The sequence below is a fragment of the Lissotriton vulgaris genome, chromosome 3_1 (assembly GCF_964263255.1).
Source record: "Lissotriton vulgaris chromosome 3_1, aLisVul1.2, whole genome shotgun sequence".
NCBI classification, from domain to species: Eukaryota; Metazoa; Chordata; class Amphibia; order Caudata; family Salamandridae; genus Lissotriton; species Lissotriton vulgaris.
In genome coordinates this window covers 142,181,351-142,469,708 of record NC_141689.1, presented here as the reverse complement: position 1 = coordinate 142,469,708, position 288,358 = coordinate 142,181,351, and the positions used below count along the sequence as shown (strand labels likewise).

The 288,358-nt window shown below is 44.3% G+C and overlaps 1 protein-coding gene across 1 annotated transcript; it reads right to left on the bottom strand.

Annotated features, from left to right (window-relative positions):
- Positions 1-59,146: 59,146 nt before the first annotated feature.
- Positions 59,147-229,120, bottom strand: LOC147726105 (uncharacterized). The gene is made up of 3 exons (XM_086960210.1): positions 228,890-229,120; positions 166,109-166,232; positions 59,147-64,382 (listed from the first exon to the last, which is right to left on the bottom strand). The coding sequence occupies exons 2-3, from the start codon at positions 166,191-166,193 to the stop codon at positions 62,293-62,295; spliced, it is 2,175 nt and encodes a 724-aa protein (XP_086816336.1). The 5' UTR covers positions 166,194-166,232; positions 228,890-229,120; the 3' UTR covers positions 59,147-62,292.
- Positions 229,121-288,358: the final 59,238 nt, after the last annotated feature.

Sequence of the window (288,358 nt, the reverse complement as noted above, 5' to 3'; positions counted from 1 at the left end):
AGAAGTAGGAGTAAAGAGCACAGAGGTGAGGTTCCGTGACGATTTGAACCCGTGTTTTCAACATTGTCGTAAACTTATAATTTTGGTATCAGTGAACCGCAAATGATCCATTTAGCATATCCTGGTGTTTTCGCTATGCTACGAGCAAGAGCACTCCTGTTATAAACACATTTCTGATTTACCCATGGCATCCATCTTAGATTACGGCAGCCATTTTGTATTCTTGCCCTCACATAGTCAATGGACACGCAGTGACCTCTGATCAACCCATTTCACTTAAGGACACTAAGCTTTAGCCGGCGATTCACCTTGCTAGTGACACGTGCACCTTAGGACAGAAAACGCTATGGCAGCATGACCTGGCAGAAGCTGCCTCCCCAGCCTGAGGCCAGTCCTGCTATACTGGTTCTCGTGTTCGTTGGCCTGATCATGATTAGGCGGCCGAAGCTGGTAGCCTTGCCCATTTATGACCCACAAACATCTCTTATCCTGCTTTTCTATCTTCTGCACCTGGCTCTGCTCCTTTCCTTCTGGGCCTTTATTAGAGGGAGGTGACGAAATTTACGATGAGGCGGTCCGGCTCTTGAATGAAAAGTTGACATGGGATTATGATGGAACAGTGGGAACCCCTCGTTCGTAATGTTTTGACATCAGATATTGTTGACGATTTTTGTGTAACGCCAAATATTTATTGTTTAGGACATGAAGGTTTAAAAATGTACTAGCATGTGAAGAATGTTGCCCCAAGCTGAAAATTTAGTATTTAAGGAGCAACCCACTTTGTACAAATCGAACAGGCTCCTAGATTCTGCCCGTGTGAAGTATCTGTGACTTCTGTGTCCCGGCAGTAATAAACCTCTGGTCTTTGACGCCACCATCGAGAAGCCCGTGTTTCTGTTTAGTTGTGCACCGAGACAGGTAGAACTCAGGGGTCTTCGGATGTTGTCCCTGACACCTCTGGACAGTACCAAAAAGTCCAGAACTCCAGGGGTTGCTACAGTACTGGTGAAAGGCTCCCTGCTGCAGCTTTGCTCCGCCTGTCAATAGCCTATAGGATCCAAGTCATTGCGTCCTGAAGTTGACATGCCAATGTAAGCATCATGTGCGTCTAATGTTGCTGCAGCTTTCAAAGCCCTTCTAGAACATTACAATTTAGAAAAGGGCGTTATTGTTACAAATATTCTCTTTATACTCCATGATACAACTCCACATACAGTAAAGTGTCACTCAAAGTCATTGAAGTGTCACACTTAAAATCATGGCAAATGTGAAATGTCACACATAACCAATCTCAAAACTTGGCAGCTATGGATTGAGATCGTGCCGCGCAGAGGATGGATGATGTTAAAATGATGCCTCCCCCTGAAAAATTTTCTGCGGACGCCCATGGCCACAGAGTAGAACTATACAACCTCATAGGAATGTGGAACGCACTAACCTTAGTGCTCCACACTCCATAACTAACATGGAAGATTACAACATATCTTCTTCCCTTAATTAAACGAAAAGAAACAAGGTACAGTGCTAAAACAATACTTAAGTAAAAACGTGATATGGTAAAGTAAAGAGAAATACAATTAACATGAAATGCAAAAGAAAATGAAAACTAGACAACCTACCTACATTCATAGTTTTAACATTAATTAAATTGTTCAAGAGAAGGAAACACAACAAGTCATTTACATATGTAATCCTTTAGGTATCCTGGAGGATAACAAATTCTGTAATGCCTTAACCTCTCCCTACGATATGCGGCATGTTCCGTTTTTTGCTGGCACAATTTGTCTTTTGCTCACAGCATTTCTTATTTTTTTCCTCACGCTGGATTCATCAACCACTTCCACGTCGGAAATCTCAACCCAGCCAGGACGTCGAAAAAATTTGGTAAGTCAAATAATACTCTGTTGTTGCCACGCCCCACCTTGCCTTGCTGAGCACCGTTGACGACGTTAGAGGAGGAGGAGTGACGAGTCACGAGAGACGCTCGGAGTTGAGCCGAGTTGAACGCAGCCCAGCAAATTGAACGCTGCACAAGGAGGACACGGAGGATACGCCGGAATGAAATGCGCGAAAACGCCGTGGATGCTCGGAGTTGAGCCGAGTTGATTGTAGTCCAGCAATCTGAATGTTACACACAGAGGTCACGGAGGATACGCCGGAAAAAACGGCGCAATAAACGCCGCGGACCCAATAGACCCGGGTAGCGAGCACTAACCCCAAGCGCCAAACGCCGTGTGCTGTACGGCTGGGGAGGGCGAGATAAGAGGTACATTCCCCGCAGTCTGCTCAAGCCGCTTGTGCGGCGAAGTGCAGTGCGGAAAAGCGGTGGTTGATCCCTTACCCTCACTCCCGCGCCTCCCGTCAGGGTAAAGACCGCGCCGCTCGGAAAAGCCCCCAAGCACCCCCGGCCATGGTCTGAGAAACCAAGGACCGGGAGACTAAGTGAGATTCTCCAAGAGGGGGTAAAGGTGATCACAGAAAAAGACTTAAGGGGAAAAGTACTACCAGGAAGGGACTTCCTAAATTGTCATGCAGGTCTAAAGAAGAGACAGGTGAGACTACATCAGGGTAAAGAGGAAGGGGGTAACTGACTAAAGGTAGTGATAAATAACACTGCGAAGATAGAATAGGAGAGAGGGGTGCCGCCTGCCCTAAGTCTGTTAACGTGGAATGTAAATGGGCTAGGCAATGACCTAAAAAGGGAACAGATAAAGAATCGAGTAAATGAAGTAGCAATTGCCTGCCTACAAGAGACTTGGGCATGCGGTGAAACCCCTATCTTCGAGGGCTACTACCAGCTAAATCGACCGGCAACTAACCAAAGATTTGGTCGCCCTTCGGGGGGAATAGTGACGCTTATCTCAATGAAAATATTAAGAAATGTGATATTGCTAAAAGTAAAGTGTAAATGGTTATTGGTGTGCAGGATAAACCATCTCTCCCAGGGTAAAACCTATGAAAAGTTAATTGTCATAAATGTATATATACATTGGGTGACTACGTAAGAGAGATGGGAAACTTCAAACAGGATGTAGAGGATATTTGTGAAAGCTACACCTCAGATATATTATTAATTTTAGGGGATTTTAACTATTAGTTATATCCAATGAAGGCCGACCGTTGGTACACAGAATTATTAGACACCTATGGAATAAGTAATGCTAGTTTTCCAACATGTAACCCCTCAAAGCTGGATTGGGAACTGGTCAAATATTTGGGGGAAATGGGGACTTTTTTTGCCTAAATGGCAGGTTTAAAACAGACTGCCCTGCAAAGAAGACTTTTAAAAAAGGATTACAAAATTCCCCTAATGACTATGTCTTCATGACAGCTTGGAACTTCCCCTTAGTGCAGGATTTCAAGGTACTTCACAGTGAGGGTAGTGACCATAACCTGCTCTCCGTGAGATTAAAATGGGGAAGGGTGGAACCAAGGGAAAAGGTGATTCACCAAGAAATGGATTACCCAAAAAGGACAACAACCAGAGTAACCATTGAGTATGTGGAAAAGTTAAAATCGTTCCAACAAAAGACAGAATTAGTAAATCTCAAAAAGTTAAATTTAAAATGGTACGAGGAGAAAATTGCCCAATCAGTCCAATGCCTTAGGAGAATTAAAAAAGAATAAAAGAAAAGGTTTAATAAATCGTGTCAGCCATCTGAAATGTTTTTTTAATGGACTGTCAATTTAAAAAAAGGGAGATAAGGGCAGAAGCTAGAAAACAAAAGAAATAATTCAACCAAGAGAGGAAAAAATATATTATTTCTCTAAAAGTAGAGTTTAAAAAGATGGTCCTCGACGCAAAAAGGGAGTATAAAGAGAAATGCTGGGGAGAGCTGCTAGAATCAATTGAAAATAAGAATTTGAGACAATTTTGGAAATTGATAAAATCAGCATCGTCTCCCCCAGCTCGAGACATGATTTGCGTCGTATGTGAAGCAGCCTGGGACAAATACATAAGGGAACTGTACGAAGCTAGATCAGTTTTAGGAGCAAGAGTACCCCCAGGTTGGCAGGAAATCTCAGATGAATTTAAATTAGACTTCACAGAAGACCATGTTGCAGAAATAATTAAGAAGCTGAATCTAACTAGAGCGGCAGGGCCGGATAACCTCCAAGCTATAATCCTTAAATCCCAAACAAAATGGTGGGCAAAGTTTTTTTCCCATCTTTTCCAATTAATCTTAACGGAGGGAAAAATGCCAATAAACTGGAAGGGGACAATAATTAGACCTACCCATAAAAAGGGTAGCCCAGGGGAACCGCAAAACTATAGATTGATAAACCTCCTGGACATAGGGGAAAAGGTCTTCTCAAAACTAGTCTTAAACAGACTAAATAACTGGGTTGAGGAGAACTCAATAATACCGATCGAACAGGGGGGGGTTCAGAGCAGGACATTCAATGATAGATCATTGCTTCTCCTTATGGAAAATGGCAAGGAAGTCAATGGAGCAAAACGGAAAACTCTGTTGCTGCTTCGTGGACTTCCAAGCCGCATTTGATTCTGTGGACAGGGACTGTCTCTGGGAAATATTAACAAAGAAAAATATCCCAAGAGATCTGTTGATGGTACTAAAAGAATTGCACAGGGAAAACTGGGCTCAAGTGATTAGGGATACTGAGGGGTCACTGACGCCGAAAATTCCTATCGGAAATGGTCTGAGGCTAGGCTGCGTACTGGCCCCCCAGTTATTCTCCATATTCTTATCTGAATTACCAAAATGCCTTGAAGTGAAGGGTAGTGCCAGCCCAAGAATGAATGGCAAAAAGGTGCTGTGTCTGCTATACGCAGATGATCTAGTAATAGTGGATCAAACAGAAATTGGCCTCCAAATGAAACTAAATTCTTTCAATGAATATTGTAAAAAGTAATTTTTAAAGGTAAATCTAGACAAGACGAAAATCCTGTGCTTTGGGAAAAAAGCGATTAAATTTAATTGGTTTTTAGGGGATCTTAAATTAGAATCTGTAAATGAATACCAATACCTAGGTGTGTGGTTCGATAAAAAATTAAATTGGCAAACACACCTTGAAGCCCAAAAAGCGAAGTCACAAACTTCAATCGCTGGTTTGAAAATGTTTAACCGTGATTATGGGGATAAGTCCCATCGACAACTATTGAAAGCTTCTAATGCGATGATCCCACCACAAGTACTCTATGGAGCAGAAATCCTTTATTTGAGTGGTAATGGAGTCTGGGACCTAGAGGAAGGAAAATGCTTGAAAAATCTCTTATCCCTACCCCCATCGGCAATGGTGCAAGCCATAAGAACCGAACTAGGGACAACTGCATGGGGGGTCCAGGCACAATGTGCAGTAATTAGATTTTGGAAACGCCTTGAAAATGATCAAAAAGTCGCACATTGGTGTCGAAATGAAATACAACAAAGCAACCTAAAATGGGCAAACATGTGTAGGAAGAGAATGTTACAGGCCTGCGAAAATATAAAAGTGGATATATCTCGTGAATCGCTAACAATAGAGTGCTCAAAACATGAGCTAAGAATAAATGGACAAGCTGCTACTAGAAGCATGGATAGGGAATATCTTGGTAAGAAAATATTGGTGGATTTTTTGATGAATGCATGGGCAAAGGAAGCCTGGTGCCTCATTTATGAAAAGTGATGCATCGCTGCGAGAAAATAGGGATGTGTCACTTTTAATTGCGACCTCCTTGCGACCCCAATGATGCGTCATATTTACAATATGACGCATCATTGCGCAAGGAATTACAGATACGTCAATATTTCTGACGTATCTGTAAGCGCAAAAGTGACGCATTGCTGGAGTGTGTCACAAAAGTAACGCAACTCCAGCAATGCGTCCTTTCACATGGGGAAAGCCCCATGTAAAAGGGCTTGCGTCAGTCTTACGCCTGCTGTGAGGCAGGCGCAAGATTTTGACGCAACAGCGTCCTAAAAGTGACGCAGTGAAATCTCATAGATTTCACTGCGTCACTATTACGAGGCTTTTTGCGGGGGAACGCCCCCTCTGCATACATTATACCTGATGCAGGTATAATGTAGCGCAGGGGTTTACAAAGTGACGCATCTGCTTAGATGCGTCACTTTGTAAATAGTGCGCAACAAGAGGCATGTTTTACGCCGCCGATGTGTCACAAAAAGTGACGCACCGGCGGCGTAAAAGTGATGCAAGGCCTCATAAATGAGGCCCCTGGTTCCCTTACTTGGATCTATTGCCAAACCCGTGGTTTAAACAAGAGATCCTAAGGTTACGCATTGGGATCAATCCATGGATATTAAATAAATAATTGAAAACCAAAATGTTGGACCCTAATGGGCACTGTAAATGCAGGTTGGGTACAAAAGGGGATACCGTGCACTTTTTATTGGACTGTTAAGTATTTTAGAACAGCGTAAACTTGGGCTGCGTCCAATATTTATAAAATATAATATAAGAAATAGGAGACAAGCACTTGAGCTAATTACAGAACTTCCAAGCATTGACATTGTAATTGCACTTGGGAAATTTATAAAGGTTGTACAGAGTTTTATAATAAGTCAGAAATAGATTTTAATGTTTTAAATAGAATTGTGTCTAGAGGTAATCGGTTTTATTAATTTTATTAGGATAAAAATCATTTGGAGTAATCGATAAGACGTGTACCCAGTTCTAAACGCTATATGGCTGAGATACCCGCCAGCCCCTCTCAACACAATCCCCAAGGATGGGAAACCGGAAACAGTTCTGAAGTTTTTGGAAGACGGGAGGGAGTGACCCTCCCGGCCGTATTTATTAAAATATGAAACAAAATTAAAACATTAAATAAACAGTTTCATATTATGTAAAATTTCATTACCACATTGCGATGTTTGGCTAACCTTAACATATTCTCTAATACAAAGGTTCTCCTAGCCGAACTAACATCCTACAAAACATTTACTTGAAATTTTGAAATTGTACATCCTAACGTTTAAGGGCCAACGGCAAGGTCGTAACCGGTGTCAATATCCCTAACCCAAAATATCCCCCTCACTTGTGAGGGGCGACCACTCAGAGGCGTACCTCACGTGCAACTACCAATTTCCCTTGACTTGACGGGGGCCCCAATGAAACTCGACGCCACTTAAAGGTCGTACGAGGACTCGTGTGAGGTATCTAGAAGGTAGCGTAGACCCCCCCCAAACCCCCACACAACTTACCACATCTGCCGTCGCAGACGTCCTGGCCCCGGGAAATTCCCCAGGAGGGGGCTGTAACCCCTCCTACCCAGGAAGGGGCCTTGACCGCCTTTCCTTTCCTTTCGGCGACCCATCCTTAGAAGGGACTGCCTCCCCGTTGAGGGGCCAATGGCCACCTCCCCCGAGCGCTCCCATCCGTAATGGGTGACGCCCACTCATAGGAATCTTACAATTAGTGCTCACCGATCATGACCTTACCGCCACAGGCCCGGATAGTTGACCGGCTATCCGGACCCCCCACAACACTCCTACCTAAAGGTCATGTTTTAACGTCTTTAGCCAAGCTATGAAGTCCCCTATGAGTAACTCATTCCCCACCTGAGACAAATGAACACCATCCCCCAAATACATACTGTCATCTTTAATACAACCATGCGAAATAGAATGCAGTGTATTGGAACGGAACAACCTACTCACTTTGTTATTAATTATCCTTACAGAATGATTCAAAGCAGAAACAGAAAAAGCCCCCCGCCACACTTTTCGTGGGATCATATGGGACCACGCAATTGTGCACCCTGGAACTCTCCTCGCTAACCAACTTACAGTGGAAAGCATCGCCTCAAGAAGAAGTCGTCTACCAGTGGTGACCAAATCATTGCCCCCAAGATGTACTATGACTACAGACGGCGGTGACCTCGTCCGCCCTAGCAAACCCTCGAAAAATGATTGAAACTGGTCAATACAGAGACCGCCCCTTCCGTAGAAGGACACCCTGTACCCGTATTCCCCAGCCACGTGAATCATGTCACCTGCCTTGAATACGTCCACGGCACGCCTCACGTATGAGTGGCCCACGACCCACACCTCCTTTTTCACAGCAGGTGATGTCTGACCGCTGGCCCGGTGTTGGGTCGACTGGATAGTCCGCCCCGCCTCGTAGGCTTGCGCAACTGAAAACCAAACAAAACAAGAAGCGTGAGTACATCATTACAGCTTCACAACATGTGCAAACGCACATACCTTTTATAACAATTGGAGGACCAACGCCCCACACGTTTAACTTGTTCCACATTCAGACCCCTGGCTGTAGCCTCTGTAGCAGCCCCTATCCGAAAGGAATGGGTCCCAAACTCGCCCGGGTTCAAGCCCGCAGCGGTAATCGACATCGCAAGCACCCGCTGAAACTGAAACCTTGTCAGTGGGGTGGCGTCAGCGTGTCTCAACAAGGTCCCCCCCCATGATGCCACCCTTCGTGCTAAATAATCCTCTAAACACTTCACCGGGCACATGGAGGACCCGGGAATCCTGCGTATGATTATGCAGTCACCCATCCCACTCTGATCGGTCTTGGACCTCACAAACGAGACAGTCATTGTCTCCCCTCTGATCTGAACGTGCTCTTGGCACAGTCCCCCCATCACATCCTGCTTGTTCCTCGCCACTAGTTCGCTTACCCGCATAGCCCCATGGAATGCCAGCGTAAAAGCGGCTCGGAATAACACTGCCTCAAACTGAGATGAACATGTTGCAGGGAGTCTGGATAATAACAGGGCCAACCTATCCAAACCTATCGGGCGCCTCGCATCTACTCTGCGACCCTCAAGGCGTTGCCACCCACGTAGCGCTTTTTGTACTACGAAAGACGCTGTCGGGTCCTGGATCCCCTGAGCCCTAGCAACAAAGGAAATGGCAGCCCGATGCCTCTGGGCCGTAGCCACCGATTTCCCTGCCAGATGCAAAGACATCAGAAATTTCACTACCCATTCCTCCTGATCCCAAAGCTCCCCTCTAACAGTCCCCAAAAAGGCTAAATAGGACCGGAACGCCCCTTCATATGCCTTCCTTGTCCTGGGTGCTAAACTCTCTCCCACGAGGTTACGAAGTTCGGGGCACCGAGAGACCAGAGAGCTTCGGGAAAGGGTGCCGGCTCCGGGTCCGCTGTGGGCAGAAAACCCCAGAAGGCCTGCATACGAAAACGAGAAAGGGCGTCAGCTGCCTGATTCATCACCCCCGGGACATGTTTTGCTTTAAATAGCACATTCAATTGCATACACAGTAATACAATTTCCTTGAGTAGTCTCAAAATCCATTTGCATCGTGCTGCCTGGCTATTGATGCACTCGACCACGGTCATATTATCAGACCAGAATACCACAGAGTGATCTCTGAACCCTTCGGGCCACGTTCTCAGGGCCACCAGAATGGGGAAAAGTTCCAGGAAAGCAATGTTACTTGTCAGTCCACTGTCATGCCACCATGCCGGACATTTTTGTGCAGACAATCGAGTGCCGAAAATGGCACCAAAACCTACGCTCCCTGCCGAATCTGTCCACAGCCCCAGCTTTTCAGAGGACACGGCCGGTTTGATCCAAACAACTCGACCATTGAAATCCGCCAGAAATGCCAACCAAATGCGCATGTCCTGTCGAACCTCTGCCGAAAGCCTTGTGCGATGATGGCCCTCCTTCAGGCCGACCATGGATTGAGCGATCGAGCGGGAAAAGGGGCGGGCCATTGGTATAACTCTTAGGGCAAAATTCAAGTGTCCCACTAACTGCTATAATTGATGCAGCTTAACTTTAGATTCACCTATACACATTTGCAGGGCTGCCCTGAACCTTAACACTTTGTCACTTGGTAAACGAAAACAACCTTCTCCGGAGTCTAACTCGATCCCCAGAAACTCGAGGCAAGTCGAGGGACCCACAGTCTTACCTGGTGCTAATGGCACGCCAAACTGATTCATTAAGGCACAAAATGCAGCCAAAGCCTGCCCACATTCCGGATCCCCGGCCGCCGCCAGGAACAAAAAGTCATCGAGATAGTGCATCACATGTTGAAAACCCGTCTTCTTTGTGAAGACCCATTGTAGGAAACTACTGAATTTTTCAAAATAGGCACAAGATATAGAGCACCCCATCGGCATACACCTATCCATGTAATAATGACCTTGAAACATGAAACCTAGGAGACGCTGATCGTCTGGATGTACCGGGAGCAACCGGAAGGCTGACTCGATATCAGATTTTGCCATCAGCGCACCGGGCCCCAGGCGATTCAAAATGGCTACGGCCTCATCGAAGGATGCGTACCGCACCGAACACACTTCCGGGTCTATCGCTTCGTTCACGGAAAGACCACGTGGGGCTGATAAATTATGTATCAGCCGAAACTCACCCGGGTCCTTCTTGGGGACCACCCCTAAAGGGGAACAAACAAAGTTATCAACTGGGGGTACATTAAACGGACCAGCGACTCGACCTCGAGTAACCTCCTTCCTGATCTTTTCCTGTACCACAGTCGTATGCTGTAAGACCGATATCTGGTTTTTACATTTAGCTACACCCTGAAAGTCCCCCACTGGGATGCGGAAACCATATGAAAACCCGTTCCGCAACACCCCAGCGGAAGCACGATCCGGGTATTCGCTGAGCCAGGGAATCATTGCCAAGGTATCAATCGGGGTAGGTAAAGGCGCCCCTCGGACTATGTTAGACCTGTTTGGCGCCTCCTCTACCCCCGTTATCACCCGTTTTGGCTCTGCACGTGGACTCAGGATGGGATGATTGCCCACACCCACTACATTCGTGTCGAAATTTGCACGACCCCTGGGGCCTAGTACATTTACCCCTGTTAAAGTTCCAACAAACCCCCCTTTTACCTGTGTTGCGGTAGGCCTCGAGTGATTGTCGGTACCCGTACCTGATCGAAAGGGCGTCCCCGCATATTGGCGGGAGGCTTCGCCAACGTTACTCCCTACTAATGGCAACTTCAACATACCAGTATCCTCCATTTTGGACCAGGACACAGAATCATAACAATCCCAAGTTAAGTTTTTATCATGTTCCTTTGCTTTTCTGAAAATATTATCATAGCAGAACCAATGATTGCCCTCGTGTGATACAGAGTACCCCATGATCCGTGACTGATAAATCGGCAATTCGGGTAGCAATTCGGGCCTTCGTTCTCCCAAGATCGATGTAAAAACCCCCCACGCTTTACCCCAATTGCCAATGTTTTCATTTACCTTGAAGGCGGCCATCTTTGCGCGCCAAACACTTGGATGCATCAGGTCCTTCTGGCCCTTAACATGCTCCATCTCATAATGATCCGTAAGCAACGAGAAGATGTTTATATACTCCCCTGCCCATATTTTCTCTTTAATAGCTAAAGGGACATGCTGACCCAACTTTTCCCTTCGAGAGGGTGCCGGCTCATCCCTCGCAATCGGCAATGGCCGCTTACCTGAACCGGACGCTGTCTCTGTGACTGAACCTGTCCCCTGTAGCTTCTCTACTGACGCGGCCGGCGTGGATGCCTTCGCTGCTTCCCGTGTTTCACGCAGTTGCTTCATCAACACCTGCGCGTCGACAGCCGTGGCGCCCTCGCTACCTTTACCCAACCACGCTGCTAATTGTGCTGCCAGCTCGGGCAGCATATCTTCCCCGGACACGGGGGTGACCACAACGGGAATCGGATTCCCTTCTTCCGGCACGGGAGTGGGTGCTTCGAGCGGGGTACTGGGACCCGGGATGTCTCCTCCAGCTGCTCCCCTCCTGGGCCTCTTGCCTTTTCCTCCCGGAGCTGCTCCCCCCAGAGGACGTTTCGGCCCCCCTTCCTCATCTTTGTCCGCCATTCTCCTTTTTAGGTCGGTCACCTCCTTCATGAGTACTCGCAGCATCTGGTCGGTAGTCATTCGCTTTCCCGCCTTCTTCGGCATTCTCCAACAGAGTATCTGGAAAACAAATAAGAACGATTACAACGCTCAAAATTGGCTCTTCGTTCCGTCTCGAGCTCACGTACAGCGAGGAGGTGCAGCTTCAGAGCACAGGAACAAGAGGATGCTTTCTTGGCTTGTTGCTCCTTTTATCCGTCTTCAGGGCGGGCGTAAACCCGCCCCTGCCTGCCCCAAGGGCGTGGCCGGCCGCGTCAGTGTCTAGGCCAACCCACTCTAGGGCGGGAAAAGGCGCGCCCCGGCTACGCCGCTTCGGGCATACCAGCCGAGACGCGCCTCCCGCCCAAGATGGCTTCCCGGGGGGATCGTGGTACTCCGCCATACGTTCGGGGGGACCGAATGGTCGCCCCTTTCCATATGACTGGGGAAAGACCATTTACACCTTTCTTTTAAAGGAATGAGATTTTAACAAGAATTTTGTATGGATTGTTGTCGATAGTTAATATTTTAAAGCAAGCAAGTACTATGTATTTGTTTAAAGATTACGATCTAAATAAACTTACCTTTTGACTTGACTTGAAAATAATACTTCATCAGATGAGATTAGTTCTGAAGAATGATATATTTATTTAATGAAGTTCTTCCGAGTAGAAATCTGTGGCTCTCCATCTGGCTGGTCAATCTATAACTGCCACAGAGTAGCACTATACAACCTCATAGGAATGTGGAAAACACTAACCACAGTGCTCCACACTCCATAGCTAACATGGAAGATTACAACACACTAGAACCATTTATAGGGTCGGAAACATTTCAACATGCAGGCATTGTTCATTCAACATTGCATTTAAAAACAAACCAGCCATTGAACTAGACTGTATTTGAGCTGTGTCTTTTGAGCTGAGAACTTTCTTTTTGTGTAAGGAAATATGTTTACCAGCTGACAATTGTGGGTGCGCAGCAACGCTTTGTACAGCAACTAGATGTCATTAGCTGCATTTAGGAGCATTGATGACATCACTCGTGCTGATGCTTCCCAAACACCACTTGATTGGTGAGTAGGTGTGTAACGTATAAAATAGCTCGCCGAAGTCTTTAATTCTCAACTGTGAAATGAAGACAGCCCAGGATATGTGTGAGATGACCAGTGGCAATTCCTCCGCCCCACTGCTTTGAAGCAGTGAAAGAAAGACCAAACAGTCATGTGCACATTCTCCATGCAGGCTGCATTACAGCCTGCATGGAGAACATGCCCAGGCCCCCAGGCTCTTGCTGAGCACTGAACTACTGCGCTCAGACCAATCACAATGCTGCCTTGCAGCATTGTGATTGGTCAGGGTAGCCTGGGTGCTTATCAATCACAATGCTGCATTTCAGTGATGTGATTGGTCCGGAGTATATGGCATTGGTATCTGAGCATATATATATTCATTGAAAAAACCAAAGGTTTCAGACATGTTATAGTTAGGAATTAACATTTAAAAAACCTTTGAAATTCACTGAAAAAACCATATTTCAGACATGTTATAGTTAGGAATAAGCATTTAAAAAACCTTAGAAATACACAAAAAAACATAGGTTTTAGGGGTGTTATAGTTAATCGGACATTTCCCTCGTACAAAACCATTGAAATTCCCCCGTTATAGTTAGTCGTACTAACTATAACTCGCGCGCCCGCAATCCACTGCTTATGATGTCACATATTACATCATTTATGACATGGTCAGTGACATCACTGATGACATCACTCATGGCATATCAAATGACATCACTGATGACATCATCCAGTGAATGTGTTTTGGTACTATATTTAAATAAGTATTATATATATAGCAATCTGCATTGAAGACTGAGTGTCTGAATGGAGGATTTAGTAGCAATGTGATTGACTGTCTAAGTGATCATTTCAAAGTGTCTCACTAAAGATATTGGAAAGTGATTAAACTGTGTGAATACCTGTGTCACTCTATCTCTTGCTGTGTAAACTACTACATAAGTTGGTTACTAGCTATGTGAAAGTCTATATTAGTTAATTATTAGTTAAGTGAGTATTTGTATGGGAGAGTGAAGGAATATGTGTGTGGTTGGGTGGGAGGTGTGTAACTGTGCAAAGATGTGTAAATAGTTGATTTAGTAGGTATATGAGGTTAAGACTGTATGTGGAAACAGTTGTTTGGGTGAGTGAATCTCTTTATGGGAGTGGTGATGAGTAAATATATTTCGCAATGAAACATGTCCAACAGACTAGAAATACAAACGGCAGTGTATTTGACAGTTGTTGTATATAAATAAGTATACATAAGACTCAGTGATTGTATGAGTGACGTAAGGATAACTGTATACTTGTAATAGTGATTTTATAACACACTAAGTATGAGTTACTATCAACATGAATACATAAAGTGGTGTTTGTGTAAGTGTGTAGCTTAATAAATATACGTATGATCAATTGTTTGCATAAGTGAATAGGATGACTGCAAAAGTGAATAGGATGTATTCTGGTGTGTAATGTTGATGTAGGTGTATAAGTATATTTAATAGTGTTCTATTGATCTTTGTTAGCCTGTATGAGTGAATCTATAGTTAAGTGTTCAGATGTGGGTTTGAATGTAGGAATCACTGAGTGGGTTTTTGAGAAACTTGTATTGGTGAGTCAATGGTTTCAAATATGGTACTTCATATTTTATAATGAGATTGAAAAATTATACTAGTGTATTATAAGATGTATCAGATTGTCACATGGATGATGTCATCAGTGATGTTATCAGTGATGTCATTTGAGATGTCATCAGTTATGTCATCAGTGATGTCACTGACCATGTCATGAATGATGTAATTTGTAGGGGTGGGCTGAACTTGCGAAATTCACTTTCGCAAACTATCGCGAAAATGTTAAAAATCTCCACGAACACGTGGAAATATCGCAAAGGCGCAGAAGTTTTTTTCCCACAAGTTTGCGATATTTTCTGCGTGATCACATTGAAAAATGTCTTGCCAACTTACCCATGCGGTCGCTCATCGGAGCGGCCATCTTGTTTTCACTTGTCCCGCCCGCTCATGATGCTTACTTCCTGTTCCAGATCGCGCAATGCATGTTCGTGCCCGTTCCCGGTATTTATTTCCTGTTCGGGAAAGCTTTTACTTGTTCGCGCCGCTTTTTGCGTGCTCGGGGAGAAATATTGCGCGAACTTGCGCACGTGGTCGCAATGGGCGTGGTCATCTTGTTTTTCACTCTATTGCATGGTTCTGGGGCCTGATTTTGAATCCTCCCTGTATCTCTGCAATTCTTTGTTTCCAGCCACTTTTAAAAAATCTTTTTTATTCATTATCTCTCTAACTATTTTCCTGCTTCTATATATATATATATATTTTGTTTAAGCTACTTTTTCACTCTTTTTCTACTCCCTGCTATTTCCTTTACTTACTTTTTTCATTGTATTACCATTCTTTCCCGCCCCGTCTCTGTCTCCCCAGAACCATGCCAAAGGGCGCCCACAAGGGGTACAGGCATGGGGCTTATTTGGGGAGGTGGAGTTGGCTGCACATTAGGGGTGGGCCTAGTTTGCGAAGTAGCGGTACGCGAAGCTACGCGAAGAGCACTTCGCACTACACGAACTTCACGTAGCACTACGCGAGCTGCGTAGTAGCATGTTCGCACTGTGCAAGATGCGTTTTCAATGATTGCAGAGTGCGGACAAGCATCCGGCACTGTGCAATCATTGAAAACAGCATCTTACACAGTGCGATCTGTAGTTTTCTGCTGCTCGAGTAGCAGAGTGCTACCAGATTGTGATAGTCAGATGGATGGGTGTAAAGAACATTGCTATTATACATTTTTATAACAACACCAATGTGTCGCAATGGGGAGAGCTTACATCGAGCCTCAGAAGACGTTTATGGGACCTAGAAAATAATGGTGACGGGGATTTGGTCCTTTTATGGGTTGGTGATTTTAACTGTTGTCTCTGTTCCAGGTATGTCACAGGCACTTGTCATCTGGCCGAGGACAGGAAAGATATACCAACCCATTTTAGTCATTCCAGGTTAGGGGATTTGTTGAATTCCCTGACACACGAGTTTGATTTGGGCTACATTAATGAAAATGGTTTGCCACCGGCTCCTTTTAAACCAACATTTAATGGGAGAGGGGCAACTCTCTAATTGACTTCACCCTTCTATCCTCTAGACATCGGTCTTTAGTGTTGGGAAACACTAGATGCTGCACACAGCGATCACTACCCTATCTCTTTTTGTCTGGCAAAAAAGGGAGGAGAGCCGACCCTGGATGTAACTTATAACACCTCAATAAATCTGGTTAGTACTAACGACTATCGTATTAATTGGGCAAAAGTAGATACAAAAACCTTTTTGCACAAACTGGTTATTAAAACCTATGACCAGTTTAAAATTTGCCTCTCACTGCCTATAAGTAATGAGCAAGTCCTTGATGCCTTCGGGGAAATAACATCTGAAATTAACAAAATGCTGACCAGAGACTTCAAAACCCGTACCGATAAAGCGAAGAGTTGGTTTGACAAAATTTGTACAAAGGCGCACCAGAATTTAAAAAAGGCTTTACACGAAATCCCCAGAACAATGTCACTGGTAAGACAGACTCGGAAATTGTATAGGGCTGCAATAGTGAGAAGGAAAAAAGAGTTAAAAACTGAAATCTGGCAGAATCTCCATGATGCTTGTTTAAAAAAAGATAATATAGCTTTCTGGAGAGCTGTAAACGCCGCTTTCAGAAAGGGAAACATACATTATTGATATAGCTATACCTGGGGATATCTGGGTTGCCCATTTCACTAATATATATAAAAACAATCCGACTGCCCCTTAGACCGAGAACGCCCTGGATATCCCGGAGTCATTAAAGCCCTTCCCGCTGGGGGTCGTCTTTGAGCATGCGGAGGTCCCTAAGGCTATTCAGGATAGGGCCTGTGGCAAAGCACCGGGCCCGGATGGCGTCCCGATTGACTTGTATAAAGCCGAACTATCTTTATGGTCGCCCCTATTAACTAATGTTCTAAATTGTGCAAACGCGGCGGGCTTTATCTCTACTTGGCCAGAAGCGGTGGTTGTACCTATTTTCAAAAAGGGGGATAGGAACAATCCGGTCTGCTATTGACCTATATCCCTTTTGGATGCCTTGATGAAGGTAGCGTTAGAATCATTCTGAATAGACTCCAAGTCTGGGTAGAGGATAATATTATTATTACAAATCTCCAATATGGTTTCCGCATTGGAAAGGGTACAATAGAACAGGGTCTAAACTTGGCGTTGTTGACCGCCATATATACTCAAGCCAAGAAGGAAAGTCTATTCATCACATATGTAGACCTCAGCTCTGCTTTTGACTGTGTGGATCATTCCACACTATGGAAGACTCTTAGAGATATGGGTGTAGACCATCAGCTTCTTTCATTTATTAGAGAATTATATAGGGAAACGGGGGCTAGGGTACGCTATGAGAGAGGGGGGGTATGTTCTGAGAAATGTAATATCAAAAGAGGTGTGCGTCAAGGGTGCATTTTAGCACCTTTTCTTTTCACCCTATACATCAACAGCGTGGGACAACATATTAGAAACTTTCAGTTTGATTACCCCGCTGTTGGTGGAACACCCATCCCCATCCTTTTGTACGCTGATGATGCAGCAATAATGTCTCGTACCGTCATCGACCTACAAAGGGCTGTAGCTGAATTCTCAGAATACATGAAGGCCAGTGGGTTACTGATCAATGTCTCTAAAACCTATTCTATGACATGTGGTAATTCCAGAAAACACAGCAAGGCAATCCATCTGGGGAGAGATAAAATTGAAAATACGGATAGTTTTTGCTATTTAGGAGTCACTTTTGACAGTAGGGGGAGTTAGAAAGAGGCATTCTTCGCCAGAAAACTGGCTATTAGCAGGGCGAACGGTGCCATGATAAACTTCTCGAGGAAATTGGGTGGGCGTCCAGTGAAGGATTTAATCCAAATTTATAAAGCGAAATGTATCCCTACCGGTACCTATGGTGCTGGGATTTGGGGGATTGTTAATGCTGATCAGATCCAACGAGCCGTAAACAATTTTATTCGTTATTTACTGGCTGCCCCCAAATCCATGTCTACCTTTTTTATTCACAGCAAACTGGGGATACCGTTTGTAGAGGACACGATTAAATCATCACCTCTGCTTTTATGGCACAAAATTTGGGTAACCCCAGAAACGTCCCTAAACAGAGACATTGTTTTGGATTGTTTGACGCTAGATGGGGCTGCTAACATTAAGTGGTTACATTTTATTAAAACCATCGCCTCTGACATAGGGCATAAAGAATATTATGATAACCCTACATGTCTAGAAAAGGTATCAAAACGCACACCTAAAAAATTGATTCTGGAGTTTTTTGACCACAAAAGATGGTTGGTAGAAAAGGATAAACATACATTTCTGGAAAACCAGAATCTACATCAATGTGTAGGCATACAATCATACCTTCTGTTGGAAGCTAGCCCTTACGCGAGAATGCTGCTGACTAGGTTCCGGGCAGATGCATTCTATCACTTGATAACCTTTCCTAATTGTAATGATTGGTCAAAACTGTTAGGGAAGTGTTCATGTGATGACACATCGGTCCAATTAAACATTCACTCTATCCTGTTTTTTAAACACTTTGTGACCCCTAGGAAGAGGTTTCTGATGCCGATCCTTAAAAAATGGGGAATAAGGAGTTCCAGAGCAGCTTATTTTAAACTGAAGCAGCTTGAAACAGCATTGGTGGTAAAAGCAGTTTACCTGAGAAACTTGATTGTTCTTAGGAACACTTTAAGATTGGGGTAATGTACACCACTATGTATGTAATTTGTTGCTTTTATCTTTTTTGCTTTTAACGAGGAAATTCTTATTTTAAAAATTTCAGTAAATTAAATTAATTGTTTCTTCATGGTTCAACCTTAGCCTTTGAAAACGTTTGGCGATAGCTACGTGTATTATGGGTATTGTTGCCCTCTATGAATTAACAGGAAATTTTCGATAGTTGCTGAACATGATCGTTTTTTATTGTGTAAATATATTGTGTAAATATATGACGATTGTCTTCTTTTAAACTTTTTAAATGCTCAATTTAATATGTTTTGATATTTGTGCTTTTATGATTTTGCAACAAAAGTCGAATAAAGCTAATTTTGAACTTTGAACTACAACCAAGTCTATGTAAGTTCAAAAATATTTATTGGCAAGCTCTGTACATAAATATTGTTACACTTACTTACAGTTGTTTATTACACCATGATAACTGAACAGTGGTGGAAGGAAGCACCACCACCCCCTAGGTAGTAATTTAGTTTATATAAATTTATAACTGAAGATCTCTGAGTGAAGGGACCCCTCACCTTAGAACAACCTAGTACTGGTAGTTGTTGCATCATAAGCTCTGCAAAGCTCGGGTTCGCAGAAGGGAATCTTCCGTCTGTAATGCGAAAAATGAAATGGTGCACGTTAGTATATTGCAAGCATTTCTCAGCCGTGCCAAAAAGTTTAGCATGTATGGATAAGAAATATCGTCCTCCAATCCCGCCACTCCTCTTAGAGGCCCTGTCTTCTGCCCCTTTTTTAATTCCTGTTTCGGTGGGTGGGAATAGAGCGTTGGGGATTTTTGGACATTTGGACTATTTTGGACTTCAGTTTCTTATATACATTGGTTGGGGTTGGGGAGGGGGTGGGTCAGCTTTTGTGGGTTTCTGTTTTACATAGTTTATTTTTGTCAGGGTAAAATAAAACTATATTTATACTATACATACAATGTTGTTAATGTTTTGTAGGTGGAGTTACTGTTTTACACCACACTGTTTCCTTGCTGGTGCAGGTCCACCCATAGCCAGTGTTTGATTTAAATAATTGGATGACTGTGTAAGACACAAACAGATAGATGCGACACCCCTCACTGATTGAGTTGTCTTACTAGTACTGTCTGTCTCTGTCTTCTAATCTACGCATTCTTTATCTGGACTCAAGGAGGTGTGGGAATTGATTGAAAACATGTCTATTATTAATTATGCCTCTCCCAAACGTCTCTTATCTTTGCTTGATGTTTAACTAAGGCACAACGATGGATGCATGGTGATGGCGGTTTCCTTTTTGTAACATGCCATGATTGTGGTGGTGGTGGTAGTGTAGTTGTAGTAGTAGACACTGGCAGGGCAGCAGCATTTTCAAAAAAAGAAAACGAGACAGTCGGTTGCCTTTGAGAGACTGTTCGTAGAGTAGTATCATGAAATACAGTTCAGAACTTACAGAGCAACAATAATATGCTAAAATATTTTACAACAAAACATAATGGTGGTGGGGATAGCCTACTAGACAGAGTTACAAACTATAGTTGTGTTGAGTCACTTGACTAGGCCTACAGCGTAAAAGTTAGTGCTGTGTATGAGGAATGACAACAAATCAAATCAATGACGGCAATTAATGCTGAGGTATATGTTCCTTTCTTAAATAAAAATCACCTCTAAAATATACCGCTCATGGGTGGGAAAGCAGAAGAAGATCATCGCTCTGCCTAAAAATGGAAGTACTGTTGCTTTCGCCACATCCGTACCAGCAAGCGTGTTATTAATTATTGGTGTACATTTAATTTAGTCACACCTTAATAAGTCACACTGCCCGGGGGAAGAGGGTTAGGGTTTGTTGAATGGATGGGAAGGGGGTTTGGGGAAAGGTTTGACAGTGAAAAAGACAACCGTCATGGTTAATGGCACCTTCTTTTTCTGTTCCTTCTTCTCACCTGCAATTTTCTTGGTACTGGACCTGGTACATTTCTTTGGGGCCATCTTCTTCAGATGTCAGGCAGGACGCAGATGCACAACAAGTTGTGGTCTGGCTGGCAGTACAACGGGTGATGAATGATGATGAACCTTTTGCCAAACCTGCGAGCACCTTGTTCGTGACCTTACCTGGTCGGAAAACGACACACAGCGCCAGGGGTCCTTGCCTGCCCGCCTCCCGCCGCCTAACTCCCTCAACCATCGTGGAGTAGCGCCGCCGAGCGGAGCGTGGGCGGGCCTTTGACAACTACAAATCCCAGCAGCCCTAGTGGGGCATAACTACAGCGTTTGGCGCCAGGAGGCGCTCAAATAGAACGTCATCACCGCCTCGCGGGACACAAAAGGGACGCCGGGCGAAGCCCGGGCCAAGGGCGGGCCTGTTTTAGCCCGTTCTAGACCGAGCTAGGCTGGGCTGGGCCGCTCCTCTTGGTTTTACAATCCGGTTTTCAAGTTCTTCATTGAAAGTACTGGTACTGGTACTTCTTTGCTTTTGAAACACCGCTACTTGCCCCCCACAATCTATGTACCAATAAATCTACCTAACAATCATGCCAATGGGGTCTCGAAGTAAAACAGCAACAGCAAAGAAAACTGCATCATTTACTGGACAAATTGATCAATTTATTTCTAAAACTAATGAGGCCATTGACTTAAGTATTTCCCTGCTGGAGCGAAGGGTGTCACAAGACTTGGCAATTGCTAGGAGATCCTCCATGGGTCCCTTAGTGGCTGCGTTATCCCCACTCCAATCTGCATCGCCCATTCCGGCCCTACAGCCTCTAAATGTCATGGCAGAGATCCACTCAATCCCGAAATCAGTTGATTTGTCAGCCACCAACCTTACCTCTGATTTTGACTCTACGGGGAACCTTGAGAAAACCCCAGACCTACAGCTAATTTTATCTGAAGATACAGGCCCTGAGAATTCGCCTAAGGGGGCAAAGGGTGGCGCTATATCGAAACAGGGCAAAGACGTTAAGAAGGGCAACATAAAAAAAAAAAAAATATACCCACAAATAAGAAGGGGGCAACTGCCCCTTTGCCGTTGGGTGCCACAAGTGATTCTATTACTTCAATTACCAACTCATTAGATCCTTGGGTAAACCTAATAACCACGGGTAAGGAGGGTGGTACCTGTAGCTCATGTAGTGTCAATTCCCAGCTTTTAGTGAACATTAGGGAACTCTTAAAGCACTTTTTGCAACAGCTAGAACGGAGTATAATGTCTATTGACAAACAACTTGCAACACTCTCCCAGAAGCCCTCGATTCAACATAGCCTGGGTCAATCTAACTCTGGGGCAGGCATAACAAATCCTCCTAGAGCGGGAACCCAAGGGGCTCATTTGGATGGTGGAGCCAAACCCTTTAAGGCGACAAAAGCTCAATCTAATCAAACTAAGCCCAAAAAGCCGGAAACCCCCTTATCAACTATTCCTGGGAGCGGGTCCACGGCCGAGACCATGGTCATTAACTCTTCTACCCAGCCTACCATCTCCCAGCCCACCCCCACTCAGCCAAGCACCATTAAGGGTTCAACCCAGCTTTCGGACCAAAGTCTCACCCTTTCATCAATGCCCCAGCACCCACCACCAAACCGACTGGATGAGGGAAAGAGGGGTCCCAAGTCCAAACGCCTGGTCCATCTACCTCCAGAAGCATTCCCCTACACTGCTATTCTTACTGGGGTCCCTGAACTGCCTTTAAATAAAGAGGAGCCCTCCTGGTCCCTTAGGAACAAAGTTTCACAGTGGTTTAGCATAAACAGGCCTCTACAACCCCCCCATGTAAGCCATATTTCAGAGGCGCGTAGAGCCTCGTGGATTGGGGCTGAACCCAAAAGCATTCAGGGTGACTGCATCATTGTAACCTGTGATGACCCAGATATTGTGGACCATATCTAATCTTGGCCTGCCTTGGATAAGAAAGGGGGGATAGATGCTTATCACCTTTCCTTCTTTTATCCACGTGGGCGTAGCCACCAATATCCTATGGTCCCAAGATGGGCACAACCATCTGAGCGTCAGCAGCCAACAGCTCTAAACTGGGCGCAACCATTAGTGCGTCAGCACTCGATAGCTCCAAACTGGGTGCATCCACCTGAGCGCCAATATCTGATAGCTCCAAACTGGGCGCAACCTCTTGAGCGCGAACACCCGTTAGTTCCAAATTGGGTGCAACCACCTGAGCGCCCCTGGAACTATGTGGGTCCCTGGCATACTCAGAGGAATAGGAGTAGTGACTGGGAACACCGTCCACAGTACCCCAGCAGTGACTATCATACAACGGGGGGTGGCAAGGCATTCCTGTTAGTAACAGATACAACTGCCTGGATATGGTCGATTGACCACCAGCTATCCCTTATAGTAATAACTCGATTCAGGGGCCACCAGGGCGAGATGGGAAGCCTAGATGTATCTCAGTTACTTACCCTGAAACCTTTACAGCACCAAATCTACCTAACGACCTAAATACCACTACACAGTCAATGGGTACTCCAAATCATGGTAGTATACCCGACTTGGAAGAAGTTTTACCATTGGACCAACAGGAGTCCTTGGTAGTATCTATAGGCACTAAGTTGGGTACATCTGATATAACGACTATCCCGCAACAAGAAAGTGCTATCTTAATCCCAGCTGTAGCTGTGGGGTACTCAATTTTTACCTGGAATATAGCTGGTATTGCAGGTAAATTGAATACACCATTTTAGAACGAGCTTATTGGGGTCGGTCATGACATACTCTGACTTCAAGAAACTTGGTGCCAAGAACCTATTTACGTGGAAGGCTACTCATCTTATAGTTTAAATGCTTCTAACTCTGCATCAGGCAGAGCTAAGGGGGTCTACTGTTACTAATTTCTAACGAGTTGATTACGTTCAAAACAAAAAAATATTCTACCGTAGGAACACATAGTCAGGTACTACGGTTGGAATCCAACAAGGGTAGAGACCTAATTCTTGTAAATTTTTACAATAACAATTTTGACGCTTCCAGGGGAAACATCCTATTCCCACTAGAAAATGAGATCAAAGGGGTACTGGCATCATCATGTAGATTGGCATCCATTCTATGGGCTGGTGACTTTAATATTCAGCCTTTCGCTCTAGCACTGGGTAACCCCTGTGGTTTTAGAAAAGAGATGGGTAATGGCGGTGCGGCAGACAGTTCGGATTGTTTTCACTTTCCTCACTGTAACTATGGCATGCTAAGAAACAAACTGTTAGTCAAATTTGACCTAGATCTGCTTAGTTGCAATTAAAACAAGTTCAATCTCACCTGTCCCACATTCACTGGTAGGAACGCTAACACCAACATAGACCATATTCTGTTGTCCAACGATAACGAATATACTAATTTGTGGGTTAGGGAAGAAACCCTTAGTGACCATAATAGTATCTCCATGATTCTACTGGGATGGGGTACAAAGTCTCCCGCTAAGGAATCCTGTTTTACGGATATAGCCCCCGTGAGACCGAATGGCCCAAGGATCAAATGGGCCGGAATTGATCCAGCGAAGAAACACAAGGAGGTAGTGGAAAGGTGTAGAAATGACATTGCCTATTGTCTTGGTGATGTCATCAACCCTGCAACCCTGCTTTCAAGCTTTATCAGGATGAATGCAAACATCGAAGGGATTTTCACAAAGAAACAGTCCAAAACCAAAGCTGCCAGGGTGGGTTGGTTTGACAAACTATGCACCTCGTCCCTCCGCGATCTTAAAAAAGCACTGAGTAATAAACCCCGCAATACCTTCAACATCAACATCAAACATCAAACTATTGCGTGCCAATTACAAGGTGGCCCTTTCCAACAGGAAAAAGGTTCTGCAAGAAGAAGCATGGCGTAATCTAAACGTAGCAGCTGAAACATCTAACAGTAAACTTTACTGGGAAACTATTAATAGTCCTTTTTTAAATACAGATAGCATCCCAGAATTAACATCTTACGTCGCATGCAACGCTTGGATAGACATTATACTAACATTTTCAATCCGGAGGGGAAGGCCCTAGAAACCCAGGTTCTCAAGGTTTCTGCTTGGCTGTCTTTACCATTGAGTATTAGTCTGGATGAGGTCTATGAAGGTTTGTTCAATAGTAAAGGAGGAAAGGCTCCGGGTCCGGACGGATTACCCATAGACTTACTCAAAACCAAAATGAATCTGTGGGCACCTATTTTAGTGAGGGTCTTCAATGCAGCTGCAGAGGGCCACCTTCTACCCTCCTGGGGCCAGACGGTTATTATACCGATATTCAAGAAAGGCAGTAAATCGGAAGCGTGCAATTATCGTCCTATTTCTCTGCTGGATGCATCAGTCAAAGTAATGAGTCGTATCTTGCTGATGAGACTGGAAACCTGGGCAAACGACAAGGCTATTTTAACCCCTTCCATGCGGCCGCGATTCCCCTAGTGTGCTGTAAACACGAACAGGGGCGGGCCGTGACGAACCCCAGCCATCATCAGCACATGAGCACCATAGGGCATGACGGCTGGGGTTCGTCATCAGCATGGAAGGGGTTAACTAAGGTCCAATACGGATTCAGGAAAGGCATGGGGACACTAGAACAATATGTAAATCTAGACCTCCTAATTAACAAATATACGGAAGTCAAGACTTGCAGATTGTTTCTTTAATTTGCGGACCTGAGCAGCGCGTTTGATCTGGTTGATCACTCTATAATATGGCAGGTCCTGATAGACCTGGGTGCACCCAAGGAGATCGTACATTTTCTGGCCAGGCTTTATGAGAGGCTGTCATGCAAGGTGCGTTATGGCCCCCTAGGCGAATGCACCCCTTTCCTCAAAGTCTCAAGAGGCATTCACCAGGGTTGTGTTCTGGCTCCCCTTTTATTTTCTCTTTTCATCAACCAAATCGATTCCATTCTGTGCCAGATTCCTGCAGATGCTCCATTGATAGGAGGAAAACCGGTCCCAATTTTATTGTATGCGGACGACGCTGTATTATTGTCCCGCACACAGATTGGTTTACAGCGTCTTATTGACAGATTTATGTTGTTTATTGAAAGAAGGAGACTATTAGTAAACAAAACCAAAACCTATGTAATGTCCTGCGGGATGAAAGCCAAGAAAGCCAAATCCAGTTTCTTCATTTAAAAAGTTAAAATGACCCAAGTTAAAACCTTTTGCTACCTGGGCATTACCTATGCAAGCAACGGGTTGTGGCAATCCGAGTTTTACAATATTAGTCTGAAAACGGCGAGGTCTACCAACAGTATTTTAAAATTTTCTTCCAAACTTGGGGTGAGGAGTATTAAGGACATGATGAACATTTACAATGTTAGGTGCCTCACATCAGCACTGTATGGTGCGGGGGTGTGGGGACACTGCGTTGGTCCTTCCATTCAGAGAGATGAAAATAAGTTTCTGATTAAATTGTTATGTGTACCAACCTCAGCATCTGTAGAATTGATTCACGAAGAAGTCGGAATCAATCGCATCTCGGACTTAGCTGCATTGCGCCCCCTGCTGCAACTATGGCGCTCAATCTGGGCCAAAACTGAAACACAATTTACCCAGGAGATAATCCTTGATTGCCTCAGGTTGGACCATTCCCCACGTATCAAATGGCTTAAGTATATACACTATTGGTTTCATATTTTATTTCAGATTGATATATTTCTTGACCCTAAATCTGGATATTTGTTTTTTCGTAGCGTCATATATACTAAAATGTACAGCTGCCAGGAAAGCCATTGTTATTTGATACATCTGATCGTGTTCTGTTATGAATTATGGCTTCCTGTCTGTAGATTTGTTCGTATATCTGTATGTACTATAAATGAACGTAGTTTATATTAGGAAATTGACCGGGTATCATCCAAATCTCAATTTTTATTGGTCAAACTGTGTTTTTATAATACCATATATATACATATATATGTTTATTTTGGTTTTTAGATCTAGCATTTTGATGAAATTTTAGGAATTAACGTATTACATGTATGTGTTCTGCTTGTATGGTTTGTTTTACAAATCGAATAAAAGCTTTTGAACTGAACTGACACCTCCTCCTCTGGCTTTTTGTGCACATAAAAAGAAATAAGCCAGGAGAAGAACATCAGTGAAATGTTACATTTGTTTTTGTGGTTCAGCTACTGTACAACAACATGTATAGTCTAGCCATTTCTGAGACTCTGTCAACAAGGGCTATGTTATACTACTGTGGGGGTGAATGGATGGAAGCAGTAAGCCAATAGGAAAACCATGCAGGCCTATATGCAAAAGCAGGACTCTACTAACTCTCAACACAAAGAAAGGCCACCAGCCACATGGACAGTTGGACACTCAAAAATCAAATCAAAAGCAACAAATAGGGGGCCTGGGAAACAACAGGAGCTAACAAAAGACCTATAAAAGCCAGGCAAAGGATGCATGCTAAAGAACACTGCTCTGCTATTTAATGCAACAAAATGCAAATATGAAAATTCACAGGCCCCAAAAAGGTCTGCCCTGCAGGGTGCATTGCACACAACACACACCAGACACACACAACAAAGGCATGTCTTTAATACACCCAACATCAGAAAGCCCACCTAAAAAAAAACACACTTCCCAACTCAATCCAATGCCATCCATGCCCTAAATGATGTCTAAATTCAACAGACCACACAGAAACACTTGATTAATAAAGCTGCCGGTGCCTACCTGCTCTGAGCCTACTGGATGAAAGCAGGCCTGTTGGCAGACAGGGCCAGACAAGCCTGCAGTCCTAGGTTTCAAAATGGCCACCAGCCACATGGCCAGGCCCAACAACATCAGAAAGCCCACCACAAAAAAACACACTTGCCAACTCAATCCAATGCCATCCATGCCCTAAATGAATGTCTAACTTCAGTTGACCTTCCGCCTGGGCTATACGCATGTACCTCATGTAGTAGCTAATATTTAATTAATTCTTTCCGGTCTTGCCCTGCAGTTCCAGGCGTCAACACCAAATTACCCTTCTCTATAGCGACAACAGAGCTATCAGAACACCCAAAATACCACGTTTCCTTAAATAATCTAAGTTGTTTTTCCTTTCCCACCCTTCCACTTTATCGAGGCCCCTAAAATCACTGAATTCCCTATGCTAATACTTGAACTGTCACCCCATAAGCTCCAGTAGGACCCTCGTCCAAAGTGAAAGTGACAGAGCACTACTCGGACCCCTTCGATACCTACGATTGTCAATACATTCAGTAAGTTTGTTCGGAACACCTTCACTTATTTAAGGCTTTGTTAAACAAGTAATTCTAATGCAAATAATTAAGTTGTTTGTCTGTAGGCTCCAGTAGGACCCTCTTCAAATCCAAACTGCCTGAGCGCTACTCAGATCCCTTGAAAGACTGTGTTTTATCAGACTCAGTAAGTCCCCCTTTTCGGATTGTTCACTGTCTATATGTCAGCCCTCAACCGACTAGCATCTCTGATTCCACCCAGGCAACTACAAACCTATTATAAATAACTGAACCCGCCCCTTGGTATTTTTATGCCTCCTAGCTCATGAAATAATTATTGTAGGATTATGCATTCTAGCCACTAAATTGCCTACTATCAGTGGTACCGATCCTGGTTTTTAAATAAAGTTAACCTTAACAGCTAGTGATTGCCGTCCCAAGGCTAAACTGAATCCCTACATCCTTTGCTCGAATTGACTTCATGTTTATATCCCCTTTAGAATCTATTTCTGAAAAGCTACAGATAAATCAGTTACTCTGTCCCAAAGAAAGTCTTCTTTGTCTGATTGAATTACCACCAGGTACTAAACAAGCCATATATCTTAGAATTAAGTCAGTGCATGCTTTTACATGCTAACCCCCGTTTTTAAATAGCTATGTGCAGCACACATTTGGTGAGGTAGCTAAGCGCCCCCCCGTTCAATTTGATAAAATGTGCATGAAAATTATTCAAAATGTGCATGGTAGTTCATCATGTTCCCGGGAGCACGAATATCGAAAAGCTTAAAAATAGATTTGTAGGTAGACAATTTTTAACCCGAATTCAAAATCTTGCAGTTTCAGGAGGCTCAACAGTCCTGATGATGATCTAAATTTAAATAGATCGAAACGCCGTCGACCTACCCAAGGAAATACACCCATTTCATTGTATATATTTCTGTGTTTTTTTAGCCTTGTTGTTGTTGTGTGACATTTCGTTTTTCACTTTGTTCAATTATGTCACGTCCTGCACCTTGTTGCTCACTTGAGCCCCTGAAAAATATTATAAAGAATTGTATATATATATAAAAAAAGAAAGTAAATAAATAAAAGATTCAACTTGAACCTACATCTCTAGCTCCCTAGCGTTCATTAAATATTCGCCATATTCTCTTAAGGACCTTATCAGGCCTCCCTTGAACCATTGTTTCTTTAAAAGTAGGCTTCAAAATGGCCACCAGCCACGTGGCTAGGCCCAACAACATCAGAAAACCCACCACAAAAAATACACTTGCCAACTCAACCCAATGCCATCCATGCCGTAAATGAATGTCTGAATTCAACAGATCACACAGAAAGAAACACTTGATTAATAAAGCTGTGGGTATCTGCTCTGAGCCTACAGGATGAAAGCAGGCCTGTTGGCAGACAAGGCCAAACAGGTTTGCAGGCCTAGGCTTCGAAATGACCACCAGCCACATGGCCAGGCCCAACAACATTAGAAAGCCCCCCCCCAAAAAAAAAACACATTTGCCAACTCAATCCAATGCCATCCATGTCCTAAATAAATGTCTGAATTCAACAGACCAAACAGAAACACTTGATTAATAAAGCTGCCTGTGGCTACCTGCTCTGAGCTTACTGGATGAAAGCAGGCCTGTTTGCAGACAAGGCCAGACAAGCTTGCAGGCCTAGGCTTCAAAATGGCCACCAGCCACATGGCCAGGCCCAACAACATCAGAAAGCCCACCCCAAAAAAACACATTTCCCAACTCAATCTAATGCCATCCATGCCCTAAATGATGTCTAAAATCAACAGACCACACAGAAACAATTGATTAATAAAGCTGTGGCTACCTGCTCTGAGCCTACTGGATGAAAGCAGACCTGTTGGCAGACAAGCTTGCAGGCCTAGGCTTCAAAATGGCCACCAGCCACATGGCCAGGCCCAACAACATCAGAAAGCCCAGCCAAAAAAAACACATTTCCCAACTTAATCCAATGCCGTCCATGCCCTAAATGATGTCTAAATTCAACAGATCACACAGAAACACTTGATTAATAAAGATGCCTGTGGCTACCTGCTCTGAGCCTACTGGGTGAAAGCAGGCCTGTTGGCAGACAAGGCCAGACAAGCTTGCAGACCTAGGTTTCCAAATGGCCACCAGCCACATGGCCAGGCCCAACAACACAAGAAAGCCCACCCCAAGAAAACACATTTCCCAACTCAATCCAATGCCATCCGTGCCCTAAATGATGTCTAATATCAACAGACCACACCGAAACACGTGATTCATAAAGCTGCCTGTGGCTACCTCCTCTGAGCATACTGGATGAAAGCAGGCCTTTTGGTAGACAAGGCCAGACATGCCCTAAATGATGTCTAAAATCAACAGACCAAACAGAAACACTTGATTAATAAAGCTGCCTGTGGCTACCTGCTCTGAGCTTACTGGATGAAAGCAGGCCTGTTGGCAGACAAGGCCAGACAAGCTTGCAGGCCCAGGCTTCAAAATGGCCACCAGCCACATGGCCAGGCCCAACAACACCAGAAAGCCCAGCCAAAAAAAACACATTTCCCAACTTAATCCAATGAAATCCATGCCCTAAATGATGTCTAAAATCAACAGACCACACAGAAACAATTGATTAATAAAGCTGTGGCTACCTGCTCTGAGCCTACTGGATGAAAGCAGGCCTGTTGGCAGACAAGGCCAGGCAAGCTTGCAGGCCTAGGCTTCAAAATGGCCACCAGCCACATGGCCAGACCCAACAACATCAGAAAGCCCACCCCAAAACACACGTTTACCAACTCAATCCAATGCCATCCATGCCCTAAATGATGTCTAAATTCAACATACCACACAGAAACACTTGATTAATAAAGCTGCCTGTGGCTACCTGCTCTGAGCCTACTGGGTAAAAGCAGGCCTGTTGGCAGACAAGGCCAGACAATCTTGCAGGCCTAGGCTTCTAAATGGCCACCGGTAGGAGCCAGCTGGACAGGAACAGGAACTTAGAGAATCTCTCGCACTTCCTCCGTCTCCCCCCTTTTAAAAAAACGACTCCTTGCACAAAAAAAGACAGCCAAATGTCAATCTGAGGAGTTTTGTTCATGCAAATCCTCATTTGCAGGTTTCATGCAGCTAGAGCTGATATTCTTCTCCAAAACAAAAATTTTACATGGTTGAGTTCTTGAGCTTCACATTACTTCCTCCAAAATGACGTGATTGTGTCTCTTGCTCCCTTTCGCGCTGGATATGACGTGTTCGAGTTCTCTCGCTCCTTGTTGCGTTTGATATGACGTGTCTGCGTCCTCACGCTCTCGCTCGCGGTGGAGAATGACGTGTTCGAGAACTCATTCATCTCATACTCTCGCAGTGCATGATCGCGAGAAGAAAGACGTGATTAACGTCATTAGTCGCGCGATCACGTCATTCATCGCGTGACAAATGACGTTAATGCGGGCGCGAGATCGCGCAAAATGGCTACCACAATCCAACATCTCGTGGATAACGCGACCGGTTCAGGAAAACTTGTCCGGCAAACGCGGGGATTCAGGTAAGGCGATCGCGCGTGAGAATGTTTTTTTGTACAGCCCGAGCAAGAAAAAAATTTCCGGTACGTGGAAATTTTGACAATTTCGCGTTCTCTGCGGAACGCGAAAATGTCAAATTATCGCAATTACCGCGAGTGGAACAAAATTTGACGCCCACCCCTAGTTTCCATAGGAAATCCACAACATTCTATTTGAAATAACTTTGGTGCCGGTGAACGAATCTTCATGAATTTTTTCAAGAAAATGGCCTGTTCAATTCCGCTCCTTCCCTGTATGTTTGGGGTTGATTGGTCAAGCAGGGGTCGAGAAAAATGGGGGGTCCCAAACCATGTTTTCCCCATGCAATTTTCCATTGGGACCTTTAGCCAGGGCTACAGCCCGAACGGCTGATCGGAATTACACGAAATTTGGCAGAGAGGTAGAGTTCTCTTCGCAGATTGTGCTTTTTGTTAAATGGTGTAAACACATTCAGTAGTTTCTGAGAAAATCGCAAGTAAAATCATAGCGATATCTAGAGTCGGAGTTCAGTACGTGTACTGAAATCTGTTCAATTACGAGTGCGAGCTGCATGCTGATTGGCTGTGAACTGTCTGTCAACACTTGAAACCAGGAAGTGGTGGCGGCCATCTTGTGCCTTGCTAAAACTGAGTGACAAGAAAACAGTAAAACAAAGTTGAGAAATAAGGAAAGGGGGCAGGGTAGAAACATTCTGAGCCTATAGTCTTGGTCAGAGGATGGTACATGGATCTTTAGGGTAAATTTTTATTTGTTTTTTAAACAAAAAATGGCGGGGTACTCATGCAGTACTTGTTTGTGGTGGAAAAGGTGAAAAAAAAAGTAGAAGTCCGTTTTATTCATTAGGTCCCGGGGGGCAAATTACGGCGTCAATTTTTCTGCATAATGGGGGCTTGTAAGGTGCTCCGAGCACTGGGGAACGGCACTTCTATAGTTTTATTTTAAAGTATGCGGGGGGGTTAAATTCCTACTCCCCCCAGTCTCGGGGAGCAGCACCTCTCGGGTCTTTTTTAAAAAAAAAAGGTTTTGAGCTCTCCCTCCCTCTCTCACCATACACGTCGCGGGGAACGCCACTTTTCTGGGGTAGTGATTTGTAAAATGACCTTCCAGCTCCGGCTACCTGCATTGTCTGGAGTTTTTTAATAATGTTGGGAGGGTGGGCTTGATAATACGTCCTTGTTAATTTCCATAGAAGCCTATGTTCTGGTGTTAACATTGGCTTCTATGGGAAATAACAAGGCCGTATTATGAAGCTCATTATCGCCGTTTTATCTGCTGTTTCCTGCCAATAAAAGGGCGATAATTTTAACACTGGTCCTTGATAATATGCACCTAAGTTTACTGGTCAAAAAAAGAGCAATGTTCCATATTATCAACAAAAGGCGATACATTATTGTCGCCGATAAAGCAGGGATAATGGGCTTGATAATACATGCTTGTGAATTGCAATAGTAGCCCAGGTTAATACTAGAACCTGGGCTGCTATGAGAATTTACAAGGGCCTATTATTAAGCCCATTATCGTCGCTTTATCAGCAGTTTCTTGCTGATAAAAGCAGCAATAACGTATCGCCCTTTACTGATAATATGGCACTGACGGGCATATTATGAAGGACCGGTGTTAAAATGATCAACGTTTTATGGGCAGGAAACTGACGATAAAAACGTCAAAAATGGTCTTGATAATACGCCCTTGTTAATTCTCATAGAAGCCCATGTTCTGGTGTTAACATGGGCTTCTATGGGAATTAACAAGGGCATATTATCAAGCCCAGACGCGGCCCTGGAGGGAGTTGTGGTGAGACAGGCGGAGCAGGGGAGGGGCAGGGTGGGGGGTGATAAAGAACGTAATCTGGATGATTGTAGGTAAGTAAACAATTAAATTAATAAAACGAAATTCGGGCAACATTATCAACAACATGAGGCAATACATTCTCGCCGCTTTTATCGGCAGGAAACTGCCGATAAAACGGCGATAATGGTCTTGATAATATGCCCTTGGGAATTTCCATAGCAGCCCAGGTTAACACCAGGGCTGCTATGGGAATTTACAAGGGCCTATTATCAAGCCCATCATTCCCGCTTTATCTGCAGTTTTCTGTCGAGAAAAGCGGTGATAATGCATTGCCTTATGTTGTTCATAATATGCCGCTTTGTTCCGTGCCCTGCATGGCATTTTTCAATGCAGTGCGCCTTATGAAATTCGGGGCATATTATCAAGGACCAGTGTTAAAATTATCGACGTTTTATCGTATTCATAGCGTATACTGAGATTGATTAGCAGTAGTAACTATAGTGCGATCACTCTCTCACTGCCAAATGAGAGCACAGGGCGAGCTATGAGAATAGTTAGAAGTGGTCACTTATTGGAGATCCGATTCAGCTGTGTGTCTTTTTGTGCGATGTTAGGCAATGCTTACATGATTACGGTAACTGAGCGTGTGGTTTGATTAAAAAAAAAATTGTGTTAACTCCTCTGCATGGGAAGCTGGATGTTTCCGTCTGGCTGTCGATTTCGACCTTGAAAGCAGAGTGAATGAATGAGTTGTTTAAGAGTGCTATTGTCTCAAAAAGAGGTCGCTCTTACATCTGCTAGAGAAACATTTGTCCTTCATGTAGCAAACACCCGCACAGAAGTGTATACTTTGTTAAATACAGACGTGCCGTGGAATTTTATGGAGTTAATTTAGACTATCTTTAATGCGTCCTCGAGTAGGGGGTTAGCTCACTATTATAATATTATAAGAATTGGTCTTGTGACTTCTGTAGAAAGTATATTTGGTGTCTCGTCGGTGTTTTTTCATTGCATTTTTTTCAGCATCTTTGGTGAAATGTGCTTAATGGTCACATTAGTTGCCAGTGTGCTTCTATTAATTTGTTTTCTTAAAAATGGATGCACAGCAGACGACAATATTTCTCGGTTGTTGCTGGTCCGCAACCGAATGCTTAGTTACTATGGCGCACTGCTTCTTGCAACGTTGAGTGCAGCTTATGGATTATCGTTTCGATTCTCCTTTTTCACATGCATTCAGCCTGTCTTCCATTGCCTGAAATGTGATTTCGACTGGACCCTTGATTTATGTCTCTGCAGTACGGTGTCTCCCAATGTGGATTACGACCAGTTTATGAGTCCTTTAGTGGTTCATGACGTGCTCTGTTCTGGCGGCGGGATTATGGCCTTAGCAGCGATGCATGGAGTCTTGGGATGTTGGAATGTTTTTGCAGTGGCGCTTGAGTTCTTGGCACGCAGTTACATTGAAGATGACCCGAGTTTTCCTCTGATGGTGATTGAGGCTCCGGTCATTGAGGAACATGTATGTTCATTCTCACTATTTAATTGGATGGCTGAAATGTTTTCAGATGAGAACAATGACTTCCTGTTGGAGGCTGTTGCTACATACTGTGCTTACACGCTGTTGGATTAAGACTCTTCGTTTTCTTTATTTTTTAGCTACTGCTTTCTATCAAAGAGCGAATAACTTTTTTTGGGAAATGTGAACTTGACTCTGGTTTTTAGTCTTAGAGTGTGCGTTTCTAAGTGGCACACATTTATATTACGTGCTTTGAAAAAGAAAGGGTGCAGTGGGGCTGAGGCTTTCACTCACACCTTGTTAAGTTAGAATGGGTTTATTAGAAGCTTACACGCTATTTTTGCTTTCCTACTCTGCTTTGCACGCGACACATACTTGTGATATTATTTAGAGAAGGCTGAGTATTTTGTTTTATATGAGAAAAATGTGGTATGTTAGATTTGTAAAGTGCCTCGCTAGTTTTGTGTGTATAGTGAGAGCATGAAACATCAAAGTTATCTTGAATACTGTGTCTGTTCAGAATGATCCTCGTAAGTTTGAGCCATGATACATATGTAGTTGTGTCCACCTTTGATACTTGCGCTTTTCATAATGCATTGTGGAGGCAAAGTTACACACAGTTGGAGAACATTCATAACTTGATAGTTTGTGGAGCACTGAATGTGATCTATTACTGCTGAGTACCAGAGGTATGGGTCTGACCATGTTATCCCATGGGACTTTCTGTAGTTATAAACTAATCTGCAAGGTAGGGAGGGTGAAATGTAGGTATTTTTAAAATGTGTTTACCTTTAGTATTATAGGATGCTTTTTACGTTTGTATCTTATAGAATAGTAACAATGCTGACAACCGTGATAATATGTTTGGTTGTATTATCTAAGGTACTGTGCATGAGATACTGGCGTTAGAAATAAACATTTCAAAGTTGCACGTTCTTTATTTACATCTTGTATTGGACTGGTGTAAGAGTATAATGAAAGAGTGCTATTGTTATTCAGGTTACATAGGTTATAGACGTAACTAACTTGTACCTTGCAGTTTGCAAGCAGTTGTTTGATGACAGTTTTTTGGTCACAGTGCTAGATTACGATTTTCACTTATGAACTACAGTGTAAAAATTTGGTATGCTAGATTTGTAAAGTGCCTCACTAGTTTTGTGTGTATAGTGAGAGCATGAAACATCAAAGTTATCTTGAATAGTGTGTCTGTTCAGAATGATCCTCGTAAGTTTGAGCCATGATACATATGTAGTTGTGTCCACCTTTGATACTTGCGCTTTTCATAATGCATTGTGGAGGCAAAGTTACACACAGTTGGAGAACATTCATAACTTGATAGTTTGTGGAGCACTGAATGTGATCTTTTACTGCTGAGTACCAGAGGTATGGGTCTGACCATGTTATCCCATGGGACTTTCTGTAGTTATAAACTAATCTGCAAGGTAGGGAGGGTGAAATGTAGGTATTTTTAAAATTTGTTTACCTTTAGTAATATAGGATGCTTTTTACGTTTGTATCTTATAGAATAGTAACAATGCTGACAACCGTGATAATATGTTTGGTTGTATTATCTAAGGTACTGTGCATGACATACTGGCGTTAGAAATAAACATTTCAAAGTTGCACGTTCTTTATTTACATCTTGTATTGGACTGGTGTAAGAGTATAATGAAAGAGTGCTATTGTTATCCAGGTTACTTCATGTAATCTAAGTGGCATGTTCTGGGTTGATTATTCATTGGTGTTTTTGTTGTGTGACAAAAGCAGTAACCCACTGAGCGATGCATATCAAATACTGTTTTTTAAAATGTATGGTACACTTCTTTGCAATAGGCATATTAAGCCTCTGAGTTACTTCAGTTCAGTCACAGCTTTCACTGAACAAAAGTCTCATGTCTCTCCAGCAGGGAACTCAATCACTATTGTTATCTTGATATTTTTATTGTTCTTGGAAAACTGGTAATTAAACTAGATACTTTGTAGTGCATTTAAAACTGCTTTTTGCGGACCCCCTGAGAATGTATGAGGGACTCATGGGATTCCGAGAACCACAGTTTGGGAAACACTGCTCTAAGGTGAAGAACCAATGAGTCAATGATTGCTAGTCTGGTAGGTTGTTTGTGCAGTAAGGTGGGTTTTGGAAAACCTTAATACACTGAGGTCCCAAGTCTTTATGCACAGTTCTGTGTATGAGCAGAATTCCTGGAACAGTAGTTACAACAAAAAGGCTCGATAAAGGGCTTGCACTTTGAATATGAATATAAAATAGAAGAATAGTTGATAATCACAGTTAAAGAATGCAGCAATTAAATGTGTGTATGTGTGGATGATGTGTACATTGAGTGGAAGATGAAAAACTTGAACAATTAGAGAGGTTGTAGGTATGCAAACTTTCCATTTCTTTGTAAAGGAAGTGGGTGTTTTGTTTTCCAGTGCATATATATATATTCACTGAAAAAACCATAGGTTTCAGGCACGTTACAGTCAGGAATTAGCATTTAAAAAACTTCAGAAATTCACTGAAAAAACCATAGGTTTCACCCATGTTATAGTTAGATGGACATTTCTCTTGTACAAAACCATTGAAATTCCCCGTTATAGTTAGTTCAGCTAACTATAACTCGTGCGTCCGCAATGCACTGCTAATGACGTCACATATTACATCACTTATCACATGGTCAGTGTCATCACTGATGACATCACTGATGACATCTTAAATGACATTACTGATGACATCACTGATGACATCTCAAATGACATCACTGATGACATCAGTGATAAAATCATCCAAGTGAAAAAGTGGCAGACCTCCTCTCACCCTAATATAACGTATAATACACATTAAAAAATAGATACTATAATTTTCAAAAAAATGGAGATACCAATACCAGTTACAAGATCCTATTCAGTAATTCCAACATCTACATACACATCTACTCATCCACCAACAGTTCTATATAGTCACTTAAACATGTATTCACCCAACATATGTACTCATACACCTATACATCCTGTTACACACCGATACTCATCCATAGAGTTACTCACACACATACTCACACAGGCAAATAAACATCAAACATCCATTTGTTTACATATACAGCTATACACACACCACTACACTTGCTTTTACAGAAACGTACACATACTTACTCTCTTAAACAATCAGTTACAGAAACACATACTTATTTATTCAGGAACCTTTTCAATCTGTCACTGTCATATATCCTTACTTATATACATCAATACTCACATATACTAGTTTAAAACATATGTACTTACTCATAAAGACACTATTGAGGCAGTCATTCATTCACTAGCAAACCCATACACACATTCATCCACGCGTACAGTCCTGCTCACATGCTGTCTTCAAAACACATACAAACAGTGAGTCAGTCATTCATGAATCTGTGCCCTAAGTAATACAAGCCACCAAACCATACAGACATTCATTCTGATATTCAAAAACCAACTAATAACCCATATAGACACTTGTGAAGCTACACATCCAACTCATGCAGCCACTTATATACAAAGTGAGACACTGATACAGATATTTATATATTTAAACATTACTCGCGAATACATGTATTCACTAAGATACACTTAATAAGTCAGTTATACAATTACATTTACAAAAAAAACATCCATTTAGACATTTATTTACCCATTTATTCTTCCATCGACCTTTAGATATACATATATAAAAATATTTATTTTTTAGATAGACACACATTCAGTGGATGATGTCATCAGTGATGTCATCAGTCATGTCATTTAAGATATCATCAGTGATGTCACTGACCATGTGATGAGTGATGTAATATGTGATGTCATCGGCAGTGCATTGCGGGCGCGCGAGTTATAGTTAGCTGAACTAACTATAGCAGGGGAATTCCAATGGTTTTGTATGAAAGAAATGAGCAACTAACTATAACGTGGGTTAAACCTATGGATTTTTCTGTGAATTTCCAAGGTTTTTTAAATGCTAATTCCTAACTATAACGTGTGTGAAACCTATGGTTTTTTCAGTGAATATATATATATTTATATATATATATATACATATATATATATATTACCTACTGGCGGTAGCCAGTAGGTATATATAGTTAGGACCTAGTTTCCATAGGAAATCCCCAACATTCTATTGGGAATAACTTTGGCGCTGGTTGATGAATCTTTGCAAATTTCTCTAAGAAGATGGCTCGCTCCGCTCCTCTCCTTCCCTGAAAGTTTGGGGGGATTAGTCAAGTGGGGGCTGAGAAAAAAGGGGGGTCCCAAAACGTGTTTTCCCCATGTTAAGTTCCTTAGGACCTTTAGACTCGGCTACAGCTTGAACCGCTGAAGGGAATTACACCAAACTTGTCACAATAGTAGTGTCTGGTACGCAGATCACGCTATTGGTAAAATAGTGTAAATCCCTCCAGTGGTTCCTGAGAAAATTAAAAGAGAAACAAATTATAAATCTATAAGCGCGCACCCCCGCGATTTTTCCCCCAAAAAATGTTGGGGGCGGGGGCTTGGGGGGCTTCTGTCTTTTATTTTTGTGTGTTTTATTTCAATTTCGAGGGTGCCCACCCCTCGTTTTACCCCCGAGATCACCGCTGCGGCCCGAGCCGCCTCATGATGGCCGCCGCCGCCGCCTGGTTGTGGGCGGGGCCCGGAGGACTTGGTTTCCGCTTACCCCTGCCTGGGGGAAGCCTTCGATGTGTGTGCCCGGTCTCCCGTGCCGAGGGGGTGCTCCCACCATTTGTATTGCTACGCCTTCGTAAGCTTTTCTAGCCATTTAAAAAGCTCTCTGGCATTAGGATTCCCTTTTGATGAGCTGTTAGCTTGCGCAGTGATTCCCATATCGCCGCTTGGGGAATTGTCAAATATTTGGCTTGCTGCTGCCTCATGACTCCTCAGTGCGTTGGCAGACATGGCGTATTTCTTTAGGGCAAATTAGATTAAGAAACAAACAGGGTGGATAAATACCGGTGATTGTATCGCGCACACTCCTTCACCGGACTATTAACGAGTCCCTGCCTCCGTGAGTTGTCAGGCGCTGCTCCAGTCCTCCAACACAGGCTTTGCCTTTTGCTCCGATGTTGGGACTATTCCGCTGTCCGGGGGCTACCGCGGCTGCTCCTTGTGGGAGAAACTGGTGTGTTCCGGTCACTGCAGAAAAAACTGCTTCCTGCCGCACGGCACTTACATTGAAGGAGGGGTTGCGCTACTACGGAGGAAGGGATGTACCATGTTACAACGCATACCGTTACAACTACCTACTATTACAACGCGACCATTACAACGCATACCATTACAACGCATAGCGCTTTGAGTTGCTGGATAGTGGTAAGTATAATTTACTATTCTAACTCCAGTCCCCGTGGACCCTAGGGAAGGTGTTGGATAGTAAAATATACGTATTCCCTATTCTAGAGCGCCCCCCAGCGCAATGCGTTGTAATGGTATGCGTTGTAAAAGTCATGTTGTAATGGTAGTGCGTTGTAACAAATGCGTTGTAACAGGTGTATACCCCGAGGACGCCAACTCGGTAAATCATATCTCTTACTTCACCTCTCACACTCCTTTCAGACAGGAACAGACAAATGCGGAAACAGGTTCTAGTGCAATAAGTTTTATTTCATGCCCTGAACCACCGCCATAGCGTGTTTCGGCATTCAAGAGGCATTGATAACATGACTCGCATGTTGAGTGTCTTCACATTTTTAAAGTGACAGTGCTCTGAATCGTGATGTAACATCTTATCATAGACATGGAAGAAATAAACATTGTTGTTTGAACTGTATATCCCATCGATACTAAAATGCTTTTTTCATTCACATTTATAGGTGTCAATAACGTTGTTATAAATATTTATAAATATATAAATAAATATTTATTTATATAAAATAGGCATTGCATAATGTATAAGTCAAAATGCAAACGAGAATTAAAACCACAACTCTGGATAAAATGTATATTAAAAAGTTGATCTATAGTTAGGATTTTTGCACGTGTGGATTTTGTCTAATTAAGGTTAAAAAAAATATATATCTGTAAGCGTGCACCGGTGCGCTTACGTTACGGGTTTTGTTTGCGCTGCAGAGCTGATACGTCAGGGTTATGCGACGCGTCATGAGGCATCTCACGTGGCTACGTGATACGTCACGTAATAAAGAATATATTTTACAGCTATAGATATTAGCTTTTAAAAAACCAATTAAATTCACTTAAAAAACCATAGGTTATAGACCATATATAGTTAAGAATTTGCATTTACAAAACCTTGAAAATTCACTGAAAAAACCATAGGTTAGAGACCATATATAGTTAGCTGGACATTTTATTGACATAAAACCAATGAAATTCCATATATAGTTAGTTGCACTAACTATATATCACGCACCCGCAATCCACTGCTGATGATGTCACATATCACATCATTCATGACATGGTCAGTGACATCACTGATGACATCACTGATGACATCTCAAATGACATCACTGATAACATCACTGGTGACATCTTAAATGACATCACTGATGACATCATGACACACCAACACCAGTTACTACATACGCACTCACTGATTCCTATGTCTACACACACATTCACTCATTCACCCATACAATCACTCATACATACAGTCACTCATTATTCCAACACTATCATATGCACTCATACACCTATGCAGACACTCACACACTGCCACTCATCCATGGAGTTACTCACACACCTAGTCAGTCCTGTAAAGAATCAATCACACTTCGATTTCCTCATCTATACAGTTAAACACAGAACACCTTACTTTTTCAAACATATACTAACACATACTTACTCTCTTATACAATTACTGATACAAGTACAGATTGATCTGCACAGAGTCACACACCGCCCAGCCAGCCACACACACACTCAGTCTTCCATACAAATACTTGGGCAACCAATCAATAACCCATATAGCCACTCTTATAGCTACTGATCAACTCATGCAGGAGCTTGCACAACAACAGACATATTGATGCACACTTTCAGGTAGTTGCTGGCGGAGTTCGTTGGATACGAGCAGGATTGAAGGGAACAAGCCTCGCTCTACGTGCTGCATGATTCACTCGTGACAGCCAGTCGGTAACTTTTGAAATGGTGATTGCCGCCGGGATTTGTCGTTTTTCCTCCACCTAATATCTGCGTGGACGCATTCAATGAGCGTCCATTTACGTGACTTTATCGAAACTTACTTCACCTAGACCCCGCGGATATATGCACCAGGTCGGCATCACTAAAGAGTTGGCATTTCCTCGTAATAGCCAGCCTGAGCAGGAGTAGACTACTACAGCGCCCACATACGTGACAGTACCAGACCTCGTTGACATATTTCTATGGCGCAAGGACTGCATAACTAATGTTGGCAGTCTCTCGGAGAAGCTAGTTCCACCAGGAGCAGTATATCAATTGGATTCCCTTCTGCAGTGATTTTTCTCTACCCTAAAATAGGACGGCCCCACTCCGCCCCTTCCCTCACTGCAATTGTCCTGATGAAGACCCCGGCAAAGGACTTAACTTTGCCTACATATAGGGGTCGAAACGTCGACGACTTTCACAATTGGACTTCCGGCACATCCCCTGGATTACACTAAACCATATACGTGACCGTAAAATGTCCCCAGTCGAACTGCATTTTCAATACTTGCCATAATTTGTGTAGGCTTTTGGTTTTTGGAATAATTCCAATTCCTGTTTTGAAGTTTGTAAATACTTACTCTTTGTTTGAGTCTGTGTATTTTCCCTAACTTTTTCACCGCTTTTGAGCACTACCTCCTCTCCTTTCCCCCTCCTCTCCCTACATAGGGCTTTTCATTTTTTCTAAAGTGATTGTAAAATGCTTCACTGAGTCATACGTAGTGTTGTTAAATAAATGACAACATTCATATAAGAATTATTTTGATTTTTGTTTTTTCTTTTTCTTTAATTATTTGACAACTGTGCTATTGTTTTTTCATTCAAAACACGTTCTCCTTGCGGGGACCCTCTCTTTACATTTACCATGCATTCAGAAAGACACATTTATTCACTCACTCAGTCAGTCGCGCCCCTACTAAATCCTTCATCCAGACACTTATACATCCACTCATTCTTCAATATGTAAAACATATTTAAACTTTACTGAAACACACAGTCACTGGATGATGTCATCAGTGATGTCACTGACCATGTCATGAATGATGTAATATGTGACATCATCAGCAGTGGATTGCAGTGGATTGCGGGTGCGCGATATATAGTTAGTGCAACTAACTATATATGGAATTTCATTGGTTTTATGTCAATAAAATGTCCAGCTAACTATATATGGTCTCTAACCTATGGTTTTTTCAGTGAATTTTCAAGGTTTTGTAAATGCAAATTCCTAACTATATATGGTCTATAACCTATGGTTTTTTAAGTGAATATATAGACCGCCAGTAGGTAGTTATAGTTAGGATTGTTTTCCATAGGGAATCCGCAACATTCTATTGGGAATAACTTAGGCGCCGGTTGAGGAATCTGCCTGAAAATTTCCTGAAATGTGCCTCGCTGCGCTCAGCTCCTTCCCTGAAAGTTTGGGGGGATTCATCAAGCAGGGGCCGAGATAAAAGGGGGTCCCAAAACGTATTTTCCCCATGTTTATTTCCATAGGGCAGTTGGACTCACTTTTAGCCCGAACGGCTGAATGGATTTCCACCAAACTTGACAAAATTGTAGGGACTTGTCACCCAATGTGCCTTTGCTATGTCTCAAGATATGTGATCCAGTGGATTTTGAGTAATTTAGGTTAAAAAAATATATATATCTATAAGCGCGCCCCGGTACGCGCACCGGGACGCGCTCCAGCGCGCAACGCGAGTTCTCGAGCGGAAATCTGATTGGCTCTCGGGTGTCTGTCAACATTCCAAACAGTCCTGAGCGGCCGCCATCTTGTGTCTCGGTAGGATCGAGACACAAGAGGTGGAAAAAACAAAGGGGGATATGACCAAAAGGGGGCAGGGTAGACCCCCCCCTGACCGCCTAGGTTTGATGTGGGGGCCATAAAAGGGCCCGCGGGGCAAATTTATTTATTTATTTTTTCGATTTGCGCGGGGGAGCGCCCGGTACGCGCACCGGGGAGCGAACCGGGGAGCGTACCATGGGAATAAAGGAATGACAGATTTTTAAAAAAAATTAGCATTTTTTTATAAATTGGAGGTAGTTCTAAAAAGAACTGTTTTTCATTCTTTTTGTTGTTTTATATTTTTTATTGTTTTTTGGAACATTTTGTACTTTTTTTGGCTTTTATGAACAATTTTATATTTTTTTTGGAGTTTTTATGGGTACAAACCAAAAAATAGGGAATTGTAAACGGTTCAACTGGAGCAAAAAAATGTGGAAAAAATTACGGTTTCTTTGGGCACTTGTGGTTGTCACCAGCACGGTTGATGAGTTTAACACTTTGCTCGCCATAGCAAATTGTACGCCCACAAAATATGCACACTATTTTGAAATTTTCAAACTGGGTTTGGATGTTTGGGACCATCTCCCTTGCCTCTGGTCTCGATGGAGTGGGTTGGGTACTTTGGGAGGTGCTGGGAGAAGGTTGGGGAGGGATTCTGGTCATTTCTTTGACCTCTGCCGCAACATAGTTGTTAGGGTGCCGGCGTTGCATGTGGCGAATCATGGTGTTGTTGCCAAAAGAATATTTTTGGCAGGGTTCCCCCTGGAAAGTACAGTGCCACAGATCTGACAAGTAACCAATGGCGCATTCACTTTCTTGAGGCCCTTTGGGATTTTAAAAAAACTCCCAGACAATGTGCTCCTTTGGCTTTTAGGGGGTAGTATCTTCAGGCAGGAACTCCCTCTGCTCCTCTTCCTCCTACTCCTCCTCTTCTTCAACTCCACCACTGTGGTGTTGTGGTGATCCTTGTGGTAGTGGTGGTAGTGGTGGTGGCTGAGATGCTCCTGCTGCTGCTCATGACATGGTCAGTGACATCACTCATGACATCACTGATGATATCTGAAATAACATCACTGATGACATCATCCTTGTAAAAGAGTTGTAGACCTCCTCTCAGCGTAATATAACCTTTGATACACACATTTAAAAATAGAAACTAAAATGTTCAAAGCATGAGTGATGTAATATGTGACGTCATCAGCAGTGCATTGCGGGCGTGCAAGTTATAGTTAGCTGAAGTAACTATAACGGGCGAATCTCATTAGTTTTATATGAGTAAAATGTCCAGTTAACTATAACATGTGTCAAACCTATGGTTTTTTCAATGAATTTCATAGGTTTTGTAAATGCTACTTCCTAACTATAATGTGTGTAAAACCTTTGGTTTTTTCAGTGAATATATATATATATATATATATATATATATATATATATATATATATATATATATATATATATATATATATATATATATAGATTGAAGCATATTTCCAAGACATACTCACCTAGTCTCGCCACTTTCACTGAGCGGGTCAAACACATTTTGCTCCCAGTCAAGGATGTTGTCCCAGCAGTGCTTTACTTGCTGCTGAGCGTGGCTGACGCTGGTGTGGCAGAGCATGGAGACTCCGACTCTCCCCACTCAAAAAGACTAGAGCAGCAACCTGCGCATCAGAAGAAAACATGCTCGGCTTCACCCCCTTGCACCTCTGTCACCCACACGGGGTGCGGGACACCACAGCTGCTCTGCCTACCTCCACCATAGCTGGGCTGGGTGTGATAGGTACAAATAAATTAGAACATAGACAAAACCTGGGAACACAGATGTAAAATAAACACATGGGGTGGAAAAGTAATACAAAAGTGAAAATATAGTTCAAAAAGAGGGATAGGTGGAGCAGAATAGTGTAGGCTAGATTGGATGGAGCCTAGCAAGCAGGAAACACCAGGGGATGGCTAGGCATCAGCAGGCTGGAATAAACAAAATGATGCATGGTTGTACACTGCAAAGTGCTATTTGTATTGCTTTTTAGCCCAAACAAGTATAATTTGGCCTAATTCTTGTAATCTCACATAGTTTTTTAGAATTTCCAAGTAATACCACTATGCAGAATTATGCAAGTTTCACCCATCACTAATATATACTGGTATCTCTAAAGCATGTCTGTATTCAGAAAAGACAGTTACTTTGTTTATTTCTCCTGGGATTGAGTGTGTCTGTCTGTGTGCTAATAGAGTTCCTATATGTCTTCTCTTAGCTTAAGACTAGCTGACAGTTTCAGTCCTCTTTTTTGTAAGATTTAGTGTCCTGGTCTGAATCCTTGTCTCAACAGATCCTATACAATTTCCATATTCGATGATGTTAAACCAGAGTTTGGGATATCAATTTAAGTCTTAAAGAATTATTACGCATGCACAATTCAGCTTTTCCATGGTAAGCATATTTATGTACTGAATCAAGGTAATTTGTATGTTTTTGAATAGCGATACATAAACCTGTCAGCTCAGTAAAAAGAAAACATGAAAAGCTAACACCTTAGTTCATAACAGATCATTTCAGCTGTTATACTCTTTTGAATATCTAGTAACAAACAAATCAAGAATCTGTCCCACTTTGTTATTTCCCATTTCCCGTTACCGCTATCAAACATTGTTTAGTCACTCTCCTCGAGTAATAGTACTGATAAATAAGATGTAGTGTATGTTGTTTTGAATCCACAGCTTTTTCATTAGAAATTTTCTTCTGATGTCAGTGGTTTTGTATTATTAAAACTTTTTCTGAGTCCTGACAATGAATGTACATGTACTATATTCTGATGTTTAAGGAATTCTAGGTTTTAACTGGAAAACACTTAGCTGTATTTTCGGTATATTCCTGGCAAGGCTTGTGTATATCATCTTTGTTGCAAAATCTACACAGAAACATATTTTTTGAATGAGAATGTAAGCAAGTCAAGTGCAAATACCCTAGATGAAGATCAAGAAGAAAACATGTCTTCACAAAGAGAAAATATTGTCCTTAGGTTCCCACAGATTTTCCTGTGCTCACCTAAAAACAAATTCATTTCAGCCTTTGTTGTATACTTCATTAGAGTATGTAATTGGTCTTTTTTATTTATTTATTTTAAAGGTTTGATATACGCTGGCTAGACCCAGAGGTATCAAAGCCCTTTACATGAGTATCAGATCATAGTTACAGGTTACATCGTTACAAAGGTTACAAAGTTATTAGAGCTTGGCGACATAGTTACTGGTAAGGTCCAGATAAACAATAAGCACACATATGTAAAGGGAAAAGCAGGCAAGGGGAGAGATTCAGGGGAGGGGGGTAGAAGCAGGGGTAGACAAATAATGAAGATATGAAAGAAGAGGGGAGGGCGAGAGACACAAACCGGTAGACAAGTCAAAGCAACGTCCAAAGTCCAGTAAGCTGTGATCCCAGTGGAAGTGGTATCACTTCCCTATCTCTGTTGTGGGAGGCTCCCTTTACGCAGGGGACTCTCTCAGAGGGGTCTCTGAGACTCCAAGGCCTACATACTGGATCCTTCCACAAAAAGAGGAGAGGGAGCGCTTTGGCAAGGGGTACTATACCATACGTCAGCTGTTAGTGGCTCCCTTGGCGCAGTGGACTCTCTCAGCAGGTTCGCTGAGACTCCAGAGTATAAATATTGGGTCTTTCCCCAACAAGGGGAGAAGGAGAGATTAGTCAAAGGGCACAACGGTCATGGGGCTAGGCAGAGTAGCAGGCAAGGGGAGAGATTCAGGGGAGAGGGTATAGGACCTAGGGAAGTAGACAAAGAGAGAAAGAGTACTAAATGGGAACATATTTAATTAATGAGTTAATATATAGCGTTGGCTAGACCCGATTGAATCGGAGCGCTTTACAATAATGTTGCAATTTACATCAGTTAAAAGTCACATAAGTATCAAGAAAAGCATTTAAAGAACATAGGGGACAAGGTGAATGAAGCAAGGAAGGGTAAGGGGATAGGGTAAAAGGGTAGGAGGAGGATAAGACGTTGTGAATGAGGGGAAAATCTGCCCAAGGTCCAGCTGGGTAGGAGACGGCAGGATGAGGACCATGTCATGTAACTCAGAGGAGTGCCTATCTGCTTCTTGAGCAAATGTTTCATGGATGTTTACTCTGCTGCCCACTGAGTCCATCCTCTGAGTCCATGTTGCGTTTAATATCCGCCATCTGTGTGGTAAGATCAGTCTTTAATTGGTCTATGGAAGTCTGAATGTCTTGACACAAATCTTTACGTAGTTTGGTGTAAAATCTCTCAGTGAGTACATAACATAATCTTTGATAAGAGCCATAGTGGATGGCTCAATGCCGTGGTCTGAGGTCCGATGCTTATCCTCTTGTGTGAAGAAGCTTGTGACCTTAGTCGTCGCTTGAGTTGTCGGCTTCTTCTGAGGCATAAGGTTCATACCCCAGCCCCTGGTTACTGATGTGGCAGAGAAGAGGTGAGTCAGCAGACCAAGATGGGACTTCGGAGCGGGAATGTGTGGTAGGCGCTACTGGATAGACTTCATTGAGCTTGTAATGGTGGTAAATAGAGAGCAGACGAAGAGGAGTTAGGTGTAGTGGAGGTCCGGCACTTGCCACGTAAGACAGGGAGGCCGAGGGATAAGACAGCCTCCAATATGTTTACTGCCCTGACGATATCTTTGGGCCTCAATTAAAAATGTCCTACGTTGGGGGGGCAAGCCTGCCTCGAGAATAAATATGCGGAGCCCCTGATGGCCAGCCGTTGTCAGTGGACTCCACTGAAGAGTATCAGAGCCGGTGCGTGTAGGGTGACAGCTGCTCAATCTCTGAGTGGTCAGCGTGAGGAAATGGCGCCCGTGCTAGCGGTCATACGCCATTTTAAGGTCAGGCACGGCGTGGTTCAAGGCTGTATAATGCCTGCTAACCAATTGCCCCCTCATACCAGGACAGCGGACCATGGATGAGCGTCCTCGCATCGGTCTGCTTTTCTCAGGGAGACCGCCAACTGCCTGTGTCGTTCCGCTGCCGCACTCACAGAGCCTCTTGGAGCAGCGGGGGTCTGGATATCATGACGTGAGACCTGAAGGTCGTTCTTCCTAGCTCGTAGGAATGGCTGCCATGATGATCCGAGCCTAGGCCTCAGCACAAGCTCGTCCAGCAGTGTGCAGGAGCTGCTCCGATGATAATTTAGCGGGGCATTCTCCCCCAAAATTATTCGCACCCTTGCCAGAGCACTTTGTAGGCAAGTAGGGCTTGACAGCACAGCACAAGAAAATATAAAGCTCCGAGGTCCAAACTTAGCTGTAGTGAAGGATAACATCCATGTGTATCTCTATCCTCTGCCACAACTGCACCGGACCAATCTCCAGGACCGTGTCCACAAGACCGGTTTTAAATATTGCTTGCAAACTCACAGTGTATTCTAGCTGTGTAATATCCACACCCCATTACTCATTCAAAAATAATTTATAACAAATTGTAGTTGTGAGTGCATAAACATTTTTCCTACTTAAAAGTGGCTTTGCAACCACACATATGTAAGGGGAATTTAGTCATACCAATTCCTTGGTGACATTTGGCTTTATATTTAAATTATTGCAATTGAGGTACTGGATTTTTAAAGCTCCTTGTCACTGACTACAGCAAGACCACTGCTTGAGGACCCAACATATTGTCATAAAACTACTGATTGCCAGAGGGCTACCGAAATAAAGAATACTGGACAGATACAAAACATAAATCTGATCATTTAGCTCACTTAACTGGGTACCACTTCAAAAGTTGAGGGTACTAAACTTTCGATTAGCTCGCACTGCTGGCTTTGTTATGATTGCTGGCACCTGATGAATATTCTCTTTAGAGGAGCTCTCCAAATTGGATTTTCTTCATACGAGAGGATCAGCAGAGGAGCGAACAACCTTTCCTATATGAACCTGCGGTGTTTGTTGGCTACAATACATGTTGCTTTGGAGTAACTGAGCAGTAAGACATCTCAGTAGTGCTCTGTTTGTTGCATGCTTCGGCCTAGCAAACCACAGCACAACAAAGCACCTCATATTACAATTTGAAACTGTTTTATGCTGTTTCTGGGCGCACTTTCATTTCCATGAGGATCTTTCTTTTGACAAAATTGATATCTTGCCTGTTTTCTTTTTCCGGCCCTCCTCATGAAACACCAGGTAACTGAATCACAAAGGCAGTTAGGAGGACATGAAACAGTATTCTTGCTGCATCCATTTACTGACTCTTACACATATTTGTGAATTTACCCTAAACCAACTAAAAAAGGAAATGACATGAGAAAATTCAGGGCATATTCATATTCATGTAGTATAAATAAGAAATGACACTTTCAAGAAGAACATTATTGGCCCTATATGGCTGCACTGGTGTTGGTTGTTCAATATGTCAATGTCAATACAATATGTAGCAATCCACCTCATATGATTCTACTGTTCAGAAAACATAAAACATACACTGAAAACAACACATAAGTGAACACAAAAAAGGTCCTAGAAAAAGGCATAGGTTTTGTTCCTACGGCACGCCCCGATAAGTTCAAATTGCACTGCGAACTCACCGAGTTCTTCAGAAAACTAAAATTGAAGGCCTTCTTTGAAGGAAAGGATGATCCCAATGTGGCTCTCCGGAATGGGGACACAGATCTCCGGACCAAGTCCACTTTCACATCACCACCCCACTCAGTACCCACAGCTCTCATAGCCTTCGAAAAAGCAGTCTTCCAGGACCTGGAGTCATGCCAAGAGCCTATCACATTTGGCAACTTTAGCACTGCTGAATACCTAGCCCTGGAAAGCCTTAAAAACAACACAGCAATCACATTGAAACCTGCAGATAAGGGTGGCGGGATAGTAGTTCAGAACACTACTGACTATGACAAAATCTGCCAGGAACTACTGAACGACACAAGGAATTACACCCCTCTTAACCAAGACCCCTCCGCGGAACTTCAGGGTCGCATTATCAACATGGTTAAGGAAGCAGAAGAGAATGGACATTTATCTAAAAACGAGGCAGATTTTCTGACAAAGAGCAAAGGCACCGTCCCATATTTTTACACGCTGCCAAAGACACACAAAAACAAGTCTCCGCCTCCTGGACACCCAATAGTGTTAGGAATTGGCTCTATACTTGAACCACTCTGGATCTTTTGTGACCATTTCCTAAAACCGATCATCCATGACACCCCACCTACTTGAAGTATACAAAAAGTCTCCTCCAGCTCTTACAAACCATGTCCTTTGAAGAGGACACACTGATTTTGGCTACTCTGGGCATAGAGAGCCTATACACCAGCATCCCTCGGGATGACACCATTAGGGTACTAGGCTCAGCTCTGGATTCAATAACCTGGGAATACAACACCCCAAAGAAGTTTATCCTGGACTGTGCGACCATCGCACTTAAGGAGAACTTCTTCGCGTACAAAGGTCAGCTCTACATCCAGTGCTCCGTGACGTCTATGGGCAGCACTTTCGCCCCCAGTGTAGTGGGCCTGTATGTCTATGGTTTTGAGGCTAGACACATTCTGCCTACCACCAAACCTTTCGCCCCAAATATTTATTTTTGGAGGCGATATATCGACGACATCCTCCTAATTTGGAAAGGGAGCAGGGCCCTCCTCGACAAGTTCCTGGAATGGATCAACACGGCAGACAAAAACCTCAGGTTTACCAACACAGTCAGTTTGACCGAAGTGGTCTTCCTGGACGTGGTCATCACCAACACAGGTACATCCCTCATGACAAAAACCCATTACAAACCCACCGCGAAAAACAATCTGCTAGAATTCACCAGTTTTCACACTTGCCCCCGAAACTAAATTTACCCTATGGCCAATATCTGAGGATTAGACGAAACTGCAGCAACATTGAGGACTTTAAACAACAGTCTTCAGGTCTCACCAACAAACTGCAAGCAAGAGGATACCCGAGCAACATCCTTAGCAAGGGCTTTAAACGGGCACGTAATCAACCATGGGAAGCCTCCTTGAGACCTCTGAGAGAACCCCTGAGGAGCCACCATTGACTTGCGTGACTACTTACAGCAGTCTTTCTAACCCGATGAAAAAATCCAGCAACAAAAACTGGAAAATTATCACAAGTAAAAAAAAAGACATGGGAAAAAACGTTTTCTTTCAGAAAAGGACGCAGCTTGAAGGATGCCCTAGTACACACCCGACCGAAAGAGACCACGGACACCCCAATCCGGAGCATCACTGATGCATGGGGCCTGCCCAAAATCACGGGACACTTCCCTTGCTCCAACTGCAGTGTTTACCATTTGACGGCGCCACCAAAACCCTCTCACTAGAACAAGGGAAAACCTGGATACAGAAAACCCACACCAACTGCAACTCTGCCAATGTGATTTATCTAATCACATGTCCCTGCGAGCTACGTTATATTGGGATGACAATGAGGAAAGTCAAACAGAGGATCTGTGAACACAGTAGCAACATACGATGCAGAAAAGCTTCAACCAAAATGAGTGACCATTTTTTTCAGACTAACCATACCACAAACGATCTAAGGTGGACCATAATTGAGCAAATAAACGGAGGCACAAACATTACTGACAGACACTTTGAGAAAGAGCAGAGGTGGGTGTACTGTTTGGGTACCCACATCCACGGACTTAACGATGAAATCCCTTGGTCATCTATCCTCAAATGAACTACTCCAGTCCCCCTGTAGATCCCACTACATCCTTTTGAGCCAATCAGCATCGGACATGACCAGTAGCCTCTGGCCGGCCCATATGTGTTCTGCCACTTGGCTACTCTTGAGCATATGCAGTGGGAACATCTCCCCACATTCTGGCAGTATTGATCCCACGATCTCGTGTCACATGGTCAACTCTCAGACCTTGAATCTCGCCCTGGTCCCCACATGGGACCTCCCTTTAGGCATAGAATGTCATCATTCTTGCGGTACCCTCACTAGCTGAGACTGAGTCCAGTGTAGTCAAGTCAAGTCAGAGAATTTATATAGCGCACTACATACCCAGAGGGTCCCAAGGCGCTTAGAGAGGGGAGGAAGATTACTTGTCAAATATCCACGTTTTAAGTTGCTTTCTGAATGCTAGGTGGTTCTGGGTAAGGCGAAGGTAAGCGGGGAGTGAGTTCCATGTTTTAGCGGCCAGGTATGAGAAGGATCTGCCGCCCATGGTGGTCTTGTTGATGCGAGGTACAGTGGCGAGGGCTTGGCTGGAAGAACGTAGTTGGTGGGAGGGGGTGTAGAAGGACAGTCGTGAGTTGAGGCATTCTGGTCCGATGTCGTAGAGTGATTTGTGTGCGTGGGTTAGCAGTCGGAAAGTGATCCTCTTATTGACGGGTAGCCAGTGGAGGTCTTTAAGGTGACCGGAGATGTGTTTGTTGCGTGGGATGTCTAATATGATCCTGGCTGAGGCGTTTTGGATTCATTGGAGTTTCTTCTGGAGTTTAGCGGTAATGCCTGCGTAGAGGGTGTTTCCGTAGTCCAGTCGGCTCGTGACCAGAGCATGGGTGACTGTTTTCCTTGTTTCGGTGGGGATCCAGCAAAACGTTTTTCTCAGCATGCGAAGAATGTTGAAGCAGGAAGAGGATACGGCGCTGACTTGTCTATTCATTGAGAGTGAAGAGTCCAGTATGATGCCTAAGTTCCGTGCATGGTCTGTCGGGATGGGTGCCTTTCCGAGGGCTTCCGGCCACCAGGAGTCGTCCCATGCAGAGGGGGATGTACCTAAGATGAGGACTTCTGTTTTGTCTGAGTTCAGTTTCAGGCGGCTTTGTTTCATCCATTCGGCAACTTCTTTCATTCCTTCGTGTAGGTTAGTTTTGGCGGTGCTGGGGTCATTGGTGAGAGAAAGGATCAGTTGAGTGTCATCCGCGTAAGAGATGATGTTGAGGTTGTGTTGGAGGGCGATGGTCACGAGGGGGCTCATGTATACGTTGAAGAGGGTGGGGCTGAGCGAGGATCCCTGTGGTACGCCACAGATGACTTCAGTGGCCTCGGACTTGAATGGTGGGAGGCGGACTTTCTGAGTTCTTCCGGTGAGGAACGAGGTGATCCATTCAAGTGCTTTTCCTTGGATTCCGATGTTATTGAGGCGTTGTAAAAGGGTGCTGTGGCAGACTGTGTCAAATGCTGCAGAGAGGTCGAGGAGGATGAGGGCGACTGTGTCTCCATTGTCCAGTAGAGTTCGAATGTCGTCTGTTGCTGCGATGAGGGCGGTCTCAGTGCTGTGTTTTGCTCGGAAGCCAGATTGTGAGGAGTCGAGGGATTTGTTGGCTTCGAGGAAGGCGGCGAGTTGGTTGTTGACAGCTTTCTCGATGACTTTGGCCGGGAATGGAAGGAGCGAGATGGGGCGGTAATTTTTGAGTTCGGTGGGGTCCGCTGTGGGTTTCTTCAGAAGGGCGGTGAGTTCAGCGTGTTTCCAGTCTTCCGGGAAGGTGGCGGAGTTGAGGGAGCTGTTGATGACGTCTCGGAGGTGCGGTGCTATGACGGAGTCTGCTTTGTTGAAGATGTGGTGAGGACATGGGTCTGTGGGGGATCCTGAGTGGATGGAATTCATCAGGCGGATTGTGTCCTCAGTGGAGATTGGGTTCCAGTCGTTAAGGGTGTTCACGGGGGGAGAATGTTCAGGAAAAGGTAGGGTGGGTTGGTTTCCGGGTTGGTTGTCGAAGCTGTTGTGGATGTCTGCAATCTTGTTGTGGAAGAATGAGGCTAGGGAGTTGCAGAGGGCTTGGGAGGGGGTGATGTCGTTGGAGTTGGCCGAGGGATTGGAAAATTCCTTGACGATGTTGAAAAGTTCCTTGCTGTTGTGGGCGTTGTTGTCAAGTCGAACCTTGAATGCTGTTTTCTTGGCCTTTCGGATTAGTTGGTGGTGAGTGCGGGTGGCGCTTTTGAAGGCGTCCTTGGTGCTAGTAGTTTGGTCTTTTTTCCAGGCCTTTTCGAGGGAGCGGCAGAGTTTCTTGGACTTCTTAAGATCATCGTTAAACCATGAGGCCTTTTTGCTGGCAGGTTTGTTTTGACATTTCTTCAGTGGTGCTAAGGTGTCGGCGGTGTTGGATAACCATAGGGTGAGGTTGGCGGCGTCTTCGTTTGCGTTAGAAGAGTGGGCTGGGGTGTTTAGAAGGAGCGATGCGGAGATCTGGTCCGTGGTGATTTTGTTCCAGTTTCTTTGCAGAGTTGGTTGGAGGTGGTTGGTGTGTTTTGGTTTGTTGTAGGTGAAGTGAACGCAGCTGTGGTCAGTCCAGAGGAGCTCCGTAGTGTGGCTGAAGGAGACATGATTGCTGGATGTGAAGATGGGGTCGAGTGTGTGACCTGCGATGTGGGTGGGGGATGTGACCAGTTGTTTAAGTCCGAGGTTGGCGAGGTTGTCCAAGAGGGTGGTGGTGTTGCGGTCGTTGATCTTTTCAAGGTGAAAGTTGAGGTCTCCCAGAAGGATGTAGTCTTTGGAGGGGAGCGCGTGAGGAGTGATGAAGTCCGTGATGTCTTCACTGAATTTTGCGCGGGGTCCTGGTGGTCTGTAGAGGAGGGTGCCTCTGAGAGTGGTCTTGGGGTCGATGTGGATCTGGAAGTGAAGGTGTTCAGAGTTGGTGAGATTGGCGTCAGAGCTGGTTGAGATGCGGATTGACTTCTTATGGACGATAGCGATTCCTCCTCCTGTGTGGCCGGTGCGGTCCTTACGAATGATCTTATAATCTTCAGGGATGGCAATGGTGATGTCTGGGGCGGAGGAGGCGTTCATCCAAGTTTCTGTAAGGAAGGCGACGTCCGGTGAGATGGTGTCTAGTAGATTCCATAGGTCAATGGCGTGTCTGTGGACCGATCGGGTGTTGAGCAAGATGCATTGTAGGTGGTTGGTGTCGGGAATCTGAGGTGTGATCGTAGCGGAGTGGTTGACGGTGCAGAAGTATTTGCAGGAGTAGCATGAGAAAGGTCCATGGGTGTGTCCGGGAGCGGCTTGGACGCAGGTGGGGGCGCGACCGGGGTTAAGGGCTAGGAGGGTGGCGGCGTCGTAGGTAATGCGGGGGGGGGTGGGCGGCGCGAGGGGCAGGGGGTCTGGCGCTGGGTGCTGTCCAGGCGCGGACGGGCGTAGACGGGCTTACCTTTGGCGCACCTTCGGCGCGGGTTGGGCGCGGACGCTGCGCGTGGACGCTGCGCGCGGGAACTCCTGTCATATATGGGTAGTGGAGGGGGAGGGGCGAGGGCGTCTCAGCTGGGAGGCGGGTCGAGCACACGAGGAGGACAACAAATAAACAAAATGGAGGCGGGGGAGGAGCAGAGCGGAGCGCTATTGGCAGGTGCGCAGACAAAGTAAATACACAGCCAAAATCAATATCTATAGCGCTAATGAGGCAAAGCGCTAGCACACAGCAGGCGAAGACAATTTCAGTTATGGCAGAGATCCTTCAGCAGAGCGGCGCTACGATACCAGGATGCAGCCAGGAGCACAGGGAGTGACCACTCTGTCCGTGAGGAGGAGCGAGTCACAGCGTTTACAGCCGAGCAGCGCTGTATTAAGTTAGTGGGAGGGCGTCTCAGCTGGGAGGCGGGTCGGGCACACGAGGAGGACAACAAATAAACAAAATGGAGGCGGGGGAGGAGCAGAGCGGAGTGCTATTGGCAGGCGCGCAGACAAAGTAAATACACAGCCAAAATCAATATCTATAGCGCTAATGAGGCAAAGCGCTAGCACACAGCAGGCGAAGACAATTTCAGTTATGGCAGAGATCCTTCAGCAGAGCGGCGCTACGATACCCAGCCAAAATCAAAACGATATACAGCCAAAATCAATAACTATAGTGCTAATAAAGGCAAAGCGCTAGCACACAGCAGGCGAAGACAATTTTAGTTATGGCAGAGATCCTTCAGCAAAGCGGCGCTACGATACCAGGATGCAGCCAGGAGCACAGGGAGCGACCACTCTGTCCGTGAGGAGGAACGAGTCCTAGGAGAACCCCGGCGTTTTATGGTGGTCACCGGGTTTATAATGGTCTCTGCACATATTCACATATGCTATGATCACCATGGTCATGCGCTATGTGCTCAAAATTAATGTATCCATTCAATAAATGTACCATCTGCACTGCACCATGTGCACAGGTTGTTTGGACATGCGTTATGTATTCTGGATAATGCATCTGTTCTAGCCGCCTTTGTTAAAAATTTACCGCCTGCACAGGCTGCTGCCCCCCGCGTGTGGTGTTTCACACTAGCACGAAATTCAATAAAGTTTCAGGAATTTCATCGCGGTAACATTTTCTCTGCTCTAGTCTTCTCTGAGACATCCTCCAATCCTCACTACAGCGCGGCCACCGATTGGCTCTGGCCACGCGCTCCCACGCAGGCCCCGCCCACCCAGGAAATGCGAGCGTCCTCACTTTCTGTCCATATTATCCCGGAACCGGTCTCAGCCCTGCATCCACAAGACCCGGTTCCCGAGGGTAGTAGCAGGTACCAAGCGGGTGCTTGATGCTGAGGGCGTAAGTGCTTGAAACGCCAAGGAATCGCTCCCAGCTAAGTAGTTTGCTTCCCTTTTCGCGCATTTCATGTAGTCTAACCACTGTGTTCCCCATCTCCCCTAGGGTGTGCCAATTGCATCACCACCCCCCTCCGGAGGTCTATGGTGTGATAGAATCTCACCTGTCAAGTGAGAACCCTTTTTTAATAAGTTTTTATTTTTGGTTTTAACTTCACCTGCAGTAAACAGAGTTCACTGGCCTTTGGCCCATTGATCCTTCACTTGCTCCCAAGCACTATACCAAGCGCAGTTCCGGATGTGTAGCGCTAGTATTTCGTGATCACTTATAGCTCACTGGCTGCAGGCGCTCTCATACACACACGCGCCTCATTGGGCGCATCCTTGTGCCTATCGATCAGAGCCTAGTCCATCGATTAAGGCAGGGGTCTCCAAACCGGTCCTGGAGGGCCGGATCCATTCCAGATTTTTTGGATATCCCCATTGAGATACATGTAGTAATTTTAAAAATCTGGCATGGATCCAGCCCTCCAGGGCCGGTTTGGAGACCCCTGGATTAAGGCATTATAGGTCTGCTGTACATTACCGCAGACCTGCACATACCCACAGGCGGAGCCCCGAATTTACCGCTAGCCCCCCATGTGGGAATGTGTGGTTGGTATCACCTGAGCACAGAGTCACTATTGACAATTGACACACCTCTGATTTAAGATATCTAATTGTTTGTATGTCTTTTTCATGTGTGTCTGTCTCCCTTTCCTCCACAGGTGCATTTTAATTTTTGTGTGGTCTCCAAAACTGAGAGTACCTATCATTTTGTTGCACTTTTTTGACATAACTTTTTACTTTCACGTCCTTTGGTAGGGTGGGCCTTAGCGTGTCCATACACTATAGGTCCTGACGAATGCCAGGTAAATTAACAACAACACTGGCAAAAACATGTTGACCAGCACGTAAATCTATAGGAAACAAGCCATTCAATCTATTTGGCTCAGTTTTCCTACACATATTTTAATATGTCTTATTTATCAGGCAATAAAGGAATTTTTTGATACAATTAAGACATTTTTAACCTCACCACTTACACTTCCTTTATTCACCTATACAACCACCTAGCCACTCACGACTTCACATTACCCGCTCCATTCCATTCAATATTCATAAATGTCCGTCATACTAATTCATTTTTCTTTCAGCCTATTATGACGCAAGAGCAATATTATGAGATCCCAAATAAATGTGTTCTTCAAACATCAGACCCATCCCAGCCAACGTGTTTCGTGCTGAAACAGACTTTATCAGGGTTTCATTAATCTTGCATTTTCATATTGGACAATGGTGGACAAGAAAACGAAAGTGGTTGAATAATATTTCAATCCGAAGTGAGTTCAGCAAAATTAAGCAGTAGAGCATGACACAGCACTGCCATAAATCCTCCTTGTGATGGACGTTGACCTTTGTGCACTGCTACTAATAAGGAGTTGCATGTAAAAGTCCCTTAAAGAATATGCCTGTAGAACTACATCCTATTCTTATAAATGCTTTAGTGAATTTTCCATCAGGTGCATATCATCCATATATGAGTAGGAAAAACCTTAATATGCTTTAGCCAGAGAAACCTACAGATGTCTCTGACTGAGCCAAAAACAGACAATGAATAAAGTCATTTTTAAAACTGTATCCTTTTGTCTCAGATGTAATAGTTTGGAATAATGCTGAATCTGTTTGTATAGGATTTGAGGCTTGAGGCATTGGGGCTCAGGTGCATGTGCAAATGGAATGCATTCTATGTGTCAAATCTCTCCAAATTGAAGGACACAGCAGGAAGGATTTCCTTAGCTGTAAGGAGAGCGTGTGTATTGCAGCCCCTTTGGTGACAAGGAAAACAGACAGGTGTCTCTCACTCTTCTACATAGAGAGTTGGGCTCATCTAGATTTAGAGTGTTATGAGTCAAACAGCCCTGCTAGGAAATCTCTTATCTACAGGTGTTCCTGAAAGTAGTACACACACACAAAATTTGCTGCTTAAAAAGATTGGTCATTTATTATGTAAAGTCTGCGAAAAAAAGTTGTACATTATTAAGATGAAAATTGTTTTATTCTCAGCAGTTAATATAAAACAAGATGAATATTAGAAAAGCCAACATCTTATATCCCACATCCCTTCTGTGTGTAATATTTAGTCTAACCAGTATCTAACATTTAAATCTATGTTGTCAGCCTCCCAATTATATTGTTATTAGAATGATCAGTACTTTCTCTCTCAACCTTTTGACAATCCTAGCATTATCCCAATGTACCTCCAAAACACTTCTAGGCTTGCCGTTGGATATCGTCTCACTGGTATTCTCTCCAAGCAACTAGTATCTGTCTCTACCCATCTCAAATTATTACATCTCTTTATACCTTTCTCATCAATGATTCTCTATCGATAGGGGAGGAACTTTCTGTGAGTTTCTTTTATCTATGGTACTGTATGAACAATGATTCCATTAGAAACATATTTGAAAGGCAAGCAAGTGCATCAAAACATGCTTCCTTCCATATTAGCTCTATGTCTGGCCACACAGCCTTGCAAAGTTGCTCACTAGATGAAACTTTCTATTTGGCAGAATGGAAATTTCATCTTCTTACATTTCTGTTATTTATGTTAGTATGACAAGTGTCAAATTGCTTATTATGTGGTAATCCTGCCCATTCTGCTAGCTATGATAACCGTTCAAAATATTAGTTTTCAAGGCCGTAAGCTTCTCATATACACACGCTAACACATTTGTGTGGTCATGTTTATCAATCACTTAGGCCTAATTTGTATGTAACATGTTCATATCAGAAAAAGCCCAGCCACATACATCACTAATTTCACATTTCAAATCTTAAGAGTTAGGGTAATGTTAAGAACCCAGTGGGTGATCAGTGAATTCCCTCAGGGTGGTGAAGAGCTTGGCTCCACCCACCCAGAAACACACCTCTTGCCTTAATTTTAGTTGACCACTGCAGTAATGAAAATGCTCCCATCAACATAGTGGCAAGACTTGTATTAGAAGTGACTGCTAAGCAAACAAACTTTCAAAAAGTGAATTAAATTAGTAAAAACTAATAAAAACAATGGCCCTGACATGCAGGACTGCCAGGACCATGGAATTCTAGGCAGGTGCACAGATTGGCCCCACAGATTACATCATTGTATTTTTATATTAACCTTAATGCTTAGATTTGCAATTTGACTTTAGAAACAACAGAGTGACTTGGTGTTGTGGGGGCTACCCTGAATCCTCGACATATCAAGAAACCATTTGTGTTTGTACCGGACGTCTTGTTAATAGCTTGGAAAAAGCTTCATCTGAAGCATTGGTGGTCCATTGTTTTATAGGTGGAAAGTTGATAGGCAGAGGATTCTCCACACACTTGAGCTTGGAGTTTTTTTTTTATTAAACTACGGATACTGCAATGTAGTTATGGACCCAAGAGCAGCTTTTCTCAGAATACTTGGTATGTGTTTAATGCTGAAGTAGAACTCTCAAGGAGCCTCAAATTTGATATTTATTTGTCAATTAAACAACAGGTAACTTCTTCTAATAAGATCTGTAGCTAGTTCATTCAAATGTTAGCTAAGCTCAACCCACACCTAACTGAATTTAACCAAGCACCAATGGCAAGAGCAATCATTGGTCCTAGGTTTTTTCAATTTGCAGTGGTGCTTACCAGGCAGACCGCCGTTATCCACAAAAGATACTGGGGCAGATTTACAAGTCCCTTGCGTTGCCAGTATGTCCATTTTTGTGAAGCATTGGCAGAGCAATTCACTGCCCCATATTCACAAGGACAGGAAATGCCACCCTGCATGGCTCGGTGGCTTTTCCTGTCCTTGGAAATATGGCCCTTTTACACGCAGCACTTTTCATGGAAGAGGCGTTCCATGGGTGTTGCTGTGGGCATACATGGAACAAGGCGCATTTCCAGATTCATGAGGAATCATGAATCTGGAAATGTGTCTGAACGCTACGCCTCCACAGGGGAGAAATAGAGAGAAATGTATTAATTTTTCTTTGTTTTTGTTTCCTGTATTAATGCGTGCTGCATTCTGCAGCACACATTGAAAGAGAAAATCACCTCTAATGATTGTTTTTGTTGCCTTCCTGCACATAAACAATCATTGAAAGAATGCTGTTTTCCAACTTCTATGTGTGCTAATGCAGCACACAAATACGTTGAGAAGTGGCATTGTTTTTGTAGAGGAAGGGAATCCTTCCTGAACAAAAACCATTTCCCCACAATGCAGGCATCCTTTCACCATGGTGCAAGGGTGCCTGTGTCGGTGCATGGCAGCAGTTTGTGCGCAAGTGCAGGGGTAAGCACAGAGATGCAACATTTTGTTGTAAATATGTCACATGAATGTGCTTCCAAACTAACTCAGCGTGGCCCAGCAAAATGACTTGCTGCAACGGGCCTTGTTAGTTTATTGTAAATCTGCCCCATAGAATTTTGCTCAACAGGTGGTTTCTGTATGAAGATATACTGAGCACGGTTGCCGACCACGGGATTTCCATTTCCAGAATCTCACAATGATTCATAGAACTGTTGACTAATAATGTTTGAATAATCGGAGACACAAGTTGAAAGCATATGTGCCAGGTCACTTTTTAGATTCTAGCATAAAGACTGGCTTGACTCTTGCAGGTCTTATCAAAATATTTGGAAGGCAAACTGTGTAACAATCTTCCAATTGAATTCAGAAGATTTTTTGTTAAAGGAAAGAAAAGGAGATCTTAAGAACCTTGCTAATTTATGTTGCTTGTATCTAACTGTCCATCTTTGTGTATGTTGCATTTCAGAACATGTCGTTGGTGCCCGGACACCTCAGGTATTATGGCATCAAATAAGTGTTCTTGACTTAAAATTCAGGAACTTGACTATTGATAATGCCTTTGAGTTCAAGGTTGGATATCATTATAGGTACGTGGAAGAGCAGTGACTGATGTCGGCCTGTGGTTCCATCACAGTTTCAGGTTGATGGACAACATATATTTATTTAACAAAACACAAATGCACACCAAATGTAAAGAGGCTGCCCTCCACAAACATCCCTTATTCACAAACTACATTTCATAACTGTCTCAGAGAAGAATGGTAAAACAGACAATATTTAAAGAAAAGATGCTGGTCGCACTATACATAGTCGGCCATGTTTAGATCGTTGTTGCTTGAATCCTCAGCAGCGCTTGCCCCTGCCAGTACAGCCTCACTAATGCGCTTCTTTTCTTCTGCTGACATGGGTGGGATGGCTTTACCCAGCTGGCAATTGATTCTTTCAACTCTCGCCTCTATAGCCAAGTCAAACTCGTTTTTCTTTGAAATGACCAGGTTCTGGATTGCCCTTTGAGCGTCTTCGCAGCCGGTTTGTAACTTCAGGTGCTCCAACTTGAACCCCGGATCTGAGGGGTTCATGCTGAGGAATATTCCTAAGGCGTTCACCCGGTCCATGAGGAAGCGCTGAGACACTTCAGAATAGGTGCTTGATATCATGTTGACCAGGTAGCCTATGTTGGTGGCTTTGGTTGCCTGCAGGTATAATATGTCCTTGACAACGGCTACTGCGGAATAGTTGGGAATGTTCTGCACTGATTGTGCAGATCTCACTAATTCATTGACATCATTTGAGAGACAGGACTTGATGAGGCTGGAGATCATCTGGAAGAAGCGGATCATTTTCTCCCACTGCTCTTTGACTTTCATCATAGCTTTCAACCCTTGAACGAGCATCTTCATGGCTGTGTCGAAATCAATCTTGTCCAGGTTGTGACTCCTCATTTCAACCAGGATTTCTGTTAGCTTTTTGTTTTCTTTTTTTAGGTTCTCAAAGGTCTGCATGTACAAGGTCTGAGTTTTATTTAAGTGGACCCTGGCCTGTTCTACTCTGGCCCAAGCCATCTGTGCAGACTGAGAGCCTGTTCCACCACTGCTTGAAGCTGCAGACAGATTTGGGGGCCTTAACTGCATAGGAGGGGCATTAGTAACTTTTTTACAATATGAATCAGCTTTTAATGAGACAGAAAAAAGGCTTTTTATCTTTTGAGCAATGGATTTCAAGTTGTGCTGATCCAACATCTTAGATGTGGCAGCTCTCTGCAATTCCTCACAAACAGCAAAGCCACTTTCCAGAAAAGTGTCTAATTGTGTTTTTGCAGTACAATTGCTTGCATCACCTATATCCTTTTGCAGGTCCAATAAACGATCTTTGTAATCGTTTGTTATGACTTTATGGTCCCTCTCATCATAAACATGTTTCATGTTAATGGTTTCCTCTTTACTATCTAAGACATTTCGAAAACAAACTGCAAGCGATGTTACCTGATTGGATCTGGAGCAGACATTTTTGGTGCAAAAGGTGGACATAACATGATCCGTGTGAGGAGTACCATCTGCAGGACGACCTGCCTCCGACTCATGTTTTCTAACTTTGTTTCCAGTGGGAAATAGGAAGTTAAGGATACTATCCACCGCATTAGCAGCAACAGTTTCCCATGCAGAGGGCACTTTGTCCACGGCAACCTTGTAGGCGTCTATTGCATCAGTTAGTTGTTTCTCAGTGGCCTTCTTAAATTCCTCTGTCGTCTGCAAAGATTTCCTTGAGGATACTTCTTTTAAGCTGAGCTGCTCCAGGGCAGTCTTCACATCTGTCAGCTTATGCTCGTAGCCCTTCTTGGAGTTCACACAAGCTTCAAGCACCTCCTGGATTATGTGAAGTGTCTCACTGAAGCTTGCCTCCACAGACTGAGCCAAGGATGTGCATTCATTGGACACCCGGAGCAAACCGTTCAGCTTCTTTGGGAGGAGGGCATTAACAGATCCAATCGGCATGAACAGAATCTTGACTATTTCTACATTGGCGCGTGGTATGAAGCCAGAGAGGATCCTGATCTGGTCCATGTTTTTATTTGCTGTGTTGAAGGCAAACCAGGCTGAATTGCAGACCTGCATTAGGGATGCAGCAAAGGAGTCTGGGTATTTCATGTACTTGAATCCATCCTTTGGTGGATTCAGGTTGATAGAGAAGTCCCCACTGGCTGATGAAATGGCTGCCAGCTCTCCGAGGATAGCAATGGAGATGGGGGCCGGCATCAGGAACTCCTCCCAGTTCGCGTAAGGCGCCATCTTCTGTGCTGTATCCTGCCTCACGTCCTGGGCTTTGGAGACACTCCTGATTGCATCGTCGAGATTCGCAGCGTTGCTTTGGCAGTCCATGTCTCTCCTGCGCCCTGGAGAAAAGACAGTTTTGTAAATATGCTGTGAAAGGTAAAACATGAATTTTGAACATACTTTGTCTAGCAGTAGCATGACTGTGTGCGAGGGAGTAGTCAGAACATTAAAATATCTTCCATTTTGACCCAAATGTTTGATGGTACCACACAAGCAAAGCAAATGAGCACAGCCCAGCCTAGAAGAGCTCATTTATTTCTTCAATCCAGCATCCAGCCCGTCGTCCTTTCACCCTTCACATTCTGTCATTCATTCATCCTTTCATCCCAGCATTCAATCTTACATGATTCCATCTTTTGGTCATCCATCAACCACCCACCCATCCCTCATCCATCCACTCATCCATCCTTCCCTTCATTCACCCACCCACTCATCGTTTTACCCTTCTTATCCATCCACTTACAAACCCATCTTTCACAAACTCATACTTTCACCCACCAATCATCATCATTAAACATGTCATAAAAAACATTTTAAAAACATAGATTACATCACATCCTCAGAATACCTTTTTGTCAGTTCTTGCTCCAAGTAAAATAATACAATTTTTTTTGTAATTTCAATTAAATAGCATGAACATAGTCAACAGATATAAAGTGCAAGTGACTATCATGTTAAAGTTGTAGACCCGCTACTTTTCTTCTGCGCCAAACAGCTTGTAAATACCTACCAAGGCTGAATGCAATACCGGTGCTACAGTGAGTCCTTAGAATACGATATACTGCTCTGAAGTTTTTTAATACCCAGGTTAATACAGATAGATCTGATCTGTCACAAGCCGGACAAAAATGTAGAATATGACATACTTCTTCAAGCTTGTAAGAACAGAAGGATCATTATTAATATGTTAGGCAAACTTGGAGCCCAATAAGAAGTAAACATGTTTACCATTAGCCTAGCCAACCTGGGCTTTAACAACAGAGTATGTGCTAGGAGAGGTACATACGCTTCCATATATGTTTCAAGCTTTGGGGAGGGTTTAAAAGACAAGAATACCGCCACCAACATACCCACCATGGCTTTTTGGTGGTATGCATTGCAATGTAGATGAAGGAATGACGTTTATTTTTGTAGCATGCACTCTAAATTATATGCATGCAAGGGCAGTGAATACTTGCCGGACTAATTGGTACCCTGGCAATAGGTATTTTCAGACTCCCAGGGGGGTAGGGGGGTAGAGGGAGGCTGGCCCTGTAGTCAAACCGTCTCCAAGGGACCCTACAGTCCATGTACATGCTCTGGTACTCTAAGCGAGTGAACTAGAGTCGGTACATGAAATTATGTTATATATATATATATGTATCCGTTTTATAAATTCTATATTGATGTGTGTACTGCTAAGATTTTAATTAATCAAGCAATACACTTACTTACTATAGAGACGGTACATGGACCTTGGGGACCCTTGAAGATGGTTGACTATAAGGCCAACCTTTCTCTACCCCCTCTGGAGTCTGAAATTACCCACTGTCAGGGATCCAATTGTACCTGTAAGTAGTTACGGCCTTTTCATGCCTATATTTTAGAGTGCATCCTACAATAAGAAACCTCTGAGTATAGTTACATTACAGAGGGAGCATTATCAAAGCAAGTCCAGCCTGCCAAATGCCCAGGATCATGTATGGCCACCAATGTAGGGAAGTAACATGATGGAAATAGAAGGGTCATAGGACCATTGCATCCTTGTTGCCCCTTTTACAGTTTTTTTATCATTTGCCATCAACCCCGCTAATAAAGGGAATCCTACCTTGGGAGTGGATGAGAACTGTTTATTAACACATAACTTTCCCCAACATACTAACATACAGCTGACATGAATTAATTTGGGGTTGATTAATGTGTCACTGAATTTAAACTTCCTGTCTGGCTCCTGCTTACTTATCTGTAATTTGCTTTCTGTTGCAGTGCAATTTTTTTCCCCAGGACCTTTGTGGCCTACTTGTAGCTATTCTATGAGCCTGCTGTGAGGGTCAGAGCAGGGTCATAGACTAGTTGCAAGTAGGCAACTGAACTCTGGAGGGGCCCTTCAGGATGGTTACTGATGATGAGTTTGAACTTTTGCACCTGCTGAGTGCTTTCAGTTTTGAAAAACTCGTTTTTCTGCAGAACAGCAACTGTAATGTCCCATACAAACATAGGCAACTGAACTCTGGAGGGGCCCCTCAGGAAGCACTACAGGGAATGGTTACTAATGATGAGTGAACTTTTGCACCTGCTGAGTGCTTTCAGTTTTGCAAAACTCGTTTTTCTACAAAACAGCAACTGTAATGCCCCAAACAAACTTACTTGTGAAAGTTGATTTCTGATCCAAAAGTGATCCAAAGATAGTCAAAAAGGCCTCAAATCCAAAAAAGTGCAGGCAAATGTCAACCTGAGGAGTTATTCTGATAAAAATCATCATTTTCAGAAGGTTTATGCTGCTTGCTAGTGGATTTCTTGTGTAGAATTGCAAATTTTTTAATTTCGCGAGTGCGAGATTGTTGCTGCCCGCCGCATCTACATGTTCGCAATTGCGAACTCTCGCGATGCGTCACCAGACTCCCGCGGGATCCCACAGCAAGATCCAAAATGGCGCAGCACTCGCAAAATATTGAGAAAAACAACTCGGCAAATGCTGAATGACGGTAAGTGAACGCCGCACGCCGCAATATTGTATCACCAAGAAAAAAAATCCGCTGCGTGCAAATTTGCGGATTTTCTGTAAATTCGCGAGAGTTTGCGGATTGCGAATTTACCGAAAATCTGCAAAATCCGCGAGCGGAATGGATTTTCCGCCCATGCTTAGTATGGATTGAGGCTGAGGTCAACACCATGTGAAAATAAAGAAATAAAGAAAAAATGAAGATGAAACAAGGTGTGTTAAGGACAAATGTGCCAGAATACAGGTCGCATAATTACTAACTCATAGATGAGCCATAGCATGCCAATGAGTCACCAACATGGAGCAGCTTACCAGAGCTGCTATGCACTAGTATAGGCTGAGATAACATGTCACCTCCTGAATATTCTAATAAACACCAATAATATAGCTTAAACAACCACATTTTAACATTTATCTTTTATTTTTCTCAGACTCTGTGTCCAGTTTGTTGCAATGATCAGCTGGACTGGTCACCCCTGATATTGCAAAAAAAAAGAAAGTAAATCTGCAGCTGTGACCCATCCAGGTAGGTCCCACAGTAACATCAGTTTGATTCAAACACTAAAGACAAGTGCATCAAAAGATGCCCACTCTTGCTCTTTCATCTCACTGCTCCCCGATCCTGGCAGTGCACATCATTTGTTATGTTATGTTATGTTATGTTATATTATGTTATGTTATGTTATGTTTTGTTATGTTATGTTATGTTATGTGGGCATTAGTAAAGCGCACGCTCACCAACGGTCTCTTGGCGATATGAATTTACAGGAAGGGCAAAAAGCCAAAGTAGTCTAGCTATGAGCTAAAGTAAAAAGCTACGTTTTGAGCAGTTTTCTAAACCGTACATAATCTTCTTCAAGTCTCAGAGTAATCGGCAATGAGTTCCACAGTTTCGGGCCTAGTATAGAGAACCGCAACCTTCCAGTGCATTTACATCTGAATCTTGGTACAACCAATTGATTCAAATACATAAATATAAGGGTGCCCTGGAGGGCATACTTGCTGACTCTCAATGAGATGTAACTGGTACCGGTGCCCTGAATGGCTCTAAAAAGGATACACCCTGTTTTAAACATAGTTTGTTGCTCCAACGGATGCCAGTGGAGTTCTTTCAGCAGTGGGCTAATGTGTCATTGTCTATCCTTTTGATAGATGATTCTAGCTGCTTGAGTCTGAATCATCTGAAGGTGGTGCTTCTGATGTTGTGGGAGGCCAAGATAAAATGCATTTCCATAAACAATTTTGGAAAGAATCAGGGTGATAACGATTTGGATGCTAGCCTCTTGTTGTGTTTTATCTAGGACCCCAATCAATATTGTGACCGTATGCCCCTATACGGCTATAATCAATACATATCCCTATAATGGCATAAACGATCAGAGCCATATTTCAGTAACTCGTCTCTGCAGCTCATTAAAGTACATGACACAGCAGAAGCCACTTACTTAGATTCCTAGATAACACTCTGAGTTCTTTCAACAGATAAAACCCCAGCAACCTGGGAAAGCCCCGCTTGCTTTGTTTTGATTAGTAATAGAACTCTAACGAGCACTGTAAGAACGACCAGTTCTTAGCGACATCTTTATTGACGTCTTATGTCCAAAAACTTACGTCAAACAAGGCACCTTTCAGGTATAAATAATACCAACGTTGCCTTAAGCAAGCGCGATGGTGGTGGTGAATACAGGAGCAGAACAGCTGTCCCTTGCAGAGCCCAGCAGATGCGAGAAGCCCACAGACACTGCCCCTCTTCCTCCTTGATGCGCTGAGAAAGACGCTGTCTTTTCTCCTGCCGAGAAAATCCAGCTCCGGCGTTTCCAGCCTACCCTCGCGGGTAACTGGAATATCGAGTCCTGAGAGGAGATACCAGACCTCCAACATTCTATTCCAGAGGTACGGTGTTGACTAAACCCTTAGAGAGAATTCTTGAAGCAAACCCTTGGCAAAACCAACTTAACTTAAACTGCTACTTACTTACTCCCTCCTAAGTATTAGGCCTAGGTCAGGTACACCGGGGTAGGCGTAGTTAGAAACACCAGTTGAGGACGTTAGCCAAATGTATATATGAATGTATATATTTTATTCATTTTAACTATTGTATGGCTAAGAAACCATATCAATGCTTTTACAGTATTATTTCGCAATACTCCTTTTACTGTACGCACTTTTTATAATAACAAGTCTTGCAATTGTGGCAATTCATTTCTCTTGCATGAGAAGAAAGACTGTTAAATAAATAATACCTTTTATTGACATACGCCCGTCTCTCTATTCTCTGCATACTGGTGAAAGTAATTTTGTACAACTGACTGAGTGAAGAAGCTGTCTATTGTTTCACACGACTCTAGAGATTGACTCTTATTCTGAGGAGCAAAGTTGTCATGTTAATGCGGTTGTTGGAAAACTGAATCCCTTCTTGTCTGAGCCAGGGAAGATGATCACTTCCTATTCAGTCAAGAAAGTTTCCAGTGACCTCTGAGCTAGCTGGTACAAACCCAATTAAGTCTAACATAGTCAGTAGAGACCTAGAAGACCGTACATAATCTTCTTCAAGTCTCAGAGTAATCGGCAATGAGTTCCACAGTTTCGGGCCCAGTATAGAGAACCGCGACCCTCCAGTGCATTTACATCTGAATCTTGGTACAACCAATTGATTCAAATGCATAAATATAAGGGTGCCCTGGAGGGCACACTTGCTGTTTCTCAATGAGATGTAACTGGGACCGGTGCCCTGAATGGCTCTAAAAAGGATACACCCTCTTTTAACCATAGTTTGTTGCTCCTGCGGATGCCAGTGGAGTTCTTTCAGCAGTGGGCTAATGTGGCATTGTCTATCCTTTTGATAGATGATTCTGGCTGCTTGAGTCTGAATCATCTGAAGGTGGTGCTTCTGATGTTGTGGGAGGCCAAGATAAAATGCATTTCCATAAACAATTTTGGAAAGAATCAGGGCGATAACGATTTGGATGCTAGCCTCTTGTTGTTTTTTATCTAGGACCCCAATCAATATTGTGACCGTATGCCCCTATACGGCTATAATCAATACATATCCCTATAATGGCATAAACGATCAGAGCCATATTTCAGTAACTCGTCTCTGCAGCTCATTAAAGTACATGACACAGCAGAAGCCACTTCCTTAGATTCCTAGATAACACTCCGAGTTCTTTCAACAGATGAAACCCCAGCAACCTGGGAAAGCCCTGCTTGCTTTGTTTGATTAGTAATAGAACTCTAACGAGCACTGTAAGAATGACCAGTTCTTAGCGACATCTTTATTGACGTCTTATGTCCAAAAACGTACGTCAAACAAGGCACCTTTCAGGTATAAATAATACCAACGTTGCCTTAAGCAAGCGCGATGGTGGTGGTGAATACAGGAGCAGAACAGCTGTCCCTTGCAGAGCCCAGCAGATGCGAGAAGCCCATGGACGCTGCCCCTCTTTCTCCTTGATGCGCTGAGAAAGACTCTGTCTTTTCTCCTGCCGAGAAAATCCAGCTCCGGCGTTTCCAGCCTACCCTCGCGGGTAACTGGAATATCGAGTCCTGAGAGGAGATACCAGACCTCCAACATTCTATTCCAGAGGTACGGTGTTGACTAAACCCTTAGAGAGAATTCTTGAAGCAAACCCTTGGCAAAACCAACTTAACTTAAACTGCTACTTACTTACTCCCTCCTAAGTATTAGGCCTAGGTCAGGTACACCGGGGTAGGTGTAGTTAGAAACACCAGTTGAGGACGTTAGCCAAATGTATATATGAATGTATATATTTTATTCATTTTAACTATCGTATGGCTAAGAAACCATATCAATGCTTTTACAGTATTATTTCGCAATACTCCTTTTACTGTACGCACTTTTTATAATAACAAGTCTTGCAATTGTGGCAATTCATTTCTCTTGCATGAGAAGAAAGACTGTTCAATAAATAATACCTTTTATTGAAAACGCCCGTCTCTCTATTCTCTGCATACTGGTGAAGGTAATTTTGCACAACTGACTGAGTGAAATAGCTGTCTATTGTTTCACACGACTCTAGAGGTTGACTCTTATTCTGAGGAGCAAAGTTGTCATGTTAATGCGGTTGTTGGAAAACTGAATCCCTTCTTGTATGAGCCAGGGAAGCTGATCACTTCCTATTCAGTCAAGAAAGTTTCCAGTGACCTCTGAGCTAGCTGGTACAAACTCAATTAAGTCTAACATAGTCAGTAGAGACCTCGAAGACCGCACTTCTACGTCTACACTGCTGTTTATGTTATTCCAATGCTCAGGGCCTATAGGGAAAATAGGAACTACACTACACTCTCTGCTGAAGAATCTTCTAATCTGGCACAGCTTACGAAACTGAACAAAACAGGCCAAGGTAACGGAGCCAATCTAGAAGCTCATGGTGAGATCCGAGTCAATTTGTATCCCAAAACTCTTAATCATCCTCTTGCGGAGCTGTGCAGCGCCAAGCTCCAGGGGCCAATGTCTGGGAGTGCAGTGCATGAGTTTTTTTTCAGTTCAATAATTTCTGTTTTTTCGGAATTCAATTCTAACTGATTGTTGTTCATCCAGTGTTTGATGAACAGCATGGAATTCCTGACAAATTCCTCTGATTTAGGTGACTCTTCAATAGTAAAAATTAGTAGCATATCATCAGCCTTATCCTCATCTGCCGAAGACGGGAAATGAGTGGTCGTATGTAAACATTAAAAAGATTCGAAGAAAGAGAGGAATCCTTGCGGGACTCCACAGCTCATATCTACAGTGTTGGATTTAAAAGATGAGAGTCACACCAATTGCTTGCAGCCCTCTAGAAAGGATTTCATCCAATCCAGGGCTGAGCCCCCCCAGACCAGCTGTAGCTAAACCATCCAACAGTATGTTGTGGTTTACGGTATCATGTGCTACAGACAGATCTAAGAGTATGAAGGCCTGAGTACAGTCCATGTCTGCCTTGCCTTTAAGGTCGTCTATAACCGACAATATAACTGATTCTGTAGAGTGTAATGGATGGAAACCTGCCTGGTGAGTTTCCACAAAATTAGAGGCCTCTAAAAAAGAGCGAAGACATCTGGCTACATGGGTCTCCAATAGAATATCAAGGAGAGGGAGGAGCGGTATAGGCCTTAAATTCTCTAGCTTATGAGGCTCCAAGCCATGTTTTGTTTTGCAATGGAATAACCACTGCTTCTTTGAAAACTGAGGACACAACACCTTGTGTAAGAGACAAATTCAAAAGCTGAAGGACAGTATCAGGAAACGCCAAATAAATGGATTTTAGTAAATGAATAGGACATACCTCTTTAGGGGAGACATTTTTTTTTACCTTATTTGAAATGTCAAAGAGGAGTTTCCTAATTATATATGTTGTCTACTGTGAGAAACACACAACAAATTCTTCACATTGCATTGTCTGTAAACTCTTATGTGTGACTACTGCAAGTCCTGTGTTTCCAGCGCCCTGGCCACCTGCCATCATCTCCACTGAAGTTGTCCCTCGTAAGTCACTGCTTATTGCTAAGTGTCTTCAAAATCCTTCACAAAAAGTGCCTAATTTGTAGTCTCTGGCCACTCGTAACTAGTTATAAATGGTGTTGAAATATTTAAATAACAAAATAAAATATTAGACAGAGGTCCCAATTGACAATGATCAAGGTTAAAAGAGGGAAATGTTCTCCTATCAAGCAACTCGTTCTGCTGCAGAGGACTTGTCATTTCCATTGGTTCATAAAGGTGATTCATGGCTTTCTAGGTGAATCATACAATTCTTCATGCACTTCAGTGAGTTACATTTATGTATGGAGAATACCCATATATGAGATGCAAATTTACTCTTGCATATATATTGTTTTCCCTTCTCTAAACAGGCATTGAACATATGGTGTTCAAAACATATCTACATGTCTGAAAATTCACTCACTTAATGCATTTTACAGCAGAAAAGTGGGGTGTTTCTGGTCGACAATACCCATAGTTAGAGGGTGTTCACCTACTCCTACTGGGTTGCGCACACAGGAAAGCATACACTCGTAGCCCATGTTGCTAAACTGGTAAATACAGTGTTGTACTTGACTCGCTCTGCAGGGTCACCCTCAAACTGTTTGACTTCGCCCTCTGTTTTCGTAGCCCATTCTTGTTGGCTTTTAGGTCTCTCAGCTCTCTTTACCGCTGTTTACCCATTCAAAAGTGCTTGTGCTCTCTCCTTTAAACGTGGTAGGATTGGCTTACACATAGTTGACACATTTAATTTACTTATAAGTCCCTACTAAAGTGGTACTATATGCATTCACTATCAGAGTCCCACTCACTTTAACCCCAGGTTCCACGGGAATGGAGTAAGTCCATCCTCTCACCTCCAGGCCAGCCCTGCACATTGGATGGTAATGAATGTGAGCAATTAGCCTTGAGCTTAAAGGGAAAGGAAAAATATGGTAGAAGAGATAATTTCTGTCTTGGAAACATGGCTGCTTTTGAACAAGCACTTGAAATGCTTCATTTATGGAAGAACATTAAAACCGGAATCCAGGAAAAATATCCAATGACCATATGTTCAGAAAGTGAGCGAAACAGACCCACGGTTGCTAATATGGACCCACAACCTGAAATACAAATACATAGCTCAAATTCAACCCCCTCTGTACACAAAACTCTAACTCACGAGTGCTTGATTCCGGTTCATGGAAGACTTGGCTTGGCAGTTCGGTCTGGACTGTTGCCATGAGGCACAGGGTAAAGACTGATTTGCATATGGCCATGTCTGAACTGGGGTGGCTTGGTGAGCTGTGATTGGGGGTGAATGTTTTGCCATTGTGCAACATTCCGTCCATCATCTTGTGTGTGTTGCTGTTCACCCTATGTGGGAAGGATATGCCCAGACGTGAGTCTTGTGCATACTACGCCACTGGAGTCAAGCTATCCGGGCTGATTAAGGCTGATAGCCAAAAACCGGTCCTAGGATGCTTGATTCCGGTCCAGGGAAGGCATGGCTTGGCAGTTCGGTCTGGACTGTTCCCATGAGGCACAGGGTCAAGACTGATTTGCATATGGCCATGTCTGAACTGGGGTGGCTTGGTGAGCAAAATAAAGATGGATCATACCCAGATCTGTGACTGGGGGTGAATGTTTAGCCATTGTGCAACATTCCATCCATCATCCTGTGTGTTTTGATATGCTAAATTGATAGCATTTTGCTGATTTGTATGCATCATTCATTCTTTGCACATTGCACTTTTCGTTGGCAGTGTTGGGGGTCTTTTGATCCTATCAGCACCAGAGCCTGTGTTGAGTGGTGGTGCCACTGCCTAGAGACCATTTTTCTCGGCAGTCTAGTATTCATCCCAGGCTTGCTATATAATGAGCTTGGGAATGCAGACACACATTGGATGCTTCCAGTGGGCTTGCTATCGGCATGCCAAAGGTAACCCGTCTGCACCAGCCAACAGCCAGACCAGGCCAGGGGCCAGAACCTCGGTCAAACCTCTTCCCAAATGTTCTCCAGGGCCTAGCTACTAGATCTGAATAAGGGTAAATCTGCACTATTTTATAGCTTCGACCCTGGTTGTGAATCTGTTGTCCCTCAATGTGAACTTTGCAACTCGACTTGCCATGTGAAACCCATTTCTTTAAAAGGTGACATGGAGACTTCCTGTTTCCCACAACCTCTGATCAAGAATTCAATAAGAATGAACTGCTTATTGCTCTATACATGCTCCCTGATTAGACAGAGATTTTGATTTCAGAGTTATGTAGAAAACCATGCCCTCAATTTAGTCTTCCTGACCTGGGCTTACGAGAGTTCATACCCAGATCTAGCTGAGGCCCCACCTGCCTGCTACTCCATTAAGTGATTAGACAGAACCGGCAAGTGGTGGAGTGGTGTGTGTCAAAATTACTGGATGTAAAGCACTGTTCTTTAGGTTTTCAATAATGAGTTTACATTCTTTTTATGGAGGGTTTATATACAGACCTCCCTGCTACAAAATGTACTATTTAGATAATTTGGGCGATACATTCGAATTCTTAATGCAATACGCAAATACCACTGTTTTAGGTGATTTTAATTTTCATTTAGAGGACATGACTAGTAAAGGAATTACACACCTTAAGCAGCTTCAGTCTATCCAAACAGGTGCTTTCTTGCACCCATAATGCAGGCTATGTTTTGGATGGCATTTTTACAAATAAACCAAATCCGAAGGCTGATAAAACTGTTTCTATCACATGATCAGGTCACAAGATAGTCAATTTCAACCTTGAGTTTACCCATTCTACCAATCAGATGAACAATCATAAGCAAAATAAAAGAGTCCATGCTTGGAATAAAATCTGCATTCCTGACTTGACATACACCCTCAATGGGTACTCTTGCATTGCATAAAATAAGATAATCCCATGACAGGAACATTCTCAGAGTGGTTAGGAGCTGTGGCAATTAAGCATGCCCCTGTGAAAACCATTAGGAACTTCAGATAAAAGCCCTTCACCCCTTGGTTTTTCCTGCAGCTAAAAGAGCTAAAACAAAAATGCAGAATGCAAGAAAAAGTGTGCAGGATTCAGCATAGAGTGGAAATAAAAAACAAATGCAACTTTTACAAGAAAAAAAAATGTGCTTGTGGCCGAAAAGACTAAGGGCCCCATTTTGAGTCTTGTGGTCTTGGGCCGCAAGACTGGTGATGGTGTAGTGGTGGCAGTCCTGCCTCTGAGGCGGCACCAGAGAACCGCCATTCCATGGCAGTGGCACAACGCATAGGGCCGATATAATATGCATGGTTGTACCGCCACGGTCTGCCAAGCATATTATGAGTTTCCCCTCCGCAAGCCTTTCCATGGAAGGCTCACCGCCATGAAATGGCTGACATAGGGGAAACAAAGAGGGCTCTACAGAGCCCCTAACCCTGCCACCATTGGAAAGCATTTAGAGGGACACAACATGTGCTCCCCTGTCGTCTTGCACTCCACGTTCCAGCATTGCATAGACTTCATAGGCCATGCCATGCTGTTACATTTTTGCTGTTCCCATTGCAGTGCCATTTTTCAGGGCACCACCGTGGGAATAGGAAAAGGACCGTCCACCTTCAATTAAACTTGTATTCAGGTGGGCCTTATATTCCTTTCGTGAAAAATATATGCCACAAAGAACTCCATGATAGTCAAAATAGATGAGATCCCGTCCAGCATAACTCCCAAACATGTCAGCTCCCTGCCAGCTGTTTTGCAATCAACCTTTCTTCAAAAGTATAGTACAAGAAATCTTCAACAATTAAACAGCAAGGATAATTTGCTGATTCCTTCTTCTGATAAGTCGTCTCCAGGTTTAAATAATTTAGTGAACCTTCCCCTGCTCGAAGAAGAGAGAGTGATCAAATTGTTTAGCCAAACAAAGTACGGGGTACCCTCTGATCCCTGCCCTTTCATAATAATACATAAGGTTGTAGGAGTAATCTCACCTCCTCTTACTCAGCTATTGAACACCACTCTTGGATTGGGGCCCGGGCCAATTTCAACCCTGGCAACCCCCACCCCCCCGGGCCTAGCCTTGTCGTTAGAGACAACAGGGGGAATCTCAAGGCCCACAAGGTCCGTGCCAGCTCCCTGCCTCCTGTAGGAGCTGGTATTGCATTGAGACCCAGGGAGCTGCTGAACATGCAGCTCCCTGGATTTCAGAGCAATTTTTCTGTTTCTCTGTTCACTTGCCAGCACATGCTCTGCTTGCAGCAAGCAAGAGTATTTTCTGCTCTCTGTTGCTGAAAGTGAAATGCTTGCTGTGGGTAGGAGGTGAGTAATGCTCAGTCTAATCCACAGCAAACTGCAATGTCCCACGGTGTGGCACCCTGAGACATTCCAGGAGTCGGGCCTGGGGGCTGGTGGTCCCCAGGGCCATTGAGGGCTCCAGGAGGGGGCCCATGCGGCCTCCCTCCTATGTTAACTTTAGCCCTGGGTGGTGGTGTTCCTCGGGCCAGAGGTCCACAATGGATTGCCTTGTTTATTGTGTTTGGGCCTCGGGGAAGAGGTGGCCCCCTGAGCTGCAGGGGAAGCATAGGGCATACACCACATTTGTTTTAAATAATACATGTCTCCAGGGAGGTGGCGGTCTCTGGGCCTACATGGGAGGCCGTAGGGTCTCCCTCACAAATCTTTAAAAAAACAGATTGCCCCTGTGAGGTGGTGGTACCCAGGGCTGCTTTGCCTCCCCCGTATTTTCTCTCAATAAAGTCTGTGCCCTAGTGAAGTGGTGGTCTCTGGTGCTACGGGGGATGTAGGGCCCCCTTGTATTTTATTTCTTACTTACCTGGAGAGGAGGCGGTTCCCATGGCTTTGCATATGATATAGACGGGACCGCATGCACCCCCCTCCTTCAAGCTCTCGGGATGTGGCCCACTCTGGGATTTTAAAAATGGACGCAGCAGATTTGCGAATACACCTGCGAGTCCATGGAAAATATTAAAAAAATATTTTTAAAAACTTTTTAACTTGAGCGGGGTACCTGAGGGACCCCCCAATCATATCTAGGAGGTCCTTCTGGGTATAGTGTTTTAGGGTTTAGTGTAGAGCAGTGATGTTTGTGTGGTATAGGCGGGTCATGCTGGGGTTGTGTTTTAGGGTTTGGGGTAATGCAGTGGTGTTTGGGTAGTGTAGGGTGTCGTGCTGGGGGTAGTGCTTTAGGGTTTATGGTAGTGCAGTAGTGTAGGATATAGTGTTTTAGGGTTTAGGGTAGTGCAGTGGTATTAGAGTAGTGTAGGTTGTCGTGTTGTGGGTTGTGTTTTAGGGTTTAGGGTAGTGCAGTGGTGTTTGGGTAGTGTAGGGGGTCGTGCTGGGGGTGATGCTGGGGGTAGTGTTTTAGGTTTTAGGATAGTGCAGTGTTGTTCGTGTAGCACAGGGGCCGTGCTGGGGTAGTGTTTTAGGGTATAGGGTAGTGCAGTGGTGTTTGGGTAGTGTAGGGGGTCATGCTGGGGGTAGTGTGTTAGGGTTTAAGGTAGTGCATTTGTGTGTATGTAGTGTAGGGGGTCATACTTTAGGGTTTAGGATAGTTCAGTGGTATGTGAGTAGTGTATGGGGTCGTGCTGGGGTAGTGTTTTACGGTTTAGGGTAGTGTATTGATTTTTGGGTAGTGTAGAGGGTCATGATGGATGTAGGGTTTTAGGGTTTAGGGTAGTGCAGTGGTGTGTGGGTTGTGTAGGGGGTCATGCTCGGGGTAGTGTTTTTGGGGTTAGGGTAGTGCATTGGTGTTTGTATAGTGTAGGATGTCGTATTTTAGGGTTTAGGGTAGTGCAGTGGTGTTCGGGTAGTGTATGGGGTCATGCAGGGGGTAGTGTTTTACGGTTTAGGGTAGTGCAGTCAATCAATCAATCAATCTACCATTTGTAGATCGCGTTACATACCTGTGAGGGTCTCAAGGTGCTGGGGGTGGGAGGGGGGGCTCTACTGATCGAACAGCCAGGTCTTGAGACGTCTACTGAAGGTCAGCAGGTCGTGGGTCTGTCGTCGGCTCAGTGGGAGGGTATTCCAGGTCTTGGCGGCGAGGTGGGAGAAGGGTCTCCCACCAGTGGTTGTTCTTCTAATGTGCAGGACGGTGGCGAATGCAAGGTTGGCGGAGCGGAGCTGGCGGTAAGGGATGTAGAAGGAAAGTCGTCTGTTGAGGTAGGCTGGGATGGTCTCGTGGAGTGCCTTGTGCGCGTGGATGAGGAGCTTGAAGGATATACTCTTGTTGACGGGCAGCCAGTGCAGGTGTCTTTGGTGGGGGGTGATGTGGACGTGGTGTGGGACATCGAGGATCAGTCATGCCGAGGCATGGTTTTTAGGTATTGTATAGGGTGATGCAGGGGATAGTGTTTTAGGATTTTGGTAGTGCAGTGAAGTTTGTGTAGTGTAGGGGGTCGTGTTTAAGGGTTTAGGTTAGTGCAGTGATGTTTGAGTAGTGTAGGGGGTCATGCTGCAGGTAGAGTTTTAGGCTTTAAGGTAGCGAAGTGGTTTAAAGGTAGTGTAGGGGGTCATGCTGGGGTAGTGCTGGGGGTAGTGTTTTAAGGTTTAGAGTAGTGCAGTATTGTTTGTGTAGTGTAGGGTGTTGTGCTGCAGTAGTGTTTTAGGGTTTAGGGTAGTGCATTGGTGTGTGTGTGCAGTGTAGGGGTTTGTATTTTAGGATTTAGGGTAGTGCAGTGGTGTTTGGGTAGTGTATGTGGTCGTGCTGAGGGTAGTGTTTTATGGTTTAGGGTAGTGCAGTGGTTTTTGGGTAGTGTAGAGGGTCATGTTGGGGGTAGTGTTTTAGGGTTTAGGATAGTGCAGGGGTGTTTGTGTAGTGTAGGGTGCTGTGCTGGCGGTGGTGTTTCAGGGTTTAGGATAGTGCAGTGGTGTTTGTGTAGTGTAAGGGGTCATGCTGGGGGTAATGTTTTAGGGTTTAGGGTACTGCAGTGGTGTTTGATGTTTATGTAGTATATGGGGTCATGTTTTAGAGTTTAGGGTAGTGCAGTGGTGTTTTGGTAGTGTATGGAGCTATGCTGGGGATAGTGTTTTAGGGTTTTGGGGTAGTTCAGTGGTGTTTGGGTAGTGTAGTGGGTCCTGCTGGGGGTAGTGTTTTTGGGTTTAGGGTAGTTCCTTGGTGTTATGGTAGTGTAGGGGTTCATGCTGGAGTTAGTGTTTTTGGGTTTAGGGTAGTGCAGTAGTGATTGGGTATTGTTGGGTGTTGTGCTGGGGGTAGTGTTTTTGGGTAGTGCAGTGGTGTTTGGGTAGTATAGAGGGTCCTGCTGGGGTAGGGGTTTCGGGTTCAAAGTAGTGCAGTGGTGTTTGGGAAGTGTAGGGTGTCGTGCTGGGGTAGTGTTTTGGGATTTATTGTAGTGCAGTGGTGTTTGTGTAGGGTTCAGAGCATGTGCTGCATTGCTAGGCGAGACCTAAAAAGCATTGTACCAAAATGGCTGCCAACACTTCCTGGATTGAAGTGTTGGCATTCAATTAGAGACAAGCTCTTTCTTGTGTAGTTAGGTCCTGCCCAGATTTATGAAGATTTGTTTCTTTTAATATCTCTAAAACTACTGAATGGATTTACACCATTAAAAAAAAGAGACACTTTCTGAACCAAGCACTACCTTTTTGCCAAATTTGGTGTAATACCGTTCAGCAGTTCGAGCTGTAGCCTTGTCTAATTTTTCTTATGGGAAATTGATTTTCCGACCTCTATTTTTTTAATTTCTCAGTAACTACTGAACAGATTTACACCATTTAAAAAAAAAAGGTCTCTTTCTGAACCAAGGGCTACCTAAAATTTGGTGTCATTCCGTTCAGCAGCCCGAAATGCTGAATGGAATTACCCCAAATTTGGCAAAAAGGTAAAGCTTGGATCAAAAAGCGACTTTTTTTTTAAAATGGTGAAATCTGTTCAGTAGTTGTTGAGAAATTAGATGTGATTCGGTAGAAGTTAGTGTCCAGAAAACAGAGAAACAAAGATATAAAACAAGAGAAAGGGGGCTGGGTAGAAACACTCTGACCCCCTAGGCCTGTTGAGGGGGTCCCAAGGACCCCCATGGCCAAAAAAGGGTTAAAAAAAATGTTAGCGCTATTAGTGCGGGGGTTGTGGGTTCCTGCGTTTTATTTTAATGAGGCCCCCGGGTGAGTATGTGCCAGGGGCAATTGTTGAAAATGAATAGCGCGGCTCACTGGGGCTGCGGTGGCCCGCTGTAGTCCCAGGGCTCCAGGGGCTTTACTCATGTTGGGATGGGTGTTGCAGAGTCCCCCTCCTGGAGCCCTGCATGTGCTTCTAACTTTGGCATTGTTTGATTAATGTTTATGAAATTATCCAAAATGTTTCTCTTTTTTAACCAGCTCCTATATTGAAAGTTTGGGGGTAATTGCTGAAGGGGGGCTGAGAAAAAAAGGGATGTCAGAAAACGTGTATTGTGAATGCATTTTGCATACGAAATTTTAAACAAGGCTACAGGTAAAATTGCTGAATGGAATTACGCCAAATTTGGCCAGGAGGAAGGTCATGGTCCAGAAAGTAAGCTTTTTCTTCAAATGAGGTAAATCTGTTCAGTCCTTTTTGAGAAATATCATATTGTACAGATATAGAATATTTGAGAATTGTGACATCGGATTGGTTGAGGTGTTATGAGCACAAGTTTGCGGCTTATCGGCTGCAAACTGTTGAGACTAGGATGTGTTGGCAGCCATTTTGTGATTCGTTCCTTTGGGTGGTATGTCTCTGTAGTTCTACCTCTACGAGGCAATACTAAAAATATACCTGAGAAGTGTGTGTGTGAGATTCCCATATTACAGTCGTTCTCCCCACATCACCACTTTGCTGCTGTGCGTTTAGAAGCCAGTCCATCTGTTTGCAGTACTGTAGCTTTGCAAGCTAGTACGGTGTTGTGCATCTACCTCTGTGAGCTAATATACTGCTGTTCCTTTGGGAGCCACAGCTGGTAGTTCTCCCTCTGGGAGTTGAGCCCACGGGCCGTAGCTATCCATGTGTGAGCCTGGTTGTGAACTGTTGATAAGTCACACTATATGTGCGCTCTATAAACCTAAATATAATAATAATATTAATTGAAAAGCCATTTTGTAATTCACTGGCATTTGTTTGAAGCTACTCTAAAAAGATACTCTGTATGTATGAGATACCCCTTTCATGCTGCCTCTCCCCAAATCAGCAGGTAACACACTTGTTCTCACATCACCAGCATACCCCCAACAACATTCATGGGCCAGCTTGTGAAGCTAAGACTGGAAAAATATAGTACACGTGACTCTCTGTGAGATATTCCCTTCACACTCCCTCTTTTCACATCACTGTTCCGCATGTTTCCCTTTGGAAGCTAACAGCCCACACCTTTTTGCTATACCAGTTGGCCCCCAGGTGTTTCTGTGTGAGCTGGCACGCAGCTCTTCCTCTATGAACTGACGGGCCGTGGCTCTCCCTCTATGGTCCACCCAGTCAGCTCCCAGCTCTTCATCTACGAGCCAGTCCAGCGGCTTGCAAGTCTCAAAGAACAAATGCAATGGAGGCAACAATCATGCAGGTCGGACACCCAACACTGCTCCGACACCCCCCAGCATTTGCTGTTTGTCCGCTATTCCCCCTCACCCCCACTCCCCATAATCAAATGTGTCAGACATGTTAGGAAATGTAGAACATAAAAAATTGGGTAATGTCATAGAATTATTAATAAGAAGATGCTTGAGATGTTGGACAAATTATAATCACAGTCATGTATGAATTTATATATAAAACATTTATTTAAACAACATATAAAGAAGAACAATTGCAAATATAACTATGTACAGGCATGACCTGTCATCTTTGGACCATTTGTGAATCACAGCCTGCAAGATAAAAAGCAAAATAAGATTGTGCATCATGCGTCCATCAAAGGAGAGAGAAGGAGAGGAAGAGAGAGAGGGATGAAGAGAGAGAAAAAAAGAAAGAGGGATAGAGAGGAAGACACAGAAAGAGTGAGAGAGAGAGAGAGAGAGAAAGAAAACAAGTGAGATACAAGAAAGAGAGAGAGTGAGTGAGAGAAAGAGAGAAAGAGTGATACAGAGGAATAGAAAGAGGAATAGAAAGAATGAGAGAGAGGAAGAGACAGAGGGAGAAAATGGGTATAAAAGAGGGCCTGCCACATGCCGGTGCAAGCCCCAGGTCCGGGGTCCTGTGGACAGGGCACCCTGCATTTCATGCAACCCCACTCTGCAGGCCACCAGGTCTCAGAATTGGTAGTTGTTTTAAATTTCTCCATGGCAGATGACATATCAGTGCACCATTCTTCATCGCAGGTTGCACACCCGCTTAGCCCTTGGGGTGCCACTAACTCTGTGAACAGCGAGAGGATTCCACATGGCGGTAGGCCTGCGCTGTTTGATGGCTCAGGCCTACACTGCGGTCCAGCAGGGCGCACACAACCTGATCTGTCCAGGCTGCCAGGACAGGCCATCACTGCAGGTTTCACACCCGCTCAGCACTTACGGTGCCATTATCTTAGTGGACCGAAAGTTACCATCCAGTGCCTGTGCCGGCTGCAGTGCATGTTGCGAGCAACATTAAAATGGCGTAGAACATGTGCACGCAGTCTATTTTTTTTAGTGGGTTACGTGGCCTGTGACGTTTGTGCTGCATGGGTATGGTGTGTGTGTATGCCAGCCGTAAGTGAGTGGCTTTGGCATACTGACAACTAGGTCTGTGACGTGGAGATCTGTGCAATGAAAACCTGGGCCATGTAATGTTTTTGTCCTTCCCTTGTAAGCGGAGTGGGCTGGCTGCATGAGGCTGTGAAGAATGATTCCAGAGCTCTAGGCATGGCTGCGTTGTGAGCTCTATGAGGAATCAACTGATGCAGGTGTCAATTTTGTAGTGTTGCAGTCACCCGGATCGCAAGCTCAAATGTGTCGCTCTGTGAGGCAAGTCCCACAATATGGAAGGTACGGGGAATCCCTGACCTTACATTCATCCATAGTTCCAGACATCAAAGATGGTGAACATGACAGATCTGTGTGGATTATGAATGTTTATTGCACATACAGTGGAGTGTTGCAGCTGTAGCAATAGAGGGCCATGGAAAATTTAGGTTTCAGTTTTTAAAACATGGAGGGCAGCTAATTAGAGCCAAGCTTGTGTTCTGGGTTAGGCTGCGCCAACATATGTAGTTATAAAATCACTACGCCAATTCCCTAGCACTTATAAGTTTACTATATACTCTGGTTGCAGTACTCTAATCATCCTGTCTCTATTAATGTACCTATACAATGACCCAGAAACAGTTACATTACAGAAGTCTTCCCTACTGAAAAAGGTAACATGGTTGCATGTGCTGTGGAAAGCACAACCTAATGTGGTAGGGCTCAGGCCCCTCAGGCACACATAATGAACACACAGACACAGTTAGATAGTGGAACTGGTTACGGGTACGTGCACCCGGCCCCTTTTTATTACCATGGTCACATGTCCAGTGATGTCTGTGGTGGATGCGTGTGGGGTGAGGTATAAGCCAGTCCTCAGGAAATTGTTGGTGCTGACAAGTACAACAGTGATTATCCTATGAGACAGATATTAATTTATAATGGGTCCATAACTTGTGGTGCGCTAAGGCAGGGCACCAAATCTGAAATAACGGATAAAAGATTCTATCGTAAAGGGTCCATGACTTGTGGAGCACTGAAGTAGGGGCATCATGTCTCATATCATACACAAATATAGAGTATTGTTCACTCTGTAATTAATAAATCAAAACTCAATTTGAATTGTGAGCCCTGTCTCCATAGTGTAGATCGAAGGTAATAGTTAGCACATACATTGAGAAATGCTTTTCGCCACTTTTTCCTTACAAAATCCGAGGACATAGACGACAGTTCCCCCTGCAATTAATAAAGCAAAACTCAATTTCATTTGTGAGCCCTGCTGACTGCAGTGTAGGCGTATCATGAAAAGATGCAATATGTATGGAATACACTGTCAAAGTGTTGTGTTAGAAATCAGCATTTAACATTCAAATTGCGAACTCTGCTGCCCGCAGTGTAGACTGCTATTCAATGTTCATTTGGAGTTCAAGACGAATTTGGTTATTGTACTAAAGCTATAACTGATATAAAAGAACGTTTTAGAAGCAAGGATACTAAAATGATATTGTGTAGGTTTGAGGCCCGTGATAGTTACTTGCCTACTGGACTCTGCAATTAATAAATGAAAACTTGATTTAAATTGAGTCCTGATGACTGCAGTGGAGGCCGGAAGCAGCAGTCAGCAAGGGCCGATAGCCATTTGGCATTGAGTTGAGGTGCACAGTTATTGGCACCTGAAGCATTGATGGTGTATGAGTTTGTGACACTGATTCTGTACCTGCTTGTTGCTGATGAGAACCTACATGGCACAGCCACAGCCACCAACGATGTCCCACAGGAGGCTGACGGTCACTCACGGCGTACATGGATAGTGGCTCCTCGTATCGGTGGCTTGTGTTGAACAGTGTTAGTGGCACCAGGTGTTGCCAGGTTGTGCTGAACAGAGGAAGTGGCAGCATGTGTTGCAGCTTGTGTTGAACAAGGTTAGTGGCACCACGTGTTGCCGGCCTTCCATATGGAAATACGCCTCATTAATCGAAGGGAGTGTGGCGCTGTGGTCGCTGCCACGGAGTTCGGATCTCTGCAATTCAGGACACAGGACACAGGACACAGTTCCACATGTGGGATCGGCTTTTGTTGAACATGATTAGTGGCACCATGTGTTGCTGGCTTGTGTTGAACAGAGTTAGTGGCAGCACATGTTGCAGCTTGTGTTGAACAGGGTTAGTGGCACCACGTTTTGCCGGCCTTCCATATGGAAATACACATCACTAATCGAAGGGATTGTGGTGCTGTTTTCGCTGCCAAGGTGTTGGGGTCTCTGCCATTAAGGACTCAGCTAATATCAAAAAAAGAGCTGGCTCTAATCAGTAAGGCTGAGCACTATTACCAATATAACAAGAAGAAATGCCTAAACTGATACACTTGTCAAACCAGTAATTTAGCTCAAACGGAAGAACATGGAAATGAGTTGTTCTTCCGTTTGAGCTAAATTACTGGTTTGACAAGTGTATCAGTTTAGGCATTTCTTCTTGTTATATTAAAGACTCAGGGCATAGTTCCACATGTGGGATCAGTTTGTGTTGAACAGGGTTAGTGTCTCCGGCCTTCCATATGGAAATACGCCTCACTGATCGAAGGGAGTGCTGTGATCGCTGCCTCGGAGTGGGGGTCACTGCCATTCAGGACTCAGGACACAGTTCCACATGTTGGATCAGGTTGTGCTGAACAGGGTTAGTAGCACCACAAAGGATTCACAAACAAGGATCTCGGAAACTATACCGCACTTATTGAAATCAGGGAATTGTATTAACAAGAGGTGCATTTGCCAACAGAGTCAGATCGTTTTGATTCTCTTAGTCGTGGAAAAACCTTACACAACCGACACTTGTATAAATATTTGCAGCCCACACAACCAAAAAAGATCAGTTCATTCAGGTATAAATCACACAAATCTGTGTTTCTTCAATCTTTATTTTTCTCTTTTCTGCAGTAGCCAACGCGTTTCGTCTTTTTGAAAGACTTCTTCATGGCTCCTCACTCAATGTTTATTTGTCACTGAGTATTTCTCTTTCCTTTTAGTTACCGTGAATTTCAATTTCCTTTCTGTAGTATCGCGCCTATAGACTTGTCACTCTCCTTTTACCATCCAAATCTGGCCCGTCACCTATTAGGCTCTCTCCAAGGTATTGGATAGTCTTCACAATACATAAAACCTCAATCTTAGACAGTTATTATCGAGATCTTGGTCCACACAGTTTCAAACGGGCATGTAATCTGGCCACTGTCAACCCCTTCCTCTATTAATACACAGGTCCACGTTGCAGTCACTCACAGCGTGTTTGTGGCAAAACATGTTGCCGTCTTGTGTTGAACAGATTAAGTTGCAGCATGTGTTACGGCTTGTGTTGAACAGAGTTAGTGGCACCACGTGTCGCAGGCCTTCCATATGGAAATACTCCTCACTAATCGAAGGGAGTGTGGTGCTGTGGTCGCTGCCACAGAGTTGGGGTCTCTGCCATTAAGTACTCAGGACAGAGTTCCATATGTGGGATCGGCTTGTGTTGAACAGGGTTAGTGGCACCAAGTGTTGCCGGCTTGTGATGAACAGAGTTAGTGGCAGCACGTGTCATTGCTTGTGTTGAACAGGGGTCGTGGCACCACATGTTGCCGGCTTGTGATAAACAAAGTTAGTAGCAGCATATGTCAGGGCTTGTGTTGAACAGGGTTAGTGGCACCACTTGTCGCCAGGCTTCCATATGGAAATACGCCTCACTGATCGAAGGGAGTGTTGTTATCGCAGCCACAGAATTGTGGTCCCTGCCATTCAGGACTCAGGACACAGTTCCACATGTGGGATCGGTTTGTGTTGAATAGGGGTAGTGTAATCATGGGCGAATTTTGCGAATTTGCGGTTAGCGAATTTGCGGATTTGCGAACTCGCAATTTGCAAAATTTGCGAATTCGTGCGAATTTGCTGTTTTTGCCAGTTCGCGAGGGTTTTGTACAAGTTCGGGAACGCGAACTTACTTGTGTGGTCACAACGGTCGTGACCATGTTGTTTCTACGTGTCCAGCCTGTTAGCAACCCTGTGGTTCATCGCGGCCACCCTCCGGTTCATCACTGCCACCCTCTGGTTCTCCAATGCCACCCTCTGGATCATCACTGTCCCCCTCTGGTTTATCACAACACCCTCTGGTTCATCACTGCCACCATCTGGTTGATCACTGCCACCCTCTGGTTCATCAATGCCACCCTCTGGTTGATCTCTGCCATCCTGTGGTTCCTCCCTGCCACCCTTTGGTTCATCACTGCCACCCTCTGGTTTGCCACTGCCACCCTCTGGATCATCACTGTCCACCTCTGGTTCAAGGCTGCCACCTATACTTAACAAAGAAGGGAGGTAGAGTATAAAGTAGGATTCCTACTCCACGGGCACTGATAAATAAACAAGAAGAATCCTACTACCTGTGTGAAAAGGGAAAAGAGGGGGGAACACTCAGTGTTGTGTAAAATACCCCTCACACACCAACAGGCCCCTTGGTGTCATGCTTCATCATTGGGGTCTTCGCACCCCGCTAAGGGGATGCGGCACTCTTCGACCTGCGACTACGCGGGAGCGTTGACAAATCAAACTATGTGTGGTGTGTGTTGAGTGCAAGTGAAGGGGTTGGATGTGAGTGGGAGGTGTAGTGATAAGTTAAAAAGTACCTGGCCAGTGGGTGAAATGAAAAAACTTTATTCAGTACCCCTGGCTGGTGCTGTTAAAAAAATGTGCAAAAGAACGAGGTTTTCTGTCTTAATTAGGGACAGAACCTCTGGTGTGCGTCGACATGTTTCGGTACGGGTGTACCTTCTTCAGGACGGGGCACAACTCCCAACCCTACTCACGTTTTTCTAAGAAAAATGGGTTCTATTTTATTTAAAAAGTGATTACACTCATTAAAGACGGCTACAATGTGCCTACAGCGGTTCTCTGGTACATGTAATTACATGTCCTGAAAAAAGAAAAAACCATTAGGTTTGGTTACCATATAGGGTTGGCTCAGACAGGTGCAGTCACCTGGAGCCCCAAACAGTTCATTAAACCTGTAAAGGAAAAAAGACATACAAAACATATAACACACACAAACATGTAAGGTACACTAAGGGTTTTTGTTTTTTTGTTTTTTTGTTTTTTTGTGCTTGTTTTCAGACATACTTGTGGTCTTAGTTGACTACTGCCTCATGAGCAAATCCTGGACATCAAGGTAGGTAGGTGGATCCACAATCTATGAGGATAGAGGAGTGGATTCAGTGCTGTTGTATTTACTCACTTTTTAACTCCATCATGCACCTACAGAGGTCCGATTTTGTTTAGACAAATACTCACGAAATCCGCCTGTATTGGCCTCCTTCTACCACCCTGTGCTGCTCCGCCGTGAATGGAGTATGGATGAGCTAGGCAGTATATAAAGGGGATTAAGGTATATTTTCATTGGTTAATAGGCGGAAACGGCAAATGACCATGTATGGAGGATACCTGTGTGGCCACCCCCTCCACGTATGTGGTCTAGTCACATGTAACATGTAAACCTCTGTAATTCGTTTATTACCGGGTTTCGGTATGTCCAAATATGGACTTTCCGCTCGTTATCCACTCACCGGCTGTTGCCGTAGCTAGCGCTGATCAGGAGCCCATGCGATGCAGCTGTCGCGTTGTTGTCTACCGTTCGCGCATGCGCAATGCCGGTTCTTCGGTACTCTCTAGCGCATGCGCAAAAGCCGGAAGTCGGCCAAGTGTGCGCGATAATATTAGTAGATTGGCGCTAGTCACTAAGGATGATTTGTCTTTATTTTGCCATGGTATATCCTCATTCTTGGTGCATCTGGTCGATGATTATCAGATAATTTGATGGTTAAACAGGGGCATTGGTTTCAGTTTGAAAAAGCAGTGTCTGCTTTCGATTTTGAAGGATTCTGTGCAGATGTATTCAACACTGTAATGACATAATATCAATACAGGGGGTGTTACATGTGATGGCTCAACGATTTAGTGTTGATGGCTAGAGGGGAGGCATTCTCAGGTTTACAATTACTGGTCCTCTCCTATTGTGGGGTTAATCAGGAGACTTGGCTCCATGGTATGTCATCATTGAGTCCCGTAATATGAGTTGCCAGGCGGAACACCCAACGTTGTTCCTTTTGGAATAGGCCTGCTTCCGAGGGCAATCGTTCTATGACAGTCCAGCGTAGATCATTGATGCAGTGCTGGTGTGTCAAAAAATGTGATGCCATCTTGGTTGTTGTTTTCTTGCAGTGAATGTTACTTTTGTGTTCCCCTATCCTTATTTTGACGGGTCGAGTGGTCATGCCCACATATTCCAATCCACATGGGCAATTTATTAGGTAGATCACATTCTTCGTATTGCAGTTTGAAAATTGGCGTTGCTCCCATGTTGTGCCATTTCTGAAGGTTAGATTTCTGCTTTTCTGGGTTTGATGACAGCAACTGCAATCCCCACATGGGAAATTACCCTGTATGCCAGTTACATTGAGTCTCGCCGTTTGATTTTCCTGTGGTCTAGTATGGACCACTATGTCCTTTATGTTTTTGCCCCTTCGATGTGCATACATCGGTTTCTCAAAACTTAAGTCTCCACAATTCAATATACCCCAGTGTTTATCAATGACCTTTGACACCTGGTTTGATATGGTGGAGTAGGTTGTCACACAGATCGGCCTTTTATGTGTTTCTTTTTCGTGGAGATTTTCTTGTATGAGTGCCTCCCTGTGATTGTTTTTTGCGCGCTTCATCGCTTTCTCGATGGTTCTGGTGGGATACTGCCTCTGCATAAGTTTAGTTTTTAGGTCTTTCGCTTGTCGGTTGAATTCACTCAGTTCTGTGCAGTTCCTCCGCAGTCTCAGGAATTGCCCATAGGGTAGATTCTCCCTTAGATGTCTAGGGTGGAAACTGTCATAGCGTAGCAGGCAATTTCTGGAGGTCGGCTTAAAGTGGGTGGTGCTCTTCAGCCTTCCGTCCTCACTGTAAATGTTTAGATCTAGGAAAACCATCGATGTGTTTGAAACGGTACTGGTGAATTTTAGATATTCGTTCTGGTTATTTAGCCAGGTTACAAAATTCATGGCGCTGTTGACGTCGCCGTTCCAGATGATAAAAATGTCATCAATGTACCGTTTCCAGGTGCCAATCTGTAAACGGTAAGGGTTGCTTTCATGTAGAATTTTTTGTTCCTCTAGGTGGTAGACATATAGTCCTGCTAAGCTTGGAGCAAAAGTACTTCCCATGCTCGTTCCATGGGTTTGGAGGTATAGTGTCTCCTTGTACTGAAAAAAATTGTCTTTCAGGGCCATGGTGATACACTCTAGGACCAGGTTTCTTGGTGTCTGGTATTTCCAAGTGTGGTTGAAGAGTACTTCTTCAATGATCTCTAGTGTCTCTTCATGGGGCAGGCTTGTGTACAGGCTCTCCACGTCGAGGCTTACCAAGAGTTGTGTGGTTGGATCAAAAATTGTATCTTCCAGGAGTTGTAGGACCGATTTGGTGTCCTTCAGGTACATATTTGTTGCTTGTACCATCGGTCTAAGAAAAGCGTCTGAGAACTTTGATAAAGGCTCCAGGATAGACCCAATCCCAGAGACTATTGGTCTTCCGGGTGGGTTGTCAATGTTTTTATGTATCTTAGGGATACAATAAAAGTATGGTATCCTAGGGGTGGGTTGTTGCAGGAAATCAGCTTCCTTCTTACTGATCCAATCATGGGCTAGTCCTTCCTCCACCATACCTCCAATCCGAGTTCGAAGTCGTTCTGTTGGATCACTTTCCAATACTTTGTAGTTCCGTTCGTCGGACACAAGACGTTGGCATTCTTCGTCATATGTCTCAAGGGTTTGTAATACTATTGCTCCCCCTTTATCTGCAGGTTTGATAACGAGCTCCCGGTTGGCAGTTAGTTCTCGGAGGGCTTGCTGTTCCTCTCCACTGGTATTGTGGAAGACCTTCCTCCCTTGTGTGTCTAGTTTGTTGACCTCTGTAATCACTGCCTTTTCAAAGGTTAGAATCTCTACGGGGACGCCTGAGTCTGGAGGGGTGAAGGTTGATTTCAGCCTCAAACCCGTGTCTGTCTTCTCTTCTGGTAAAGGTTTGTCCTTGAAAAAAGCCTGTAGTTTCAGTTTTCTGAAAAAGTCTTGTAGTTCCACGTTCAGTTTGAAGACATCCGGTTTTTGAGTGGGTACATATCCCAATCCTTTATTAAGGATTTTCTTCTGCATCACTGTTAATGTGATGGGTGTGAGGTTTACCACTAGGTCCCCCTCTTGCTGGTTGATGGTTGATTGGGTAGTGATCCTGTCATGCTCCGAGTTGTTCGGGCATTGGGCTGCTCCTGGTCTTCCCATACTACATTGTTCCCTTTCCGGTTCTTTCCCCTTGCGTTCTGGCGCGCCCCTAAAAAAGGCTGCTGTTGCCCTCCATAGGGTTGTTGTTGTCCGTAATAGCCATCGTTGTATTCCTGGTTCCACATTGGTCCAAACTGGAAGGGGTTGAATTGTGGTGGGCCCATGAACTGTTGGAAATGGTTTGGTGGTTGGTATCCCCGCCATCCTCTTTGTCTGGGGAACTGTTGGCGTCTCTGTCGCCAACCTCCTCTGCGTTGTCTGTTGCCTTTGTTTCCACTTGAATTGGAACCTGACGAGCCAGTGTCTGAGGTGTCGCTGTCAGCGTCGCTGTAGTTGTTTTTTGAGACATAATCCGCTTTTGTGTAGGGATATGCACTCTCAGGACTGAACTTCGCCACATCTTTTGTCAGTTTGTTAGTTTTGCTCTGTTTTAGGTTAAACTCGAAGTCAGTCATTTGTTGATTAAGTTCTTCGAGTCTGGTTTTTAAGTCTTCTGGTGACATATATGTTTTCAATTGAACCTCAATTTTATTTATTTCGATTTTGAGTTCCTGTGTGATCCTGGCAGCTGTTTTTATTATAAGGACTAACCAATCTCTTGAGCAATGCCAAGAGATTAGTGACCACTCTTTTTTGAAAATCATATCGTGTTGAAAAATTAGTGGTTCGTTTTTTACAATCAGGCCTGGAGGTGCCATTTTGTTACGCAGGTATTGGGTCATAAATAGCCCATGTAATGCTGCTTTTATTTGGTTACGCCTGAGGTTCAGCAGTTCATTCCAATCGTTGGTTTGTGGGCCTGTATCCTGATTGCACAAGCCCTCAAAAAGGTTGCTGTCTGCCAGAATCTTATCAATCTCGTCCTCTGCAAAAGTGAGGCCATGTTCGTCTTCCATTTTTGGTGAACCGCTGGCTTCTTTTTTTATACCTAAGTGTGTGTCTTTTTATGTGTGTGTTATGAGGTATGTCTGTAGGGAAAGACTCCCGCAGCTGCGCGCTGCCTATAGACTATACTTAACAAAGAAGGGAGGTAGAGTATAAAGTAGGATTCCTACTCCACGGGCACTGATAAATAAACAAGAAGAATCCTACTACCTGTGTGAAAAGGGAAAAGAGGGGGGAACACTCAGTGTTGTGTAAAATACCCCTCACACACCAACAGGCCCCTTGGTGTCATGCTTCATCATTGGGGTCTTCGCACCCCGCTAAGGCGATGCGGCACGCTTCGACCTGCGACTACGCGGGAGCGTTGACAAATCAAACTATGTGTGGTGTGTGTTGAGTGCAAGTGAAGGGGTTGGATGTGAGTGGGAGGTGTAGTGATAAGTTAAAAAGTACCTGGCCAGTGGGTGAAATGAAAAAACTTTATTCAGTACCCCTGGCTGGTGCTGTTAAAAAAATGTGCAAAAGAACGAGGTTTTCTGTCTTAATTAGGGACAGAACCTCTGGTGTGCGTCGACATGTTTCGGTACGGGTGTACCTTCTTCAGGACGGGGCACAACTCCCAACCCTACTGTCATGCTCCGAGTTGTTCGGGCATTGGGCTGCTCCTGGTCTTCCCATACTACATTGTTCCCTTTCTGGTTCTTTCCCCTTGCGTTCTGGCGCGCCCCTAAAAAAGGCTGCTGTTGCCCTCCATAGGGTTGTTGTTGTCCGTAATAGCCATCGTTGTATTCCTGGTTCCACATTGGTCCAAACTGGAAGGGGTTGAATTGTGGTGGGCCCATGAACTGTTGGAAATGGTTTGGTGGTTGGTATCCCCGCCATCCTCTTTGTCTGGGGAACTGTTGGCGTCTCTGTCGCCATCCTCCTCTGCGTTGTCTGTTGCCTTTGTTTCCACTTGAATTGGAACCTGACGAGCCAGTGTCTGAGGTGTCGCTGTCAGCGTCGCTGTAGTTGTTTTTTGAGACATAATCCGCTTTTGTGTAGGGATATGCACTCTCAGAACTGAACTTCGCCACATCTTTAGTCAGTTTGTTGGTTTTGCTCTGTTTTAGGTTAAACTCGAAGTCAGTCATTTGTTGGAATATGTGGGCATGACCACTCGACCCGTCAAAATAAGGATAGGGGAACACAAAAGTAACATTCGCTGCAAGAAAACAACAACCAAGATGGCATCACATTTTTTGACACACCAGCACTGCATCAATGATCTACGCTGGACTGTCATAGAACGATTGCCCTCGGAAGCAGGCCTATTCCAAAAGGAACAACGTTGGGTGTTCCGCCTGGCAACTCATATTACGGGACTCAATGATGACATACCATGGAGCCAAGTCTCCTGATTAACCCCACAATAGGAGAGGACCAGTAATTGTAAACCTGAGAATGCCTCCCCTCTAGCCATCAACACTAAATCGTTGAGCCATCACATGTAACACCCCCTGTATTGATATTATGTCATTACAGTGTTGAATACATCTGCACAGAATCCTTGAAAATCGAAAGCAGACACTGCTTTTTCAAACTGAAACCAATGCCCCTGTTTATCCATCAAATTATCTGATAATCATCGACCAGATGCACCAAGAATGAGGATATACCATGGCAAAATAAAGACAAATCATCCTTAGTGACTAGCGCCAATCTACTAATATTATCGCGCACACTTGGTCGACTTCCGGCTTTTGCGCATGCGCTAGAGAGTACCGAAGAACCGGCATTGCGCATGCGCGAACGGTAGACAACAATGCGACAGCTGCATCGCATGGGCTCCTGATCAGCGCTAGCTACGGCAACAGCCGGTGAGTGGATAACGAGCGGAAAGTCCATATTTGGACATACCGAAACCCGGTAATAAACGAATTACAGAGGTTTACATGTTACATGTGACTAGACCACATACGTGGAGGGGGTGGCCACACAGGTATCCTCCATACATGGTCATTTGCCGTTTCCGCCTATTAACCAATGAAAATATACCTTAATCCCCTTTATATACCGCCTAGCTCATCCATACTCCATTCACGGCGGAGCAGCACAGGGTGGTAGAAGGAGGCCAATACAGGCGGATTTCGTGAGTATTTGTCTAAACAAAATCGGACCTCTGTAGGTGCATGATGGAGTTAAAAAGTGAGTAAATACAACAGCACTGAATCCACTCCTCTATCCTCATAGATTGTGGATCCACCTACCTACCTTGATGTCCAGGATTTGCTCATGAGGCAGTAGTCAACTAAGACCACAAGTATGTCTGAAAACAAGCACAAAAAAACAAAAAAAACAAAAAAACAAAAACCCTTAGTGTACCTTACATGTTTGTGTGTGTTATATGTTTTGTATGTCTTTTTTCCTTTACAGGTTTAATGAACTGTTTGGGGCTCCAGGTGACTGCACCTGTCTGAGCCAACCCTATATGGTAACCAAACCTAATGGTTTTTTCTTTTTTCAGGACATGTAATTACATGTACCAGAGAACCGCTGTAGGCACATTGTAGCCGTCTTTAATGAGTGTAATCACTTTTTAAATAAAATAGAACCCATTTTTCTTAGAAAAACGTGAGTAGGGTTGGGAGTTGTGCCCCGTCCTGAAGAAGGTACACCCGTACCGAAACATGTCGACGCACACCAGAGGTTCTGTCCCTAATTAAGACAGAAAACCTCGTTCTTTTGCACATTTTTTTAACAGCACCAGCCAGGGGTACTGAATAAAGTTTTTTCATTTCACCCACTGGCCAGGTACTTTTTAACTTATCACTACACCTCCCACTCACATCCAACCCCTTCACTTGCACTCAACACACACCACACATAGTTTGATTTGTCAACGCTCCCGCGTAGTCGCAGGTCGAAGCGTACCGCATCCCCTTAGCGGGGTGCGAAGACCCCAATGATGAAGCATGACACCAAGGGGCCTGTTGGTGTGTGAGGGGTATTTTACACAACACTGAGTATTCCCCCCTCTTTTCCCTTTTCACACAGGTAGTAGGATTCTTCTTGTTTATTTATCAAGGCTGCCACCCTCTGGTTCATCACTGCCATCCTCTGGTTCATCCCTGCCACCCTTTGGTTCATGACTGCCACCCTCTGGGTTGCCACTGCCTTCCTTTGGTTCATCCCTGCCACCCTCTGGTTCAAGGCTGCCACCCTCTGGTTCATCCCTGCCACCCTCTGGTTCAAGGCTGCCACCCTCTGGTTTATCACAGCACCCTCTGGTTCATCACTGCCACCCTCTCATTTGCCACTGCCACCCTCTGGATCATCACTGTCCCCCTCTGGTTTATCACAGCACCCTCTGGTTCATCACTGCCACACTCTGGTTCATCAATGCCACCCTCTGGTTGATCGCTGCCATCCTCTTGTTCCTCCCTGCCACCCTTTGGTTCATCACTGCCACCCTCTGGTTTGCCACTGCCACCCTCTGGATTATCACAACACCCTCTGGTTCATCACTGCCACCATCTGGTTGATCACTGCCACCCTCTGGTTCGTCAATGCCACCCTCTGGTTGATCTCTGCCATCCTCTGGTTCCTCCCTGCCACCCTTTGGTTCATCACTGCCACCCTCTGGTTTGCATCTGCCACCCTCTGGAACATCACTGTCCCCCTCTGGTTCAAGGCTGCCACCCTCTGGTTCATCCCTGCCACCCTCTGGTTCAAGGCTGCCACCCTCTGGTTTATCACAGCACCCTCTGGTTCATCACTGCCACCCTCTCATTTGCCACTGCCACCCTCTGGATCATCACTGTCCGCCTCTGGTTTATCACAGCACCCTCTGGTTCATCAATGCCACCCTCTGGTTGATCGCTGCGATCCTCTTGTTCCTCCCTGCCACCCTTTGGTTGATCACTGCCACCCTCTGGTTTGCCACTGCCACCCTCTGGATCATCACTGTCCCCATCTGGTTCAAGGCTGCCACCCACTGGTTCATCACTGCCATCCTCTGGTTCATCCCTGCCACCCTTTGGTTCATCACTGCCACCCTCTGGTTTGCCACTGTCATCCGCTGGTTCATCCCTGCCACCCTCTGGTTCAAGGCTGCCACCCTCTGGCTAAGCACTGCCACCCTCTGGTTTGCCACTGCCACCCTCTGGATCCTCACTGTCCCCCTCTGGTTTATCACAGCACCCTCTGGTTCACCATTACCACCCTCTTGTTCACCACTGTAGATTATGGGGGGAAAGCAAAGCACACCTTCCCAGCTTCAACTTAGATGAATTAATTTGGGGCTGGTTAATGTGTCACTGAATTTGTGCTTCAAGTCTGGCACCTGCTTCCTTAGCTGTAAGACCTTCCTGTTGCAGTTATTTTTTTTTACAGGTCATTGTACCATACTTGTAACTATTCTCTGACACTGCTTTGAGGGTCAGAGCAGGGTCAGAGAATAGTTGAAAGTAGGCAACTGAACTCTGGACCGGCCCCTCAGGAAGCACTACAGGGAATGGTTACAAATTAGTTTGAACTTTTGCACCTGCTAAGTGCTTTCAGTTTTCCAAAATGTGTTTTTCTTCCATTTCGCGAGATTTGCGGGACGCAAAATCGAACTTGCAATCCGCAAATTTGTGCGAATTTGCTGATTTCTCTTTTTTGCATGTTGGGGCGGTTTTTCTTTTTTTTGCTTATTCGCGGGCCGCGAGGTTGCCCATGAGGTCGTGTACGGGCGCGGCCATCTAGTTAGCGTGACGTGTTTCCGTTTCCGGGCGCTCGTTGCAAGTTCCCGTCGTATGCGGCGCACGATTACGTATTCTTGAGCGTTTTTGCGTGCTCGCGGGGGAAATATCGCGCGAACTTACCCACGCGTTCCTCTATGGGCGCGGCCATCTTGTTTTTCATTCACTGCTATGGTTTTGGGCATGCTACCTTTCTATCCACCTTACATATTTGCAATCCTATGTTTTTCTGAACTTTTTTTGTTTTTTTTTTGCTTATTATCTCTCTTCAATTTCCTACATCTATATTTTGTGTTTTTTTAACTTTTTGTTACTTTATTACCTACTTTATTTCTTTTGCTCTCTCTCCTATTTTTTTTCACACCTATTCTCCTTTCCTTCTTCTTGTGCCCAGGACCATGGCTAAGGGAGGCGACAAGGGCAAGGGGAAGGGCCCAGGCCCACATACCCGGCTCCCTTGCGGGCGTTGGAGGGGGGAGGAAGTGCAGCCCAGGGAGATCTTTTCTGAGGTGGAGGTGGCCGCCTTGCTGGTTTTTATCCAGGTCCACCTCCCTAAGACCGTGGCAGCAGGTGGGCGGATTGCTTTCGGTTACGGCCTCCGGGAGAGTCGCCAGCTGTGGGAGAAGGTGTGCCGGCACATGTGTAAGGAGTCTGGGGTCCGGCGCACCTACCAATAAGTGCCGCACCGGTGGACTGACATCTTGGACCGGGAGCATAACATGCTCGACTTGCTTGGTGTGGAGATCCCGGGGCTTGGTAAGTAGCTATTTAATAACTACTTTTTTTTCCTTCTGCTCTGTTACATTGCTAATCTATTTTTTTCCTGAAGAGTACCAATGCTGCTGATTAGATTACACTGCAGGTAAATTAATGTTTAAATAGCTTCTGTCATTGCAGGTGCTCGCCTGGTTATTGGCGTTGCTACTATGCTTACTTGTTTGCAACTTTTTAGGCATTTGAGAGCATTACTACGTAATGCTAGAGACAGTAGACTCAAGTCTAGTCCTTCTTTGTACTCCTGCTGCTGCCACTTTGAAGAGATAGTGGTGGATTGATACATTGAGTGTACTATTTATTACTTGTTCTAGGACATTTGTTAGTGGTCTACTCTGCAATAATGATGACGGACTGTGTCTGTCACGCGACGTCTCGTGCTGCTGAGTGATGGCAGTCGTAGTAGAACATTTTTGTTGTTGATGTAGTTAGTGAATTATATAACTTTCCTATTAGACGGTCTGCGAATCCTGCAATACTGTACTACTATCCTCTTAGTTGACCAGATCAGATGCAATTGATGTTAATTTGTTTCCCCGACATAATTTTAGATTGAGTACAAAGAAATCAAATATTTCCCAAAAAACAATCATCCATGTTGTGTTTCTTTATTTCATGATCCCCAGCAGCAACTCCCAGGGGCAAGGCGACGGCGGCGACAGAGACTCCGGTGGCAGAAGTTGGACAGGAGCAGTCCCTTCCAGGCTCTTCTGCTGGCCCCAGTAAGTTGTCTTATTGTTATCTTAATACTTATACTTCCCTAAATTTTACAGCTCCTATTTATTATAAACTGGTTCCTAATAATTCTATGTTTTACAAAATAGTCTTGGATCTTCTTCTAATGTAGACTACTTTCTACATTCTTATCCTGCCTCTACCATCACTCTCTGTGCTACTACTATGTACAATTATGAGTCAGTCTGTGTAGGTAGCTAAGCTTGCCTATTCGGCAAATGGTGTGAAAGAAAACTCTGATACAGCAATAGCTCTAGGCACTGAGTGTAGTCCTCTGGGTTGCCCCTGCTGTCTATTCCAGTCTTCTTAATGTAAGTGCTTTGACAATTTGCAACAACAAAATGTAATTGTTTACACCAAGTAAAAGGTAGCAGTGTCCTTTTTGATTTGAGAGGAGCACATCCCATACCGATAGCGTTTCAGGGACTATTCTGCACACGAAGAAGTATGGACAAGATGATAGGTGCAGTTCGTCTGTCGACATACCTCAGTCCGAACAGAAGTTGAACCCCCAATCCCCTGACCGACTATCTAGAATGTCTGACCAATGATTTTTACGACCCAGAAGAACAGAAGAAGACTACCTCTGAGTCCCGGCCTATCTGAGTCACTGAAACATGACTGCCAAGTGCAGTAGTTCAAACCTTTCCGCTCACTCACTCGTAAACAAAAACCACACAGTGTTTGTTAGTTTAAAAGTTTTATTTTCAATTAAGAAATGAAAACACAGTACTGCTGGTAATGACTTACTAGTACTTGGAGAATTGTCTGGCAGAAGGGCAATGGAATCTTCTTTCTGTAATGAGAAAAATGGTGCCCGTTAAGCAAGCACTCATCAGTTGTCATAAGAACAAGTCTAGTATTTAATGGAATAAGAATATAAAAGGTTAACACCCTCCCCCAAACTGTTACTTTTTTTCAATCCCAGTAATAAAAAAAATGTGTTATGTAACATTTTCTTCCGTTACGAGACAAAATAGGGGGTTGTGCATGGCATCTGAAAATATGACATGTTTTTCCTAGACGTCACAACATCTGACATGGCACAGATGACAACCAGTGCCGGGGCCAGCAGTGCAGAGGGGTCCACTCAGGATGGGGCGGCGCCAACGGGAGGAGCTGGGGGGGAAGACTCAGCGGCGGCGGATGGTGGTAAGTTATTATACTCCGTACTTATTGAAATTCTTTTGAGTAGCCTCGCAAAGGAGTGCATGATGTACTATACAGTAGTACACAGTACACTAGTATAAGTACACTGTACTGTCAAGAACATTTACTAATTTAGAACTACTTTTGGGCTATCACGTAGAAGACAGTCAACCTTGACTTTTAATAGCATTAGCTGCGGTACTTCTCTGGTAACCAATGGCCCCCTCTATTTCACTTCAACTTAGCTGGCAAATTTTTTTTGTGATTTGTGAAGCCAAGTCATATCAGATGAAGTTTAAGGATGTGAAGAAAGCAAAGTTAAAGAAGGGTGAAACGAAGGACGAGCGAGTCTTAATATTTATGACTGTAAAGAATGGTTTTGTTGAATGCAATTCAACATAAGAAGACAGCGCTTTCCAAAATATAATGAAAAGGGTGTTAGTTGGTTTTTGACAGAAATACATTTTGGTATATTTGAGACATCTAGAAGAATCATAGATGTACTTTCGAAGCCTGGATGTTATCTTCTTTATCCTCCTCGTCAATAGCAGAGGTGTATGATGTAGTAGAGCAGACGCTGAGTGGAAGAAGTATGGCCAGTGGCAGTGCCACCCCTATAGAAAAGTAAGACATTCAGATCCCCATTTGCATGTACTGCATAAAGTACTGCGAGTGTGCATCATCATGGCCTGTGTCTGTATTTCTTGGGTGAAAGCAGAGTGAGCTGCCATTATGGCGGCGAGCAAAAGTTCACGTACCAGTGATTTCTTTTGCAACCCAAGAGAAAAAAAGTAAAAAAAGGCCTTTTTTTAGTACTCTCTGACTATGTGTGTAGTAGTGAGTCCAACCATAGTGCTGCTAGTGGATTTCCTGAAACTCCCAGTAATGTCACAGGCTTACAAAGATGGCAGAAAGATACATGCCAAAATGTTATACTGTTACAACAGGTAGCTGTGCACTTGTCGCCTTTTACAAAGTAAATGCTGTAGGTAATCAAACAACACAACCAATAGACAAACAATGTGGAACTAGTCTTGATAGAAGTTTTTCTTCAATTCAGATTTTATCCACCACGCCCAGCCAACACGTGTTTCGTCACGGCTAGTAGCCCGAGACTTCATCAGGGCTCCCGCAGGCAGCGGTTCCAAAGCTATTGCCACAATGGCTAGGTGCTCTCAGCCGCTTCCAATTCCGACCCGGCTACCGGGTACTGTTGAGGTTCTCGCTGATTCATCTCAGCCGTCTCAGCTTTACAGCGTCTCTGCGTGTAAATTGTAAATGACTTCCGCATTTACACGCGGAGACGCTGGAAAGCAGTAAGTCTTAACCTGCCGCTCACACGGATACTCCTATGGTGTGTCGCATCTTTGGTGTTAACCATCACACAGAAGGCTGAGACGAATCAGCTAGAACCTCGACAGTACCAGGTAGCCGGGTCGGAATTAGAACCGGCTGAGAGCACCTAGCCATTGTGGCAATAGCTTTGGAACCGCTGCCCGCGGGAGCCCTGATGAAGTCGCGGGCTACTAGTCCTGACGAAACACGTGTTGGCTGGGCGTGGTAGAAAAAATCTGAATTGAAGAAAAACTTCTATCAAGACTACTTCCACATTGTTTGTCTATTGGTTGTGTTGTTTGATTACCAACAGCATTTACTCTGTAAAAGGTGACGTGTGCACAGATACCTGCTGTATCCATTATGTTTGGATCTCGGTCCTAATTGGAGGTTTAGGTTCTTTCTCCTATCTGGGGCACCCTCACAATAGTGGTTAGAAATTAAAAATAACGTCACATACGGGAGGCGCCAGTTGTGGATCGACAATCAAAAAAAACCTTGTCCGTTAGCTTAAAAATGTTATACTGTGTTTGCTACTTGCTGGTGTTACTGATGCTGGTGTTACTGAGTGTCAACTTTCTGTTGAATTATTTTGACTTTATGTTAAAGACTATTGGCTACAGTATTTTTCTTTCTTTTTTCATAGATGCTACTCCCAAAAAGCTCACCCGTAAGGAGATGGCTGTCCGGGCCAGGGCCCGTAAGCTGGAGGCTATTTGTGTCGAGTATCGACGGTTGTGGGCTTGGGAGCATGAGGAGGAAACTACAACAACCTCCACATCCTCCTCCACTGCCCCCGGGTCCACCAGCCACAAGCCTCCAGCCAAACGGAGTCGTGGCCCGACAGCCTCCCGTCGCAGCCGCACATCAGCAAAAACAACAGCTGCCCCCCCCAGAGCCTGGATGGTACACCAGCGCCGTCTCCGAAAGCGAATGGACTACCTGGAGCGGTTGGCCAAAAAACATCAGCGCCAGGTCTGGGACCTCCGCAAAGAGCTGCGGGACGTGCAGCACCAGCTGTCAAAATGCCACTGGAGGAAGTGACTGTCCCTTGTCCCTTTTTTAAAGACTGTTGGGGGGTGGGAATTGGGTTTTTGGGAAAGGGTACTTTTTGATTTTTGGACATTGGTTTGGTTAGGGAGGGGGGTGAGTTGGGGTAATTCTATTTTTGTGACGACAACAACATCCATAATTTATATTTCTCAATAATTATATTTTTCATTCAAAAACACAGTATACGCGCTCATATTATTTTGTGTGGGGGTTGGCGGTGGTTACTGGATGTTTGGTTTTTCAAACTTACCAGCATGAATGAAACATCTTGTCCTGAAATGTACCAAAATGCAAATAACCGAGTTAGTCAATTCAATAGCCCTACTACTGTACTTTACTAGTAGTACTGTTAGTCTCTGCTCTCCTCCAAATTTAGTCCTAGCCCATTATTCTACTACCTCCCCAATATGCTTATCTTACCTGTGATTTGCGAATCACGGTTGGTGAATAAGGTTGGTTGTTGACTTGAATCCTCGACGGATGCAATTTCATTGTTGTGCTGGTAGCAGTAGTGGTACACACTGGCAGTATCACCATATGAAAAAAAGAAGAAATTAAACATTGAGTGGCCTGAGTGTAGCATTAGAAACAGTACAATAGATAGTACGGTACAGAACAGTGCCCTAGCCTAAGCAGTGCCAACGTAAGGTAAGCATTAATCATTTCATTGTTGCTTGTCAACGTCGTGTAGGAGGAGAATGTTCTAATCAATCCACGATGGCGCACATGAACTTCTGGTTGCTTTGACATTATCCTCCCCAGCAAGTGTGTGGAATTTATTGTTGCTGTCAGTCACACCGCAATGAAATACCACACAGCCCGGGGAAGAGGGTTAGGGTTTGAAAATTGGATGGGAATGGGGGGCTTTGGGAAAGTTTGGTAGAGAGGCAAAAAAAACACAGCATGGACAGTCAAACAACAAATGAAGAGAAACAAATCTTTGGATTAGAAGATATTGATAAATCTTGAAAGGGACATTAAGGAAGTGCACTACTGCATGCCATAAGTAGTAAATGGATGGTTAGGTTACTGAAAAGTAGTACTACTACTTACTGAAACTTACTAGTAACTACGAAGAAACAAGTTGATAGTACAGGGATGCAGTCATTACGCACTTTTACTTGCCTCTCTGCCCTCAGAAAGAATAAACACTTAGAACATTAAATTAGTGTTAAACATAGCAAAGATGTATCTAATTGCTGGAGGGAGGGATGAATTTGAAGCAGAGATCAAACAAACGCACAGTCAGAGTCACACTCGTAGAAGTAAGTTCAAGTTCACAACAATATAATTTAAAAGATAAGGAGAATTTTGGATACTGTTACTGTTTTTTGTAGTTGTCCCGTTGAATTTGTGAAGTCGATGCATCCAGCCATTCCTCTTTTTCGCTGTACTCCTTCATTCCATCGGATGCTCCTTCGATCAATCTTGGTGACCAGACACACTGGGCCCAATTCACAGAATGAACTTAAGACTAAATACTAAACTTACTACTATTTGGTATTCACAGAATGCACTTACTACTTTCGGGAATCACAGAGTGAACTTACTACTTTCGGGATTCACAGAATGAACTTACTACTTTCGGTATTCACAGAATAGACTTAAGACTACTAACTTTACGTCCGAACTCGGGCCGTAAATTACGGCCCGGGGGCGGAGTTTCCGGCTTGGGTGCGGAGCTTGCGGACCGGAGGCGGAGCTTCCAGGCCGGAGGCGGAGCTTGTGGCCCAGAAGTGGGGATTTAGGCATGGCTGAAATGCCCACCTCTGGGCCGCAAGCTCCGCCCCCGGGCCGCAAGCTCCGCCTCCAGCCTGGAAGCTCCGCCTCTGGGCTGCAAGCTCCGCCCCCAAGCCGGAAACTCCGCCTCCGGGCCGTAATTTACGGCCCGAGTTCGGACGTAAAGTTAGTAGTCTTAAGTCTATTCTGTGAATACTGAAAGTAGTAAGTTCATTCTGTGAATCCCGAAAGTAGTAAGTTCACTCTGTGAATCCCGAAAGTAGTAACTGCAATCTGTGAATACCAAATAGTAGTAAGTTTAGGATTTAGACTTAAGTTCATTCTGTGAATCGGGCCCTTAGTCCACTGCCTGCCTGATGTGGATTTGCGGATCGCTAATTGTAAGCCTGAGTAGTACATCGATGGCACAGGGTAAAAGCCGGCCTGTAATTGATGATGGAAAAATACAACAGTAAGTGTTAAAGACACCTCGGAGAAAAAAAATATGTAAGGCACGCTGTGTAGTGCAAAAATTATACTGTCACTTTCAGAGATGACAATCCCCAAAATCTAGAACACCCCACATTATCCTCCCAAAAACGTGCAGAATACTGCTGCTACCTCACAGAGGCCAAATTTCAAATCGCGTCAAAACGCACTCAGAACGTATGCCCAAAACCCCCCTATCCCACCATGGATTATGTTCAAACGACTTGCAATCAAAATTAGACATTACAACAAGTTTTCCAAGACCCCACCCAGTCGTAAAAATCTATAACCCCCGCCCAAACACATGCAATACAATACTGCTAACCCTAACGAGCCCTAAGTTAAGAATAGTGGCAAACGCTTTCTTTAACTAGGCCAAATCCACCCTTTCCCACCATGGATTTTCTTGAAACCACTTGCAACCAAGATTACACATTCCCACGAGTGCTGTAAGACCCCAGAACCCCGTTTGAAAAATCTAGAATACCCCCAAACACATGGAATACTGCTGCTAGTGCTAACCCTAACGAACCCTAAGTTACAAAAAATGCCACCATGGATTTTCTTGAAACCACTTGCAACCAAGATTACACATTCCCATGAGTGCTGTAAGACCCCAGAACCCAGTTGCAAAAATCTAGAACACCCCTAAACACATGGAATACTGCTGCTAGTGCTAACCCTAACGAAACCTAAGTTACTAAAAATGCCAAAAGGCTTTTCAGCATGGATTTTGTCCAAACCACTTTTATCCGGTATTAGACCTTCCCAGCAATGCCCCAAGACCCGCCAACCCACCCGCAAAAAAGCACAACACCCCCAAAAAGCCAAAAAGCAAAAATGGAAAATCTCATACTTGCAATATTTTTCGGCCTTCTTTCAATTCTGTCCAAACGTGCTCTGAAGCTAGGCCATAACTCCTGTTTTCACCATGGATTTCCTGAAAAACAAATGCAATCAAAATTAGACTGTGCCAGCAGTGCTCCCAGAGCCCAAAACCCACCCACAAACACCTGGAACACCCCCAAAGAGCACCTCAAAGACAAGCAAGTCAGCAAAAACGCCAAAAAAAATTCGCCTCCGATTTGGTCAAAACCACTTTTATCGGGTATTAGAGCTTCCCAGCAATGGTCCCAGAGCCGTCAACCAAGGCGAAAACAAGTAGAAGACCCCCAAACAGCCAAAAAGCAAAACTACAAAAATGGGGACTTAGTCATTTTCAGGGCAATTTCCAAAATCACTCTGCGCCCACTCTGCAGCTAGGCCCTAACTCCCCTCTGCCACCATGGATTTGCTTCAAACCTCTTGCAATCAAAAGTATCCATACCCAGCAGTGCTCCCAGACCCCGAAACCCACCCACAAACACCAGGAAGCCCCCCAAACAGGACCCTGAAAATGCTACATTGAGCGAAATGTCAGAAAAAGCTAAAACTTTTTCCTCATGGATTTGGTCCAAACCACTTTTATCCGGTATTAGACCTTCCCAGCAATGCCCCAAGACCCGCCAACCCACCCGCAAAAAAGCACAACATCCCCAAACAGGCAAAAAGCAAAAATGGAAAATTTCATACTTACAATATTTTTCCAAACGCGCTGTGCAGCTAGGTCATGACTCCACTTTTCCACCATGGATGTCCTAGAAAACAAATGCAATCAACATTAGACTGTGCCAGCAGTGCTCCCAGACCCCGAAACCAACTCACAAACACCAGGAAGCCCCCCAAACAGGCCCCCGAAAACATGATAGTGAGCAAAAAGGCAAAAACTTTTTCAAGTCTGATTTTCGCCAAACCACTTTTATCAGGTATTAGACCTTCCCAACAATGGCCCCAGAGCCGTCAACTCACCCGCAAAGAAGTAGAACACCCCCACAAGTGCAGAGTCTTTCTACATTGGGCGTAATCCAGCCCTCTGCTTTAAGGGAAATAGGAGTCTGGAGGAGGAGGAGGATAGAGGATCATGTTTTTGTAAACTTGTGAACCTGAGGAATGCAGACTGCGGCACCTTCAAATCAATAAGCAAATAAGTGAAGACAGTTCTGCTGATGGGCTTGTTTTTGTGATTAGGTGATTAAAGTTTTTATTTATATTGACTTTGCAAAACAAAGAAAGATATACACACAGGAATAAAAGTGAATAAGGACGAAAAAGAAAGTTATTGATTCATTGGCTCATTTTATGGGCTCGGTGTCAGGGAAGAAGAGTTTGTCCTCATACTCTGCGAATTCAGGCGGGAGTAGGTCACCTAACAGAGAAGAAATTCCCTTTTCTAAGTTGGTGTCCTCCTCGTCTTCTTCCGGCGTGTATTCTCGTACTTTGTAATCTGGTGGTATGAGGTGCTGATTCATCTTGATCATTGTTAACCTCTCCACATTTTTGGGCAAAAGGCGGGTCCTTTTGCAAGTTACAATGCCACCAGCAGCACTGAAAATACGTTCAGAAGACACGCTTGCGAGTGAGCAAGGCAAGTAGTTTATGGCGAGGTTGGAGATCTCTGGCCACAATTCTTTTTTCCCATGCCAATACGCCAATGGGTCATCATGAACATAGACCTCTGTTGAGTCATTCAGATAGTCCTGCACCATCGACTCAAGGTTCTCCACGGTTCCTCCACTTTGATTACTTTTTGCTGGGACCTTTTGAGAAGCAAACTCAAGCTGAGTTAGCCAATCCTCTTCTTCACACAATGTTACTGTTGTGTCTGGTGCAGATGATCTGGTTGCTGGTATCTTTAACGGCTGAGAGTTCACTTCTGCCACAGCCACAGGTGGAGAAGTGGATTCTTTTGACGCCGGATGGCCTGCTGATGCTGATGTACTGCCTATTCCTTCAATTTCCTGCCGTTCTCTTTCAAACCTCATGGCTGACACAGCTAGCCAACGTTTGTACTTTAAAACTTCTGCGTGACCAAAAGGAAAGAATGCTCTGCCTGCCAGTACCTTTTTGTAGCGTGGATCCAGAATAGTAGCACAAATGTAATGCTGTTCTGTGTGGATCTTTTGAAGACGTTCATCGCAAAGTAGGTGCTGTAATAATTTCTCCGCCAAATCAAAAGCTTCTTGCTTTTCTTCATCTTTTTGAGACGTAGAAGACACCGCCTTCAGTTGGTGCTCTAGCATGCGCAACAATGTGATAGCTTTTCCCAAATGACAGTCCTCCCTGCTGACTGCACGCGTGAAGACCTCAAAAGGACGAAGCATGTCTGTCAGGCTTTTAACTAGCTCCCATTGCTCTGCATCTAGCCTCAGGTCCTTCATAGCTGTACCCAGTGTAAAGAAATACAGATTGACTACCGTAAACTGCTCATTCAGACGCTCAAGCATGTAGAAGGTTGAGTTCCAACATGTTGCCACCTCCTGGATGAGTGCTTTCACTGGCAGTCGACGTTCATGTAGCAGCCCCCTCAGATGCTTCCAGGCCTTAAAAGAATGGCTGAAATGTGTGCACATTCTTCGGCAGGTGGTCAGTAACTCGCACACTGGACTTTCTTCACTCAAGAATTTTTTAACAACCAGGTTTATACAGTGCGCCAAACACGGCACTCTGAAAGAGTTACCCATATCCATGGCCTTAACTACATTGGCACCATTATCCGTGGAAACATAACCAATCTTCTGTTTTTTGGGGACAGCCATTGAAAGACCTTTGTGTTAAACTCCTGCAAAATGTTTTCTCCTGTATGACTTCTCTCCATGCCAAACATAGCTAGTGTTGCATGTTTCCGAGCAGCTTTAAAAACGTTGTCCAGGTCAACACCTGCCCTTAGCTTTGCTGTAACTCCTGAAAAAGAGACCCAGTGTGCAGTGATGCACATGTAATCAGTGCCTGCGCCACTGGTCCACATGTCTGTTGTCAGATGTATAGTGTGAATAGCACTCTTCTGCAAAGCTGCCCCAATCACCTCCAGCACATCTGCATGTAGTGCTGGAACCACAACTCTGGCAAAATAGAACCGGCTAGTAACCTTCCATTTAGGGCTGAGCGTTGCTACTAATTCAAGAAAACCAACCCCTTCCACAAAAGAAAAAGGGAGAAGGTCCAGAGCTAGCATTTTAGCCAGCTTAGTGTTATACAGACGCGTCAGTGGGTGGTTGCGTTCAAATGGCGCTTCTGAAAACAACATGCTTCTAATGGTGGGCTGGACCATGATTTTACGGGATGATGATGATGACTTCTTCGACCCACTTACGCTCTGTGATGATGAACTTTTTCGCATTGGTGTCTCACTCTCTCCCACACTCTTAGTGTGGCTCACAGGGGGTGTGCTGCTGACAGGGGTACTGGGTGTAAGTGAAGAAATGTTTGACGCTTCTTCCTCCTCGTCATCATCAGATGAAACATCAACATATACAGTTTGTTGAGTTCCAATTCGGGCTTCCTTAATCTCCTTTAGGTGCGCATGCCATTGGACAGTGTGCTGTCTCTCAAGATGACCTCTCTGGCCTCCGGTACCATAGTTAGTACCAAGCTTACCACGACTAACTGCAAGCTTACAAATGCTACAAATGGCTATGTTTTCCCTTGTTGTGCAAACCCTAAAGAAGTCCCAAACTGTGGACTTGAAATGTTTGTGGGGGCGGAGGAGGTCATGCTGCTAATGCCAGATAAAGTGGAGGATGTGTGTTGCCGAACTTTACTACGTTGTGCACTTGCACCACCACTAATTGAGGTCGAGGTGGATGGAGGTCCCTTCTGGCGAGAAAAAAATATGCAAGCGGTAGGTGGTGGTATACTAGTTAACTCCAATGATGGTGTTCCCGTTGCCTCCTCGTCGACAACATCACGCTCAGCAGCTTTTCGGGCTAGTGTCAAAATGTCTGTTTGCTGCATGCCCACTGGAGTAGCATGTATGATGACTGCGTCGTCGTTGTGAGAGTCTTCATCAGCAGGAGTAGTATACGCCACTTCTTCTTCAGCACCACACTCCATAAGTACGAGAGTTTCGGGGACCTTCCTTTTACGCTTAGCTACCTTTGTCAGATTATGGTGTGCCTCACTCTCAGACGGCAGTGGTGGTTCCCAAGTTAGATCCATATCATAAGAAGGAATGGGGCTTGAAGAAGATGTACACACCATCCTTGATATTTTCCTTGCTAGGGATGTGGAAGACAATGAATGATCAGGAGGAGTGGCTTCCTCAAATGATAGCTCGGCTTGAATGTCGATTTCCTGATGTGCCCCTACTTCAGGAGGAACAACTATTGTGGGCACTTGTGCTCCTCCATGCACCTCTGCTTGCGCATCTCCTTGTGCTGCCTCTCCTTCCACATGTACTTGGGCTTGTACTTGCACATGTGGTTGTTCTTGCGGCTGTGGTTGTTGAACACTCGTCAGATAAGTTACAACAACCTGTGTTGATTGAGGGACATTGCTGCTACTTTCTTGCGATGAGCCAACATCACTGGTCGATGGGGATTGAACAACTAGACTAAGTGCCTCTGCAGCACTCAAGGGCTTGGACTTAAGTTGGCGTGGTGGTGGTGGCACTGAGCCCAATGGAGTGGGCGTGCTGCTCCCAGCTTGGTCCCCAGCAGATCCCGCTGCTGCTGCAGTTGTACTTTTTTTTTTATTCCCAAAAAATGTGGCGGGCGGGACACCAGTCTCCTTGATAACTTGCTTCTTCTGCTCCTTACTGGCAACTTTCTTGCTAGAGGAGCTATGGGGAACTTTTTTTGGGGCCATCTTCTTCAGATGTCAGAACAGCAGGCCGCAGTTGCCCGAGTTGCAGAGTTGTCTTGTCTGTGGCCACACGTGACGTCGCGTGACGTTATGCTGCACACACACCGCTGCAGGACTTCTTCCTGGCACTGGTGGTTCTCTTGTGCACCTAAAAGCAATGGAAGACAGAGGAACATCAGTTATACACCCCAAAAAGTCGAAAAACACATAAAAATCAGCACAATCCCATGCCATCCATGCCCTCAATGATGTTTAAATTCAAGACACCCCACAGAAAGTCTAGGCCCATGCACCACTGAGTACCCCTGGGCATAATGGATGAAAGCTAGGCAAAATGGGTGCAGGCCTGAGAACACTGTCTGCCTTAAAAATGGCCCCTTGCCCCCCAGCACATGGCCGGGCCTGCCTGTACCAGCACTCAAAATGGCCCCCACACACATGGCCAGTCCCAACAACACCCCCCAAAAAGTAAAAAAACACGTAAAAAACAGCACAATCCCATGCCATCCATGCCCTCAATGATGTTTACATTAAAGAGACCCCACAGAAAGACTCAGTCCATGCACCACTCACTAGCCCTGGGCAAAAGGCCCCAACAGCAGCCCATAAAATCGAAAAACACACAAAAATCAGCACAATCCCATGCCATCCATGCCCTCAATGATGTTTAAATTCAAGACACCCCGCAGAAAGACTTGGCCCATGCACCACTCATTAGCCCTGGTCAAAAGGCCCCAACAGCAGCCAAAAAAATCGAAAAACACACTGAAATCAGCACAATCCCATGCCATCCATGCCTTCCATGATGTTTACATTAAAGAGATCCCACAGAAAGACTCAGTCCATGCACCACTCACTACCCCTGGGCAAAAGGCCCTAACAACAGCCCAAAAATCGAAAATTCCAAAATTGTAGTTGCAGCAACTGTAATGCCCCAAACAAACTTACTTGTGAAATTTCTAATCCAAAAGTGTTCCAAAGAAAGTCAAAAAGGCCTCAAATCCAAATATCCAGCAGCATGCACAAAAAGTAATCCTTCCAGGTCAAGATCCCAAATCAAAGTGACCAGGACATGAATAAAGCACTGGGAGGAGCCTGCTGGACAGGAACAGGAAGTTGGAGACTGTGGGGCACTTCGTTCCTCCCACCCCCCCAAAATGGACTCCTTGCAAAAAAAAGTGCAGGCAAATGTCAACCTGATAAAAATCATCATTTTCAGAAGGTTTATGCTGCTTGCTGGTGGATTTCTTGTGCAGAATTGCAAATTTTGCAATTTCGCGAGTGCGAGATTGTTGCTGCCCGCCACATCTACGTGTTCGCAATTGTTTACTCCCGCGATGCGTGATCACAAGCCTTTATGACGTACTTGCGTTGACAAACTCTCGCTTTGCAAGGTGGCGGGCGCGATGACGTAATCGCGGACGACAAACTCCCGTGGAATATCGCAGCAAGATCCAAAATGGCGCAGCACACGCAAACATGGAGAAAAACAACTCTTCAAACGCTGAATGACGGTAAGTGAACACCGCGTGCCGCAATATTGTATTTGTGAAGCGCGACCAAGCAAAAAAATCCGCTGTGTGCGAATTTGTGGATTTTCTGCAAATTCGCCAGAGTTCGCGGATTGCGAATTTGCCGAAAATCCGCAAATTCCGCGAGCGGAACGGATTTTACGCCCATGCTTAGGGTAGTGGCACCATGTTTTGCCGGCTTGTGTTGAACAGAGCTAGTGGCAGCATGTGTTGCGGCTTGTGTTGAACATGGTTAGTGGCACCACGTGTCACCGGCCTTCAATATGGAAATATGCCTCACTTATCAAAGGGAGTCTGCTGCTGTGGTCATCTCACGGAGTTAGGGTCACTGCCATTCAGGACTCAGGACACAGTTCCACATGTGGGATTGGCGTGTGTTGAACAGGGTTAGTGGCGCCTCGTGTCGCCGGCCTTCCATATGGAAATACACCTCACTGATCGAAGGGAGTGTGGTGCTGTGGCCGCTGCCACAGACTTGGGGTCACTGCCATTCAGGACTCAGGACACAGTTCCGCATGTGAGACTGCCGGTTAAGTATGTCAAAGAGAAAGGAGTGAGGTGGGCCAGCATCGGGTGTGCCAGCGATAGTCTGCGGAGGCTGCAGAGGTCACAGGACTGTAGCCTGGAGCTTTCCCGGCCATGTGGTGGTCCCTCTTCGACACACGCCAGTGTAGGCAGGTGAGCGGAGGCTCGTTGTTGTTCTGAGGCAGGCTGGACGGGTCTGTGGGCCAGCGGCCCTGGGTGCAGCAGGCAGACAGGGATGCAGGCCTCGCTGCGCTCAGCGCAGGACTCGTGACAGCCTGAGATGCTCCAACCTGCTAGATGCGTTGTCCATTCTAAAATAGGACCCGCAACCAGTGCGATGGTATTTGTTTTGCATCGCAGTTTTTGCCTTTAGTTGTGAAAGTTGTGATGTGTTCTTTTTGTCTGTGTTTGCACAGGATTGTCTAAACTGCATCTCATTATCAGCACTTTAATGCAACATAAAGTTGAGATAAATCTAACACACTATTCACAAGCTGGTGGAAACTGCAGACATCCACAGTATTCCCACGATAAGTACCTCAAAATTTAACACCATGGTGGACACCAGCAAACAACACTAATAAGAACCAGAAAGAGTCACACAGCACTGAAGTAAGAACCAACAATTTTATTCAAATACAACACAAACACAACACAAAACAACAAGGCAGAAGACTCCTGTCTGGTTCATCAGGGGCAATTTCGGTGACACAGCCTGAAAGATTAAGCACAAAATCAGGACATGTGTAATGCTCATATCAAAGGAGTGAGACACAGAGAAGGAGAGAGGGAAAGAAAGCCAGAGAGAAAAAGACAGGGAAAGACACGAAGGGAGTGAGAAAGAGAGAAGGGAGACAGAGTGAGAGAGTGAGAGAGATAGAAGGAAAGGAAGGGAGAGAGTGAGAGAGTGAAGAGAGATAAGTGAGAGAGAGAGAGACATCGGCCCCCCTGCGCATCCATGACTAAATAATTACCTGCTGCCACAGAGTGTCCACCAGTGGGCACTCCACGTGCCCGTGAAAGCTCCAGGGCCCTCTTCTGCCAGCATGACATAGTCTACATCCTGTGGACCTGCTCCGCGGCACAGCAGGTCCTACACATGTCGCTGAGTCCTGAGTCATCAATGGCGGAGACCACTTCAGCTTCTGGTGCTGCTTACCCTGGGCAACCTACACATGTCACTGAGTCCTGAGTCATCAATGGCGGAGACCACATCACCTTCTGGTGCCGCTAACCCTGTTCAATGCAAGTCAGTGCCACATGGTGGTAGGCCTGTGACAGCCATATCAGTTTCAGGTACGACTAACCCTGTGCAACTCAAGTCAGTGCCACGTGGTTGTAGGCCTGTGCTGGCCATACTGCTCAGGGTGCGACTCACCCAGTGCAACTCAAGTCTGCGCCACCTGTTGGTAGGCCTGTGAGGCCCACATCAGCTGCTACTAATCCTGTGCAACGCAAATCAGTGAGATGTGGTGGTAGGCCTGTGACAGGAATACAGCTCAGGGTGCGGCTAACCCTGTGCGCAGCTTTTCATGGACCGGTGGAAAGTCTGCCATCCAGTCACCTTCAGCAAAGAAGAAGATGTGACGTTGTTGATCCATTATATTTACATGTGCCTTTGACGCATGTGCTGGATGGGTGTGGTTTGTGTGTGGAAGCCTGCCCTCGGGGAGTGGCCATGACATGTTGTGAACTAGAACAGTGACCTGCACACCAACATTGAGTATGCCTGCGATAGGTAGCTATGTGGGGCCCCCCTCAGAATGTAATTGAATTGATGTGGTGTGGCGTATGCTGGAACAGGGCAGATATAGACACAATGACTCTGGGCATTGTTCAGTACATGTACGGACAAGAAAGTGACTAATGCGTGTGTCCCCATTGTACTGTTCACGGCACCAGAAACACAATAGGCTATGTAGCACACTGTGACTGGCATCCCATTTCGTTTTCGCATGGTCTGCATGGTCCGCTGCCCTGTTCTGCGCTGCCTCGGTGGTAGTAGGGGGTGGGTATTGTGGCCTTTAAGCGTGTCTGAGCTGCATTAGAATTAGAAATTAGCGTTAAAAAACATTGAAATTTACTGACAAAAACATATGTATCAGACACATTATAGTTAGAAATTAGCACTTAAACAACCTTTGAATTCACTGAAAAACCATAGGTTTCAGACATATTATAGTTAGAAATTACCATTTAAAAAACCTTAGAAGTTCAATGAAAAAACCATAGGTTTCAGACATGTTATAGTTAGTTAGACATTTCACTTGTACAAAACCATAGAAATTGCTATGTTATAGTTAGTTCAGCTAACTATAACTCGCACCCACGCAATGCACTGCTGATGATGTCACATATTGCATCATTCATGACATGGTCAGTGACATCACTGATGACATCTCAAATGACATCATAACGTATTTGAAACCTATGGTTTTTTTCAGTGAATTTAAAAGGTTTTTTAAATGTTAATTTCTAACTCCTAAGGCACATTTTGACTTCTCAAATTCTCTTCTGTTTCATAAAAAAATCTGACATCCGGACTGAAACATGCACTTTAAATACCAGCAGCAGACTTCTCTGGTGAACAGTAGCTTTACTACAGTGATCTAATGAGCAACTAGAGTGCTAACATTCAGAATTTATGGCAAATGTCTAAAACACTGAAAGTATCTCCTACTGAGAAGACTGTAGTAAATGAGGAAATTAGAAAACTTCATAACAAACAAGTCTCCCAAGATGGCCACCAGAAACTAAAGATCCCAAAAGTAGCACAAATATCACCCAATTGTAGCCCAAGTATAGCCAAATGACAGATGTCCCAGAGTGTTCTAAAGAACAACTAGAGCGCTAACAGTCTTACTTATGACAAAAGTATGAACACCTGAAACAATCTGGATTGAAATAAAGTGGTAACACTTAAAACATTTCATTTGTAAAGGAACATGAGGGGCTTCATTTTGCCATAGAAATTATGATTAGTGTTGCAGAAAGAAAAATCAGGGCACGTTTTGACTTCTAAAATCCTCTTCTATTTCATTAAAAGATTCAAACATGCAGACTGAAACATGCACTTTAAATACCAGAAGCAGACTTCCCTGGTGAGCAGTAGCTTTACTACAGTGATCTAATGAGCAATTAGAGTGCTAACATTCTGAATTCATGGCAAATGTGTGACACATCAGAATTCCTTCTTGATGGAATCAAAGTAAAAAAACTGAACGTATTTCCTATTGAGGATACTGTAGTAAATAAGGAAATTAGGAAAATTCATAACAAATAAGTCTCCCAAGATGGCCACCAGAGACAAAAGAACCCAAATGTAGAACAAATATCACCCAGATGTAGCCCACATGTTTCCCAATGACAGAAGTATGCAAAACAATTTTTATTTTTTGTTTTTGCAGTTTTATAGTGCAGACTTGTCAGGCATTGGAGTGCTTTACATGAGCATTGGTTACATAACACAATAACAAAGTCATGTTGGTTGTAGACATGGGGTGATTAAGTGATTTGATCAGAAATTAGAATCACAGAATGTCGAGCTAAAGCAGAATCTTCAACCTGGTTCCCCAGTTGCAAAGTCTGCAGCTCTGGAAGTAACACCACATCCTCTCCCCTAAGTGCAACATTTAATCAAGTGGTCAACTGGATAAAAAAACATAAAGATAACAAATAATTTAAAAGTACTTTGTCACTATGTGAAAACTCAGAAAATATGTCCTCATTTCTTTTTCACACTAACCATAATTGTTATGCAAATAAGACCCTCTCATATATGTAATTTCTAAAGGAAATGTTCTAGGTATTACAGTTTTGATTACATCAAGATGACGTCAGGCGTTCCACACTTTTGTAATATAGAATGTAAGCAATCTAGTTGTTCTTTAGAATACTGTTGAGAGACATAGGTCAGGGGCACGACTATGAAAATTGAAGGCAGGTAGGAGGGTGCAAAGGCAACAATGTAACCACACTGGGCAGGCAGGAAGGTCAGTGGCAGCACAACAGACTATGTAGGGCAGTGGAAAGGGGTGTGGGGGCAACACACTAACAATACAGGACTGGCAAGAGAAGCTGTGGCATTATAATACACCATTGTGGGCAGATGGAAGAGGCAGTGGTAGTACAACCATACTTCCATCAGACCCGATTTAGTCAGGAAATGTCTAATGTTTTTAAGCCCAAATGGGCTTTATTTGATGTGTCTCTTGTCTTTAATCTCCTCTTTTTCAATGTAAGTCAAAGGAGAAAATCAATTCCCCAGTTATGTTTTTTAAAATCTCCCTCTTACAAAGTTTAAAATGTTAGCAAGTATGGTACATTGGATCATGGAAGACAGGAAGAATTGTGGTAGGGACATGGACTCGGATAACAGAGGACAGGAGTGACTTGGAGAGGTGCACCAAATTGACCCTACAGGACAGGCATCAGGGTTTGCAGCAGCACAATACACCACACAGGGCATGCGGGAAGGGAGTGCAGAACAACAATCCATAGAAAGCAATAGGGAGAGGACAGGACCATGCACTTGGACAACAGAGAACAGAGAGTAAAGAGGCAATGGTAGCTAGCTGACCATAACAGACAGGTGAGAAAGCTGCAGCATAACAGACCATAAAAGGGAAGGAGGGACAGATCAGGGGCATGCCATTGGAACAGACAAGCCAGAAGGGAGGGAATAGGTGTCTGCACATGGAAACAGAGGGCTGGAGGTAAGGGGGCAGGGCAGGAGCAGCAAGATGACTATGGAGGTCTGGCAGGGTGGGCAATAGAAGGAAGATACACCATGGAGAACAACAATGAGACTATAATGGCATAAACACAGACCATGGAGGGAAGGTGGGAGGGGGTCAAGGGTAGCTACCTGACCACACAGGGAAGGTGGGAGGGGTTGTGGCAGCACAGAAGACCATGCATTGTGGAAAACGAGCCCATAATCCTATCGATGCCCAGGCTGCTGGCGCAAACCGCCTCTTAGTTCCCATGTTGAATAATTACCAAATAAAGAGACGGGCGCTGGAAGCAGGAATCAAGAACAGAGTTTAATTCTCATGAGGAGAGCCAGTCATTTCGGACACGAAACACAGTGTCTTTCGGGAGGTGCTCTAACAAGTGAGCTGAGACTCTTGCTTTTATACCTTACAAAACACTTGATGGTACAATTAGGACAGTATGACGCAAAAAGGAAAACATCCCTATAATCCTCGTGTTAATCCTGCCCCGCATATGTTCACAATGGGGACCCTTGACCTGCTGATAAGAGGGGAGGGCAATCACGCAGCTGAGTGTTCCGTCAGCTGATTAGGATGTATGCGCCTGATCATAGCCCAGGGGGTGGGATGGTTGGGATCAATAGAGGATCCTTTGAAGAGGAGTGACCTCATACAATAAGGGCAGTAAATGGTATCTCCTGGCTCAGGCGATGGCCTCGGACATGTGTGGTCAGCCGGACTCGGGGGAAGGGGTCATCAAAGGAGTGGTATTCATGCCGCGTGGACAATCGAGCGCGGAGGGAAGGCTTGTCAACAGAGGGGCATTCATGGAAGGGAAGGAGGTGTTGGTCAGGCGCGGCCGTGACTCTCAAGGACAGGGCCTTGCAGAAGAAGAGGGTTTATGACTTGCTCATGTGAGGAGAAGGGAGGGGCAACCAGGGTGGACACGGGAACAGAGTCACACAGAGAGTGAGAGAGAGAGAGAGATCTGATGACCAGTACATGAGAGAGCGGGGGCAGCCAGGTGCAGCTGGGGAGGGCTACGTCAGCCGGGGCGAAGGATGCTTCTTCAAGGGGGGATGGGGGGGGGTTTTGTGCGGGCCAAGCAGGAGAGTCGCCTTTCGCAGCGGGGTCGCACAGGGGGAGAGGGTTTCATGGCCTACGCATAAGAGAGGGGGTTTAGGATAGCGCAGGAGGGAAACCGGGGGTTCCAATGGGTAAATAGGCCATGGTGTCTAGAATGGCTGTACATATGTATAGGGGTATGGGCTCTTACTGGCAGAGTGATATGGTCAATGGTCTACGGTATTCATGGTGCGCACAGAGAGAGAGGAGTGGGAGAAGAAGGGGAATGAATGCTGTCTATGTACATCAATTTCTTCAACTTTCACAGTCGCCCCTTTTTACATAACAGCAGTCATTTTTGCAATTGATGAGTTTACAGGTAGACAGGCATTGTTGATGAATTAGCATTTTGTCGATACTAGCATTCGGCGTACAATCATAGACAGTCAAGGTGATGGGCAGAGTGCAGCACATAGGAAATTGCATTTTCGTTGTGTTCCTGTCAATAAAAAAACGCACTACATAGCATAAATCTTTCTAGCTTAAAAATGTGACCAATGAACAGTTTCGACCAGGTAGTTGAGAGCGGAATTCAGTTCAATTACACAAGATCTCTTCGTCACAGTGTGTTTTTATTTTTGAGCCATCACTGGTAGGCTCTAGTCCGTGTACTTTCGTTGGCGCTGTTGAGCACCGGCGGTGGAGCTATAGGTCCAGCTCAGTCCTATCCTTTCGCGTTGCAGGGTGCGGTCAGTCCTCTGCTGTTAGACCACAGTCCTGTTCCCTAAACAATCCGGTTGGTGGCGCCTTATGCTCGGCACCCATAGTTCTATGGCAGCACCCTATTTCCAGTGGAATGCGGTTCTTTCCCTTGGCAAAAAGTCACGTGGAAAAGAGGGTGAGTGTGGTTCAAATAGTCGATAGGTGAGAGGGCGGAGTTGGGTCAGAGTTCCTGGGACACGCAAAAGGGACCAAGGGAGCAAAGGATAACAAGCAGGCAGGCCCATCAATCGGGCCCAAAGAAGGGGGACAGAGATTCCAGGCACACGTGGGTTAGCAGACGGAAAGCTTCAAGGCGGCCCGTCATTTTTCATTTTCCACGTTGAAATTGCGGTCTCGTCCCGTATCCTGTTGCTCTGCGGCTCCACCTTTGGTCGAGGTCACACGAGTCCCAAGATCCGCAGTCAGGCTGTACGTCACATCTGACCCATCTCCTTCGGTGATCGTGAATCTTTGAATAGGTACAAGACAAGGTTTTAGAGAAATGGCAGAAGAAGATATCTACGCATGTGAATTCCTCCCTCAATTCTACGTATTTGGGAGATACGCTCATTGGTCACAGTCAGAGGTCCTATTACCAAGCAGTGCATGTGTCAGCATTCCTACTGAGTTTATGGCAGGTTTATTCATTGTCCTGTTTATAACTCAAGTGGGGATAAATGAGATTCCCATCAACTGTGCGTTACATCATATTCAACATTACGGAGCATTTCCCTGCAGGACTGGCTAACATTTTCAGACAGGGCGGGGGTGCCATCATCGACAGTCAGGTAAAACAAGAATTTCTCGAGGGTCAACAGCTACTCATGGTCATTATGTTCATATCCGGGACAGCAACTGGGTTCTATCAAAATGGGCGGGGATGCTTCGGGCGCTTACGCTTCGGTGCAAAAAGGGGGGTGGGGCAATCTGGGCATTGGGGGTCAATCTAGATGTTGGCGTTCGTCTCTGAAGAACAGACATAAGGTGCCATTGACATACAGTTCCCCTATAAATGGCCAGATTTGGGGGACTTTAGTCGTCTTACCTGTCCTTTCCTTCTCAGCCAATTCAAGTTCATTCATTTTGCAGAAAGGAGAGGCAGTAATATGGCGAGACACAGTCATTTTAGTTTTCGGTCAATTTCGCTGAACACCTTCGTGTTCAATATGTATCAAATCAGACTGGTACCGGTGGGGTACAGTTTTACCAAAAAGAGGGAGAGAAAATAGGGAGACTCTCATAGAGAGTGAGAGTCGTCCGCAATCTAAACGAGCCATTCGGTACACGTATGACATGTAGAGAGAGAGATAAGGGGGTGGAGAGAGAGAGAGACGTGTACGAAAATAGGTCATTTAGTGCGCTCACAACACGGAACAGCAAAGGTCAGGTAACACGCAGATACAGACAGAGGGAAGACATTCACGACAAGACAGGAAACAATTGTTAGCCTACGAGATCTGTTTTTATATATATATATCCTACATATCTTTACTATCCTATTTATCTACGTGCTTAGCTCTTTCTACCCTTCCCTCCTTTCCCTTCTCGCTTGTCACGCCTGCGAGCGTTCCCAATTACCAATACTCACACCTCGGTCGGTCGATCAGTAATTAACCTGGTCGTGCTAGTTACCCATGGTTGGATCTTAAGCCATTTTTCTGTTTCCTCCTTTGGTGGGAAGTTCTCCAGGCTGAGGCAACGGCAAGTATTGATCGGGAGAACAGTCGGACGGCTTGGCTATATCTATAAGAGTGTGAGAAAGGGGGTAGTGCATTTCGAACATCAGCAACATTTCTAACTTCCTAGACGGGTGGTGCCGTGGCAACCCTTACCCGTATAATTTTTCTTTGTCCTTTCCCTACCTAGTCAAACGTCCAGTTACATTATTTAACACGTCATTTCTAGTCAATTTTTCGTCATTCAGTACCTGTCCAGTTTCTATGTCAGTCCGTCCTCTCAGTCGCTATGTCCTAAGGAGGAACAGTCATGTTAAGCCTACGTCTTTTAAAAACTTATCGTTATAACGACTACACACATATTCCCTCTTTCCCTTTTTCGTCGGTGGTCCGACCGTCGCTCTTCCACACTTCAGCCGACGTTCTGACGTGACCTGCAGAAGGGAGGGAAAAGAAGGGGTGGGGGGGGGGCAGCATTCAAAGTACATCAGCATGTAGTAGTCAAAAAATGTTTTTACCTACCACCTACTCGACCTATCTCCGCGTACTGCATCTCTTTACCATCTCGGCGTTTAAGCCTAGAGGGACCAGTAATGTCAGATAGATGATCATTGACGATCTACATATCTACATGAGTTACTCGGTCGTAACCCTCTCTGTCGGGTGCAAGGGTGACGGCCAGGTAGCATTTCTGTGGTGTCGTTTTAGGGGTGTCTAAAACACTTTTCCTGGCCGCCTGCGATACATAATGTAGCTGCTAAATATCTAATCCCTTTTGATCTACATCCTTCATCATACTTATTCTTCGCTCACAGTAGTAGGGCATCCAAAACTCATTAATGCAACTGCTACAACCATGCTTTCTTTTTCAAAATACTTTTAATAAACGAAATTGGTGGCAGTTCATTGCATAAAGTGCAGCAGTGCAATAAAATCGTATTAAAATTTTCCTACAGAGCAAGCATGATGCATGTCAAGAATTCAGTTTTAATTATTTCATAAATTCATTATCCAATACTCATTCTTTATATAAATTACACCAATTCATTTTCCAAATCATAATCAGTACCCACCCTAAGTCAGTTCATTATCCAAGCACATACTCGACATCCTTCATATCTACTTTCATTATCCAAAAACTGCATATAGATCTCGGGACAACAAGCTGCGCAATCAGGGTGCAACAAAGTTTATTCAAAACGTCTCATTTTGTGTCGGCGCCATTTTGGGAGGGGTCAGGCGAGTTCCAGCATAGTCAGAATGTCTCTAGTCTCGCATGGTTGGCCCAGAACCTTCCGTTAGCAGTTCAAAAAGTTTTGTGCTATGTGGTTAACAGTCTAACAATATGGACCATGAGTCAAAGAGTGGGAAGGGCGGCAACAATTTTCCTACCGGGTCATCCTGGTGTTCCTCCGGAACTGAACAAGTCTGTGCCGTGGCTGCATTTTAGCCATTTCCAATCCGAGGCTGGTGCCGGCAGGAGCTGCACCGATGTCGTGGTTCCCAGTGAGGGGGCGGGGGCGCCCATGAGGAGGGATCGGGGTGCCCCCCCGGCTCTCATAGAATCTTCAAGGTCGAGGAGAGAAGGCATGGAGCGTGTGCCCGTCCTGGGCAGAAGACCGCTTTTTGATGTTGACCCTCTTTAAGTAAGAGCATTGGGGTGTCGCTGGAAGCCTCCACCTGGAGGGAGGTGGGGGAGGCTCGTTCGCGTCACCTCCCCCTTCCAGCGACCCCGCGCCGTTCCTCGGCTCCGTCGCTTCGATATTGGCCGTGCTGGCTATTGGAGATGGGGGGGGTAGTCGGCGGCTGAGGCAAGACAGCCCCCCCTTTTCTCTTGACATGTGGCGGGACTACCTGGAACTGTCCAGGCGTCGACATGTGGCGGCACTACCTGTAACTATCCAGGAATTTGACATGTGGCGGGACTACTTGCAAGCGCCGCCGTTCTCGCTTTTGGCTTCGGCCTTCTTCGTGGGTCGGACCAGGCGAGAGACGGAAGGGGGGGGGTGGTCGGTGGCTGAGGCAAGACAGCCCCCCCCGTGGCCTGCAGGGCAGCAGAAGAGGAGAGAAGGAGAGGTCTCTGTCATTCTTTGGACCGCCTGCCCAACATCATCTCCTCCTGACCGTGGCCAGGCGAGCCCCTCGTGCCTCGAGGCCTCGCCTTCCGGATGGGCGTAACCGCGAGCCTGTTGCACTTCGGGAGCTTCCGGAATGGGGGTAGGTACCTATTGGATTGTTTCTATTTCATGTGACCGTTATTTGGGCGTGGCGGGCAATGAGGCAGGCATGTTGGGAGCAGGAACAGGCAGTGAAGCCTAGCTACCTCGTGGCTATTTTTGCTGCCAAACTTTTCGCTATTTTATATTTCTTATTATGAACTATTTCTAATGTTTCTTATTTTTAGTGAAGTCAAAAGCTCATCAGGGGGTTACTGACTTAGCCTGATTTCTTTTTATTTTTCTTTCTCTTCCTTAGCGTGTTTCGAGCTAAAGTTTTCTGTTAGTAGGGAACGGTGATCACTTCATATTTTTTATGTGTCCTTTTCACTAGGGGGGTACTTCTGGACGGACCAGACGAGTTCCCTCCAATAAATGGTCCGGGGTGGAACGAGATTATCGATCAAAAGGGGAACATATATTCCTTCATTAGGGTATCATCCTGGACAGACCGAGCGATGTACTTCCATTTACTAGGGTAGCCTCCTGGACGGACCAGATGGTCTACTTCCACTAAATGGCCCATGAGCGGGGAGCATATGTCCTCCATAAGGGTAGTCTCCTGGGCGGACCATGCGAGCTACCCCCCAAATAACCAAACAGTGGGGAGTGGGTAGGACTGACAAATTCACAAAGGGGCATAACCTACCCTTTACTACTTGCAAAGACTAGATAGAATATTTCTATTCCACGTTGTTTGCAGGCAGAAAATACCTCAAACGAAACAATTCCTGGAACAACAGTGTCCAGGCAACCAACCAATCAGTGGGGAGAAAAACAGGCATGACGGATTACAACGGGGACAAATGTCTGCATTACCTGCCCTTCGCTATCCAAAAAGGAAGACAGAATATTTCTACTCGTCTCAGTTTGTAGACAGGGAAGATCTCAAAGAACAACAATCGATTATTAATCGACTTCAAACAATCCAGTGGGGAGAAAAGTAGGCATGACGAATTACAACGGGGACAAAAAGTCTGCATTACCTACCCTTCTCTATCTGCAAAGAGGGACGACGTTCCTATTCGCCGCTGTTTGCAAACAGAGAATGTCTCGTTCTCAGAAGAGAACCAATATGTCAAGTAGCCTTCAAAGCTAAATGAACCAATACCAACAATATCAGTATACAAATACCGATTTTCAATACAAACAATCAATCAATCAGGTGGATAGAGCCACCCTACCAATCAGGCGTAAAAACACCCTACTTAATCTTACCCGGACCGGACCATACGGATAGTTCTTCGACTCCCTCCTCCAGCGCCCGATCGTTCTCTTACTCCATGTAGCATTCCTATGGGATTCCAGTCAGGACAATAGGTCACTCAAGAGAGGTCCGTTCAGAATTGGCGAAGTTCTTTCGATCGGCAGCCGGGCGAGGGCCCTCTCAAGGCAGGCATACCCCGATCATTTAGATGTTCACTTCTTCGTCTGGATCTCTCTTATCGGACCCTATGTCACTGATGGACCCCGCGTTGGGACGCCAATTGTGGAAAACGAGCCCATAATCCTATCGATGCCCAGGCTGCTGGCGCAAACCGCCTCTTAGTTCCCATGTTGAATAATTACCAAATAAAGAGACGGGCGCTGGAAGCAGGAATCAAGAACAGAGTTTAATTCTCATGAGGAGAGCCAGTCATTTCGGACACGAAACACAGTGTCTTTCGGGAGGTGCTCTAACAAGTGAGCTGAGACTCTTGCTTTTATACCTTACAAAACACTTAGGACAGTATGACGCAAAAAGGAAAACATCCCTATAATCCTCGTGTCAATCCTGCCCCGCATATGTTCACAATGGGGACCCTTGACCTGCTGATAAGAGGGGAGGGCAATCACGCAGCTGAGTGTTCCGTCAGCTGATTAGGATGTATGCGCCTGATCATAGCCCAGGGGGTGGGATGGTTGGGATCAATAGAGGATCCTTTGAAGAGGAGTGACCTCATACAATAAGGGCAGTAAATGGTATCTCCTGGCTCAGGCGATGGCCTCGGACATGTGTGGTCAGCCGGACTCGGGGGAAGGGGTCATCAAAGGAGTGGTATTCATGCCGCGTGGACAATCGAGCGCGGAGGGAAGGCTTGTCAACAGAGGGGCATTCATGGAAGGGAAGGAGGTGTTGGTCAGGCGCGGCCGTGACTCTCAAGGACAGGGCCTTGCAGAAGAAGAGGGTTTATGACTTGCTCATGTGAGGAGAAGGGAGGGGCAACCAGGGTGGACACGGGGACAGAGTCACACAGAGAGTGAGAGAGAGAGAGAGATCTGATGACCAGTACATGAGAGAGCGGGGGCAGCCAGGTGCAGCTGGGGAGGGCTACGTCAGCCGGGGCGAAGGATGCTTCTTCAAGGGGGGATGGGGGGGGGGGGGGGGGTTGTGCGGGCCAAGCAGGAGAGTCGCCTTTCGCAGCGGGGTCGCACAGGGGGAGAGGGTTTCATGGCCTACGCATAAGAGAGGGGGTTTAGGATAGCGCAGGAGGGAAACCGGGGGTTCCAATGGGTAAATAGGCCATGGTGTCTAGAATGGCTGTACATATGTATAGGGGTATGGGCTCTTACTGGCAGAGTGATATGGTCAATGGTCTACGGTATTCATGGTGCGCACAGAGAGAGAGGAGTGGGAGAAGAAGGGGAATGAATGCTGTCTATGTACATCAATTTCTTCAACTTTCACACATGCATGGCAAGTGGGAGGGTTATTGGCAGTACAATGGCTATGATGGGCATGGAGGAGGGTGCAGGGGCATGCACAAAAGACCATGGAGGATAGAAGGGAGGGTCAGGACCTGAGCACAGAAAAGAGAATTCAGGGCAAGGAGCCTCACAACAGACCACATAGGACAGGCAGGAGGAGCAGTTGCAGCACAACAGACCAGGGAGGGCTGAAGGTTGTGGCAGTAAAATGGACCATGGAGGACAGGAGGAAGGGGATAAGGGCATGGAATGTGGACAGGCAGGGTGGAGGTGACAGGGACAGGTTACAGTCATCTCACAATGCTAAGCAGGTGGGAGGGGAGTGGCAGCTCAACAGAACACTCAAAGTAGATAGGAGTGGCTGGTCCATGGAACATGGTGGGAAAAAGGTTGGAGCAGGGGCATGAACACAGACATCGGAGGGCAGGGGGAAGGAGAATAGGGGCAGCAAGCTAAGCACAGAGGCTACGCAGGAGGTCAATGATGGGGCATAGAATTGGGCAATGGAGGGCAGGAGGAGTGGACTGGTACATGATGCTAAATAGAGGGCAGTGGCAGTACATCAGCCCATGCATGGCAGGAGGGAAGAGGCTAGTCCATGGATTCAGACAACAGAAGATAGGGAGGATGGGGATGGGGCAGCAAGCTAACTGTTCAGAGAAGGCGGGAAGGCCAGTGGCAGAACAACAGCCACACAGGGATGTAATAAGGGAGCAGGGACATGGACTTGGACAATGGATGGCTAGGAGGAGGGAAGGCAGGAGCAGCAAGCTTGGGTGGGGGCAGCACAATGCCAGGCCCTGTTTCCAAACCCCCAGCCATTGTGATATGCATCTTACTTAACGTTAAAAAAAACTAGAAATGTTCCGAAAAAAACAAAGATTACAGGGACGGTAAACTTAGACTCAGATTTCACTCATACACAACTAGTGAAATTCAGCAGTTATAGTTACCTGAGCTATTAAAACTTATGCCCCCGCAATGTACTGCTAATGACCTTAGACATTACATCATTCATGACATGGTCAGTTACATCACTCATGATATCACTCATGATATCTCAAATGAGCTGTGATTGGAATGGAACTATAATTGCTAGAAATTTAGTCAGGGGTAGTGTGTGTATATTAACACCCCATGTTTTTCTTTTCTTTTGTGGAAGAACCATTATAATACGCAACGTGCCTAGATTAATGTGGCCAATAGCCTTTCACTTTTAAGTAATGTGTAGTCCATTGTTTATGTTGATGTTTGGAAACATAAGTATGGTTATTATGAATAAGTAACGTTGACGAACATACAGGTATGGGGGTCACTGGCCAAGATATGCTGAAATGACATTGTGAAAAAACAAAAGTTGATGGACAGAATGCAGAACAATGTAATACATTCACCCCAGTTCAGAGATCTGTGCCTACATCCATTGTTTTTTTGCTCACCATGCCATTCCAGTTTGAACCCAGCCATATGCAAATCAGTCTTGACCCTGTGCCCCATTGGAACAGTCCAAACCGAACTGCCAAGCCGGATCTTCCCTTGACTGGAATCAAGCATGCTAGTGTTGTAATTTATCAGCAATTAGTATTTGAGCCCCTGTGTGGGTATAAAAGGACCAAGCTTCTTCCATTCAGTGTGCTACTTCATACATGGCCGAAGAGAGTTGTGTGAATGTAGTTCCACCTCATGAGGTTTAATAAACTCTGTATTTTCTATTCCAGCTTCTGTGCCAACTTCTTTCTATTGGTCTGAGGACCCTGTGCAGAGAGGGAGAACCCCCAGCACTGGTAGGCCTTGCTGAGGCTCAACACCACACTAGGACCGGTTTCGGGCTTTCAGCCCTCATCAGCCAGGATAGCTAGATTACAGTGACATGGAGAGCATGGGACACACATCTGAACATACCCGTCCCACTCGGGGTAACAAATGCAAAAACAACAGTTGATGGACAGAATGCACAACAATGTCATACATTCACCCCAGTACAGAAATCTGGGACTAAATCAATCGTTCTTTTGCTCACCATGCTATTCCCATTTTGAACCTAGCCATATGCAAATCATTATTGACCCTGTGCCCCATAAGAACAGTCCAGCGCAAACTCCCAAGCCAGGTCCTCCCTGGACTGGAAACAAGCATCCTAGGACGGGGTTCAGGCTTTCAGTCCTCATCAGCAAGGATAGCTTGATTCCAGTGGCATGGTGGACATAGGACTCATGTCTGAGCATACCTGTCCCACTCGGTGTGACAAATGCAAAAAAAAACAGTTGATGGAAAGAATGCAGAACAATGTCATGCATTCACCACAGTATAGAGATCTGGGTGTAAATTCATTGTTTTTTTGCTCACCATGCCATTCCAGGTTCAACCAAGCAATATGTAAATCTGTCTTGACCCCGTGCCTCATGGGAACGATACAGCCCGAACTGCCAAGCCAGGTCTTCCCTGGACTGGAAACAAGCATCCTAGGACTGGTTTCAGGATTTCAGCCCTCATCAGCGAGGTTAGCTTGATTCCAGTGGCACGGACACAGGACTCATGTCTGAGCATACCCGTCCCACTAGGTGTGGCAAATGCTAAAAAAACTGTTAATGGACAGAATGCAGAGCTATGTCATGCATTCACCACAGTATAGAGTTCTGGGCCTAAATTCATTGTTTTTTCGCTCACCATGCCATTCCAGTTGTAACCAAGCCATATGCACATCATTCTTGACCCTGTGCTCCATGGGAATAGTCCAGCCCGAACCACCAAGCCCAGTCCCCCTGGACTGCAAACAAGCATCCTAGGACCGTTTTAGGCTTTCAGCCCTCATCAACCAGGATAGCTTGATTCCAGTGGTATGGAGAGCACAGGACTCACTTCTGAGCATACCTGTCTCGCTCAGTTGACAAACGCAAAAACAACAGTTGATGGGCAGAATGCAGAACAATGTCATACATTCACCCGAGTACAGAGATCTGGGCCTAAATCCATAGTTGTTTTGCTACAAATGCCTTTCAGTTTGAACACAGAAATATGCAAATCAGGCTTGACCCTGTGCCCCATGGGATCAGTTCAGCCGGAACTGCCAAGCCAGGTCCTCCCTGGACTATAAACAAGCATCCTTGGACCAGTTTCAGGCTTTCAGCCCTCATCTGCCAGGATAGCTTAAATTCCAGTGGCTTGGAGAGCACGGGACTCACTTCTGAGCATACCTGTCCCACTCGGGGTGACAAATGCAAAAACAACAGTTGATGGACGGAATGCAGAACAATGTCATGCATTCACCCCAGTACTGAGATCTTGGCCTAAATCCATCGTTTTTTTGAACTCCACACCACCCCAGTTCAGACATGGCCATATGCAAATTAGCCTTGACCCTGTGCCTCATGGGAACAGTCCAGCCCGAACTGCAAAGCCAAGTCTTCCCTGGACCGGAATCAAGCATCCTAGGACCGGTTTCTGGCTATCAGCCATAATCAGCCAGGATAGCTTGACTCCAGTGGCGTGGAGAGCACGAGACTCACTTCTGAGCATACCCATCCCACTCAGGGTGACAAATGTAAAAACAACAGTTGATGGGAAGAATGCAGAACAATGTCATACATTCACCCCAGTACAGAGATCTTGGCCTAAATCCATTGTTTTTTTGCACGCCACACCACTCCAGTTCAGACATGGCCATATGCAAATCAGCCTTGACCCTGTGCCTCATGGGAACAGTCCAGCCTAAACTGCCAAGCCTAGTCTTCCCTGGACGGGAATCAAGCATCCTAGGACGGGTTTCTGGGTATCAGTCATCATCAGCCAGGATAGTTTGACTCCAGTGGTGTGGAGAGCACAGGACTCACGTCTGAGCATACCCATCCCACTCGGGGTGAAAAATGCGAAAACAACAGTTGATGGACAGAATCCAGAACAATATCATACGTTCACCCCAGTACAGAGATCTGGGCCTAAATCCATCATTTTTTTGCACTCCACACCACCCTAGTTCAGACATGGCCATATGCAAATGAGCCTGGACCTTGTGCCTCATGGGAACAGTCCAGCCCGAAATGCCAAGCCAAGCCTTCCCTGGACCGGAATCGAGCATCCTGGGACCGGTTTATGGCTATCAGCCGTCATCAGCCAGGATAGCTTGATTCCAGTGGCATGGAGAGCACAGGACTCACTTCTGAGCATACCGGCCTCACTCGGGTGACAAATGCAAAAACAACAGTTGATGGGCAGAATGCAGAACAATGTCATACATTCACCCGAGTACAAAGATCTGGGCCTAAATCCATAGATTTTTTTGCTACAAATGCTTTTTCAGTTTGAAGACAGCCTTATGCAAATCAGTCTTGACCCTGTGCCCCTTGGGAACAATTCAGCCCGAACTGCCAAGCCAGGTCCTCCCTGGACTGTAAACAGGCATCCTAGGACCGGTTCCGGGCTTTCAGCCCTCATCAGCCAGGATAGCTTGATGCCAGTGGCATGGAGAGCACGGGACTCATGTCTGAGCATACCTGTCCCACTCGGTGACGAATGCAAAAACAACAGTTGATGGACAGAATACAGAACAATGTCATACATTCACCCCAGTACAGAGATCTGGGCCTAAATCCATCGTTGTTTGCACTCCACACCACCCCAGTTCATGTAATGTAATGTAATGTAGTCTTGTAAAGCGCATGTATCACCACGCCATGGGGTATCTCAGCGCTGTAGACCACTGGGGAACCCGTCCTGGCTTTCCCTGTGAGATGGTCCCTGCTGGGTATCTCCAAGGTGAAACCAGGCATCCCCGGCGTATGTGGGGGGCCGTTGTGGAGATAGGGCAAGCTAATGCCCAGAGTTGCCGAGTGTGATCCCTGGTTATAGTAGGCAGGAGGCGAGAATTATCGAGTCCGCTGACCCTGGTCCATGACCCTGCAGCGTCAGGAATCGAACCCTGGTCCTGGGCCATCTTCTGCTTCCGGGTCTGCCGCCTCTAACCAGTGAGCCACACCACTCCACAGTTCAGACATGGCCATATGCAAATTAGCCTTGACCCTGTGCCTCATGGGAACAGTCCAGCCCGATCTGCAAAGCCAAGTCTTCCCTGGACCGGAATCAAGCATCCGAGGACCGGTTTCTGGCTATCAGCCATCATCAGCCAGGATAGCTTGACTCCAGTGGAGTGGAGAGCATGGGACTCACGTTTGAGCATACCTGTCCCACTCAGGGTGACAAATGCAAAAACAACAGTTGATGGACAGAATGCAGAACAATTTCATACATTCACACCAGTACAGAGATCTGGGCTAAAATCCATCGTTTTTTTTTGCATTCCATCCCACCCCATCCCAGTTCAGACATGGCCATATGGAAATCAGCTTTGACCCTGTGCCTCATGGGCATAGTCCAGCCCGAACTGCCAAGCCAAGTCTTCCCTGGACCGGAATCAAGCATCCAAGGACCGGTTTCTCGCTATCAGCCGTCATCAGCCAGGAAAGCTTGACTCCAGTGGTGTGGAGAGCACGGGACTCACGTCTGAGCATACCTGTCCCACTCGGGGTGACGAATGCAAAAACAACAGCTGATGGACAGAATGCAGAACAATGTCATACATTCACCCCAGTACAGAGATATTGGCCTAAATCCATTTTTTTTGCTCATCACCCCACACCAGTTCAGACATGGCCATATGCAAATCAGCCTTGACCCTGTGCCTCATTGGAACAGTCCAGCCCGAACTGCCAAGCCAAGTCTTCCCTGGACCGAAATCAAGCATCCTAGGACTGGTTTCTGGCTATCAGCCGTCATCAGCCAGGATAGCTTGACTCCAGTGGTGTGGAGAGCACAGGACTCATGTCTGAGCATACCTGTCCCACTCAGGGTGATAAATGCAAAAACAACAGTTGATGGACAGAATGCAGAACAATGTCATACATTCACCCCAGTACAGAGATCTGGGCCTAAATCCATTGTTTTCTTTGCACTCCACACCGTACCAGTTCAGACATGGCCATATGCAAATCAGCCTTGACCCTTTGCCTCATGGGAACAGTCAATCCCAAACTGCCAAGCCAAGTCTTCCCTGGACCGGAATAAAGCATCCTAGGACCGGTTTCTGTCTATCAGCCAGGTTAGCTTGACTCCAGTGGTGTGGCGAGCACAGGACTCACGTCCAAGCATACCCATCCCACTCGGGGTGACAAATGCAAAAACAACAGTTGATGGACAGTATGCATTACAATGTCATACATTCACCCCAGTACAGAGATCTTGGTCTAAATCCATCGTTTTTTTGAACTCCACACCACCCCAGTTCAGACATGGCCATATGCAAATTAGCCTTTACCCTGTGCCTCATGGGAACAGTCCAGCCCGAACTGCAAAGCCAAGTCTTCCCTGGACCGGAATCAAGCATCCTAGGACCGGTTTCTGGCTATCAGCCATAATCAGCCAGGATAGCTTGACTCCAGTGGCGTGGAGAGCACGAGACTCACTTCTGAGCATACCCATCCCACTCAGGGTGACAAATGTAAAAACAACAGTTGATGGGAAGAATGCAGAACAATGTCATACATTCACCCCAGTACAGAGATCTTGGCCTAAATCCATTGTTTTTTTGCACGCCACACCACTCCAGTTCAGACATGGCCATATGCAAATCAGCCTTGACCCTGTGCCTCATGGGAACAGTCCAGCCTAAACTGCCAAGCCTAGTCTTCCCTGGACGGGAATCAAGCATCCTAGGACGGGTTTCTGGGTATCAGTCATCATCAGCCAGGATAGTTTGACTCCAGTGGTGTGGAGAGCACAGGACTCACGTCTGAGCATACCCGTCCCACTCGGGGTGAAAAATGCGAAAACAACAGTTGATGGACAGAATCCAGAACAATATCATACGTTCACCCCAGTAGAGAGATCTGGGCCTAAATCCATCATTTTTTTGCACTCCACACCACCCTAGTTCAGACATGGCCATATGCAAATGAGCCTGGACCTTGTGCCTCATGGGAACAGTCCAGCCCGAACTGCCAAGCCAAGCCTTCCCTGGACCGGAATCGAGCATCCTGGGACCGGTTTATGGCTATCAGCCGTCATCAGCCAGGATAGCTTGATTCCAGTGGCATGGAGAGCACAGGACTCACTTCTGAGCATACCGGCCTCACTCGGGTGACAAATGCAAAAACAACAGTTGATGGGCAGAATGCAGAACAATGTCATACATTCACCCGAGTACAAAGATCTGGGCCTAAATCCATAGATTTTTTTGCTACAAATGCTTTTTCAGTTTGAAGACAGCCTTATGCAAATCAGTCTTGACCCTGTGCCCCTTGGGAACAATTCAGCCCGAACTGCCAAGCCAGGTCCTCCCTGGACTGTAAACAGGCATCCTAGGACCGGTTCCGGGCTTTCAGCCCTCATCAGCCAGGATAGCTTGATGCCAGTGGCATGGAGAGCACGGGACTCATGTCTGAGCATACCTGTCCCACTCGGTGACGAATGCAAAAACAACAGTTGATGGACAGAATACAGAACAATGTCATACATTCACCCCAGTACAGAGATCTGGGCCTAAATCCATCGTTGTTTGCTCTCCACACCACCCCAGTTCATGTAATGTAATGTAATGTAGTCTTGTAAAGCGCATGTATCACCACGCCATGGGGTATCTCAGCACTGTAGACCACTGGGGAACCCGTCCTGGCTTTCCCTGTGAGATGGTCCCTGCTGGGTATCTCCAAGGTGAAACCAGGCATCCCCGGCGTATGTGGGGGCCCTTGTGGAGATAGGGCAAGCTAATGCCCAGAGTTGCCGAGTGTGATCCCTGGTTATAGTAGGCAGGAGGCGAGAATTATCGAGTCCGCTGCCCCTGGTCCATGACCCTGCAGCGTCAGGAATCGAACCCTGGTCCCGGGCCATCTTCTGCTTCCGGGTCTGCCGCCTCTAACCAGTGAGCCACACCACTCCACAGTTCAGACATGGCCATATGCAAATCAGCCTTGACACTGTGCCTCTTGGGAACAGTCCAGCCTAAACTGCCAAGCCTAGTCTTCCCTGGACGGGAATCAAGCATCCTAGGACGGGTTTCTGGGTATCAGTCATCATCAGCCAGGATAGTTTGACTCCAGTGGTGTGGAGAGCACAGGACTCACGTCTGAGCATACCCGTCCCACTCGGGGTGAAAAATGCGAAAACAACAGTTGATGGACAGAATCCAGAACAATATCATACGTTCACCCCAGTAGAGAGATCTGGGCCTAAATCCATCATTTTTTTGCACTCCACACCACCCTAGTTCAGACATGGCCATATGCAAATGAGCCTGGACCTTGTGCCTCATGGGAACAGTCCAGCCCGAACTGCCAAGCCAAGCCTTCCCTGGACCGGAATCGAGCATCCTGGGACCGGTTTATGGCTATCAGCCGTCATCAGCCAGGATAGCTTGATTCCAGTGGCATGGAGAGCACAGGACTCACTTCTGAGCATACCGGCCTCACTCGGGTGACAAATGCAAAAACAACAGTTGATGGGCAGAATGCAGAACAATGTCATACATTCACCCGAGTACAAAGATCTGGGCCTAAATCCATAGATTTTTTTGCTACAAATGCTTTTTCAGTTTGAAGACAGCCTTATGCAAATCAGTCTTGACCCTGTGCCCCTTGGGAACAATTCAGCCCGAACTGCCAAGCCAGGTCCTCCCTGGACTGTAAACAGGCATCCTAGGACCGGTTCCGGGCTTTCAGCCCTCATCAGCCAGGATAGCTTGATGCCAGTGGCATGGAGAGCACGGGACTCATGTCTGAGCATACCTGTCCCACTCGGTGACGAATGCAAAAACAACAGTTGATGGACAGAATACAGAACAATGTCATACATTCACCCCAGTACAGAGATCTGGGCCTAAATCCATCATTGTTTGCACTCCACACCACCCCAGTTCATGTAATGTAATGTAATGTAGTCTTGTAAAGCGCATGTATCACCACGCCATGGGGTATCTCAGCGCTGTAGACCACTGGGGAACCCGTCCTGGCTTTCCCTGTGAGATGGTCCCTGCTGGGTATCTCCAAGGTGAAACCAGGCATCCCCGGCGTATGTGGGGGCCCTTGTGGAGATAGGGCAAGCTAATGCCCAGAGTTGCCGAGTGTGATCCCTGGTTATAGTAGGCAGGAGGCGAGAATTATCGAGTCCGCTGACCCTGGTCCATGACCCTGCAGCGTCAGGAATCGAACCCTGGTCCCGGGCCATCTTCTGCTTCCGGGTCTGCCGCCTCTAACCAGTGAGCCACACCACTCCACAGTTCAGACATGGCCATATGCAAATTAGCCTTGACCCTGTGCCTCATGGGAACAGTCCAGCCCGATCTGCAAAGCCAAGTCTTCCCTGGACCGGAATCAAGCATCCGAGGACCGGTTTCTGGCTATCAGCCATCATCAGCCAGGATAGCTTGACTCCAGTGGAGTGGAGAGCATGGGACTCACGTTTGAGCATACCTGTCCCACTCAGGGTGACAAATGCAAAAACAACAGTTGATGGACAGAATGCAGAACAATTTCATACATTCACACCAGTACAGAGATCTGGGCCTAAATCCATTGTTTTTTTGCACTCCACACCACTCCAGTTCAGACATAGCCATATGCAAATAAGCCTTGACCCTGTGCCTCATGGGAACAGTCCAGCCGAACTGCCAAGCCAAGTCTTCCCTGGACCGGAATCAAGCATCCAAGGACCGGTTTCTGGCTATCAGCCGTCATCAGCCAGGATAGCTTTACTCCAGTGGTGTGGAGAGCACGGGACTCACGTCTGAGCATACCTGTCCCACTCGGGGTGACGAATGCAAAAAAACAGCTGATGGACAGAATGCAGAACAATGTCATACATCACCCCAGTACAGAGATCTTGGCCTAAATCCATCGTTTTTTTGCACTCCACACCGTACCAGTTCAGACATGGCCATTTGCAAATCAGCCTTGACCCTTTGCCTCATGGGAACAGTCCATCCCGAACTACAAAGCCAAATCTTCCCTGGACCGGAATCAAGCATCCTAGGACCGGTTTCTGGCTATCAGCCATCATCAGCTAGGATACCTTGACTCCAGTAGTGTGGAGAGCACGGGACTCACGTCTGAGCATACCTGTCCCACTCAAGGTGACAAATGCAAAAACAACAGTTGATGGGAAGAATGCAGAATAATGTCATACATTCACCCCAGTACAGAGATATGGGCCTAAATCCACTGTTTTTTGCACTCCACACCACTCCAGTTCAGACATGGCCATATGCAAATCAGCGTTGACCTTGTGCCTCATGGTAACAGTTCAGCCTGAACTGCCAAGCCAATTCTTCCCTGGACCCGAATCGAGCATCCTAGGCCCGGTTAGGCTATCAGCCGTCATCAGCCAGGATAGCTTGATTCCAGTGGCATGGAGAGCACAGGACTGACGTCTGAGCATACCTGTCTCAATCGGGTGACAAATGCAAAAACAACAGTTGATGGACAGACTGCAGAACAATGTCATATATTCGCCCCAGTACAGAGTTCTGGGCCTATATCCAGTGTGTTTTTGCTCACCATGTCATTCCAGTTTGAACCCAGCCATATGCAAATCAGGCTTGACCCTGTTGCCCATGGAAATATTACAGCTCAAACTGCCAAGCCAGGTCCTCCCTGGACTGGAAACAAGCCTCCTAGGACCGTTTTTGGGCTTTCAGCCCTCATCAGCCAAGATAGCTTGATTCCAGTAACATGAAGAGCACAGGACTCACATCTGAGAATACCCGTCACAATCAGTTGATGGACTTGCAGGTCAGGCCACTTCCTGTGCCGCACACACCACCAGTGTGCCCATGTCTCTCCCCCGGCTGCTGCCGCTGGTTCCACACTCCCTTGTGCCTCCAGTGCACTGTTGCTCCCATGTGACAACTGCCTGTATTTTTCTGTCTTTCATTTTTTTTGCCGTATGCCATTTCCTGCATTTTATTGTGCACCCCCCTCTTTTTTCCCCCTCTGTCCCCAGCCCCGATCTTGGTCCCCGCCGCTGTGTCCGTGCAGCCCCACACCCTCACCCGCCCATTGGCCGCCCCTCTCCCGCCTCCCAGCTGCTCCTCCCTCCCACGTCCCCCTTATATGGCGGCCACTCCACTGGCGCGTCGAAAGCGACAGATCTCCTGGTCCCCGTGACCACCATGACGCATGACTCCGCTACGACACCGGCACCCTCTGTGCACTCAATGCCGGTCGAGACCACAACTGCTTCCAGGCTGCCCTGAAACGCACCCATGGCCCCTTCTCCTGCCTCAAATGCAGCTTCACCTGCGACAGAGCCACCAAACCTCCGACAAGTACCGGACCCAACCACCTCCGCTGCATACTCCTGAACACCCGCTCCGCACGCAAACATGCTATCGAACTATGGGACTTGCTCAACACATCCGCCCCAGACATTACCTTCCTGACAAAGACCTGGTGGAATGACTTCTCAGTACCCGACATTGCTATAGCCATCCCGGATGGCTCCAAGATCTCTCGCAGAGACCCCAGCAATGGTATTGGAGGAGGAATCACCATCATTCACAAATCCACCCTCAAGGTCTCTACCCACTCAGATGACACCCTCAACAACGCCGATCACCTGCACTTCCAGATTCACACAGATCACAACACCACCCTCAGAGGTTCCTTGATATACAGACCCCTCTGACCCCGACCGAAGTTCACCGACTTCATCGCCGACCTCGTCAGAACTCACACACTCGCCTCCACGGTCTACATCCTCCTCAGGGATCTGAACTTCCACTTCGAGAATAACAACAATACCAGTTCCACCTCCCTGATCGACAACCTCACCAACCTCGGCCTCAGACAACTCGTCTCTGCACCCACCCATGCAGCCGTCCCCACGCTTGACCCCATCATCTCTGCAAGCCCCCACATCTCCTTCGACCACACCACCGAACTCCACTCACCGACCACTGCTGCATCCACTTCACCTACAGGAAGCCCACCACCTACCACCGCACCCAACAGATGCCCCGCCGCTACTGGAGCAAAGTCACTAAAGACCAGCTAACCACATCCCTTGCTCAGAACCAACCCACCAACCCCACCGACCCCAACACCGCCGCACGCAACCTCAGACAATGGATCGACAACTGCACCAATACCCTCACCCCACTGAAGAAACCCTCCAACAGCAAGAAAGCAAACTGGTTCACAGAAGACCTCCAGGCCTCCAAACGAGCATGCCGGAAACTGGAAAAGAAATGGCTCCGCGAACGAACACCGGACAGCTACACGACCCACAAGACCACCACCCGCAGACACCACCACCTCATCAGATCAGCCAAAATATCCTCATTCAAAGACCGCCTAGACAACAATGCACACAACAGCAAAGAGCTTTCCAAAATCGTGAAGGAACTCTCAACCTAGCTCCAACACCAATGACATCCCACCCTCACAAGACCTGTGCGACTGGTTGGCAACCTTCTTCTACCACAAGATCACCGGCATCCACGACAGCTTCAATGCCACTACCACCCCGACAACAACAGTATCCATCCCCCCCGTGACCACCACCCTAACCAACCGCCTGCTCTCCTGGACCAAGGTCAATGACGACGACACCCGCACAATCATGAACTCCATCCACTCAGGATCACCGTCATACCCATGCCCACATCACATCTTCAGCAAATCGGACACAGCCATCGCACCCCAACTCTGGACAGTGATCAACATCCCCTTCGAGACAGCAACCTTCCCGGAAAGCTGGAAGCACGCCGAGATCAACGCCCTGCTCAAGAAGCCCAAGGCAGACCCCAAGGACCTCAAGAACTTTCGGCCCATCTCCCTGCTCCCCTTCCCGGCGAAGGTCATAGAGAAAATCGTCAACAAACAACTGACCCATTACCTCGAGGGGAACAACATCCTGGACCTGTCTAAATCCGGGTTCCGAAGCAACCACAGCACCAATACCGCTCTCATCGCTGTCACCGATGACATCAGGACCCTGCTAGACAACAGAGAAACAGCAGCCCTCATCCTCCTATACCTATCAGCCGCCTTCAGCACGTTCTGCCACCACACACTACGAATACATCTCCACGAAGCCGGAATTCAGGAGAAGGCCCTGGACTGGACCAGTTCCTTCCACTCCGGCAGATCACAGATCGTCTGCCTTCACCCCTTCTGCTGCGAAGCCACCAAGATCATCTGCGGCGTACCCCGGGACTCTTCCCTCAGCCCGACCCTGTTCAACATCTACATGGCCCCTCTCGTCCACGTCACCCGTCAACATGACGGCAACATCATCTCCTATGCTGACAACACCCAGCTGATCCTCTCCCTCACCAAAGACCCTCAGACCACCAAGACCAACCTCCATGGAGGAATGAAGGCTGTAGCAGAATGGATGAGGAACAGCCAATTGAAGCTGAACTCGACAAGACGGAGGTCCTCATCCTTGGATCCACTCCCTCAGCCTGGGATGACACATGGTGGCCGACCACACTGGGAACCGCACCAACACCTACCGACCATCCACGCAACCTAGGAATCATCCTTGACTTCACGCTCTCCATGGCTAAGCAGGTCAATGCCATCTAATCCTCCTGCTTCAACACCCTCCTCATGCTCCCCAGTATCTACAAGTGGATCCCCGCCAAAACGAGAAGAACGGTCTCCCAGGCCCTCGTCAGTAGCAGGTTGGACTACAGTAATGCACTCTACGCAGGAATTCCGGCCAAACTCCTGAAGTGGCTTCAACGCATCCAGAATGCCTCGGCACGTCTGAATCTCAACACCCCCCACTGCAGTCACATCACACCCCATCTGAGGCACCTGCACTGGCTTACCAAAAGCAAGAGGATCACCTTCAAACTCCTTACCCACGCACACAAGGCACTCCACAACACCGGACCAGCATACCTCAACAGCCGACTCACCTTCTATACCCCAACCAGCTAGCTCCGCTCCGCCGGCCTCGCCCTCGCTGCAGTCCCTCGCCTCCAACGAGTGACCTCTGGCGGCATATTGTTCTCTTTCCTCGCCGCCAAGACCTGGAAAACCCTCCCCACCCACCTACAGCAGACCCAAGACCTGTCACATTCAGAAGGCTTCTCAAAACCTGGCTCTTTGAGCAGTAGCATCTCCCTCTCACCCCCAGCGCCTTGAGACCCTCAAGGGTATATAATGTACTTTACAAATACTGTGATTGATTGATTGATTGATTGATTGAATGTAGAACAATGTCAAGTCAAGTCAAGTCATAAAATTTGTATAGCGCACTACATACCCAGAGGGTTTCAAGGCGCTTAGGAAGGGGAGGAGGATTATTTGTCAAATATCCACGTTTTAAGCTGCTTTCTGAACGCTAGGTGATTCTGGGTGAGGCGAAGGTAAGCGGGGAGTGAGTTCCATGTTTTGGCAGCCAGGTATGAAAAGGATCTGCCTCCCATGGTGGTCTTGTTGATGCGAGGTACAGTGGCGAAGGCTTGGCTGGAAGAGCGAAGTTGGCGGGAGGGGGTGTAGAAGGACAGTCGAGAGTTGAGGCAATCTGGTCCGATGTCGTAGAGTGATTTGTGTGCGTGGGTAAGCAGTCGGAAAGTGATCCTCTTATTGACGGGTAGCCAGTGGAGGTCTTTAAGGTGACCAGAGATGTGTTCGTTGCGTGGGATGTCTAATATGAGCCTGGCTGAGGCGTTTTGGATTCGTTGTAGTTTCTTCTGGAGTTTAGCGGTGGTACCTGCGTAGAGGGTGTTTCCGTAGTCCAGTCGGCTCGTGACTAGAGCGTGGGTGACTGTTTTCCTTGTTTCGGAGGGGATCCAGCGAAATGTTTTTCTGAGCATGCGAAGAATGTTAAAGCAGGAAGAGGATACGGCGCTGACTTGTCTGTTCATTGAAAGTGAAGAATCCAGGATGACGCCAAGGTTCCGTGCGTGGTCTGTCGGGATGGGTGCTTTTCCGAGGGCTTCCGGCCACCAGGAGTCGTCCCATGCAGATGGGGATGTACCTAAGATGAGGACTTCTGTTTTGTCTGAGTTCAGTTTCAGACGGCTTTGTTTCATCCAATCGGCGACTTCTTTCATTCCTTCGTGTAGGTTAGTTTTGGCGGTGCTGGGGTCCTTGGTGAGAGAAAGGATCAGTTGAGTGTCATCCGCGTAAGAGATGATGTTGAGGTTGTGATGGCGTGCGATGGCCGCGAGGGGGCTCATATATACGTTGAAGAGGGTGGGACTGAGTGAGGATCCTTGAGGTACGCCGCCGATGATTTCAGAGGCCTCGGACTTGAATGGTGGGAGGCGGACCCTCTGGGTTCTTCCGGTGAGGAACGAGGTGATCCATTCCAGTGCTTTTCCTTGGATTCCGATGTTTCTGAGGCGTTGTAAAAGGGTGCTGTGGCAGACTGTGTCAAAGGCTGCAGAGAGGTCGAGGAGGATGAGGGCGACTGTGTCTCCATTGTCCAGTAGAGTTCGAATGTCGTCTGTTGCTGCGATGAGGGCGGTCTCAGTGCTGTGTTTGGCTCGGAAGCCAGATTGTGAGGGGTCGAGTGATTTGTTGGCTTCGAGGAAGGCGGCGAGCTGGTTGTTGACAGCTTTCTCGATGACTTTGGCCGGGAATGGAAGAAGCGAGATGGGGCGGTAGTTTTTGAGTTCGGTGGGGTCTGCTGTTGGTTTTTTCAGAAGGGCGGTGAGTTCAGCGTGTTTCCAGTCTTCTGGGAAGGTAGCGGAGTTGAAGGAGCAGTTGATGACGTCTCGGAGGTGCGGAGCTATGACGGAGTCTGCTTTGTTGAAGATGTGGTGAGGGCATGGGTCTGTGGGGGATCCAGAGTGGATGGAATTCATCAGGCGGATGGTGTCCTCAGTGGAGATTGGGTTCCAGGCGTTAAGGGTGTTTACGGGGGGAAGATGGTCAGCAGATGGTAGGGTGGGTTGGCTTCCGGGTTGGTTGTCAAAGCTGTTGTGGATGTCAGCAATCTTGTTGTGGAAAAAAGAGGCTAGGGAGTCGCAGAGGGTTTGAGAGGGGGTGATGTCGTTGGAATTGGCCGAGGGGTTGGAAAATTCCTTGACGATGTTGAAAAGTTCCTTGCTGTTGTGGGCGTTGTTGTCAAGTCGATCCTTGAATGCTGTTTTCTTGGCTTTTCAATCCATTGTTTTTCTGCTTGCCTTGCCATTCCAGTTTGAACCCAGCCATATGCATTGTGTGCATATTAACACTTTTTTCTTTTCTTTATTGCATTAATTCCTGAATGTATACATCGTGACCAGGCCAATATGGCCACCAGCTTTTTGGATTAAAGTAATATGTAGTCCATTTTTAATTTTGGCAACTGGCGGCATTTGTACATTTAAATAAGGATGCTAAAATGACATCTTGTATCATTATCAAGGTTCGGATGAGCCAAAACTCGTGGATCACAGCCTTTGCAGATTAAATACTTCCAAACTACAACCGGAGTGCTAATTCCTTCCTTGTAAGAGTGAGAGAAGATTAAATACATATATATATATATATAACATTTACTGGAAAAAACACAGTTTCAGGGACATTATAGTTAGAAATTAGCATTTAAAAAACCTCAGAAAATCAGTGACAAACGATAGGTTTCAGTGGTGTTATAGTTAGCTGGACATGTAGTAATTGTAGTGTATTTTATATAGCGCACTTCTACCCGGAGGCCTCGTAGCGCTGTATTCATACCGCTGTGGAACCCATCCTGGCTTTCCTGTGAAATGTCCACTCCTGGGCACCTCCAAGGTGAAGCCAGGCATCCACAGCGCTGCTGGGGCCGTTGTGGAGATTAAGCAAGCTATTGCCCAGAGTCACAGAGTGGGACCCATGATTAGACTAGGCACCGAGGCGAGAATTATCAGGTCCGGGGAAATTGATTCCAAGAGCCGCCGAGGTGGGAATTGAACCCCTGTCCCGGGCCAGACCTCTGCATCAGGGTCTGCCGCTCTAACCATTGAGCCACGCTTCTCCACTATTTCAGTCGTATAAAACCAGAGAAATCCCTCCGCTATAGTTAGCTTTGCTAACTATAACTCATGGGCCAGCAATGCACTGCTGAAGATGTCACATATTACATCATTCATGACATGGTCAGTGACCTCACTGATGACGTCCCTGATGCCATCTCAAATGACATCACTGATGACATCACTGATGACATCATCCACATGACAATCTGAAACACCTCATCAGACACTAGTATAACCTTTCATCACTCACTGTAAAATACAGAGTACCATATTTGAAACCATTGACATACCAATACCAGTTACTACATACACAACTACCCATTCAACAACAGTATTACTTATACATGCAGTCACTAATTAATAGAACAATATCAAATGCACTTATACACATATTTAGACATTGCCAAATCAGCAGTCATTTTAGACGGTTATGCAGTCATCCTCACTCAAAAAAGTATTCGCATTTACATTTACTCAGTTACACAATTATACACAACTCATTTAGTCACATAGTAACTCATAGTTATTATGTTACAAAATCCCCATTACACTTATACACTCATTCATATAGTTAATCTCACAATCACTGACTCTTACATATACTTATTTATATACACCAACTCTCACATACAACGCCTTTTATTTGTTTACTTAGTTGAAGATGTACAACTAAAACATATAATGCTCACCACAACACAAATAAATACACTCAGTCACCCAAGCAACTGTTTCTCTATGCACTCTTAAGCCTATACACTTAGGCAATCAACCATTCACACATCTATGCATAGAGTAACACACACCCCATCAAACCACACCCAAACTCAGTGTCCCATATTTATTTATTTATTTTTTCGATTTGTAGGGCGCAACAGCTACCCAAAAAGGGTTTCCCGGCGCCTAGACTCAGCTAGTAGAAAAACAGGAGAAGGAAGGTGGCTATTGAGAATTATTGATCAAATAGCCAGGTCTTGACATGCCTTCTAAACCTGGCGTAATTTTCCTCCTTTCGGATAAAGGGAGGGAGTGTGTTCCAGAGGGAAGGTCCTAGGTGTGCAAAAGATCTGCCACCTACTCTTGCCAGTTTAAATCTTGGCACACAAAAGTTGGCCGCTGATTGCGACCGAAGATTACGCTTTGGAGTGTAAGGGTGGGCTAGAGCTAGGAGGTATTTAGGTGCCGTGCCTGCTTTAATTCTGAACATGTAGTTCAGTGCTTTAAAACGGATTCTATTTTCAACCCTGAGCCAATGAAGTTCCCGGCGATGACTTGAGACTCCGATGTTTTTTGGAATATTGCACAATAGGCGGACTGCTGCATTCTGGACCAATTGTAGTCGGCCAACTACTGCTTTGTTAGCACCCAGGTACAGAATGTTGCCGTAGTCAAGCCGAGATGTTATAAGGGCATTGACTACGGTCTTTTGTGTGGCAAGAGGCAGCATCCAGAGGATTTTTCTCAACCATTTGACTATGGTGAGGCATAGACCAGTAACTTTATTGGCCTGTTGATTCATGGACAAGGAGTTATCCAGAATAAAACCCAGATTTCGAGCATGGGTCACCGGGGTAGGAAAGGTGCCCATCTGATCAGGCCAATGTAGAGGATTCCACAATTCTCGATGCTTTCCCAGGACCAAGATCTCTGTCTTGTCCCCTTTGAGTTTTAACTGGTTTCTCGTCATCCAGTTCAGGATGTTTTGGAGTCCTGCTTTGAGTAGAGAGGGGGAGTTTGGGCAGGATTTGGATAGGGAAAAGATGATTTGGGAGTCGTCGGCGTAAGTCATAAGGGTGAGACTAGATTTTTCAGCAAGGTCGGCCAGGGGTCTGAGATATAAATTAAAAAATAACGGGCTCAGAATAGATCCCTGAGGCACTCCATGGGGTGCTCGCAGGGTGTCCGAAACGGCTCTTGAAGAAGTAATTTGGAATGTTCGTTCCGTCAGGAAAGAACGGATCCATTCAAGGGCCTTTCCCCGTACACCGTTCTTATGCAATTCCTTGATGAGAATTTCATGTGAGATGGTGTCGAAGGCCGCGCTCAGATCTAACAGCACGAGCGCGACCGTCTGACCTTGATCAAGCAGCTTTCGAATATGTTCAGTGACTCCAAGCAGGGCGGTTTCTGTAGAGAAACCTGCCCTAAAACCAGACTGAGAGGGGTGTAGAAGTAAACTTTCTTCTGCAAAATTTGAAAGAGCTGAATGCACGTGTCTCTCCATACACTTGGAGAAAGTAGGAAGCAGGGATATAGGTCTGTAGTTGGCGAGGATATCTGGATTAGCTGTAGGTTTTTTTAAAAGAGGCGTAACCATGGCATGTTTCCATAGGGCTGGGACAGTGGCAAGGTCAAGAGAGGAATTCAAAAGATTTACAATGATTTCCAAGGCACTGTCATCAAGTTGCTTAATGATTTTGACTGGAATAGGGTCCCTAGAAGAGCCGGATTTAATGGTTTTAAGAATCAATTTCAGTTGATCTACTGAAAAGGCAGGCCAGGATTCCAATATATTGGCACAGGAAGGAGTTAATTCTGAGTCAGAGTAAGAGAATGGTTCTTTGTTTTTGGCATTAATATCAAGGATAATATTATCAATTTTTTCGGTGAAAAAGCATGCTAAAGCCTGGCATTGTTGAGTAGTTAGTGGGGGTGCTTCAGCTATAGTGTGAGTGCCAGCCAGTTCTTTCACTTTATTAAAAAGGGTTTTTGGCATATTCGTGGCTTCCATGATGGTTTTTGAAACAAAAGTGGCTCGTCCTTTAGCGCAGGCCGTGTGGTAAAGGTTCCTAGCTTTGTGATAGTTTTTTTTATCGTCAGGGGCGTAGTTTTTTCGCCATTTGCGTTCAAGCGCTTTGCATTTGGATTTCTCAATTTTTAAGCTATCATTGAACCATGGAGCCGGGTGGCGGTGTCTGCTCCCTTTAATACGGGAAGAGGGCAAGCATTGGTTAGCAGCATCGCTGAGCCATTTTTGTGCAGCAAAAATGCAAATACTCACCCAACTAATCAATAACTAATAAACACACTCATGTAGTTAGTGACCAACTGATGCAGCATGTTATACAACAACAGAGACAGTGATGCACATATTCACATAGTTTAGTTACTAATCCATGTATTAAGTGAGACAATTTTAATTACCCACTTAAACAGACAGTCAGACAGCTACTAAATCCTTCATACAGACCGTTATATATCCACTTAATCTTCAATACAGATTGGTATATATATATATATATATATATATATATATATATATATATATATATATATATATATATATATATATATATATATATATATATATATATATATATATATATATATATATATATATATTCAAGGAAACAACTTATAAATCACAAACTAAATTTCAAACTAAACCACATTCATTGGATGATATCATCAGTGATGTCATTTGAGACGTCATCGGTGATCGCGGTGGGTCTTTCTCAAGACAGGTGTGTGAAGGAGGTTTTTTAAAAATTAATGTCAGTTCTGTGTTCAAGGCCGGGGATCCTCAGCCTGAGTCGGTAAAATAAAGTAGTTAATGTATCCGCAGTAAAGGATTAATCAGCACAAAGTGTTAGACGGTAGTACAGCATCCCAACCGGCAGCTGCATAGAGTTGATTCCATGCAGCTGCTGGTTGGGACGCTGTACCACCGTCTAACGGATTCTGATGGATACATTGACTACTGTATTGTACGGATTCGACTGAGGATCCCCGGCCTTGAACACAGAAATGCCATATTAATTAGAAATAAAAAAAAAAACACCTTCACACACCTGTCTTGAGAAAGACCCGCCGTGACCACCGATTGGGGCACACTAGGGTTGAAACGTTGACACTTGTCCTAGGTCCAGCACCACCAGGATCCCACCAAGAAACATAGGGATCTTTGGCTATAAATCAGTAGCTGGCCACTGAAACTCTTGTATATATCTGTATACATGAAATTGGGTCCACTGTATATATCTTTCAACTTTTGAGCACTATACACAAATGTCACTCAACTGCACTTTAACACTTATTCTGACAGTCCACTTATGAATTGTATGATATCATTGAATGACGTAATTCTGATAAAAAGAAACAATACAACATATTGATCTTATGATTTATTTGTTAAGCATTATTTCCTGTAAGCTGTGTATTCCAGAGAGCGTTCACCCCAGAGTACATTAAAAGCAGTGTTAAAGCAATCTTATCTTACCCAACAAAACCACCTTTTTGTTTAACCATTAATTACCCAGGTTCTGAGGGACACAGGGTCAGCCCTTTTGTTTAAACACCAAGAATAATATGAAGCATGAATACTGCTATCATTCATTCAATTCCTATGGGTAAAGCAAGCTTGGGTTATATGCACTTAAAATTATGGGGCCCTTTTTGGCCCTGGGGTCCCTATGCCCCAGAGCCTGCAATACTAAAAGTGGGTACCCACCCAGGGCACCCACCATATGCCTCCTTGGGGGCCTAAGGGGGTAGCCCCAAGACCCTCTGGCCCTGCAGGTTCCCTGCCTGCTGCAGGAGCCAGCATTGCTCTTGCAACCCTTGACCCTACCAGGAAAGCTTGCTACACCTCCGCACAGCACCGCCAGTGTGTCCCTGCCCCAGCTGCCGCTTCTGAGGACGTTCGAGGCCCTCCATCACCCGCAGGGTACTACTTGCCCCTCATCGCTGGTGGCCAGTGGTAGGCCGTAGGTAGATTATTTCATTCTCCGCTATATTGCTTTTATTGTATTGCCTGTATTTTCATTGTTGTGTCTGTGACTGCTGTTGTCTGTCTTCCCCCGCTGCCTGTACGTGGTCTGTGGCTCTTTTTCATCCCTCTGTTCCACTCGCTGTCCCCGTGCTCTCTCAGCCCGGTCCTCCTTCTGCTCCCCTCGCTGCCCACGTGCCTCTGCCCAGTTTTCCATTCTGTTCCCCTTGCTGCCCCATGCCTTTTTGCCTGTTTTACCCTGTGTTCCATTTGTTTTTTCCTCGTTTTTTGTGCCTTTCTGCCTTCTGTTCCACTAGTTTTTCCCTCGATTTATGTGCCTTTCTGCTCTCTGTTCCACTCGTTTTTTTGTGCCTTTCTGCTCTCTGTGCCACTTGTTTTTCCATTGTTTTTTGTGCCATTCTGCCCTCTGTTCCACTTGTTTATCCCTCACTTTTTGTGCCCTTCTGCCCTCTGTTCCACTTGTTTTTTTGTGCCCTTCTGCCCTCTGTTCCACTCGTTTTTCCCTCGTTTTTTGTGCACTTCTGCCCTCTGTTCCACTCAGTTTGTGTACCCTTCTGCCCTCCGTGCCACTCGTTTTTCGCTCTTTTTTGCCTTTTTGCACTTTGTTCCACTCATTTTTTTGTGCCCTTCTGCCCTCTGTTCCACTCGTTTTTCCCCAGTTTTGTGTCCCTTTCTGCCCTCTGTTCCACTCGTTTATCCCTCATTTTTTGTGCCCTTCTGCCCTCTGTTCCACTCGTTTTTTTGTGCCCTTCTGCCCTCTGTTCCACTTGTTTTTCCCTTGTTTTTTGTGCACTTCTGCCCTCTGTTCCACTCATTTTGTGTGCTCTTCTGCCTTCTGTGCCACTCGTTTTTCCCTCATTTTTAGTGCAATTTTTGCCTTCTGTTCTAATCGTTTTTCCTTAGTTTTCTGTGCATTCTGCCCTCTGTTCTACTTGTTTTTCCCGCGTTTTTTGTGCCTTTCTGCCCTCTGTTCCACTCATTTTTTTGTGCCCTTCTGCCCTCTGTGCCACTCGTTTTTCCATTGTTTTTGTGCCTTTCTGCCCTCTGTTCCACTCGTTTCGCCCTTGTTTTTTGTGCCCTTCTACCGTCTGTTCCACTCGATTTTTTGTGCCCTTCTGCACTCTGTGCCACTCGTTTTTCCTTAGTTTTTTGTGCCTTTCAGCCCTCTGATCCACTTGTTTTTCTCTCATTTTTTGTGTCTTTCTGCCCTCTGTTTCACTCATTTTCCCCCCATTTTGTGTGCCTTTCTGCCCTCTGTTCCACTTGTTTTTCCCTCATTTTTTGTGCCTTTCTGCCTTTGGTTCCACTCAGTTTTTTTTGCCCTTCTGCCCTCTGTTCCACTCGTTTTTTTGTGCCCTTCTGCCCTCTGTGCCACTCGTTTTTCCATCGTTTTTTGTGCCTTTCTGCCCTCTGTTCCACTTGTTTATCCCTCATTTGTTGTGCCTTTTTGCCCTCGGTTCCACTCGTTTTTGTGCCCTTCTTATTTATTTATTTTTAACACTTGTAAAGCGCTGCTTATACCCTTGGGCGTCAAGGCGCTTCTGCCCTCTGTTCCACTTGTTTTCCCTCATTTTTTGTGCCATTTCTGCCCTCTGTTCCACTTGTTTTTCCCTAGTTTTTTGTGCTTTTCTGCCCTCTGTTCCATTTGTTTTCCCTCATTTTTTGTGCCTTTGTGCCCTCTGTTCCACTCGTTTGTTTGTGTCCTTCTGCCCTCTGTGCCACTCGATTTTCCATCATTTTTTGTGCCTTTCTGCCCTCTGTTCCACAAGTTTTTCCTAGTTTTTTGTGCCTATCTGCCCTCTGTTCCACTCGTTTTTCCCTCATTTTTTGTGCCTTTCTGATCTCTGTTTCACTTGTTTTTCCTTAGTTTTGGTGCCTTTCCGCCCTCTGTTCCACTCATTTTTCCCTCATTTTTTGTGCCTATCTTCCCTCTGTGTCACTCGTTTTCCCATCGTTTTTTGTGCATTTCTGCCCTATGTTCCACTCATTTATCCCTCATTTTTTGTGCCCTACTGTCCTCTGTTCCACTCATTGTTTTGTGCCCTTCTGCCCTCTGTTCCACTCATTTTCCCCTCAAGCCAGACAGCGCCTTGAAGCTTCTGGCTCATGGGTTTGCCAATATTCCATAAATAGCTCCACAAATGTCCTTGATGATGAAACGTCTTGCATGTGTCCTGCTAGCCTGCCTCAGAGACCCCGCCATTTGAATCTGTAAATATTTTGTGTATATGAACGAGTCATTTTCACAGTGCATCCCTGTGCAGTCTGATGCCTGTTGTTGCTGCACTCTTCATTGTGGACAGATTGACAGACAGATCATTGGTGCTTCTCCGGTGATGTGCAGCACCGGAAGGCTGCCACGGTCCTCCTGGGAAACTGCGGCCAGCCGCCCTCAGATGTCTGCGGGGTTTCTTAGGGCCCCTTATGTTCGGTGATTCGGACCCTAAACCTTCTAGTCCGGCGAAGCAGGACCAACTTGCATCTGCATGGAGCTCACTCTGTCTGGCTGTGTGATACTTCGGTCTTGAACTGACTGAAGCTTGAAGACTTGGGAAGAGGGAATTTTCAGGTCTAACCCTAACTTCCCATTGACATTTTACTCCCCCCCTCTTCGACTTGTCCCTCCCCAACTCCTATTGCCTGAGTCTATAGCCGTCTGCTGTTTTTATTTATTTATATAAATTGTGTTGTAAGCTCAATCGTGCTATCAGCCCCATATCAGTTCAACGATTTCATTAAAAAAGGAAGCCAGCATATGTACTTGAGTTTTCTTCAAGTAGGATTTTCGTAGCTATTCAGCTGAGGTTGCATTATTTAAAGAATTAATTATAGATCATAGCGCCTTCTTTTCGACACCTTCCTACTTGCAGCCAGGTCAGGCGCCATGGCCTCCTTTCCGTCCCTTCACGCACTCTCATATCCCCACTTCACAGGACGGCAGCGCCTCGAGTCAGCACTTCAAGGCGGCCTTCACCTGTTGGGTAGATTGTAGCCTATAGGGCACAGGCTTTCTCAGGGCCGACCAGCTGTCTTTCCAGCACTTGTTGTCTCTTAATTTGTAAGTACAATGAGGTCAAATTAGAAAATTAGTTCAAGGTGTGTGTTCCCGGGAGCATTAATTGGTCTTCCTTTGGGGACCTGAACTGCTTTCAATGCTGGCATAGCATAGGGAACACCACTATGCAACCAACTCCAAACTTTACAGCAGACAGAACATCAAGCCTATCAAGCCTACCTAGCACCGTACATTTCCGACAGAGGAGGTCCATGCAGTAAGTCATGAGGGGGTGACCCCATGAGTTACCCGCACCGGGTGACATCAACCCTAGTGACGCCACTGCCTACCTCTAAACAATATAGAAGTAAACTGGGCTAACAATGATTAAAAAGGGAAGTTATCAAGAGGCTTTTAGAAAATGATTTCAAATCTACTGCAGCGACAACTTCTCTTAAATGAACACTCTAGTGAGACTTCACCCCTCAAGGTTTAAGATACTTGATATTCCTGACCTAATTACCATTCATGTCCTAACAACAGAAAATGGAGGGGATACCATATCAAGCATGGATTATGTCATGGAAAATGTAACAGATGAAGAACTAGCAGACCAGAGTCCTAATGAACCAACTTCCCAAAGGGATATTAGAACTAATATGGGATGTGAGATAGAGCATCAAGTATAGATTATCAAGTCCTCTGATAAATATATAGAATCCACCAGGGAGACCCATCATAAGTTCTGTTTGGTCTTTCCTCGAAAATAGCTCCCACTATTTGGATTGTTTATTAAGATTACGTTATTAACTTACCATCATATCTAAGAGACTCAACAGATTTTTTGAGAACATTTATTCAGATAACATGGAATCAGGATTATATAATGGTTACGCTGGATGTAACATCACTATATACTTCCATTGGCCAAAATGAAGTAACTCAAGCAAGTGAGTACTACTCAGGAGATCTACCAATAGAGTGTCTTGACCATACTCGGATATTGCTGGAGATGCTGAGGTGTTGCCTTATCCGTAATGCAATTATGATAAATTGTTTATTTTCATATCCTTCATAGTTAACTGTATTCCTGCTTATATTGAAATGTAGATCTAATACGCCTGAGCTCTGAGATGTAATAAGTTGGCCAATATTGTACTAATAACTCAGCTGATACAATAATATGAGTTCATATGGAATTACACTTTGGCATTTTAGTGAGAAATTGTCCTTAGTGCTGAATGTTGTTTTTATATATGACAGCATCTTATTGTCTTTATGGTATATTGCTTATGCTAGTTTACAATTATACATTGTGCACTTTTAGAACATATAGGGCCATATGTATCAAGCCTTTTGCGAATCGCAAAGGCCGAAATTCGCCGAATTTCGTCCTTTGCGAATCGCAAAAGGCTATTTTGCATGATTTGATACGTATGAAACAATCGCATCTTAAGGAATCACAATACTAGCGATTTCTTAATTTGCCATAGCATTTAAGGAATCGCAATTTTGCGATTCCTTAAATGCTATGTATGAAGCTTTTAAGAATTGCGATTTCAGGTTTAGAAATCGCAAATTACCACCAACTTGTAGTTGGTGGTAATTTGCGATTTCTTATAAATATGCACAATTGTGCGTTTATGAGGGTGGCATATGACGCACATACATGCCCATTGGGCATGTATGTGCGCCATATGCACACACATGTAATTTACAGGGGTGCAGCACGGTGTCCTTGAGACACCCCTGCACCCTTGCAATAATTCTCAAATTGCGATTAGCAAATTGTGAATTCGCAATTTGAGAATTATTTGGAATTCATTACTATGGGCCTCCGGGTCATAGGAATGCATTGGAAATTATTCCTTAATTGCGAATTCGCAAAATGCGAATTCGCAATTAAGGAAGCTTAAGGAATCGCTAAAAAAATGCGATTTTCTTCATACATACCATTTTGCGATTCCTAAATGGCAATTCCTTAACCCCTTCAGTGCTGATGACAAAGCCAGCTCGTCATGGGCTTTACCTGCCCTGTGCTTATGACGAGCTGGCTTTGTCATGAACAATGGGAATTCTAGGAGTTCAGCACCGGAGGGGGAAAACCCATAGCACTCAAGGTGTTAAAAATCGCTATTTAGGAATCGCAAAACGGAACTATGATACATAGGCCCCTATTACGATGTAGGCCAGAGTTGCTTCCGGCAAACACCGTTTCTGTGTAAGAACCGACCGACCATAGGACGGCAGTTCAGCACAGCCTATTACAATGTGACTGCACATCGGAATCCGCCCGCTGCACAAGCTTCGATTCAGAAATGGGAGTCTGTGGCAACCCCTGCACTGTGTGGCAAGCACCTCATGGTGAATGCCACACAGTGCAGGGATTGTCAGGGGGGCACCATAGATTTCTCCCGCTGCCACAACCATAGGCTGTGGAGGGATGGGGGCCCTTCTAGAGGCTCCAAAAGTTTCCTCCTGACAGCCTTTTCATGCCTTATGTTGAACATCACCAAGCTGCAGGTGTACAAGGTTAATTCCAACATACTAGAGCACTTCATGTTATTATACAGTCAATATACAATGTTATTTTGTAATGAATTGGTTTTTTTCTTTGTGTTTTTATGACGGTCTCATTGCAATATGATCCAATGATCATGTACTACAACTTGGGTTTTGGGTAATGGAACCTTTTCAAATGCGGAATGTACTCAAAAATGTTTTTATTTTTTTTAATGTAACAGCCCTGAAGAAGCAACAGTGTTGAATATTTATTTATTTATAGTGGACTCCTCTGAAGTAAAGAGAGAAATCCTGAAGTTTAAAGCTCTTTGCAACTGTGAACAGGCCCATGGATGCTGAGATCCTTCACCCCATGACGACCCCCAAAGCAAAACGTTCCAGCAAGCTTGACACTCCATGCTATAGCAACCATACAGGTGACAATTGGCTTCGAGAGATCTGCACTTTGCGATACAGCAGCAACTGCGCCAGTAATGACCACAATGACCATCAGTGACACCTAACATGATCTTCAAGCTATAGTGATGACCATCCACAAGGTCCGACTGCTCTTCCTGCTACAGAGATTACCATTTGTGATGGTTTCCTTGCTCCTTTGCCGTATTCTCTATCATGGCTGGAATCTTTGCATCGTACTTTGAGAGGGAGCCTTTTTCAGTGGGACTAAACCGGTCCCTGTATCTGGCCCATGCTCCATTGTGGTTCACATGAATATGTGATTTTACTGCAGTTTAGCACAACCAGATGACCGCAAGTGGCGATTTGTGCTTTTAGGTGCTATTGTTGCCTAAATCTTTGAAATTCCATGTCTCCGGTTTTACTGATTGGATTTCGTCATTGGGTCTCATTTTATTTACTACATTTTACTAAATTGGCGTATGATTTTTCTTGCGCTGTGTCTTCACTTTATTGCAGTTTGAAGTGCTGCATACATACTTACGCATTGTCTCTATGTTAAGCCTGACTGCTTTTGTGCCATGCTACCAGAGAGAGAGCAAGATGTGGGATCATCATCCTGAATCTGAATTGTGGAGTCAGAGGGTAGAGTAGAATCAGTGTGTTAGTTGACCACGGGTTAAAATAAATGCTGTCATGAATATTGGACAAGACCTTAATAGTTTAGTCGAAAAGAAACATCCATGCCACCATGTGCAGAATGCACCAAGGATGTGTGTGCTCTGTGGCAGAGTTACAACACACATCATTTAAGCAGCACATTGGTGCTAAGCTGAGCACAGTTTCCAGAATATGTGGAGCTGAGATAAGGTTTACAATCCACAGCTAGACAATTTGCAAAAAAAAGAGCAGTTTTCACTCAAAAAATGTGATGTGTCCATGTTGCGTCATGGGCACTAGGCCTACCCACACAAGTGAGGTACAATTTTTATCGGGAGAATTTTGGGAATGTGGGGTGGGTGGACATTTGAGGATCTGTGCAGATTCCAGAACTGTCCATCCCAGAAATGTTATGAAAATATGTTTTTGTTTAGAAAGTTTGAGGTTTGCAATGGATTCTGGGTAACAGAACCTGGTGAGAGCCACACAAGTCATCCCATCCTGGATTCTCCTGGGTGAATGATTGAATGAATGAGTGAATTATACTTTATTTATTTTTACAAAATGTATAGGTTCAAAATCCACAGCTAGGTAATTTGCAAAAAAGAGTCAGTTTTCTTTTTTTTTATTTATTTTTTTTATAACTTTTTTTATTAGCATCATGAGTAACATCAACTACATATATAAACAAGGTCAGATAGCTCATATAAGATAAAGCATCAATCAAAAACAATACTAAAAAGCAATATTTCTGTTAGATCGTTAAGACATAATTACTCCCCAAATTTCCTGTATCTTCCGTTTTTGCCTCAGTCCCTTAGTCATTGCTAAAGAGTTTTCCATATTATAAATGTCTTTAACCAGTAGCCACCATTCCATGACCGTGGGGGGATGACTTTGTATCCAGGCCCTGGCAATAGTTAATCTGGCACATGTAAAAAGTATATTCATCAGATCGCGAAATCTATTGTTTACCCCAACAACTCCGACCAAAATATCCAATGGCATGAGTATAATGGGCCTAGCCAATTTAGTCGAGATAGCACCAACTACATCCTTCCAGAAAATGGATAGCTCGGGGCATGAAAAAAACATATGAACAATGTTTGCCCCCTTGAGTGCACATTTAGGACATTTTGTACGGTCATTCGAATCATTCAATTCATTATTAGAAGCCCATTTTAGTATCCTGTCTGGTGAGTAATACAGTTGAAACAAAGTTTTAAACAGCTGTAATTTCAGACTAGATGATTGAACTGCATTATTTAGGCTATTTAGTGAGGAGGTTATTAAGTCTGGTGTTACATTCACATCCAACTTTGTGCTCCACTTTTCTGCTACTTTACTAATATCATCCTTATGTAAGATAGAGAAAGTCTTATAACCACAACTGATCAGTGCCTTGTCAGAATCCCTATACATACAGCTCCATATTTCGGAATCAGATATACTATCAAGGCCTATTCTACCGGTAATATAATCCTTGATCTGATTATATTTAAACCAAGCCCTTTCTGGTACTTTATACATCATCTTTAACTTTTCAAACTTAGAAAATCCAGTATGGTCATACAAATCTCCCAAATTATTTATGCCATTATCCGAGAACATAAAAGTAGCTGGATCGTGAAAAACACCTGGCAACCCTGGATTATACCGGAGTGGTGTTTTGGCGTGAAATAGGGAGGTGTTATTCCTAACAAGGATAGATCGCCAGATATTCACTGTGTCTCGAATCGTCTTGAACCGTACTCGTTTAAAGTAATTGGGGTCATTGAGTCTGTACAGAAACATAGTAGCATCATCCCCTAATGTGAATTTGTGAAAATAAAGACATTTGTCAGAAATAAGTAGGCTACGAAAGCGAGTTAAAAAAGCAGCCCAATAATATAATTTAAAGTCTGGTAGCCCGAGTCCCCCTTGGTCATAGGGGAGTTTAAGCAGAGATATCGCCCGCCGTGCTTTCTTATACCCCCATATGAAGCTGCTGATGATGCCCTCCAGTCTGCTAAAGTAAGTGTTACCTACTCTTAAGGGTATAGACCGGAAAAGATAAAGAAATCTGGGTAAGATCTTCATTTTAATTAAATTAATTCGCCCCAAGATCCCCATTGGAAGTTTATGCCATTTCTTAAGAAGAAGAGAAGTTTCTTTTAATAAAGGTTCATAGTTGAGTGCAATTATTGAATGAAGACTAGAAGATATTTTTACCCCGAGATATGTTGCCACATTACATATTCCATCTATTGGTGTTAGTGACGTAAAATTTGTAATTATTTGTGTTTTGCTGATATTTAACCTATACCCTGATGCCATACCATATTTATCTGCTTCAATACCTATACCTGATATAGCCTCAGGGACATTTGTAGAGAAAACCGCTACATCATCTGCATAAGCAGTTATTTTAGTGCATTAAGGCCATTTTTAAACGGTACAATCATCTCTTGTTTGTGCAATGCAATCAAAAAGGGTTCTATTGCTAAAGCAAATAACAGAGGAGACAGAGGGCACCCTTGTCGAGTGCCGCGTTCAATTGGAAAGATAGGTGAGCATAGTCCTGAATAGCATACTTTACCCCTTGGTTGATCATATAGGGATTTAACCCATTTTAGGTACTGACCTTTTATGCCAAATGCAGCCAAAGCAGCCCAGAGGAAGTCCCACCCCACGCGATCGAAAGCCTTCTCCGCATCTAAAAGGATCATTCCGAGTGGGGTGGGATACGTCCTAGCAACATCAAATGCCGATATAGCAGTATTAATGTGAGCGGTAGTATCCCGCTTGGGGATAAACCCATGTTGAAATGGTGAAACCATCTGTGGCATTAGTGACGCAAGCCTTGTTGCTAGTATTTTTGCAAATATCTTTGCATCAGCATTGATTAATGATATAGGTCTATAAGACCCTCTCTCTTGTGGGGGTTTCCCCTTCTTAAGAAAAAATATAATTTGAGTGCGATTCCAAGACTTTGGAGCTTGTTCACCTTTACCAATAGCTTTGATAACCATAATCAGAAGAGGAATTAATTCTTCCATGCATTTTTTATATAGTTCTATGGGGATTGAGTCTTCGCCTGCAGCTTTTCCCAGTGCTAAGGAATTGATAGCTGCCTGTATTTCTCCTACTGTTAGATCTGCCTCTAAGTGATCGGCTTGCTCATCCTTTATATTCTGTACAGCATTTTCTGTCAGATAGACTTTTATATTATCTCCTGTTGAAATTGTTTCAGGCGTATATAACTCTTGATAGTATGTGGCAAACTGATATAAAATTGATTTAGAATCTTGATATAATTGTCCATCGTCACCTTTTATTTCCTTGATCAGCGTTTGGGCTCGATCTTCCGCCACTTTATATGCCAACATTTTTCCTATCCTCTCCCCACTTTCATATTGATTCAGCCTATATTTAGCTAATTTAGAAATGCTTTTCTCCCTAAAAATATTTTTCAAAACTAATCTTGATTCCATCAGTTTTAAATTTAAATCTTCGATTTCTTTTGCCCTTGTAGTGGTGAAATTAACTAGCATCTTAGATAGCCTCTCTTCGATATTAGATATATCATCTAGTAATTTTTTATTGTGAACCCTGTTGATTTTATTTTGCTGCCAAACAAACTGTTGTGTAAACCCACGGATACTAGCCTTGCATGCATCCCATACCATCAGAGGAGATGTAGAGGACCCATTGATATCGATAAAATCTTTTATATGTCCTTTCAGCAAACTCACAAACTTAGCATCAGAGAAAAGATAACGGGGAAAGGAGAAGGGCCTAGGTGGATGCCTGTCCGTTTCAATTTCTATTATGAATGAAATCGGGTTATGGTCCGATGTCACCCTAGGGCATATTGACATTTTACTAGTTGACAATATAGAGTTAGAGGCAAAAACCATATCGATACGTGAACAGAGCTTATGGGCGGTTGAGTAGTAAGTATACCCTGCTAAGTGTGGGTGAAGATCCCTCCAGGCATCTTTGATTGCATGTATATTAGCCAAATCTAAGATGGCAGCCCTCGTCTTACGCATCCTTTGCATCGCACCCTTTCTGGTTGTGTCCGTATTATAATCCATAACACAATTAAAATCACCCAGCACTATACGTTCCCCTTCCCAAGTAAGTAACTCCATATTGACCTGATCAATTATTCTTGGTTCGTCCTGATTTGAAGCATAAACCCCACAAATTGTATATTGGAGACCTTCCAAAGTCACTTGTACCATGGCCCACCTGCCCGCTTTATCCGTCATTTTTTTGTTAACTTCTATTTTAAGCTGTTTATGCTTCAGTATGGCCACACCTCGAATTAAGGCATTGAAGTCTGTGCAGACCAAAAGATCATAGCCTAGCTGGTTCAATAACCGTCTATCCTTATATGCAATATGAGTCTCGGTTATAACTACTATCTGTGGGTTATGTATCCTGAGTTCTTCATATACTAGTCTCCTCTTAGTCCGATTGTTTAGGCCAGCCACATTCCAAACTAGAAGTTTTAATTGATACATTTAATTGGTATTGTTATTAAAGATTCTGACAAAACTTCTACCCAAAAAAAAAACATAGCATTTTTGCAAACCGTATAAGCTTCTCTTAGCCAAAAAAACATAGATATATTTGTACTCATGATGCATTTTTTTATTTTTTCCCCTCCCCCATTTCCCACCCAGTGGCTACCTTCTGGTCCCCCCATTCGGTTGACTGCCGTTCCCTTGGCAGTCGGTGAGCGGATAAAACACTGTTAGGGTCCAGGCATTCAACACTAATCGTAGCAAAACAACAGCGGCACAAAAAGAAAAAGGAAAAACCCTGTGCTACCCAATGTTCGTAGGAGCAATCGCTTATTTACCATATAAACTTTTATAACTAACCAAGATGTAATTAAAGAATCAACAAAAACCGTATGCACTGAGCATTAGACACTAACTTAGTTGTTAGCTTAATCATTTCCCCTGTCGCCAGGAAGCAATAGCACTTTCAACCTCATTTACTTCCACAAAGAAATAAGATCGGCCATTTTTGATCACTTTCAGCTTTGCAGGTTCCTGCAAATAAGCTTGATATCCCAGTTCTTTAATCGGATCGATGAATTGCTTCAGTTTCCATCGTCTTTCTAGCGTGAGTTTGCTCAGATCAGATCTCACAAAAAAGATAGTAGAATCAATGGTGACTGGAGTGTTAGGCCGTGCTTTTAGAGAAATAGCTTGTCGGAGCAGATAGTTGCCTATATAAATCAAAATCGGTCGTGGGAATTTACCACTCTTATCTTTTTGAAATAGGGGTAAACGATGAGCCCGCTGGATCTGAGAGTCCCAATCCCAGTCTGAAAGATCGGGAAATGCCTTTTGAAATAGTTGGGTAATATATGCTCTTGGGTCCGCCCCCTCCGCTCCTTCAGCAATACCAAAAACCCGGAGATTCTGTCTTCTCTGTCTATTTTCTAAATCTTCCAGTTTATTCTGCATCTGAAGTAATTGAGAGGCATGTTTATTCACTGCTATTTCAGAGCGCTGTGACTTCTCCTCTGTCACCACCACTCTTTGCTGTAGTTCCTCTATATCTTGAGATACTGACCCCAATTTGCTCGCCATCTCTTGCAAAGAGGTTTGAGTTCTGTTATTATCCTCCCTCATTTGCTGATAATGATCTTTAGCTTCTTGTTTCTGTTCATGAAGAAGTTGTAAGATTGTCTGAAAAGAAGCAGACACCTCCCCTTGTGGATCCCATTCTGTTGGCCTGCTAGATAAAGAAGAAACGATATTTTCCGTATGTAATTCTTGTATATTCTCTTCTGTCGGAGTAATTAGTGCCTCACCTGTAGGCCCAATTAGAGTGTTAGGCAAGTCATGAGTTAGGTCTTGGATTATACTGCCACTACTGCCACTACTGTTATTCCTGTTATTGTTACTGTTGCAGCTCTCTGACAAAGAGGCGGAGTTGTCTTCCGTGAGTATCGTATTAAGTACTGAGGGTACTGAAGGTACTGAAGGTACTGAAGGGTGTGGCTGATCCAATAAACTGATTGAACTTAAGCATGGGCAAATTTTGCGAATGTGGCGTTCGCGAATTTGCGTATTTGCGAACTGGCAATCCGCAAAATCCGCGAATTCTCGCGAATTTGCAGATTTTTTTTTGTGTTTGCAAGGGTTTCTGCAAGTTCGCGAGGGTTTTGTACCAGTTCGCATTTGCGAACTTACTTGTCGGCTCGCAACGGTCGAGACTATGTTGTTTCTACTTCTGGTTCATTATCACAGGTTCCCAGCACCCTCTGTTTCACCACTGCCACCCTCTGTTTCACCCATGCCACCCTCTGGTACATCAATGCCACCCTCTGGTTCATCATCACTGTAGATTATGGGGGGGGGAAAGCAAGCACACCTGCCCTGCTTCAACTGACATGAATTAATTTGGGGTTGATTTATTAATGTGTCACTGTTTTAAAATTCCAGTCTGGCACCTGCTTCCTTATCTGTAATTTGCTTTCTGTTGCAGTGCAAATTTTTTTCGAGGACCTTTGTGGCCTACTTGTAGCTATTCTATGAGCCTGCTGTGAGGGTCAGAGCAGGGTCATACAATTGTTGCAACGAGCAACTGAACTCTGGAGGGGCCCCAGTCAGGAAGCACTACAGGGAATGGTTACTAATGATGAGTTTGAAGTTGAACTTTTGCACCTGCTGAGTGCTTTCAGTTTTGCAAAACTCGTTTTTCTGCAGAACAGCAACTGTAATGCCCCAAACAAACATAGGCAACTGAAATCTGGAGGGGCCCCTCAGGAAGTACTACAGGGAATGGTTACTAATGATGAGTGAACTTTTGCACCTGCTGAGTGCTTTCAGTTTTGGAAAACTCGGTTTTCTGTAGAACGGCAACTGTAATGCCCCAAACAAACTTACTTGTGAAAGTTGATTTCTAATCCAAAAGTGATCCAAAGAAAGTCAAAAGGCCTCAAATCCAAAAAAGTGCAGGCAAATGTCAACCTGAGGAGTTATTCTGATGAAAATCATCATTTTCAGAAGGTCTATGCTGCTTGCTAGTGGATTTCTTGTGCAGAATTGTACATTTTGTAATTTCGCGAGTGCGAGATTGTTGTTGCCCGCCGCACCTACATGTTCGCAATTGCGAACTCTCGCGATGCGTCGCCAAACTCCCGCGCGATCCCGCAGCAAGATCCAAAATGGCACAGCACTCGCAAAATATCGAGAAAAGCAACTCTGCAAATGCTGAATGACGGTAAGTGAACACCCGCACGCCGCAAAATTGTATCACCAAGAAAAACAAATCTGCTGCATGCGAATTTGCGGATTTTCGGTAAATTTGCGAGCATTCGCGGATTGCGAATTTACCGAAAATCTGCAAAATCCACGAGCGGAACGGATTTTCCGCCCATGCTTAATTGAACTGCTCACTACTGCCAGGCTCATGCTGCTGCTGCCACTGCCCTGATGAATTTATGGCTTGTCCTCCTGCCCAATAGCAATCAACAAGGGGATGTTTGCTGACACATTTGGAACAGTCTCGTCAGAACTTGCAATATTCCCAGGTGAAAGCTTCTTAGCATGCACCTGTCTGTTGCTCTTGTCATTTTCCTATTGTTTCCACCCCTCCCTCGGTGCAGTGGCCTTGAACGGGCTGATACACAATAGGCAACTTGCTGGCTTTAAAGACTGTCCTGCCAAACTTTGCTGAGCCCATGGTATGGTACCAAAGATCTGAGTCCACCTGCTCCCACTGTGCATCATGATCCAGGGCCATGCGTGCCCTAAGCTTGTCATCATCTTTGGCACAGGCATAGCTCCCATAATTTAAATTGTAATTGTAAATTGTTGTGTCTTGTAAAGCGCACTGCTACCCGGAGGCCTCGTAGCGCTATAGACCGCTGGGGAACCCGTCCTGGCTTTCCCTGTGAGATAGTCCCTCCTGGGGGTCTCCAAGGTGAAACCAGGCATCCCCGGCGTTTGTGTGGGGCCGTTGTGGAGATGAGGCAAGCTAATGCCCAGAGTTGCCGAGTGTGCTCCCTGGTCGGAGTAGGCACCGATGCGAGAATTATCAGTCCGCTGATCCTGGTCCAAGACCCTGCCGCGTCGGGAATCGAACCCTGGTCCCGGGCCGTTCTCTGCACTCGGGTCTGCCGCCTCTAACCAGTGAGCCACACCTCTCCACATAATTGATGTGTGCCTACTGAATCATGCCTAAATATTTAAAAAGTGGCTCACATCTCTCAGGATATTTTTCGCAGGAGACGCTGGCATAAATTAGGAAAGCCGCCATCCAATTATCTATCGTCACATTATCCTAGGGCACTAGGCATCAGTCATATATTCTTCAGTGGACAAGGCTCTGTCCATAGTAGAGGAAGTAAAAAGTGGGGCTCAAATGGCCAAGAGCAACATCAAGTTGGTTTTCCTTTTTCTCTTGGTTCACCCAGATGATTTCCAGCTGTTAGGCATTTAGTTTGAGTAGTATGTGGACAAAGGGCTTCTAATGGGTTGTTTCATATCATGCACACTATTTGAACGCTTCAGTACCTTCCTCCAGTGGTGGTTTTCTTGGTGTACGAGACACAACCATGTGACACACTATCTAAATCATTTCTTTTTGTGTGGAACCTTGGTTCCACAGACTGGCAGCAGATGCTAGTGAGTTTTCAGGAGCTCATGTGGGACCTTGGGGTGCTGTCTTTCCTGGGCATTGAAATTGACTAGGTGGCAATTGAAGCCCAATTACCAGTGGAGAAACAATTGACAATGCAATTGTTGTTGGATGCCATGTTAGCAAACCACAAAGTTATAGCAAAAGAGGTGCAAGCGCCGTTGGAGCATTGAATTTTGCTTGCAGGGTGGTGAGAGCAGGGAGGACATTCTGGTCATTCTGTAGGAGATCAGGGATGTCATTGTCAGGTTTACCTCTGCCACATCATCACATCAGATTGTTAGCAGGGACAAAAGTGGATTTGAAATGTGGTGTTTCTTTCTGGACTCTTTTAACGGAGTGCCACTGATGACCATGGTAGACTTTGACTGGGATGCCCAGGTTTACTCCGTTGCTGCGGGAGGTAGGGGGCATAGGTTTTGGACTATATTGGCCAGGGACATGGTACATGAAGGAATGTCCCTCTGAATAGAAGCATCGGGGATGGATCATAGCCTTCTTAGAATTGTTCTCCCTTGTACTGGCAGAGTCCCTGTGTGGAGAGCAGTTGGCATGCAGGAAGGGTTTATTCCCCATTGACAACATGGAGGCGGGACAGGTAGTTAACCAGCAGTCAGCAAAGGTGTTGAATTTTCTGTGGTTTTTTGTGTTGAAGTATTTGCAGTTTGATATTCTGTGGGTTGAAGACGGAGGCAGACAGAGTGATGACCAGGATGCCATGAGAGCTCTGGTCAGTAGGCAACATAGGATACTCCAGCCATTGGCCCTGTCAATGAGGAGACCATATAGGCAGGCTTGGAAGGAGTTTTTAGATAGTGGGATGCAAAGGAGACTGGATGCTTGGGCATGGACTTAAAATGCGGTCCACTTTATTTTGAAATTGATTGACAAAGGGCAGTCCAGAGTAACAATTGCATGTAAACTGTCAGACATTGCGTTTTATGGAGAAACTCTTTTGGGGCTATGCCCAATCAGCAGGGGAGTTGGGAACCAGGACGTTAGAGGGATGGTTCAGAGAGGGGGAACCTATTTGAACAAAGAGGAAGCTCTCACATGGAAATTATTTTGTGAGGTACTCAGGAGTCTATCAGGATATGCACAAGCAAGGAGGAGCAGGTTTTGTTCTTAACACTGATTTTCTGGATGTTATTTGGGGCTTTCAGGGGGCCTGAGCTCTTGAGGTTAAAGACAACTTGGGGGAGTTATCCTGGGACAACGTACCACCGTCCAAGTTGGGATTACAAGTGTGGTAGCATAAATCAAAGTGGATCAGAGGGTCGGGGTAGTGCTATGTTGCTACGCAGGTACCTTGTGGCTAGTTTTTGCCCAGTGCAGTGGGCCCCTTCTCTACAGAAAAGATCTCTAGAAGGTTTGGGTAAGATTTTCAGGCATATTAATGGCAGGCCTGTGACAGCATTTCAACTAATGGTTTGATCCAGATGGGAGTGAGTCGATGCAAAAGGTTTTGGGACACATTCTTTCCACATAGGCATGGCGACAGTGCCGAGAAGGAGGAGTTGGAGCAGGACAGACATGGGCCTGGGTAGATGAGCATCTGATTGTTTTCAGCACTATGTAAGGGAAGGGGAATGGGAGTGTTGGTACATTTCTATGCCTCACTGACACAGGGCCAATCTGGGTCTTGTCACTATATGGCCTCCAAATGCATGGCAGAGGGGGCATGCAACGAGAACTGTTACCCTTTTTAATTAAGTTGATTGAGGGAGGGAAGTGCCCCAATGTTTTGTTACTGCATTAAGGGGAGAATGTTCTAGTGTTTGAAAATGGCGTATGTTTGATGAGATTAATTTCAAAGAGATACAAAGGCAGTGGTCAGTTCATACTTAAGAGCGTGTGGTGAGTGGCTAATACTTTGGTGGCCATAGAGAAAGCAGATAAGAAGAAGATAAACAGAGAAATGGGGGCATTTGGTAGGGACAGTAGTGACAGTACAATGGATGGAGTTGTATTTGTTGCAGGTGCAGGATGGACTGACAAACGTTTTGAGTGTCGGGTGGGGTGGGGGGTGGAGAGGGAGAAATAGGCATTCAGGGCACTTTTACGGGCAGCCGAGAAACTTGCATTGGTTAGCCAAGTTTATTGCTGTTGATAGCAGTAATCCTTGCTGAATGGGAATGGGTAGTCAAACTCATGCCTGGACAAGGCAGTAAACTTAAGATTTGTTAGGAAGGTGACTTAGTTCGAAGTTAATAGTTGCAAAAAAAAATGTTTTGTAGATCTACGGTCTCAATTGCTAAAGCTCAGAGCAGAAGGAGCAGGAGACTTGCAGGTTACTTTTTGTGGGGGTAGAGACTTTTAGGGATGGGGTAGTTTAATATAGGTAACATATTTGTATAGCGATATTTTAGTTTTGTAAGGTGAAATGTCCAGGGTTGATATATGTGATGTACACCTGTTTCAATAAAAACGTTTTTTCCCACAAGCTCTGTGTCAATGTTGTGAGCTGCTGCTCCTATTCCGAAACTGAGCAATTGCAAGTTGATGTTTAAATTAAGGCTTTATATAATTCACAAACTTAACTAAAAAAAGAAATGAAATGCTGTGTTTCAAAATAAAATAAAACAACACTAGTTTTATGGAGTTTTACCAGCAGCCTAAGTGTCAATAGTATGATTGATTGAAAATCACAAGTGCATGAACACGTGAACAAAATCAATATATTTCGATTGTTAAACATTTTATTTAATGAGACACGGATGCTCTTTCGCTGGATGGCACAACCAACAAGAGAGCAATAAATGCTGAAACCGAGACTGGTGAGTAAAGTGAGACAACAGTGAAATAGCACAGACTATAGACTTGTGTAGTTCGGTATGTTTAGGGATCCATGGGTTTGGAGTTCCTGATTCTGGACAGTAGTTCCTCCATCTCACTGCCCAGTTAGGAGTCCTATGCAGATAGACCCTAACAACTATCAAGCACAGCATCTGTTGATCAACAATTTTTGAATAAAAATAGATAATGCATGAATGACATTGGAAATCAAGATCTTTAATGGTATAGAAGGAAGTGTTACATTATATTTCACTTATAATTGTTGTCTCACCTTTTGGGTGGACATTTGAGAGTTTTATTAAGAAAATAGGGACAAATAGAGAAATTATAGAACATCTTTCAACATGTGTGCATTCGATTTCTGTACCCAGGAATGCATTCAGCTTGCACAATCAGAGTTATTATTGTAATTGTAATCAGGGCCTATGTTTTAATGCAGTTAACTTTATCCCTGCAGCAGTTAATTCTGCACATGCCTACTTAGGGGTCGATTATGTTGGCGGACGGACCTGCGTCCGTTCGCCACCCCTGAGGTGGAGGGACCGTCGCCAGGGGCAGTGGCGTTCCCACATAGCGATTAGGATGTGACCGCCACCCTGGCGGTCACATCCGTATCTTTAACATTGCAGCGGGTGCTGCTTGAAGCAGCACCCGCCGCAAAGTTACAAATGCATGCAAATGCAGGGGGGTACCATAGGTACCCCCCATGTACACCCCCACCACCCCCTTCACCCTGGGGGCCCGCAACGGGCCCCCAAAACAAAGTCCTATGCTGCAATGCTGCAATGCTGCCACGGAAAGGCATCTGCTTTTGGCCATCCTAATATGGCTGGCGGTGTCTGATAGACACCGCCACCAGTTGCGACCGCGGCCGAAAAGCGGCAGACGGACTTTTCCTCCACCACGGTCCCCCCTCCATTGTAATATGGCGGGGGAAAATTGGCGGCGGACGGGATAGGATGGTGGACGGATCGCCACCACCTGCATGGCGGTGGCGATCCGTCCACCATCCTAATTGACCCCACAGGAGACATCTTTAAAAATGAGAGCTACTTGAGTGTGGCAGTGAGTTCATGAACTCTAAAACAAAGTTAGGCTTGTGATTGTTCACTTTGCTTTCTTTAAGGCTGTCATGGTAGTTCTCTCTTTGATAATGAGTACCACTGCAGAGCAACTATTGGCTATCGCTGAAAACAGTCACAGGTGGACATCAAAATTCAGCCACTTGAATCAAATCACTTACTGTAAATGGAAACTGGTCCAGAATAAGAAAATTCCAGGTTGGAGAACAAGAAGACCAAAGAGTAAAAGAGTATGTTGAATTCCATTGTGCCTGCTTGGATTAAGCAACTCTCATTACTTTCTTCCTGCGGAGGGGTAACGAGAAATATAGTTTTACATAAGATGCAGACTAGTGTTCAGGAGATTGAAGTAAAGAACTAGGTGGCAAGACTTTTACTGGTAAATATTCACATGGTACAGGTGCTACATGCAAAAGGGCATCCACAGCACTATGAAGAAAATCAGGTCTGGACAATTTCATATTTTTTAGATATTCATGTTTATTTCACCATCTTGTGCAAAAATAATGACTTTCTATGCAAGTACATCAATAGATGCTGTACATTCTTCTTTGGAGGTTTACAAGACATTATTTGATCATTATATTCATGTTTACAAATAACCTATTTATACAAATCAATGCTGTTATTATAAAACAAGTAGAATTTGAAAAGAAAATGTTTTATTGCAAAAAAAAAATATTTTCAATACTTTCGCTCATTCTAAATTGTAAAAAAATAAACATGGCATTGTGAAGATTGTATACTGTATGCCGAGACTAACAATTTCTAGGCGGAAGACTATCAAGGGACACAATATTGAAAGGAAAGTCTATATATCCCAAGGCGTGTGAAAATACAGATAGACCATCACAAACACTTTGTGATAACATCGCATCTTACTTTTCCGAAAAAATCGAGTCCATCTATGATAATATTGTTTCTTCAGGGAACTCTCTTTCAATGCAAACTGTGGTAACAGATACAGTAGAATTGACTTCTTCTATGTTGCTTGGAAATTTTCCATCACTCACCATTACATAAGTATAAGCCTTAATGCATCAAGTGAAGACCGGCTCCCCATGTGACATAATCCCTGCAAAAATAGTTAATATTCTTATTCTTCAACTTGCTCCATCAGTTAGATACCTTTTGGATCTTTCCCTGGTAGAAGGTTATGTTCCATCAGAATGGAAAGCAGCTCAGATAATGCCTATCCAGAAAAACATGAAGGCCCCTCTGACTGCTTTGACAATCTACGGCCTATATCACTCCTGCCATTTCTGAGTAAAATATTAGAGAGGCATGTCAACAAACACCTTTTTAGTTATGTCGAAGTGCCAGGCAGCCTAGACATCTCTCAATCAGGTTTTGGGTCTGAATATAGCACCAAATCAGCCTTGCTAGTGGTCACAGACAACATTAGAATGACCCTAGACAAGGGACACTCCATGTTTCTGGTGCTATTAGACCTATCTGCCACGTTAAACACTGTTTCCCATCTGGTATTACTCAGAAGGCTGAAGGAAGTATGATTAAGAGATTCTACCTTCTGTTGGATGGCTAGTTTTTTATCTGGTTGCACACAGTAAATCTGGGCTTGTATCGTTCGGCACCCATTGAACTTACCAAGGGAGTCCCACAGGGCTCCTGTTTGAGCCCTACTCGATTCAATATCTATGTGGATCCCTTGGCTAGTGTATTAGTGAAATTTGGGTATATTCCAATATCTTATGCCGATGACACGCAGTTACTCTTCCCCTTCGACAAATTAATTCCTGCTATCCCGAAGACCTTCTCTTCGGGCATGAATACTACATCACAATGGATGAGGAACAATTTTTTGCAGTGTAATGTTGGGAAGACCAAACTTCTACTCTTTGGAGATGCCCCCAGGCAATGGTCCCCCAATTGGTGGCCCATGATTCTTGGTAAACCCCCCATTGCCAAACATTCCGTTAAAAACCTGGAAGTCCGGCTAGATCATGCTCTCACTCTTAAAGAACATGTTGGCCAGACAATTGGTATCTGCTTCAACACTTTGGGCTTACTGCAACGTGTCTTTCCTCTTCTTTAAGACTCTGTAAGAAAGACATTAACCCAAGCTCTTATACTGCGTTGCTTAGACTATTGTAATAGTTTACTGCTCTCGGCTAATGAGGCATCAATTAATAAACTACAGGTGATTCAGAACATGGCGGCACATCTGGTTCTGAACATGCCTCCTAGATCTGCCTCCCGTCCTCTTCTCCTAAAACTACACTGGCTACCAATACGCCAGCGGACATATTTTAAGATCTGCTGTTTTATTCATAAAGCGCTATTTAATCGTGGTCCCGGATATTTGGCAGAAACATGTATTCCCTATCATCATTCGAGATCTTTGAGGTCTAGCACTCACTATCTTCTGATAATCCCTAGAATTAAGAGAATGAGACTAGGAGGAAAATCTCAATCATATCTCGTACCGAAATACTGGAATTAACGTTTCCTCTCTTTAAGGGAATGCCCCAATCATCTGGCCTTTAGGAAATTGCTAAAAACTATTTTGTTTTGTTTTTAATAAAATAAAATATACCATATTCTCCGCTGCATAGTTATAACACCTCCACAAAAGTGCAGAGATACTCCTTGGAGTCGATTCTGGCGCAATACAAACCCTTAAATAAATAAATAAATAAATAATTATAGGAAAATATAGATTTACTATTCGTATACATCTAAGTATCTTTTTTGTGTTTGAAAAGCTTTATTGGCAAAACATTATAAACAAGCAAAGATATCAGCAGAGGCAAAGGATATGGTCAAACATAGCATAGAACATAGCAGTGCTAATATCAATGAGTGGGTAGCAGAAAACATTTTATAGGGATTATGAAGATAAAGGGAAAGGAGAAAGAAGGTGAAAAATAGGAAAGGGAGGAAGGGGGAGGGGGAAAGAAAAATAGCATTGCAAAATAGTAATATCAAAAACAGTCACGGTATATAATCAAATGATACAAATGATCAACATAAAATGTGCAGCATAAATAAATATTGGATCATGAGAAACCTGTAAAAGGTAACGAAATAACAAGAAGGAGAGAGTCGAAGTCTTTCAAGTGAAGACCGGCTCCCCATGTGACATAATCCCTGCAAAAATAGGTAATATTCTTATTCCTCAACTTGCTCCATCAATTAGATACCATTTGAATCTTTCCCTGGTAGAAGGTTATGTTCCATCAGAATGGAAAGCAGCTCAGATAATGCCTATCCAGAAAAACATGAAGGCCCCTCTGACTGCTTTGACCAATCTTCGGCCTATATCACTCCTGCCATTTCTGAGTAAAATATTAGAGAGGCATGTCAACAAACACCTCTCTAGTTATGTCGAAGTGTCAGGCAGCCTAGACCTCTCTCAATCAGGTTTTGGGTCTAAATATAGCACCAAATCAGCCTTGCAAGTGGTCACAGACAACATCGGAATGACCTTAGACAAGGGACACTCCATGTTTCTGGTGCTATTAGATCTATCTGCCACATTAAACACTGTTTCCCATCTGGTATTACTCAGAAGGCTGAAGGAAGTATGACTAAGAGATTATACCTTCTGTTGGATGGCTACTTTTTTATCTGGTTGAACACAGTAAATCTGGGCTCGTATCGTTCGGCACCCATTGAACTTACCAAGGGAGTCCCACAGGGCTCCTGTTTGAGCCCTACTCAATTCGATATCTATGTGGATCCCTTGGCTAGTGTATTAGTGAAATATGGGTTTATTCCCATATCTTATGCCGATGACACGCAGTTACTCTTCCCCTTCGACAAATTAACTCCTGCTATCCCGAAGACCTTCTCTTCGGGCATGAATACTACATCACAATGGATGAGGAACAATTTTTTGCAGTGTAATGTTGGGAAGACCGAACTTCTACTCTTTGGAGATGCCCCCAGGCTATGGTCCCCCAATTGGTGGCCCATGATTCTTGGTAAACCCCCATTGCCAAACATTCCGTTAAAAACCTGGAAGTGCGGCTAGATCATGCTCTCACTCTTAAAGAACATGTTGGCCAGACAGATGGTATCTGCTTCAACACTTTGGGCTTACTGCGATGTGTCTTTCCTCTTCTTTAAGACTCTGTAAGAAAGACGTTAACCCAAGCTCTTATCCTGCGTTGCTTAGACTATTGTAATAGTCTGCGGCTTCTCGGCTAATGAGGCATCAATTAATAAACTACAGGTGATTCCAAACATGGCGGCACGTCTGGTTCTGAACATGCTTCCTAGATCTGCCTCCCATCCTCTTCTCCTAAAACTACACTGGCTACCAGGAGGCTTAAAGGAGGCTTAAAGTTTTCTGAATTGATATGATCAGATTCCTTCAGAGCTAATCGATCCAGGTATGTAGTGAGAGGTAACCAATAAACATCAGTATTGCGTATTGGTTTGCAAGAGGAGGCAAAGGCAACATCAAGCCTGTAAAAATGACATAATGTGTTACACCAACCTTGTATGGAGATGTGTGCAAGGGATTTCCAATTGGAAGAAATGTGCTGGAATGCGAGAGCAAGAATGATATCAAAAAGACCATGTGAGTGTGGAGGGAGTTCTAAAGAATTAGATAGGCTACGCAGAAAAAGAAGAGTAATTGAGTATGGAAAAGAAAGTGTGGAATTGCGAGAGAGGTATAACCAAACTTTTTCCAAAAAGCAGAAACAACAGGACAGAAAAAGAACAGATGAAAAGATCAGCATTAGAAGTACCACAAGTCCAGCATTTAGAATCCGAAGAGGATGTGAAGCGAGACAAAGAAAGAGGAGAAAGATAAAGTCGATAATATAGATGAAATAAACATTAAGTGAGAGAGAGAAGCAGAACAAGGGATTTTTAAAGATCTGGACCAAAGTTTATCCCAAAAAGCCACAGACCAGGTACAATTAAAATATGCTTCCCAAGCAAGCTCCAATTCAGTTTTAGCACAATCTTAGTTAGAAGAGGAGAAACATTATAAATAAGAGATGCTTTAGGGAGAATAGAGAGGATGTTAAGCAGAGAAGAGTGAGGGAGTTATGATTTCGAAGAAGGAAGACAATAATAACGATCAAGAATTATTGCCATGAGAGTAGTACATTTCTGCAAAAAAGATCGGGCAGTGGAAAAAAAGTTGAAATTGGGGGAAGGAGCAAAGTGATAATCCATCAAAGAGATGGTTAACCCATGTGACAACTTTTAATCTCCAAGAACTCCAAAAGATGGGCCTGTTATTTAAAAGGATGAGTGAATTATACCAAATAGGGGTATTTAAAAAGGAGTCACGAGTAACGGTAGCCGGAAGAAGCAAGGTTTTTAAAAGAGAAGAAATATGTTTAAATTGGGGAAATAAAGTATAGGGAGATTTGGTAGAGAAACGTATCACTTCATCGAAGGAAAAGGGTAATAACGTTTGTTCAATAAGGAGCCAAAGAAGAGTAAAAGGGGAAGGATCTGTTGTGAGCCATTCGGAGGCCTGGCGTAAAGAAAAGGATTTATGGTAGAGACGGAAATCTGGCAATTTCACTCCACCACTCGATTTAGACTTACAAAGGGCTACAAGAGAAATTCTAGATTTTTTATTTTTCCAAAGAAATTTCAAAAGGGGGAAATCGATACGTTTAAAATAGAGAGCAGGAATATGAACAGGTAACATGGAAAATATATAAATTACAGTAGGGGCTATCATCATTTTGATTGAGTCCAATCGACCACACCAGGAAAGAAAAAGGGGATTCCAGGTAGAGAATAATCGGTCAATTTGGGACAAAACTGCAGTCATAATTAATTTAATTGAAGAAGAAACGGAGTTAGAGAACCAGATGCTGAGATATTTATTCTTTGAACTTTTCCAGGCAAAGCCAGTAGAAGGAGAAAAGATGAGGAAGACAAGTTTTTGTTAGAGGAAGGATTTCAGTTTTATGTGAGTTAATCCTATATCCTCAGACCAGAGAGAATGAGTTGAATTCAGATAATAAAGGGGGAACTGACATTTCTGGGTCGAAAACAAACAAGAGGATATCGTCTGCATATGCAGAATGCCTCAATTGATTGTCACCATAGGGAAAACCAGAAATGGAGGTATTATTATGGATGGAAGACAAAAATGGTTCAAGAGCTAGGACAAAAAGAAGTGGGGAGAGGGGACAGCCCTGACAAATACCCCGCCGAAGAGTAAAAGAGGAGGAGAGCTGACCGTTTACAAGCACAGAGGCCTTGGGTGCGAAGTATAACAGGGATATAAGGGATATGAATTTAGGACCAAAGCCATGTCAACATAATGAAGCAAATAGAAAAGACCAATCAACCCTATCAAAAGCCTTTTCCACGTCAACAGAGATAGCGGCTAAAGGGATTGAAAGAGAAGGGGCTTTACTCAAAACATTAAGAAAAAGACGAGAGTTATCAGAGGTGAGTCTACCTTTAACGATAGTCGATTCGTTTTTAAGCAACGTTTGCCTAAAGAGTTACCAAATTCTTACCTAATATTTTTAAAGCCAACATTTTAAAAACAAAATTTGGCCTTTCAGGATTACTGTTGTTAAGGTAGATTAGTTTGGTGTTGTAGAGTATTTTGTAAGTGATGTTGAGGAGCTTGAAGTTCATTCTCTTGTTGATGTTGAGGCAGTGTAGTAGTATTAGGTTATGAGTGATGTAGCTGCAGCAGGGGACGTTGAAGATCAGTCAGGTGAAGGTGTTTTGGATTTGTTGTAGTCGTTGTAGGTGTTTGGCTGGCAATTTTGTGTAGAGTGTGTTGCCATAGTGTAGACTGCTGCTAATGAGGGCCTGTGTTACTGTTCTTCTTCTTTTGGTTAGGATCTACTCATAAATGTTGCGGAGCATGTGGAGGGTGTCATAGAAGTATGAGGAAATGCTGTATGTTTACACATGTAGAGGGAGGAGTTTAGGATGAATCGTAGGTTGTGTACATGTTCAGTACGTGTTGGTAGTGTTTACAATGTAGTGGGCCGGCAGGAGTCAATTGAAGCTGAGGGGGTGGGTCTGAGGATGAGTATCTTCATGTTGTGCGAATTCAGGTTTAGAGAAATGCTCCTTATACAGTTGGTGACATCCTTAATTACGTTGTGGGCGTTGTTTTTTGTGATATGTGGCTCCTTGGTGAGGAAGAGGATGAGCTCGGTGTCGTTGGCGTAGGAGATGATGTTGAGGTTGTGATGCCGGGCCACTTGTGTGAGGGTGGCCATGGAGATGTTAAATAGCATTGGGTGAGGGAAGAGCACTGGGGGACGGTGCAAATGGTTTCAGTGGTTTTGGATCAGAAGGCTGAGAGATAGATGCTCAGAGTTACTATTGAACAACTTTCAAACTAAGAATTTCACACATACTATTTGGCCATGGGGAAAAGTATGTGAAACCATTGAGGACTTTTTGTTGTAAATTTTGTCAGCATATAATTGTAAGTAACATTATGTACAATGGAAGAAAATTATTGCTAGTGTTTTGTTTTTTTAAGATTGTTTGACATATGTCATAGTTACGTAATAAATTGGTCTTAGAAAAAAACATTTAACATATGTTTTATTTCTGTTGTTTAGATTGTTATTGAGATTGTTGTTTGGGTTTTTTAAAGATAATCTTCTTGATTGTCTTTTTTTGCCTGCTGCTATATGATGAGTACTATTGAACTCACTGTTTCTAGTTAAATTCAATATATTCTGAGCACAGCAAAAAAGGCAAATGAAATGCTTTACAAATTATTTTGTGTTGTAAAAGATGAATTGTAACTGTTTTTTTTTTGTCTTCTACAGTTGCTAATTTTATAATAATTATTTTGTTGATTTATTATTGTGAAGGTAAGTATAAGTAACTGTTAAAAACAGGATGTACCTCTACAAAGCTGGAGTAGGAGAACTTGGATGAACTACATCCAAACTAATAATATAAAGAGAGAGCCCAAACCTTTGAGGTGGGTAATCTCAGGACCGACAGCACCAATCACAACACCCAATGCAGCGTTGGAAAGGGCAGTTGCAGCAGAAGGACATAGGCTATACAGACGGCCACCATATACATTTAAAAGGTAAAAGAACCGTGCCAGCAAAGTAGTCCCTTGTGGGCGTGTCTGCGTTGTGCTGTGGGCGTGTGCTGTGGGCGTGTGCTGGGGGCGTGACAAACACTTGGGATGTGTGGTACGTTCCACCCTTCATGCCATGTCTCATATTGTGTGCTAATCCCACCCTGCTCCCTTTAAATACCCCTGCACCCATGATCATAACCCACCCTTACTCCTTAAAATACCACAACACCCTTAAACACTAACCCATCATAACCCTATAAATATACGCTGTACCCCAAACCCAAACCTATTCCTAAACTCTAAAAATACCCCTATACCCCAAACCCAAACCTAGCCCTGAACCCTATAAATACCCCTGTACCTCGAAACCCAAACCTACCCCTGAACTCTAAAAATACCCCTGTTTTCCAAAACCCAAACCTAGCCCTGAACCCTAAAAATACCACTGTACCCCAAAACCCAAACCTACCCGTGAACCCTAAACTAACCCTGTACCCCAAAACACAAACCTAGCCCTGAACCCTCAAAATACCCCTGTACCCCAAAACCCAACCTACCCCCTGAACCCTAAAAATACCCCTGTACCCCAAAACCCAAACCTAGCCCCGAACCCTAAAAATACCCCTGTACCCCAAAACCCAAACCTACCCCTGAACCCTAAAATACCTCTGTACCCCAAAACCCAAACCTAGCCCTGAACCCTAAAAATACCCCTGTACCCCAAACCCAAACTTAGCCCTGAACCCTTAAAATACCCCTGTACCCCAAAACCCAAACCTACCCCTGAACCCTAAAAATACCCCTATACCCCAAAACCCAAAACTATATTTAACCCTTAAAATACCCCTGTACCCCAAAACCCAAACCTACCCCTGAACCCTAAAAATACCCCTGTACCCAAAAACCCAAACCTAGCCCTGAACCCTAAAAATAAAACTGTACCCCAAAACCCAAACCTACCCCTGAACCCTAAAATACCCCTGTACCCCAAAACACAAACCTAGCCATGAACCCTTAAAATACCCCTGTACCCCAAAACCCAAACCTACCCCTGAACCCTAAAAATACCCCTGTACCCCAAAACCCAAACCTAGCCCTGAACCCTAAAAATACCCCTGTACCCCAAAACCCAAACCCACCCCTGAACCCTAAAATGTCTCTGTACCCCAAAACCCAAACCTAGCCCTGAACCCTTAAAATGCCCCTGTACCCCAACACCCAAACCTAGCCCTGAACCCTTAAAATACCCCTGTACCCTAAACCCCCAACCTACCCCTGAACCCTAAAAATACCTGTATACCCCAAAACCCAAAACTATATCTGAACCCTTAAAATACCCCTGTACCCCAAAACGCAAACCTAGCCCTGGACCCTAAAAATACCCCTGTACCCCAAAACCCAAACCTAGCCCTGAACCCTTAAAATACCCCTGTACCCCAAAACCCAAACCTACCCCTGAACCCTAAAAATACCCCCCTACCCCAAAACCCAAACCTAGCCCTGAACCCTAAAAATACCCCTATACCCCAAAACCCAAACCTAGCCCTGCACCCTAAAACTACCCCTGTACCCCACAACCCAAAACTATATCTGAACCTTTAAAACACCCCAAAACATATACCTCAGTACCCCAAAACATATACCCCTATACCCATACTTACCTCATCCAAACATTAAAAAAACATGCTTTTACCATTCATGCATTTACAACGAATTTCGTTGTAAATGTATGCGTAGTAAAAGCATATAAAATGTAATGCCATGCATTATAATGGCATTGCGGAGTCATGGTACTTTCGTAATGAAAGTATGCGGAGTGATGGTATGCGGAAAGAAAGTTGCGGAATAATCGGTGTTTACCCTCCACCGGTAAGTACATTGGTGGCACGGCGGCCCACATCTCCAGCAACATACTCATATTTTTTCACCACCCATTTGAAAAATGCACAGGTCTCTCTCATTGATGGCCAGCACCAACATACACTTTTAGACACACCTCCCGCCACAAGTTCTAGAATTGCGAACTTTAGAGCTGGGGATCTACGTTCGAATCTGGGCATCAGCTCAACATCCTGTGATTCCAGGCAAATCGCTTTGTCTCCCCATGCCTACCACAAATGAATGTGTTCTTCTGTAATGTAAATTGTACTCATGCCATGTTGTCGAGTTTGCGCTATATAATATTGCAAAGAAATATAAAGTAGGGAAACTCGAGTTCACACACTACTGAATGTGCACTCTTAAGTGCATCAGCAGTGCACAGTGAATCAGAGCGCTTCACAGGCCTGTCACAGATAAGAAATGCTATCAAAACGAAATCCTACAAAACAATATACTACTGGCCGGCAGCAATTCATACCCGGACAACTTAGGCACGGGCTGCTATCAACAATGAAATCATAAACCAAGGACTTATAGAAATTGAAGACTCACTGTATCTATTAAGCGAGAAGTCCTTACAAGATTTCAGCCTGCTGCCAGCGGTCGGAACTAACCTAACTGGATACCACAATATCGCTACCGCACACAATATTCGAGAGCTAAATAACTACCTTGCTCAACACTTTCCTTAACTTAGTTCCCGATCAACAACTCGCCTACAACACCATAGTTGATAGTGTTGAAAAGAAGCAAGGCAAACTATTGTTCATAGACTCCCCCGGTGGCACAGGAAAGACTTACCTAATCAACCTCATACTTGCCAAAGTTCGATCTTCCGGGAATTTGGCTATAGCTGTTGCTTCATCTGGAATAGCTGCCACTTTGCTAACAGCTGGGAAAACAGCACATTCTACCTTTGAACTGCCTCTAACAGTTTCCCGTGAAAGGGATTCAATATGCTCTATTCGGAAAAACTGACCTTTGGGGACACTGCTTAAAAATGTGTCTCTTATCATGTGGGACGAATGTACAATGATACTAAAACCATTGCTGCCTAGCCTTTTTTTACCCAGACAATGTCGGGACGGGCCGCTAGTAAGTATGTAAAGATAGTTTGTACCTTTTAAACATATTTGAAGAAAATAAGAAAAATATATACTGAGTGTACCTGTATTCTTTGCATTATTCTACAACACATCTACTACTTTGGAACTGGTAAAGTGAATAGATATATTGTACTTTTTTTAGTACTGCATTTTATTATAATAGCCCTAGGGGCACATGCATCAATATTGCATTTTGCGATTCCTTAATTGCGAAAAATAAGGAATCGCAATTAAGGAATTGCAAACTGCAATGCATCAAGAAATCGCTAAAAAAATAGCAATTTCTTAAAATTTCTTAATTGCGATTCTCTAATTGAGAATCACAATTAAGGAATACCTCCCCATCCATTCCTATGGGCCTAGAGACCCATAGGAATAAATGGGAAGACGTTCTTAATTTGCGATTCACCATTAGACATTCGCAAATTGAGAATGCCATTTCAAGGATGCAGGGGTGTCCAAAGGACACCCTGTTGCACCCCTGAAATCTGCCTATAAGTACATTTTGCACACACACATGTCCCAAGGGCATGTGTGTGTGTAAAATGGCACTTTGAAAAATGCACTTTAGTGCATTTTTCAAAGTTTTCGCAAATTACCATGAAGGTCAACTTCATGGTAATTTGCTCCCCTTATTTGCGAATTCGCAAATTTTTAAAGTTTGATGCATTGCATTTAAGGAATCTCAATTTGAGATTCCTTAAATGCAATCGCAATTTAAGAAATCGCAATTTTGCTATTTCTTAAATTGCGAAATTATAATGCATCCCAAAAATTGGAATTGAATTCGCAAACGGCCGATTTTTGCAAACAAACTTATATAAGCAATTTTATTAATATAGTCTTATAAAGTAGTTGAGAATGGTATTTGCAAAATATTTTTTAAAGGGAAAAATAGTTGCTAAAGCTAGTTTTGTTGTAATGTAATAGGAAAAATGATAAAATAAAGTGTTTATGTTTTTCTACAAGGAACAACAACCTTTAAAAAAATCACTATGGAAGTAAAGCAGAACTATGTAAATGTAAATGTAAATGTACAGGAATTTATATAGCGCAAATCACCGAGCGGTTTCTAAGCACTTGCTTAGGGAACCCGTCCTGGTATTCCCCTGTGAGATAACCCCGGCAGGGTATCCGCAAGGTGAAAGCCAGGCATCCCGCCGCGAGGGGCCGTTGTGGAGATTAAGCAAGCTATTGCCCAGAGTCGCAGAGTGTGAACCCATTAATCGAGTAGGTACCGGAGCGAGAATTGTCGAGTCCATGGACATTTTTTGGACTCAAGACCCCTCCGAGCCGGGAATTGAACCCTGGTCCCGGGCTGACCTCTGCTTCCAGGTCTGCCTCCTCTAACCAGTGAGCCACACTATGTAGAAGAAAGTGTTGAAATTTCTAACATTTTCATACAGTGGTTAAATGTAACTTTTATAGATTGTGAAAATGACGATGGAAATATTGCTGTAGATATATGCTGCGATTTCTTTGATGAAACAATGGATGTGGATTTTATTGAAGCATTACAGGACATCGAGTTACATGAAATAACTAATGAAGAATGGGACACTCACCAAAGAACCGTACCTTCTGCCGCGACCGCAAGGGGAACGGTCCAACTGGCTGATAGCCTGCACGAGTACCCCGGTGGCAGAGGGGGAAAGTGTACACGAGACTAGCAAGCACTGAACTTGATCCGGGACCACTGAGGGAACTACGGTTCCCAGAAGCACTACGGGCGCATACGGAGAGCGTCATTGACAGGCACCGCTAGTCCTTTTCTGCCATTCACGCCTCCCGCAGCGCGGGACACTCACCAAAGAACCGGACCCTCTGCCGTGACTGTGAGGGGATCGGTCTAACTGGCTGATAGCCTGCCCGAGTACCCTGGTGGCAGAGGGGAAAAGTGTACACGAGACCAGCAAGCACTGAACTTGACCCGGGACCACTGAGGGAACTACGTTTCACAGAAGCACTACGGGCGCATATGGAGAGCCTCATTGACAGGTCCCGCTAGTCCTTTTCTGCCGCCCATGCCTTCCGCAGTGCGGGACACTCACCAAAGAACCGGAACTTTTGCCCGCACGTGAGGGGAACGGTCCAACTGCTGATAGCCTGCCCGAGTACCCCGGTGGCAGAAGGGGAAAGTGTACATGAGACCAGCAAGCACTGAACTTGATCCGGGACCACTGACAGAACTATGGTTCCCAGAAGCACTATGGGCGCATATGGAGAGCGTCATTGACATGCAACGCTAGTCCTTTTCTGCCACCCACGACTCCCGCAGCGTGGGACGCGAGCAGGCACTGCCCGGGCAAAGCCCGGGCAAATGGCGGGCCCGTCCTTGCCCGTCATTGACCGGAGGTGGCCGGGCTGGGCTCCCACCTAACATTTCCATCATAATCAATTGGACATAAGGTATTGTTGTGTGAAATTGAACTATCATCGGTGGGGACTAGCCAATCTGTGGGTGTTCTATCCAAAGCTGGTGGGCAAAAGGTGGAAGGGTAGTTCCAAAAACTCCTTACTCATATCCACAGTCTAGTGAAAATGGGGAAACATGTATGTGTGGCCAATAAACAAGTAGCAGCTCTGCCCAAAAGCTGCACTAAACCCACCTCTATAGACAGAATGTTCGAGAAAGTGCTAGGGGCTGTGGCAACTGAAATTGAGAGGACCGAGAGACGTCTATCTATCACCCCTGATCTAGATAGTCTAAGGATGGCAACTACACTGTTCAAGATAGAGATGTTAGTGATCCTATCTGTATAGAAGACCATATTGACTTCACAAACGAACAGCTTAGGTGGGTTACAACTTTAGTGTCCAATCTCCATGCCCAAATGAGATCTATAGTCATAGAAGAGATTAGTTTTCTAACAGAGAAACTGGAGGGATTAACACAAGATCTGAAGGAATGGACAAAATCCAGGGAGCCTACCAGGGCCAATGTTAGCTCTAATATTGCACCATGCCATCAGGATAAAAGGGTAAACACTGTAGGAATCTCCCACTCAAAATCATATTAGAAGGCACCCATAGGGAACCCTAGCAGTACTCAACCGGCAAAGGATCAGGCTGGATTGAGACCTTCCCCCGAGCCAGCTTTAGTAGTGAACATTATATTATCTCAGTCAACAAATAAAGAGGTAGCACAAAAAAATTCTAGCACTGAGGCACAAGCCTCTTGCTCGACAAGGGATTATAATGAACAGAGTTACGTTCCTCCTTCTGTAAATTTGCCACCTGCATCAACCCCCTACGTAGAGATTCTTGCAGGGGTTTCTGTCCTGACAAAAGATTTAATGGAATCACACCAAGAACTAAAGAACAAAACTGTTCATTGGCTAGTGAATAACACTCATATCGGGTATGAGGATTTACCTGAGATCCTCACAACAAGAAGGGTTAGATGGACAGGAGGACGTAATAAGAGTATACAAGGTGATTGCATAATAATTAACTTTAGAAATTGTTTTATAACTGAGAGAGTTTTTAATTCAGAATTTAGCACAACCAGGGGTGGAATTCATCTCCTCCCCTGGGCTATTTTTATCCACCAAATAGGCCACATCGGTATGATCATATACAAGGGGTCGGATGGAGATTGCCTACCAATAACTCTTTTCACTGTGGCTCATCTACTCAAAAATTACATATGTTTAATCATTCAAAAGTAGCATCAGGTAAAGCCCCAGGCCTGGACAAGATCCCAGGGGATCTGTATAGAAGCGAGGCATCTATATGGACCCCGTACTTCTGTGTCCTTTTCAATGCCATATTGGCAGGAATGAAGATACCCTCTAGTTGGTTGGGAGCAGAGATTAATCCCATTTTTAAAAAAGGCTCCCCACTCCTCCCAACCAACTATAGGCCAATTAGTCTAATAGACATACCCAAAAAAATGATTGCGAGAGTACTTTTAGCCAGGCTACAAAACTGGATGGAGGAAAATGAGGTATTGTCTTGTTTTCAAGCTGGATTCAAGGAAAAGCTCTCGACCCTGGACCAAGTCCTAAGACTACAGTTACTTCAGTGGAAAACTGTCTGCCTAGGGGGGCAGTCTATACCTAATATTCGTAGACCTGAGGTCCGCTTTCAACTTGGTCCCGCCGGAAAAACTTTGGGCAGCCCTCGGAGCAATGGGTGTCCCTGTATATTTATTGGATTTACTTAGGCGTTTTCATCAAGATAATTTTGCCCAAGTAAGATTTGGAAGAGAATGAGTTAAATGTGGCGAGCGCCAGGGCTGTGTCCTGGCCCCCACACTTTTTAACCTTTATATTAACGGGATGATCAATTTCCTGCAAACAGCCAAAGACCTAGACGCCCCAAAATTGGCCTCCCGCCGAATATCAGCAATGATGTTCACCGACGACACTCTTTTAATTTCAAAATCACACATGGGGATTCAAAGGGTTTTAGATAGATTTTAACTTTTCTGTAAGAATAAAACAAACTAGAAACAGAAAACTAAATATATGGCGTTCAACAGCCCTAAAAGCTCACACCCCAACCCTGTACTAAATGGAAATCACCTTGAGAGAGTCTCATCATTTGTTTATCTAGGCATCACCATAACTGTTAAGATGGAGTGGGGGGCCCACGTCAATAAGTCAACACTTAAATTAGCACAATCTATTGGGGGAATAATGAAGGTATTTAGTAGGACAGACAAGAGAGTGGTTAGCCCGGCATTGGATATCTACAAGATAAAAGCACGAGGTGGAGTAACATATGGGGCTGAGTTATGGGGTCACTCTAAAACTGAGTCCTTAGTAAAGGTGGAAAACCAGTACCTTAGACAACTCTTTAGGTTATCGATAAGTACCCCGCTGACCCCGTTGCATTTGGATGTGGGAGTGGAGGCCATTTCAGACGTAATAGGTCTGAAACCACTAATGTATTGACGGCGTCTTTGGACCACCCCTGATCTCATAGCATATAGAGAGGAATTAAGGGAAGTTATGCTGCTACAGGGTGCTGCTAAAATCCCCTGATTTGCTTATATTAAACAAACCCTTAATAATATGGGGATGGGTGACTGGTGGTCTGACCTGCCCGAGCCTGTTCAGAAATGGTAAAAAAAGAGTTGAAGATTAAATATCAGGATACCAGATTGGCTCAACTCAGCCCCAACACCAAAACTGGGAACCTAACTATTGCATTTCTGTCGGTACAAGGCTGCAGAGGAGGAAGCCTGCACGTATTGCAATTTTCCCCAAGCAAGCCTCCCTTACACCCAACTGAAGGGTGAGAGGAGGTCTGCCACTCCTTCACAAAGATGATGTCATCAGTGATGTCATTTGAGATATCATCAGTGATGTCATGAGTGATGTCACTGACCATGTCATGAGTGATATAATATGTGACGTCATCAGCAGTTGATTGCCGGGCATGAGAGTTATAGTTAGCTGAACTAACCATAACGGGGGAATTTCTAAGGTTTTGTATAAGTGAAATGTCCAGCTAACTATAAAATGTGTGAAACCTATGATTTTTTCAGTGAATTTCAAAGGTTTTTTAAATGCTAATTCCTAACTATAAGGTGGCCGAAACCTATGGTTTTTTGCAGTGAATTTCAAAGGTTTTCTAAATGATAATTTTTAAATGAATTAAATATTATATTTCTTTCTTTTTATACTAATTTCTTACATTTTTATTAAAAATATTTATATTTATTTTATTTTTTAAATTATATTTTATATTCTTAAGGTAAAATAATAACAAAAATACATAAAAAAAACATTTTTTTATTAATTACATTTTTTTTTACAATATAATCAAATTAAATTCTATATAATTCCTTTTTAATTTTTTATTTTTTTGGTAATCGCACTGTAACGCCTACTATGTTCGCACCATACTTTGTACAATAAATTGTCCTCTGCGTGTACGCTACGGATACGCTTTGACTTTGCGCGTCGCATCGACGCTTCCTCCTGACGTCATATACAGCGCCCCATACGCGCACGCCGCAAAGTTTCTATTAGTTCAAAAACATATATTTATGTTTTTAATGTACATATAAAGGGAAAACATTATCTGGGATAATCATGAAACAAGCTTTTTTAACTTTTAATAAGCGTATATTACTTTTAAAATCAATTACGCAAATCGCGGCGGTATGTTGTGCGTACTCGCATCGTGAGAGCACCGTAAGCGCAGCGTAAGAGCTCTGTAAGCGCCCCATGAGCATACGCAAAGCCATGTGACTTTAAAAGAAGAGATTTGATTGGTTTATAACACTTCCTATTCCAACTGTTAAAAGACCCCTCCCATTTTAATCATTCTACTTTGACTTCCACAGGAGAAGGATCTGTTATGTAGAGCTCTAGCTATTTGGAAGAAGTAACCACTATGACTTCACTGGATGACTCCTCTTCAGAATATTCCTCTGAGGAACATTTTGTACCTGAGGAGTCTTTGAAAAAGAAAAAGGAAGCAATTATCTGGACATTTTTTTCATTTCCCCAAGAACGAAAATGGTCAATGCTCCCAAGTTGACATGCAAAATGTGTCAGGTTATTCTTTCAAGAGGTGACCCGACCAAGAAGTAATCTTTTGGTACTGCAAGCATGGTGCGCCATGCCCAGACTCTACATCCAAATAATTATGCTAGAGCCAAAACTAGAAGGTTGCAGGAGGACCAGGGATCTGCACTTCCCAAGACATCCAGTGCAGCAGCACTACCACCACCATCGAGCGGTATGGTTGCAAATATACAACCTGAATTTGGAGACCTGACTATTCGTTGTAAGTTTTGTAACAAACTACTGAGCTAAGGAGAACAATCCATTGAACTTATTCTCTGCATGAAAAGGAACCTTTGTTGTTCTTGTCAATAATGTTTTTTTACTTTTTTGTTGATGTTCCACACTTTTTTGGGTTCTAGTTTCAATACTTTGTTTAAAAAAACAAAATTGAAAACTACAGAGACAAAAAAGAACAGTTCTTCTCAGAACTACCTCCACTGGTCAAAGAAAGAGCTATATTTCTATGATAGTGTGTAACACTTTGTCTGAAGGAATGTGTAGTGCATAAATGAATGAATGAATACATTACTTTTAGAACAGTACATACATAAGAACATACTGATGTATAACTCACTACAATACTAAAATAGTAGTGGTAAAATGTTTGGAGGAAGTGTCAGGATAGTGACTTTTCAATTCAAAGTTTAAAAGCCAAGTTTCCAAATGTTTAGAGTGCATTTATTATCTATGGCTCTTTGAAACAGTCCATGCCCTTAGGCCTACTTTGCAGCATGACAACTTGGATAGTGGCAGAATGATTACACTTCTCCAAGTAGAAGAGTACATGCATAGTAAACCGGAGTTTGAAGCGGTCCATATACTAAGGCCTACTTTACTACATGAATATTTGAGTACTGACTGGATGATAAGACTTCTGCAAGCAGTGTCAAGCTGAATGTGTAACTGATTCACTTTTACAAGAGTGTATAGATATGTACAGCAATGTCAGAGTGTTTGCTGTAAGTATAATTATATAGAGTGGGGAATTGAAGGTATAAAAGACAAATGTGCAGGTGCATAGAAGACTGCATGCATAGTCTATAGGGGCTTAACCCCTTGGCTGCTAGGTGTTTTCCCCTCCTGTGCTGACTTTTTTTGATTATCATTTTACATGACGAGCTCAGCTCGTCATCAGCACAGCTCAACCGTTCCTCATGACGAGCTCAGCTTGTCATGAGCATGGAAGGCTTTAAAGCACTCCATGGCCTAAGGCCTACTGTGCTCTATAATTACTTGAGTACTGACTATATAATTACAGTTCCTCAAAGAGACTGCATGACTGAATTTATAATAGCTTCATTTTTAGCACAGTGCATAGATAAGGACATTCTGATGAATACCTCAGTACAATACTGAATCAGCAATGACAGAGTGTTTGCTGGAAGTGTAAGGATAGAGACTGGGGAATTGAAGGTATACAACACAAGTTTGTCGCTACATAGAACAGTGCATGCATGGTTAAAAGGTGTTTTAAGCAGTCTATGCCCTAAGGCCCACTTTACCTCATGAGTACTTGTTACTGGCTGAATGATAAGAATTCTGCAAGGAAACTGTCTGGCTGAATGTATAGCAGCTTCACTTTTAGAATAGTTTACAGATAAGCACATAGTGCTGTATGGCTCAATATAATAGTGAAACACTAGTGTGATAGTGTTTGCTGGAAGTGTAAGGATACAGACTAGGAAATTGAAGGTATAAAAGACAAGTTCACCAGTGCATAAAAGACTGCATGTAAAGTCTATCGGAGTTTTAAGCAGTCTATGACCTAAGCCCTATTTTAATGCATGAGTACTTAAATTCTGAGTGGATAATTACAGTTTTGCAAAGAAAATCCGTCACTCAATTTATAACAGCTTTAGTTTTACCACAGTACATACATAATGAAACACTGCCGAATGGCTCACTACAATATTGAAACAGTAGAGTGAGAGTGATTGCTGAAAGTCTAATGATACAGACTGGGGAATTGAATGTATATAACAGTGCTACAAGAAGAGTGTCTGACTGAATTTAAAATAGCTTCATTTTTAGCACAGTGCACAGATAAGGACATTCTGCTGAATAGCTCAGTACAATACGGAATCAGCAATCACAGAGACTTTGCTGGAAGTGAAAGAATATAGACGGGGAAATAAAAGCTATAAAAGAAGAGTTTGCTGGTGCATAGAAGAGTGCATACATAATCGATAGGTGTTTGAAGCAGTCCATGCCCTAAGGCCCACTTTGCACCATGAGTATTTGTGTACTCGCTGATTGATTACAATTCTGCAAGAAGAGTCTCTCAAACCAATATTATTATATAATAATACATTTATTCGTGTAACATTTCATAATTTAACAGAGCTTCTAAAATAATTTCATCAGGTATTTCATTTTCTTGATGATCAATTTCAAAAGTCATATGATCAAACTCGATGTCCTCTAATGCTTGCACAAAATCAGCACCAAGGTTTCATCTAAAAAATCCCAGCTGATATTTGCAGCACCAATATTTTCATCTTCATTCTCGCTGCCCGTGAAATGCATAGTTAGCTCTTCTATGAGAGTGTTACTAATTTCTAAACAGTCTTCTATATTGTTCTGTCCTTCTTCCTTAGTGAATTTTTTATGTTGTAGATCCTTGTACAAAAACATAAACACTTCATTTTATTGATTTTCCAATTACATAATACAAAACTAGCTTGATCAACTATTTCGCCCTTTAAAAAATATTATGCAAATACCATTCTCAACTACTTTATAAGATTATATAAATAAAATTATTTATATGAATTTTTAGTTATAAAATGTTCTTACATTTTCAAACCAGTCACTCCTTATCACTATAGGAAAAAACTAAAGCTATTATAATAAAATGCAGTACTAAAAAAAGTACAATATGTCTATTGACCTTACCAGTTCCAAAGTATTAGATGTGTTGAAGTAAAATGCAAAGAATACAGGTACACTCGGTATATATATTTTAATTTCTTCAAATGTGTTTAAAAGATACACAAAATGGCTTCCGTGCTGGGCACAGCACGGAGACCGCTCTTCTTGTGATGGTGGAACATCTCCGTGCGGTGTTGGATGCTGGTCAGACGGCGGCGCTAATATTGTTAGACCTCAGCGCCACCTTCAACACGGTCTCTCACAGCATCCTTCTGCATCGGCTCGAGGAGATTGGTGTTGGTGGTCAGGCGCTGCAGTGGTTCCGCTCCTTCCTCGGCAATCGTTCCTTCTGTGTTGCCGTCCCTCCCTTCAAGTCCAACTTCCAGCCACTGGCCATGGGGGTTCCGCAGGGGTCCTCGCTGAGTCCCACGTTGTTTAATCTGTATGTGAGACCGCTGGCTGAAGTCGCCAGGCAGTGGGGCCTAACTCTGGTCTCATATGCCGACGACACACAGCTGGCGGTCACTCTCAGCGGGGATGCGAAACAAGATGCCCCCAGGTTTCAGGATGGACTGAAGGCGGTGGCTAGCTGGTTGACGGGGAACTGTCTCCAGCTTAATGCCACCAAGACAGAGGTTATGATTGTCGGAAGGGGAGTGGAACTATGGGGTGACCAATGGTGGCCGCCAGAGCTGGGACCAACCCCGACTTCGGTGTCGGAGTTGAAAAATCTGGGAGTCTGGCTGGACGCTGGTCTTACCTTCGTAGGACACACTAAAAAAACAGCTGCCTGTTGGTTTGGTCTGTTGAGAGGCTTAAGACCTGTCCTCAAATTGTTCGATGCCCCAACCAGACAGCTGGTAATCCAGGCCACCATCATCTCTCGCCTGGACTACGCTAGCTCTCTCCTGGTTGGGGCCAATCAGGCTGAGCTTACTCGCCTACAACGGGTACAAAATGCTGCGGCTAGAGCGATTGTCGGCCTGCCTAGATTTTGCCCGGTGGCGAGTGTCCTTTGCTCCCTACACTGGCTTCCAGTGAGGAAGCGTATTCTCTTCAAGGTCCTTTGTTTGACCTTTAAGATCTTGAGAGGTATAGTCCCTGAAATCATGTCCAGCTTTCTTTCTTTCTATGTCCCCACACGCACCCTCCGCTCCCAAGGCCAGGCCTTTGCTGTAGTTCCTAGATTTAGGCTCAGCCATATGGGGGGACGCTCCTTCTGCGTAAAAGCTGCATCAACTTGGAACTCTCTTCCGGTTGAAATTCGCCTGCTGGAGGATCTCCTGACTTTCCGGAAAGCAATAAAAACCTTTCTGTTTTAGCTGTCCTTTTTAGTTTTCTGCTTATTCCTGTTGTTTTATGTTTCTCCTTGTCCATGCGCCAGGACGCTCCTTGGCTGGAGTAGCTGTGCGCACAACAAATAACAATAACATAACATAACATAACATAACAGATACAAACCATCTTAACACACGTATGTACTCTATCCACGTTCTGTTGCTTCAGCTCTTTAGAAGTACATCTCATCGATCATTTTAACAGTTACTTATACTTACCTTCAAATTAATCAATAAAAAAATATATATATTATAAAATTAGCATCTGTAGAAGACAAAAAAAATAAACAGTTACAATATATCTTTTACAACATAAAATAATTTGTAAAGCATTTTATCTGCCTTTTTTGCTGTTCTCAGAACATATTGAATTTCACTAGAAACAGTGACTTCAATAGTACTCATCACATAACAGCAGGCAAAAAAAAGACAATCAAGAAGATTATCTTAAAAAAACATTCAACATTCTCAATAACAATCTAAAAAATAGAAATAAAACATATGATAAATGTTTTTTCCTAAGACCAAATTCTTACGTAACTATGAGGTATGTCAAACAATTATAAAATAACAAAACACTATCATTAATTTTCATACAATGTAAATAATGTTACTTACAAATATATGCTGACAAAATATACAACAAAAAGTCCTTAATGGTTTCAGATATTTTTCTTCATGGCCAAATAGTATGTGTGAAATTCTTAGTTTGAAAGTTGTTTAATAGTAATCCTGAGTGTCAGCCTCCCAGCCTTCTGATCCAAAACTACTGACATCATTTGAACCGTTCCCCAATGCTCATCCCTCAGCCCGACGCTATTCAACATCTCCATGGCCACCCTCACACAAATGGCCCGCCATCACAACCTCAACATCATCTCCTACGCCGACGACACCCAGCTCATCCTCTTCCTCACCAAGGAGCCACATACCACAAAAACCAACCTCCACAACACAATTAAGGATGTCACCAACTGCAAAAGGAGCAGCTCTCTAAACCTGAACTCGCACAACATGGAGGTACTCATCCTCAAACCCACCGCCTCAGCCTAGGATGACTCCTGCTGACCAACTACACTGTGAACAGTACCAACACCTACCGACCATGTACACAACCTACGATTCATCCTCAACTCCTCCCTCTCCATGTGTAAGCAAGTCTACAGCATCTCCTCATACTGCTATAACTCCCTCCACATGCTCCGCAACATTTAGAAGTGGATCCTAACCAAAAGAAGAACAGTAACACAGGCCCTCATCTCATCAGCAGCAGACTACACTGTAGCAACACAATGTACACAGGAATTCCAGTCACACACCTATAACGACTACAACAAATCCAAAACACCTCCACCTGACTGATCTTCAATGTCCCCTGTTGCAGCCACATCATCCACGACCTGATACACCTACACTGCCTCAACATCAACAAGAGGATCACCTTCAAGCTCCTCATCCTCACTTACAAAATATTCTACAACACCAGACTAATCTACCTTAACAGCAGTAATCCTGAAAGGCCACATTTGGTTCTTAAAATTTTGGCTTTAAAAATATTAGGCAAACATTACTTAAAAACTGAGGGGCATATTACCAAGCAATAGCGATAATTATCGCTAATGCTTGGTTAGAGACAAAAATTTACCACTGAGCTGCGGCGATTTTTACCGCAAATAAACCTTGGTATTACCAAGGTTTAACGCAAATGCGATAAAAATCGCCGCAAAGCATGAATATCGCTGAAAAGTCAGCAATATTCATGCATTACCGAGCTAATGCTGTTAGCCATGTTATCCACCTCCCATTGGATAACATGGCTATGAACTGCTCAGGGCAGGTGTTAGCTTTTGGAGATATTCGCTCTTAGAGCGAATATCTCCAAAAGTTGGTAATAGGAGATAGCGATGTTAGCAACTGTTTTCAGTCGCTAACATCTTGGCACGCCCACTTTGCATCTCATTAGTGATAAATATCACTGATATGCAAAGCGGGGCCCAAGATGGTCGCTATCTCCTACTAGCTGTCGCTAACTGGTGTTAGCAACAGCTAGGTAATAGGGAGATAATTTTATCTCTGCTTTCTTGGCTTTTAAAGCCAAAAAAGCGGAGATAAACCCCCTTGATAATATGCCCCAAATTGACTATCATTACAATGTATCCAACTTTTCAGACATTTTAAATAAACAGTTAATATCCAGATGTTGTAGAAGGTCCATCATGAAAAGAATTGCAACAGCTACAAAAGTTCTTCCTGATATTGATACTTGAGCAGCTACAACATTTTTAATTATAGTTTCTAATTTTTTTCCATCAGCTCTACAACGTTGCAGCATTAAAATTACATACTGTCCATATCTTTGTATAAATAATGTTGTTGACATTTCTAATTTACATAGCCTACACTCCAAGTTTTGACTTGCTCTTCTAACTAGATTGTTAAAAGACAATGATTCACAGTCTGGTAAAGTCAAACATATGAATCCTTCAGTGTCTAAGTTACTGGTACATGTAAACAAACAATTTTCGCACTCATGTTACCATTTATAACACAGGCCATAAAGGTTTTCAATATCTGTACCTTCATCTTCCAATACACCAAGCATAAACATAAAAAATTCCTGACAATCTTGCTGAATATTCTGCTTAAATTGAGTAGAACCAGAACATATGTCCACATCAGAATCACTTTGTATTTTACTTTTATCACTACTTCATTTTTCATAAACAGAATACAACAATGAACAGAATCTTTCGTCCCGATTTTCAACAATTTGCTGTTGCAAACTTTCAAGAAAAAACACAATAATAACAACTACATTAGCATAGCAGTTGCCACCACAACTATTTTCAAACTGATAACCAACATTCTCTTCAACACTGTCCTTTTTCTTTTTTTGCTTGCAGGCGCAACTTCATCTTGTTTTTTTTCCTTCTCTACAGTTTTACTATAGATATTCTCAAATCTTCTTTTTCTACCTACCAAACGTTTTTCAAATACTGGATATTGACCTAAATTGGGTGCATATTCTCTTTTTTAACCTATTATACTCTTTCACACAATTTGCATCTGCACTAACCTTTGTCTCATCAAAGTCAATCAAGTACAGTCCAGATAAAGTTCTAACTCGAGACAAAGCAACATATGCCATACCCTCTTTAAACATGGTACTTCCAATATTCACTAAAGCACTATCAACACTTAAACCTTGAGATTTATGAATGGTCACAGCATATGCCAAAGAAATAGGAAATTGTCTTCTGTGTACATACAAATCTTTTACAAGCAAAAACCGAGCTGAACAACGACTAAATTGTTGTACTTCAGCAATTTCATCAAATTTGATTTTCAAAAATTCAATTCCATAATTAACAAAATCATTGCTACGTTTACTAAACCTTTTTCCATATTCAAATTATGTAGTCAAATTACCCTACAGTTTACACATACATAGAAATTGTTTTCTTAACCAGCAGTTTTACTTATCGATTTCTCTAAAGAATCTAATTACCTCTTCAACGTTTCAGTCAAAATAATGGTGATTCCTTCATGTTCTGTTTCATCAATAGCTTCCAATTTTATAATTTCTTCATTTTCCAACTTTAACATTTCTTCATTGAATATAGAACATTAACGCAGTGTTGACATTAAGCAGATTTCATATTTGTTTTCTGCAATTCTCATATATACTTTCTCAGGAACAATATTTTCATTTGGAAACAAACTGGCAAGTAATCATCTCTGTAAAGCTTGTTTGCCATGGTCTGTCACTTTTCTAAATCTTATATATTGAAGAATATTTCCATAATCTGCATCATTTGCCTGACGGATATTTGTAATAAATTCCTTATATTGAAAAAAAGACCAAATGTTAACATTTCCAATACTCCCCAAAGACTTTCTGGTATCTTCATGTGTCAGTGTTTTAAACACTGGTTGTCCTTTTACAGGAGTAAGTTGTAGTAGACCTTAGACAATTGGTCACAACTCCTACCCATCAGGCAGGCCACACGCTGGATGGAATTTTTACAAATGTGGAAGGTCTGTGCATAACTTCAGTTCTTCCCATGACCTGGACAGACCACTCAGTCATACTTAGCAGCCTAACTATTAAAGGCTCGCTGAGGAAAAAGGCTGTTCACTCGAAAATAGGTACGTTTAAAGCATGGAAGGACATTAACCCTAACGACCTAACGGTGCTTTTAAACAACACCAGCCCGGATCTATCCAGTGATCCCAATATTGCAACTAACCAATTCCAGAAATGGCTGGGCGATGCCACGACTCAGTTGGCACCTACCAAATCCCTCTCAAGAAATAGAAGTTTGCCAACGGCCCAGTGGTATACAGAAGAATTAAAAACCCAAAAACAATTAACTAGGAACAGGGAAAGGCACTGGCGAAGAACCTACGACAGCGAAAATAAGGAAAAATATAAAAAAGCTCTCGCCTCTTACAAAGCAATGATAATAGCAGCAAAAAAACATTTTTTCACACTTCATATAGAGACTGCGAAAAACTCTAGTAAACAGCTATATAACATTGCTAAAACCCTTTCTGGTAATACACCGGACCTTAATCCGCCCCCATCACAAGCATTATGTGATGCCTTATCCAAGCCTTCAACTCAGACCCTGGCAGCAGTAGTGCTACCACCCCCATGATCACTTTAAAAAATACCATGACCAGTTTCAAACCCCTAACCACTGACCAAATTAAGGGCATAGTTAAATCAATTAAAGCTGGGTCAGCCCTGGATCCATGTCCAACTTCCGTGATCGCGAGGGTGCCAGATACGATCATCCCAATTATTACTCATGTTTGCAATATAATACTGACATCTGGAATCTATCCTGACTCTTTAAAAAATACGCTGATCAAACCCCTGCTTAAAAAGCCTAGTCTAGATCAGGGTGAACTAAAAAACTATCGCCCTATAGCGAGTCTCCCTTTTCTAGCTAAAGTTACAGAAAAGGCTATGAATCAGCAGTTGTCGGAATACATAGAAAGTAACAACTTGCTGGATGACACCCAGTTTGGTTTCCGTAAACACCATGGTACGGAAACCGCCGTCATCAAAGCAGCTGATGACATCAGAGTCATCCGCGATCAAGGAGGAACTGCCTTGCTGGTCCTTCTTGATCTCTCAGCAGCCTTCGACACGGTTGACCACAAGATCTTGGTCGACCGTGTCGAAAGGATGGGTATTCAGCTCACTGCGAGGGACCTACTTGCTTCCTTCTTAGCTAACAGAACCCAGGCGGTTACACTGGGCCCTTTTCAATCAGCCAATCTGTTGTTACCGTGTGGGGTCCCCCAAGGCTCATCCCTAAGTCCGACACTATTTAATATATATGTGTCGGACCTTGCTAGTGTCATCAAAGCACATGGGATGAGCCTCACCTCATACGCCGACGACACTCAATTGGTGCTGGCCATAAAGGGTGATGGGCAGGAGGTGGCAGTAAGGTTCCAAAGTTGGATGATTGCTATCGGTGAGTGGATGGCAAGAAACTGCCTGAAGCTCAATTCCGATAAAACGGAGGTGGTTATCTTTGGCACCCTTTCGCCAGTCTGGTCTGTAGCCTGGTGGCCATCCGCTTTAGGTACTCCTCCCTGCCCCACCGCTAAGGTTAGAAACCTAGGAGTAACATTCGATGACCAGCTTAATTTTATGGCTCACGCAAATAAGGTGGCAGCCAACGCCCATTTCAAGCTCAGAATGATAAGGAAAATCATACCTTATCTACCAGACACGGCCACCAAGACGTTAGTCACCTCCCTGGTCCTGACATCTTTAGACTACTGTAATGGTCTTTTGCTTAATGCACAAAACAGAGTAACCAAAAAACTACAGACGCGTGCTGTCCAAAAAACCTAAATTTGTACCCATCTCGGATACCTTGAAAAGCTACCATTGGTTAACCATCCAAAACAGGATAAAGTTCAAATCATTGTGCACAGTTTATAAAACACTGCAGGATCAAGGACCGCGTTTCCTTAAAGAGCAACTAATTCCCTCTATTCCGCCCAGAACACTCCGATCCACCTCACTTAACCAACTAGTGGTTCAACGCACCAGAACAGTCTCTTGGGGTGACCGCCGCTTCCTAGTTGCGGCCCCTAAAATCTGGAACACTCTGCCACACCATATAAAAACAAGCCCCTCACTCCTTCAGTTTAGGAAAAAAAGTGAAAACATGGTTATTTAATCAGTAAATCAAGCTTTTGGGTCACTTCCTCATCTGTTCAGGGAGAGACATTTTTTGCAGATTAGCGCCGAGACGCCCACGGGTAATTGTATGCGCTCTATAAATGTCATTAAATAAATAAAATAAATAAATAAATAGATCTCCAAAAACTATGACATGTTTTCCTCCAAATAATACGTCATACTCTGTTTTAAGAATTTGCTGCATTCTGAAATGCACAAAGGCAATCATTAAGTTTGATACCATGCTTACTTCATCAATAATGAGAAGTTTCATTTTCGTCAAGACTCTTAAAACTTCACACCAATCTTCTCCAGATAGCTTGTGGTATTCCAATTTGTTTTCATGCTCTACTGGTAGCATTAATAAACGATGTAAAGTAATTCCTTCAATATTTTGTGCCGCCAACCCAGTTGGAGCAGTGACAACACAAGACAAATGTGACTCAGTTGTTTTGTGTAGATAAGTTGTAATTACTTTAATTAAAAAAGTTTTCCTGTTCCAGCTTGTCCACTCACGTACATGTTATGTTATGTTATTCGTTTTATTAAGCGCGCAGCTGCCCCCGCTAAGGGGCGTCCCGGCGCTATCACATGAGGAGACAATAACAATATGGGCCAACCAGGAAATAACCAGAAGAGACTAAGGTGATGGAAACAGAAAGGTCTTAATAGCCATTCTGAAGGATGTCAAACAATTCAAAGCGCGGATGTGAACCGGGAGAGTATTGCAAAGCTTAGGCGCAAGATATCGAAAAGCCCAACCTCCTGTCCTGGAAAGCTTAATTCTGGACACCGTAGCTAAGTGTAGCTCTGCTGAGTGAAGGGAGCGCAGCGGAACATAATGAGAAATCAAGTTGCTCAGCAAGGCTGGGCTAGCACTTTTCAGAATCTTAAAGGAAATACAAAGTGTTTTATAGTGAATGCGTCTGTCGATGGGGAGCCAATGCAATTTACGGATAGTACTTGCCACTGAGCAAAAACGTGGCAAACCCACCAAGGCTCTGGCTGCCGCATTTTGAATGCTTTGCAGTCTTATCTCTGCTTTGTTTGCCCCCAGAAAAAGAGAATTTGAGTAGTCCAAACGTGAAATGATGGTAGCTTGCACGATGAGTTGGTGGACCGAGGGGGCAAAGTATTTTAGAATGGGTCTTAAACTTCGCAAGATACCAAAACACGATGAGGCTAACTGCTTGGTATGTGCCTGAAAGGAAAGTGAAGAGTCCATCATGTACCCCAAGTTCTTGACTTCTCTTTTTCGGGTGGGAATTGATCCCAGGGCTGCCGGCCACCACTGATCATTCCATAGATTGACGTGCTTACCCAGCAGCACAACCTCCGTTTTCCAGCATTTAGCTGTAGACGATTGGCTGCCATCCAATTGGCCACTGCTGTCATGCCGTCTTTAAATTTGGAGGTCGAGGGTGAGGCTCCGTCCGCCAAGGGGACCACTAGCTGCGTATCGTCAGCATAAGAGACGATGGTAAGGTCCCATTGCTTGACGACCGCAGCTAGAGGCTGGACGTATATGTTGAAGAGAAGTGGACTTAAGGCCGAGCCCTAGGGGACCCCTTGACCAATAGCATGGGTCTGGGATGTGTATGGGGGTAATGAGACTCGGAATGATCTGTTGGTCAGGAATGAGCTGAGCCATTCCAAGGCAAGGCCTGCTATCCCTGCTTCCTCGAGTCTCTGAAGTAAAATCTCATGGGACACTGTGTCAAAGGCAGCGCTGAGATCTAATAAAATCAGCGCCGCACTTTGACCTTTGTCCACAAGAGACCGGATCTGCTCCGTGGTGGCCAGAAGGGCCGTTTCTGTACTATGGCCCATTCGGAAAACATTTTGAGAAGGGTCTAGAGTACCATTATTGTTCACAAAGTGGGTCAGTACATTGTTAACTTGAGCCTCTGTTATTTTTGCCACCCAGGGCAGAAGGGATATTGGTCGGAAGTTTTCCAACCTGCATTAGGTTTTTTTAAAATTGGGGACACCGAAGCGTGCTTCCATGAAGTCGTTACAGTTCCGGTAGATAAGGAACTGTTAGTTATGGTACAAAGGGGCCCCTTAAAGCCTAAAAGGGAGTCCTTAAATTGAGATGGTTGTAAGGGGTCTAGGGGAGAGCCTGGCTTAATTTTTCCGCTAAGCCGAGTGAGTTCGTCCTCTGAAAGGAGCGGGATAGATGTCAGGGAAAACCTAGGATCGACTGTGGGTTTGACAAAGGTTGAGGGTGCAGGGGCAGGAAAAGATAAGTAAATAGTGCGCACTTTATTGACGAAAAAATGTGCCAATTCGTCGCATAAAGTCGTAGAGGCTACCACTGAGGTACCACCTTTTCTTGTCCTGAGATTTTTAAGGATTTTAAAAATGCATTTAGTGGGATTAGAGCTGGAGCTAATCTCCATAGCATAGAATGATGTGCGTGCTTTACAGACTGCTTTATGGTAAGATTTTACCATTGTTAAGTAATACCTTTTTTTCTCTGGTTGGTAGTCTTTTCTCCAGTCACGTTCAGCTTTTTTACAGGCTTTCCACAGAGTGGTTAAAGAGTTGTTGAACTGATCTCCCCTCCAGTTTCCGATCACCCTATCCCCTGTCAGCTCGACAAATTCCCACTTCTCGACCCCTCCGCATTAGACAGGCTGATCCCTAAGATCACCTCGGGATCTCCTAATGACCAAGCACCCCCTCAGACTCTCATTAAGGTCATCAACGTTATTCATCCGGTCATCTTAGATGTCCTTAATGCCTCCATTGCTTCCCAAACCGTTCCGCCTCCATGAAAGTGTGCGATGGTTAAAGCTTTGTTGAAAAAGCCTACACTGGACCAGAACAACTTGGCCAACTATCGCCCTATCTCCTTACTTCCATGTATGAGCAAACTGCTTGAGAGGCACGTTAACAACATCTTAGTGGACTATTTTGAGTCCAATAGTCTGCTCCGTACCTCTCAGACAGGGTTCCGCCCTCAGCACGGAACTGAAACCGCTCTTTTGGCGGTGACGGAAGAAGCCAGAGCTGTGCTGGACCGGGGAGGCAAGGCTGCCATTATACTACTTGACCTCAGCGCCGCGTTCGACACAGTCAACCACTCCACAATATAAAAATGACTGAGTGGTTTGAGCTTGTCGGGCGCGGCCCTGGATTGGCTAACCTCCTTCCTGGATGACAGATTCTTCCAGGTGTTTGAGGGCGAGTCTGTCTCCCCTAAGCATCCACTTAGTTGTGGGGTACCCCAGGGCTCCTTCCTGAGCCCCACTCTTTTTAATGCCTATATGGAACCCCTAGAGAGGATAGTCCATCCCTTTGGTGTGCGTATTGTTACCTACGCAGACGACACCCAACTGGTGGTCTCTCTTGACCACTCCGAGGGTTCGTCTTCCACCTTAGGTCCTTGTCTAGAGGCTGTCGCCAGATGGATGCAATCCTCATTTCTTAAGCTCAATGGGGAGAAAACAGATATCATGCTGCTGGGCAACCCCTCTCCATCTGCCCTAGCATCCATCTGGCCTCCATCTCTTGGCCCGCCTCCTCCTCCTAAATCCCAGATTAAGAGCCTCGGAATCTGGCTGGACAAAGCGCTTGATTTTTCAGCCCAAGCCACCAAAACCACCTCCACATGCATCGGGATGATGAAAATGCTTCATAAGGTGCTCCCCTTGCTCCCATTCCAGGCCAGGAGGATCATGGTCCAGGCCCTGATCCTCTCCCGCCTGGATTATGGGAATGCCCTTTATATGGGAGCCCCTGCAGCTGTGATCCACATTCTCCAAGTCACAAAAAAACTGTGCCGCCCGTCTACTGTTTAGCATCCCCCGCTGGCAGTCAGCTAAGAAAGCTCTGAAAGAACTTCACTGGCTCCCAGTAGCGGCCAGAGTGCAGTTCAAGGCCATGTGCATTGTGCACAAATCATTCCATTGCACTGGCCCGGCAATTCTGCACCCTATAGCTACACCCTACGCACCGTCTAGAGCCTTACGCTCTAGCTCTCTACAGCTTGTAGCCACCACCAAAATCAACAAAGCTCGCTGGGGTGGTCGTTCCTTTTCTCATACCGCGGCCAAACTTTGGAACTCCCTCCCCCTTTCACTCCGAGAAAACAATAACCGCATGTCCTTTAGAAAGGCTTTAAAAACGCACTTGTTTGCAAAAGCGTGTTGATCTACCCTGAGCTCGCCACTAGCAATCAGTCTAAAGCTCTGCGAGGCCTCCGGGTAGTTACGCGCTATATAAGTGCAATTTTTCATTTCATTTCATTTCGTTGTACCAAGGATTGGAGGTAGAACTACGACCTTTCACCCATTTTGCTGGAATATGGGCATCCATTTGCAAAAGCGATCCATTTGCAAAAGCGATCGTAGTCTTGATGGTTATCTAGAGGGTTGGCATTAAGAAAGTGATGAAACTCATCCAGCTTCGACTTATGCCAAGGCCGTTTAAAAATCAACCTAGGAGTTCCGTTGTTAGGGCGTTCAATGAGAGGGACAAACCATCTAACCAGGTAGTGGTCTGTCCAACCCATGGGAGATGGTTGATCCATAGTAACAGAGTGAAGGTTAGTAAATAATGGGTCCAGCAGGTGTCCTGCTAAATGTGTAGCTCCAAGGACTAATTGGTCCAGCTCAAGAGCAGCAAGATCTGCTACAAAGATGGCGTTATCTCGAGCCTGGTCCAGGTGGAGATTGAGATCACCACAAATGCTAAAATTAGCGGAACCTGCTGCAAGCTCACTAGCAATCTCGGGGAGCATTTTTTTGAATGTAGTTGCAGTGACCGGAGGACGATATATAAGGAGGCCTGATAGTGAGTACTGTGCACTCACAGCTACCTGGAAATGCGCCGCTTCACAGTCTGCCACCTGCGATTTATTGAATACGCAAGTGTAGTGTGATTTAAAATGATCGCTATGCCCCCTCCCCTGGACATCCTGTTTAGTGTACACATGGAATAACCAAGCGGTAAAGCTAAGTTGATAACCGTTACCAGGTCATCACTTAACCAGGTTTCACACATAAAGCATGCTGTTTTGCCAAAGATCTGACATTAAGCTGTAGTATTTTAAGCTGTGTCTGGGATTTAGACTGATGATTCGGATAGGTTGAAACGATGAGCAAGAGCACTCTTTCTTTTCATGAAGTAATCCATGGTTAATCTGTTCTCTCACTTGCTCATATATTTCTTTCTGCTCAACATTCAGTTGTTCTTCAAAGTTTCCTAAGTTTGTTCCATCTTCTTGAGCTTGATACATTGCTGTTTCCACTTCTTCCATAGCAGTTTCTGCTTTATTTTGAATAATTGGTTCTCCTAATGGATCCTGACTTAATGGAGCAGAAGTTTGACTGTCTTAAGAAATCTCTCTAGCAATCTCAGCTGCAATAGTAGCTTCTTGCTCAATTTCGTCATTCAACATTTTCACATAATTAGCAAAAATAGGACATTGTATAGTATCTTTACTTGTGTTGCAGGAATCTTCATAGGTCTCGAAATCCCCAAGTAATTCCAATTCTGAACGCCATGGCTTGAAAAGTTGCAAAAGAGCTAAATAGTAAAATTCCCTTTTGTCAGGTGTTCAAATTAAGAAATACAAGGGGTTGATGGTGGATGAAATGAGATGAAATTAAATTTGCTGCTCCCTTTCATGCCTAAAGTCTGTATATATTAACAACAAAATTCCTTTTAAACTCGTTTTAAATTCTGATGTTCAGTATGCTTTTATGTGGTTATGTAATAATATGCATTTTTATGATGGTTTTTAACCATCGAAATAAATAAAGAACTGAACTGAACTGAACTTTTGTCAGGTGTTTTGCAACTCAGTTTACGTTGATTAATCAAATGTCCTTTTCTTTGTTTCAACAAAAATCTTTCAGAACCAATCATGGCATATATACCATTATTGAGGTTTTCTGTTTTATTTCGTTTAAAAATATTGATTTGCACCACTTTATAGAGACAAATGTTCTCAAGATGATGACTTTCTGGCTCTTTTTCAGCTAAATATTCAATTTCTTGAACAGATTTAAGTACTCGGTTTCGTGTTGCAGCAAGACCTAGACTCACCCAAATGATTCTCCTAAATTTGGAGTATAGACTTGCAGATGGTAAGCGATCCGAGCATTCATACGCTCCATTTTCTCGATGAGATAACATCTTCAAACTGTAAGTTTATAATTTATTACTTAGACTCTTCTCGTGGAAAATCTCTTCCCACATTTCCTTCAATTCCATCTTTTCAGATTTTTTTATGTACAATGTTACATATAGAGCAACAGCAATGGAATTGTCTGCAACATATTGAATATCCATATTAGCATTCCACATGGACAAAATGACTGGGTTATAGTAATTTATGTATTTTGACTCTTCATTTCTTCTTAACTTGTAGGTATTTTTTGGAGACTTTCTTGTGATAGTATGTTGCAAAGATGACATAAAACTGTTCACTCTTCCTTTTGATATTACAGGACTTGGAAATCCAAAACGGCATTTGGTGTAGAATTTGTCCTTAGATTTGTACTTTTGACGACGGTATTTCCCACAACGATGGCTTTAGAATTGTAAGACTTGTAGTCTTAAGTCCTTATCTTGTGTACTTGTGGGTATATCACCTGTACCATATTCTTCAATAAAACACAGTATCATCTGAGTCTGTTCCAAATTTGGGAGCATATTTGATCCATATTAGCATATATATGTGAGGAGGACCTCTTGCTTGATACTCCTTTTTCCAAAAGAAGTCCAGAACCTCTCCAAGAGGAGGATTTTTTTTATTGGTGATAAAATACATCATAGCTTCAAATCTATGATTGAAATATCTGCATACATTAACTGGATCCAAAGAGCACAATTCTCCAGGTGTCTTGTATTCAATATTTAGTATATTTTAATTTGCCTATTGAAGAAATTGAAGTAAATCATCCCAAGCATATTCAGCACAGCTTCGAGTAAGGAATCATGTAGGAGTTCCTAAGTTCCTTAGCAAACATTTAAGTTCTCCATGACGACGGTACCAGTACTCATTAGTACCACGCTGACATACCATGAGGTTAATTAACTGAGATTCCAAAACATTATCTTTCAGGTGTACTTTATCCATAAATTCCTTTGACGAAACATTTTGCAGATGTACACCTGTTTTCAATATATGGTTTACTGCATAAGAAAGTCCAGACAAATCACTCTCAAACAAAAGATTAAACAAATACGGAACACATTGTCGAAATCTTGGATCTTCTGCATACAATCTTAACGTCCGGTATTCAGATGCAGGAATCTGCACAGGTTGGTCATCATATCGACCTCCTTTTCCTGTTGGAAACAAATGAGGGAAACAACGAGCTTACAAGCTTTTTTCCCCATACACTAATGGGGCTTCCCTTTGCTTCTTTCATTTGGAATAACTCTATAGTATTCCCCTTCACTTCTTTAGAATGAAGTGAATGAACACTTTAATTTTAGTAGATTTCTTCATGTCTGGACACATCCACTTTTTCAATTTGTACAGATAGCAAGTCACTATCTTCTTCTACAGTTATTTCTGCTTTTCTCACAAACACATTTTTATTATATTGATTATTTTTTACCAGATATAACGTTGCCTTTTTCACTTTCCTAACATTCACTAATTCCTGCCAGATTTTCTTACTCCTAGTAGGAACGCCGTTAACAAGAATAACTAAATCTTCATCTTCTACATTTTCTACACCATTTGTTTCAATATTTTTCTTTAAATCTAGAGGCAAATATACAACTCTTCCCTTTAATCCTCTCTGTAAAACTGAAGGAGGCAATTTCCCTGTCTTAGGCTCCATACGAACAATAGCCTGAAAAGGATGCACACATTGAATAAGAATAGACTCATAAGTATTTAAATCCATCAAATCAGAAGGAATATTTACCAACTCAAGATTATTATGCACAGCTCTAGCAGGCATTTTGTTCTCATCTAATTTCTTATAACAATATTTAAAAATACGCTGATAATAACTCAAATCAAAACAATTCTCTACCAACAAATAAGTTGCAAATTCCATCCACTCATTATTGTTTTCCTTTTCACATTTGAAATACAGATCAAAAGTCCTGGTCTGATTTTTATAATGAGTACATCGACAACAAATACAAGAATAATTTGATGTTTCACCTGAAACCACCTTGAACTCTGTAATTTCTTGCTCGAATCTTTCTGTATTACAATGTTGTACATTCTCTTCTACATTTCCTTCTATTAAGGTATCAATTTCTGCACTGTTTTTTCAGGACCAAAGTAACTAAAATTAATTTTATCACAAACGTTCATTACATCTGATACAGATCCACGCAAAAGATCACTGTTCAACTTTTTTTAACATTAGTGCTGGACTTTTTGCATAATACAACCTTCTGACTAATTTCCTCATTTCAGCATTATGTACTGCTAATATCCTGAAATGGTAAAAAATACTTCGACCTACTTTTTTAGAAAATCAAGCCAGAGAATGACCTTGCAAACCCGGATTTTCTCTCACTCTGCAAGGGTCTAATCCTTGCAACATCTTAATCTTTTGTTTAAGACTTTTCTTAGTATAGTTACGTAAGAAATTGTGTAAAAAATCAATAGATTTCTGCTGTACACTATAAATACTACTGCAATTCCAACTGTACACTGGAGCTTTAGGATGTCTCCCTAAAACTTCATCAGCTAACATCTCTTCTACATGTCTAGGAACAATTTTCTCTTTCTCAATAGGACAGCCATTTTTAACCTCATAAGCACAACCAGTAGTGTCAACTACTTGCAACAAATTATTACTCTTAAGGTAACTTTCTTCATTAAAAAAAGCTCAGAACTTGAACTATATTTCCATTCACCCAAAAAAAACCTCAGAAAAAAATTACTTCTGTTAATTACTCTTCTCCACTTACTTTTGGCCTTCATTAAATGGATTGGCTTATCTACTGATCGAATTCTATTGATTACTAAAACAAACAGTTTTTTTTCAATTCAAAAGCTTTCTCAACTACATTTTCAATACATTTCTTCTTCTTATAAAATGCTGTTTTTTTTTTACAATTCTTTACTACCTTAGTCAAATTCAACACAACTCTATTATAGAACATCTTCTTCCTTATTTCCTTATATTGGTTTTTCCTCCTTTTACTATACACATTTTTATCACCAGATGAGTTTCCATGGTTCTTCTCTTTTCTCTTAGTTGCAGATACACTAATACTATTTTTGACTTTGTGCACACTACTCTTAGTGTTTAACAATTTTCGCAGAAAAGTCTTAGTTTTCTTGCCAGGACTTGTTTTATTTTTATTAACACATTGTTCTTCAGGTAAATCTTGTAGATGACTTCTCTTTAAATAAACTGCTTTCTTTCGTTCTTCCCTCTTTTCAGTGTTTGTAGGCAGGATGATTTTTTTTCAGTGTTGAATAAAATAATCTGTATAATAAATATATGAAATACACTATTATATTACTTATAAGAAGAGAGGGGGATTATGACGACACATGTGGGAGTTACAACAAGAGAAAGAGGACTATGAGACAACGGTAAATATAAATAGAAAAGAGAATATAAGCAGACACTGCAGTATAAGGGGATGAAGAGAGTATGAAAAGACTGGAATGTATGAAGAGATAAGGAGGAGTATGATGAGAAAGATGGCAGTATGAGGAGAGAAGGGAGAGTATAAGAAGGAAGAGAGAGAGTGTGAGGAGCGAGGGGGGCAGTATAAGAAGAGAGACAAGGACTATACACAGAAAACAAGGAATCTGTGGAAACAGGCACTAGTATATGGACACAAAAAGAATATAATGAAATAGGGGTGTATATAAAAAGAGACAGAAGACTACCAGAAGACAGCAGGGATCATGTGAGGAAAAGAGGTGCATAAGAAGAAAAGGGGTGTAAAAGAACAGAGGATACACTATGAGGAAAAAGGAAGGAGTATAAACAGACGGTGTATTATGAAGAGTGAAAAGAGTATGATGAAAGAGGGAAGAGTATGACAAGAGAAACAAATATAACGAGAGAGGTCAGTATGAAAAGACGGGGAGTATGAGGATAGTGCTGCAGAGTATACACAGGGAGTCAAGGAGGAGTAAGAGAATAGAATAGGCAATATGAACAGAAATGGGAAGAATAAACAGAGACAAGACAAAATTAAACCAGAAAGAGAATATGAGGAGAGACAGGAGAAGACAAACACAAAGAGAAGGAGTAAAGGACAAAGGGGAATATAAGAAAAAGGGAAGTAAGAGAAAAGAGAGGAGAATATGACAACAGGGGGGAGTATAAGGACAGGGGGAGAATGATGAAGGGAAGATGACAATAAGAAGAAAGAGGAATATCAGGACAGAGTCGGGAGTATAAGAAAAGAGAGAAGTGTGAGCAGAGATATGAGAGTATGAGAAGAAAAAGAAAAATAATAGAAAAGAATGGGAAGTATGTGCAAAGAAAAGCGAGAATAAGAAGAAAGGAAGAATGTAAGGAGAGAAGAGTATGTATGAGAAAAGAAAGAAGGAATATAAAGAGAGAGAGAGGGACAAAATGTGGAGAAAAGAGAAATTTAAAAGAAAACTGAGTGTATAAAGAGAGAGAGAGAGTATTATGAGGAGACAGTAAAAACTATGACGACAGGGGTGAATGTAAAGACAAGAGAGATTATGAAGAGTAGGGGAACTGTGTAAAAAAGAATGGCAAGTATGAAGAGAAAAGAGAAGTATAAGGAGAGAGGAGAGTATAAGAAAAAGGAGGTAGTATAATCAGAGAGGAAGGAGTTAGATGATAGAAGATGGAGTATGACAAGAGAGTGTAGAAAATTTGATAAAGGGGCAAATATAATTCCTTAATCTACACAGAGACACAGTGTGATATTACACAAAAAAATGACACTATGCATTTTACCAAAACACATTTACAAATGTAAAATGTTTACGTGACTATACAAATTCCATGTACATAACTACTACATTTCACTGGACAACCCTGACTCATTTTGTAAATACATTTCCAATTTGCTGCATTTTTGCCAACATTACATCCAAAAATGTGACACAATAGAACAAGCAAATCTGCCCAAGAGTGTATGCAGCAGTCTATGTATACTGACTGGGGAATTGTTAAGAGGGAGGTATGATGAGAGAGGGAGCATTAAGAAGACAGAGTATAAAAAGAAGGGGGAGGACAGGAGGGACTATGCGAACAAGCAGCATTATGAGGAAAGACAAGTGAGAATAAGGAAAGAGGGGAAATATCGGAATAGAGGAGATAGTATAAGCAGAGAGAGGTAGACTGTGAGGAGAGACAGGATAGATTATTGAAAAAGGGGCAAGTATAATTCCTTAATCTACACAGACGCTCAGTGTGATTCTAGACAAAAAAATTTAAACCATACATTTTACCAAAACACATTTACTACACTAAAATGTTTAAGTGACTGAACATATTCCATGTATATAACTACTACATTTCAGTGGACAACCCTGCCTGATTTTGCAAATACATTTCCAATTTGCTGCATTATTTTTTGCCAACATTACATCCAAAAATGTGACACAATAGAACAAGAAAGAGGCCCAAGGGGCTTGTATATCTGCCGAAGAGTTTATGCAGCGCTGTATGTATACTGACTGCAAAATTGTAGATTTAGAACACAAGCCTAATTCTAAATAAGCAACACTATTAACTACTCTACAATTAAAAAAGTGACTGCACACATTCTACATTTTTAATACTGCACTTTATTGTACAAAGGTGACTCACTAAACACATCAACTTACCAAATAATTTTATCACAATAGTTATCCAAATGCACACAAACTCAGAATATGATTCTACAAACTTTACAAGGATAAAACATTACTCTTACTAAAAATAAAAGGCACCACATACATTCCAATACAAGTTATCAACTCACCTCTCAAAATGATTGGTTGATTAAGAAGAATGGCACTCAGACAGCCGATAGTCTTATACAGAATCTCTCTGCTTTAGTGCTTGCAGCAGAACCAAAAAATGGCACATTTTCCCTCTCAATGTACACATATATACAGGTTAATAACAAATCAAATTTCTCCACACAATAATTCAAAACCAAACAAACATTTATTTTGGTTGGGTTGGGACCCTATCCCCTGGGGCTGAAATATAACGTTGGGGACTGTGGGGGGAGCCCGAAAGCCCCCACGGTCCCACCGGCTCCCTGCATCCTTCGGGAGCCGGCATTGCTTTTCGTCAGAGAGAGCAGCTTACATGCTGCTCTCTCTGACGAAAAGCAATCTGCTTTCCTACTTGAAAGAGATAGCAAGTTTCATACTCTCTTTTTCAAATAGGAAAGCAGTTTGCTATGGTAGGGCCGGAGCCCCGAGGCTCCCGCCCTACCATACCAAACAGCAGTGTCCCGGGGGTAGACACCCTGGGACACTGCAGGAGCCGGCCCTGGGGGGTGGTGATCCCCAGGGCCATCAAAGGCTCAAGGAGGGGGGCCGCGCGGCCCCCTCCCAACATTCAAAAGACCGGGAGGGGCCCGGGGGCACAGGTTTTTTATAATTTCTTTTTTTTAAAAGAAGCCCCGGGGGTGGCGGTCCCCGGGGATTATAAAAAATTAGTAATAGAGGCTATTTTTTTTTCGGTAGATTTACCTTGCACGTTCCATACACTAACGTACGACGCACGGTGCAAAGTCCGTAAGTCATCCCGTAAGCGTACCTAAGCAAGGAAAAAAAAAATATTTTGACATTGGGGATCATTGTAAAACCCCCTAAGCAACCCTAGGGGGTCAGGAAGTCCAATAGCAATCAGCAAACATTTCCTGTGAATCTACACACTCAATCTACACATATATACAAATAAATACCAAATCACATTTATTCTCACATTAAATCAAAATGAAACACAGTTTTCTATTGCTTAAACTTTTGAACCCTTTCCAACTGATAAAACTTTCAACCCTTCCCCCATTCCACATTCGCCAGTTACCATAGAAACACTTTAGGGAACACCTAACTGACAACACAGGTGAAAAGTTCATCATACATTGTTGCAAATCAAAACATCAAGTGTGCTTGACTTGTCAATATACCAGCTTATCTTAAGTAATGTTCTTTTCTATCACTTTTTCCTAACCAATAAATAAAAGGCTTTTAAAAAATAGAAAATTGCACCCTAGTTTTGTAGCTAATAATGTTTCAAACAACCAATCACTTCTTTGCTTTTTTCAAAAGTCCACTTATCCACCATTTTAGAAAAAAAAATCTTCAAACTGCCCTTTCATTTACAGAAACTAATTGAGTGCACCCATACCTCTCTTCAAGATGCTTAGAGTGTGGATTGTGGGACAAAGCTATATATTCTGGAGTGAAAGGCACGCAGAGCAGAAAGGAATTCACAAAGACCTAGGTTTACCAAATGTAGACATTAAATGGATTGAACAGAGAGGGTTAAAGTGGCACAAATTGATGCCTTTGGTGTAATCCTTTATGCATCTCCAACACCCATACCTGATAATTGTGCACTGCGTTGGCAATGACCTAGGCACTTTGACTGGGGTAGGTCTGGAAATGTTTATGAAGGACAACTTTACAGAACTGATGTCACTTTTCCCCCAAACTACCTTTGTCTATTCTAATTTATGTCAAAGGCAAAAATGGAACTGGTTCAATCAATTTTGTCCACAGATTGAGAAAGCTAGGAAACATGTGAATAAAACTGTTTCTGCGTTTCTCTGAGACTATAGAATGGGGTCCATTTACCATAAAAATATGCGCTTCAACATGCATGGCATCTATAGGAGAGATGGTGTACATTTTACAGATGAGGGGAATAGAGTCTTCCTCTTGAACTTCAGACTCTGCATCCGTACTTGTAGGTACTAACATCTCCCAATAAACACAAGGGCTCTTTTTAGAGACACCCAACATGTAAACACATACACTTCATAAATATCTAAAAATACATATTTTTTTCTTGCTTCGGTACTCTTACTGGATGACGTCGTCCGTACGGGCACGGTACGCGCACGGTAAATCTATCGTAAAAAAATAAAAACCTCTATTACTAATTTTTTATAATCCCCAAGGGACCCCATCACCCGGGGCTGAAATATAACGTTGGGGACCGTGAGGGGAGCCTCAAAGCCCCTACGGTCCCAGCCGGCTTCCTGCTTCCTTCAGGAGCTGGCATTGCTTTTCGTCAGAGAGAGCAGCTTACATGCTGCTCTCTCTGACAAAAAGCAATCTGCTTTCCTACTTGAAAGAGAGAGCAAATAGGAAAACAGTTTCCTTTGGTAGGGCGGGTGCCGCGAGGCTCCTGGCCTACCATAGCAAACAGCAGTGTCCCGGGGGTAGGCACCCGGGGACACGGCAGGAACTGACCCTGGGGATTGGCAGTCCCCAGGGCCACCAGAAGGCTCCAGGAGGGGGGCCGCACTGCCCCAGTCCTAACAATGAGAAGCCCGGGGGGTGGTGGACCCCGGGACTGGGGGGTCCATCACGGACCCCTTATGTTCAATTTTAGAGCGCCGGGGAGGTTGTGGTCCCCGGGGCGAGTGGGGGGACTTGAGCCCCCTACACAGGTTTTTTTTATAATTAAAATCAAAGCCCCAGGGAGGCGGTCCCCGGGGCTAGGGGGCCCCTCTGGTCCCCGCATTACATTAAAAAACTGCCCCCGGGATTTGGCCCACCGGGGGCTAATTAAGAATAAAGCGGACTTTGTTTTTTTCTTTTTCCCGCGTACGCTTACCATACGCGTACCCCGTGATTTAAAAAAATTAATAAAAATGGGGGGCCTTGGGGGTCCTTGTGGGACCCCATGGCAGGCCTAGGGGGTCGGGGTAGTTCTACCCTGCCCCCTTTATGTGTTTTCACTTTTCTTTTACTGCTTTCTTGTGCCTCGGTTCTACCGAGGCACAAGATGGCTGCCAAGACTTCCTGGTTTGGAGTGTTGACAGACAGTTGACAGCCAATGAGCATGCAGCTCATGCTCGTAATGGTACGCTTGCCTCCGCTTACCGTACACGTACGGTATATCGTCTATAGATATATCTATGAATTTACTTATAATTTTCCCAGGAACTACTGATCGGATTTACACAATTTACCAAAAAGGGTAATCTGCGAACCGAACTCTAACTTTTTGCCAAATCTGGTGTAAATCCGTTCAGCAGTTCGAGCTGTAGCCCGGGCTAAAGGTCCAATGAAAAATTGCATGGGGAAGACTAGTTTTGGGACCCCCCTTTTTTCTCATCCCCCGCTTCAAGAATCACCCCCAAACCTTCAGGGAAGTAGCGGAGCGGACAAGGCCATTTTCTTGGAGAATTTCACAAAGATTCATCAACTGGCGCCAAAGTTACTCCAAATACAATGATGCGGATTTCCTATTGAAACTAGGTCCTAACTATAACTACCTACTGGCGAACGCCAGTATATATATATATATATATATATATATATATATATATTTTTTTTTTTTCAGCAAAGATTTGAAAGTATTGTTGCGAGGGTGTCCTGAACCTTGCCGCCGGCACCAGCTTTTTGATGCTCCTCTCATTTTGGGACATTTGCTCGTGATATATATATATATATATTACCTACTGGCGGTCGCCAGTAGGTATATATAGTTAGGATTTTTTCTCTATGGGATTTTTGAAAATTCTATGTCTAATAACTTTGGCGTTTGTGGACGGAATTGGCTGAAATTTTCAGGAAAATGGAACATTTTGTTTCTGAGCAGCCCCTGACAATTTGGGGGGGGTTCATCAAGGGGGGCCGAGAAAAAAGGGGGGTCCCAAAACGCGTTTTCCCATGTTAATTTCCATAGGGCGGTTGGCCTCACTTTTAGCTCGAACGGCTGAATGGATTTGCACGAAACTTGGCAAAATTGTAGGGACTGTTAGCCCGATGTGCCTTTGCTAGGTCTCAATATATGTGCTCCAGTGGATTTTCAGTAATTTAGGTTCAAAAAAAGATATATATCTGGGCGGAGCCTAACCACACATCTGATCTGATTGGCTGTCAGCACTTCATCCAAGAAGTGTTGGCAGCCATCTTGGGACCAATATACATGATAGCACCTCATTAAAAAGCATTGTAGTTAATAGAGGGTTTTAGGACTTTAGTTACATTATAAATCATTTGTTGGTGGTACCATACTCGTTTTAGGAATTGTGGTGGGTTCTAAGGTGATTTTACCATGTGAAAAAACCTTCTGCTGTGATATCATGAATATTGTTTGAAAGAAAACTAATATCTCATGATTTTCCCACAGTGGTTTGGAAGGGGATCTATAAGCTAAACTGAAAGCATATTTTCTGTAAATTCACATTATCTTTCTCAGTCATGTGAAAATGAAGTCTGACATTCTCAGTAAAACATGTACATCCAACAAGGACAGAGACTGTCAGTTGATTCCTTTGTGTTCTACTGCAGCCTCCTAGAGTGTTCTAAAGAGCAACTAGAGCGCTAACAGTCCTACTTATTACAAAGGTATGGCACACCTGAAGCCATCTTGATTGGAATAAAGTGGTAACTCTTAAAACATTTAATTTAAAAAGAAACAACATGAGGGGGTATATTTTGCCATAGAAAGTATGATTAGTGCTGCAGAATGAAAAATTAGGGCACATTTTGAGTGACTTCTCAAATCCTTTTCTATTTCATTAAAACATTCTGACATGCAGTCTCCCAAAATGGCCACCAGAGACAAAAGAGCCCAAATGTAGCCCAAATATCACCCAGATGTAGCCCAAGTATAGCCCAATGACAGAATGTCCCAGAGTGTTCTAAAGAACAACTAGAGCGCTAACAGTCCTACTTATTACAAAGGTATGGCACACCTGAAGCCATCTTGATTGGAATAAAGTGGTAACTCTTAAAACATTTAATTTAAAAAGAAACAACATGAGAGGGTATATTTTGCCATAGAAAGTATGATTAGTGCTGCAGAATGAAAAATTAGGGCACATTTTGAGTGACTTCTCAAATCCTTTTCTATTTAATTAAAAAATTCTGACATGCAGTCTCCCAAAATGGCCACCAGAGACAAAAGAGCCCAAATGTAGCCCAAATATCACCCAGATGTAGCCCAAGTATAGCCCAATGACAGAATGTCCCAGAGTGTTCTAAAGAACAATTAGAGCGCTAACAGTCCTACTTATTACAAAGGTATAGCACACCTGGAGCCATCGTGATGGGAATAAAGTGGTAACTCTGAAACACCCCTGTCCTCTCTCGGGTGACCTGGACAGTGATATTGTGGCCTTGCAGTGTTGGCTGACCGATCGGTTGGATGATCTCGCTCCCATGGCTGTCCCTCGGTCCACGGTGGCCCGGCATTCTGCCCCGTGGTTTACGGAGGCGCTCCGTGTGGCTCGTAGGCAGTGCAAGGTGGCTGAGAGGGCCTGGCGCCTTGCGTACGATGGGGAGACTAAACTTGCCTATAAGGCGGTGTTGAAGGCCTACCATCGGGACATTCTCGCTGCCAAGAGGGTTTACCTGGCTAGGAGGATAGAGGCATCCGCGAACTCCTCTAAGGAGATCTTTACTATTGTGAAGGAGTTTACGATCCCCAGCTCCCGTCCGCCCCCTCCAGCTTCGGCGGACGCTTGGGCCTGCGATCTAGCTGGTTTCTTCACAAATAAGATCAAGGCCATTCAGGCCACCTTCGTGGAGGAACCGGATGGAGGGAGCGGTGTGAAGTCGGCCTCTGGACTGCCGCATACTCCGGTGGCAGTGCTGTCCGACTTCCCCACTGTTTCCAGTGAGGCCTCTCTTATGTTGTTGGCCAACCTCAAATCTGGCTCGCCACTTGATCCCTGCCCCGCCAAATTTCTGGCCGGGATGGCGGCAGTGGTGAACCCCTTAGTCAACCCTATCCTCAATGCCTCCCTGAGGGAGGGGCGGGTCCCTAGCTCTTGGAAAAGAGCGATGGTGATCCCCCTCCTAAAAAAAACGGGCCTTGACACCGAAGTCCTGGCGAACTACAGGCCTATCTCGTTGTTACCTGCACTAGCGAAGCTGACGGAAAAACATGCTCACGGCGCCCTTTCTAGTTTTTTGGAAGCCAATAATCTGCTCCATCCATCTCAATCGGGCTTCCGACCTAATTTTAGTACGGAAACTGCTCTGATTGAGGTGACTGAGATCATCAGGGAGACTCTCGATGCCGGTGGCAGGGCCATGCTGGTCATGTTAGATCTCTCGGCGGCTTTCGACACCGTCCCCCACAAGACGCTTCTATCCAGGCTCTATGACATCGGCCTGAGGGGGACGGTGCTGAGGTGGTTTACTTCTTTCCTGGAAGGCCGCCGCCAGACGGTCTGGGTCTCCCAGAGCTCCGCCGAGATGCCGCCATTGGGAGTTGGGGTTCCACAGGGTTCTGTGTTGAGCCCCACATTATTTAACATCTTTATGTCCCCTCTGGCGGCCTTGGTGGAGGCGTATGGGGCCCAGATCGTCTCTTATGCCGACGACACGCAACTCCTCTTCACATGCGGGAAAGACCAAGAGTTTGTGGGAGAGAGAGTCCGGGACTGCCTTGCGCTGGTCTTCGACTGGTTCCAGCGGAACGGTCTGAGGGCCAACTCGGGAAAGTCTGAGATTCTTTTTTTTGGTTGCGTTGCCGATCCGGAATGGCAGCATTGGTGGCCGTCCGACATGAGTCCTCCTGTACAGTCCTCAGTGGTGGCCAAAAACCTGGGCGTCAAGCTCGACAATCAGCTGTCGCTCCGCACTCACATCCTTGGCCTAGCCGGCACCTGCTACGGACTATTGAAAATGCTCCGCAAATTTCTGCCTCTGTTATCTGAGGAGCATAGGAGGACTACAGTGCAGGCTCTAGTCGGGTCGAGGCTAGATTATGCCAATGCTCTGTTTCTTGGCCTTCCCGACTATCTGGTCCAGCGCCTTCAAGTGGTGCAGAACTCTGCTGCCCGGGCGATTTTTGGTCTAGGGAGACGAGCTCGAGCGTCTGGGTTGCTCCAGTCGCTCCATTGGCTCCCCATCAGGAAGAGGATCCAGTTCAAATCCCTGACCCTGATGCACAAGGCTCTGCATGGTTCAGGAGCGGGATACCTGCAGAGGAGACTGACTTTCTATCGTCCGGCGCGCTCTCTCCGTTCGGAAGCTCTTTGCAGAGCTGTGGTTCCACGGGTGAGGAAGGCTCGTGCGGGAGGGCGGTCTTTTGGCTGCAGAGCCCCCCAGCTTTGGAATCAGCTTCCATTCTCTCTGCGGAGTACTGTTAATTTACTCCAGTTTAGGAGGGGCCTGAAGACCTGGCTTTTTAACTCTTAGTGTGTTTTCTACTGCTCACTGTTGCTTTTGTTCCGTTTTTGTTGCCTGTTTTTAGCTGTGTTGTGTTATTTCATTATGAGTTGAGGGTGGAAAGCGTCGGGACACTCCCTGTGAGTAGCTGCACGCTATATAAAAGCTCCATAACATAACATAACATAACTCTTAAAACATTTAATTTAAAAAGGAACAAAATGAGGGGGTATATTATGCAATAGACGGTATTATTAGTGCTGCAGAAAGAAAAATTAGGGCACATTTTGAGTGACTTTTCAAATCCTCTTCTATTTCATAAAAAAATTCTGACATGCAGTCTCCCAAAATGGCCACCAGAGACAAAAGAGCCCAAATGTAGCCCAAATATCACCCAGATGTTGCCCAAGTATAGCCCAATGACAGAATGTCCCAGAGTGTTCTAAAGAACAACTAGAGCGCTAACAGTCCTACTTAATACAAAGGTATGGCACACCTGAAGCCATCTTGATTGGAATAAAGTGGTAACTCTTAAAACATTTAATTTAAAAAGAAACAAAATGAGGGGGTATATTTTGCCATATGAATTATGATTAGTGCTGCAGAAAGAAAAATTAGGGCACATTTTGAGTGACTTCTCAAACCCTCTTCAACTTCATTAAAAGATTCTGACATACAGTCTCCCAAGATGGCCACCAGAGACAAAAGAGCCTAAATGTAGCCCAAATATCACCCAGATGTACCCCAAGTATAGCCCAATGACAGAATGTCCCAGAGTGTTCTAAAGAACAACTAGAGCGCTAACAGTATTACTTATGACAAAAGTATGGCACACCAGAAGCCATCTTGATTGGAATGAAGTGGTAAGTCTGAAAACACTCAATTCAAAAAGGAACAACATGAGGGGGTTAATTTTGCCATAGAAAGTATGATTAGTGCTTCAGAAAGAAAAAGGGCACATTTTGAGTGACTTCTCAAATCCTCTTCTATTTCATTAAAAAAGTTCTGACATGCAGACTGAAACATGCACTTTGAATACCAGCAGCAGACGTCCCTGGTGAGCAGTAGCTTTACTACAGTGATCTAATGTGCAACTAGAGTGCTAACATTCAGGATTTATGGCAAATGTGTGACACATCTGAATGCCTTCTTGATGGAACCAAAGTAAACAAGCATTGAAAATGCAATAGATCTCGCCCTCGTTTAAGTTAAAGCCATTCTGTTTGTAATGAGGTGGCTTTTTAGCTTTGCTTTTATTAGTGTTTTTTCAACTTTCATGTAAATAACATGCATCTGTATGCATATAAGTATATGTATGCATGCATTTATGTTTGTATTTATATAGATATACAGATGATATATGTTTATATATGTATGTATATATATATATTCACTGAAAAAACCATAGGCTATAGACCATATATAGTTAGGAATTAGCATTTACAAAACCTCTAAAATTCACTGAAAAAACCATAGGTTATAGACCATATATAGTTAGGAATTAGCATTTACAAAACCTTGAAAATTCCCTGAAAAAACCATAGGTTATAGACCATATATAGTTAGGAATTCGCATTTACAAAACCTTATTTTACTCACACAAAACCATTGAAATTCCATATATAGTTAGACATGGTCGGTGACATCACTGATGACATCACTGATGACATCTCAAATGACATCACTGACGACATCTCAAATGACATCACTGATGACATCACTGATGACATCTCATTTGACATTACTGATCACATCACTGATGATATCATTCATGTGATAATACGATGAACCTCTTCAGACTCTAATATAACCTTAGATACAATCAGTGTAAACAGACACTCACAGACTGTCACTCATCCATGGAGTTACTCACACACCTAGTCAGTCATGCAAAGAATCAATCACACCTCCATTTCCTCAACTATACAGTTATACAAACTTTACTTATTCAAACATATACTAACACATATTTACTCTCTTATACAATCCCTGATACAAGTTCACAATGATCCATACAGCCACTCACACATTCACTGGCTCTTATGCACAGTTATTTATATATGTCAACTCTCACATGTACTGTGTTTTACATATGTACTTACTTTGACATGTAGCACTGAGATATCCATTCACTCACCAATACACTCATGCACACAGTCAACCGCCCATACAGCTGTTTCCACATGCACTTTTGAAACCATACATCTAGTGAATCAACTGCTCACACATCTATGCACAGAGTCATACACCTCCCAGCCACCCACACACACACTCAGTCTCCCATACAAATACTTGGGCAACCAATCAATAACCCATATAGTTACTCATATAGCTACTTATCAACACATGCAACAGTTTACAGAACAACAGACATAATGATGCACAAATTAAGACAGTTTAGTCACTAACCCATGCACTCAGTGAGACACATTTAATCACTCACTCATACAGTCAGTCATGCACCTACTAAATCCTTCATCCAGACACTTATACATCCACTCATTCTTCAATATGTAAGACATATATTAACTTTACAGAAACATACAGTCACTTGATGTTGTCATCAGTGATGTCATCAGTGATGTCATTTGAGATGTCATCAGTGATGTCATCAGTGATGTCACTGACCATGTCATGAATGATGTAATATGTGACATCATCAGCAGTGGATTGCGGGTGCGCGATATATAGTTAGTGCAACTAACTATATATGGAATTTCAATGGTTTTGTGTGAGTAAAATAAGGTTTTGTAAATGCGAATTCCTAACTATATATGGTCTATAACCTATGGTTTTTTCAGGGAATATATATATATATATATATATATATATATATATATATATATATATATATATATATATATATATAGAGAGAGAGAGAGAGAGAGAGAGAGAGAGAGAGAGAGAGGGATATTATACTGCAATCAAGTACATTCTGGCGTGCATCTTAACCGCTGGTGGTGCGGGATTCAAAGCACTACCGCACACACTTTTTAAATAAAAAACAATTCCTCCCCCTCATCCAGAGAAAGGCCTGCTCTCGGGTACATGAGAAATACCTGCTTTGTTCTCAAAACAGATCTCAACTCTGGGAATGCATTTCGACTGCCTGAACAGCCTTTTTGAACTCAAAAGCACCATGTTTCAAACACCTTAATATTCTCCTCAAGTGATTACATTATTTACTGACAAAAACAAAATACTGTGACATCCCTTTGCACCCATATATCACATACAAAGTAATTGCAGCATCTCTATCAGTATTGTTCACATAAATAAGTGTTGGCAGCTTGCAGGATTTGCAAAGTATAAGTTACTGAAATACATTTGTCATCAAGGAATAAAAGCACATTTGACTGGATGGGCTCTTTCAGCAATGCAAGCAGTTAAAACTGTAAATGTCACTAGCTTCTCAACTCCAATAATATCCATTTTTATTTAATTTTTAAAAGTATATGTCTGTCATTCAGAAGTAAAGTTATCTCCTTCAGATGTCATTGCAATCAAAGTACTTCATTAAAACTGCATAGCGACTCTGGAAAATCAAGCGCTATGTATGTAAAATGACCACAATCCCACATTCCCACCACTTGGTGCAATTGCCTGCACAGTGCCCAGTACTGAGTGACCTCCATTTCCAAGATTACAAGGGCTTTTCTTAGGAAACAACTTCTTTCCTCTGTAAAGTCATTACACTCTTTAATATGTAGGTCACTCGGAGCTGGGCAACCTGGACTGGAAACAAGCATCCTTGGACTAGTTTGGGGTATCACCCCTCACCAGCCAGGCTAGCTTGAACTCAGTGGCAAAGCAAGCAAAGGACCCACGTCAAATCTCTTGACTGGGGGTGAGTGGTTGAAACGTTTCGGGCACTCAGTTCATCTTCTTGTTTGGTTTGCTATATTCACCCTAAGTGGCTAAGGATATGACCAGGCATGGGCCCCTTGCTTGCTGTTCCACTGGATTCAAGCGAGCCTTGCTGATGAGGGGTGATACCCCAAAACCGGTCCCAGGATGTTTGTTTGCGGTCCAGGGAGGACATGCCTTGACAATTCGGGTAGGACTGTTCCCATGAGGAGCTGGGTCAAGACTGATTTGGATATGGCTGGGTCCAAACTGGGATGGCATATTGAGCAAAAGAATGATTGATTAAACCCAGATCTCTTGACTGGGGGTTATTGGATATAATTTTTCAGCACTCTTCCATCATCTTGTTGTGTTTAGCATGTTTGCCTCAAGTGGCCACGGGTAGTGTTGTGTTTTCCAGTTTCATCCCAAGTGGCAAAAGGTATCCCCAGACGTGGATCCCTTACTTGCTGTGCCACTGTACAGATCCTAGCAAGAATGAAGCTGATGAGGGGTGATATCCCGAAACCGGTCTAATAATGATTGTTTCCTGTCCTGGGAGGACTTGGCTTGGAAGTTCAGGCTGATCGGTTCCCATGAGGAGCAAGATCTCGACTGATTTGCATGTGGCTGGGGTGAGTGGTTGAAATGTTTTAGCATTCCATCCATCATCTTATTATGTTTGCTATGTTTGCCATAAGTGGCCAAGGATATTCGCAAAGGTTTGTCCCTTGCTTGCTGTGATACCCCAAAACTGGTTCCAGTTTGCTTGTTTCTGGTCCAGGGAGGACCTGGCCTGGCAGTTCGGGTTGGACTGTTCCCATGAGGAGTAGGGTCAAGACTTTTTTGCATATGGCTGCGTCCAAACTGAGGTAGCATAGTGAGTAAAAGAAAGATGTATTAAACCCAGATCCCTTGACTGGTAATGAGTGGTTGAAGAGTTTCAGCTCTCCGTCCATCGTCTTTGCTATGGCTTTTTGACAAATCCAACAGGTTTGCTTTACATATGTGGATGTGCTGACTCCTTGATAAAGCCAATAGGCTGGCCCCTTTTTTTGCTGGTTTTCTAACCGTTTGACAAAGCTAGTTGGTCTGCCTTAATTAAAATGGTACCCTTTATATTGTTGCATGAAATTTTTAGCTGTAGGGGCTGTTGGGCGCATGGTCTTTGGCCATGGGCAACACAGGTTTACACGCAAGTAGGGGAATGGACACAAAGCCTGGCCTGCACCCAACCCCACATGGTGCACAATGATAGACATAATTCTTTATGCTAACAATCAAATTGCAGTTCCCCGAAAACATTTTTAACATGATGTTATACTTAGAAATGCAAATCATTTTTAAATTTTCATTAACAAAAACCATTGAAATTCACTGAAATAAATAATTGTTAAAGGGACATTATGGTTAGATGAAAATGTCAGTAAAAACAAACCATTTTGAATTAATAAAACCACTGCAATACACTTGTTATTGTTATCTCAATTAACTACAGCTCATGCCCTAAAGTAACTATAACTCTAACGTAAGCCCTCGCCATGCACTGCTATTGCCGCTAATAATGACAACCTTTCATCTTTACTTTTCTATTGGTATGGCACCAGGGATGGGATCCACTGTGCCTAATAAGGTTTGTGGTGAGGGATTCATAGCCCCCTCCTCTTTTTTATTATGTTGTCCTCGGGAAGATGGGATTCCTGAAGGCCAGCCCTATGCTGCGCATGGAAAAGGCTATGCATGGTGTGGGTTTGGCAGCTTGCGAGGGTTTTGGCTACAGTGCCTGCTGGTAGGCCAAGCGTTGTGATCAACCCATGCTGTACACAGTGCTTCACTGTACTGTCTGACCTCAGGAAGCTTGACTGACTTCCATATGCTACCTTAATCCACCATGGCTTTTTGCACCACAAACATAATCATGTAGATATTTCTTACCATGTAGTTACTGCACCTGTGGGGATTATGGAAGGGGAGGGGACAGATCCCAGCAAGAAAAGTCCCTTACCCATTGACATAGAGCAGGTACCCAGGCCAAATATTGGTGGGGCTTTTAATAACGAGTCTGCCTCTTTCCAGGAGTAAGGCTTTCTTGAAATGTAGCTCTGTTCAATGTAAAGATGTACAGTGATTAGAGCAATTTTATTCATGGATATGAACTTTGCATGGGCATAGACATTGTTTGCAGAGTTGTCTTCAGGAGTTTTTCTGTACCTGAAGTTCCTGTGCTTGTGGGGAGACCCTCAAGAGCCTTGTAGTGTGGATACATATTTCTCTAAATTGCACTGCAAGAGAGCTAGCTACGCACATAATATATACTGGTTTAGAGGCTTTTATTTAATAACAATACGCTCATCCTTATATTTGAAATTTTTAATAGAGGCACAAATGCTCAAACTGAATTGGTCACTCTCCATACCCTCAATGCTTTCTTAATAGCTTAAGCTAGATCTCACCAAATTGTAGTTTAACATTAGAACCATCGCCCTGACTCATTATTTGACCCAAGATGAAGATGCATTATAGGGTATACTGTTGTGTAATTTCCACCAATCAGTATGAACTGCACATTTGGGAAAGCATACCCTTTCTTCTTTGGAAGAGCTAACTTGGAGTGCCACCATTAGCCCCTCTACACCTGAACAGGGAGACAACAGTTCTTGTAACCACTGAATATGACAACTCTGTTCCCTCAGGCACTGTGGTGACAGAATTCAAACTTTTGCTCAGTCACTTATTTTATTTATTTATTTATTTATTTAAGTAGCTTATACAGCGCGCAGCTACCCCCAGAGGGGTGTCCCGGCGCTGGAAACAGAGTCTCCGGGAAGGAGGGGAGGAACAAGCTTATTGCAAGACAGGGATCATAGTCTGGAGAACAGCAAGGTTTTTAATTTAGCACGGAAGATGGGTTCAGATGGGCAGAACCTGAGATCGAGAGGGAGGGAGTTCCATAGTTTGGCAGTGATTAGGCTGAATCCTCTGCCGCCCATTCTGGAGCGTCGAAAGCGAGGTGCAATCAGGATGCGTAAGTTGTTAGATCTCAATGATCTGATAGATTGAGAGATTGACACTCGCTTTTTCAGGTATTTAGGTCCAAGGCCATTGATAGCTCGATAGGCAAGGGTGAGGATCTTAAATTGAATACGGCTTGCAATGGGAAGCCAGTGGAGCTCTATGCGATAGGCAGCGACCAACTGGTGGTAGGGGATATTACCGATCAGTCTGGCCGCCGCATTCTGAACGATCTGGAGCCGATCGATCAGGTATTGAGGAGCGCCGGCATATAAGCTGTTGGCGTAGTCTAGGTGAGAAGTTATGAGGGCCTGAGTGATAGTTCGGCGGGCGTCTAATGGAAGGTAAGGAAGGATCTTCTTGATCATGCGCAGCTTCGCGAAGCAGGCAGAGGTGACCTTGTTGACTTGTGCTTTGCAAGACAGAGAGTCATCGAATTGATAACCCAGGTTGCGAGCTGATTGGACAGGGGTGGGGTCCGGGTCGAGTGCTGTGGGCCACCACAGGCTGGGGGAAATAGGAGTTTTCTGATTAAAAAACAGGACCTCTGTCTTGTCAACATTCAGTCTTAGGTGATGGTTGGTCATCCAGTCACAGATGTTGTGCAGACATTGGCGGAAGTTGGCAAAGGTGGAGTCTGAGTGGTCTCTAAAGGAAAATATCAACTGAGTATCATCAGCATAAGAGACCACCCTGACTCCACAAGCCTCCACCACTGTGGCCAAGGGCGCAAGATAGACATTAAAAAACAGGGGGCTCAGGGCAGAGCCCTGCGGAACACCACAAAGCAGGGGTTTGCCCTCTGATCTGAAAGGTCCAAGCACCACCTTTTGAGCTCTGCCAGTGAGGAAGGATTCAATCCATGCGAGAGCGGAGCCCCCGATTCCGATTTGCTTTAAACGGTTAAGTAGGATTTTGTGGGAGACCGTATCAAAAGCGGCGGATAGGTCGAGGAGGACTAGCATGGCCTCCTCGCCCCTATCCACGCATTCACGGATGGTCTCAGCCACTTCCAGGAGAGCAGTCTCAGTGCTAAAGCCTGCTCTAAATCCGGATTGGGAGTCGTGCAGCAGGGAGTTGTTTTCCAGATACTCTGTTAATTGCAGCTGCACGGCCTTTTCCAGAATTTTTGCGGGTTTGAGGAGGAGAGAGATGGGGCGATAATTGGAGAATTTAGTAGGATCGGCGTCAGGCTTTTTCATAATGGGAACCAGCAGAGCTTCCTTCCACGTAGATGGGAAGAAGCCATGATGGAGTGAGGCATTCCAGATAGAAAGAAAGGAGTTGGCCAGTGAGGGGGCTAGGTCACCCATGATCTTAGCAGGAATTGGGTCGGAAGGGGAACCAGAACTGCATTGGGTGAATAGCCTGAGTGCGGTCTCGAGAGTCAGCTCGTTATAAGATTGCAGGGAGGCGGATTCCGGGGCCATTACCTGGGGAATCAGGGGGGGTACCTCAGTAGGAAATGAGGTGCAAATTTTATCAATTTTTTCAAGGAAATAGTCAGAGAGACCGTCGCAAAGTGCCTGGCTGGAGGGGGTCTGTGTGGCCCTGGCGGGGGGGTTTACAAATTCTTTGACGATATTAAAGAGAGTTTTTGAAGAGTTCTTGGCGTTGGAGATTTGTAATGAGAAGTAGTCTCTCATGGTGGCTTTTTTTTGTTTAAGGAATTTTTTCAGAGCGGTTTTGTAAATGGCTTTGGATTCAGGGTCGTAGTTCTGCCGCCACTTGCGTTCAAGTAGTTTGCACCTGCTTTTTTCCTCACGGAGGGTTGTAGAGAACCAAGGGCAGAGGGGCGGGTTCTAGCAGATGAGATGGATTTGAGAGGGGCGAGGGAGTCGATGGCAAGGAGCAATGCAGAATTGAGTCTAGAGACATTTCCATCAATGTCAGAGGAAATAGGGTCTGGCTGGAAGTTGAATAAGGGGTCCAAGGTAGCACAGGTGACTTTGTGCCACTTTCTCCCCAGCTGTTTTATGAGGACCGTAGGGGCGGGTCTCGAACTTAGCTCTAGGTTAAAAGGGACAAGATGATGGTCAGATCAGGTGAGAGGGAGGGAAGGGAAGACTGTGATGTTCGAGAAATTAGCAAAGATTACGACACCAGCGTGAGTGGGACCTCACGCTGGTGTCGTACGCTGACGACACACAGCTGGTCATCACACTCTCAGAAGGCCCATCACCTTCGGCAACCAAATTCAGAGATGGCCTCGCAGCAGTCGCACAGTGGATGACACTCAACTGCTTGCAGCTAAATGCCGTAAAAACGGAGGTCCTTCTCCTGGGAAAAAACCCCAGCCATTGGAGCGATCATTGGTGGCCCTCTGTGCTTGGCACCACCCCCGTGCCAAAAAATGTTGTCAAAAATCTAGGTGTCTGGCTCGACCCCTCACTTAACTTTCAGTCCCACACAAAGAAAGTGGCAGCTACGTGTGTGGGTCTAATGAGGAGCCTCAACCCCATACTTGGATTTTTTGACTCCAAAACCCGCCAGCTCATCATTCAATCTATGATCCTTGCCCGGCTGGATTATGCCAATGTCTTACTCTTGGGGGCAAACAAAGCAGAACTAGCAAGGCTGCAACGTATCCAAAACTCGGCCGCCAGAGCAGTGGTTGGTCTCCCACGTAGGTGCTCTGCCAGAACCACCATCCGCAATTTACACTGGCTACCAATTGAATCTCGTATTCACTTCAAAACCCTTACCATGGCATTTAAAATTCTCAACTCTGATTGTCCTGAACTCCTACGCCCGCTTCTGGTACCCTACACTCCCCAGCGCACCCTGCGCTCACTGGGACAGCACCTCGTGACGGTCCCCCGAACTAAGCTCTGTAGAACGGGTGGACGTTCCTTCAAAGTCTTATGGGCCAAACTATGGAACTCCCTACCTCCTCACATCCGTAACCAAACCAATTTGATCGCGTTCCGAAAGGAACTCAAAACCCATCTCTTCTCTGTCATCTAATTCCTCTGTTGGTTCCCCCCCTCTCCTCAGGTACTGGTTGGGATAGCGCCGGGACGCTCCGTTGCTGGGGCAGCTGTTGCGCTTTAACAAATAAATAACATAACATAACATAACATTAAATCCAGGGTATGCCCAGCAGTGTGTGTGGGGCCTTGACTAACTGAGGTAGGTTCAAGCTCTGCATTGTTTCTAGCAAGTTGTTGGCTTTCGAGCAAAGAGAATTGTCCACGTGGAGGTTGAAATCTCCTAGTACCAGAAAGTGTTGGTGTTTGAGGGAGAGATCCTCCAACAGATGGGTGAGTGCCGTTAAAGAGAGAGTTGAGGCAGTAGGATGGTTGTAAACTGGTGAGCCTGCTAATACTACTGCCGCGGTATCCGAGATAGTAAAGTGCAAAGCTTCGATCATCCCGATGTTCGTTAATTTGGTGATTGACAATTTGAGATGGGATTTTAAGATGATGGCAAGACCACCTCCTGTTTTGCCCCCTTCACGATTGATGCCCTTTAAGATGTAACCTGGAGGGGTAGCAAGATGGATATCGGGAGAGGAGGTGTCTGTGAGCCATGACTCGGTGAGAAACAGGATATCCCAGGCATCGGAGATAATAGAGGTCCATATCTCATTGGCATGGTGGGGTAATGAGCGGCAGTTAATCAGACCAGCTTTCAGCTTCAGGGGGTGGGACAGGCATTTCGGCTGGCTGAGGCAGGGAGCAGGGCGCAGGCTCCAAGGCGGGAGCGTGAAATTACATTGAGGGCAGTTGAAAGAAGCATCCTCCAAGTGATCGGGACTACAGCGTGTGGTGGATGGGCAGGTAGAGGGCTTTAGAAGGAGAAGCTGTGATCTGGTCCAGCAAGTGCGATCAGAGACATCCGGACAAGCAGGGGGACTGGCCCTAGGCACGGGCCAGGCGCGGACGGGCGCATACGGGCTTGCCTTAGGCGCTCCCGCTGCGCTCGTCCGCTGCGCTTGCGTGGGAAGCACATTTAGGGAGAGAGGGGGTGGGCGTGGCCTGACAGGTGGGCGTGGCCTTGGGTGTAGCAGCGATGGCGGCCGAGTAAACTGTCCCACGGAAACAGCGCTAGATCAGCTGATTGTGGGGTGCCTGCTTGGCGGTTCACACAGAGAGGAGCTCAGGGTGAGATCAGAAGTTTTAAAAAATGCTTCAAAAACAAATACAAAAGTTTTAAAAGCGAGTAACAGCACCTCCGGCTTCCGCCTCAGAGGACTTTCTTTCACTGAGAGAAATGTACAAAGACTACACGGAGGGGAGTTTTTAATATTTATTGAACCGTAGTGATTCTTGTATAGGATATATGGAATGCAATGATTAATAGACAGAAGCAGAGCAACGTTATAATGAGTGTCACACAGAGAATAGAAAAAAAGAGTTCCACCATCTTGTTGAGACGAGTTATATATGCAGACATTTAAAACATTATAACAATCAAGCATATGCCTACAATGCAAACCATAACCTATATGTCTAGGTTGGTAATGTATGGTCTGCCAGGAAAACCCCCATTTGATTGATCTATACAGGAGCTGCCTTTCACCTAAACTTGAGAACTACCCAAAATTCTCTCCTTCTTGTTTGCATAATTTATGCGTCACTCTATGCCTGCAAGAGAATTGTTTTGACTTATACTGGGTGCTCCCTTGTATCAGGACAAAGCTAAACCTCTCTGAAGAGCTGCAATGACAGCGAAACATGTTTCAGGGGTTGCTTTTCATCATTTCAGGTTGGCTTGGATGGTAGTTTACCTATCCAAAGCTGTAATATTGTGTCTGGAGTGGTAAATGACTTTTGTCATTTTACAGCTCGGCGTGGATAGCACTGTGCTAATCCTCTGCTTAAAGACTTTGCTGTACAAATGGCAAAGGACTTGTCTATTTCTATCTCGGCGTGGATAGCACTGTGCTAATCATATGCTTACAAACTTTGATAGAAAAACAGACATTTGAGGTGAGCAAATTTAGAGTGTCGCTGGTGTTGAGGGTGCTATATACAGGAGCTGCCTTCCACCTAAACTTGAGAACTACCCAGAGTTCTCTCCTTCTTTTTTGCATAATGTATGCATCACCCTATGCCTGCAAGGGAATTGTTTTGACTTATAATGGGTGCTCCCTTGTGTCTGGACAATGCTAAACCTCTCTGAAGAGCTGTAATGACAGCGAAACACGTGTCACTGGTTGCTTTTATTCATTTCAGGTTGGCTTGGATGGTATTTTACCAATCTCAAGCTGTGATATTGTACCTGGAGTGGTAAATGGCTTTTGTCATTTTACTGCTCGGCGTGGATAGCACTGTGCTAATCCTATGCCTAAAAACTTTGATAGAAAAGCAGACATTTAAGGTGAGCAAATTTAGAGTATCGCTGGTGTTGAGGGTGCTCTATACAGGAGCTGCCTTCCACCTAAACTTGAAAGCTACCCAGAGTTCTCACCTTCTTTTTTGCATGGTTTTAGAATGAGTTTCCTCTTTCATCGCCATTGCAGCCTTCGCTACCAACATTCTACACGGCTCAAATGTTCACCTTATCTATGTTAAATATGTACAACCACTAACATATCTGATTAGGAGCTTTGGGCCTATTTCTGTACCTACGCTGAAGATACTCAATAGATTTTTAACTTAATGGATGCCCTGTCGATCTCACAATCATTAAAGTAGTCTCTCAGCAATGTTAAGGAATGGATGAATAAAAACTAGCATAGGACCAGCCAGGACAAAACATAAGTTCTAATAGTGGAAAGAAACCTCTCCATCAGCACAGTCTTTGTGGTCCTTTTCCAGCTTCAAGTAATAAGGTTAAAAGTTTTGGAGCCAAAATAGATGTGCAGCCTAAGATGGAACCCATGGTTCAGAAATTGTCCTCTTACTGAACTTATCAGATGTGTAAAATCACACTTATCCTTTTCTTCCTTTGTCCTGAAGGTGGAAGAGCAACCATGTCTGCTTTGATTTGAACCAGATTGATTACTGCAATGCCCTAGCCTCAGTGCTTAATTTGAGCTATTGGTGTCCGGTGTTCAGCACTGGCATTTAATTGTCATGTCTGGCACTTATTACACACATTTATCTAATTTGGAGATGAGCATGATAACAGTTGTTTATTAAGTAAAGATGCTTTGAAAACAGGGCTGGACTAGCTACCGGGCATTACTAAGTAAACAATGGAAAACCAAATGGTTTTAAAATATGCTTTAAAGCCATTTGTTTTGCTTTGTTTATTTAGAAGCACACGCAGGTCCCCATCAACTACATCAGCCCCCACCGCTGTGAAATCAGCCCCCAGATTGGCAGCACAACAAAATGCCTGGTAGCCAGTCCAGCCCTGATTAAAAATGACTTATACCTGCCACCCAAGACATTCTTATAGCTTTGGGAGACTGGAATAGGCTTAATTGTCTAACTTGTAGGCATGTGTCATTGGCAGCGCTGGCAGGGGCAATGGGTGTTAAAAGCTGCAATGGCCTACTGACGAGGGCCCTGGCACTTAATTTTTTTACAAATTAAGCACTGCCTTGAGTTAGTTACAAATAATGGTATGTTACAAGAACTTAATTTGATTCAAACTCAGTTCACTAGATTCAGCAATTTAGCTCCCATTTCGACAGAATGTATGTATAGGCATTTATATAGCGCACTACTTACCCGTAGGGTCCCAAGGCGCTTCGACCTCTGCGAAACCCTTCCTGGCTTCCCTGAGAGATGGTCCCTTAATGGGTATCTCCAGGGTGAGACCAGGCATCCCCGGCGGTCTGGTGGGGCCGTTAGTGAAGATGAGGCAAGCTAATGCCCAGAGTTGCCGAGTGTGATCGCTGATCAGAGTGGGCACCGAGAACAAGATCTACACTGGCACAACTTGACTGGCTTATCACCCCTGCCAGAGGATGCTTTCATGTCTTGAGTATTGGAAACACATGCCTTGTTGAGTCATCACCTGCCTCGCCCCGAACATCTGTAGATATCGTCCCTCGCACTGTCTCAGAGCATCAGGCTTTAGCGGCGGTGATGACCCCCCTCAATGACCTTCCTTGTTCATGGATTCCCTCACTACCACCCTCCTACAGTGCCCCTCAAGTCTCTAAAACCACTCTGTATCACAAGCATGTTTCATAGTGCTGCTCATACAAAGCCACAGTGTGTTGTCTAGCCCTTAGCTCCTCATCAAACTTAAGCAAAGCCAACCCCTCAAACATGAGCTGGCCAACCTAACAACATCCATGGTTTTCCACAGAGTCGCACTGCTCTGAACCTCTCACAAAGCTTGGCAGCATACATGGGGAACACGGCTGTCCACTATCAATATCTGTGGGCACCCTAGGGCATTTATCAATCTCCCTCTCTTCTGCCATTGATCCCGCTCTGCACTTGAATTCTCTATACAATACTTTAAATAGATCTATGAATTACTACACCCCTATTTTCTCTTTTGTGCTCTCAAGTGATTGCCCATCACTGTGTGAGTTAGCTACACCCCTGTGCGGCACCCTTGCCTGGTCCTCACTGTTGCCCATTGTTTTATTGGCATTCCATCATCTTTAGTCAATTTGTCTTTCCCCTTTTCTGGTGTCTGATCATCTGACACACATTATACAGAGAAAATGAATAAGTTGCCTGTAAATCTGAGCTACTTTATAAAGAGTCAAAACCTTCACCAGACAAAACTCCCATCTCTCTCCAGCAGGTCCATTAACCACCAGAGTCATCTTGACATTTTTTTATTGTTGCCTGAAGAAGGCGGAAGGCGAGGAACGATTCAGTCCGCACTTTTAAATACACAATATATACGAAAACCCGATGTCCCTCATGGTCAGCGCCTGGCGCGGTCGCACCAGTCGCACTGCCTTTAAGTCGGCAATGCTGAGCATCACACCGCTCACTTGAAAGTACCCGAACCTCTTACACCCTCCCTTGGGGCAGCTTGTGTTAAGCCCTTTCGTACTCGCCCTTCAACTATGTAATTCTGCGGGACTCAGCAATAAAAATGTCCTGTTTCACGTCGTTTTCATAAGATTTCTAATTCTTAATTCCTTAACCATGGCGCCAAAAGACCCACGGGTGTATATATGAGCGCTTTAGAAATCTAATTTAAGATAGGATGACGTGGCCCGTATTTCAGGATCGGGATTCTCTTTCGTGACCTCTGAGAATAAAGGACTGAGGCGCACTGAAGTGAGGGGTGGCTTCACCATTACTCACAACGCTTAGAAATGGTTAAACATTTCTGTATCAATTGATATGTAAAATTCAACAAGCATTGTTATTCCCGGCAGTCTCTCTCTCTCTTCACAAAAGCCTGGTACCTGCACTGTAGCAGAACTGCCTAGAATGCCGACGCACCTCAGCAGCGACAGAACCGGAGCTTCGTGATGAGCGTTACTTGGAGAAGGATCTCACATGGACCAGCTCAGTAGGAGCTTGTCTGAGCAACAAGAGGTGCAGACGTCACTTCCACCTTCCATCGTTTCTCACCAGGCTAGTCATGTGACGTAGTATCCGCTGTCATGTCACACGCGGACAGGGTTACACTTCAGTGTTTTGTGTCTAGACCGGAATGTGAGGCAGGCCGACCGATGGCGCCGGGTCCTTCTCACCACTGATGTACTAGTGACATGGGGGCAGTGGCAGGGGGTACGTGCCAGCCGAGAACATAACGGTGTTGCAAAGAAGACGACAGTTCGCACCATGGCACAGTGACACCCCGCATATCCTCACACTTCAAAGCACTCCTATGCAAATGAGCGTGGGATTCTGGGACAAGGACATTGAAGAGAGAATTAAATGAATATGGCTCAGAAGAACGACCTTAAACATCTTCACTCAACTTTCGTGCACGAGTTTTTCAGAACAGTTTGTTAAACAGAGAGACCCAACCTCGTGTCCCTGGGCATGCCTTCTGCTTACCTTCTGTTTAAAGACTCGAGGTCCGGTCCCGCATGTGAGCTCAGGAGGGATCCCCCACACTCAGTGAGTGATGGTGGCAGGGCTCTCTCCTGTTCTCCTGCCTGCTCCTCTCTTCTTTCAGCTCAGGAGGGATACCCCACACTCAGTGAGTGATGGTGGCAGGGCTCTCTCCTGTTCTCCTGCCTGCTGCTCTCTTCTGTCAGCTGGGGGGCTCTCCCACACTCAGTCAGTGATGCTGTGGTAGAGCTCTCTCTAGATAAAGAACCTGCAATGCAAATTAGGGGGGCGGTCTGTCGGAAGGCATCCATCACCAGAAATACACGATCACGAGCGAAGCATCTTGGCAAACAGCTGTCAGCAAAGAATGTTGTTTTATCACTTTGAGTTGTGTTCTGTAAGGCCAGGGGGCGTGTTATGCGCAGCTCAGATCCAATAATGTCTGTACGCCTTGTGTACAGAGTAGACACGTCCAAGCTAGTTCGAGCCCTGTGTACTTAGTCATGTTATCTATGGCAGAAGCACGCGCACTCTTCGCATGGGGGACATGATGCTGTAGTGAACTCGCATCTCTTTGCACAACAGATCTGCAGGTGGTGAGCTGATTTATGCCAAGCCAAATATAACTTGGAAATCAATAACATACAGCCAATTGAAATAATAGATTTGCCTAATACAGATTTTATTTATGTGTATTGCTTTTGATAACAGTACATAATAATGTTCATTTGTATTTAATTATTTATTGTCGTAAATAAGAATATACATGCAACCGATGAGCCGTAAACATATATTGTACGTAAAACATGATAGAGTTAGGACTCTTTACAGAGGAAGGGAAATATGCAATGATTTAAAAATGTTTTGGCTTCTTTTTTGTTGTGGATTACAGCCTACTGATATATGGCAAATCCTGGGCCCAAGCACAAATCTGTCCCTTCTCCAAACCTTTTAAATTTAAAAGAAAGTGTATTTATGCAAAAGTAGTACAACCATAGAAATGCAGCAATTGAAAAAAGAAAAACAACGGTGGAATACTTAAAGGGGGGAGGGGAAGGAGAAAGGAACGTATGCATAAGTTAAATAAAGATACTCAAATGTCTGATTGTAAATAACAGAAAAGCAGTAGGATATGAATCAAAAATAAATAATAGACAAGAAAAAATAATGCAATCAGAAATAGAAGTCATGAAGGTTTAAATACTATTTGTGCTGCAGGCAAAGGGGCAAATGGACAGGATCTTCTGAAAACTTAGTGCCCCATTAGGATGGTGGGCGGAATGCTTCCGCCAGGCCAGGGGTAGACACCCCCAGGGCAGGACTGGGAACAGAAACCAGCCCTGGCAAACTGCTCAGCCAGCCTCCCCCTACCCCCGGGGTGAGGAGGAGTGCAGCTGAGCAGTATGTGAGGGCCGGTTTCGGCCGATTTTGTTACAGGGGGCCAATATTGCCGATACCCGGTAACAAAAATAGCCCCCACCCTAGTGGCCTACCGGGGAAACGCCCAAAGCCTGCTACTGCCAGTCTGGCCCTGGTCACCCCCCTGTCTGGCTCACTGGTTAGAGGCGGCAGACCTGAGAGCAGAGGACGGCCCGGGACCAGGATTCGATTCCCGGCACGGCAGGTTTCTGGACCAGGGTCAGCGGACTCGATAATTCTCTCGCCTCGGTGCCCACTCTGATCAGCGATCACACTCGGCAACTCTGGGCATTAGCTTGCCTCATCTTCACTAACGGCCCCACCAGACCGCCGGGGATGCCTGGTCTCACCCTGGAGATACCCATTAAGGGACCATCTCTCAGGGAAGCCAGGAAGGGTTTCGCAGCGGTCGAAGCGCCTTGGGACCCTCCGGGTAAGTAGTGCGCTATATAAATGCCTATACATTTACATACATTTACATACAATCCACCCGCCATCCCTGTAGAAAAGACCCCCGCCATATTATAATGGCCGGGGGGTCCGCTTTTCCACCTGGTCGACATGTCGACTAGGCGGAAAAGGGTTCAGTATGGTGGCGGTGTCAGCCAGCCATATTACAATGTACATTTGTGAATGCCTTTCCGTGGCGGCATTTCTGCAAGGGAAAGGCATGCAGAGTCTGCTTGGGGGGCCTGTTGCGGGCCCCAATGGACTCTGGGTGGATGCACATAGAGGGGTACCTCTGGTACCCCCTCCCTTTCAAAGAACAATGTAGCAGGCACTGCACGGTGCCTGTCACGTTGTGCTTTGTAAAGCACAACTTGTATTTTTAACATTGCGGCGGGCGGTGCTGAAAGCACCGCCCGCCGCAATGTTAAAAATACAGGAAGCGCCCGCCATTGTGGCAGGCGCATCCTACTTTACCCCACGGGACCCCCGCCCTTATGACGGGTGGTCCCTTTTACTGTGAGGATGGCGGCCGGGCAAAGTCCGCCCACCATCCTAATGATGCCCGTGGTGTCCAAAGTTCTTGCTGTTTTCAAACAGGAGATAGAGGTTGCAAATAAGCAGTATCTAATCTATGATTGTAACAAACTGAATACCACCATACTTTAGACAACAGTTCATTAAAGTTCTTCCAATACTTAGTAATTTGTCGAAAATAAATTGGTAATAGAAGATCCACTATTTGCACGGTAAATGGAACATTAACCCATACATTAGAAATACATTTAAAATAGAATAAGGAATATTTAAACAAAATATGGAATTGATTGGAGCCAAAACTTTTAGCCATAGAGTGGAAATTTAGGGACAAATAAATTTCAAGGGCCCGATTCACAAAACTAACTTAAGACAACATCCTAAAGTTACTAGTTTTGGTTTTCACAGAAGGCATTTAGTAGTAGTAAAGTTAGGATTTTGTCTCAAGTCTGTCTTAAGTCTGGACTAAGTTTGTCTTCAATTTGTCTTAAGTTGGTCTTAAGACTGTCTTAAGGCTGTCTTAAGTCTGTCTTAAGTCTGTCTTAAGTCAAACTTAAGACAAAATACTAACTTTACTACTACTAAATGCCTTCTGTGAATACCAACAGTAGTAGGACAGACTTAAGACAGACTTAAGACAGACTTAAGACAGAATTAAGACAAACTTAAGACAAACTTAAGACAGATTTAAGACAGACTTAAGACAAAATCCTAACTTTACCACTACTAAATGCCTTCTGTGAATACCAAAAGTAGTAAGTGTAGGATTTTGTCTTAAGTTAGTTCTGTGAATCGGGCCCTAAGTGTTTGAGGTCAGCCTGTTGTGTAGAGCATGCCCAATGAGTGTCCGGGGTATCTGGATTAACCGTGTGAAGAAGAAGAGGTGTTGTAAAAAGTCTATGGTATATAAAGTACATTGTTTGTGTTGTATTTGCTGCTTCAGGAGACTTCCTAATTTTACTCCTAATCTGCTTCAAAGTAGAGATTGGCAAAGTGGTATGAAGATCATTTTTCCAGGCCAGTCCTGTATTCAATTTAGGACGATCATTAGAAGTGCATTGAAGAATTGAATACACAGAAGAAGTTTTCGATTTCTACATTAAAGATTAGTGAGAATAATGGTTGTTGGTGGAATATTAAGAGAAAGGGACTGAAAATGAGTGTACAATTGAACATTTTTATATTTTGTAGGATCGTGAATGTATGACGAGAAGTGGAAGATAGGCCAGAAAGTGTTACAGCTTGTGAAAAAGAAATAAAAGTGTCATTATTATACAGTTGTTTGACCCTTAGCTCTCCAAGCTAGCCAGTAAATAGGTCTATTGTTTATTTGTATGTGGTGATTATGCCAAATGGTAGAATCAAAAAAAGGTTTTCAGATCTGTAGGGCACCATGAAGTGACACAAACCAGTAATTTACAGGATGCTTGTTTCCGGTCCAGGGAGAATCTGGCTCAGCAGTTCGGGCTGAACTACTCACATGAGGAACAGGGTCAATACTGATTTGCATATGGCTGGGTCCAAACTGGGGTGGCGTGGTGAGCAAAAGAACAATTGATTAAACCCAGATCCTTGTGACTGGGGGTGAATGTTTGCATTGATCAGCATTCCGTCCATCATTTGTTCCTTTGGGTTTTGCCACTCTAAGTGGGAAGGGTATGGCCAGACATGGGTCCCATGCTCACTGCGCCACTGGATTCAAACTAGCCTGGCTGATGAGTGGTGATGCCCCATAACCGGTCCCAGGATGCTTGTTTCTGTCCAGGGAGGATCTGTCTTGGCAGATTGGGCTGGACTGTGTCCATAAAGAACACGGTTAAGACTGATTTGCATATGGCTGGGTCAAAACTGGGGTGGCTTGGTGAGCAAAAGAACGATGGATTAAAACCATATCTTTGTGACTGGGGTGAATGTTTGCATTGTCAAGCATTCCATCCATCTTTTGTTCCATTTTTCAATTTAAATAATGACATGCAAAGCTTTTTATTATTGCAGACAAAAGACAATAGAATTGATCAAATTGTCATAAATTATTTAAGTGGAATATTTAACAGGATGTTGGAAATTGTAAAAAGAATAATAGAGACTAATTTTAATGGTGTTCAACCAACCCCACCAAGATAGAAGTATGGGATGCCATCCATTTGTCAATGAAGTGATTTCATGGATATGCACATCTAAATTAAGGGTGATGGAAATATTAAGTGACTGAGTGAATTGAAGACCAAGGTATTTAAGTTGATTAGATTGCCATTTAAAATTTGAGAAAGATACGTCATGTTTATAGGTGAATTTGTTTATGGTTGAAATTTCACACTTGTCATTATTTCATTTATATGTAGAAACCAAAGCATGAAATGCAACCTGAGATGAAAATGCAGGAAAGGAAGAATGAGGATTTGATATGAATAGTAAAATATCATTGACATGTGCAGCTTACTTAATTTGTTGAGCTTTAACTGAAAAACCATCAATAGGTACATTTTGTCTAATTCTAGATAAGAATGGTTCAAGACCTAGACTAAAAAGAAATGGAGAAATGGACGTACCTGTTTTACTCCTCAACTCAAGGTAAAATAGGCAAAGGTGAGGCAATTAGCACAAAAGGCAGCCTAGGGAGACAAGTACACAAGGGATATTAAATTATTGATTTTGGGGCCAAATCCAAACCAATGAATGGTTTGAAATAGAAAAGACCTGGTTATCCGATCAAAACCCTGAGTGCCCATTGCACTCTGGATTCAAGCTAGCACGGCTGATGAGGGATGATGCCCCAAAACCGTTCCCAGGATGCTAGTTTCCGATACAGGGAGGATCTGGATTGGCAGTCTGGCCTGGACTGTTCACATGAGGAACACGGTCAAGACTGATTTGCGTATGGCAGGGTTCAAACTGGGGGAGTGGTGAGCAAAAGAATGATGGATTAAACCCGGATCTTTATGACTGGGGCTAAATATTTGCATTGTCAAGCATTCCATCCACCATTTACTCCTTTTCTTTTTGTTGCCCTAAGTGGGAAGGGAATGCCCAGGTGTGCTAGCCATGCTCACTGCACCACTGGATTCAAGCTAGTCTGACTGATGAGGGGTATTGCCCTGAAAATGGTCCCAGGATGCTTGTTTCCAGTCCAGGGAGGATCTAGCTGGGCAGTTCGGGGTGGTCTGTTCTCTTGAGAAACAGGGTCAAAACTAATGTTCATATGGCTGGTAAAAATTGTGGTGGCATGGTGTGCAAAAGAATGATGGGTTAAACCCAGATCTTTGTGACTGGAGATGAATGTTTGCATTATTCAGCATTCGGTCCATCATTTGTTCCTTTTTTCAATTTAAATAATGACATGCAAAGCTTTTTATTATTGCAGACAAAAGACTTTGTGACTGGGGTGAATGTTTGCATTGTCAAGCATTCCATCCATCATTTATTCCTTTTCTTTTTGTCGCCTTAAGTGGGAAGGGTATGCCAGACGTGGGTGCTGTGCTCACTGCACCACTGGATTCAAACTAGCCTGGCTGATGAGGAGGATGCCCCAAAACCGTTCTCAAGATGCTTATTTCCGGTCCTGGGAGGATCTGTTTTGGCAGATTGGGCTGGACTGTTTCCATGAAGAACAAGGTCAAGAGTGATTTACATAAAGCTGGGTCCAAACTGGGGTGGTGTGGTGAGCAAGAGAAAGATGTATTAAACCCAGATCTTTGCATCTGGGGGTGAATGTTTGCATTGTTCAGCATTCCAGCAATCATTTGTTCCTTTTGCTTTTGTCACCCTAAGTGGGAAAGGTATGTCCAGTTGTGGGTCCTGTGCTCACTTCGCCACTGGATTCAAGCTAGCCTGGCTGATATGGGGCGGTGCCCCAAAACAGGTCCCAGGATGCTTGTTTCCAGTCCCTGGAGTCTCTGGCTTGGCATTTAGGGCTAGACTCTTCCCATGAGGAACAGAGTCAAGACTGATTTGCACATGGCTTGGTCGAAACTGGGGTGACATGGGGAGCAAAAGAACAATGGATTAAACTCAGATCTTTGCTCAGCATTCTGTCCATCATTTGTTCCTTATGCTTTATTCACCCTCTGTGGGAAGTGTTTGCCCATATGTGGGTCCAGTGCCCATTGCCCATTGCACTCTGGATTCAAGCTAGCACGGCTGATGAGGGATGATGCCCCAAAACCATTCCCAGGATGCTAGTTTCCGATACAGGGAGGATCTGGATTGGCAGTCTGGCCTGGACTGTTCACATGAGGAACACGGTCAAGACTGATTTGCGTATGGCAGGGTCCAAACTGGGGGAGTGGTGAGCAAAAGAATGTTGGATTAAACCCGGATCTTTATGACTGGGGCTAAATATTTGCCTTGTCAAGCATTCCATCCACCATTTACTCCTTTTCTTTTTGTTGCCCTAAGTGGGAAGGGAATGCCCAGGTGTGCGTGCCATGCTCACTGCACCACTGGATTCAAGCTAGTCTGACTGATGAGGGGTATTGCCCTGAAAATGGTCCCAGGATGCTTGTTTCCAGTCCAGGGATGATCTAGCTGGGCAGTTCGGGATGGACTGTTCTCTTGAGAAACAGGGTCAAAACTAATGTTCATATGGCTGGTCCAAATTGTGGTGGCATGGTGTGCAAAAGAATGATGGGTTAAACCCAGATCTTTGTGACTGGAGGTGAATGTTTGCATTATTCAGCATTCGGTCCATCATTTGTTCCTTTTTTCAATTTAAATAATGACATGCAAAGCTTTTTATTATTGCATACAAAAGACAATAGAATTGATCAAATTGTCATAAATTATTTAAGTGGAATATTTAACAGGATGTTGGATATAGTAAAAAGAATAATAGAGACTAATTTTAATGGTGTTCAACCAACCCCACCAAGATAGAAGTATGGGATGCCATCCATTTGTCAATGAAGTGATTCCATGGATATGCACATCTAAATTAATGGCGATGGAAATATTAAGTGACTGAGTGAATTGAAGACCAAGGTATTTAAGTTGATTAGATTGCCATTTAAAATTTGAGAAAGATACGTCATGTTTATAGGTGAATTTGTTTATGGTTGAAATTTCACACTTGTCATTATTTAATTTATATGTAGAAACCAAAGCATGAAATGCAACCTGAGATGAAAATGCAGGAAAGGAAGAATGAGGATTTGATATGAATAGTAAAATATCATCGACATGTGCAGCTTACTTAATTTGTTGAGCTTTAACTGAAAAACCATCAATAGGTACATTTTGTCTAATTCTAGATAAGAATGGTTCAAGACCTAGACTAAAAAGAAATGGAGAAATGGACGTACCTGTTTTACTCCTCAACTCAAGGTAAAATAGGCAAAGGTGAGGCAATTAGCACAAAAGGCAGCCTAGGGAGACAAGTACACAAGGGGTATTACATTACTGATTTTGGGGCCAAATCCAAACCAATGAATGGTTTGAAATAGAAAAGACCTGGTTATCCGATCAAAACCCTTCTCTGCATCTAAATCAATGGCTGCTAAGGATTCAGGTAGATCAGCAGACTTTGAGATAAATATCAAAGAACAAATGAGTACTATATATGACTATATTTGTTGGGACCCTAGGGCACTTAACCATCTCCTGCTCTTCTGCCTTTGATCCATGTTTACATCTGGATTCTCTATACAACAATTTAAATAGATCTATACATGACTACACCCCAAAGTTCTCTCTTGTGTGCTCACAAGTAACTGCCCCCTAAGTGAGTTTGCTACGCCCATGTGCACAACCTTGCCTCGTCCTCACTATCGCCCTTTGTTTTATCATCTTCCCATCAGCCATCATTGATTTGTCTTCTAATACAGCTGTTAGACTGAAAAATTGTTCCCTTTGTGATAGAAAGCTGAAAGCTGGTACAAACATTCGTCTTTGTAATAATAATTATATAGGAGCAAGACCCCAAATTGATCTTGCCTATCACGTTATATAGGCTAATAAAAATTCCAGATGGGTGAAAAATATCAAAAAATAATTTTAATTCTTCCGATTTACATCATATTCGGCACAAACGTTCATGTGTACACCTCAGTGCTTGTCATGTACATGCTCATGTTGGATTTAGACTGTGATTCAATAAATAGAAGACCCAAAGTAGACAGCAATATGGAGTAAGGAAAAAGTAACACACACCTATTATTTGCGTCATTTGTGTCCTTATAATGCATATTATGAACATGTGGATAAATTTCTATTGTAATTAACCAATACAAGAATATAATTAACCATGCTAACATTTCTTTATTATGAAACAATGATGATTTAAGTTTGTAAACTGTCTTAATCTTGATATCAGTTTCCCCTGCAAAATCAAAGGTCTGTGCACGAGGGGCTCGTCTTTGAGCATTTGCATTGATTTTGGCATGTCTTTTTGCATGCACAACAAATAAGTTATTTGCATGCCTTAGATGCCTCCGGAATGGTTGTCAAATGTAGTACCATTGCTCCATTAATCAGCTTCCAGCCCCAATCATTTAAATATGGCAGTTCTTGAATGGGCACTAAAGACTGACCACAAGCATGACACCCAGGGTACACAGATCATGCAAAATGTTGAAGAAGAGTGTCTTGTGAGGGTGGAATGTTTTTTAATAGTTCTGTTGCAACTTGGAAGCATAAATTGGGGCCAATGTAGGACAACAAATACCGGCCGTTACCGACCGGTATTTGGTTTTTGATATGTAGGGGCCTTAAATTTTACAGATTCGGTAAATTTACTGATTCAGTAAAATACCAAATCGGTAAATTTACCGAATCGGTAAATCTAGATGTAGGTGGCACTGAAAACAGTGCAACAGGCCCTTAAGAATTTGTTCTTTACCACAAAATATTATTTTGTGGTAAATAACGAATTCCAGTGTACATGCACATCTGTGCATCTACATCTGTGACACAAAGACATGCCCTTAGGGCATGTATGTGTGCCACATGGCACACAAGCCAGAATCAGGGGTGCAACAGGGTGTCAAAGTGACACCCTTCCCCCTTGACAATTCAGTAATTTTACCAAATCGAAATTGAAATTGATTCCTATGGGCCTCAAGGACCATAGGAATCAATGGCAATTACTGAATTGGTAAATACCGATTCGGTAATTACCAAATCATACCGATTCGGTAAAAATTACCAAATTATTTCCTAAATCTCATTTACCGAATCTAGAATGCCGAATCGGTAAAATTCGGTATTCTAGAGTCGGTAAATGAGATTTACCTACATCGGGCCCTTGGTGAGCAAAGTTCATTTCATTCACTGCACAGGTGTGTTTATACATTAGTGCAATGAATCTCTTGATATTTCCGAAGTGGACAGTGTTGGAAAGTGGATTATTAGTAGTGATAAGTAGTGAATTACAACTAGCAATAATGCCAAAAACACAATAAAATGTTCAGTAATGATCTCAATAAATCAAGCAGGCAAGCTTACCTTAGGAGAAAGATATGTAAACCATTTAAAACACCAATACATTAAATAAGTGAGACACAACACACAATAAAAATCCACAACCAATTTATAAAAATAGATTGTTTTTTATCTTTAAAATGACACCAAAATGACAAAAATCCAATATAGGGAAACAGATATATGAATTTTTCAAGAATAAACATTTCTAGTGCGGAAAATATATAGCGTCACTTTAGGACATCTGGTCATGCTTGACCGGGTCAGAGTTTGAGGCCAAAAATGATGAAGCCGTGGTCGGATACACTAAGTGGGAGGCCTCAGGCAAAATTTAATTTCAGACTCAGGGCCTGATTACGATGCGGTTAGGAATGGCTCCGGCCCTCTGTCGGAGCCATCCTAACCGCATCAAAATTATCGATTTGGTTTTCCTTCCAACTGATCTATTTTGATGGGGTCAGTAGGAAAGGAACACAAATCGCTTTTTGGGATGGCTTCCGACGGGCTTGGAGAGCCCGTCTGCCAACCCGGAAACCCTGAAGTAATCCCCCGGACGGCTCTTTCCGGCCGATAGATTATGATGTCAGTTTCCCACTGACTTTTTGTGCTGGCATTTCTCGCACAGAAAGGCATTGGGAAACAGCTTTGGGGGCTCCCAGCAGGGCCACCATTGGTGCAAGGCTGCTGAATGGCTGCCTAGGGCGCACCTATGGTGCTACCCAGTTGATCCCTGCACCAGGTGGCAGGCTCCTTGAGGTGCCTGCCACAGGGTTCAGGGATGAACTACACCTACGCCCCTTACAATGTGAACATGCATTGCATTCGGAATGCATGCTCCCATTGTAAGTATACAGAAAAAGGGTACCTGGCCACCAATTCACAATACTGCCTACTTATTTTAGCAGATTTCAGATGCAACACATTCAGTTGTTGTACCTTACTTCATCACTTGTAATCATTTAGGATAACCTTAAAGCAACATTTTGTTTTTCATTGATGCATTCAAAAGATACATTCTTTATTTTTCAGAAAGAAAACTTCATCAGTGTGGAACAAACTTGTGCAAAATATAACAAAACATTAAAAAATGTGAATACATAACATTACAACTCATGTGCATTTACAAACAATTACACCAGTCATAGTTGTTAATACTCATCCTGCCTGTAACCAACATTATTTGTACTTTGTTTCTTTTGAGGGCAGACTAACTATGAGGAAATAGAAGTTTGAGTTCTCTCTACTATGGGTGTGCTTCTTGATGGTAAACCCTCTTGAGAGTCCAAGTCAATTTTAGTACCCTCATAGATTCAGAGGAAAAATGCTGACTCGTTTCCAATCCCCTTCAGAGTTTGGGGATTATTGTCAGGGCTAAAATATGGTGTAATCTAGAATTCGTGAAAGATAAGGGAAAAGGTGGGAATATTAAACCTCAAGTTTAAAATCTATTACTATGCTTCCCATCTACTTGTTTTCGATTTTGAAAGGCAGATAATGTACCTGATGTTTATTGGAGTGATTTTCACTCGCAGTACACCATCCTTTATGTAATTGAGACACAGTGGTCAGGTACCTAAAAATGTTGCAATAAATTAAATAAGTCATCTGGTCTGACAATCCCTCTCACTAATTTCTCAATTGGGACTTACTTGGCCAATATCTGTTTCAAAAGCTTATATTCAAAACAAACGTCAGGTCTCACAATGAGAAGCCGCAGCTCCTGTGCACGTTTTTTGACCTCCAATAAAATGGCCTGAAAAATATATTACAAAGGGCTTTCTTTATGTGTGGCTCATTTGCGTGTTTGCGATTTTTCCAACAAAAGAAGAAAAAAAGAACTGGCGATTATGCATACTTCAAGGGACTTCTTTTTCGTCCATTAATAATGTATTCTCTATTTTGTTTGATCAACTTTATTCATTTCGGCCTTCACTCATGTGTCGAACTTCACTCCCTGCAAATTTAAGTGACAGGCTTATAATTACACTCTCCGCGGCATTGAACTTAACGCTATTTTACAACATTGTAGCTAGGGAGATCTACTGAATGTGTTGCATCTGAAATCTGCTAAAATAAATAAGCAGCATTTTTTTGTTGACCTCATTCTGCAATAGTATGTGTAAGGGGTTGTCGGGGACCCATCTCTCACTTTTCTGGTCCTTCAATGCCCCTTTTTTTTTTAACCGCAACATGGCTGGGGAGTCTCCAATTTGTGTTTGTTATTGAGGGGGTCCATTTGTTTCCATTACCATATGCAATAAATGTTCTGTTTTAGCGGGAGCTGGCTGTCATGGCCACTTAAACGTGCATTTTGCCTGTTTATTTATTGCCATTGCATAATCATTGGACTTTGAGCATCATGGAGTGCATTTTGCAAAAAAAAAATATAGTTACAAATTAGACTGGTGAAAGTCTTCCCATATTTATAAATTTCTTGCTAGGTTTCCCCTTCCTGTCCAGTTTATTTATTCTGAAAATTGAGTTTAACCATTCCCCATGTATAGGTAGTATCGGACTTACTCATTTTATGCATATTTCCCTCCTTGCCAATAAAATCAACATCTCTTGCTTTTTGGTTAATTTATCTAAACGGTTTGATCTATCTACCCCAAAGATAACAAGATCTATACTTACATCAAGTTGTTTTCTCAGTGCGGTGTCTAGTGTCTTATCTACTTACGGCCAGAATATATCAAGCTGGGGGCACTGCCGGAACATGTGCAAGTCGTTGGCTTGTTCCAGGCCGCATTTGGGGCAGCTCTTTGCTCTGGCCCGTCGATCTTGGATAGACTCTTTGGAGTCCAGTAGGCTCTGTGGGTGGTAAACAAGTGGTTTCTCCTTAAGGCAGCGGATTTTACAATGGACCAGCATTTTTCCATAGATACTTGTTATGTTTTTTGTGTATCAAGCGATGGCAGGTCTTTCCTCCAGATCGTTTCAGGAATCAGGAAGTCCTCCTCCCCCGCTATTATGAGGGCCCAGTAACAATGAGAGATTTCTTTATTTATGGAGGCATTCTTCATCGTCTCTGTCTCTAGATCATCATTTCCCTTTTTGTTTACTTTCAGCGATTTTGCCCAACTGGTGAGTTGGTAGAATTTTGTTAGGGAGACATTTGTTGTTGTTGTTAATTGATACCAGTCAACTATGGTGTTCTCCGTCATCAGTTGGCTGCATTCCTTGAAACCTGCTGTTTTCAGCGGTAGGGTGATGAAATATCGATTACTAAAATATAGTTGACATAAATATAGTTGTAAAAATATTGTTTACAAAAATATCGACACCCTATTCTTAAACAGGTAAGTACATAAATATCTACTCAAAAATATCGTTGTAATAAATAAAGATGTAAAACATATCGACTTTTTAAATTAATTAAAATTACGTTAAATAATAAATAAATATAAGTACTATTAACAAAATACATTACATTACTTTTATTTTTTAACTATTTAAAACAAATTAACTACACTTTTTCTTTATAAACTTAATAAATGTGTACATATACATATATTTAACACATTACTTTATATAACAACAATAATACATACATATAATTAAAATATACAATATATTATTAGTTAAAACATTTGATAGCGTAGGTGTAAAAACTACTATTCCCACTCCAGAGGGTGCAACAGTAGGGAAAGCGTTGGATAGCGTAGGGGTAAAAATTACTATTCCCACTCCAGAGGGTGCAACAGTAGGGAAAGCGTTGGATAGCGTAGGAGTAAAAATTACTATTCCCACTCCATAGGGTGTAACAGTAGGGAAAGCGTTGGATAGCGTAGGAGTAAATTACTATTCCCACTCCATAGGGTGCAACAGTAGGGAAAGCGTTGGATAGCGTAGGGGTAAAAATTACTATTCCCACTCCAGAGGGTGCAACGGTAGGGAAATCGTTGGATAGCGTAGGGATAAAAATTACTATTCCCACTCCAGAGAGTGCAACAGTAGGGAAAGCGTTGGATAGCGTAGGGGTAAAAATTACTATTCCCATTCCAAAAGGTGCAACAGTAGGGAAAGCGTTCGATAGTGTAGGTGTAAAAATTACTAAATGTATTTAGTCATTTATAAAATACCAAATCTTTATTTTTATTTAATTAATCATTAATTAAATAATTATTCAATTAAAATGTAATTAATTTACTACATTTTCACTAAAAAATTCCAAAACACACACCTAAAATTAATTAAATAATATACATAATTAATTACATAATTATTAATCAATTAACTAATTGAAATTAATTAACTATTATTTATTACACTATTTATATTCATTTAAAACATTAATTAATCTATTATTTTATTATATTTAAATTACTTCCCACCCTACTCCCCTACAAACCCACAACCCGCTACGGAACTATTAATACTAAATTCAACATAAAATACATTATTAACTAATCAAATACTACAAAAAATACTACTTTCACAACAAATACTCATTAAAAACACTACATACATAATTATTTAAAAAACGATATTTTTGTAAACGATGTTTTTGTAAACGATATTTATTACAACTATATTAATGTTATCGATATTACTTACCTGTCTGTCCATATTCTGGTCAGACTATATTTTTGTCATCGATATTTCTTCCTGTAGATATTTTTGCAGCAATATTTATGTTAGTCGATATTTTTACGACAATATTACCGTTCTGTACCGTTTTCAGCGGGGCCTTCAAGGCAATCTGGAGTGCCTGGAGATTCCCATATGGGGGCAAACTTGCTGTAATATGATATGTTCAGAGTGTTTCTTATGTGGTACCATAGTTTTGCTGTGGACTTGAGAACCTTTAGCTTCACCTTCTTAAAATATTACGGGTGGATGAATTTGTATAGGAAATGTCCTACTCAGTCATTGCATGTAAATATTCTGGATAGTGCTCATAGTTTTTCAGTAAGGACCTTGTATATTTAAATTGGAAGGCTCTACAATATTCGAGTAGGTCAGGGCTCGCTATCTCCCCTTGTTCTTTTTTCCTCCTTAGTTTGCTCCATGCTATTCTTGTTCCTTTTGATGACCAATTAAAACTTGTGAGTTCCCCTTGGAGTTTCTTTATCGACTCCCTCTTGAATTCTAATAGTATAGTGCTGAAAACATATGAAAACTTTGGTAGGATGGACATCTTTATTATGTTTGATTTTCCAAGAAAGTTTATAGGGAGACCTCCCCATACTTTAAGTAATTTTCTAACTTCAATAGCAATTCTAGTAAGATTTATCTGCATCACTTTGTCTAGATCCTTGACCAGATGTAAATGTAAATGTAAATGTATTGGCATTTATATAGCGCACCACTTGCCCGTAGGGTCCCAAGGCGCTTCGACCGCTGCGAAACCCTTCCTGGCTTCCCTGAGAGATGGTCCCTTAATGGGTATCTCCAGGGTGAGACCAGGCATCCCCGGCGGTCTGGTGGGGCCGTTAGTGAAGATGAGGCAAGCTAATGCCCAGAGTTGCCGAGTGTGATCGCTGATCAGAGTGGGCACCAAGGCGAGAGAATTATCGAGTCCGCTGACCCTGGTCCAGAAACCTGCCGCGCCGGGAATCGAACCCTGGTCCCGGGCCGTCCTCTGCTCTCGGGTCTGCTGCCTCTAACCAGTGAGCCACACTACTTCACTCCCCAAATACCTTATTTTATCCATAGTGTAGGGGTTGTTAATTTGCGCATTCCAGCTCATGATTTCAGTTTTTGCCTGATTGGTCTGATACCCTGATACCTTCCCATAGTTGGTCAGAGTTTCTTCTATTGATGTGATAGAACCCTCAAAATCATTTGTGAAAATAATTAGATCATCTGCGTACAGGGCGACCTTTTTCTCCCATCCTAGATACGTGAAGGGAGATATGGAAGGGTGGTTTCGGAGGGTATTTGCTAGCGGTTCAATATATAAATTGAAAAGTAGTGGGGACAGGGGGCACCCAAGTCTTGTTCCTCTCTTGATCTTAATATTTTCTGTGAGGTTTTCATTGATTAAGATCTTGGCCCTTGGTTTTCTGTAGAGTTCCACAACCATTCCCAGAAAATTCTCTCCCAGATTATATTTGTTTAATACTCTGTTTAAAAATGCCCAATTTACTCAAATGCTTTGGCTACATCAAATGTGATTATAGATAAGGTTTTTTTTTCATTGGTGGCTATATCTATTGCCCTGAAAAGTAAATGTGTTAAGTGTTGTATTTGTATGCCTTTCACAAAACGTTTCTGATCAGGTTTAATCAGGGTTCCTGCTATTCTCCCTAACCTTTTTGCCATGATCTGCGTAAATATCTTGTAGTCGCAGTTTAAAAGAGAAATGGGCCAATATGACTCGCAATTCACCTGATTTTTTCCTGGTTTTAATAGAAGGTTAAATGTTGCATCGTTCCAGGAGTCTGGGAGATTGCCTTTTTCTATGTAGATTTTGTTTAGTAGATCTGTTAGAGGGGAGACCAAGACTCCACTTAGATTAATGAAGAACGCATTTGGTAAAGCATCAGGGCCTGCTTCTTTCCCTCTCTTTAACCCCCTTATTACTTCTTCTACTTCTTTATTTTTAATTTTGGCATTTAAGTCCTCCTTTGCCTCGGTTGATAGTGTAGGAAGTGTGGTATCGGGTTCCCAAGGCCTACATGCTCCGTAGATAACCCACTTACACTGAAAGAACTGTTGGCACGGAAACTGAAAAGTACAAAGAACAAGTTTATTAAGACCCCATGGGGTGGTGGTACATTCCTACAGCACCCTTCGGCAATGCAAGAAGTATCACCCCGAACGTTGGTGTGATCCGGTCTTTTATACAATTTACAGGTAATAAAAAGATACGCGGTACAAAGTTTACAGAGTTTATGTACATATATGGTCATTTTTGGAGCACAGCCAACTCATGGGAGGGGTTACAACCCCACTGGTCAGTTTGGCGGCACATTCCTGAGGGGTGACTGGTCAATTGGAACTGCGCATATACAGGCTTGACCATTGCTAAAAATAGCCTATGGCTGGGCAAAGTCGAGTGGTCAGTGGCACGGACAACGGACTAAAGGGCATGCTGACCACGAGGCCGCTCATTCTCTAAAATGGCCGCCGCAATTCACAAAATGGCGTTTCCAAGTATAGTCAAGTTAAGGGGGAAAACGTGTAGCACAGCTAAGCGCTAACTCGGCCATTGTCAAATTACGACAGACGACCCTTTTAGCGTTTAGCTGAAGCTACCTCATAGTGGACATAATCGGGATGTTCATCTTCAATATCAATTAGCATTATTTGAGCTACTTCTTTATGAAGCATCATTTTGTTGTGAGCAAGAGCTCGTCTTGATGGTATGCAAGCCGATAAACACATGGAACATAAAGCTGGGCCACATTGTATACATAAACATACAAGGAACAGTATCCCAACAATGATACATAAAATCGTTAGCAGTTTCCAACCCCAAGTGGTAGAAATTGACCAGAACCACCCTGAAAGAGTCCAAGTTCCATTATCCGGGTGTATTTCAGCCGCTATGTTGTGCAATTTTGAAATAGCATCGTAAACAGATGGCAAATTATCAGGTACGTATACGCAGCAGCTACTTCCGATGATTCTACATGCCCCCCCACGGTCAGCTAGAACCACATCTAGAACCATTCTGTTCTGAAGCGTAACAATCCTAGAAATCTGAAGTTCTTCGGTAATGTTTCCTAATGCAACAGCAGTATCATTGGCTACAGCCTCAACAACACGAGTCAATCGTTGTATTTTCCGACTATTCAAAGCAGCCCCCACAAAGGAGAACAGTCCCAAAAAAAAGTCCACATATTGCTGCAGTGCGGTATCAGTCTGGTCGATATCGTCCAGAACAACAGTACATTTAACACGGTTTAACACGAAGTCGTGGTAAAGTACATAGTCATTATGATACAGTGGTGGGGCAATACAAAGGATACATAGCAAGTGCCTAACCATCCCAACGGAAGCTGATGATAGCCTTTAGTTCCACAAATAAAATAAGTATTACGAGATGCCACAAACAATATGCCATTCGGGCTGTCAAACGTAAGTGTAGTGTTGCATTCACTTTTTCCAACCGGGATTGTACCTTTATTACGTATGCACAAATCAGCTTTAGTTGCAATAACATTAATAACATGCGAACTGGATACATTAATGTTCCTTTGGTTGCTGTAAATACGGGGTGCAGATGCATTGTCGGGGCGGTATTCCTCCCATTCAAATCGAGTACCCTCAGCTCGTGGGTACCCATCCCGGTCATGGTAGCAAATCTTATTCAAATGGAAAAGCACCCCCCCCTTTCGTTGGCCATCGCAAAGTGAATAGAAGAGTGTACCAGGCATTGCAGGACCCAATGTGTGAAAACTGGAGTGGAATGAGTGGAGTGCCCCCTTTCTTCTGATGACCAGGCAACATCCCACACACCCAACAATTGGACGTATTTGTCATGTTATGCGTATGATGCAGGATCTGAATAAAGCTATTGTTCAAATAGGTCTGCCGGTGCCGTTCTTCATGGTAGGGCAATGTGAAGTGAAAATGTTCAGATGGAGCCGGGGTAGTCGGCAGCAAATGTTCACGTACAGGCACCACAAGTTCCACTACCCAGGCTATTACTGCTATCACCACAATTGTCAAGACAAACAGGATGGCACCAAGTATTCTTTTGTCTCGTGATGCAGAAGACGCCATAGTTCAAAAAGTTCACAATGTCTCAAATGTATACCTAAAAGGAAAAATACGGTGCTGAGCTCCGAGGTAGCCGTTGTTTTCTTCTCCGGGGTCAAGACGGGTGTCGCTACTCTTGGCAGAACTGATCCCCCCCCTTGAGATTCCCGGTTTCCGTTTCACAAACCCCAGAGCGGTAACCAACCAGTCTCGAAAACCAAAAAAATCTTCTTATCGTGGCCACAGATTGTAACGCTGTCGTCCAGAAACAGTGTGGTCCGGGAAGGCTCCCTCGACTTCGGCCGATGTCACAGCTGGGCTCTTCTCTTTATCCAGAATCTCCTTGTAATCGGTCAGCACAGCAGGATTCACCAGATCAGGAGACACACGACGGCAGTGAGTTGAGTGCACCCACAGTTTTCTGTTGGTCACTCGTACAGCTGTTCGAGTAGCCATGAGGACCTGCTCGGGGCCACACCACCTCGGTTCCAAGCTGTTCGCCCTCTCAAACGACCTCACCATAACAAAGTCACCAGGTCGAAGATTGTGAGCCTCTCCAGTAGAGTTGTCAGGGAGCGCTTCTCGAACCTGTTGATGAATAGAAAGCAAATCATTTGTTAATCGTGCCAAATAATCGTTCATCATTATACAAGGCACATCATGTATCAATCGCGGCTTAGGCACTCCCCAAATATTCATAGGCCTTCCAAACACCACTTCATACGGTGTGAGGCCTGTTCGAGAGTGGGGCACTGATCTGAGAGAGAGCAATGCTAACGGTAAAGCATCCGGCCACTTCAATGACGTGGACGCCACAATCTTAGCCAGTTTTAGTTTCAACGTGGCATTGTACCGCTCGACAAGACCTGCTGACTGAGGGTGGAACACAGCATGAAACTTCTGCTGGATCCCCAACCCCTTCAGCACATACTCCACAATTTTCCCAACAAAATGAGGTTCATTATCGCTCCACAAGAATTTGCAAACTCCAAATCGAGGGAAGTACTCCTTGAGCAACACCTTAGCCGTTGTCAAAGCCGTATTATCTTTCGTGGGGAAGGCCTCAACCCATTTGCTAAAAGCACACACCACCACTAGGACATACTTAAGGTTATTGCAGCGCTCAAGCTGGATGTAATCCATTTGGAGTACCTCAAACGGTGCAGATGGTGGAACGAACCCTCCTTTCGGAGTATGGGTCCCTTTTGCAGGATTGTGTTGTAAACATATCAGACAGGTCTGCACTACTCTCTTGGCTGTATTGGCAATCTCGGGATGCTCCCAAACTCGTGATAACAATCGAGTGATCGCAAGAGCTCCCACATGTGCTAATCCGTGAGTCATCTGAACCATCGCTTGCAAGTAAGCTGCAGGCAATTTCCATTTCTCCATTTCTTTGCTTCTCCAACAACCCTCATCATCTAGCACCCCATCTGCTGCCCATGCAGCAAGTTCTGCTTCAGTCGCTGATTTTTGGATATCTAGTATCTCCGCTCTAGCATCGTACCATCGCTCAGCTTCTGATTTTGTTACGTACATGGGGGAGTCAGTTCGGGACATAGCTGTTTGTCTCGCTATGCTGTCTGCAAAAGCATTTCCTTGACCCACTTTATCAGTGCTCTTTTTATGGGCACTGCATTTAATGATTGCTACTTTCTTTGGACAAAGCAAAGCGTTTAGGAGATCACGCACCAATTCTCCGTGCATAATGTGTACTCCATGAGAAGTTAAAAACCCATGTTCTCTCCAGAGCAGCCCGAAGTCATGTGCTACTCCGAAGGCGTACTGGCTGTCTGTGTATATGTTCACACATAGGCCAGCACTCAATTCGCAGGCTCTTGTCAAAGCTATCAGCTCTGCTGCCTGAGCTGATTTTTGTGGTATTTGTGCTGTTTCTACCACTGTCTTAAGTGTCGTGATCGCATATGCTGCGGAAGTCGTGCCATCTGGCAGCCTCAAGCACGATCCATCAACCCACAGTTCCCCATCCACATCTGGAAGTGGCATATCCTGTAGGTCAACACGACCCTTTGTCTGTCCCTCGGTCAGGAAAACACAATCATGATGTTTTTCTTCCTGACCCTCCTCAACCGGATAGGGCAATAAAGTGGCAGGGTTCAGGGTTGCACATCTTTTTAGTGTGATATGTGGCGCCAAAAGTGTAAGCTCATATCCTGTTAAACGTGCACTGGTGAGATATTGGGTCTTTGTTTGATTTAACAGGGCATCTACTGCATGGGGAACTAACACCAACAGTTTGTACGATAACACTACTCCCTCACTCTGCCGTATAGCTACTGCTGTTGCTGCAACTGCTCTAAAACACCCAGGTAATCCTCGTGCTACAGGATCGAGAATAGCTGAAAAATATGCGCATGGCCTCTGCTTATCCCCGTGTGCTTGCACTAACACTGATAACGCGCACCCATCTTTCTCGTGCACGTACAATATAAAAATCTTTGAATAATCTGGTGTACCTAACACGGGTGCAGAGCAAAGGGCCTGTCTCAATTGTTCGAAAGCATTTTGACATTCATCTGTCCATTTAAAGGGCATAGGTGTAGTTTTGGACAGCAACGCCAACAACGGTTTGATAATATGTGAAAACCCCATGATCCACTGTCTACAAAAGGACGTTAATCCTATGAAGGCACGTACATCTCTCTGTGTGCGGGGGGCTGGTGTATCTAAAATCGCCTGAATTCGATCTGATGTTAATGCACGCCCCTCCTTAGACAAAAGATGACCGAGGTAGGTCACCTTGGGTCTACAGTATTGGAGCTTTTTCTTCGAAACTTTATGATTGTTCTGAGCCAAAAAGGAAAGTAAAGCAAGCGTACTCTCCTCGCATTGAGCATAAGTGTCAGCAGCTAACAAAAGGTCATCGACATACTGAATAAGGGCAACTCCAGATTGCAATTGAAAAGAATCCAGCTGTCTCTTTAAAGCCTGGCTGTAGATACTCGGACTCTCAGTGTAACCTTGAGGAACACGACAAAATCTAACGATTTATTATTTAGCGTAAAACCAAATAAGTATCTGCTATCGGGATGGATGGGAATGGAAAAGAACGCATTTTTCAAGTCGATGACACTAAAGGTCGTCGCCGTTGGGGGGACCAATGTAAGCAATGTCGTGATATCAGACACCACCGGGTATTGGGGGATGACAATTTTGTTAATTTCTCTCAAATCAATAATAAATCGATAGACCTTGTCGTCAGTATCTTTCTTAAGGATTAGAAGAATAGGGCTATTGCAAACATTATAGGGGACTTCCTCCACTACCCCTGCAATGATCAAATCTTGGACAATGTGTGTCAGAGCAATTTCACCTTCCCTGGAGATCTTATACTGTGGTACACGTGGCAAAAGCACTCCCTCCTTTACAGTAATGCGAATAGGTGGAATAAGTATCTGTCCCACATCCGTATCTGAGGTCGCCCACAACGTAGGAGGGAGAGAGGCTTATGCTTCACATTCTTGTATAGTAAAGAATCTGTTTGAATCTGGATAGTTATCATTCAAAATAACTCGCACTCCCTCCGGAGCGCAACGTATCGTCGCTCGAAAATATTTGAGCAAATCAATGCCCAGAATATTATCTGGGGTATAAGGTGATAACAAAAATTGGGCAAAACTAAAAAATGTATCAAGACAAAGCGCAAGAGGCTTCGATAATGGGCTAGGAGTGGGTGTGCCATCAAACCCTATACATGTTATCATGTCGCCAGACAGGGGAGCCCTCGGAACCAAGTTTTTAGACAAAGCGCTACAAGTAGCTCCTGTGTCGACTAGAAACTGATCAGTAGAACCCAGGATGCCCGCTGATACATATGGACCACTCTGATCTACTGGCACTTCAACTGATTCCGTACCCCATCCTACGCAATCCTATGCATGTACGTAATCCTGATGCTCCACATTCTCGCCCTCCTATATCTGGTACTGGTTCCGTCTATCAAAAGTATTACGCTCATCCTGGCCACGGCCCCTCTCTTCAAACCTACTACGATCACCTCCACTGCCTCTCGCCCCCGAATAACTTCCCCTCGACCGTCCACCTCCACGACCACGCTGGCTACGCTGCTCACGAAGTACCGGACAATCATCAGCCCAATGCCCAAACTCCTTACAATAGGCACATTGATCCTCCGCTATATCTGTACGCCCGTATGATGTATTACCCCCTCCTCGTCTGCCTCTATCATTCCCTCTAGATTGCGTTCCACGAACCTGTGCCAACATCACCTTCGTTTTCAACTCCTTCGCTTTCTTATCTATACTTTCTTTAGCCTCCAATTCCTGCCGCTCATAATACTGAGCCATAGTTAACAAAGATGCAGGGGTCCCCGTGGCCCAGGAACTTTCACTCGATTTTAATCTCTCTGCAATCTCCGGTAGGAGATTAGCCACGTACTTATCTACAAACAAATGCCTACCCGTATCGTCTGTTAACGATTGACCACTGTAATCATGAAATGCCTCTTCGAAACGTGTAAAAAAATCTGACACTGTTTCATCTGACTTTTGTTTGCACGAAGCTAACATTGTCCAATCTATCTTTTTAGAAGGAACAAGCGTTTTTAGTTTAGTTAAGATAGCCGCTGGAAGGTCTAGAATCAAGTCACATGGCTTACATGCAGGCTCCCTGTCTAAATCGGCCTGGTTTATCTCTTTCCACGTTCCCCCAAGCAGTGTTTCATCATTATTTTTACAAATCAATCTCCACATATCAGGCGGAAGAATTAACCCAAAAAATAAATCTATATCAACAAGAGTCATGACGCAAGAGGAAATAGCCCCTTCCACCCCTTCATAAAAGGCTGCTGGATTTTTCCGTAGATCAGGCAAAGAATTTTTAAGCGCCTTAACATCTGCTCTATTCCAAGGCGTATACACCCAATTATATATAAAATACCCCTTCGCATCCTTCGACATCTTATCTTCGTCTGTACCCTCCCTCTTAGGGGGAACATACAGAGGTGCGGTTTCACGCATAGGCATAACATGCACGTTAGAAGTCTTATCTGAACCCCAGAGAGAACACTCCTTAGACTGCTCAGCGGACTCCGGCCCGGACTCCTTATTCTTTTTCCGCTCGTCCCGTAATCTGGACGTCTCATCCCGCAGCTGGATCAGTTGCTTGAAAAACGTATCAACATCTGCAAGAACAAATATACCTTTATCCAAATTCTCACGATAAACCGACACAGCCTTAGGTTCTAATGTGTCTGAAAATTTACGAAATGTATTAACAACCTCATCAGCCAAAGTAGCCAAAAAATACATCAATTCTCGCTCTGTCCAATTACCCCTCTCGGACATAGTTACACAATTTGTATTCAATTTACGAGCCCAATTACGCAAATCTGTTCCTCTCTCCGCAGTTAACCTGACATGGGACTTGTCCCCTTTTCCCGGCTTATCCTGTCTGTCGTCGTCAGAGTCTGCAGTCGGAGCCGTAGGCGAAACGTACGGAGGCGGTGATCGATCTAGTAATGAAAAATCATCAATTTCATTAGTAAGGACAGGATAAAGCGGTTGCCGAATAGGAAATTGACCGGTCGTTTGCAAATTTCGTTCCCGTTCCTCCCTTTCTTTCTTTTCCTGTGCTTCCTTTTCTTCAAGCTGTAAAGCCTTATCTCGAGCAGCCTTACGCTGCTCTTTGTCCGCCAAGGCAATTTCATGTTTCATACGCTCACGTACCGCTTTCTCCCACATTCGCACACAATCAAACATATTCTGTCTAGACCTGCGCTGAAACAAACATTGCTCCACAAACTGAACCTTTCGTAAATCAAACGACCCATGTAGTGGCCATTGCAATTCAGGATCAGTTTTTGTGTATTTATGCCATAATTTGCTATACATTATAGGGGGAAGGCCAAATTTTATGTACATTTCACGATTTGGGTGCCTTCTGGGGGAGCCGGCTGTGATTCCGCTAACCTAATTGAGGTACCATTTCCAAGACAGCACATCCCTCGGAGTGTGCTTAAAACAGGCATGTTCGAAAAGTATCACGAAAGCGTGATACCGTATAAACTGGCACTTACAGTACTTCGCGCAAATGTGCCGCTCAGAGGAAAAAACAAAATTAGAGAAACATCTCTACATGCCTGCCTATGTGAAGTGCACTACACATATAATTCAAAGGTCACAAAAGTCACAAAGTCACAAATGTTAGCTAACTCAAATCATAGACACAAATCATAGAACTTCGGCAAGCGTCCAAAGACTACCTTACCGATCACAAATCATAGAACTTCAGTAAGCGTCCGTAGACTACCTTACCAATCACAAATCTTACCCAGTTTCAAATATCCAGATTCCAACTGCCAAGGTCTTTAATCGAATCAGCCAAACAGGCACTGCACAGCAACGCAGACAATCAAGATCTCAGTCGGGGACCGGCGCCACCTGGAAGGTCAGATCAGAAGGAAGGGAAGAAACACCGTGGGTGCCAAGACTCGGGTCACTCGGTGGCAGCGTACGTGTCCATGGCGAGTTTCCAAACCTTTGTCACGACCTCTCCTTCGGGCATCCGAGTCGCCGATGAGTCCCTTCGTGGTCGCCAATTTGTGGTATCGGGTTCCCAAGGCCTACATGCTCCGTAGATAACCCACTTACACTGAAAGAACTGTTGGCACGGAAACTGAAAAGTACAAAGAACAAGTTTATTAAGACCCCATGGGGTGGTGGTACATTCCTACAGCACCCTTCGGCAATGCAAGAAGTATCACCCCGAACGTTGGTGTGATCCGGTCTTTTATACAATTTACAGGTAATAAAAAGATAGGCGGTACAAAGTTTACAGAGTTTATGTACATATATGGTCATTTTTGGAGCACAGCCAACTCATGGGAGGGGTTACAACCCCACTGGTCAGTTTGGCGGCACATTCCTGAGGGGTGACTGGTCAGTTGGAACTGCGCATGTACAGGCTTGACCGTTGCTAAAAATAGCCTGTTGCTGGGCAAAGTCGAGTGGTCAGTGGCACGGACAACGGACTAAAGGGCATGCTGACCACGAGGCCGCTCATTCTCTAAAATGGCCGCCGCAATTCACAAAATGGTGTTTCCAAGTATAGTCAAGTTAAGGGGGAAAACGTGTAGCACAGCTAAGCGCTAACTCGGCCATTGTCAAATTACGACAGAAGGGCCTGGTCGTCAAGGTACTCTTTAAGTTATTCGTCGGTAGGATTAGTATCCTCAGAGTACAGGTCTGAACAGAAGTTTGTGAATTCCTGCGTAATCACGGAATCCTCTGTACTTGGTTCTATATAGTTTTTCTGCTGGATGCTAACTATCTTATTCCTGGTTTGGTCAGTTTTTGTTTTCCATGCCAACATTTTGCCACACCCTTCCCCATATTCGGGGACTGACAACTTACTGGCTTCCCAATTCTCTCTCACTTGGTTCTCTACAATTTCTGTAAGCAATTTTTTTTGTTTTAGCCTGTCAGCCTCTACTTTCTCCTTATTGGCTGTTACGTTTTCTTCAGCTATTTGTATGTCCAGTGTTTTTATGGTGTTTTCTGAAGCCTACTGTTTACTAAGCCTGACAGCGCACAAATCAAAGACAATAAACAAGAGATGGGACATTTAGAAAACACAATAAATAAGCAGTATTGTGAATTGGTGGCCAGGTACCATTTTTTTTGTAAACTTTTTTATGTCCTACCAGGCCCCCCTAATGCACGTGACTCCTTTGGTTTGAAACCCATTGTAAGTATAGGCATGCAACCAAACATGGTTCAGTTGCATCCTATTTCCTGGGATGTAACCAACAAAAGGAGGTTGTTCGGTTTCAGCTCCAGATGGATGTCAGACGGACTACGGTCCCTCTGTCATAGGAATGGGCCCTCAGTCGTTTTTCCAGAGCTTTTTATCTTGACGTCGAACATGGCACATTGTCAGGATAGATTCGGCAAGGGTTCGCCAGCTTGGTTTTCTGTGAGACCCCAGTCAAATCCTGGAAGTCTGGAGCTCTAGTGCTTCCTGCGGGGCGAACCTGAAAACCAGGCAGGGTCACAGTTAAAGATTGCCGGCTTGACTCTCGACGCCATTATGGAGCTTTTTCCAAAAGTTGCTCCAAACATCTGGAACTTTTTCTTGAAGTCCCCCTTGAGGGTTGATAGGGAACTAAAATGCAAATTCAAGAAACTGGAATCTCCTTTATCGTCCTTGGGATGTTCGGACTAAAATTTCCACAATGCACCAGGCTAAATCCTTAAAATTCCACTGGACGCTCACCAGGATGGGGACTCTTGTTGGAGATGATGCAGATAGGCTCTGTTAGGGAGTCCACCCCTTAATCCTTCTGAAAAAAGGCAACGTCCTTACTTCCAGATTGTGCCGCAGGTGCAGTACTCAAGAGTGCAGGCCTTTGGGTGCAAATCCAGATTCCCGCAGGGCAGTTCTTCTTTTCCATGTAGTTTCTGGCAGCAGATCTGAGCTGCAATGCAGCTCTTCCATATTTATTCGTGAGTTCTGAGTGTCTAGCATAGGGGCACCCCTGACCAATAAGATGCAGGGTGCTACCCAGGTGTATGACTACTTCCTCCAAAGAGTGGCATATATTTGTCCCAGAAAGCATAGTTCTCTCTGTATCCAAAATGGAGAAAGCCTCTCCGGAGGAGCTGGATCAGGCTAATCCAAACTTCTGGTTTGGTTAATTTTTATAAACACTTTCCTTCCGCCACTCTCCCTAATCTAATTACAAGGGCTCCTGTGAAGCTGGGGTGGCATGATGTAGGGGTCAGCCTTTGTTGTCCGAAAGTGTGTTTGAAGTTTGAGTTTGAAGACCAGTTGGCTACCCCTCACCCCCTTCCTGCCATCTGCTCTGAAGCTTGTACTTCTTCACTCACAGGAAACCCATTGTATCACTAGCAGGGCTTTCACACCTCATTAAAGCAGCTTGGCCGACCTGGACAGAGGCTGGCCAATCAGAAGTGAGCAACTGAAAGGCTAGATTTTGGTTCACAGAAAATATGGTTTAATAGTTAATTGTCTGTCATAGTTACTATATATGTAACAGTGGCTAGTTGTTTGATTTATCTTAATTTTTAATTTGATACCTTGAAGTACATTTTAATGCAGCTCCTGTCAATATTTATACATAAATCAAATGTCCCAATATTAGCCAAAGGAGCCACTCACTACAATGTGAAAAAATGTGATCAATAGTTTTTTCCTCACCAGGTTTTATGAAACATATTTTATAATGCCACTGCTTATAGATATAAGGTACCCTACCTCAGGAGGACCTAGGGGAGACCTAAGAGGTTACTTATATGTACAAAAAGGTAGTTTTAGACTCGGGAAGTTCCTTTAAATCCAAAGTCGAATTTGCATATAATTGCAATGTAAAAACAGCCTGCCATGCAAGGTTGGCATTTCAAATTACAGCAGGCAACAAAGCAGTGCACACTCTGGTGCAGGATATCTACTGGGCCTCTAAACCTCCCTGGCCTGTTATGCACTAGGGACTTATAGTTTGTGTGAATCTCCCTTGCTAATTATATACTAGGGATTTACATGGGTATGTCATTGTCGATTATAATTATACCTAAAGAACACTTTTAATCGGGGCACAGGCCCAGGGTCAGGAAAGCAGAGTCCAGACCACAATCAGAGTCAGAAAACCAGCACCTAGTAGTCAAAATGGGGGGAACAAAGGTGGGGGACACTGCAAAAAGGTCCTGATTTCTCACAAATGGGATCAACAGAGATTTGTCGATCTGACAGAAATTTAAATGTGGAAGTAGCAGAACATAGCGCCATCCAGGTGTCATAATCTACTTTCTTCCCTCTCCCATGAAAAGCCGAAGTGGTATCACAACTGGTAACAGCATAAAGAAAGGGCAGAGATTCACAAATACTGTGAGCTGGTATGTAGCTGAAATTTGTTCCTGTACCAAATGCTAACCACAATTCAATGTTTCTAAAATTAGCAATCACAAGAATGACTATATCGGTATCTGATATATGAATCATTATTTTTGATGACCTTTCATTGCTGCATGGAAAGAATGAGGCTAACCTCATGTGCTGATTTGTCATGATTACAAGGTGAAATCATTTTAAAATTTGTAGTTGGTGTGGAACTTGCAACTTTATCCTGACAGATGACAATTACTTGTTTTCCTTTGATGTTTATAAGTTGCACAGTCTTATTCAGTAAACCAAACAACTCAGTTTTTTTTGTCTTGTCTAAGTAAACTATGCTAAACTTCGGGTACAGGAGTGTTAGATTCAATTGACTTGCAAAGGCTCTCACCTCTTTCTTCTCTTAGTTTTCTTGATGCATATATCCAAGACAAGATCCAATCATTTCACGTTCCTTGTTTGCTTTTAAATGTAGGGTATAAACACTATTGAAGTATAATCACCAAGTGTTTTGCAAGACTTGGGGGGTAGCATATTTACTATAGCTGCACCATCTATTATATTAACATCCACCTCTGGAGCAGTGTTGTGTATGGCGGTACTTCTGGCAATGCAGTCCAATAGATATGACTTCAGTCCTTGGCTGAGTTTTTCATTCTCAGATATAGATGGTGGAAAATACTGATTCTCGTGCTTGAAAAATAATTCCAAATGACCATTTCTTGCCTGACACTTGATATATAATCTAGCACACAGATTGCAATTACTTTTTAATGAGAATAATTTGTCTTTGGACTCAGAAGTTTTACGCAGTCTGGTGCTAAGTGTTTGAAGTTTGTTTATTGGTATTGTGTCTGTTATGGGGATTGACCTTTTTTGCAACACCGCATGAAAGTTATATAGTGATCTACCTATTTTATGTGCTGTTTTCACCAAAATGATTGCTGCTGTCCAGGATAATTAGATCACCGCTCTCCTCCATAAACAGATTACCAAATTTCTCAGTTGTGTGCAGTAGAGTAGAGTTTTTCAGCGGGTGAAGAAAATTTGGTCTATTGAAATAATAGGTGTTAGTCCTGATTAAGATAATGAAAAGGCGCTTTAATGACTTTCATGGAATTCAAGACCACAGATGTAGAATGAGCACTTTCTGTGAACAGCGGCAACAATGTAGTAGTTGACAGTGGTCTATTGATAATTGGTAGCAAGGATGCATGATAGGCTGCCCAAGATATGCATTCAACAGAACAAATATTTCCACTCTCAACATTGAAACCAATTTTTCACGCCATTTATATGTTAGCATCATCAATTAGATCACTTTGGTGATCAACTGCTACACATAATAATGGAACATTTTTGGAAACTTGATTAGTAGTCAGAAATATACATCTACCTCTGCAAATAAGTCCACTACCACAGTCTATTAGGTCTCAGTAAACTATTCCAAGCTCAGCCCATGGTAGCTTGGCTGCGACTGGTCGATTACAGCCCACAGACGACACATACGAGCAGCCCGTCACCTCGAACATTGATCCTAATTAGTAAAGGGATTCCGCACAAGATCATCGCACCAATTACAAGAAGTCTGCGTTTAATAAGAAAACCTGTGACTTCGGTGGCCATGTCCCCGTGTCTAAGGGGGAGATGTATTAAAGCCTCAGTATAAAACAAACACATTTTGTAGTTTGGAACATGAGACGGACAGTCCATTCCTAGATATACTTCCATGCTTGTGATGTAGTTGAAGCTGGATGTGTTAATTGTCAAGACATATTATACTTGTCTGGCTTCTTTACTCTCTATATATCCCTCAATCCTTCAATTAGGGTGGAAATTAATGTCTTTTAATGTATTGTATTTTTTATATTGTAAAAAATGTTAATTCATTAATTGTCAGGTTATTCATTGTGATGATATTGTGTTTTATGAAAATAATGAACAAATGTGAATTTTTAATCTTTATAGTGGCTTTCTAGGTACATATGGTTCAATCTTCAGGTGTGGAAGGTGAGAAAGTTGCAAGGATGCAACCAGTTGATGTTTGAAGTTGTGTTGGTTCATTTTAGTTACATTTTACCCAAAGGGATGTTTCCTTTTCTACTATTTCTCCATCACCAGGGCACATAAAACATATTTTATAAAGGCTCTGCTCATAGTTACCTGACCACCTCCCATCCTTGGGACACATAGGGGAGACTTAGGGGTCCGGAATAAGCACAAATAGCGTAGATACTCACAATTGCGATTTTGTGAGCCCCTTTACTACAAAGGGGAAAGTTAAATGTGCAATGGCTCTATCATTGGGCATATAAAAAATCTTTAATAAGGGCCCATATTATAATGACATGCTTCCCCCGAGGACTCCAAGGGAAGACCCAGGGGTACCTAAAATGCCATAATATGGACACACAGGACTGCTTTTAAAATGACTTCAGGCTCTCAGTAATTCACACATGCAAGGACAGAAAGGGCTTCTTGCCTCTAAACTGCCATGACCTATTGTATACAATGGACTTATGGGTGATTTTAACACCCTGCCTTATTAGCTACTAGGAACCTATAGGGTAGGTCATGCCAATTATACGTGTACCCTCATATATACAATACCCTCATGTATGTGTATGTTTTTACTGTGTTTTCAACATAGCACTGGCCCTGGGCCTGGTAAGACAGAGCCCAGGGACAGTCAGAGTCAGTTACCACCAGTACCAGTTAGCAGAAAATGGGTTGCACAGAGCACACAGGATGCCTTTAAAACCTAGTCCCCCTCAAACAAATGGTGATGGGTCCTAAACCCTGGTAGTCCTCATCAGCTTAGTGGAAAATCCTGAAACGTGAAAAGTCCATCAGCATTGGCAGTGAAAACCCCAGGTCTGTATTCAACTCTAACGTCCATTCCGTGTAGGGAAATGGACCACCTCAATAGATTGTAATTCTCCTCTCTCATCTGCATGAGCCATCTGAGAGTTCTGTGGTCAGTTTGAACACAAAATTAAATCCCAAACAAATAAGGTCTCAGCTTTTTCAGGGGCCAAACCACAGCAAATGCCTCTCTCTCAATGGTACTCCACCTCTGCATTCTTGGAAGACGTTGTCTGCTACTAGGACAACTGGCTAATCAAGGCCCTCTTCATTTACCTGTGACAACACTACCCCAGTCCCTTATTCTGAAGCTTCTGTTTGAACCAAAATGTCCTTTGTGTAGTTAGTGTCCAATAACACTGGTGCCGAACACGTATCAGCTTTCAGAGTGTCAAAAGCCTTCTGACAGTCAAGGGTTCAATCCACCTTTTTAGGCCTATTCTTAGAAGTCAGTTATGTTAGGGGCCCCACAATCAATCAATCAGTAATTTGTAAAGCGCACTACATACCCGTGAGGGTCTCAGGGCGCTGGGGGGGCTGGTACTGACCGAACAGCCAGGTCTTGAGCATCCTCCTGAAGGTCAGCAGGTCTTGGGTCTATCATGGGCTCAGTCGGAGGGTATTCCATGTTTTGGCGGTGAGATGGGAGAAGGATCTCCCACCGGTGGTTGTCCTTTGGATTCGCTGGACGGTGGCGAGTACGAGGTCGATGGAGCATAGCTGGCAGTTGGAGATGTAGAAGGAGAGCCGTCTGTGAGGTAGGCTGGGCCGGTCTTGTGGAGTGCCTTGTGTGCGTGGATGAGGAGCTTGAAGGATATCCTCTTGCTGACGGGGAGACAGTGCAGGTCCCTCATGTGGGGGATGATGTGGGCGTGGTGTGGTACGTCGAGGACCAGTCATGCCAAAGCATTTTGGATGCATTTGGATGAGCTTGGTCGGGGCTCCCACATAGAGAGCGTTTCCGTAGTTGAGTCTGCTGCTGACAATAGCCTGGGTGACTGTCTTTCTTGTATCTGTCGGGATCCAACTGTAGATCTGGCAAGCATGCAGAGGATGTTGAAGTAGGAGGAGGAGACGGTGTTGACATGCTTGGTCATTGAGAACGTTGAGTCGAGGATGATTCCCAGGTTGCATGCGTGGTCAGTGGGTGTCGGGGTTGCTCCTAGTGCCATCGGCCACCAGGAGTCTTTCCAGGCTAAAGGGTTGGAGCTGAGGATGAGGACCTCCGTCTTGTCTGAGTTCAGCTTCAAACAGCTGGGCTTCATCCAGTCGGCGACAGCCTTCATTCCTTTGTGGAGGTTGGCTTTGGTGGTGATGGAGTCCTTTGTGAGGGAGAGGATCAGTTGAGTGTCATCGGCATAGGAGATTATGTTGAGGTCGTGCTGTCAGGCAACGTGTGCGAGCGGGGCAATGTAAATGTTGAGTCGGGCTGAGGGAGGATCCCTGGAGTACACTGCAGATGATCTTGGAAGCTTTGAACCGTAATGGCGGCAGGCGGATGCTCTGGGTTCTGCCGGAGAGGAAGGAGGTGGACCATTCCAGAGCCTTGTCTTGGATCCCTGCATAGTGGAGGCGTGTGCTTAGTGTGCAATGGCAGAAGGTGCCAAAGGCAGTGGAGAGGTCTAAGAGAATGAGTGCTGCGGTCTCGCCGTTGTCCAGCAGGGTCCTGATGTCGTCGGTGGCAGCGATGAGGGCAGTCTTGGTGCTGTGGTTGCTGCGGAACCCTGACTGGGATTGGTCCAGGATTCTGTTTTCTTTCAGGTATCGGGTTAGCTGTTGTTGACAATTTTCTCGATGACCTTGGCCATGAAGGGGAGGAGAGAGATGGGCTGAAAGTTCTTGAGGTCTCTGCCTTAGTTTTTTTTCAGTAGGGCTTTCATCTCGGCATGTTTCCAGCTCTCTGGGAAGGTCGCGGGATTGCTCTGGGAAGGTCGCGGGAGAGATTGATGGCGTTGCTCAGGTGGTGTGCAATGGAGTTGCTTGCTTTGTTGAGGATGTGGTGCGGGAAGGGATCTGACGGAGAGCCGGATGGATTGTGCTCATGGTCTTGATGGTGTCATCGATGCTCAAGCTGGCCCAGGCTAGCAGGGATCATGGTCGATGGTGTGTGGAGGGTCTGTTGTGTTTCTGTCTGTTGGATCTGTCTGGGTGTTGAAGCTGTCGTAGATGTCTGCTATCTTGCGGTGGAAGAAGGTGGCGAGGGAGTCACACAGGGTTTAAGACAGCGGGATGTCGTTGGTGTTGGAGCGTGGGTTGGAGAGTTTCTTCATGATGTTAAAGAGCTACTTGCTATTGTGCGCGTTGTTATCGGGGCGGTCTTTGAACAAGGTTCTCTTGGGAACCCTGATGAGCTGATGGTGGTTGCAGATGTCGTCCTTGTGTGCTGCGCGGTTGTCTAGATTTTGTTCGCTATGCCATTTCTTCTGTAGTTTCTGGCAGGCTTGCTTGGAGGCTAGGAGTTCTAGGGTGAACCAGTTGGCCCTCTTGCTGGTGTCTCTTTGGGGGGTTTCTTCAGCGGGGCGAGGGTGTTGGCGCAGTCCTGGATCCAGCGTCTGAGGCTGTGGGCAGCGTCTTCGGTGTTGGAGGGTCCGGTGGATGGGCTGAGAGTTAGGTTTGCATGGAGTTGGTCTTCGGTGATTTTGCTCCAGCAGCGGCGGGGGATCTGTGGGGTGTGGTGGTGTGTGGTGGGTTTCTGGAAGGTGAAGTGGACGTAGCAGTGGTTGGTCCAGAGAAGTTCGGTGGTGTGCATGACGGAGACGTGCAGGCTTGAGGAAAAGATGGGGTCGAGCGTGTGGCCGGCAGATTGGGTGGGCCTTGCGATGAGTTGCTTTAGTCCGAGGTTGGCAAAGTTATCGATCAGGGTTGTGGAGTTGTTGTCGTTCTTGTTCTCAAGGTGAAAGTTCAGGTCTCCAAGGAGGATGTAGTTGGTGGAGGTCAGGGTGTGCGTGCTGATGAAGTTGGCGATGGAGACGTGAACTGGGGGCGGGGTCCGGGGAGTCGGTAGACGAGGGTGCCTCTGAGGGTGGCGGTGGGGTCTGTGTGGATCTGGAAGTGCATGTGTTTGGCGGTGCTGAGCGCGTCGTCAGTGCTAGTCGAGACCCTGATGCTGTTGCTGTGGACGATGGTGATTCCTCCTCTGACTCCATTGGGGTGGTCTCTGCGGGTGATCTAATAGTGGTCTGGAATGGCTATGGCGATGTCGGGTACGGAGGAGTTGTTCAACCAGGTCTCAGTCAGGAAGGCGACGTCCGGGGATGTTGTGTCAAGCACTTAGCAGACACTATCCTGTCAATGAGCTCATCGGCTGTAGGTAAAGGGTCAGCATCAGTCTTTCTGACTGCATTAAGTCCTCTGTACTCCACATAGAACTCCTTCACTCCCCTCAGGGATTAGGTTTAGGAACCCACACCACTGCGCTGGCCCATGGACTGTCAGAAGGCTCAATTACCCCCAACTCCAGCATCTTAGCTGCCTCAGCCTGGATGCTGACTCTGACATGGCCAGGCAACCTGTACAGTTTTTTTTTGACAGCTGGGCTGTCACCAATGTCGATGTAGTACAGACACAACTCAGTGATACCTGAGGTCAAAGAGAACAGTCCACTAAACTGCTCAGTACCTTTTTGCAGTCTCTGTGCTGCTGGTCTGTCAATTTTGGAGGAGTACTACTCCCTTCACTGATGCATCCTTTGGATCGGGTCAATTCCCCCCAACGCTGAGCGAGGCACTTTTAACATTATTTCCCAAGCCAGACAAGCCCCCCAAATTGAGGGATTCATATTGCCCCCTTTCACTTATGAACACGGACACTAAAATATTTACAAAGTTGCTTGCCTCCCGCTTACTCCCTCCCATGTCTTTCATTGCTCGCCGAGACCAATCCGGGTTCATTCCCGGCCAAGCCCCCCTCACATAACCTTCGGACCATCTTCTCCATCCTGCATCAGATTAATCCATCACTTGCGGCAGTGGCTGCTTCACTCAATGCTACCAAGGCTTTAGATTTCCTTTTCTACCTTCTCCCTTGTTTGGGTTTCAGTCAGATCTTCATACATAAGGTGCTACTTTTATACACTCAGCCCAACTCTCGTCTTTGTATCAAAGGCCAGATCTCCGAACCCATTCCTGTCAGGCGTTGAACCCGACAGGGTTGCCCATTTTCCCCCATGCTCTTTGCTGTCGCAATGGAACCCCCTGCGGCTCGCCTCCAGCAGGATCCTACTCAGAGGGGCACTGGCTTCAGGGCGCAGGCTTTTCTAGTTTCCATGAATGAGGACAATATCACTCTTTATGTTTGTCACCCTAAAGAGAACCTCAGTCCTCATCTCCGGGAGGTGATAAGCTTTGGTGGCTATTCTGGTATCCTGGTTAACTGGAACAAATCCATATTATTCCCTCTCACGGATGCCACGACCCCATTTGAGTCTGACTACCCTTTTGTGTGGTTCACGGAGCCCACTAGATATCTGGGCGTTTGGTCGAGCAGGGACATGGATGAACACTGGAGGGCCAACTTTGGCCATGCTGTTGATTGGTTAACAGGAGGAGGCATCGCCTTTGTCCACAAGAACACCATCCGCATCACAACTAACTCCGAAGACACCCTCACAGCCGCCGAACACCTGCACTTCCAGATACACACCGACCCCAAGACCACCCTCAGAGGCACCCTCATCTACAGACCAGCGGGACCGCGCACACACTTCAGCGAAGACATTGCTGACTTCATCAGCCCGCACGCCCTCCCCTCCGCTGACTACATCCTCCTAGGGGACCTCAACTTCCACCTAGAGAACAACAACGACAGGAAACACCACCACCCTGCTGGTCAACGTCGCCAACCTCGGACTCAAGCAACTGATGACCACCCCCACCCACTACGCCGGCCACGCGCTTGACCCCGTCTTCTCCTCCAGCAAGGACAACTCCTTCAGCCACGCCACCGGACTCCAATGGACAGACCACAGCTGCGTTCACTTCAGCTTCAGAAGGACCACGCTCCACCACCACCTGCAACAGGCTCCTGGCAGATCCTGGAACAAGATCACCACCGACCAGCTCACCACATCCCTGAGCCAGAACCCTCCCACCAGCTCAGCAAACCCCAACCAAGCCGCCAACAACCTCACAAGATGGATCACCAACTGCGCAGACGACCTCGCTCCAATGAAGACCCCCCATCAGACCAACCTACACGAAGGGATGAAAGATGTGGCAGAGTGGATGATGAACAGCTGCCTAAAACTGAACTCAGATAAGACGGAAGTCCTCATCCTGGAATCATCATCCCTCCACCTGGGACGACTCCTGGTGGCCCCCTGCCCTGGGCAACGCACCCAAACCAACGGACCACGCACACAACCTGGGCTTCAAGCTGGACTCCTCCCTCTCGATGACCAGACAAGTCAACGCCGTCTCCACGTCATGCTTCAACATCCTACGCATGCTACGGAAGATATTCTGGTGGATCCCCACCGAAACCAGGAAGACGGTCACCCAAGCGCTCGTCACCAGCCGACTGGACTACGGCAACGCCCTCTATGCCGGTACCACAGCCAAACTTCCGAAAAGGCTCCAGTGCATTCAGAACGCCTCAACAAGACTCATCCTGGACATCCCCCGCCACAGCCACATCTCCGGACACCTGAGAGACCTGCACTGGCTCCCCGTCAGCAAGAGAATCACGTTCCGAATCCTCACCCACGCACACAAAGCTCCCCACAACCAAGGCCCCAGATACCTCAATGACCGCCTGACCTTCTACACTCCCACTCGCCAGCTACGATCAACAAGCCACACCCTCGCCTCCGTTCCCCACATCCAAAGAGCCACAAGGGGAGGAAGATCCTTCTCCTACCTGGCTGCCAAGATGTGGAACTCCCTCCCCATCCACCTCCGCCTGACCCAAGACCACCTCTCCTTCAGGAAACAACCCAAGACCTGGCTGTTCGAGCAGTAGCAGACCCTCCCCCCAAGTGCCTTGAGACCCTCCGGGTGAGTAGCACGCTATACAAATGCTTTGATTGATTGATTGGTTTGAGTCTAAGATCCCACTTTGGAACTGACTGCCGCTCTCCCTGGCCGGGCGCATAGCGATCGCAAAGATGGTGGTGCTCCCAAAATTCCTATATCTTTTTGTCAACATTCCCGTTCCTCTCACTGCTCATTTCTTTTGTAAGGTCCGCTCATTGCTTATCACCTTGGTTTGGGCAGAACTACAAGCCAGGATTGCTTATGATATACTGACACTTCCGATGTTACGTGGAGGGATTGGAGCCCCAGATTTTAAGCTCTCAGCGCTCAGTGTTCAGGCTAGTTTTCTTCATTTCTGGCTCCATCCCACTCCGTTCCAACCTCATGTGGCGGTGGAGGCTGACCTTTTCAACCCGTGGCCGCTTACAACTGCACTTTTTGCCCCGGCGAAGCTTCTACGCACAGATCTATACAGTTGAGACCCTGCCCTGGGCTTGGTTCGTAGGATCTATGGCTCGGATTTCTTTCAGCAAACGCTATGCCCATCGCACATCGCCCTGCTTTCCTTCCACTCCAGTCGTTGGGGATGGTTAAACATGCTGCTTGCCTTGGCCTCTCCACAATCTCAGATCTGTACCCTGGGGAGATCTTTTTCTTGCTTGCCACCGACGCTGGCCCCATGGACACTTTGTTATTGTATCAGCTCTGGGTGACCGGCAGAAAGCTTCACCCTACTTTTCCCCAACCTCCCTCTTAAATGGCCTCTCTTTATATGCTCTACACCTCTTCTTCTCCAAAGAAATTGGTCACTAGGATCTATGCTTACACACTAGCTGCCTCCTCCATTTCCACCAACCATGCACGTGTTGCATGGGGCGAGGACCTGGGAATTGAGATTTCTCAAGCGGACTGGCTGTACTGTTGCACTCAAATTAAACGCCTCTCCCCCAATTACCGCTGTTCAGGTTTAATTTTTGTGACACAATCATCGTGCCAGGATGAAGCCAGCCCTGGATATTTAGCCAAGAAAAGGCCCCTGTTTTGTGCAATACCTGTACCCTACTGGAGTACTACTGTTGGCTAATCAGTAAGTGTTTTCTCAACAGGAAATGTGCAGTGCATCTCATACACTGCACCTGCCTGAAGGACCTGAAGAAATGTCTCCAGTGTACCTGTGATACACTTCAGATAGAAACAAAGACTATATCGCACTCCCTCCCAACTCCATAGACTGGGCTTTGTAGCCAGTGATAGATGCCTGTCACTCCCACTGCCGATTTTGCTCATCTCGCCTGGTTATGTAAATGTAAATGTATGTGTCTTGTAAAGTGCACTGCTGCCCTGAGGCGTCGTGGCGCTGTAGACCGCTGGGGAACCCGTCCTGGCTATACCTGTGAGATGGTCCCTACTGGGTATCTCCAAGGTGAAACCAGGCATCCCCGGCGAATGTGGGGGGCCGTTGTAGAGATGAGGCAAGCTAATGCCCAGAGTTGCCGAGTGTGATCCCTGGTTAGAGTAGGCACCGAGGCGAGAATTATCGAGTCCGCTGACCCTGGTCCATGACCACTGTCAGCGATATGCCCAGAGTTTCGGCATATTGGCAGTAGGTCTTTGCAATTATCTCTGAAATCACTTCTTCATCACTCCAACCTGACCCTGTGATCTGCATTTTGGGTTTTGTTACATTTTGCCAGGATGTCGTTTGACTGCCATGCTGTTGGTTCTGGCGAGGGGCAGGGCCTCCATGTGTTGGGGCCACAGGCCCGCACCCAAGGTGCCTCTCGGGTTTGAGGACACATCTCGTTGCCAAACCCTTTTGTCTGAGTTCTGGGATCTCCTGCCAGCCAATCCCGTCCACTGGACATATGGGGCCCACTTGTCACATACCTCTAAAGCTGTGATTCTCAGCAATCAGAGACCTCCCCGCGCTCCCCGTCGGCTCCCTGCCCACGGCGGCCACCGGTGTACTCAACTGGAGTACTTTCTGATGGATTATCAGTACATGCTCTCTTAATGGCTAAATGTGTAGTGCATCGTTTATACTACAGCTGCTTGAAGGACCCAAATAATTGTCCCAAGTGACCTTGTGTGTCTGTAACTTTGATACTCAGCGGGAAACACGCTGGACTGCTTTCAGTTAGCTGTGCATTATTTTTGGAAAAGGGCGGTAAGACATTGCATCCAGCTAATGTATATGGTGCGGGGCCAAACGGGCAAGTTTACACCTACTACATCAGGGAATAGGTATATCATAAAGGAATTGGGCCATGCCATAAGGTACCATGGGGCAATAACTCTCAGGAGAAGATCTGCTCCTGCAGTGTCCAGGGCACTGCATGGTGTGTTCAGGAGAGTAGGTTTTCCAAAAGAAGTTTTTTCAGATAGGGTCATGAACTTCCTGTCCATCTATCTGAAAGCAATGAGTGATGAATGTGGTGTTATAGAACTGTGAAGTGCTCTCCTCTCCACACTGGGTCATGATTGCGCTATACAGAAAAGTGAATAAAATAGAATAAAATAAAATAAATAAGTTCACCATCCCATATCACCCCCAAACTAATGTTCTCCTGGAGAGGTTCAACAAGACCCCGAAAGGCATGATCAAGGGGTTGCCTGACAAACTCAGGAGGAGATGGGATGTTCTACTTCCATACCTACTGTTTGCCTATAGGGAGGTTTCACAAAAAGAGGTTGGTTTCACTCACTTTGAGCTGTTGTTTTAACACCTGTGAGGGGGCCATAGTGCCTCCTGTAAGAGTCTGTGGAGAAGCCTCTAAAAAAAGCAAAGGACAATACACTGGACAATGTGCTAGGCCTAAGATCTTGAATGGCAAAGTATACGTACAAGGCAGGCAGGAAACTTGAAGTCAGAAGCACTGGTATGATCAGAAGACTACTATGCCCGAGTATACTCCAGGACAGCTGGTGTGGGTGTTGGAGCCTGTGGGTTCTAGGGTACTCCATGATAAATAAAGTCAATAGTAGAACACCCCCCCTCCACCCACAACGGCTTCCCCAACTTGCCGGGCATTTGAACCTCCGCACCCACAGAAACGATTACTTTCCCTGCTTAGTGGAAATTTGGGGGTTCGCCCTCATAGGGAAATCACTAAGGGCTCAGGACCCACCCACTCTCTTCCATACTTGCACCCACCTGCTACTCCGCTGTGAACGCGTGCAGCCGTGGATGTATGGAGGTAAGTGGCTGAGCAGGACATATTACAAAACATTAGTTATGTCAATACTTCACCAATGTAGGTCAGTTCTTCAAAGTCAGATCGCCAGTGAGAGTCACAAATGGTCTGCAGTAAATTATGCGCCTCAATCTGGGTTCAATAGAGGAGATTGGGATCTGGAGCGCCCACGTGCTTCCGCTTCCCCGGATGCTGTACGACGGTTTTGTTTGAGGTAGTCCTCAGCCCGCTGCAGGTTCTGAAAATAGTGCTGTCTCAGGTGATGTGTTATCTTCAATTTCACCGGATACATCATGGCATAGGGGATTTCTTTTGCCTGGAGCTTTTTCTTGACTGCAGCAAATTATCGTCTTATGTCCTGTACTGATTGATTAAAATCTGGGAAAAACGCCAGTGTAGTATTCTCATAGTGAACTCAATTCTTTTCACGAGCCAGGCGTAGGACTGCATCTCTGTCATGAGATGCCGGGGGTGGGCGAGCCGCCAGGGATCTATGTGCCCTCTCCACCGTGAGATGCCCTGAGAAGGAGTCCCTGCCGAACAGATTCGCAACTAGCTTCTCAATGAAGTCCTTCATACGGCCTGTATTGGTTGATTCTGCTAGGCCAAAAATGCGTGCGTTGTTTCTCCTGGAGCGGGCCTCCAAGTCTTCGTTCTTGTAAGCAATGATCTTGAGTAGCCTGTGATATCTGGCCCCTGCTTGCAGTGGCGCCGTCCTCTAGGTCAGACACCCTGGTTTCTGCTTCTTTAAGGCGTTGCTCATGTAGATCCAATTTAGTGAGTCCATTCGCATGACACTGTGTCTATTTTAGCATCTGTGGATGTGAGGCTTTGCTTCGTGCCAAGCAGGAGCGCTTTCCAGTCCTCCTCTGGAGTGTCTGTGGTATATGAGTCTGTATGCTCAATTGAGTTAGATCTGGGTGTTGTTCGTGCTTTAAAAGGAATTTTAGTTTGTTTGGTGTCGGTGCGCCCCATGATGTAGGCAGGCGGGCAGACCCGGAGTGTGGTCAAGAACACACGAGGCACCGTCAGTGGTCAGGCGCTGATCAGTGTCTCAAGGCAGCGTCAAGCGGAACCCACCACGTGAAGGCCTTGGCAGACATTACCTGCAGCTCAGTGCAAGGTAGCAATGGTCGTAGCCCTAGCCAGTGCAGACGGCGATCAGACCTCCACTGTGGCTCCCACTAAGTGTGTGCACACAATGTCTGTGAAATGCTCGTGAAAGAGCTTGTACTTTTAACAGTGAGAAGGGTCCAATGCAACAAGGGCCCCGCAGGGAGCCCCGGGATCGCGTCAAGCAGCAAGGGGGCAGATGGATATCAAGTAATGAATCGTGAGGCACACTTCTTCAAAAGGGGGATTGTTGGTTCGAGTCCCCATTCGTGGCAAGCACCACTGATCAATATCTCAGTCCAGATGACCCGAAACGACCGCCTGTAAAATGTCCGTTGTTCATTGCTGGCCGAGTGCAGTAGCTACGTGCTGTTCTTGCTAGGGCGCCTGATGCAGGTAACAGTCAAGTGGCGGGCTCGCAGGCATTACAGTATTGCAATTAGCGCTTAAGAATAGTAGCTCCTACCTCGGACTTTATGGCTTCCGCGACCTAATTTTATTTATTTTATAAATTAAATGCGACTTTATAAAGAGTGTACTTTACCCCCGAAGGTGTTAGAGCGCTTTACATAAGAACCAGTTTCAAAACATAAGGACTAAGGATTACATGCGTTACATAAAAGATAAAAAAAATTCTAAATGTACAAGATGTAAAGTCACAGAAAGAAGAGACTGGTGATTAGAGTTCTCTATATACATAGGGAAGGGCTACGACTGGATATACTCCAAGAGTCCCATAGGAATGGTAGAGAGTACAAAGGTCTACTGCACATACTAGTGATTAGAGTTATCTCTATATACATAGGGAAGGGATATGGATGGATATACTCTAAGAGTCACATAGGAATGGAAGGGAGTACAAAGGTCTACTGCATATACTAGTGATTAGAGATATCTCTATATACATAGGGAAGGGATACAAATTGATATACTCTAAGAGTCACATAGGAATGGCAGAGAGTACACAAGTCTACTGCATATACTAGTGATTAGAGTTATCTCTATATACCTAGGGAAGGGATACGAATGGATGTACTCGAATGGATATACTCTAGGAGTCACATATGAGTGGTAAAGAGTAAAAGGTCTACTGCATATACTAGTGATTAGAGTTATATCTATTTACAGAAAAGCAGAGTTCCATTAAGTGGGGTCGGAGGGGGGATGCAGTCACAGCACCAAGGGAGGGACAGAGAAGGGCAGGAAAGTGAGACAAACCAGAGAGGGAAGCAGGTAGTAACGAGTAAGACAGCAAGGAGTGTGTCAGAGGCAGCAGGAGAGACAATAGAAAGTTCGCTTGGACAGAGGGGGGAGGTCAGAGATCGCTAACATGGCGGAGGAGAAAGGTAGAAGAAGAAGCGAGTCATAAAAAGAAAAAGGCGGGGAACACAGAGGTCCAGGTCCGAAAGTCCAGGAAGAGGGCTGCCATAGCCAGCAAGTCCGGGGGGAGAAAGGCGGTCCACAGCAAAGTCACTGCCTCATCGTCCATGAGGATCTGGGGCAGAGGAGTTCGATCCGGAGACCAGGGGTCAGGGAAGAAAGACCACAGGCGCCAAGACAGCTGTTCGCAGAACGGGAGGCAGTCCCGGGAGGAGGGGAGAACACGCCATAAAGCCGTCCCACATCATCTGGGGCAAAATGGAGGAACCTCAGCAATGCCGACGCTGGATGGGCACAGGAGGAGGCACAGGAGGAGGGCACAGGAGGAGAGCTCTTCAGGCTTTGCTTTGGCAGAAGCCGATCGCGAGCTTGAAAGTCTCTCCGGGGAGTCATTGGCACTGATGTCCCTAAGGCGCTGCCATTTTGGGGTCAGGCAAGCCCCGGGGCAGAGCAGACTGGAGTGCATCTCTGAGGAGAGCAACGAGGGTGCCCCGTTAGTTGCGGTGGGGTCCGGCTCAGCTCTAGTGCTGGTGTAAAATGGGAGGCCAAGGTCTTCAGGTGCCAACCTCCACTGGCACCACAGGATCCGGTGAACAAAGCCACCCGGCAGCCGCCATTTTGCCTCACAAGCACGAGATCCCCCCGAGGTCGCGCCAGGGACGATCCTGCATCCCCTTGGCATTTCCTTGTGGTGGTAACGGCCGGGCAGATGTTGTGGTTCATAGATCAGGTTTGCATTGTATACGTTTAAATGGTGTGCAGGGGCACTCTCGGCACTCAGCACGTCCAGACTTCACTCATCCCCGACTTCCCTCTGACTCCCGCGTCTGTGCTCAGCCGTTGACCTCCTACGTGGCTTGTCCCAATGGCGCAGCGTTTTCGCAAAAAGGCCTGTGTGGGGTACAAGTCGCGTTGCTGTGGCACTTATGATCTCTCGCCCCCAGGTGCTCTCTCTCACCTCGCAAAGAGGTGTTCATGTATCAGCGATGGTGAATCTTGGTAGGCCGCTGTCCGACCCTCCAGTGTCTGGGCCCATACATCCACGGCCTTTACCGGCTGCCGTATCCACTCTCCCACACCAGGTCCGGACCGCAGCCGCCTGCGCTCAGCTTCGGCAGCCACTGCATCTGCTGCAATCAAGGCTAGTCATGCAAAGATGGTATCACTGCCATCAGCAGTGTATCGGGTCTCTTGTTGTGGGGTCGGATGTTCGTAGTTGTGGCTTAGGATGGGCATGAAGGATATTTCCCCGGTCGGCAGGGCTGGAGCCTCACAGCGCTCTAAATGCCCCTACTGTTCTTGCTCATTGGACAGCTAAGACAAGTACTGGTTTTCTTTAGTAAGGTCCAAATTCCTTTTTATCCACAATATTCTCTCTGACTAGAACCCCAACTTTTTGGCCCCAGACAGACCTTACCGGGACTGCTGATTCTTCCCAACTGGCGGTTGGCTTCAGGAGTACTTCTCTTTGTTTCATTCTTAGTTATTTCAGTTCCTATAAAACAGCCAAGCATCTTTGATATAAAAGGGTTTGTTATCTGCCACTAAGCCTTCACATTCAAGATCAGGTACCCACATTCTTGTTCCAAAAAGGACCTCATATCCAGTAACCCCCTCCCCATAGAAGCTCTTGGAAATTTATTGAGGGAACCGTTGGACCCCATAAAGATGTTTTACCCAGCCATCTCCCGAGTTTAATACCCTAGCTGTTATAGAATGCTTTATGTCCCAGTTTTTCCTTTCCACAACCAAATTTCCCCCGGGATAGTATGGAGAGGAGTAATGCAATGCTACACCCAGACTGGCCATGGCCTCTTTATAAGCCCAAGAGCTAAACGCAGGGCCATGGTCAGAATGTAGTGTGCCAACTGTGTATGTGCCGATAAATAGTCGCAAATCGATTATAACAGTACGAGCGTCAGCCGAGTGCTAAAGCCACATCCATAGGAACCTTGAGCACGAGTCCACTGCAACCATTATGTATTTATAATGGCCATCTCTTTGCAAGGGACCAAAGTGATCCAGATAAACACAGGCTAATGGTTTGTATGAAATTAACAAGGGTGTCTGTGGGGGACGTTTCACTGTAGAGACTTTCATCTGCTGGCAGAAATCACAATCCAAGACATAGTTCTTGGTTTGTTTCCTCCTGCCAGGCCACCAATAACATTGTTTTAGTAAAGAAACAGTTGCAGAAACACCTGCATGAGCAGAGCCTATCCCCTCGTGTGCTGCTAGGATTAGTCCTAATCTATGTTCCATGTTTGGAATTATTCTTTCCCCCACTCCAGGGATTCAAGAAAAAGCAATGTTGTTGGTATCAAATATATATGAGTACTTGAGTGGAAATTTCTGTGGAAGTGCTGCCCCAATGACTTTGCTTGAAGCATAGACAGCCAATAATATCTCACTGTCTAATAGTCTAATATTGTTTTTGAATGAGCTACGGAAGCCATGCGATCAACCCCCTTTGCAACTTTATCAGGCAATAAATTCCCTTCAACATGAACGCCATCACATTGATGACTCCAGTGTATGAATCATGTGAGTCTTTTGTAGTCCATTTCTCAACTGAAATACTTGTTCCCAAAGCAATTTATGCTTCATTGTGTCACCTTTTGTATCTTTGAATCCATTTTGAACCCATTTATGTAAGTATTCATTGTATGATCGAACACAGTAAAACGAATCACACTCTCTGAGTGTGGGGAATTCACAATCCATGCTTACCTGTGCCAGTATAAATGCTTTTAATTCAGCTAGTTGAGCTGTACAGTCTACTAGAGACTGAGTTTTTGTGATCATGGGATGGAATTTACGATTGCACATGCAACCTTTAACGATTGCGCATGGAGCACTGTAGGCTTGCTTGCTTTATGTTGCGTGTTGCACTGAGCTGTCAGTGTAAATTATAAATACAAATTGATCAAGAGGCAGGATTTTATTTGGCAGAGGACATTCTTGTTCTAATTGCAGGAATGCTTGTGTTTTGAAATTTGGATCAAATCTGTATTCAACATCCGTTGCAGCAAGAGAATTAACCCATTACATCCATCTTGGATGTAAAGCTTTTGCATTAGGAATGCTTGATATCATAACAGCCTCTAAGGCTGGTACTGGAGTAACGACAATGATGCGTTTCCCCTGAGCCAGTGCTCTTTCTCTTGCTACAGTGGTCTGTACTTCTGTCAGAATTTTTTCTGTTGAAGTGAAGTGCTTTTCTGCTGTTGTGTATAAGTGTGATTTGTATGCAATTGGTACAGTTTCGCCTTCATTAAATGTTAGACTTGGAATTATTCGGATCACCAAATTGAGTACATTTACGTGTGTTTGTAAGTGATTAGTAGCTTACATGTTTGCTTAAAGTGAGTGCAGGATTTCTGTGTGTTCCTGTGTCCAATGTTTTGCTGAGAAATCAGGTTTAATTAATTCGTAGAGAGGCTTAACCCTTTCTGCGTAACCTAAATGTATGTTTTAACTAAATTCAGGAAACCTAGTATCGATTCTACGTTTTTCAGCGATTTTGGAGGTTGGAGCACATTTTTCTAAAAAGTTAGTTGCCAGGTATTTGCCTTCACTTGAAAGCTCATATCCTAAAAATAGGACATTTAGGTGGGCAATTCTCGTTTTTTTAAAGTTGAATTTGTAGCCCTTAGAGGCTAAGCCCAATATTATGGTACTCACCCTGTTCAAGTGATTGTTTCATCATCTGTCAGATAAATATCATCGACATATTAAAATGCTTCATCATCATACTGTACTTATACACCTGTGGGATTCAACAACATTGACGCTGGGTCCCCATTATTGAGAATTCCGTTAAGTACCTGCCTTTGGGAGCTATATTTTGACAGAAAAATCAATTTGAGATATCTAATGTGGTGTTGTATTTTTCCTCACAATGTTATTCATTAAAGCTGCACTGTGGGCATTTTGCACTGCAAATGTTTTGAAACACAAGTTTAAATGTCTTTGGTCTAAAAGTAGACAATAAGTATTGTCTGGTTTTGCTACAGGAGACAAAAGATTGTTCATTGAAGAGGTGCAAGTTTCAATCAATCACTGGTATTCAAGTTGATATAAGATTTCCTTGACCTGTTTTTTAGCTTCTTGCTTTATTGGATACTGCCTCTGTACAGTCGGTACACTTTTTAGTGGTATTATGTAGTGAGGTGAATGCCAATTTCATGGCATATGTGTATTTTAGGTGAATTGGAATGTTGTTGGAGAAGTCAGGCATAACTATGTCTTCGCCATGTGGGCACTCCCTGACAAATACTAGTGGCCAATCACTTTCTGCTTGCAGGATATCATAACGTCCTGATAGTCTTTCCCAAAAGAGTCATTTAATTTTTCTGGGCTTGTCTCCCTCCATCCGAAGTGTTATTTCATTGAACTTTTGTGGAGCACTAATCCCTGTATCAGCAGTCACTACTGTGATGTACTCATTCAAGTGCATTATCTACAGACATTCCTTCAGCTTCTAACGAGCCATTGATATTTCTGCTGCACTGTCCAGCATCATCTGAGCCCATTCCCCATCAGTGTCTGTGTCCTCATAATTCTCGGCATGTCTGATTTTTAGACTTCCTACCTTCTTTTTGTTGAATTGAGGTTTGGATTTATTTTTCTGAACGCATTGTTTGTCTTTGGACTTTGTGAGTTCCTCCTTTTGTTCTGACTTTCCTCTTCTTTTGGACGTCTTTGATGAAACCTGAAAGGAATGACAGTAATGTGTATCAGTATCCTGATACCTGTCAGGCTTCTTCAAGTTTTCCATATTCCTGAGGTTATACCTCTTTTCAGAGGGCTCGTTTTTGGGGAGACCTACCACGGGAATGAGATCTGTTCTTTTTAACATTTTGTTTGTTATTTTCCCACTTCTTTTTAGAAGAAGTAGGGCTCTGTTTTGCAGTGTCCTTTTCAGGACTCCTAAACAGCTGTGGATGAAGAGCTTTATCGCCTAAGCTGTTTCTGCCTAATTCTGCATATGATGTTTCTCTTATTCTGGGTACTTCTTGCTGTTGTTCTGTTCAATCAAAATCCCTCAAGCACTGGCGGATCGCCACTAATGTTGCCTCCCCTTTAATATTGGATAATATAATGGTGGATACCTGATGGATACCTGATTGAAATTTTTCAGTAATTTCATCCAAAAGTTCAGAGCCCTGTATTTATCTTAAGCCATCTGGTATCACTGCTAAGGATGGTATACCATGAGTTTTAGTATATATGGCAGCAAAGATTGTGCTCCATGAGGTGCTCACCTTTGGCAAACTGATTGTTAAAATTCTGTGTTTCTCATAAGGGCTAGTATTTGGGAATACTTCTTTGAGTTGTGTGATTTCCTGAGCTATCCAGAATGGAATTTGTTAATGTTTTGTGGGCATTTTACACATGACTGTGTGTAAAGTCTGAGGAATAATTTTGAGTGTGTTCTCCTGATGAGGGGTTTGAGTTGGTATTACCAACGGTGGCTGGACGTTTAATGTCCGCATGACATATAGAACTAATTGTCTGTATATTTTCATTAACGCCTTGAGTTGAGTGAGTATTTCACCTTGAGTTATTGTTTCAATGTCAGGATAAAGTGTGTAGCCAGCTTGAATCGGCCATGTAGCTCCTGGTCGACCTAGTGGACCGAGCCTGTTTCTATTTTATATGCGTTGTAGAGTACTTTTAAGCCAGATATTATGTTCCTTGTAAGTGAGCAGAACCTCAATTTCCCCAATAGTAGTATATTCTGCTGGTTCTTCATCTTCTTTGTAGAAGTGAAAGTGGTGTTTTACTGCATTGGCTGTTGGGAATGTAGCCAAGAAATAGAACACCTCTGTTTGTACCTCATATGCCTCCACCACGAACACTACTCTATCACCTCTGGCTGATAAGCCGTGTTTTATACGTTTGATAGTAATAACTTTCCTTATGTTAGGAGGAATGATTGTAACGTCCTCATCTGTTTCATCCATATTTGAAACTTGCATGTTGAGTTCTTACCTGGCGTCTACAGTATTCATAGTCATTTTGTTTTTAGTACGGAATTAGTTTCAAGGAAACCAAGATAAGGTCCACAGCATTTTGGAACACTACATCCTTCAATATTGATAAGAACCAACAGCTAATACATAGGATGTTTCCTACTCAGCTGTGGCGGACTTTGTCCCTAAGAACTCCAAACGTCATTGGAGCTTGTGAGTAGGGGTCTACGAGAACAGGACAACTGAATTACTCAGAATCTAATGGTTAAATAAGTGCCTTAAAAAACATTGGCAGCGCCATGTAGTGTAGTTCTTATTTCCCTAAATAGGCTCTGTGCTTTTGGAAAACCTACACTATAGGTTTGGCGTATGCTAACCTTGTTTACCATGTTCCTGCTAGCTCACAGGGCCACCAGAAACTTCTTGAAGACAAGAAGAGAATAGCCTTTGGCAACCACATAACATGACAACCCTGATCCCTCAGAATCGTGGAAACATGAGATAACGTTTCGCTCAGCCAATTGTGCCTGCTTAGTTTCTCAGAGTTACACAGAAATAACAGACAGGCGTTTCAATAAGTTGTTTTTCTCGTGTGAGAGATATGAGCTACTACAATCGTAAGACAGTATGCGAGATATAAAATGCACAGTGTTACAAGCGCAAAGAAATGGTAGTGCTCTAGCATTGTTCACTACTTATGAAATGCATTTGTATACTTAAAAACATATTGCTAAAAGTATGATTACTCATGGAATGCTCCCTAACTACTTCTACCCAAATTTGCCTAACCTAGGTGTAGGACAGGTTGTGAAGTAGGTCCGATATTACCCTAGGATGGTATTCTACAGTAAGCTATAGTTTGTTATGCCAAGAATCGCTCTAGGTTCTAGTTATATCCATACCTGAAAATGAGAGAGTTGTGGAATCTCTTTCCTGGTCTCGAATTCTAACACCCAGCAAAGGAAGTTAGAACAATGCGAGCTGGAGTCTCTGCATTCAGGATGACAGCGTCTCTGGTCAGGGTGTCAGGCCGGGAAATACGGGCTCCTCTGGAATAGAGGTCTCCTCTGTTTTGCATGGGCAAAGGGTGGTATATTTAAACCCAGCTGGTGCTATGGCTGGATTGCATTGACGTAATGTAGGACAGAGGAAGACATTAGGAATGAACCCTGGGGAATAATGGTTCATGCATATTTAATGAGTTTCTTAGAGAAATCAATAAACCTGCCCCGGGGAAAATCCCTAGACCTTAAGGTTCTGTTTCTAAGAACTCGATTGTGACCTATGGGATGGACGGATGTAGGTGAAAGACAATGCCTGTATTTGGAGTGCATGACTCATGCCTAAATAAGGACAGAGAAAGTGATGCCTAAATAAGGGCAATGTGAACTGTGCCTATATAAGGGCATGTTTTAGTAAAGCCTATATCAGGGCACATATACAGGACACAACAAGTTGTCCCCTTCCCTTGAAGTCCATTGTTTATGACTCCTCCCCATGCTGAGGTAATAGAAATTTTCAGGTAGCTAATGTGTCCCCCACTCGCACCCTATCCATGCACCCATGTTTCCTTGTATGTCGTGTAACTTCCTTTTCGTACATGCTAGAAAGACGCATATGCATTTGCGTCCATCCTTAACATGTCAGCTATCCAGTCCTGCAAGAAAATCCCGTTAATTAGGCTTCTAGGCCTATGGTGCCAACGTCTTTACATGGTACACTTCTGAATCTCGCACACGTTTTCTCCATGTTTCCTGGCTCAGTTGAGCTAGGCCCTTAAACGAGGCCCCGAGTCTCATCTCTCCTGTCTCCGAAAGCTGTATGCATCCCTGACCCTTGCCTTACTTCCTGCCCAGCAAAGCGGTGCCCGGCTCGGCCTGGCCTGCCTGCCAAAATCGTATTTTGCCTACAGTTATCTGCTCAGCCTCCTCGAAAACACATTCCAGTCTAATGAAATAGGTAAACATATTCCCGGCTACAGAGCAAAGGGCCCGGCCTTCCTGTTCTCCTTGCAAGTGATTTACTGAACCCGTTACCATGGTAGGCCCATGGCCCCGCGCATTGCACCAAGACACGTATGCACGCACTAGCATTCAGTATTGAACGGCCTCTGCCCGAGAGACCTTTTACTTCAGACACTACATCCTCCAAACATGAGATATCAGATATGCTATAGGTACAGGTTGCTCTGACATCCCAGACATCAGTCTCCTCTACTAGTGCTAAAGTCAAAGCCCCCAGTTCTCCCCAGTTACACGTCATGCTCAGTTGCGCGCGCATCCAGGTCATAGGTTTCTGCTGATCCTGCAACTTTCTCTTTGCATCCACCCACTTGTGACGTTTCTTGTGACGTTTTCTCTGACATGTTCAGTGCACGCCCATGTGTACGCCTTTTTACACGCCTTCTGTTACGCACATGTGTTCTTATCTCTCTCTTTTCACCTGTTACGCCTACTGTATTCATTTCAATTATACTGTTTTACTATATATAATGTGTAATGCTAATAAAACGTTGAATGTCCCTTCCTGAACCTTAGCGGTGATGGAACATGATATCCTGCAACTCGAGTCGCATAATTAAAGCCCGTATGACTCAGATACCACGGACTCTGCCTCTCATTTGATTGAGCTGTCCTTTATTGATAAGTAATTGTATGGAAAAATGATACAGTAAAATTATTTACCATATAAAGCTGGCGCCCGAACAGGGACCCTCCCCTTCCCCACTCGCCTGCGATGTTACGCAGGCTTTGACCCCTTCTACAGCCGCGACGGAAACCGTGCACGCCTGCGGGTTTTCCTGCTATCTCCCTCGGGCCTACGGAGGAGGCGGAGACTGCGGTCCGGCATCCAGACGAGGCGGTGAGGAATGCGGAGGATCCCGACCAGAGCCCCAAGTCGAGAGAGCAAGGTCCGAGGTATCCGGAGGCCCACCTGTTCCGAAGCGCATGCGTGGTAGCGGGATGCGTAGCAGCCAGACGTCGTAGCAGTCCAGTCCAGTCCAGTCCAGTCCAGTTTCCGAGGCCTTCAGTTTCTTGCTTCCCGGTGAGTACCGTTGTTGGGAACGCATCTAGACGGGTTCATTAATTTGTGCCCGGTCAAGACAGGTCTGGGTACACAGACCTGGTCCAGACGTGTTCACTTAGGTGGATACGGTCCGACGTGTCTCTTTATGGGACCGGTATTGTCTGTACTGTTGTAGCAGTGCATCTAGTTATCCAGTATTCTAGTATTGTATCTCGAGATTTTCAGAATATGTGTTTTCTATGTACCAGGTAATTTCAGTCTGACATGTTTTAATGTGTTTTAATGTCGTGGTATGAATGATTGTTTGCTATTCATTACTGTGTTTATTGTGCTCACGTTCCAATCAGTTCGAAAATGCCACTGTTCTCAAAATTACGTCAGATAGGAACAAGGAAAGGGATACTCGAAGAAGCAGTTCCCGTCCCTCCTAGGGACACTCCAGGATATTTTATGTACCATAAGCACGGCTTAGATGCCGTACTGTATCTAGATTTATGGGTAGATTACACTAGGGATCTGGAAGAGAAGTATAGATGGCCTGTCTCAGGGACATGGGATGCTGAGTGCATCATGAGAGTAGAAGAAGCATTGTGGAAAAAGAAAGCCAGACAATCCCAGAAAAATGCCATAGAATTGTGGCGTAAAGAATCGCATAGAAGAACAGAAAAAGCATTCAGAAAAGCAGAGAAAAGTAGAGAAGAATCTGAAAAGGCCAGAGAAAAAGAGTTACTAGAAGAAGGAGAACACGTCAGATTGGAACAATTAGACCGTCAAAGAAACGCACTCATTACAGGCATGTATCCTGTTCTTGCCGAGGGCCTGCCCAAGGCGACCCCGGAAGTACCCCGTAACTTGCCACCACCATTGGTCCCGACTAAACTTCATCACAAACAGACCGCAGCAGACATTTTCCTTTCTTCCTATTTAGATGATGTAGCCCCAGCATATACCAATGTACGCGTACAACCAGCTAATAATGTACAGCAACCTCTCCCGCCTGTTCAAAACGTACAGCAGTCTACTCAGCCCATTCAGTCTGTTCAAGACGCGTTACCCCCACCCACTCAAGACTCGACTTCTCCACCCGTTGTCACTTCCCATCCTGTCACCACTGTCCCGGTCACAACTATTCCTGTCACTACTACTACTACTGCTGTTCTTCCTACTACCAGTCCTTACAATCCTTTCGCTATACCGACAACCCAGGGTCTGCTTACATTACCTGCACCTACTTTTCAAACTATGACACCAGCAGTATCAACACATTCCGCTTCAGGAGGCGCCGTAGGAGGTCTGCCTACCACCCTGCCTCAAGTAAAACGAATGACATTCAGAGAAATAGCAATGCAACGTACGCCGAAAGCGGCTACATATGAAAACCTTAGACGGTACATTACAGATTGTAGATATGACTCAGTACCTGGCGAGGGAGACATGATGTTATTTTCGTTACGTCTACGACGCGTTACAGATTATTTGATTCTATTACCAGAAATGACTAACCATCTAGACAATATATATCATTTTATTAGAACAGGGGAGAGACCAGAATGTATTCGCGAGGCCATGGCACATCAGAAGGTTGAAACACAAAGTATGATCTTACGATTTCTGATAAATTGTTTAATAAGGGAACGAGATCGGCCAGGTGCTAGTAAAGAAGAGATGGATGTACTGATGAATTGGAGTAATAATATAGCTGATGGTAAACATGATAAACAAAATTGCATAAATGCCATGTACAGAAAGATCCGTAAAGAAATCGTAACAATGCACGAAAGAAAGAAGGCTGAAAGGGAAGCCGAGTCCGACAAGAATGAATCCTCAGAGGAGGAGAATGTAGATGATACAGCAGAAAACCAAGGCAGAATAGCCTACGTAGGTAGAGCGAGGCTTCCTAAACAGTATTCTTTTGACAGACCTTTTGACAGACCCATTCGTCTAGAAAACAAGAAACGTATCCTTTTTCCCATACCTGAACAATGTTCTCTTGAACATGTATTCCAAGACACCGATAAAATACTGAAAGAAAGAATAGGTTACCATGAACTTAGTTCCATGCGTGATCAGGAACAAGCACGGTCAGCAGTCCAATGGGCTGGAAATGATAGTATATATATAAAGATGATTCAGTAGCGCAAACATTTTTTAGCCTTACCCCAGACGAACAGCGACTAGCTGGTATGTACATGATTCAACATCTCATTACACTATATGAAAGTCAGCATTCTGATCCAGGTCCCCTATATAATATATTGGAAGAATTACTCCTAAAAAGATGGAGAGGCCTAGGTACCGATTTAATTAATACCATTCTAGAACAACGCCACAAATACAGAACTTTCCTGACTCCACATTTTGTTTCTGTTCCACCTCCAGTAAGACAACCATTTCACCTAGACAGACAGAATCCCTTACGAGAAGTTCATCCCGTCCTGACCCCAGGGGGTGAGCTCCAACGAGTATTCGTATACACTCCTTTGACCAAAATGGAAATATTGGAAATGAAGAAAATAGTGCCCAGTCATGATAAAGATCCGGCAGGTTTTCACCGTGAATTAAAAGACATGTTACTCATGGGAGACTATACGTATCCCGACATTCTTAAAATGTTAAAGGTATTGTTGCCAGCAGGTATTTACGAAAAACTGAAAGAGAAAGAATGGGAGGTGGGAGATAAAAAGATTATTTGGACTGAATTAGAAGACGAAGACAACAGACGAGTCCCAGGCACAGGTCTTGGGGTCAAAACCAAAGCGTTACCAGGATTATTAGTACAAATCTTGCCTAGATTATTGACAGTTAAAAAGGAAGACTGGGATGCAATCTCAGCCTGCAAACAGGAACAAGACGAAGAAACTAGTGATTTTTATTCCAGATTCGAGAAATGTTTCATTATTAATAGTGGCCTGAAAACAAGTAGCGAATCATATCCACATCTTTTTGTGACCAAATTAGTCGAGAATTCCTTGCCCCAGGTTAAAAAAAGAGTACTGAAAGTCGAAATCACATGGCAAGCAAATACGCCTTCCCAAATGTTACAAATGATACAGTATCACCAGAACAGAATTAGAGAGGAACACGATCATGAACAGAGACATATGAAAGACACGAAAATGAAAGTACTAGTTGCCCAGTCCGTCCCAGCAGATGGTCAGAAGAGGGGTAACACACAGACTAATCATTCTGCAGCTCCTGTTAAAGGGAATTGCAATTACTGTAAACAGCCAGGTCACTTCATAAATGAATGTGCCGTTCTAAAATACAATATTGCTACAGGCAAAACGAAAGAAAGACCGCGTCCGCCTAGACCAGAACACGTTCCACAGAATATTCCACAGAATACGCAACCTCCCCAGAATGTACAACAACAGACAATAGCTGTACCCCAGCCCCAACCCATTGCTGCAACGCAACATGTCACACAGCAAATGTACCAGTATGCACAGTCAGATTACCCCGATTATCAGCAGTATACATGAAACAGCCTAGAGAGGGAGGTTGGCTAGCCCCTTATCGAGGTTCCTGTAGATCAAGATGGTCCCTATGTACATAGTCAGGTATTAGGGAAAGACAGAAAATTTTTGATTGACACAGGGGCGAGCAGAACTACCATTAGGCATGACGAGGTTCCAGGGGCTCCCCTCTCAGGCTCACAGAATGTTTCCCTCGGATTTTCAGGAAAGCCTATTGTTAACGAAGTGTCAAAGCCAGTTCCCCTTGCAGTTGGTCCATTGTCCCGTACTACAGATCTGTTACTTACGAAATCATGTCCTGAAAACTTGCTTGGTATTAAAACGCTGAAAGCTCTAGGAGCAGTAATATGTTGTTCTCCGGAAGGAGTGAGATTATTTTTACGTGACTTTAAGGGTCATTATGTGTTGAGAGATTTTGATCCAAGATTGAAAAATGTTCCACAGCATTTATGGGCGCAAGGTCCAACTGATGTAGGTTGTATGCACATTACTCCTTATCGTGTCACACTTAAGCAAGGTGTTGTACTGCCCCGAATCCGACAATATAAATTGCCCCCCGAGGCTGTAGCAGCCTTACTGAAAATTATTGACGAACTCATTGCCCAAGGAGTAGTTGTAGAAACTGACTCCAATGTATGTAATTCTCCAATCATTCCAATTCTTAAAAGAACTGACCCGAATGCACCTCCAGTCTACAGATTGGTAATTGACCTTCGAGAACTCAATAAATGTATAATACCACAGTACCCAGTAGTCCCAGATATTTCTTCACTATTGACTGCCATTGATTCCGAAGCAGCGTTCTTCACTGTAATTGATCTCAAGAACGCCTTCTTTAGTGTCCCCATTCATCCGGAAAGCCAGTACCTTTTTGGATTCTGTTTAAATGGCCGAAGCTTCAAATTTGCACGTGCACCTCAAGGGTTCACGGAAAGTCCTAGTATTTACAGCCAAGCACTGAAACGACAACTAGACAGTATTCACATGCCTACCGACACTGCTCTACTGCAATATGTAGATGACTTGTTAATTACAGCACGGACCGAACGTGACTGCGAACGCGCGTCACTGACAGTCTTGTATTTTCTGGCCGAAAAGGGGCATAAAGTGTCCCCTTCGAAGCTAAAATTCTGTGCCCAGCAAGTGGTATACCTTGGGCACTTGCTGTCCAAGAGGGGTAGACAGTTGACACCAGATCGTATCCAGCTAATTGCACATCTGCCACAACCCAAGACACAAAAGTAAGTACGGGCCTTCATTGGCCTCACTTCTTACTGCAGACAATGGATTGCCCAATATGCATATCTAGCCAAGCCACTCATACAGTTGACAACACAGGAGGCAGCGACTTCGACTGTCCTCCCTTGGACTCAGGAACATACACAAGCTTTTAATGACTTGAAGAAAACTTTATGTCAAGCACCTGTTTTAGCGACACCATGTTACAGTAAACCTTTCACGCTTTTTGTCACAGAACGCGATGGCACAGTGTTATCTGTTCTCACACAAGATCAAGCAGGACACCATCAGCCTTGTGCTTATTTTTCTAGTACATTGGATCCAGTAGCCCAGGCTTTGCCTGCGTGCATAAAATCTGTTGCAGCAACAGCTCTAGCTATTAGACAAAGCGATTCAATAGTGTTAGGACATCCCTTGACAGTACAGGTTCCACACTCCGTGGAAGTTCTTCTGAACCGAACCCAGACTCAACACTTGACCATAGCACGACTGACAGGTTATGAACTGACACTGTTCCAGCCACACATAGAAATCAGACGCTGCAACATACTCAACCCTGCCACGTTGTTACTCTCGAGTACAATTGATCCAGCACCACATGACTGTGTAGAGGTCATTAATACAGTGACAAAGCCCAGACAAGACTTGACAGACATTGCATTGCCCGACCCAGACCTGACACTTTACGTGGATGGTTCATGTATGCGAACAAGCACAGGAGAGTTAGTGGCCGCATATGTAGTGACCACTGAAACTGAAGTCATAGAAACACATCGTATTGACACATTATCTGCTCAAGCTGCAGAGCTCATCGCTCTGACCCAAGCCTGTATACTAGCCAAGAACAAGAAAGTAAACATATACACAGATTCACAGTATGCATTCGGAGTCGTTCACGACTTCGGTGTTCTTTGGGAAGAGAGAGGTTTTTTAACTTCTCACGGTGCCAAGATCCAGCACGGTCCCCTCATTCAAGCCCTGTTAGAAGCAATACATTTGCCTACAGCCATAGCCATCATGAAGTGCAAAGCACATACTAAAGTCACCGACACTATTTCCCAGGGTAACGACCTGGCAGATCGAACAGCCAAACTCACAGCTCAGACAGACATACCGACTGACATGACAAAGACTGAAGTACCTTCACTGACACATTGCCTGACAGTTAAGGATCCCACACTAGACGTACTCGACATACAGACACATGCAACCCCAGATGAAATCAAGAAATGGACTGAACAAGGAGGGGTCCAGACAGATCAGGGATGGATGACGAAGGGAAGAGCCACATGGTTCCTCCCCGACTCTATGGTTCAAGTTATCATTAACACAGCACATAGTCCAGCACACTTAGGAGAGAAAGCCATGCTAGACAGTTTACAGAATCTTTGGTTCAATAAACATTTACGAGCAGCAGCGAAACAGAAAGTGCGTACTTGCATGATCTGTTGTCAGTTCAATCCAGGCAAAGGTGTTCCCGTGGAACAAGGTGGATTTCATCCTCCTGACCATCCTTTTGAAGTGCTCCAGATGGATTATATCCAGATGGACAGATGCCGAGGATTCAAGTATTTCCTCGTAGTAGTATGTGCTCTTTCCCGATGGACAGAAGCATATCCAGTCCCCAATTACACTGCTGTAACCACTGCCAAACAGCTGGTCCCTGAATTTTTCCCGCGATATGGTTTGCCCCGTGTCGTGTATTCTGATAATGGACAGCCATTCTCGTCCGAGCTTATGAAACAGGTATCACTCCTGTTAGGTTACCAGTGGAAGTTCCACTGCGTACGACACCCTGAAGCAGCCGATCTCATTGAGAGACATAATAAAATCCTGAAAACACGCTTAGCAAAAGTCCGTGCAGAAAAAGGCGTAGATTGGATAGTTGCCCTGCCAGTTGCCCTCTTTTACATGCGAATGGTAGCTCATTCTAGAACAGGATTGTCCCCGTATGAGATTATTTTTGGTCGTCCCCCGAATATGTGGGGTACGCATATGCCCCGAAAGATTACTGATTTTGAAAGTAATATGTTGACAGATTACTTGGCTTCCTTGATGTCTGCACTACAATCTTGTCGTTCACAGGTCGCGGCTGCCTTCCCAGACAACACCCAAGTAAAACCGCATGAAGTCGTTCCAGGAGAATACGTCTACGTGAGAAATTTCGACAGGACAAGTCCGCTGGAACCCAGATGGAAGCAGCCAAAGCTGGTGTTGATGACAACGAGGACCGCCGTAAAGCTAGAAGGTCGCAAGGGATGGCTACACTCCAGTCATATTAAGAAATTTCACGGACTGTGTCCAGAGACTCCGATTAAGGACTGCCCCCTTTCCGACACTGACTCTAAACTCCCCCTGCTAGAGAAAACTCCTCAACAGGAGTATCGTTCCAAATTGAGGTCTAGTAAGTCAGACAGCATTTAATTGTTTAAGTCCCCCTCGGGTGAAGCGGTTAGACAGGTTTTTGACATGTATAAGATAGACCCAAGTAGTCAGAGAGATAGGCGAACTGAAAAGAGAAAACAATACTGTAAAAGTTTGCACAGCCGATGCGTCATCGCATTAATTTTCATGTTTCTTCTGAGTCTTACGATCATATGCATAAGTTTAATGCTACATGTTTTCTTTCCTCTTGATTCTCATGTACATGCTTCCTCTAATGATACTGTAGAACACACTTTCAGTGACCTGCCTCCCCACGAATTATCCTATCGTTTAGCAATGCGCAACAATACATTCATCCGTATGTTACATCATTCTCACCAGACCAGCAATGCCACCAATTGCTGGGTATGTGGCCGACTCCCTCCCTATCAGAAATACAAGGGAGCTCTGCCCCTCTTTCCCTATCCGTTCACACATAATGGTT

What these genes read in the sequence shown, in the direction of transcription:
- LOC147726105 (XM_086960210.1), bottom strand. Translation starts at nt 166,193, where the DNA reads ATGGAATTCAACATACTCTTTTACTCTTTGGTCTTCTTGTTCTCCAAC. An exon ending in TGGACCAGTTTCCATTTACA is followed by an intron (nt 64,383 to 166,108) that starts GTAAGTGATTTG and finishes TCTTTTCTCCAG; the next exon opens with GGCGCAGGAGAGACATGGAC.